General features: G+C 28.5%; 4 protein-coding genes across 7 annotated transcripts; 2 read left to right on the top strand and 2 right to left on the bottom strand.

Annotated features, from left to right (window-relative positions):
* Positions 1-79487: 79487 nt before the first annotated feature.
* On the bottom strand, positions 79488-98111 carry LOC129972820 (ribosome biogenesis protein bop1-like). The gene is made up of 19 exons (XM_056087100.1): positions 97989-98111; positions 97755-97895; positions 95799-95942; positions 94573-94707; positions 94092-94243; positions 93771-93885; positions 92582-92683; positions 91752-91850; positions 91245-91355; positions 90730-90891; positions 88841-88921; positions 88673-88742; positions 88001-88133; positions 86397-86500; positions 85461-85642; positions 85177-85354; positions 81758-81842; positions 81186-81293; positions 79488-79669 (listed from the first exon to the last, which is right to left on the bottom strand). Exons 2-19 carry the CDS (start codon positions 97875-97877, stop codon positions 79534-79536), a joined length of 2220 nt encoding a protein of 739 aa, XP_055943075.1. The 5' UTR covers positions 97878-97895; positions 97989-98111; the 3' UTR covers positions 79488-79533.
* Positions 98112-98696: 585 nt separating this feature from the next.
* LOC129971558 (heat shock factor protein-like) lies at positions 98697-188579 on the top strand. The gene is made up of 10 exons (XM_056085437.1): positions 98697-99016; positions 168229-168337; positions 169161-169285; positions 171084-171284; positions 172133-172294; positions 173193-173440; positions 179816-180250; positions 182852-182945; positions 183949-184002; positions 185629-188579. Exons 1-10 carry the CDS (start codon positions 98909-98911, stop codon positions 185659-185661), a joined length of 1569 nt encoding a protein of 522 aa, XP_055941412.1. The 5' UTR covers positions 98697-98908; the 3' UTR covers positions 185662-188579.
* Positions 188580-206298: 17719 nt separating this feature from the next.
* LOC129971557 (aftiphilin-like) lies at positions 206299-228192 on the bottom strand. 3 transcript variants are annotated; one of them, XM_056085433.1, is made up of 8 exons: positions 228132-228191; positions 222927-222993; positions 220376-221896; positions 218281-218405; positions 218061-218181; positions 216213-216326; positions 213477-213621; positions 206299-210106 (listed from the first exon to the last, which is right to left on the bottom strand). In XM_056085433.1, exons 3-8 carry the CDS (start codon positions 221855-221857, stop codon positions 209871-209873), a joined length of 2223 nt encoding a protein of 740 aa, XP_055941408.1. In that variant the 5' UTR covers positions 221858-221896; positions 222927-222993; positions 228132-228191; the 3' UTR covers positions 206299-209870. The 3 variants fall into 3 exon arrangements, with proteins under 3 accessions (XP_055941408.1, XP_055941409.1, XP_055941410.1); XM_056085434.1 differs by lacking the exon at positions 228132-228191 and adding an exon at positions 228048-228073; XM_056085435.1 differs by lacking the exon at positions 206299-210106 and adding an exon at positions 214386-214457 and having other exon boundaries at positions 213484-213621; positions 228132-228192.
* A 3107-nt stretch (positions 228193-231299) lies between these two features.
* On the top strand, positions 231300-242455 carry LOC129972689 (BTB/POZ domain-containing protein 17-like). Of its 2 annotated transcripts, none has more exons than XM_056086910.1 (5): positions 231300-231413; positions 232952-233341; positions 236007-236255; positions 237573-237760; positions 239777-242455. In XM_056086910.1, the coding sequence occupies exons 2-5, from the start codon at positions 233057-233059 to the stop codon at positions 240579-240581; spliced, it is 1527 nt and encodes a 508-aa protein (XP_055942885.1). In that variant the 5' UTR covers positions 231300-231413; positions 232952-233056; the 3' UTR covers positions 240582-242455. The 2 variants fall into 2 exon arrangements, with proteins under 2 accessions (XP_055942885.1, XP_055942886.1); XM_056086911.1 differs by having other exon boundaries at positions 231319-231390.
* The last annotated feature ends 3103 nt before the right edge of the window (positions 242456-245558 follow it).

Raw genomic sequence — 245558 nt, 5'->3', positions numbered from 1 at the left:
AGTTTCAGTTGGCAATTAAATTATGTAAACCATAAAAAAATGGTGAGTAATAATTTGCAAAACAAAACAAATAGAAAATAAGAAATACAAAATATAATATAATATTACAAACATTATAAAAATTAAAATACACGAATCGGCATCAGATTCCTTGAGATCACTTTCAAATTTATCTAAGTTAGAAGAACGTAAACTTTCTAAAGATGAGTCTCAAGTTAATTAAAATTAATGTATTATTATTAAATTAATTAATCAATTATTATTCAATTAATCAAATTAATTTTTAAAAATTTCATGTCACTTTTGATATTTTTAAATGAAAAACTATCTAAATTTCATGTTGTGTTTATTTCTAACTCTGGAGCCTCTTCAAAAATTTGAGGTATTAGAAAGATGCACGAATAAATCATATTTTATTTTAAAATGCAGGGGTTTTTTTGCCGCATTGCATTACAGTGATGCGTTAATATATTTGTGTTTCGCCATCAAAGTTAAGGTTCAGTCTTCCGAAAGATAATTTTTTTTAACTTGGAAAACGCTTCCTAGCCTTTTTTTATTTTTTTATTCTTTCTGGAAAGGACTAGTCCTCAGTCTAAATCTAGGGAGTCTCTTTTCTTTCAAGATAAATTTATAGAACTTTTGACTATATCTGATAACTTGTGAGCTACCATAAATTGAAAAAAACCAGCTTCCTTTGCGAAACAAAATTAAAGAGGATAAAAAAATAGCTTTTACATTTTAATGTTCAATTATTTTCAACATACAGTGGCTCAAAAAATTGAGAGTACACCTTACGTTTACTTGATAAATGCGACTTTCAATATAAATAACACATTAACGTGAAGTGCAAACTTGTTTTTATTTTTACCCATAACAAATGGTTTCATTTAGAGTAAAAATAAAGAAAAATCAACGAAAAAATTTCTAAATTGAAAAGTTTCAGAAGCATTTTAAATAAACATACGCAGAATTTTGCCTCAAAAAATTGAGAATACACCAATGAAATTTTTGCAATATCACGCATAGAAACAAAGTGTCACTATTAAATTGCAGGTCTTTTGTCTCTTATAATGGTCTCTAAACGTCATGGTACCGATTCGACCAATTTTTGGTGGTATCTGAAGATATTTTACCCCATTCGTCTTGCCCCACTTTTTTTAAATGGGTTTTGTTTCTAATTTTGTATTTTTGAACCATTTTTTCGAGTATCCCCCATGAATATTCAATGGCTTTGATGGCAGGGTACTGTGGTGGTGTGTGTAACTGTTGTTTTCAATGAAAAAGACATCATATTTTGACGTTACGTGCATTCTGTTTGAGGTCGTTGTCCTGCTGGAAAATGGAATTTCCATCTAAACCCAAATTTTTAACACTTTTCTTTAGATTGCTGCTACCATATGGTTCATCCAACTTGTTGCAGAAACTTTTCAAATCATAGGCAGAAGTATAAGTGCTGAAACTGTGCTAAATGCAATTTAACAAGCTGGATATAAAAGTAGCATTGTTAGAGAGAAACCCTTCACCAGCTTGCAAATTCAGAAAAAGCATTTGAAGTTTGCAAAAACACATCAATTGAAGACCAATAACCTTTGGAAGAAATCTATATTTAGTAATGAAAGAAACCTCAACATTTTTGGCAGTGACAGCCATCGTACTGTACGAAGAAAGCCTAATACTGCTTTGTATCCAAAAAATTTATGTCCTACAGTTAAACATGATGGTGACTCCGTGATGATTTGAGGTTACATAGCTTCATCCGGGGTAGGAAATTTACTTTTTATAGATGGCATTATAAATGATACGGTTTACTTGGATATACTTCGCAGCAATCTAAAGGAAAGTGCTAAAAATTTGGCAACAGAATACACGTAACTTCAAAATATGGTGTATTTTTCATTATAAATAGCAGTTACACACACCGCCACAGTGCCCCGACATCAATGCCATTGAATATTCGTCGGCCATACCCGAAAAAGGGGTTCAAAAACACAAAATTAGAAACAAAACCCATTTAAAACAAGTGGTGCAAGAAGAATGGGGTAAAATATCTTCAAACACCACCAAAAATAGGTCAAATCGGTACCACGACGTTTAGAGGCCATTATAAGAGCCAAAAGACATGCAACATAATAGTGACACTTTATTTCTATGCATGATATTGCAAAAATTTCATTGGTGTATTCTCAATTTTTTGAGGCAAAATTCTGCGTATGTTTATTTAAAATGCTTCTGAAACTTTTCAATTTAGAAATTTTTCGTTGATTTTTCTTTATTTTTACTCTAAATGAAACCATTTGTTATGGGTAAAAATAAAAACAAGTTTGCACTTCACGTTAATGTGTTATTTATATTGAAAGTCGGATTTAGGAAGTAAAAGTAAGGTGTACTCTCAATTTTTTGAGCCACTGTATATGTCAAGAATAAACAATTTAAGAAAATGAGCAAGATTATTTAACTTTTACTACATTATGAATTTCTTTTCATAAATATATCTTTATATCTTATGCACCATTTTGCCATTCTTTAACTTATAACTTTTGCCATTCTTTTCAACAATTCAATGACCTTTAAACAGAAACTTCGCATCTAGTGAATAAAACGAATAAAACGTTTTTACTTACATTTAGAAAGATAGACCAATATTTCTCTCTTCAAAAACATTTTTGTCAGATATTTTATGTTTATTCTAAGTCAAATCATCATGCTTAATCTTCTAAGAAAGTTGGCGGCGAAATGTACAGAAAATTTCCATATTCAAATAAACTTCCTTTTCTATTTGAAATTCATTTTTTTTTCTCGTAGTTCCTTCGCTAAACTTATTACACACATTTCCGCGTGTCTATTTTTTACTGAAAATGTGACAACTGCCAACACCATCTGTATTGATGCCAATGATTATAAGAGAAATGACAGTCAGTTCGAATAGAGGCAGCTAGTGACAATGATAAAAAAGAAAATCAAAATTACAATTTAGGTATAAAAAATGCATGAGAATCAAGAAATGACAAATGCAAAATATGTAAAAGGTGTATCAATATCAGAAACTCATATCATATATGGCAAATAAAATTTTCTCTAATGTTTTTTTTTATTTTTATTTTAATGTTATGTATGCCATTTGGATTTGAGTTTTTCAAAAATGAAGATATTCAACCTGCTTTTTCTCAATGAAATATATTTTAATTATTTTTACTTAAAAACTTCCTTATTTTGATGCAATGATTTTGGAAGTTTCAGATTTCCGTAGTACTTTTATGTTAAAAAAATGATAAATTCACTTGTTATATTTCACAAATTTTATAACCCTGTTGAGAGGATTTGATTATTTATTTCTCAAGAAAATATCGTTTGCCTAATGTAAAAAATATTCAGAAATAAAAATGCAAACGATTTTTTTGAATTCTTGTAGAGTGCATTTTTCTTTTTTACTGATTGAGACAAAATAATTTTTTCAGAATAGAATTCTTTTTATTAATATTATCTTAGAACTATAAAATTTCATTATTTTGTTTATTCTAAAAGCTCTTTTGATTTTAATTAAATTAGCATTTTTTGCTTTTGCAGATCTGTTGTCTCTAAAAAATATGAAACTTTTAAATAATAATATATTTTATAAATAATCTATATGTAAAGATTGAGAATTTTTTTATATAATATTTATCTTGATTTTTTTCATGTAATTTATTATAAAGATTTTCTTGCTTCTATTATTTTTTAATTTAGTGTTAGTTTTGTTTTTATATGCATTTTTTTGTGATCCATTTTCTTCTTTTCTACCGAGCTCAATTTTTAGCTTTTCTATAAGAGAAAATAAGAGAAATCCATTAAATAAGCTTATCTTAATTAATTTGACTTAAAAAAATTATTATTGCCAACCATATTCTCAAATATGCATGTGTAAAAAAATTTAGAACATGTAGTGTATTATCATGGATGCGAGGGGTTTTGTTTGTTTTTTGTTGTTGTTGTTGTTTTATTTAATTTAATAACTGAACTAAAAGGATTTTGTTGTAGTTTTATTTGTTTTTGTTTTTTGTGTTTCATTTTAATGAGAGTTTTAGAAATGAAATCTATTATAATATATTAAAAATATTATTGCATTATAACACGGCCAAAGGGAAAAACTAATTAAATAGAGTCTAAGGTCATAGATACTATGAAAATACATTTAATTCTAATTTTTAAGTCAGTTTCATCTGTTTATGGTTTCTGTATTAGAGTTTTGCGTAGAATCCAATGAACTTATAAAAGATTGCAATCTCGTAACACAAAGTATATATAATTAATTTTTTACATCATCCAGCATTTGACTGCGAATTAGCTAACGCTCAGTTGTGACGTCACAGCGTTTTTTTTTTTTTTTTTCTCTCCTCCGATGTTTACGATGAAGTCGACAATTTAATCGATGCGTGTTGCTTTCTTTTTACCAAATTCAGTTATTATCAAATTATGAAACCAAATCTTTCAAAAAATGGTCAAATTAACGCATAATTTGTTGTTTGTAACGAATTGTCAAGATATCAGCTGCAGACTCCACTGAAAAAAACTTTTCTCATGTCCATATCTCTCACTCCTGAAAGTGATAAACTTACCTCTCTTGCCTCCGAAAGAACTTTACCGTGGCAAGGAGCGGATTAGCTTTTGGTTCAAGTCTAAAACTATGTCATCAGCCTTTGATAGGAATTTGAATACTGCATAAGAGTCGGCCATTCAGTGTGAACGAATAGATTCTGCTCGAATAAACTGTGATTAGAATGAAAGGAGATGAATAAATGAACTTCCATTAACATGGAAGCTACTAGGTGGTGGAGTAAAGTGTAGACAACTTCTTTTCTCTCTGAAAAACCAAATACTGCTGCAAATTATCCGAATTTTCCAGATTAGTGGATGTAGAATGCAAATGGTGGTCGATGACGGAAAGCAATCAGATTTCTTTGGCCAAGTTTAAAAACCTCTTTGCCGAATTTGTTCATTATTTATGTGTCTATTGTAAATATCAAGATGGTGTAGAAAACAAAAGGATATTAAACAAGCATTAATCTTCATCTTTACTTATAATAAAGAGAAGCGTTATACGTGTGTGTGTGTGTGTGTGTGTGTGTGTGTGTGTGTGTGTGTGTGTGTGTGTGTGTGTGTGTGTGTGTGTGTGTGTGTGTGTGTGTGTGTGTGTGCGCGCGCGCGCGCGGGTATGTTTGGATTCTGTACAAGACAAAGCACCTGATCTAGAACTACCAAATTTGGAAGATACTTTGAAGAAGTATTTTGGAAGATAAATGTATACCTCGAAGAGATTTTTTTGAAATTTTAGTTAATTAAAAATTAAGCGAATATTTGGATGTAAAAGATACAGGCAAAAAATTAGAGATTTAGAGATATGCATAAGAACGTAATGGTGCAAAGCCTAAAAATAATATATGAGTATCAAAATTTGAAAGCTTAAGAATATTTTGTTAAGAAAGGACAAGATCAAACTGCAAAAAGTATTTCATTGAAATTTCAGAAATCATTAATCCCAACTAATCAAACTGTCGCTAAAGGCGGCTAGTAGTATCTATGATGTGTTTTAAATACATGGAGGAGGGGAGAAGTTCAGAAACGAAACTAAGGAATTTTTTTGTATTTTCCTGTAATTTATATTAGTTTGTTATTTATATTTATACAAATCTTTAAAAATATATTAAACTTTAAAAAATTTATAGCAATAAATTTTTATTTATTAATAAGTACTATGTTTAAAATTATGTAAACTATTATAAATATCTTCACAAATTTGCAGCCTGGTTTTTAACATTTTTAGTCTTTTAATATATTTGCTTATTAACATATTTTTTTCTTTTAAATATTATGCATTTAGTTTGAATTACTATCATAAATTATTTGAATTTTGTATTCCTAATATCCACTGATGGCATCAGTAATGATTTTATTCAAAATGTCTTTAAAAATACTTAAATGTCGAGTTCTACAGTAAGGTATTAATGCAATTTTCATTAAAACCTTCAAGACGAATAAAACATTGTTGAATTCAACCTCCATAGGGATAATTGTATTTACATTTTTAATTCTTAATAAAAAGTAACAAATAAGATTTTTTGGAAAATACGAACCATATTTTCAATTATTCGTAATCTCTTTCAATGACTAATCTTGTTTAAGAACAAGAATATAAAATTTTATTTACTTTATTGCGTATCATAATAGAAGAAAATTGTACTATACTTCATATGATGATAATTTTAATTCGATATTAATGCGTCACAGGGGATAATTTGTGAATATTTCATGACTCATTAAAGGACATTTTGCACTACATATAGTGCTAAAAAATTCAAAAAAATTTGTAAAAAATATTGTTTTGGAATCATTATTGGGTTTAAAGACTTTTAAATAGATAGATTTATTTCCCATTTTTATTCTTTGTCGTTGCTTAAAAAAGCGACTAGCAAAAATTCTTGTTTGATTAAAAGTTATTAGCGATATATTAAAAGCGATTGTCAATATTAAGCTTCAAAATAAACATTTTCTAAACTATAAGTTTGCTATAATTTATAAATTATAAAATTCAATTTAATTCATTTCATTTACAATTGTAAATAAAATTTTCGAATACATATTGTCTAGATATTTCTTTTCCTAATCAAATTTTGTAAGAAGTGCTGAAATATCGGCAGTACATTTTTACTTTAAAAAATAATAATTAAATTTCATGGAAATATTTAATAAACATTTGAAAAATACCTTTGCAATATCATCATCAATATAATATTGTTTTTTTTTCTACTATCAGATAATTATTAAAAAGATTCTTTATTTATAGAAACTGCAAAGCAGTTAAAAATGCAACATCTTTTCCAAAAAATCTTAATTATAATATTTTAATAATAATTCAAGCTTTAAATAATTTACCTTAATTTATTTTAAGGTTAAAGTAAGCCTTTTTTTTTTAATGATCCTAAAGATTTTAATGAAAATTGCGATAACATTTTTGAACTCGACATTTTAAAATTCGACAAATGTGACAAGAATGAATAATTTTCAGAACGTATTTCTGACTAAAATCCTGCATTATTTTCATATTAATTTAAACTATGAGGAATGAAAGTTAAAAGGAAAGAAAAAAAGTTATAAAATTAGCTTCAAAGCAAAAATTTCCCCACTTTTCAAAAATATTCACTCATTAATTACATAAGCAAATAATGCTAAAGACGTCACCAAGAACTACAAAGATATTTTTCTTTTAATTCACAGAAAACGATTATTGAGTAATATATATTCTTCTTTTAAATAAATTATTATATCAAAGCAAACAAAAAAGTTTTAGTTCAATTAATTTTGAATTATTGGAATAATTTTACTGAAATTTATTTTACTGTGTGGCAGTATTCTCGCTTTCTTTTTCGATTAGTATTTTAAACTTGGCCACTTAATTATTTCTATTTCACTCTGAAGAAGAGTTCATTCATTAAACTCATTGAGATTAATTTTCTATCTTTTCTTAAATTTATCTAAAAGTTATTTCACCCAAAGTGATAAGTTATGGAAATATGAGCAGTTTATACAAAAATATTTTTAAGAATTCTAACATTTTGAGATAAATTAAATACCTTCATAAATTATGCACATGCTTAATTTAATGAGGTATTAAATTAAGCATTTGCACTTGCAATTTTACTAATAATGGTATCTATTACTAAAGGAATATTTAAAATTTTCATTCTATTTCACTACAGTTTTTGCATACGTTTATAATTAAAATAAATTAGCTTTTCCATTAAGAACTTAAAGTTTGACTAGCAATACCTAGCTTGGTTTATAAACATAAACAAATTTCATCAACTTTAATAAATTCATCCATGTAAAGCTTGTAAGTAAAATAAAATTTAATTCATTCAAATTTAAAAAATTTAGAGTAAGTAAAATTCTTAAAGAACACGAATCTTCTAAAATAAAGAACACTTATTTGAATTCGAATCAATGAGTAATTGTCTAGCAGACGATATCATTATTATGGCTTGGGGATTTATTGTATGATCTTTCCAATTATTTTAAATATATAAATTTGGTAGACTCAGTTGATAATATATTTAATTTTATGATCACATTTTTCAATCTAATATCTAAACTACAAATCCTACTTTTTATTAAGCATATAATCTCAAAACAAAAATTAAAACAGAATAAAAGAAATTACTATTCCCAAGTTCATGGCATTAAAGTTCTTCAAAATGCTACACTTTCAACTAAATGGTCTCCTTAAATTAAATTTAAAAAACACTTTTGTTCCTTATCAGATAATCACGTATTGTATTATTACATTACGTGAAACATAGTGTATGCACACACTTCACATACTAAAGCAATTTTACGTTTCTTTAAATTTTCTTTATTTTGATAAAATTGGTTCCAATTGCTTTTAAAAGAGAATTTTTTCAGAAAAAAATCTGATTTATACATAAACTTCACTGGAATTCATTTAAGGAACTTGACTACGTTCAGGGTGAATTTTTTCAAACATTTACATTAAAAAAATTGAAAAAACATCTATAAAATCATAATGTATCAATTAAGTAGCAAATATTTTTTCAAAAAAGCTTTTTTTTTTGGCTTAAAAAGTAGTATAAAGCAAAATTCTTCTAGTTTAGAGTTTTATCAAATGATTTATTTAAAATTGGGCAGATAGCTTAAGAAATATATTATCTAGTTATTGAACTAATAAAACATAAGTTGTATTTTTTATTCATTCTTTAAATATTGAGGTTTGACAGAAAGAATAACACGAAATGTTCAACTTTTTTCACATTGTGAAACATTAAAACAAATATAAAATATTTCTAAGCAAATAGATGACTTATTCTCCGGTTCAGAAAGAGCAGAATTATTGAGAAATTACTATACAAATTTGAACAAAAAATATGCATTAGATTTTAATTTATGAGGGGTATTTTTATAGGAAAATTCTTTAAAAGATTAAAATTTAAGAAAATAGAATTAAAACTTAATAAAATGAAAAATAAATATAAGTGTTACTTCCCAAAAAATAAACATAGCAACAAAATGTTAACGATTTTATAAAAAAAAAACACCTGTTCAAACATTAACAATAGTAAATTTAAAAAATTCTTAATTTTGACTGTTCAACGTAGTCACCTATCTTAAATATCAACTTAATTAAAGAATCGCCAACAATATAAAATACTTTAAACTGGTATTGTGAAATTAATGACAACTCGACTTTAAAGTCAATAAACATATATGATTCGGTCCTTAAAAAAAAGACCATTCATGTGTAGATAAAATGTGTGTGTAGTGAACTAGCAATGGTGTGTATGCGTGAGTTCATACTTTAAATAGCAACTATTTGAAAAATAAATAGCTACAATCAAATTTCAATAATCAATTTCTTACTTAATAATTAATTTAATATAAGAACAGAATCATCTCAGAATCTTTTTGAGTTGTCCGCCTTTCATAACCAGAATTTTGGTAATAATACATACAAGTAGAATTGCTAAAGCTACTTGGTCTTACTATAATCTTTAGTATTTACTATTATTATCTTTAGTATTTTGGCGTAATCTCTTTTAAATAATGGATTTATCTCTCTCAATTACAGATGGTTTCACAATATGTCAAATAAACTTGTAAACAATAATTTATATAGAGTGAGATGCTGTTATCTCAATACTTCCATTTAACATTAACCAAGTTATAGAAGAATTCCTTGAAATTCGATCTTCAAATTGATTTTAATAGAATTTTAAAATAAGAGTATTAAATACAATAATTACAATAGAAATAAATATATCATAAAATTCTAATACATTTATTTAAATGTTTAAGTAGTAGTTATTCTAAACTTACAAAACTTTTCGATATATATTGTAAAACTCTCGGAGAGATAATTTCTTAGAAATAATTAGATGATTTTCTTAGAGATATTACATTCATAGAAATTTGAATATATCTAAAAGAGGGAGAGTTCTATATACCATTAATCACTGTAAGCGTCAACTTCTTTTGTGATGGAAAATTAAATAACATACGGAAAAAATAGCTCTCATATTTTAATTATCAATTATTTTCTACTCTTTCTAACTTTAGAAAGTGGCAATACTATTTAACTTTTGTTGAATTATGTTCTCTTAATAAATAGTATTTATATCCTACGTTTACAATTATTTTCAAAAATGTAAAGATCGTTAAACAGAGATTTTGCAATGTGTGAATAAAACGCGTCAAATATTTTTGATTACAAAGCATTTGGAAGGATAGGCCAATATTTTCCTTCTTCGAAAACATTTTTGTCTGATTCTAAGCCAAATCACCATGCTTAATCTTCATAGAAGGATGGCGACGAGATTTCTATTATATACAGAAAATTTCGATTTTCATATAAACTTCCTTTTTATATTTCAAGATTTCAAATTTTTTTTGTTCGTTTTCTCTCTCTAAACCTATTATGCACGCTGCTACATGTCGATTTTGTACTGAAAATAAGTCAACTGCCAACACCACCTGTACTGATGCCACACATTACAAAAGAAATGTCAATCGATTTGAATAAATGTCACTAGTGATGTTGATAAAAAAATCAGTTACAATCTACCTATAAAAAAACTGAATGAAAAATGAGAAATGTCAAGAGCAAAATATGAAAAGCTGTAGCAGTATTATAAATATGTGGTAAATGGAACTCATATCGTGAATGGTAAAGGAAATATTTTTTTAATATTTCTTTATTTTATGTTCACGTGCGATCTGGATTTGGATCTTATTAATTATTTCACTGAGAAAATAAAGATATTCTATCTCCGCTTTCCTCAATGAAATATATTCTATTTAGTATTAAGTAAGAAGTCTATCATTTTGATGCGATGATTTTGAAAGTTGCGGATTGCCGCTGAATTTTATGATGAAAAATAAAAAAATCACTTGTTATATTTCATTTTTATAGCCGCGAAGAGAGGATTGGATTGATCTGTTACTCGAGAAAATATCGTTTGCTATGGTAAAAAATATTAAAAAATAAAAATGCAAGCAATTTTTTAAAATTCTTGTTGAGACTATCTTTCTTTTTTTACTGATTTGGGCAAAATAATTCTTCAGAATAAAATTCTTTCTATTAATATTATCTTAGAACTATAACATTTTATTATTTTACTTCTTCTGAAAGTTCGTTTCATTTTAATTATATAACATTTTTGATTTTGCAAATTTTTTTTCTCTCTTAAAAAAATGTAGAACTTTCAAATAATATCGTTTTTATGTTTATATGTAATCTGGAATAGGTTATTTCAAAAATGAAGATATTCGACTTTTTGTCTCTCAATAAAAAGTATGCATTCAGGCTTTTTTGAAAAGTCAATTATTTTGATCCATGATTTTGTAATATTCAGATTTCCGTAATATTTTTGATAAAAAACAGCCGTTGTAATTTAAATAATTTATTGCATTCTTGCAGGTTGCATATTTGATTTTTTCTAAGATAAATATTGCTGGCTTATTGTGAATTATAACTAGAAATAAATATATAAGCATTTTGTTTTAATTTTTGCTACTGAGTGTATTGCCTCTTTTTTACTGTTTTGAGTTAATAATTTTTCAGAATTGAATTCCCTCTATTGTGATCATCTTAAAAATTAATCGTTAGTATGATTCTTCAGAAGGGTTTTTTTATTGCACATAAAATTTTTGCTTTTCGAATCTTTTATCTCAGAAATAAAAAGTAATTCTTCATTCATTTTATTCAAAACAAATAATATATTAAATACTAAGAATTGTTTTATTCAATGATTGTCGTAAATTTCTATATGAGTTAGCGTAAATCTTTCTTGCGACAACTTTTTTCATCTGTTCATTACTGTAATCATTTTTATGAGCATTTCTTTACAAATCCTTTTCATATACCATGTTAAAAACAAGATCTATTGCTTTTCCTGTGTTTTATTTCTTTTCCAATGTTATTACCAGTGAAAAAATTTATTAAATAGGCTTAACTTAATCAGTCTGGCCTTAAGTAACTTATTTTTCTATTTATATTAATAAATCTGGATAGGCTAAAGAATATACAGCAAGTAGTTTAAATCTCACAGATGACGAATATTTTTCAATTAAATAGCTTAATTAGTAATATATTGTTGTCTATTTTTTTTGTATATTAATTATTATTTTAAGAATATTGTATGTGTGTGTATATATATCCTTTGATCCTGTTGTAATATATATATATATATATATATAAGCATAATTTTTGAAGCCGAAGGCAGTTTCGAAGACAGTGAAGAGACTTTCAATTTTTTAAATTTGTTTTATTTCCGTCCAGGGAGCCATGATTTTTTGCTCAAGCAGAAGCGACGAGCACAACACAGAACGAATGAGAAAAGGCTCATGAAAATTTTATCCCTGTTAATATATACTGTGAGATTTTAATAGGGATTTCCATCAGGTGTCAATCACAAATAAAGAAAACATCGGGATCTTTTAAAAGAATGTGTGCAGGTAAGTAATGTTTTATCCCTTCATTTGGAGTGTGGAAATCGCTGACTAAAGTATTTCCACAGAGCTTTTGTTGCATTAATTAAATAGAAAAAGTGGAATGGGATCAGGAAAAGAGAATATTTTAAAATGAAGTTAATATGAGCTAATTTAAGACAAAACTTTGGGAATTAATTTGGAGTTACATTAGATTTTAAAATATCATTACTCTCTCTCTCACAAACACACACACACACACACACACACACACACACACACACACACATATATATATATATATATATATATATATATATATATATATATATATATATATATATATATATATATATATATATATATGTACAAAAGTATTAGAATCAAGTTAATCGGAAAATCAAAAAAATCATTTGAAAATTAAACCAAAAAAAATATATAAAAAATATAAAAAAGAATCCAGCCTGAAGACTTTTTCAAGGGTCACCCTCAGGCAGGGATTCAAAGAAAGAGATTTTTTCTGTGAGGAAATGCAGACATTTGTCTAATAGGAATCATTATTAGACAAATGTAACTCTGCATTTCCTCACAGAAAAAATCCCTTTCTTTGAATCCCTGCCTGAGGGTGACCATTGAAAAAATCTTCAGGCCGGATTCTTTTTTATATTTTTTTTTTATTTTCCTATTAACTTGATTCTAATACTTTTGTATCAATTCATCTGTGTTTTAGTAGTAGCTGCAATTGCGCTCTCTAAATACTATGAAGTTCTTTTTTGGTTTTAGTTTGAATAGGTAATAAATTTTAGTTGCGATTTCGAAACTGTTTTGTTTCGTTTTCATTTTAGTTTCGTTTTCAAACTATTTCTTACTTTAGATTGGTTACTTATATATATGTGTGTGTGTGTTTGTGTGTGTGTGTGTGTGTGTGTGTGTGTGTGTGTGTGTGTGTGTGTGTGTGTGTGTGTGTGTGTGTGTGTGTGTTTTCATTAAAAAAATTCAAGCTCGTCACTTTGATATATCACCACGTATCACACCTCTTTCGAGCCGAAAAAATGCGTTTGTCTGTTGCTATGTGAACAACAATTCAAAAATATCTTCAATTAGATGATTGAAATTTCATACATGAACTTTACTCGAAATTTGTAAATTCCCATCAAAGTTTGAAAGAAATACATTCGGAGAAAATCTGTTAGTGAAACATGGACTACAAAACATAAAGATCTACAGTGGCTCAAACAATAGAGAGTACACCTTACTTTTACTTGATAAATCCGACTTTCAATATAAATAATACGTTTACGAGAAGGGTAAACACGTTTTTAGTTTTACACATAACAAATGGTTTAATTTAAAGTAAAAATGAAGAAGAATCAACGAAACATTTCTAAATTGAACAGTTTCAGAAGCATTTGAAAGAAAGATGTAGATTTTTGTCTCAAAAAATTGAGAATACACCAATGAAATGTTTGTAATATCTCGCATGTAAAGAAAGTGTCAATATTTAATTGTATGTCTTTTGGCTTTTATAATGGCCTTTAAACGTCATGGTACGATTCGACCCATTTTTGGTGGTCTCTGAAGATATTTTGCCCCACTCTTCTTGTAACAATTGTTTTAAATAGGTTTTGTTTCTAATTTTGTATTTTTGGACCATTGTTTCGAGTGTGTCCCACAGATATTCAATGGCATTGATGTCGGGGTACTGTGGTGGTGTGTGTGTGTGATTGCTGTTTACAATGAAAAAGACACCACATTTTGACGTTATTTGATAAATCCGATAAAGTAAGGTGTACTCTCAATTGTTTGAGCCACTGTATATAAATAAAATTTATTACACAACATTAGCATCTAAAATGTAGCCAATATCAAATTTGGAACAAAATAATCCGCCAAGAGGTTGCACAGTGTGTAAGTTTCTACTTCAGTATGCGTGTAAATTATATAATTCAAAATGACAATCCTTTAGATTATTACACACTTCAGCATCTGAAGTACGGCATGAAATCCCTGGCATATGGTTAATAGTATTTGAAAATAGAATTTGTGTTTTAGACCTGATTTTCGCCACCGATCGAAACAAAAATTTGGTACAGAACTATACTTACAGTCAGAAAATCACATATGCAAATTTTGATACATTTAAGTTATTCATTTTTGAGTTAAAACATTTGGACCGACAGACAGTCAACCTCTTATTGCAAATAGCACAAAATTTGATAGACGTTTGCTTTGAAGATTTTAAATGTGTATAACGAATTTTTTCCCCTCTATCTTCCTTAGTTTTGACATCCCGACATCAAAGTGTGATAGTATACAAATTTGGTATTAAAGATCATGCTCCAAATTTCATCCATCGAGCTCAAAGTGTTTTTGAGTGGCCTCAAAAACGCTCTGTCTTTGTTTGTCAAAAACAGAAAGACAAACATTTTCCAAAAATGTGTTTTTTGAACTTAGGGACGTCTAAAACATTTAGATCCGTCAAAATCTCGAGTTTAAATTTTTTTGACGATTACAATATTTTATCTATACTTCGCATACGGAAAAGTGAAAGTGACCTTTCTGATACTATAATCATATAAAGCCAAATTTTCCATCCTTATATAAAAGAAAAAATAAAATTCTTCACTTATTTATAAGGTTCCTCATCTAATGAAATTGTGAATTGCAACTGGTTTCATCTTTCCTAAAAGAAATCTTGATTTTTAGTATTATAATAGTAATGAAAGCATTAAATAAAGTTAATCCATTTATTTGGTCTGCCAAAGTCAGTCTTCTTTTTCCGGTATGAATATTTTGAATAAAAGTTCAGCAGCGGTGACGAATTACATAATTTGAAACTAAACTAATTTGCTGAAAATTTAATTTTGAAAACATGCTTCTGACTGAAATCTTACGATATATAATTACGACATATAATTTAAAATTATGAAAGTAACAAAAAAAATTGCGGAATTTGTTTAAAGGTAAAAATTTCTCTCGCTTTTGGAAAATATTTACTCATTATTTACAAAACCGAGTAACGTTAAAGATGAAACCTTAAAAGTAACTTTTGGTTACGCTTAAAATGATTTTTGTGTAGTGCATTGGTTTTTTTTTTTTTTTTTCATTTAAATGGATAATTATGTCGAAGCAATCAAAAATCTTTTAACTCAATTAATTCTAAATGAATGGAGCAACTTTTAGAAATTTATTTAACTTTAGAAATCTAGGTGGGAGCAATCTAGAATTATTTTTCGAACGATATTTTTATTCTTCTCTCTTATTTATTTGTCCTTACTTTTGAAATTAATCCAATCAATTTCATTAAGATTAATTTTCTTCCTTCGCTTCAGTTTATTTAAAAAATTCTTTGCAAAATAATATGTTTTGGAAATATAAGCAGATATATGAACAGATTTTACAAAAATATTTTAACAGGATTTAAAAAATTGTAAATTTTAATAAATTAAATATATACTTAAAATTTCAACTTTATTAATCATGGTATCTGTTTATCCAAATATTTAAAAATGTTTATTCTATTTTATGAAAATCTTTATGTTCATTCTAGATTTAAATAATTTTTCCACTGAGAACAAAATTTCTAATTGTAATGGCTGAACTGTCTTTTTAACATAATCGAAAATCGTCTAAATAAATTAATTTATCCATGTAATATGTGTTAGTAATAAAAATAATTAAGGAAATTCTCAACGAATAATAATACGCTTCTAAAATAGTGCTAAATCTGCATCATCCTTTATAATATAAGTACTTAACTTGTTCCAATGCTAAAAAGTCCATCACTTGTTCACTCTTTTCTACTTGGTCTCAATCATGCGATCTGCAGTCGCCAATATCGATGAATCAAAACATCGAACATCAAAATAATTAATTCTTTAGACGTTAAATATAGAACTGAATTTATAAATTAATTCAATACTTTTCTTGAACACTTTTAGGTATATATAAAAAGATATATAAATTTTAAGAAAAATCAGTATTAAACTATTTTGCACTAAATTGTTGTTATAATTATAAAATCAAATAAATTTCATGTTAAGATCTTGAAAAAATATTTTTTGAAATTTTCTTAAAGTTTATTGATGTTTTTGAAACTGAAATGTTCCGAATTTCAACTTTCCGAATCACAATACATTCAATAAGCGTTGAAAGGAAAACTTGATACTAGCTGCTTCGTGAATACCAGAAATAAATTGCATTTTAATTAAATCTATGACAGAAGCAAGAGGCAGAATTCCCTTGAATAGTTTTATATCCTTTCCCCTAACACTTCATCATGAATCATCTTTAATAAAGTTATGACACAAGCTCTCGCACCAACATACTGTTGCCAATTGATATATATTTTTTCGTATTTCTAAACATATTACAGTGCATCGCGACGAGATCTGTGCATGTAAAATTGTTTCCCTGCAATAATACTTTTCATTTTGACACAAGAAGCAGGATGTGCAAGGCAAGAGTAGGCCTAAAAAGAAAAAATAGTGTTTACAAATCTAAAAGGAAACAGAACTCCGACATCAGAACAAGAACAGAATGCCAATCTAAAAGAATTTTCCACACCAGCATGGCGTCAGCTAAGAGGAAATTTATCTTTTATCCAGTATGAATTACAAACACAACATTCTAGTTTTAATTAAGTTTGCTAAGAATAAAAGTTGAGAAAATATTCCTCATCCAATATGAAATCGTTTTATAGTTGCACATGTTCCGAACAGATTGAGAAGGGAACAAGGGTAAAAAGATTCGCGGAACTTGCTTAACAACTTGAACGAGAACAACCGTCAATCGGATCTGTTTCAAAATCTTGTAAATTTGTTGCATTCGAGTTCGTTGAAACTTTGTTCGCTCTAGCATAGCAATTGTGCTCACATGTTCATCCTATGTAAAATGGCAGAAGTTTAACACACTGTCAACATATGAAATCATTTGAAAATGAAAATTCACTTTTCCTTTATGCTCTGATATTTCCTCGTTTATTAATTTATATACTTCTGATGTTATAAAAAATTCATTAGCCGTCTATTTTATATTTAAACAATGATTTTTGAGATCTTTCATTGTGTCAGTTGATATGACTCATTATTAACATGAAATTTCCTAAAGTTTTGAAAATATGATTAGCAGATTTCAAGCAATTTATCAAAATAGTTTATATTTCCTTTAAAGATTAAAAGAAATAAATTTCCGAAATAATACTTAATCCCTTCTTTGGTAGTTTTAACATTTTAAATAAATAACTTTAACGGAAACAATGAGATAAAAATGCATGCGCATGCCTTTATTCATTTAATCTTTTTGTTATTGATTCAAGAAGAACGTTTTGAAGTCATTAGAAGAAAGAAGTTTTAATTTTTTTTTTCATTAGTAGTTGATCTAGCAGTGGCTCTATTATGATTTAGTTAAATGTTAAGTATCAAAGAACTAAACTATTATGTTCCGTTTAATGCTTGACGTTAAATAATAATGTTAAATACTTGGAATAAAAAATAACTTCAGGTTCTCACTTACGTAACATTTTAATCACTAAATTTTTAACAAAGGCATAAACCTATTAAAAAACATTCTAAATTTCTTTTTACTTATTAAAATTGCAAGCAGTTGTTTTGCATTTTTCTTATGTTTGATAGAAAGAAACTAGATGTTTTTGATTGAATTGTGTCGAATTGAAGATTTAAGGGAAATTTATTTTTTAATGTTATCGATTGTATGGTTTGTTTGTTATGTTATCTTTATTCGCAAACTATTTAAATTTGGTATTGTTTCATAGTAATATACATTTTCAGCTTGATTGTTTATATTGTTTTATATCTTTATGAAAAATTAAACGATTACAATTTTACCTCGGCTTCATATTTGTTTTAGATTATGCTTTAAATTTTTTTACGGGCTTTTAAATAAAAATAGTTAAAATGTATTATATTTTCGCTTTGTCACATGGTTTCATTTCCTGCGTAAAATTGAGCAATTTTTTGTGCAATCCTGAGTTACATTTTTGGGGATTTTCCAACAGATAAATCTATTCTAAATTTCAGTTGTGAATTTGGATCATTTTCTGAATCAAATCAATTCAGAGATTGTATAATTAAATGGAATCAATTACAAAATTGCCATAAAATTTATTTTCTTAAGTCCATTTAAAATATACTATAAATTTTGGTCGAGCAGATTACTTGGAAAATGTCCTTTCTAAAACACATGCACCGATATTCTACAACTCTGAAACACAAAAAAGACTGTTATGAAGCACCATTTAGAATTAAGTGTTATTTTTAAAGGAGGATTGTTAAATATACATTTCATAACATTTCTAAACTCTTAAATAAATATAATTTCATAACATACATAATACATTTCATAGCGATGAAATCATACGTGATTTATCGTTCAATACTTGTCTAAAAATTTCTTGAAATGCCACCAGTTTAATTAATTACTTTTCTAGATTAGGATCTAAAATTGCGGAAGATCAATTCACTCTCAAAATGCGATGTCACATTCTCCCGAAATTCCATCCAAAGACTTCGTTAAATCCGTACTCTCAAGAGAGCATTACAGATCTTTTCACAACCGACTAGATCTTTCATCTTAGCACCAAAAAGTCATGATCGAGAATAAAGTTCAAATTGATTTTCTTTCAAATGATTTTTCGCAAATTACGATCTCGCCAAACGATAATAGAAGAAGAACGCGGCTAACGCGTATTGTTTATCAAATAGCTGTTATCTGAAGAGCATTCGGAGACGAGGACTGAAAAATCACGTCGTTAGCAATCTGAAACGACTCATTAATGCTTTTGTCAATCGCAACTTTAACTGTGGAAAGGTGAAAGAAAACTCCAAACTGTGCGATTCGTTTTATCGATAATTGATCGCTGTTTGGGCATAAGTGTCATTGAAAATCTTTATTTTCCCAATACGCTTACAGTTGCTAAAACAAGAAAAAAGATTCTCTGTTTGTAGCTGTTGATTTTCTCCATTTGTTGGATAACCTAAAGCTACTCTAATTCATAATTCATGGAGTCAGTAATAACATTTTGATCGAAATAGCTAATATTAAATGTCCTCTGTCACTAAACCAAGATTCTTTATAATTATCATAGAAAATTCTATTTTAATGGACCATAAGAAAACCTGATATGAGCCAATGAGAATAAAATGGTAACATGGTTTCAAAATGGCTCTTATAGCAAATTCGATTTCATAAAATGCCTATCTCTGTATGAAAATGCATATAAATAGCCTTTTCTATAACATGATTTCAATACAATGTGTAAGAATTCATTATGTTGTACTGAGTTGATTTGCTATTCGTTTGCACAGAGAGGCTTTTTCACCCGAGGAATTGGATGATAGATTTTCTTGGTAAAAGCATTAATTTAAAATATGTGCCTACGTTTGGGATGAATTTCTTGGAAAACGTTCGAAAATGATTATATATTTTTAAATATTTGCATTAAAAAAAATTGAAAAAACAGCCAGGAAACCAAAATATATCAGTTAAATAGCACAATTTTTTAATTGGAAAAAAAGAGAATTTTTAGTTAAAAAGAGGTATAAAGCAAACATTTTTTTTGGGGGGTTAGAGTCTTATCAAATGATTTGCTTAAAATTTTGAAGATGGCTTAAGAAATATATTATCTAGTTCCTGATAAAAAAAAATTAAGCTGTATTCATATATACTCTTTAAACACTGGGGCACGATTGTTAAATAAAACAATATTTTCAATATTTTTCGTATTGCAGAGTGCTAAAACAACTATAAAATATTTCTAAATGACTAGATTATTTATTCTCTATTTCAGGAACTGCGGAACCTATCAAGAAATTATTATACCAAATTTTAACTAGAAATATGCATTAAATTTTAATTTATGATGTTTTTTCGTACGAAAATTCTCTCAAAGATTAGAATTTAGTTAATAGCATCTAAACATTTAAAAACAGCATTAAAACGTATGTAAATGCGAATACAAAAATAAGTGTAAGTTCCCAAAAAATAGACTTAGAAACAGAATTCTATCAGTTTTCTAAAGAAACCTGTTCTAACATTAAGAATACTAAATAAATTATAATTTAACAAAAAAATTAATTTTTAACGTAATTACTTGCCTTAAGCAATTAATTTTTAACGTAATTACTTGCCTTAAGCAATTAATTTAATAAAAGAGCAACTGCAAAATCAAGTTGCTTTCAAAAGATTCCGATCGTGATTTCTGGATAAAAAGGAACTCCTGACGAATTGAAGGGCTCTTACAGCTTAGACTTATTGGACGGGAAAAAATTCATTATTTACGATTTATTAGTGTGTTCTGAGCTCCATTTACATTGGGAAAGTTACCAGGTGTAATTCGGTGGACCCATTGAAATTATGTGAAGTGACTATAATTGCAACAATAATGACATCGAGTCAATCTTGATGGAATTATGAGGCTTCCTAACACATGAAGTCAAGTAACTGTCCGTAATATACATATAGCTTTCATGCGCCTTAAAATGTCATATCAATTCAATTAAGAATAAGATTAGTAATTAGAGCAAATTAATGTAAACATTTTTCATCTTGCATGTGGATAACAGTAATTAGTATTTCTGCTTATTCTGTCATAATAGATTTCATACCGCGGTTGCATGTAATAATCATTAACTTTGACTTAAGTACTTTTATTCTGTAAACAATTTTATTAAAAGAAAAGAAATAAGACATCCCGAATGAATTGATATAGTAAAGGCCTTCGAGTTGTTGTAGAAGCTTCAGAAACAACATTTGATATTTTCTCGTTTTAAAACAATCTTACGGATTACTCTTTGTTTAACTTTTACAGTAGATAGTTCATATAGTTTCGCTGATATACCTAAAGAGATTAAAATAATCTCATGCCTAATATTTTCAATATAAAAACGACTTTTGTTTATGATATTATATTACTTTAAATCCTTTTATCGTATGAAACATATTTTAATTAAAATGAGAATATCAGTTGAAGCAAACGATTTTTGAAAACAGCGATAACTAATTTTTCTCTTAAAGCAATAAATATTTGTTATGTAAGCATTTTAGATTTGTTCATAAATATTGAAGAATATTCTGAGACAATTAATTAAACAGTATTTTAATAATCAATTACAACTTTACATATTTATTACTTTGTAAAAAAAGAAAGTAGATAATGATGACAAAAATTTATTCTGATTAGAAAATTTCAGAATTTTTTTAAAAAAATCGATAAAAAAACATTTCTAAAAATATTTTTTAAATTAGAACAAAAATATCAAAAAATAGAATGATTTAAAATCCCACCGTTGCCAAGAAATGGAGAACTTATGAACTTTCTGATTTCACATTCGGTTTTGTTTATTGTGTTATTCAATTATTTATTAATTCTTTTTAAAAAATTATAAAAAGTGAAAATATGATTGTATAGAAATAAAATTTGTATCATTAAAAAATATAATTTTTTAAATTATAATTTAGTATAAAAATATATCTTTTTGATAAATTAAAAAATTTAAAATTTAAATTAATTAAATTAAACATTTTAATTAATTAAATCGACTTAAGATTAAAAATTTCAAAAGTTATTACTAGAAAAACAGCAAAATGTCAGTAATTTTCAAATTAATTATTTAAATATTTTCGCTCTTAAGTAAATTGACAATATTCTTTCGTCTGTTTGAAATAATAACTATGCGAAAACTGATTTAATTATATCGAGTTGTTTAGCAAGATATATAAATCATACACACACACACACATATCTATATAGAGTCAATGTGGTTTTTATTTACATTGAAATATCTTTTTAAAAGCATAACTAATTATTAAAACATAATTCCTAAAGAATTTTGTATACCCGTTTTTTTCAGTAAATGTAGTCAGCTCACCAAGTTTTATGAAATAGCGACAATGCTCTGAAGCGTGAATGGACAAGCTAGTTGACTTCATCTCAGACATAAGATCCAATTTTTTCTTTTAATTCTTTGTCCTAGTATTTTTTCTTTCTGTATTAAAACAAATTTTCTTAAACTTGATTTGTTTCTCAAGTGTCATGTAGGTGTGAAAAATTATTGAGGTCATAAAAATGTTTCTGCTTTTTTATAAATCACACTTTTCGATTAACTACAATTGGAATCTCTTTTCTCTTTATTTTCTTCCATAATATCTTACGCGAACTCGAAACTGTACGATTCCATATTTTAACAACCATTTTCGAATATTTTTCATATTGGAATATTATATAAATTCAAAATTCTGGCATAAAAACAAATATAAAAAAATTCGACCAAATAACAATATGAAAGTTAACATAAATTTAGTCAATGTAACGCTTCATTGCAGTTGAAAATTTCACAACCTGTTTATAAAATTTTGAAAAATCGTGAATTTTTGTGAGCAATAAAATAATGGTTCGGGCAGGAACGAAAATGTTAAATGAAACCACCAACGAACGCCAAAAGGAGTCAGACAAAATCATTACTCACCAAATTTTACAAAAATAATACAATTTATAAAAAAACCGTTAAGAAATAATTATAGATAAACAATAATTAATACATTTTTAAATGGTATTTTTGAAAAACATTAGATAGCCCTGAGATTAATTTTCTTTTTCCTTGATGTGATAAATATGCAATTGATTTTAGCGAATTCGGTTATTTTTATCAATCGATTAATTCAATCAATTAATTCAATTCAATTTTTATTAATCGATTAATATCAATCAAAATTCTTAAAAACCGATCCCATCAAGCTGTAGTACTGTATCTAAATTTTCATGCAAATAAATCAACCTTCATGTGCGCATCTATACCTGAACGGTAGCTAAGATTAGTGAAGAAATAACAAGAAAAACAAATGGCAGTTATATACATTAACAATAGTTTAATAGAAGAAAGGGTAAAATGTCTCACTACTATAAATCCTAATAAACAACATATTTTAACTATAAAACGAGGAATGTTGTATTTAGTCTGCTAGCCTGCTAAGCGGGCTAGCCTGCTTGGTAGGGCGTTGGATTCGCGTCCCTTGGGATGTGAGTTCAAACCCACTGAAGACTCTCCGTGTGTGTGTGTATGTGGTGGCTGGAGCACATATAATTCTGTCGAGGTCACAAAGTCCTCCACGTCGAGAGTAATACCACTGAGGGTACCGGATCAGGGGTGATCGTCTTCCGATTCAAATCTAAATTAGGATCTGTGGATGAGTGAATGTAATGCATGAATGAAGTCCGCCCCGTAAAAAGGGTTGTGACGTGTGTGTAGCTAAGTCGTACTCTTGGCTCTAGATGGCGCTACTGAAAAAACAAGAGACGCGCCATTGGCTTAAAATCGCTGACTTCTAAAATCAGTGGGCTTGTCTATGGAAAGTGCCATTAGAAACAACAACAACATATTATATATATAAGATATATTAATATTAATAATAATTTGTAACCGACGAAAAACATCATTCGATCATCAAATGTGTTTGATCTTAAATAGATATACTTAGATTTTGAAATATATTTACATAGATTTGGCGTGGATTAAAATAATATGATGCATATTAGAAAAATAAGAATATATTATTTTAATTTGTGTTATATGTATCGCTATATTTGAAAATTTCATTCTTTATAATCTATTTTTCTTGCAAAACTCTGTTTTCCCAATTAATTAAAATTCTCTTGCATTTATATAATAAATTATACTTCGAATGTTGCCATGTTAACTCTGTTTCCTATCGGATAAAAAAAAGATATTACTATATTTCATTCTCATAGAGCACTTTTTTTTTTATTTGTATGACGTGAAAAATTTTCAAACAAATACGGAATTGTGAAAATTCTTCCGGTTCCTATCGTGAAACTCGAGTGAACATTGGAAACTTAAATTTAAGCACATTAATTTAAACTAACTAACTACACCTCACAAAGGCAGCTTAATTTCAAACCAGTAAAATTTTAATATTTATTTCTGTTCGAATCTTTTGTTAAGTAGAAGAAATGAGAACACAAAATTAAGATGTAATATTTCAGATTTATTTGGAGAGGGAAAGGATAAAATTTTACTTCCACTAAACTTTGCGTTGCACGGAATAAAGTCTTGTTATTTTGCAGAGTTTCGTAAAATTGTACGCAACTGAATTTTTATTTGCTAAATTTGTGTTCAATTTTACCAAGACTGTAAGAATCAAATCAGAACTGAAACAAACTAACACAGATTGTGAACATAATGGTTGAGAATTTATTAAGAATTACAACAGCTTTCATTATTACTGAAAGATATAATAAGAAAATATTGCTTGTTAGCAGAGTTTAGAAAGGTGTGTTCATAGAAATTTTGCAACCGTTTTATTTTAAGATTATAAATCTATCCGCTTAAATCCTTCGTACTAGTTTTGTGTTAAAATATTTGAGTACTTTAGCTTTATAAAAGTAAATTACTTAGGATTATATTAGAGCATAAACATAAGAAAAATCTTTTTGCAGTATTGATATTTTTAAGAGTCATTTACAAACTGAATCAAACCACCGGAGGGGCACCTCAAAATGACGATGAGATGCTCCGGTATGGTGATTGGATCTCGCCACCCTGTTGGGTACATAAATAGGTGGGGGATCTGGCTCCTCCCATCGATGACGGGACGTACTTCCTTCGGGAAATGGTGTACCGAGGCCGGTGATGGCCCTTAGGACTCAACCACAGTTCCCGCCAATGTTACTGACGCGGCGGTAAGGTCAATCAGTATTATTTATCCGTGTGCCTTCGGGCGGGTCGGAGAGTCAGTGATATGACTTACAAACAGAATCAATGTTATATGCTGCATTTCATGTAAAAGTAGTACATCACATGTATCTTTCCAAAATAATTCTGGATTATAGTGCGACGTAGGAAAAATAATTATGATCAAACCCTCTAGTCGGACACATCATAGTGTAATTATATCTTTGATTTGATAAGCCTCTATTTTACTTTTAAAAAATTGTTCCTAAGTGTACAGCAACAACCAGTGGAAGTGGTTCCCCAAATTTTTCCCGTATACTCTCTAATAAAGTATTATTCCAGAGAACACCTTGCATGGCATTGGCGCTTAATAGCTACGAAATATTAACTTTTGGCGTGAATTTATCATTTTTATTTAATTTATCGTGTGAACCTTTTTGGATATTAATTCCTGGCTTGCGGTTCATAGTATTCGAAAAATCGAATTTGTTTTCAGACACTACCAACCGACAGAAACAAAAATTCGATACAAAGCAACACTTGTAATCACAAAATCATTAAACCAAATTTGGTTTATTTAAGTCATTGTGTTTTTGAATGATCGCTTTTATACGTTTCTGAAAAGTACAGATGGATAAATGGTCAACCCCTAGTCAAATTTGTCTCAAAATTGGACAGGTATCTACACTATAGATGTTAAATATGTGGACTGAATTTTATCTATCTAGCTCTCTTCGTTTTGTAGTTAACTTTAATTGCAACATACTAACAGACAGATTTTTTCTGAACTGATTTTGCTAGATATATTCAAATTTAGATATACAGAGAGAACTTCGTTTTCGATTGATCGGTGAAAAAAGGCGCCCAATTTCATATTCAATTTTCTTGTACTTGTGTATTAACTGCATGTCAACGATTAATCGCCAAAGGTCGCTCACCATATTCATTAAAAATGCTAGATTCACGCCTGAGATCAATATTTCAAAGTATTATTCGGCATTGCCAAGCAATACATTCATAGCCTTTTACAAAATATGGGCCGGTGTCCTGGCATAGGGGTAGTGCGTCTTCCCCGCGATCTGGGGTTCCCGGGTTCGAGTCCCGATTTGGGCGGGGTTGTTCTATCTGTGGGATATGTGAATGTGCCGCGCTGTATAAAGGGGTTGTGCAAGCAAATGAGTAATACGTGAGTAGCAAAGTCGTACTCTTGGCCCTAGTTGGCGCTACTATAAAAACAAGAGGCGCTTCCCTCTGGCTTAAATCGCTATCTTCGTAACCGCGGGCTTGCCCATGGCAAATTCCCTACGAGACAACAAAATATGCAATATTTATTAAAAGGTAGACAGGATAATATTTTTATTCAATATCATGAGAGAAAGTTTTAAGAGTGATCTCCCAGTGGTACTTTATCTCATAGTCTTAACCAATTGAAATGATCTCTCATCTTAATGCTAACCAATAAGGTGATTATCTTAATAACCTCTTTACGCGCAAGAAAAATCAAGCAAGCACAAGAAAAATTTATTACTGCCTCCTATACATAATATAGATAAAATGCTACAATCGTCAAAAAATTCGAGCTCGATATTTTAATGATTTTCCACGTTTTAGACACTTATTTGGAAAATGTCTGCCTGTCTATATGTGACAAAGATAACTCAAAACCGCTTTGAGCTAAACGGATTAAAATATGGTATACGGTCTCCATACCAAATTTTGCAGATTTCTATCATATTTTGAGCTAAATCCATTCAAAGTAAGTCTGCATGTCTGGCTATTCGAATATAAATTAAAACAACAACAAAGAGAGCTAGATGGATAAAATTCTGTTTACGATTTAACATCTTTAGTAAATCAAATCGTACCTATTACCTATCAAATTTTGAGCCAAATCCAACAAAGGGTTTACCATCTGTCGGTCACTTTCAGGAACATGTAAGCGCGATAACTCAAAAACGCCATGAATTAATTAATGTTATGGGATTTTGCAACAGCAAGTATAGTTTTGTTTCAATCTATTGGGAATAGAGCGTCTAAAAGATAAATTCGATTTTCGGATTCTATTAACAGCATACTAATGTTAAAATCGTCAAATATTCACCAAGGCACGACAGATTCAGCAAAAATGTAAATTTCACGCCGAAGGTTAGTATTTCATAAATTTTGTACGCCAATGCTATCTATGCAAGGCATTCTCTGGGATAAAACCATTAATAGAGATGATATGAGAAAATATTGGGAAGATCATTCCACCTGGTTTCTTTTAAGATTTGCGCCAATCAGTTTATTTTTTTGATCTGACCTTCCAACCTTTTCATTTGACAGTTGGAATAATGTTGCTTTCTCAGATTAGATGAAAACAAAATTCCAATTACTCCGACATTTTTATTGTTTAGTTGATTATTAATGCATAATCAATCGGGAAAAAGTGATTGATTATTCAAACTAGCATCGTTACATCAATCGAAATCTTTTTATTAACAAAAAAAATTATAACGAACTTCTTAAAAATTAACAACACCCAAAGAACGCAATTACGTCCCTAAAAAGGAAAAGTCCTAACAATGTGTGCAAGAAGTCTTTCCCCCCAAAAACCCGAACCCAAATCCTCGGGTCCTTGTTAGGCGCGCACCAGAAAAGTTCCTACTAAACAAGCAGGAAGAGATGGCGGCACCATTAATAAAATAATCATTCCCCGCTCGCCCGTTGCCGGGTGATAGCTCATCTCTTTTCGCTAGGTGCGAGGCAATGGCTCGGTAAGAACTTGCCAAGATCATCTCTTAACCAGCGGGCTAATGAGTGCTGAAGACAATGACGCAGACTTTTCGCGCTAATGGAACGATGTGTGTTCCGCCAGACAAAAGATTCCCGCGCGGTTGCTTGCGAAGAACATTATCGCGCGCTCTGTCCTCTTAATAGTCGGCTGGGTTTGAGCCCGCCCATCTTGCAGAGAGGGAATCATTTTGGGAGATTCATTCTGGAATGCTTTTAGATTGATGTTACGCTGTTGAGAGTTATGATTATTTTTTTTATCTCTATTGAGAAAGTTGTAACAGTTCGATGAGTTAGTATAAGATGCGAAGTTCACGGGATTATACCTTTTTGCTTTTGAGTTTTAACTCGTGAAAAGTAATTGGATTTCGTGATTTTCTTAAAGATTCTTTCAGCTAGTGACAAAAGTTCACAAGTGATAAGAAAGTGACACAATTATGCTAAATGCTCGGGAGATAAGAATGTTGGTCAAACAAAAGTTTAACCTTGAATGGCGAGAAGAATTAAAGGGTGATACGTGTATTTAAACATTTTGTAAATTTGATTGGAGTTACGATAAAGAACTAACTGCTAAATACGCGTTTTAACCGATACTTTTATACAGAATATTGTTACAAGAATTACAATTCATAATTTTTTTCAAAAATTATAATTAAAATATAAATAATTTGATGTGTAACGGATAATACTTTATTCAATACCAGACATCTTTGGCTACAAGAGTTTTACGCCCAGATTATTGACTTTATAGGCTGTTAAATATTTATGCAAAAAACATTTTTTTTTCCAAGTTTACCTTGTTATTTAATAAATCCAGAAAAACAGAATTTAACTGAATAAATCTAAACAAATTATGTGGAAAATACGTTTTTAAAAACTTTCATCTCGTTATTTAAAAGTTCAATAAAACCTGAATTTAACTGAATATATCCAAATAAATAATATAGAAAATATGTTTTTAAAAAACTTTTACCTTGTTATTTAATAATTAAAAAAACTTAATTTAACTGAATAAATCGAAACAAATTATGTGGAAAATAAGTTTTTAAAAACTTTCACCTTATTATTTAATAAGTTCAATAAAACCTGAATTTAACTGAATAAATCCAAATAAATAATATGAAAAACATGTTTTTTAAAAGATTTTACCTTGTTATTTAGTAATTCCAAAAAAAAACTGAATTTAACTGAATAAATCCAAACAAATAACGTGGGAAGCATGTTTTTTAAAAACTTTCCATTTGGTATTTAATAATTAAAAAAACTCTGAATTTAACTGAATAAATTCAAACAAATTATGACACGTGCAAATTAAATAGTATATATACTAAGAAATAAAAGAGGGGGTGAAACTCCTACTTCAAAATTAATGTCCAAATAAAAAATTTAAATCTAAATTTTAATATTGGCAAAAGCATACGATTGAATTTTTTGTTGGATGAGTTTGAATTTCATCATGACAAAAATTAATTAGTTACAAAACTACGTATTACTTTTTAAAAAATTGTTAAAAATAAAAGAAATATTGTAACAAGATGAAACTGGCATCATTAAAAAGATCATTTTGAGTTTTAAAATAGGATAAAAATCTTTTTTCTGAGATAATAGTTTTGAATAGTTTAGTATAGCCATCAATTTTCATAGGTGAATTCCAATATTCTCCATTTACCACCTAATAGCGATTAAGTCTGTTTTTGCAATCGATTAAACTTAGCTTTATATCAATTTTTCAATTTTTTTAAATCTTGTTTTCTCTAACTGAATATAGATTTTGGTTACCTCGATCGAAGGCATTGTGCAGCTTCATTAACTAGCAAAGCATTGAATTAAGTGCAGTCGTTCAACGAAGTACTCTTAAACATTCTTATACTCATTTGTTTACACTTGATATGTTGCCATTCGACAATATGTAATAAGAGCGATTTCTGTCGCGTACTTAAGGGTTTTTATATACATAAACAAGGGTAAAGACTTTTTTTTCAATCATAATCTATCTATTTCTCTCTAAAATTTCCTCTATGTTTCTTAAAATTTCTCCCCATTTCCTCCGGCATTTCTCCTATCCACTACGTGATCCCATTTCGCTTTGTTCGCTCACCATATAGTTATACATTTTTACTAGTAATAAGACCCTCCAGTCTTAAGAGATATTGAAAAATTAATCTTTGGCTCTGAGTCTAACCTCAACAATGAGAGAGAGATTCTGCCACCTTGCAAACGTAATCAATCAGAACTTTATATTTATTATACAATTATGTTTCAAAATATAACTTTCATTGGTTTTAAGATGAGTTCGTTAAAGTGTTGTCCTGATTAAATTAATGATCTGAATATAGTAGAAGAATGAGTGGTGGTTTAGTTTAGTTTAGTTATATTAACGTCTCATTTGAAGCAACACTAGGGATGTTTTGGGACGGACCTCGTCATTTTGAACCACGGTCAGATGACGAGGACGACACCTGAGCTGGCACCCCCTCTCCACACCACACCAGCGGGAGGACGTTTGGTCATGACGGATTTAACGTGCAATAGACCCCCTTACACGACGGTTCTTCGGTGGAATCGGGTCTCGAACCAGAATCCCTCCGGTTCCGAGGCTAAGACCTTGCCACCAGGCCACCGCGGGCCTGAATGAGTGGTGGAGAGAAGCTATAATATTTTATAATGAACTCAAAATTCATAAATTGTGGTTTTGCTTTCCAATTATATCATTGGGTCTATTTCCTATTTGAGAAAAATAATCATTGAGCTCGTAGATTCATTAATTAGTAGTTAATATATAAAACAAATTCACCACTTTAAACAAATTCATACATAATACAGGTATAGCAAATACTGATGATGACAGCAGAAAAGGTCTTAATGAACTTGAAATTCATTGTTATATTTATTTACATCTAACGGTTATGGATATATTTGAAAAGGAAAGAAGCTTAGAGACACTCAATAGTTGCCATCTTAGAGTTTGATTTAACTTAACAGTATGTGAGAGCAACCGGTAATCGAATTATAGATGAATAACTTAATGTGTTTGAATTTGTCTAATGGCTACAAAAGTTTTCGGAAATTTAGTGTCTTTCACTTTAAACAGAAAGTTTTATTGGATATAATATCTAAAATTGGAATTTCAAATTGAATTTTATTTAAATATTGTTCATACAATTGTGTGTATGATGTCGAATTTCAAAAATAGATAAGCAAAAGCCAATCAAGAATTATTCTTTGGATAAAAACCCTCACATCCAATTACAAATACATAAATCATTGTTAAGTTTATTAGGATAGTAGCTTAGAAGCTATTAAGATCGTAGTTAGAATTATTTGACGTAACAAACAACTCGCCATTTTCTCCATAATATCAAACTGAATTGCCACTCATTTCAGCAGAAATCAGCTTCTTTGAAGGGAAATTATTACATAAAACACCTTTTTGAAATTGGAATAAAAATTACTTCACCTTAAAAGGAATTAATTTGCCATATGTATTCATTGCAATAAGGTTTTTAATGTCCAACAACTCACTTATTAAATTCCCATATTCTATATCTATAGCCGAAATATTTCAAAAGCTTGCAAAATATACATCTCAACAAATCATATCTGAAATGCATACAAAGTTTCACTCTCTCCTCAGCCAAAATTCCATATTCAATCCAAAAACTCAGATTTTTACGGAAAAGTCAGTCGCACAATAAAGTGAAGCAAGAAAAAAAAATTCCTATTCCTACAGCTCATTTTTTTCCCACGTCTTTTGGGCAGTGAGGCTTAGGAAACTATTTCTAAAACTCGATATTAGTCTCACGGGACTGCAAAAATGAGAAAGAAAATCCGGATAAGCGTTGCCACCCCCCAGATAGAAATATTTACTCTTAACTCTAGAAAACCTGGGTCCTTTGCGACCAAATACGTTTTAGCTCCGCACTGGTTTATGGCAGAAACGGATCGCTTCCCCCCCCCCCTTTTTTTTTTTCCTAGGTGAAAAAAATACGCGTAAATTCTAAACTCACTTCGATTTCGATTTGTAGCAGAGTAGCGCTTCAAAATTAAGTTTGTTCAAATATTTCACGCTGTAACCGTCGCGTTCTGCACCGATGGATCACGGGTAAAACGGAAAGGGGGCTTAAGCATATTTTTATAGCCTCTTTTTTTATACATACGAGCACGCTCTGGTTCAATTGATATTTATACTATTGATTTCAAAAGTTGATAGGTACTGACTTATGATTCTATAATGGAAAATAAAGTGGAAAGCTATGGTTTTTGTTAAAATGAAAAACCAGGCATCCAACAATTCCTCAGGGTATTTTTATATTGACCTTGTTCAGTTTCGTATTCTAGAATTAATAACTATTACCGTGCTACTGCTACTTCAAATACTGCATAATTAATTTATTTATGCGTTTAAACTTACACATATTAACACATAAAAATACATCCATAAAAAGCATAATGTTGTATGTAGAGGGAAAAGACTCTTTATGAATTCATTATGATGTAGATGAAAATAATAGATGAGTTTCAGGAATAGTTATTTAATTATTTTCTAAGTTCCACATTTCACAAGACAAAACAAACACGAACACCCAAATACACGACTCTCACTTAGAACACAATCTAATAATGACCCCCAAAAAGGATCATGTGAAATATACCTCGATGTTAATAAGGTAACGCCATCTGTTGTATCAAAAGAGAACGTAGTGGCGTTACGTAACCACTACAATTATAAGTAAATTTTTATGGAAGTATTAAGCTCAAATTCAACGATTTTGTTGTAACATAATGAGAGATCAAATTGCAGTTAAATTCTACAGTTGAAATTAAAACACATATTATTCATCTAAAATTCCTACAGATACAAAAAAATAAATTGCTGTTTTTTTAGAAAAATATTTTTATTAACGTATTAAAGGTCATGTAAAAACATAATAAAATTTTCTCAATGGGTTTTGCGGTTTCAGAATTAGAGAGTAATAATCTATTAATTGGGAATATTATATAGTTGTTTTAATACTTCAAATAGCGAAAAAAAATTTAAAAATATGTCTTTTATTTGTCGTACACAGTATTTAAAGAATTGATAGCAATACAACTTATTTTTTAATTAAGGAACTAGATAATATATTTCTTACGGTGCCTGCAAAATGTTAAACAAATCATTTGATAAACCTCTAAACTAAAATATTTTTGCTTTATACTTCTGTTTAGCTTAAAAACGCACATTTTTTTAAATTTTAATAACTTTTGTCATTCAACTGCATATTTTAGTTTCACATATATTGTTTTTAAATCTTTTTTATGCAAAAAGTAAAAATATAACTACTTTAGAACTTTTTTCCAAAAATCGTCTCGAACATAATCACAACTAGTTTTTTCACTCTTAAAAATCATATGTGCTGACATTTTTTGGAAAGTTATTGTCAAAAAACCAAAAAATTGTGCTTAACTTTTAAATAGTTAAAAGGTTTTAAAAATCACTCTGAGATGCACTTTTCCATCCTCCAAGGCATTTGTGTGCCAAGTTAATTACTCTAGGTCAGACGGTCTTGTAAAGCACCAACAAACAGATGCACACAAACACCCAATTCAGCTTATTATAATTTTTATATTACTATAATAATAAAAATCATCATAATATATGTACACTCAATAATATTGTAAATATTATACAGCAACCAGCGGGAGTGGCTCCCAAACGTTTTCGCCTACTCTCTAATAAGTGTCAAGCCAGAGAACGCCTTGCTTGGTACGGGCGTATAATAGTTTTTGGCGCGAATCTAGCTTTTTTACTGAATCTATCATATGGTGCTTGGCGAGATTTATGACGAGTAATCTATGATTTGCAATAAATAGTATCCAAAAATCAAATTTATGCTTTAGAGAAATTTTTCTAAACCGACTGAAACAAAAATTTGACCCAAAACTGCACTTGCTCTCATAAATTCCCATACCAAATTTGATATATTTCTGTCATTCCATTTTTGAACTATCACCTTTACTTATTTCCGAAAGTACAGACCAACAAACAGTTGACCTCATTTTAAATTTGACTTAAAATGTGACAGGTGCCTGAAATATGGATGTTAAATTTGTGTACCGAATTTTATCTATCTAGTTCTGTAATCTTCGTTTTGTAATTATCATGTTAACTTATATTCAAACTACTAGACAAACGAGATTCCTCCAAAAATATTTTGCTAAAAATTTGGTAGAAATCTGCAAATTTGATGCAAAAACGGCATACCAAATTTTATCCAGATCGGTACTGAGTTATCTTTGTCACAGACATACGGACATTTTGTGGGGATTCATCAAAATCTTGGATTCGAATTTTCTGACGATTACTAAACTTTCTCTTTACTACTTATACAAGAAAGTAAAAGTATTAAAGTGCTTATAATATCACTAACATTGTTAGTATTATACCATAAAAACCATTAGAATGTGCATAAAACTATTAATAATAAGAAGGTTTGTGAAATAACTTTAAACTCCTAAAATTTCACGCAAAACTCATTTTACGCCAGGAAGAATACGATCTACACAAAGTAATTTCATTATAAAAACATTTCAAAGTGAAAACGTTAAAATTCCAATACATTTGAACAAAAAATAAAATCTTCAGCCTCCGAAAACGTAATAGAAATTGTTTCTTCTAACGTGCTTATCTTCAATAAACATCAACTTAAAATTAGCATGAAAGAACAAAAAAAGAGCCGGATAGAAAAATCCTGTTTGGGTTCCGAAAACAATCAATAACTAATTAAGCGTTCGTCATCTCAAAGATAATCATCATCACTGTCATTACTGGCATTATCATTATCCAACAATAAGTTAACATCCTGCCAATAATGGGCAGAAACGTCAGCTAATGTGAAAGAATAAGACGTAAGCTCTTAAGAGTGGAGAAAAAAATCTGCGTTTGCGCCTTAAAACCGTTTTATATCTTATTAACAAATTCTTTAAATGTCTGGAAAGGGCTTTTTAATTGCATATGCTTAAATATGGCGTTAATGTAATTAAACAGTCGTGATGATTTTGTCAAGGATCCTAAAAATTGAATTAAAAAATAATCTTTATTGACATTATTTCTATTTTGTTTCTGAATTATAAAAAAGTTCTGCTTCAAATCAGAGTAAAGTTTTATTGTTCTTTAAAAAATGTTACTCACAAATCTATATAAAAGAAATTAATTAATTAAAGACAATAATAAGTCGAAAGATGAGCAAGTTTTTTTTCCCCTCCCGTTAGTTCAGAAAATCCGATTTTGTTTTTTTTCTTTTAAGACTTGGAAAAAATATTCTTTTTTCTACTTCAAGTTCGATAAAATAATAAGCGATATATAATTTGTTTTCTTATTAATTAAAATTTTTCCTTTTATTTTCATTATTTATTCAGTGCATTCGATTGGTGTGAATTCTTTTTTTTTCTCTTAACCAAAAATGCAGCAAACCTTTCTCATTCTCTTGTTTGCTCTCTAAATTTTGGCAAATAGTGTATGTTAATCTCTATAATCTATATTTTTTGAGTTATGTATATAAATATAAGCACCTACAACCAGATCTCGTCCCATGTGATTTCTAGTTTTTTCAACCTTAAGGTAAAAATTTCACTTCTGGCTACTGATGAGCTCTACGGTCTATCTTTAAAACAGCACCCTAAAAAGAATTGGGATTGGCTCTGCTTATCGAATGGCGGGAAAGCAATGTCATAAGTACAGAGTGTTTTTTTAAAGGAAAATAAAGACAGCGATAGCTAATCGAGTTTACTTGTAAAATAAATTTGTATGATTAAAGATCTGAAATTTTTCGTACTTCTCTTTTTGCTTTTTGGAACACGAAGTATATAAAAAATAATATATTATAATTGTCAAACACTTTCACCACAAGATAAAACTTCAAACTTTCATGAATCTAAAACACACATTTTAGGAATTATTATCTGAATATGTGAGAACAGTAGCTGAAAACAACATTGAGATAGCACGTTGAAATTTCATAATTAGTCTTAACACCATATATGTAGGTACCTTCCATACTTTAGATAAAATCTGTCAAAAGGAAGTCTGTTTGTCCATATTTATGTAAACACGATAATTCAAACACTCAAAGAGCTATATGGATGAAATTTGTATATGCCTATTTAATTTTGAAACAATTTGTCAAGGAGGGGCAATCTGTTAGTATTTATATTTACATGTATGTGGACACGATAATTCAGATATCCTCTACTTAGATAACATCAGATTTGATATGCTGTCTTGTGGCCAAACTTGTCGATTTATGACAAATTTGCATTTCAATTGTGAGAACCAAGACTTCCAAAACACAAGCTCAATTTTCTTTAATATATTGCGAAGCATAAAGAGCGCCGTATTGCGTCACTACACGTGAAAAACAAGAAGATGTGAATGTTATGGCCGTCATGTGTTCCCTCTATATGCTCACAGAATATAGAGAAGAACGGGAATAAAGGAAATAAAATATTCCATTCCAATTCTATTTCATGATTAAATTCTTAATTGATCATAGAGAATCATTCCAAATGGACCAATCCTATTAATTTTTCCCTGCAATGTTTTAATAAGTCCCCTCCACCGCCTTTTATTTATAGTATATCCTTAATCCTCTTCTAGTACCTCATTTTTTATAGTTAATTTTTTTCTCTCGTACTACACATTATCATGTTCATTTATCCAGTTTTTCTTGTACACCAGATATGTTTACTTCCTTGTAAATGTAGTATAAAGAATAGTACAGGAATCGTCAAAAAAAAATTCGAACTCGAGAATTTGTCGAATCTTCATGTTTTAGACTTCCATGAGATCGAAAAACACATTTTTAGAAAATTCCCTTCCATCTATTTTTGACCAAGATGACTCAAAAACGCTTTGAAATAAACGGTTGTAATTTTGGTATACTGTTTTCATATATAATTTGCATATTTCTATCAAATTTGGAGTAAAATCTATTCTGAGGAAGTCCGTCTGTTCGGCTGTTCGAATATAGTTAATACGATAACAGTAAAACGAAGAGAACTAGATTGATAAAATTCGGTAGATAGATTTAACAACTATACTGTAGACACCTATCGAAGTTTGAGCCAAAATCAACAAAGTATTGACTGTCTGTCGGCCAGAAACATATAAACGCGTTCACTTAAATTTACCAAATTAGGTTTGGGATTTTGTAACCACAAATACATTTTTGTGTCAAATTTTGGTTCCAATCACATTAAAAATACACATGTAAAACACTAATTCGATTTTCGGTACTGTTAACCTCATACTAGGGATTAATCGCCAAAACCCTCGCCAAGGATGACTCGATAGATTCAGTAAAAATGCCAAATGCATGCCAAAAAATAACATTTCTTTACTATTGAATGCCAATGTCGAGCAAGGGCGGTCTATGGAATGACAAAAATGCGAGAAAGTTTTGTGGCGACAACTCTTTCTGGTTATTAATGTTTTCTGTATCTCTGTATTCGTATTTTGTCATTTGTATGTTTCTTTGTAATTGATAGCAATGTAATTTTTTTAAATAAATTCCACCTACATATATACCAAGTCCGAAAGGGGCCACATGAGCTCTAGAAACGGAAGTGGGGTTGGTGTTAGATGTTAAATAGCCATTCGTGAATAAAATACAGAGAAAGCAGAAAAGATCTTGCTAGGTTAAATAAGTATACGAAAAAGTTGAAGACAGAACACACTCGCTGGTTTCTTACGTATTTCTTTTTCTAAACTATTATAATTATTGAAGTGTGTTTATAATCATTGAATTGCACTACTCTTCAGCTCCGTTTTCATACCACCAGATGGCGCTACAAAGAAATACAAGCGTTTCATGCAGTTGTTTTTATAGTACTGACTATAAACATCTTTTTTAAGTTTAATCGCTTTGGAAGTTGAAAAAAAAAAACCCTTCAAATTAGAAACTCTAAACATTTTTCAAAATTTAAGAAAAAAATAATAATAATATAAACAGCATTTATCTACGTTCTTGTTGAAAATATCGCTGTAAGAGACTCCTGAGACGGAATAAATACTTAATTTTAAAAAAGAAAAGAATCAATTCGAAGTAAGTATCAAATTAAAGAATGTCAATTTCAGAAAACGGTTCCGAAATTTCTTGAAAATAGTTAATAATGCCCATACTTATAGTTAAAAATCCATCGAAGCAATATTCGAAGTGAATTATTAAATGAGTTTTCCTCAGTGAATTATTAACAAGTGAAAAAAATGCAAATTAAGGTAGTCTAAAAGACCTAAATGGCAATCGCACTTAGTTGAAAAACACTTATGTCCTTTACTAGACACAAATGAATGCAAACATATAAAGTTAGCAAATGCCTTTTAAACTGATAATTAAATATTTTGTTGCATTACTATTTAATTTAATCAACACAATTTTTTAAATCCAACCTTCGATTTAATGTTGTAATCATCAGTTCTTATATTATTCCTAATCTAACTATTAAATATACACGGAAAGCTCACTACTCCAATAATAATTATAATGCCTTTCAAATCGGAAATTCGTATACTTATATCCGTCTGGAAATTAATAGAACAATATATAGTACAATATATATTAAGTTAGATTATTTTAAACAAACAGTTATATTGCAATTATTAGCCATAGTGGAATATAGTAATCAGCTAAACTTTAATTGCAACTTTATTTATTCATTTACAGCTTTCTGCGGCGACAGTTGGTACACAGGTAATGCTGGTTGTATTTCATTGTAATCATATCTTCTTTGAGGAACTCCTAATTGTTCATGATATCCTCAACAAGGTATTTCTAAGGATCAAATCATAATAGATAATAATGTTGAATTATTTTAATAGTCGTTCACTTGCTCTGCCTATTATATACATTCATCTCTATGATCTAATTGAGTCACATGATATCATAATGGCATTAAAAATTTAACTGTCTGGGTAATTTACTTCTAATTGTGTGCTGTCTTTCGCTCTATTGTAACTTCACTTCATTATTCCTCTTGTAAACTGGCTAGACAATAATTAGAATATGTTTTTTTTTCTTTGGAATTCAACAATGAAGGGAAATCTCGCAATTAAATATTTGATGAAACAATGGAAACTGTTGTTGAACATTATACAAAAAAAATGTTTTCAAAAAATTGTTTAAATTCTGGAAAACATTTAGAGAAAACAAAAATAAAAATAAAAGAGGCAATATTTTAAATTTTAAAAAAATTGGAAATCAGTTTTATGTAATTATGTTTTAGGAAGTTATCGCAGAAGATGACAAAAATTTCGTTTACTTTTTACCACTCTAAAGTGCTCATTTTTACCTCTCAAAATATATTTGTGCCAAATTTGGTCACTCTAGATAATCTGATTTTTAGCTCACCAGATACACGCATAGAGACACACAGTTTCCTTAATTATCAATAGAAACAAGTTTAATAATGATTTTATAAAAATGAAACTCTTGCATGAAATAAACAAATCAGCTATATAGAACCCTGGAGCCCATCTCTAAATGCCTCCTTAATATGGCGTAATCTATTAAATGGGCCTCAATACTATCCAAATCATTAACTATTTGGCTCATAGATACAGAAATATTGAAAGCCGCAAGAGAGATAAATTCAATTTAATACTCCCCAATAACATATTTTAAAATACTATTTTTGTAAAATAGCAGAGAAAAATTCATTGTTCAAAAATTAATTATTGAACTCAAAAAGTCTACTTTGCAACGTGTCATCAATTTAGTTTTATCTAATAATTAATCACTCGTAGAAGCAAACTGCAATAATCAACCAGAAATTCACAAAAGCCCATTTGGTTCTTATTTGCAATTTTCATAAAAAAAAAAAAAAAAAAAAAAAAATCTTATTCAACTGATGCATATATAAAACGCTAATGGACCATTTTATTAATTCTTTCAATTTATCGTTGACTTTGAAGCAGATGCATTAGATACAAGGAATGTTCAAAGGAAAAGGTACGAAACGACACTGTGGGTATAAATAAAGATTTTATTCAAAGTATACGCCATAGGCCTGAGCACAACGACCCCATTGATTGAGAGCCGAAGGATTCCTTGTTCCCATAATTCCTGTGGCCATGACGAGACTCAGTCCTTCACAGTGTTCTTGAGTTCACCGTCCGAGATGAAGCGCTTCCCTTTCAGATGCTTTTTCAGGGGACCAAAAGCATGAAAATCGAAGGGAGACATATCCGGGCTGTAGGGCGGATGGTCGAGCTGCTCCCACTTGAACTTGGTGTACGCGCGTTATCATGGAGCAGAACTACACCCTCCATGAGTAGGCCCGGTCTTTTGTTCTTGATGGATCTGCGTAGTCTTCGGAGTGTCTCACAGTACACATTCGGAGTTAATGTTTCTTCTGTGCTTGAGGAATTGCACTGCCACGTCAATTGGATGGCGCTCTTTATAAGAGCTTCTGCTTTCTCCTGTGCATGCGGACGCCCGCGCATGCTCCGACCTACGCCGGAGACTGCAATCGCATCCCTAGATGTCTCACTACGTTCTCCCATAGCGGCATAGGCAAATATGTTAACGGTTACGTTTTTTACGACGTTTCGTACCTTTTCATTTGAACACCTCTTGTAATAATGAACTAAAACATATAACATTTATTAACTTTTAAACGTATCTTTTTTATTACATAGCTTTTTAAAAAATTAATAAGATTCGAACCTTTAGTCCAAAGCACAATTTTCTTAATAGTGTTGCAAACTTGATTCGTAAATCTTTAGTCTAATTGTAAAAGTTGTTCATAATAATAGCAGTAATAACGTGCATACAAAAAATGTATTTCATATCGTCATAACAAGCATAAAAAAGTATCTAGAAATTAAAAAAATAAAAGAATATTATTGCAAAATTCACTTAAAAATAATTTTAGAAATTTATTAAAAATAGGAGGAAAAGATACGAAAATAAATTTAATATCACTTTAAACCTCATACTTTCAATTTAAAAGTGGTATGAAAATATTTTTTGGGGGATTATATAATCCGAGGTTATTGGGGAAAATGCTAATTAATTTTAATTAAAAATTTGTTTAAAATTATTAAAAAATTTTCTTAGAGAGACCCTAGTATTAAAAAGTAACTTCATGCAAATTTCGGTAGATCCATATCAAGCGGTAAGCACTACAGAATACTTTGAATAATTTTTTCTTCCTGCAAGTCACATCACATGCCAACATATTGTTATGAATCGGTAATGTTGCTTCTCTACATAACAGCTTTCATTGTAAAGATGAGAATTTAACAGATATTTTATAAGCTTCTCAATGGATGTCAGCTTAATGACTTCTTGATCTTTGGCGAATTTGGCGACAAAAATTAAGAATCCCGAATATTCTAGAATCTTAACAGTAGCTGTATTAGGACTCGAATGGCCATATTTGTATGTTTTGATGCCCTAGATCATCCGACGCCCTGTCACTGGATTTATAAAAACAGAAGAGCACAGAAGGGCGGATGAGTAGTCGTGTCATGTGAGAATAATTGAGCGAAGTCTCTCTTTAGAGCTTTGTTCTATAGAATATTCACTCTGAATGCTTTGTGTCGCTGAAGTTATTTAATAGCGATTTGCTGCTTGTGTGCTGTTGTTTACTACAAACTCTGTCGTTATACTTCAACTGTGTTTTATTACTATGAATAACGCGTCATTGTTCGTTAATAAGCCTCTTGGATTTTCCGTACACCCACTTAGCGGAATTTTTCGTAACAATATAAATATTAGCTTGCTAATAGAAAAAGATTCATCATATAGCATAAGATAGCTGCAATTAGATATCACGTGATATGTATAGTTATTTTTGTCATGCCAGTGTGTCGGCTCATCAATAGCTCCATTGTAGCCTCCTACAACTAATTATGTAAAAGAATTCTTATTGACCAATATAAACATCATTCTTTGTATGCTAGAATTTTGACTTTGAAACATTGAAATAAATATCAAAAATCTTGCTTATTTATATAAATAAAGAAGTTTCCAAGACAGAAATAAAGTTTTGATCTGATATTTAAAAGAAATATATGAACATCGTATAATTAGCCCATTTTTACATCAAATATTGTTAAAATAAATACCATATTCTAGAGTACAATTTAAAGGTTCCTTTTTTCTTAAGAGGAAATTTTAACAACCTTACAGAAAAGTTATTGAAAATAACTATAACTGTATTTGACATTGATGGATCCTCATATGATCCGGATAGAAAAGTTTCTTCAACACAAAAAAAAAATTGATTGGAAAAATTGAATCAATAAAGCTAATCCTCGAATAGACCAAATAACAATCGATTTTGGAGGAATTTTTTTAATACGATCTATACTTCATTGAAGTAGTTTGGAAACAAAATATTGCTTTTTCTATTGTTTCAAAGGATGTAATTATATTTTAAAACATTTCCCGTGTAAAAAAGAAAGGATTATTTTTCCAACTAAAATCTTTGATACAGAATTTAAAAAAAAAAATGAAATAATCTATGACCTGAAATAAGCTCACAAGAAAGTGCAGAACTAAGGTTTTTTTTTAAAAAGACTAGCCTTTTTTGAAATAGAATAGTAAGCGTTAACTAAAATATAGGATTATTCTAAAAGAAGGAGCAGATTTGAAATATTTAATACGCCATTATATAAAGGAAAGTTCAAAGTTTTATTTCCAGCATTTAGATAATCTAGATAAAAACGGCGCTGTTGTATATTTGCTAGAAAATGGCGATGCGTCAGAAAAAGTCATTTTGTATCCTACAATATTTAAAGAGTGATTCCATTTCTGTATTCCAGGGCACATTTCGTCAGGGCTAGATTTACGACTAATTGCCTAGCCAGAAAGATTGAGAGTAGGCACCAAGCAAGTAAATTAGAAACTTGATTTTTATAATTACCAATTAAAGAACATGAAAAAACACCACAAAGTCAATGAATTAGACAAAATCCACATATTTCATAAATCCACCATTGCATTTCATTGTAACTTCATCATAAACAGATTTATAACTAGTACAAGAGATTCGTAGAAATTGATCGCATTTGCAAAGGGAAATGCCGTCCTCGCACGAAAATAGAAAATGTTGAGCATATTCAAATTACTTTTGAATTTAACCATAGAAATTTCACAAGCAGAAGTCTTGTAATTCGCCACAAACAGGAAATAGAATCTATGGCTTAGAATCTGTATCTTCAAGATCTCCAAGACTGTTACTGCTGTGTATCAGTGATCAGTTACTTCAGATAAAAAAATGGACTTCAGGTTCTATATTTGTCGCAGGACGAGTGAAACTTGGATGTATGCTTTGAACAAAACTTGAACTTCCTTCTATCAAACGAGGCATGTTGTATGTGACTCTATCTATTAGTCTTTCTTTAGAAATAAAGCGGGAGGTTACACCCGCTTCTCTCTCCGTTCATCAACCCCCAAGAATCACGTTGTGATTTTTTTGATGCCACTATGTTTTGGGATCCAGCTCACTTTGCTCGTTTGTCATGCAGTTATGCATTTCTGCTAGAACTAAGAAATTATAAATACATTCATTACTGAAAACAAATTTTAATTATTTGAAATAACAAGAATGCTAACATTCATTTTCCACCAATTACTAAAACTGAAATCATAAATTTCCAAAACTAAAATTTTCTGGTAGCAGTGAGATTACAAGGGATGTTCAAATGAAAAGGTACGAAACGTCGTAACAACGCAACCGTTAACGTATTTGCTTATGCCACTATGGGAGAACGTAGCGAGACATCTATTGTTGCGATTGGAGTCTCCGGCGTAGATAGGAGCATGCGCGGGTGAGAGCAGATGCTCTTATAATGAGCGCCGTCCAATTAAGGTTGCAGTGCATGTGAAGAACTATTAACTTCGATGTGTACTGTGAGATACTCCGAAGATTACGCAGGTCCATCAAGAACAAACGACAGGGGCTATTCACGGAAGGTGTGGTTCTGCTCCATGATAAAGCGCGTCCACACGTCTCCAGGGTCACACACGTGAAACTGGCCAAGTTCAAGTGGGAGCAGCTCGATCAACCGCTCTACAGCTCGGACATGTGGCCCTGCGATTTTCATGAGTTTGGTTCCCTGAAAAAATATCTGAAAGGGAAGTGCTTCAACTCGGACGGCAAACTCAAGTACGCTGTGAAGGACTGGGTCTCGTCACTGCCTCAGGAATTCTGGAAACAAGAAATCCTTCAGCTCGTTAATCAATGGGGTTGTTGTGCTCAGGCCTATGGTGTATACTTTGAATAAAGTCTTCATTTATAACCACACTGTTGTTTCGTATCTTTTTATTTGAACACCCCTTGTACATGTCAATGTTAAAATTTAAAAATGTATACATTTTTTCTGTTTTGATAATATACTTTTCAACAATCAATTGATCGATAGAATGCTCATAACATTGAAATAATTGACAATGAAAGCAAGGATCAATAAAATTAAATTAGTCATGTCAATCAATGAAAAAATGCTATATAATTTTAACGGTACTATGTTATTTTTGACATATTATTTTAAATTATATTTGTGCAATAATAATAAAGTATTCTAAGTGGTTAGCCTTGGAAATTAACTGGCAACGAAAATTGGCAACACTCTGAAACTTTGCTCCATACTTAAAAACGTTTTACTTATTTATTTTTTTCATTATGGCTGAATGGTCTTATGAATAATTCTTCAACATTTTCATTTTCCCTAATTCTCGTTCGATTTTAAATCAAAATTGTTCAACTTAAATTTATTTTTTCCAACTCCAAAAAAAAAACTGAATTGTCTCAGGTTTTCTGAGTAAAAACATACAAATAATACGAAAGTGCGAGTTGTTGCCAAATGACGATTAACAAATTCTGCCTGATTTTGCTTCCAAATAAACGTTATACTATATATATATATAGGATTTCAAATATGCTTCTTCTTTTTGAATAACCCTATAGTTATTTAAACTATTTCTGGTCAACTCAAGATTAAGTTCTCCTAAAAGAACAATTTAAGAAACCTGAACTCTTCTCAGTTCACTCACTGACTAAAGAGCTTAGGATGTTTTGTCAGAAGGCTTTTTTATGCCTAAACCATATAATTCCAGCTCCTGAGCCTATTAGTCATAGAAATCACATATTATTGACTTCAATTCACAATAAAATATATTGTATTAGCAATTGCATTCATAGAAATACAATTATTTAAAGTCGTTGCTTTAATATTTTACATGAATTAGCAATCATCCTTAAACATAGAAATTTATTAATAATAAAAATTCCAAATGTAATAAATATTATAGGAAAGTAATAATAATTTTATAACTCAAAAGTAAATCAACACTGTGAGAATATTTTACAAAAATATTAATTCAAAAAAATAATTTTTTCACTTTCTTAAGATTTAAAAATTATCTTTTTAATGATACCAATTTAATCGTCATATGATTTTTCCCTTCAGTAAAGCAAAATTATAAAAATGCTTTTTTTTTCGATTTATAATTATATTATTGTAATGAAAATCAAATTAATTAAATTAATTTCATAGTTTTGTATTGGCACACCGGCGAGATTCCATTATCTATAGTATTCATACGACGCGAAATTAAATTTTATTTTTCCTGGTGGTAAGGTCTCGGGTTGCGAGCCGCAGGGTTTCAGGTTCGAGACTGGATTCCAACGAAGAAGCGTCGTGTAAGGGGGTCTGTTGCACGTTAAAACCGTCAGACCAAACGTCCTCCAGCTGGTGTGCTGTGGAGAGAGAGGCGCCAGCTCAGGAGTCGCCCTAGTCATCTGACCGCGGTTCAAAATTAGGAGGTCCGTCCCAAAATAGCCCTAGTGTTGCTTTACAACGGGACGTTAAAGTAACTAAACTAAACCTAATGATTATTTTTGCGTGAGAAAATATATTATGTTTCAATGCCCGAACTTATTATTTTACATTAAGTCATTTTTCATGCTTTAATTTGTAACGTGAAGTTATGCAGATTCCTCCTTTCATGTTACGTTCGGCATTGTTGTCCACAATCTCCCGAATGCATGCGTTGTCGCCTGCGAAGCTGAACACGTTGAAAACCTGTAATTATAACTTTCCATTCCAATAAAAGCTTTTTTTCTCTTTTCTCTCAGTGTTGTCATTAGTCCTTTATAATGTTCTTCTTTGCAAATGCTTTACGGCAGCAATTTGTGCCATTCGAAAATTTCGAAATTCTCTCACTATAACCGTAACCGTGAGCTCTGCGTTGTTTAGAATCATCACAATCTCCAGCGCATACCTTCAAACAACCATGTCTGAAATTTTGGTTCGATTGGTTGAGCGGATAGGCCGCTAGGGTTTCATGTAAAGGGGAAGTTTTTTTTTTTTGACCACCCTGTATGTTTGCAATGTTTTCTTTCGTTCTAAAAATTGCAAAAAAAAAGGAGAACATAAGCTTACAAAAAGATAGTAAAATTTACTTTCTTTTGAACATTCATTTATCCGAACTCATACGTAATTTGATGTTATATAGTTTTTAATGTGTTTCATAATTCAGGATCATTCAATGGAGTGTTATATTTATTCGATAATTTTGGTATAGTAAAATATTTTCCCTCATCAGCTATAAAATGATTTTTTTATAATGTGATAACTTGCATCTGTTTTTTTCTTTGTTTTCTAATTACATTTCACAATTATTATAATAAGGATTTCTTTCGGATATTTTTAACAAATCTTCAGTCTTTAAAATAATCATTATTAAAAAAAATCTGACAAGTAGATTTTTTTAATGATATTTTGGTTGATCTTAAAAATACGGGAGGGATTTCAAATTAAAAAAATTTTAAGTCAATAATTCGTCAATTTTAGCATTGAATTTAACATTAATCATTATTTCAAAACTTTATTTTGTTTCGATTGAAGGCATAGAAAAAAAACTAATAATTCATTCTCTTATAAATTTCAGTTTTCATTAAATTTTTATTTTCCATTCAATTCAAACAAAATTGCTATTCTCAGTTTTATTTGAAAAAATAATTCAACAAAAATGCTATTTTAAACAGTATGAATTCTTTATAGATCGTCTAATAACCAGAAAAAAGCAATATTCCGAAGAAAAAACTGGTCTCCAAAGACGACTAGGGAAATTTTGAACCATTGACTATACCCTTCAAAGCAGCAATCATAAATGAGCAGCCATTCGATTAATGATGATTGTCATTTCGTACTTCGCTTGTAGCAACTCATTGATGGGTATGGTGGACAATTTATAAGCATTATCTTGTGATTTTTGCTCTGTAATCTGAGATTGAACCTTTTGCTAATTGAACTAAAAACAGATTAGGGTGTATTGCGCATACAGAATGTTTTGTATAAACAACTGTAAAATAATATCTAAAATCAACGGGAGTGTTGTTTCTATAATTCTCGCGTATACTTAAACAATAAATTTTTTTAAAAAAAATTCCAAAACCAAAAATTTATGAAATGTATAATGAAAAGTACCAACAAATTAAAAAACATTCTACACAAATGCACTATAACAAAGAGCATTCAAAGTGCGCATAAGATCAGCAATATGCAAGTAACAAACTGTTAAACAACCGCAACAGCAAAAGCTCTCAAAGAGAACTCAGCTACTCTCTTTCTCGACTCAGCTCACACAACTCCTGACTGTCGGACTTTTATAGTCTCAGAAACAGGGAAAAGAAGCTTCAAGAACAAACAGCCGAATTTGAATTCTAATAGAGCTATTGTCAAGATTCTAGAACATTCGGAATCCTTCATTTTTCTCGCCAAATAATGACCAAATTTGTTGTCTAGGCGGAAGCCATTGATTTGACATCCATTCAGTAATCATTACTGTACCTGTAAAACTATCTTCTTTTCCAGAAGACTTATTGCGCAGTTAAGCATTATTATAAATTTGAAACATTATAGATCTTGGTTTTTGATTTCCTTTGTGAAAATCTAAATCCTTTGAGCGTATCAATAAGTTTTGGGTTTGTAAAGAAAACAGCAAACTCTCCAAGATCATGGTAAGTCTTCAAGAGCGAATCTTCTCCAGAAAAACAAATACGAATTGTGGGCATCTTTTTTAACCGATTGGGATAAAATTTCAATATAAATTACAATTTTAGCCCCAAAAGAGCATATCATATTTCATTTATCTAAATCCTTACGTTTTATGATCACCCTGTTCATACACATTCGAATACACAGGTCATTAAATGTTCATTCCTTTAACAAATTTGGTCTACAATTTATTACACATAGACATTTCTGATAATAAAACTATGTACCAAATTTCATTCATCTACCTGTATGCGTTTTTAAATTTTTGGAACTCACATACAGATAACCCTTTGACATCTTTCCTCCAAAATTTGACAGAAATTTGATCTAGAAATTTTCAGCTAAGATCGAATGTCAAATTTGATCCGTCTTGCTCAGTGTATTTTTGAATTATCTTGCACACGTACAGATAAAATTTCAAAAATGTATTTTACTAGAGAAGATCTAAAACACGGAGATTTGTCAAAATCTTGAAATCCAATTTTTTAATGATTAAAATATTTTTTGCCTATGTAACATAAAAACAAGAAAGTAAAAAATAAATTTATTTTGAAATACTTTATAAAAAAGCTAAATCTCAACTTTCCTTCCCTTTTTTTCAGTTAAACAAAATATTTTTTAAACCGGCTCTTCGTTGCTTAACTGCATTCAAATAGAATTTTATTTTTTACCTCAAACTTATATCTTCTGATTTTATACTACAGATGAATAAATTCACACTTTTTCTGTTTAAAAATATAAACCCATACAGACAAGACAAACTTTTTCCCTATTCTGACATACAGAAAGAGAAAAAAAAAACTATCAGATTGCAGAAACCGCACCAGAACAAGTAGAACTTACTACACAATTCACCTTTCTCAGAAAATACACTTCAGCCTTTGCTACTAAAAGGTTTTCGGGCTGATTAAAACTTAAAATCCATTCTCTGGAAAAACTGTCCACTGTGTGTTTTCTAAAAAATTTCTATTCCTTCTTTTCTCCTAAGTGCGTATAAGGTTTCCGCATCCAAGCCGAGGCTAAAATTCCCAAAACTTTTACGCTGTCCACTAAATCCTAACTCCGAGCTGACTTCAGAGATTGGCTTAAGGTAGAGAAGCCACTTAAGAGTCGCGATTACGGCCGTCCAGATGGCGTGGCCGTCACCAATGGTCCTAGTGTTGCCAATCCTACTGAGCCTAATACTGCGCCGCTGTCTCGGAGACAAAAGCTTTTTCTCGTTCGCAGGTAAAGTTATAAATAAATATTTTCACCCTGACGAGCCCACGTAGAAGAAGTGATCTTTTTTTCTCTTCTACTTTTATTTTAATTTTTTTTTTCACTTTATAGAAGGCGTGAAGATCAGATTTTTCAGCTGAAGAAAAAAAAGAGAAATGGTGTCAGCTTTCTTGTAAATATTCTTTTTCTTTTAAGCTGTATTTTTTTTTTTTAAGTTTGCAATCATTAAACAATGAGATAAGAGAAATGTAATTATAAAAAAGAGAAATGTATAATTAATGTATAAGTTTCTTAATGTAAATTCCCCTTTTTCATGAAAAATTCATATATAACATGTTTTTTTGTTAGATAAAAGAAAAATAATGCAGACATAAAGAAATTTTTATTTATTTATACAAAAACTATAAAAAAAAAAAAAAACCTTCCGCATTAGGCAGCTATATATTTTACCACCATATTAATAGTATTAATTTAGTAATAAACGCCCAATTTTTGTGAACTACATCTTGAAAATACCGTCTTAAAGAAGACTTATAAAATAAACATTAAGCCTCTTTATTAGTTAGTTATACATGCAAAGTTATAAATTTAATTGCGAAATATAGTTGTTGAGATCAGGAGCAGTGTTAGAGTTTTATAATGCGATATTTCTGAAAAATGGGGAACAAAAGTTGAGTATTGTTGATATATCTAGAAATCCCAAGCAATTTTATGAAACAAAAACTTTCGAAATCGGTCCAGCGTTTGTGGCTGGGGTACTTCATCGGAGTTCCCTCCAGAGATATGTTCAAATAAGTAGTAGGCCGAGATAGCCTGGTTGATAGGGCTTTGGAATCGCGTCCCTTAGGTTGAGGTTCGAGCCCTGGTGTTGGTGGCTGACGCGCGTATAAATCTGTCGTGGTCACAAAGTCCTCTATACCGAGATCCACTGGGGGTACTGGATCAGGGGTGATCGTTCTCTGATTCAGGTCTAAATTACGATCTGTGGATGAGTGAATAAAATCCGCCCCGTAAAAAGGGTTGTGACGTGTGTGTAGCTAAGCCGATCTCTTGGCCCTAGATGGCGCTACTATAAGAACAAGAGACGCTCCCCCACCTGCTAAAAATCACTGTCTTTTTAACAACGGGCTTGTACAATGGCAAGTGCCATAAGAAACAACAACACAATGAAGTAGCACTTTTGAGATTTATCTCGAGTATGAAGGCTGAGGGGAAAGGGGCCTGTGGTCATCGATGATGTATATAGATGTCATGTGCTTTCATATAAAATAAAATATTTGAGGCATCGAGTTAATGATTCTGGCTGGGAAAGTATTTTTTGATTCAGTCAGTTATTTTAAAATATGAATATATTTGTTTTAAAAGTGGAAATCCCTTTAAATGATTTGTAACTTTTATTTTATTTTAAATTGCTGCCTTAAAAAATTGATAAATCCGTTATAAAACTAAAATCTATTTCTAAAAAGTTTTAGAAAGAACTATTTCATTATTTTTCATAAAATATTTTATAGATAAATTTAGTTTTCTAATGTATCAATTTTCAGTTAAATCTCAATTTGATCGATTTATGTTTACATTAGATACATCAAGTCAGTCACTTCAATTTGATTGGACTTCTCCAGATAATATGATCTCCAACTCGAGAAAGAATTCCGCCCAAATAGCCTCAAACGCATTTCATAGGAACAAATATCAGGCTTTGACTGGAAACTTCCCACACATCATTACCATCATTAAATGGACTCAAAATAGACCTATTGGGCGCATAATTAACAAAATGATCATAACACCAGGACTCTTACCCGAATTCAATCACTTGCTCATCGAATGCAACGAAGGCAACAAAATTCCCCATAACATATTAAAATGCTCAAAATATACAACCTACAGCGTTACGATTTGCAAAAAAAACTTAAAACCGAGAAAACGAACACTATTCACTCGCCTTATGTTTGTCACAAACTCTTGAAAACAAACATCCTTTATCAGGTGTTTACATGTATTTTAATCAGTGCCATCTATTGGAAAATATGAGAAGTGTTTACATAAATGACAAAACCTACGGGGGGGGCACCTCGAAATGAGGATGAGATGCTTCCGGCATGGTGGTTGGATCTAGCCACGCTGGAGGGTGCACTAACAGGTGGGGGATCTGACTCCTCCCATCGATGACGGGACGTACTTCCTTCGGGGAGGGTTGTACCGTGACCGGTGACGGCCCTTAGGACTCAACCACAGTTCCTGCCAATGTTGCTGTTGCGGCGGTCCGGTCATTCAGTTTTACGGTTTAAATCCGTGTGCCTTCGTGGCGGGTCGGAGAGTTAGATTGCTGACTTACATAAATGACAATGGCTTTGGGTTTCACCAATTTACTTTACTTTTGTAATGACTAAGGCGAAACTGAAGAAGTCGTGTCGTCATACATTAGGCGTGTTCTTGTTAAAATGATTAAATCCAAAGTAAGATGACGTAAACATTTAATATTTACATGGCATTAAATATCGCTATCGAAGATTAACAGAAGTAACGCTAATGCGTCTATCAAATCTCTCTCGAATAAAAGCAAGTCAACAAAACAGAGTTGAGTTGTCACACAACTTCTAAGTTCAATAATAAAATGTTTTCAGTTGCGCGGGAGTTTATTTTTGCTACTTCGTTGCACCACACTTTGTTGTTATCCTTTCGAAAGTTTTACATTTAGTATTATTGAGTTATTCATGGAACGCTCCAAATTGCATTTTCGACATTCATTGCTTTTTTTGTTTGATTTGAAGAAATGTGCTGCCGAAGCCCATCAGACACTTCTAGAAACTTATAGTGATGCTGCTCCGTCATATCCCAACTAGGGATTGCAATACCGGTATACCGGGATACCGAATACCGGTATTTTGAGCCATTTTACAATTTCGTAATACCGGTATTCACAAGTTTAAATACCGGTTTTTCGGTATTTACTAGAAATATTTTAAATTGTCTCCACAGGGATCGCCAACATAGCAAAATAGTATACGTTTTTGTTTTTATGTCTCCCCAACTGGCGAAATTAATTAACTAATGAATGGCTTAATTAATTGCTTAAATCTAAATGAGCGAAACATGGATTATCCCTGAAAGGAAATATTGTATCTGTAACGACTCATGGAGCAACAGTTATGAAAAAATTTGGAAAGTTGATTGGTGCAAATCAGCAATTGTGCTTTGCTCATGGATTTCAATTAGGAGTAAATACCAAATACCAAATATACCAAAAAAATAAAGAATAGAAGAATCCAAATATTGTGGATATAGAAACTTCGGATTCCGACATTGAAGAGAGTAAGAGTGAGAGTGATATTGACAATGAAGATAATGACAATGTAATTGTGGAAGAAGATATTGATAATGAGAATGAAATATTAACCCATCAAGAATTGCTTCCTATAATTTATAAAGTTCGAAAAATTGTTAAGATATTTAAACTTTCCCCTACAAAAAATTTCATATTAAAAATATATATACTAACTGAAAATAAAACAGAATATATGTCAATAATATATTCTAAGACACGTTGGAACAGTTTACTCCTAATGATGGAACGGTTTTTGAAATTTAGAAATCCAATCCAAAAAGCAATAATCAACTTAAACCTGCAAATTAATTTTTTCAGACAGTGAATTCGTCTTAATATCCAGAACTATACCAGTTCTGCTTCCAATAAAACTGACTATAGAGGCATTATTTTAATTTATTAACAGCTAATGCAACAATAAATTTCATGTTGCAATCATGAAAGAACAGCACAAATCACTATCTGAAGAACGTAGACGTAGATGCCGAAAGAGCGTTTACGACAGCTGGTAATTTTTACACAAAATTACTTTTCAGCTTTAATGACAGTACAACTGATGCATTATGTTTTTTAAGATCATATTTCAAAAATTTGTATTAGTACCACAGACTAAATAGTGATATTTACAATTTTTTTTTTTTTTTTTTTTTTTTGTGATTTAAATAAATAAGTTGTTTCTTTACTTTTTTGTGATTCTTTATATACTGTTATAATTTATAAGTTCCATATTATTTTTTGTGATATTACACTCTTTTATAAAACTGGCAAATAAAACAAAGAAATGCCTTGTTTTCTTTCTTTTTCTAAAATTTCTAATACCGGTATTAAAACCGGTATCCCGGTATTAAGATCTATAAAATACCGAATACCGGTATTGAAATTATGGTCCGGTATTGCAATCCCTAATCCCAACCATTTAAGTGTGGTGATTTTGATGTCAATGGCAAAGAACGGTCTGGAGGACCCAAAAAATTCGAAAACAATCAATCACAAAACTTATTGGACAAAAATGGGAAAAAGTAGTAGAAAATGGTGGAAAATATTTTTGATTGGTATATATATATATATATATATTGTACCAATTTTTCTCAATAAATGCCTTTTTAAAGTGAAAAAAATTTTCAAAATACATGCAAGCACGTATATATCTAATAAAAATGTAAATTGTAAATTTTTATTCTGGGAAAATGAAATAAATAAGCTAAATGAAAATAATAAGAGAAAAAGGATTTATAGTATACAGTCTCCTCAACTTAAAATGCATTTCTAAAAGTAAATAAAAAAAAAGCAAAAATTTAAATGGATGAAATTTGGTATGCGATTTTCAAATCAGAATTTTATTTTAATCAAATTTTGGCGAAATCCGTCTAAAAAAAGTCTATTTGACCCTTTGTGCACATTCCATGATGATATTTCAAAAGCATACGAAGTTAACTAAATGATATTCGGCATATGATTTCTTCTTAGATTTATAAATTATAAATTTAAATCATTTCGAACCAAATCCAAATTACACTCTTCACGGGTAGAAATCACTTTGAAATCACTGTTCATAATCTATTTATTTGTGAATCTGTAAACACGATATTTCAATACCGCAATAAGCTAAATGGATGAAATTTGACACGTGGTTTGTTTTTAAGTAGAAACTGTAGATCTATGTCTAATTTTGACAATATAAACAACAGATATTCTGGCAATATACTGACAACATAGCAACAATACAAGCAATATATAAACAATATTTGACAACATAAATCAACAGATATACTGGCGGATATACAGGTTAATATTGCAGATTATAATTTGCCAGTATATCCGTGTGTATGTGAATATGATAATTCCAAAACACAACAGTGATGCCGCGGTGGCCTGGTGATAAGATCTCGGCTTCGGAAGCGGAGGGCTTCAGATTCGAGACCCGATTCCATCGAAGAACCGTCGTGTAAGCGGTCTGGTGCACGTTAAAACAGAACGTTAATATAACTAAACTAAAAATCCAAAATACAGTGAAACAGATAATGAAATATTTGATATATGATCTTGATACCAAATATTGATCCGAAATGGCTTTGCTTCTCTTCTCAATACAGTGAGAGTTTTACTTTACAATCTGTCACTTGAGGATGCGCAGTGAACAAATTTCGATGCTTTCGAAATCAATCTGCCTTGCAGGATCCAGACTTGTATATCTCCTATTTATTGACTCGTTTTCTGTGTGCCTTCTTTGTTTTTTATTCTTATTGTTACTATTGTTATATTTTTTTTCATTATTCGTTGAATTATCAGTGCGAAACTTTTTCATCTAATTTTGATTATAAATAAGATAAAAAAAATTCAAAATAACATTAGAAGGGATACAGTCATACTGAACTTTTATTTACATTTTCTTATACCAATTATTTCTTTCCATGATCTAATATTTCTGAAAGACTTAAACAATAAATTTGTTTATCCCAAATTTATCAGTGTCTCAAACCTAATTCGTCACAGGCAAAAAGAACTTAAAAAAACGATTTTAATAACTTTCAGAATCTGAAAAGTTCTTTGACGTCCAACTATTCTGTTAATACTTTATATTTGTTACCCAAATATCACATTCAGTTAACTCTGAAGTGAAGCGACTTCATACAAGACATTATTCCCAGGGAATCGCAGAAAGTAATCACAGATTTCTTGTTTCTCGAGTTGGAATGTACCATGCAGAAACTTTTTGCTATGAAGAAAATGAGATTATATTTTTCAAGCGATGACTATGTGTACCGTAAGGCCTCTCAAAGAAAATCCTTTCAAACCAATTTAAAAGAGACTGAAAAAGAATCTGGTGCTTCTTAAGAGAATCTTGAAAGATGCTTTTGATAAGAGAAAATATATTCTTCACATATGTTCCTACTGAAATGTATCTGCAGTTCGCGTCAGTTTGGTACATAGGTTTCTTAGAATAGACCTTTTATTACTTCCTCGGGATGAAATAGAAAAGAAAAAAAATATTTTCAAAGTCAAAACATTTGTCTGTAGACAGTGTTCAATGTATCTTCAAGTTTTAGAATAAGATGAGGTCATAGACTAACTTGAAAAGTATTTTTTTAAAATTGCGTATATTTTGCCATCTCTTACTTCAATTGTTTACGATCACTCTGAAATAGAACGAGCTAAACTATTGAAATTTGATGTATACAACTTCAATTATGAATTAATATTATATTTTGGAAAGACTTCAATTATAGGGAGGCTGACTGAATGTCGTTCGCACTGTATACAATGTATTTCAACTATAGTAGTATAAAAGCGCTTGTGAGCGCGATATGTCAAAACCACAACGAACTATTTACATTAAATTTTACAAGTAGTATTCACATCAACAGTGTTTATCTGTATAAAATTTTGTGACAAATACAGAATAGGCTGTCTGACAATCGGTCTATCTTATGAGTTAGGAAAATAATAGCTCAAAAATAAAGGGTGTCCCAAAATTAACTCAAGATCTGAATTTGCCAACTATAAAGTTTTGGCAACCCAATTAAAAAATCATTTGACAGCTGCTAGATTAGGGTTAGTTAAAATCGAGCGTTTCACGATATAACGCCGCGTTTTCAATGATGAACAATATTTAAAAAATAATGAAATTCTGACGGCCACATTTCGACAATGCAATAATTGGTCCCCAAGATCATGTAATTTAACCCCATTAGATTTCTTTTTATGGGGTTATTTGAAGTCAAAGATTTATGCCAACATGCCAACAATCCCACGTGCATTCAAGGAGGAAATTCAACTCTGCATTAATGGAATTCAGCCAAATTATGCAAAATGTGCATGGAAAATTTCGACGAAACAGTGCGTATATGCCAACAAAGCCCATTTGCCCTATGTGTCATTTTACACATAACCCTATCCTGTGTACTTCATGATTCAATAAAAATGTAACAATTTAAAGAGAACTTTTTATTTAATTCATATTTTGCGTCAACACGTTGTTCTATCTTGTAACACTCCATTCTTACTAACCCTAAACTATCAATGGTTTTTTAATAGGATTGTTAAATAGTTTTTTAATAGGATTGTTAAATAGTTTTTTAACAAGATTTTTAAATAGTTTTTTAATAGGATTGTTAAATAGTTTTTTTAATAGGATTGTTAAATAGTTTTTTTAATAGGATTGTTAAATAGTTTTTTTAATATAATTGCCAACACTTTATTGCAGGAATGGCGGCAAATTCAAATCTTGCTTTAATTTTGGGATAACCTTTCGAATAAGCTGGACAAGTGAAATCTGATAGATACATTTACATCTAAGTTATACATAAAATATTATATTTTGGACAGCGATGAATGAGAAGAAATACTGTTCTAAAATGCATATTCGATCCTTTTTACAATTTGGAAAAATGAACTTCGTATACAGTTATATTTCGACATAACTGCCCTCAACTTTCGATGTGTTTTAATGACCTTTAAAGAAGCATATCTAGCTATACTTCTTATCGTGATAGCATAGCAGTCCTTTGCTGTGATTGGGGAATTGGAGTGATGCGGTCATTCCAGAAAAATGCTGGTAAATGCTTTGCCATCAGAGGTCAGCGTGCTAATTATACAAACAATAAAAATGATGCATTGTTTAGACTCCGACTGACTTAAGTAAGTAAAACATTGGACAGTATACATTTTTTTTTTCATTTTTTAAAAATGTGTATGTATCTATTCCGTTTGAATCGGTCACGTATTTCTTTCAACTTAACCTTACAACAAATGTCAACAAATGCGTTTATTGAATAGCAATTTTCTTTTCAGCTGGAACAATTATTAAAGTCATTTTCAAATATCGAATCTTGCTATTGAGCATGTGAAAGCGATAATATAGTTCCAGAAGTTCCTGTTCTATTATCATTTGAACGCTATTATTTGCTCGAAAAATAAGCTACCTACTTATTTATTTTTCTATTCCTTGTTTTAAAATGCACATAGATGTTTGAGAAACAGAATTTAATTTGTTATGAGAAACAGAATCCATTTTAATCCTTTGTATAATCTATTATATACAAGAGCCATCAATCACAATAATCATGATCTTTTGTCCAATTTATAAACCAGTGGAAATATGCGCCTGCTTCAAATTGGGAAACGATTCTAGATCACAATTCCAGCGAATAGTTATATTTTAAGTTGTTTGAGTCAAAAAATATATTGCAGGCAAGCTTCTTAAGTCTAAATTCTCATATTTAATAAAATATTTTTATTATACTAAGAAAAAGTTTCTGTCTTTTGCCACTAAACCTAACAGTGGTATGAAGATTTGAATACCACTATTTCAGTAATATTCAAAGATCTGCTAATCAAGGGGTGTTTCTAGAAAGTACGGCCCTAAACCAATGAAATTGGTCTATTTTATGGTAGTTGAGAGGATTTTTTTTTTTTTTTTTTTTTTTTTTTTGAAATCTTGGCAAGTTTGGAATATTTTATTAAATTATAATAATATGAAATAATGAATTCACAAATAATTAAATTATGTAAACCTTACAGTAAGACATTTATTGATTAAAAAGCATTACACATGATTCTTAACTTCATTAACCCTTTGCTCTCGGATGGCGACTCTCACTCGGCATTCAGGACGGTGCACCATTTTTACGTTTTATTTATTTATATTATTATTATTAAAAATACCTGCAGAGTAGTAAGACGATGCAAATTAATGAAACAGGAGAATTCAACTTAAAATAATAATATATATTTATTTTTCGGAGCAGTGAACAAGTCTTTGTATTAGGTGAATAATTATACATCGAATTACTGTACCGAGTGCAAAAGGTTAAAAGTAAAGGGTTTTCCGAGTGAAAGTGTTAACTGGAAATATATGCGAATATCTAACAGGCTAGAAATTAGCTATCAGATCAATATTAGTGTAGACACTTTTTAAAATGCAATAATGAATATTGGAACTATGGAGCATTTGAATTCTTGAGTTAAGTTTTCTAAAACCAGCTATGTCTCGAAAATATGTGAAATACAGTACGTTTTCTCTTGCCTAACTTCTTCCATTATATAACTCAAGCAGGTAGGCTTATCTGGCCATGAAATACTATATAGCAGAGTTATAATGCCACGAACACTCATGAAAAGAATATCATAACCCTGAAATCATATCGAGCACTGTAGGATAAAAGTTCTTAAAAATGAAGAAAGGAAAAAAAAAAAAATCACCAAAACAGAAGAGTCTGCTCCAAACTTTTTCACCAAAGTAATCTTCTCTCCAACTTTTTCAACTACTTCCTTTTTCTGAACTGGGCATTTTTGTCAAAAGAATATTACCAAACAATGTTTTTTCGATTTTACTCCTGGCACATCATGTTTTCGGTTCTTCAAAGACATTTGTAGACGAAAACGCCCACCCCTCCCCCCACTCCAAGCCCCGGGGCCCTTCAATATGCAGGCATAAGTTTCCTCTTCAGAAAGAACAGATTGGACAAGGAAGCCTACCTGCAGGCAGTTCTCCAGCGATAAGCGATGAACAGCTTTTCGGACAACCAAGAAATCCAGCGGATAGAGAAAGAACAGGAAGTTCAGCTACAAATATCTGAGGAGGTTCATTTTTTTCCCTTCTTTCTACTCTACTTATATTTTATCTTTCTTTCAACCTTTTTTTTTAAGGCTTGGTTTGTGTTTTAGATGGTAAGATTTTGTCGTCGAGAACTCGAAAACATGAGTAAAATCCTCTGGTTCGCTCTAAGACGTAGATATCTAGAGTGAATATTGATTTTTTCCCCTTCTTTATCTTCTCCATGTAAGAAGTACAATGAGAAAATATTGCAATCGCCAAAAAAATTCGGCCTCAAGATTTTAATAAATCCCTCTGTTTCAGATTTCAGAGTCAGAAAAAGTCATTTTTGAAATTATATCTCTCGGTCTGTGAATAATATAAAAATTATATGATTTGAAATAATGAAATATGGTATGTAATCTTAAAGCCAAATTTGTATAATTTTTCTTGCAAAATTTACACGCCATATGCATGCGAACACGATAGCATAAAAACGCCACAAGCTATATGTATGAGTTGTATATGAATGTATATGATAGATCAAAATCTTAATGATTTATAAGGTAAATCAAATTTGGTATGTGATCGTGAGACCAAAACTGTAGATATATGTCTAAATTTTGAAAAGAAGGCATCTAAAACGCACACTCATTTTATTATTATATTACGAAGCACAAAATGCTTCATTCTGCAGCATTACATATGAAATTCGGGGTAGGAGCATTCGAACTTATAGGTAGTGGTAATCTCCGACGATTTGCTCTCTATTCTTTTACACTACTATCTCGAAAACGCTACACGTAGGGGGTTACAGAGGATAATTGAAGGAGATTGAATATGGGGGAGGAGACGTGCTTATTATCTAAGTATATGAAAGAAATAAAGAACTTTCCCACTGATTTTCTTTCAAGAGAAAATAATTATTTTCATGAAAACGTAACCGCTGCTTTTAAACACGGAGCTCATATGTATACATATATAAATATATAATACAAACACATATGTTTTTGAGCAGTGTCGTGACCGAAGAGAGAAACACTCTTGTAATTTTTTTTAAAAAAATCACTTTTATTCCATCCCGGGAGGCATGGTTTATGTACAAGCAAATAGCGACGACGTACATCAATCTACAGCACGACACAAGAGCGAAAAGAGAAAAGAGCGACAGAAATATTTTCTCAGTATTTATATACTATGAGAATCTGATAGGGATTTCTTTACACTTGTCGATTTAGATAAGGTAAATTTAGATATCTTTTAAAAGAACTTGTTTAGACTGATAGATTTTTATCCCTTCACTCGGAGTGTGGGAACCGCTGATTTAAGCATTTTTACAAAGCTTCTGTTGCATTAATTAAACAAAAAATGTGGAATTGGATCAGGAAATAAGAGAATATTTTAGAATGAAGTTAATTCGGGCTAATTTAAAATAAAACTTTGGAAATTAAATTCTAATTGATTTAGAGATATCATTTTATATATACATATTCTAAATTTGACATCCCGGGCGTTTCATCGATTCTAACCGAATGAAACCAAAATTTGATAAAGAACTATAATTGTATAGTCACAAAATCACATACCAAATTTCATATATTTAAGTCAATGCAGTTTTTTAATCGCTTTCACGTGCTTGTACAGACTGACAGAAAGTGAATTCCTCAACGTATTTCGTCCCTAATTTGATAGTTACCTACACTTCAGATGTTAAATATGTGTACCAAATTTTATTCATCTAACACTCTTCGTTGTATCAACATGTTGACTTATATATGGATAGCCGGAAAAAGGACTTCCTCAGATTGGATTTCACTCAAAATGTGACAGAAATCAACAAATCTGAGTTTAAAACATATACCAAATTTCATCAATCTAGTTCGAAACGTTTTCGAATTACTTTTTGTGATAAACAAACCGACGACAAATAGAAATAATGCCAAAAAAATGTGTTTGTTTTTCGTACTTGGGGAAGATCTAAAACCAGGAAAATCATCAAAATATCAAGTTCTAATTTTTTTTATATTTATAATGCTTTCTCAGTGCTGGATATACGAGAAAGTAAAAATTATATCAATTTAATATCTTGGCATTTTTTACTGATTTGTTTCATCAAATATTTAATTGCGAGATTTACTTCCATTATTAAAAAAAAAAAATTGAGTATTTTTTACTTAATTTACACAAGGAATCAAACATATATTGAATTTTAGCTAAAAACAACGGATAGTTAGAAGACAGGGCACTAACTAAAGCTCTAAGATAGAGCACAAATTCGAGGAGATAGACTCGAGCACTTTTATAATGGCACAATGATATCATAGAACTCGACTTAAATAAGAAAGTTCATGTACACAATAAACAAAACATCTGTAAGGCCATTAAAATAACACAAGAGTAACAATTTGATACTTAATAATGCTTTTTTTTTTTTTTGGAAATTATGTTTAAGGCTTATGTTCCATAATCAAACACAGCTACTATTCCCAGATTAGTTTAGCTATATTAACGTCCCGTTTTAAAGCAACTCTGAGGCCATTTTGGGACGTATCTCGTAATTTTGAACCGCGGTCAGATGACAAGGACGATACCCGAACTGCCCTCCCCCCTCTTCACACCACACCAGAGAGAAGCGTTTGCTATGCACGTATTTAACGTGCACCAGACCCGCTTACACGACGGTTCTTCGATGGAATCGGGTCTCGAACCTGAAACCAAGACACCAAGACCTTACCACCAGGCCACTGCGGCCAGCTAATATTTCCAAATAATCAATTGACCGTCAAAGATAACTAGTATTTATATTTGAATTTCTTTTAAAAAATATTACTTCTGGGATAAAAAATGGCAAATTAATATATCTGTTAAAATATAGTCATGAATTAAACACCATATAAATGCTGGCATTACCAGTACAAGAGCATGAAAGAGTTCTCGCTGCATTCTCTTGTCACATATCTTTACGAAGTCTGTCAAATTTTCTGAAATCTCGCATCCCCCCCCCCTACATCCTCCTATCAAAGATTTCAACGACAAATGATAAATCCTCTTCGTTTTCTTAACATAAACAATTCTTCGAATCACAACAGCTTCACATTCTTTTTTTTTTCACCCCAAACTAAAATAAATTGTTTACAATCTGATTATGAAGATTGGCAACGTCGTGCTGTTAATTTATGGCAGTCAGTTAGACGTCACCAAGTAATGGAATTTAGGATAGAAATGTTGAGATAAGTCGTGTTATTTATTATGTGAATTACTCACGCTGACTGAATTTTCGATTACGACTTTTCAAGGATTCCGGTGATGTCAGTACAAAAAGAAAAAAAATATCAGTGTATCAGAAAAAATTAAAAAAAAAAAAATTTTTGTTGTGTATTGATGATAGCCGAAAAAAAAAATTCATGACTTTGATGGAAAGGCCTAATTTGGAGTACATCGGATCATTCCGAAGTTTCAAGCTTGAACAAGGATTTCGTAAATAAATAAATATATAATTTTTCATTTATTTATTACTTATTTTTAACAAAATATAGGAATAAATGTTTTTGTCGTATACATAACATAGAGAAAGTATAGTAATTGTCAAAAAATTCGAACTTGAGATTTTGACGAATTTCCACTCATAGACCTCCTTGAGTTCGGAAAACACATTTTTCGAAAACGTCCGTCTGGCAGTCAGTGACAAAGATAACTCGAAAAGGCTTTGATCTAGAAAGATGAAATTTGGTATACGGTCTACGAAGCAAATTTGTAGATTTCTATCAAATTTTGAGCAAATTCCTTTCAGAGAAAGTCCGTCTGTCCGTTTGTTCGAATAAAAGTTAACATAATAATTTCAAAATGAAGAAAGCTTGATTAATAAAATTCAGTACGCATATTTAGCATCTATAGTATAGATACCTTTCAAATTTTGAGCCAAATCCAGCAAAAGATTGACCGTCTGTCGGTCCATACCTCCAGAAACATGTAAACTTGATAACTCAAAGACGCAATGACTTAAATATATCAAATTTTGTATAGAATTTTGCGACTACAATTGTTACTTCAGTGTCAAATTTTTGTTTCAATCGGTTGAAAGAAACGCATTTAAAACACAAATTCGATTTTGGGATACTATTAATCGCCAAATAACTCGCCAAAGATTACATTATAAATTCAATGAAACTGCTATATTCACGCCAAAAGTTAATATTTCGTAACTATTGTACGCCAGTGCCATGAAAGATGTTCTCTGGGATAACACTTTATTAGAGAGTATACGAGAAAGTTTTGCATTTAAAACACAAATTCGATTTTGGGATACTATTAATCGCCAAATAACTCGCCAAAGATTACATTAGAAATTCAATGAAACTGCTATATTAACGCCAAAGGTTAATATTTCATAACTATTGTACGCCAGTGCCATGCAAGATGTTCTCTGGGATAACACTTTATTAGAGAGTATACGAGAAAGTTTTGCATTTAAAACACAAATTCGATTTTGGGATACTATTAATCGCCAAATAAATCGCCAAAGATTACATTATAAATTCAATGAAAATGCTATATTCACGCCAAAAAATATTTCATAACTATTGTACGCCAGTGCCATGCAAGATGTTCTCTGGGATAACACTTTATTAGAGAGTATACGAGAAAGTTTTGCATTTAAAACACAAATTCGATTTTGGGATACTATTAATCGCCAAATAACTCGCCAAAGATTACATTAGAAATTCAATGAAACTGCTATATTAACGCCAAAGGTTAATATTTCATAACTATTGTACGCCAGTGCCATGCAAGATGTTCTCTGGGATAACACTTTATTAGAGAGTATGCGAGAAAGTTTTGCATTTAAAACACAAATTCGATTTTTGGATACTATTAATCGCCAAATAACTCTCCAAAGATTACATTATAAATTCAATGAAAATTCTATATTCACGCCAAAAGTTAATATTTCATAACTATTGCACGCCAGTGCCATGCAAGATGTTCTCTGGCATAACACTTTTATTAAAAGTTTTTTGAAGACCACTCCCGCTAATTTTACACTAAAAATTCTTGCTTAAGTAGAAGTATTATTATAACTACTATTGCTATTAACTACTAAACAACATTTTAATATAAATTGAACAACAGTTTTTGTAACTTCTAAATAATAATAACAACCTTTGTGTTAAGCCTGCTAAACAAAATTTTAGTTACATGTTCAAGAAAGATTTTTTTTAAAAGAGTTGATGGGATTTAGAGTGATCTTTATTATTGAGAACAATTCGCCAATAAAATTAACCATCTAATCGTGTTAAATAATAATAGAATACGTATTAAAACATTGTGGAACGAGTGACACAAAAGGTTCTAAAAATATACGGAAGAGAAAGTGGCGAAACAGCCAGTATAATAATCATAATTTCTAATCATTTTAACCATTTATTCGTTTCACGTAGTAAAAAGTACTCAAATATAACGATGTTACTAATATTTAAAATGCTATTATGTAATGCATTGTTTACTATAAAGTCTTTCTATTATAAAAAAAAGCATAACATTTTTATTTTTATGTTTTTAATGCTAAAAATAATATTCAACGCATATACTTCATTCAAATATATCGAGCATCGTTATTTCATTAGAAATTAAGCAACTATGGAATATTTTAATAAATAAAAACCAAATAAACTAATGGAAAATAGAAAAAAAAATCATTTAAAAAATTGAACTTTAAAAAATGCTTAATGTTTTTTTTAATAAAAACGAATTTAATTATTGTTTTTATATAAATCTTGCAAATAATTTCGCCTTATTATTCGTATACTTGTTCGTATTATTCGAAAACTTGTTCCAGACGAAAATTTTTAATCATCTACTTTTAAACTTCAATGTTTTCAGAACTTGTTACTTTTAGTGCTCTTACATAACTTTTTTAATGTATATTTCTTATTTATTTAATGTATGTTTCTTAGTTAAGGTATATTTCTTATTTATGATACTTTTCAATGTTCCTGTTTTTTTTTTTGTTTTTTTCAGTTAGAAATAAAAATAAATGATATGTTTGAGAAAGAACAAGTTTTATTATTGTACGTTTAGATATTATAGTAATGAAAATTATAAAATTCATAAAGGCGTATAAGAAATATAATAGAGTCAAATTATGCTCGTGTGATATTCCTAAAATATGAAGTCCCATTATAATTCTGAAATCCATTGCGATTCTCGAAGGAAAAAAACACATGTCATCCTATAGCAATATGTAATTTTGTAGAGGGACGAGCCTCTTTATAACTTCATTTTGAGGTAGATTAAAAATAATAGACTAGTTTCAGGAACAATTATTTCATTATTTTCTCAAAATCAAACAAATACGAACACGAAAATACACGACACTGGCTTAAAATACAATCTAATAATGACCTTCAAGAAGGATCATGGGAAATATACCTTGATGTTAATAAGGTAACGCCATCTGTTGTACTAAAAGAGAAGGTAGTAGAGTTATGTAACCGTTGCAATTTAATGTTAAATGACAGCCATAGTTATACGTCATGAAATTGTAACGCCAAGTGAATTGATTTCATTCTAATAAATTTTACAAAACTTTTTTTACAGAACATATGCACTAATTTGTCCTATACACTACAAAAATAATTATAATTAAAAAAAATCAAATGATTATAACATTCACCGTTGCATTTACCGTTTCTCCTCTATTACGGATCAGGGACAACCCTTTTCGCAAACACTCGACTAACTTCTTAAAGGCTATCTGTCGTTAAAAGGAATGGGCAGAAAGAAAGATAAAAAGAAAGAGAGGGGGGAAAAGCGATCAATGTAGTTGGGGCGATGTTTCTTCATTGACTTTTTTGGTAATTTCTTGTTTACTCTTTCATTAGAAAAAGGATTTCAGGAAATAAGTGGATGTACTTTCCTTAATTACATGGCCCTGCTCTACTGTAAACTTCGCTCTCTATAAAACGTTAATATAGAGGTTCACTGCTTCCAGCGTATTCATTCAAGGATAAAGTGCATATCACGATCAAAAGAAAATGTTACAGATGAACGATAGAAATATTCCGAAGAATAAAGGTCAAAGAATTCGATAAAGAAAGATATAATAACGTTTTTCGTTATAATATATTTAAGCAATATTAATGCTAAAAATGAGATTTCTGAAAGTTTTTTGTACTAAAAAAACAAAAACAAAATTAAAATTGTCTTTCTAATTTAAATTTGCATTTGCATTAATAAATATATCATTGTCTAATTCAGTAAATTAAACCAAAGAATAAAGGTCAAAGAATTCGATAAGAAAAGATGTAATGACGTTTTTCAGTATGATATATTTATGCAATATTAATGCTGAAAATAAAATTTCTAAAAATTTTGCGCATTAAATAAAAATAATGAAATTTCATTTTTAATTTAAATTTTTATTTGCATTGTTAAATATATTAATATTTAATTCAGTAAATAAGACCTTTTTTATATTTTATTGACATTATAATCAATAGAAAACGATTTTATTTAGGAAGCTAAAAGCTCATCGAAATTAAATAACCTTCTCTAATGTAAATTCTAAGTGCACTTTCCAAATTTTTATTTACGTATCTATTTTCAATTTTATTCTTCAGCTCAAAAATTAACAAATTTTTCTCAAGGTTTTTTTTAGTTTAGTTTAGGTTCTTTAGCTTAACATAATAAAATGGTATGTTACAATTTTCAAATGCGTTATATATTGATAACATCTTTTTTAATTTCTCGCCAAGAATAATTCGACTCACCTTTGAAGGAATAAATATGGACAGAAAATAAACTTTTATGTCGACGGAATTTGAAATAATAAACGGAAATATTGTATCATTATAAAATATTAGTGGTTTTAGCAAATAAATTAATAGCCTAATTTTAATTTACATAAAATTTAATATTCTGATCAGGCACGTTCATTTACATTTCTTCTAGCAATTTATTATGTAAATCATATTCAATTTTTTAAATTATATTTTGCATCTGATAATCTTTGAAAATCTTGCCGCAACTGAAGCTGTGAAATCTGAATTTCATTTTTAATAGAATTTCCAAATGAATAATTCTCACATTTTTTCTTAAATTAAAATCACCAGTACTTGTCAGAGTTTACATTAAAGCTCCATCGATATATTTCTTATGCAGGGTACTACAATCATTATATAATTAGAGCATCCTTTCCAAATAGTTGTCATCAAAAGATAATGCCAGTTCTATTATATCGCACACACACACACACCAAAAAAAAAAAAATTGAAGGAATAAAAGGTTAATTTTCATAGCTTGCTGATATTTCCATGTAAAGGGTGTCCCAAAGTTAACGCAAGATTTGAATTTGCAACCATTCATGCAATAAAGTATTGGCAACCCTATTAAAAAACCATTTGATAGTTGATAGTTCAGGGTTAGTAAAAATGGAGCATTGCACCATATAGCAACATGTTTTCATTGTTAAACAATGTTTCAAAAATAATGGAAGTCTGGCTGCCATAGTTCGAAAAATTTGAGTATTGGCCCCCTAGATCGTGTGATTTAAAACCATTGGATTTTTTTATGTGGTTATTTGAAGTCAAAAGTCTGTACCAACAAGCCCACAACAACGCGTGCAATGAAGGGGGAAAGTCAACTCTGCATCAACGAAATTCAGCCACATTTATGCAAAATGGTCACGGAAAAATTTGACAAAAGAGTGTGCATGTACTAGCAAAATAGTTTTGGCCATTTGCCTTATTGTTATTCCATATATAACCTTAATCTATATACTTCACGATTCAAAAAAAATATAACAATTTAAAACTGTGCTTTTTATTTAATTCAAATGATGCCTTAACACGTTTTCTATCGTGTAATGCTCCACTTCTACAAACCCTAAACTATCAGCTATCAAATGGTTCTTTAATAGGGTCACCAGCACATAACTGCTCAAATGGTTGCAAATTCAAATTTTGCTTTAATTTTGGGACACCATTTATTAATAAACTATTTCATTATTTGTTATCTTTTTGATTAAACCAGTTCCTTAAATCTAGGGAGCATTACATTACGTTTATTTTCTAACATTACATTACAGCATGTTTATCACTTATTTAAACCTTAATTACTAATTATTGTACAATTTTAATGTGTTCTATTTCGATACAGATTTTCTGTTTCTTTTCTACGATTCGATTTTACCCACAGTGAGCACTAATTTAAATAAAATGATAAATAAATTAGAATCTCTGAAAACTCTTTAGTAAATACGTGAACATCAATTGCATTAAGTGTTCTCTTGGGGAAACAAAATGGCGCAATGGAGTTTTAATGTAAATTCTGTCAAGCTCGTTGTTTTGTTCTCTCAGACAAGGAGAAAATGGGAAAGTTCCTTGTTCGCTTCATTACTGAAAGTAAAATCGATAAATAACTATTCAAGCATGGTAAATTAATTTCAAAATGATAGGCACGTCTTTTGAAAACCCACAATTTAAATTTATTCCGCATACCAACACAATAGAATTTTTTTCTTCCTGCCGTTCCCACACGCAGACGTCAATATTTTCCCTGTCGACTTTTTACTCGCAGAGTTTAAAAGTTTTATTCTGAGAAATCAAATTAATAAACTCATTAATTAAATAACCATTCTTTGGCGTATTAACAAACGTTTTCATTTTCATTCACATTTACATAAACGTCTGTTTAATTTAGCAGATGGATGTTGATGAAAAGTTATTTATTTTAATCGTTTATATTCAAGAATAAAATCGTCTGCAAAGAATTTATTCACCATTGTCAGTTAAGAAGATGCGAGAAATTCATTTATTATTCTTACCTGATTAATTCTTTGGCAATTAGTAAATTAAGATTATTAATAATTGATGTATTGTTATTTTTTAGGAAATTCTTTTATTAGCCATGAAATAACGTTTCTCAAATGCATAATTTCCTTTATTTTGTATATTCATTAAATATTTAAAAGATTCAAATTTGATAACATTACCATTCTTCTTTATTTACTTATTTTATTTTTATTTGCTTTTCGAATATGATAAGCAAACATCATACAATTTTACACCTAATTTGGAAGTTATAAGTGCAACGATTTGGAAATTATAAGTGCATCGAACTCGGAATTTTGACGAATCTCCATCTTCCTTGAGTTCAAAAAACACATTTTTGGAAAATGTTCGTCTGTCTGTGTATTTGTGACAAAGATAACTTAAAAAGGCTTTGATATAAGGTCATTGCATCAAAATTAAAGATTTCGATCAAATTTTGAATAAAATCTATTTAGAGGAAGTTCGTCTGTCCGGTTGTTCAGGCTTAAAGTTATCACAATAATTACCAAACGGAGATCAAATTTTGAATAAAATCTATTTAGAGGAAGTTCGTCTGTCCGGTTGTTCAGGCTTAAAGTTATCACAATAATTACCAAATGGAGAAAGCTAGATAGATGAAATTTACACAGGTTAGACATTAATAGTGTAGACACCTTGTCAAATTTTGAGCCAAATCCAGCTATGTGTTGAATGTCTATCGGTCTGTTCTATCAGAAATCTGTAAATGAGATTATTCGAATACGCAGAGACTTAAATGTATCAAATTTGTTTTGGGATTTTGTGACTACAAGTGCAGTTTTGTATCAAACTTTTATTTCGATCGCTTGAGAAAAGCATCTCTAAAATACAAATTCGATTTTTGGATACTATCAACGCATGCCAGGGGTTAATCGCCAAACAGCTCGCCAAGGATGACACGATAGAATCAGTAGATTTAAGCCAAAAGTTAATATTTTGTAGCAATTGTACGCCAATGTCATATAAGGCATTCTCTGGCATCATACGAAAAAGTTTTGAGAAGACTACATCGGCTGCTTAATTTCTGTGATGCCATCATTTTCAGTTACTCATTTAAATATGTTTATAACAGATCAACATTAAAATCTGCCCTATTTTTAAAATGGCGTAACCGATTTCACAGTGTAAAAACCCGAATGCTGCGTAAGCAGTCATCTATAATTTAATTCATTTTCTCTTTAACTCAATTAAACTTTTTATAGCTTTGGTTTTGGAATTATATAACTAAAAACTCTTTCTCGGAAATTAATAGGTGCAAACTCTAAATAATTTTTCTTAATAATTAAATAGCTATAAAATATAAATATATTAACTCTTGAATGAATAACTTTTTCTTCAATTACACACACTTATCCAAAAAATAAATAAATAAAATAATAATAAACAGTGACATAGAAAGAGAGAACAAATATCATGGTTAGATAGGAGTCTCAATGATACAATATTTTTATATTTCTTTAAAATTCTTAAATCCAAATACAGTGGCTCAAAAAATTGAGAGTACACCTTATTTTTACTTGATAAATCCGACTTTCAATATAAATAACACATTACTGGGAAGTGCAAACATGTTTTTATTTTTACATATAACAAATGGTATAATTTAGAGTAAAAATAAAGAAAAATCAACAGAAACCTTCTAAATTGAAAAGTTTTAGAAGCATTTTAAATAAATATACGCAGCATTTTGCCTCAAAAAATTGAGAATACACCAATGAAATATTTGCAATATCACGCATAGAAACAAAGTGTCACTATTAAATTGCATGTCTTTTGGCTCTTATAATGGCCTCTAAACGTCGTGGTACCGATTCGACCCATTTTTGGTGATATCTGAATATATTTTACCCCATTCTCCTTGCACCACTTGTTTTAAATGGGTTTGGTTTCTAATTTTGTGTTTTTGGATCACTGCTTCGAGTGTGGCCCACAGATATTCAATGGTAATGATGTCGGAGTACTGTGGTGGTGTGTGTGATTGCTGTTTACAATGAAAAAGACACCATATTTTAACGTTATGTTCATTCTGTTTGGGGTCGTTGTCCTGCTGGAAAACGGAATTTTCAACTAAACTCAAATTTTTAACACTTTCCTTTAGATTGCTGCGACCATATGGTTCATCCAACTTGTTGCAGACACTTTTCAAATCATAGGCAGAAGTGTAAGTGTTGAAACTGTGCGAAATGCCTCTAGACAAGCTGTATATAAAAGTCACATTGTTAGAGAGAAACCATTCGCCAGCCTGAAAATTCAGAAAAAAACATTTGAATTTTGCAAAAACTTATTAATTGAAGACAATAGCCTTTGGAAGAAAGCTATATTTAGTAATGAAAGAAAACACAACATTTTTGGCAGTGACAGCCATCGTACTGTAAGAAAAAACCTAATACTGCTTTGGATCCAAAAAGTTTACGTCCTACAATTAAACATGATGGTGACTCCGTCGTGATTTGAGGTTGCATGGCTTCATCCGAGGTAGGAAATTTGATTTTATAGATGGCATTATTAACTACATGGTTTACTTGAATATACTTCGCAGCAATCTAAAGGAATGTGCTAAAAATTTGGGTTTAGATGGAAATTTCATTTTCCAGTAGGACAACGACCCCCCCAAAAAAATGCACGTAACGTCAAAGTGTGGTGCCTTTTTCATTGTAAACAGCAGTTACACACACCACCACAGTACCCCGACATCAATACCATTGTATATTTGTGGGCCACACTCGAAGCAGTGATCCAAAAACACAAAATTAGAAACAAAACCCTTTTAAAACAAATGGTGCAAGAATAATGGGGTAAAATATCTGCAGATATCACCAAAAATTGGTCGAATCGGTACCACGATGTTTAGAAACCATTATAAAAGCCAAAAGATATGCAACTAAATACTTATACGTTCTTTCTATGCGAGATATTGCAAGAATTTCATTGGTGTATTCTCAATTTTTTGAGGCAAAATTCTGCGTATGTTTATTTAAAATGCTTCTAAAACTTTTCAATTTAGAAGTTTTTCGTTGATTTTTCTTTATTTTTACTGTAAATTAAACCATTTGTTAAGTGTAAAAATAAAAACATGTTTGCACTTCCCGGTAATGTGTTATTTATATTGAAAGTCGGATTTATCAAGTAAAAGTAAGGTGTACTCTCAATTTTTTGAGCCACTGTATGTCAAATGGCGTGGAAAAAATGCGATGTGCTAAAATTTTATTTACATGATATCAAGTACATGTGGGAAACAAAAAAAAATTAATCACATTTGTCTATATCTCAAAAATCTTTTGATATGAGATAATAAAACAGAAAAAAAATAAATTCACGTTATCTACAGTACTTATGTCCCATAATAATAAATAAACTTTGACTGTAAAATGAAAATTTCAGGGGAGTAGGAGGTAATAAAGTTCCGTTCACCGATATAAATTCAATTAAGAAGTTATCGTTAAACTGCGGTTTTACAAGATGTCTCTCTTCGGATTCTTTACGAGAAATTTGCTCGGTTAAACGATTTCCCGCACCTAAAAATCCCCATCTCATCAGAAATTAAGACTTCTAGTGTTGATCAAAAAGCTATAAAAATCACATTTTTCGCAGACGATTAAACTAAAGCGCCATCTATCGGGGAATAAGGAATAAAATTTTCACGAATTAAAAGTTTTTTAAAGAAATAAAGCGACAATAGAATATTATTTTATAATAATTATAGTGTACCTTTTATAGGTTATTTAGAAGCAAATAAATATTGTTACACATATAAAAATATCTATAAATAGATTTTTTTTTGTTTTTTTTGTCGGTTAGTTAGTTATTTTATACGTTTAAAAAATAAAAAAAAACTTTTAACTTTCTTACTTATTTTTATAATATTACTACTTTTTTTTTGTTTCCTTTTTTAGAGAAGCTCCATCATATAATGAAATAAAAATATGCTTTTAAATAAATGCCTTTATATACTGACAGATTAATAAAAAAATTTAAATATATCTATTATATAATTTTGATTAAAAACTGTAAGTCAAGTTTTATTTATTTATTTTATTGCGTTTTTGAATTAATATGTTCACATAAGCACAGACAGACAGACAAACAATCTTTCCATTCGTCTTCTTATGTATAGCCGACCACCCCGTCACTACTGAACGTATTGACAGATTTCTTTCTATTAAAAGACTTCTCTGATAGTTTAACTAGTTTTGCTAATATGAAGTAAAGATGGCATATCGTAGTTAGTTCCATTACGGAATATCGTATTTTCACAAATAGATATAAACACATAAACAAAGGTGTAATAATGTTGTTGTAATGTATGATTCATTAAATAGGTTTTCAATTTTCATAAAATTGATGATCGATTTTTATTTTTTTTTCGGTTGCAATATTTTCGTGACGATACACGAGAAAATAAAAATATACACAAGTGAAAATATTTTTTTTTTTTTGAAATGTTAAATAATTTATTTCACTTATTTATATTATCACTTTTTTATACTATCTATCTAATATGGGTTATCTGAATACATTAAAAGAAATTCTGAAACAGAGCGGATAAGATTTCAACCTTGTTATTGACATTTGGCTTCAACAAGACAATGATCCAAAACACACTGTCCATAACATAAAGCTTTGGCTGTATTACAATTTCAAAAATCAGTTACATATTCCTCCACAATTGAAAGACTTAAACCCCATCGACATTTATGGGACCTATTGGAACGCAAGATTCGGCAACATAACATAACATCGGAAGTTATGCTGAAAAGAGTGATTATGATGGAATAGAATAATGTTTCATCTGAGAAAACCACCAGGGTAGTCCAATCTATGCCTAAACGATTGACAGAGATTCTTAGGTATGAAGGTTATTCAACCAGATATTAAAGATTAATGAACAGTCCATGGAAGCTGTTTTTTCAAGATCTTTTTTCATCTGTAACCGCAACCTTTTTCTGGTAACTTTTTGTGTAATTTTAAATTATTATTATTATTAATTTTAAAACTATGTGTGTTCTATTTCTGAAATTGTTATTGATATTTAATGAATTGTTCAAGTAATGCCTTAAATAAGAGTTAAATTAATATAGTCACTACAGGGTGCTTTTGTTCGCTCTTGAATGTTTACTGTGCATTTGTAAGCAAACTTTTTCTGGCAAGTGTATGTAAGCATATTACCAAGTAGTTAAATATGAAATATCTCTATCATAATTTACACACACCTCTAGCTGGTTTGAGAATGATTTTTGCAATGTTTGCAGAATAAACCCAATGTTTGTGGACTAAACTTTTTTTTTTTTTTTTAGTAATTGCGCCAGTCTTTCAGTTTTTTCAGCTGCAATACTTATTTCATTTTGTTTCATGTCTTCTGCTATGGTTTTTGAAAACTCACTTCTGGGCAAATGTCTCTTATCTACAACGTATGGTTTCACAAGGGAAAAGTCAAAAGTAATTAGAAAATCAAAAGTAATTGAATGCAAACTTTCAGACTGTAATTTAATGATAAACTGGTGAATGTATGATTTCAAGAAAATAATGTTACGAACCTGCGATGCTGCTTCCCAGCATAGTGGGTTCCATAGGAGGTCCCAGAGCTTGGCGACGAATTTGGCGACTTTAGCGCCGAAATAGATTATACCCGAAACATCGTGAATTTTCCCGATCCGTCCAGTAGGAACGGAGTTACGCCTCGAACATTCCTGATTGGTTGAGAGGCTTCTAGCCCCGCCTCCTGAGACCTACAAAAGGAAGCACCCACAACTGCCGGGCAGTCGTGAATTGAGTCGTGGACCAGTGGAGTCGAAGAGTAGTCGGGATCGACGGTGAATTGAATAGTAGTCGAGAGTCGTCGGAATCAACGGGGAAGAACGAGTCTTCCAGAGAGAGTAGCCGTGAACCAGATCGGTGAATAGAGTAGTCATGGACCAGTGGAGTCGAAGAGTAGTCGGAAGCGACGGTGAAGAACTCGTCTTCCAGGGACTAGCGGAGCAGCGACGGAGTAGAGCTGCTGTGTATACTGTTGTATGCTGCATGTCTCGGTTGAAGATAATCGTCTTTTGCGCTGTATATAGTTGTCGTCTTCGTGCTGTCCTGTGTGTCTTCGTGTAAATAAACGTTGTTGTTTTATTTTATACTGCCGCCTGGTGATTGAGCGTTCTTCACACCATATAACATCTACTATCCAAACGAACCCCGGAAATTTCGTGACAATACATTCGTTACTTGCTGTTCCCATAAAACGTTTTTAACAGCAAAAATCGCTCTCACAAGAAATATTCAATACTAATTTCTTCACTTAAAAGGATACTTTAAACAAAAGCAGTAAAATATTGCAATGAACAAATCTTTAGCAAAAAAATCATCTTTAGCAAATTATCTTTAGCAAAATGAATCATCTTTAGCCAAAAAAAAAAAAAAAATAACAAGCATTTGTTATCAGTAAAATAGGTGACACAGCAATTAATTATAATGAAGTTTAAAAATAATCTTAGAAGCACGAAGATACTGGAGCAATATTTTTACTGTGTTGCTCAACATCGCAATATTGTAAAATAATTTACAATATTATTCAATATTGCAAATATATCTCAGAAACATTGCAAAGTGTTTTGTGTTGCTTACAAAATGAATTAATTATTTTCGTTCTGATTTGAATTCCATTCCTAAATATCACTTTATTTCCTAATAAAATTACTTTTTTCATTTTTGATTTATTAATGAGTACTTAATTAATGAGCAATGATAATTATATATTTTTTCAACCAATTATTTTATTATACTTTCTAAAAATGTTGGAGGAACACGACAATTTTGCATCAGGCCTTAAAGTATAAACATATACAGATATATGTTACAAATTATCATTAGGAAATAAATAGCTTCTGACATCTTTATGAGATATAACCCTAAACCAAGATCTTATGAATTGAAAGTAGAGTACGTTTCAAATTTTCCGCTGATGCATGAATTCTACGGTTTATCCACTAAATGCAGAGAAAAAATTACGAATAATCCGAAAATGCTTTTGAAAATTATTACATAAAGTAAATAGCTTACACATATAAAAAATAATTTTGAAAGCTTTTTTTACAAGAATGTTGCAATTAAAATTTCAGATAATTGAGATTTTACTATATTTTCTTTCCCGACCATCACGATTTGTGTTACTACTGCGATATTAGATCTTTCTGCGATATTATTCCTTTTTTGGGGGGAAAAAAAAAAAAAAAAAAAAAAAACATTGCTTTTTGACAAACATTTATATCAAAAATACACACACAACAAAATTAAATGTCGATACTTTCATTATGTAACCGATACTTTATATAAAGTCACAATAGTATGAAGAATTAAGCAAATAATCATTAGAACTAGCTTTAGACTTCAATGACTTTAAAAGAAGATCATTTCTTTTGAATTCATATTCGTTAAAAACTGAGAAATCTGCATTAGAATATCTCAAAGGAAAGGAAAATGTATTTACGCAGACAATTGTTTTTTCATGAACGAATTCAACTATTCGGTAATTGCTACATTCGCATTTATAACAACTTGGAGTTTCTATGCTGTACTTAATTTACTACTTTTTAAAATTTCTGATGTAACCTTTGTAATTTGAAAAGTATCAAGGTATATTAAATATAAGCGAGAATTTTTAAAAAGGTACTTCCTGAAATATTACTTACCTTTGTACTAATATAATTTTCCTATATATCCTCCTTTAACAATTAAACACTTTTTCAAATGCAATGGAAATTTTCTTCCTTCTGTAAGAGGGGAAAAAAATCGGACTTGTATACAGTTGTGCGCAAATATTTATATTTCTTCACCCGATTAAGATCTATCTGCTCGGAACAATTCTTTGAAGGGTCCAAACAAATGGAAACCCGAAGGTGCTAAATGTGGACTGTAAGAAAGACTTTAGAGAGTTTTTTATTGCAATTTCTTTTGTTGCACCAGCTGTGTAAGTTTTTGCTTTGTCAAAAAGAAGAACGTCTTTGGGATCGGCTCCTTCCAAAGTTCACAGAAGTATATTTATTAATTGTTCATCGCCCATTAATAAAATCGAGGTATACAGTATCCAATGAATGCCCCCTCCAAAAAAAAGATAAATGATTTTTCAAGCAGATAATTGAATTCTTGCGTTTAGTAGAACAATTGCCCTCTTTATATTCAACTTTCATCAAAGGTGAAAATTCAAGTTCATGTTGTTTCTTCTTTCACTCCATGGCAATTAAATATCTTCGACAAATTTCTGTTCTTGCAATCTTTGATTTGCCTTGCAAATTCGAATCGTTTCCTTGTTGTGATTTTGCAAAGTTGAACTTGTTTCAAATGATAAATTACACCCTGCTGAAACTTACACACATATTTTCACTCATTTCCTGAACTGTTATCCGTCAGTCATTACAAATAAGGTAATTTGTCGAATTTTCATTGCAATTATTTGCTTTCGCCTAATGAATTCAAATTAAATCTTTACCTTATTTGCAGCAATTTTAAAACATCCCGTGCCTTTTACGATCTTGAAATTTTGATTGGATGTTCTTATTCAATTGATATAACATTCTGACTGCAATTCAATTAGTTTTGCACTTTAATTCCTTAAAAATGTAAAGATTGTTCGCTGCATTACTACACGGTGTTCATTTATTTAGCTAGAGAATAAATAAACGATCTTACGATGGATAAAACAATACCAAACGATTATTTAAACTTTAAATAACTTATGGCCACTATAATAAAATCCATAAAAATCGTCTGACCAGTAAAAAAGTCTCATTTATAATTTTTTTAAAAATTGTAAATTATCTCGTATAAGCATGTAAACCTTCTTAATAATAATCAAACACCTTGCTTGGTCGAATGTTATTTGTGGGAGTAATCTATATTTATTTAATAATCTATATTAACTGTTCCATTATTCGAATAATATTAGCAAATCAAGTATTCTTTACAATCATGCTGATTGCAAATTTCAGTTCCTCAAAAATAATGTTAAAAAAAAAAAAGATGATAAATATATTTTTACAAATATTTATGAAAATAAATTACTTTCAATTAACATTTATTTTTCCTTCAAATTTCAAAAGAATTTTACATTGCAGCACTGTTTTTACAAAATCCATATGGTAATACTCAAGACTTCATTTATAAGATCTATTGAATGAGAAAAATTTAAAAATTGTTTGAAGCCTTTTTAAGAAGTTGAAAAAATAAAAATCGAAATTGCGGTCTATTTCATTATAATAGGATAATGATTTTACCATCAAAAGTTTCCTCAATATATTAAAAGTACAATTTCTGGTTAAGAGAATATAATGTTTTTTATTAAAAGTTCGTGAACTAAATTTTTTTTTTTTTTTTATAAATCAATTGATACTTGAATCATTTTTTTATAAATAAGCCATTGGTAAAAATTCAATGAATACTTGCAGACGGTAGTCTTAGAAATTAATGAAACTATTTTATCTCAATAGATGGCAGCACGACTGATTTTGTTTGGTCATTTAAAATTGGAGATACAGAATTTATTTCAGAGGTACGTCACCACAGCGGTTTATTTCTACAACAACAAAATTAAAAACACAATCTCATTGTCCTTATATCACTGTTGAAATGCTGTTTATCATTATAATTTTTCATTCAACAATTTATTCATTTTGCCAATTTAGAAAATTCGACAAAAAGAGTGACGTTGCCAGAAAATCGTACCAAAATTCACATACTTAAGCAACCAAGATTTGAAATTACTGGGATCACTCAATGAAACGAAATTTTTCTGTTTTATTTTTTCACAAGGATAGTTTTAGAAAGCAAAACGAATTATAAAACTTTTTTAAAATGAATTGTCTGATTTTTCATTTGCATGTTATTTTTGTCAATTCTTTCAAAAGCCATATCTTTAAAGCTCCCGATAATACTCAGCTGTAATAATCTTATGTTGTTTGAGAAAGGAGGAAAATACAACAATCTTTTTTTAAAAAAAAATTTTCAAATTGAAACAATAAAAGTAAGTGCATTTCTACTGTATTTAAAGTCAATACAATTGAATAAAATACTTCAATTTACCTAACGCGATTATTGAAAATTCTATACAAAATAATGAACTTATAAATTTTTTATAATAAAACAAATTAAATGAAATCATAAATATTAAAATTTAAAGAAATGCACGGAGCAGCTATTTTTCAAACAGTAGATATTTTACTTAAAAGAACACAAACGAAATCAACTGATATTGAAATTAATATTTTTTTCTATTAAAGTTTTACATCAAAAGAATAGTTCGATCCTATAGTATAACTGACTAATTTATTTTTCCCTCTCCTACATACATATGGCAAGAATTTTTTTTTTTATGAAAAATATATAATTGATATACAAAAATATACTTGTGTCATTATTTACTTTGAATCTCACTGCAAGAAATTATTACCAGCTAAAATCAAAATTTAAATTATTATTGCTTAATCATACAAGGAGAAAGAAAGGTAACTGGACAGATTAAAAATCTATATGATTTTAAAGGGGCGAAAAAAATATGAAAAGAATACTATAAAAACAACACAACTATACATAAAAGAATTTTTTATTTACACAAAGATAAATAGCAGCATTTATGAATATAATCGTATTGTATTATTTGATGAACAAAACACCCAAGGTCTTTGAGGGTGAAAACAACAGTCCAAGCTCATCCCATGGCCTTTAAGAATTTTCACAGGTATTATCAAAGGATTTTGTAATAAATCACTGAAACAGAAATAATATATTTCATGATATATTTTTTAAAAAAATATTAACAATGTATTTAAAACTACAGATAAATATTGAAATATAAAACAAAGGGAAAAAATTATCTTAGAAAATAATAATGTGAAAATTAAAAAGCAAACAAATATATAGTCGACTTCTATGAACATTTCATTGTTCTTTAAATATATTTGGATGTATCATAAAGCACATCTATTTGCAATAATCAAATTTTATCATATCATAAATAAATTAACACCTTTTGTTTTATTTAAATATTTTCCAAAAACATTCCTCAAGTGTGATTTAAGCATTTCAAAGAAAAAACAAATATAATAAAATAAAAAACTTTTTCTAATCATAAAATATCCAAAGTGTTATATTTGTTTAACATTGCATTTTTACTTTTAGACTGTATGTTGAAAGAAAATATCTTCAGAAATTTTTATTTTCATATCTCATCTTTTAGGTTAATCACAAGTTGACCAATCCGACCTGCCCGGAGGCACATAGATGAAATAACTGAATGACCAGACTACCGTGACAGCATTAGTGGGAACTGAGGTTGAGTCCTATGGACCAACAACCGGTCAACCCCTCCTGAGGGAAGTACATGCCATCATCGGCAGTGGGTAGCCAACATCACACCATTTCTGTACCCACGCAGGTATTAAGAATCAACCACCATACCGGAAACTTCTCATATTCAAATCTAAAATTCCTTTGGTGGTTTTTTTTTTTTTTTTTTTTTAAAGGTTAAGTTGAAATGATAACTTATACAAAATCCCAACTAAATAAAAGCAATTGCAGGATTCATTTTGAAGGTTATGTGAAATATTCTTACAAAGCAAAGTGAGTTTAGAAAATCAGAAAAAAAATTAATTTTTATTGAAAAACATATCTTTTAGAATATGTTCTAAAAGTCAGAAAAATTATTTGTAAGTTGAAAAATATTTTAAAGGTATTTCTCTTAATCACAAATTAATTTTATTTTAAAAAACATGCTGTATTTCTGTAATATTTTAAAGCAATAAGTAAAATTTTATTCTTGTCTCTTTCAGTTAGATGAATATTTTGAAAAGAAATCCAATTAATTGTTCCTAGTTTTAAAAATTAAAAATGAATTTGTCATGTATAAAATTATTAACAAAAAAATGTAAATGAGGTTAAATTTTTAGTTCAAATACTAATACAACCAGAAAGCAGAACATTTCCCCATCGATTTATAAATAACCCAACATAATTCTACTGCGCTTTTCTAAATAAGCATCTTCATGTTTGTATAAAAATAAAATTTATTTGGGGAAAAAATTTCCAGAGAAAACTGAAACTTTTTTTTAAAATCTGCATATATTTGTAATCTTTCTTGAGTTTTCAAAATTCTACAAAAATTTAAAAACTGCAAAAAAAAAAAAAAACTAAAATTGAATTTATAAACACATAACACCTTTTAATGTCTCTGAAGTAACTTGGACCAAAACAGGCATATTTAAAATTATAATCAAACACTGCTTACCTATACACCATTCCATGACAAATAATAACAGATCCATCATCTGATGTTGAAGCAAACAAAGGATATCTTTTATGAAAACCAACTTGTCTGACAGCTTTTGAATGGTGCCTATAAAATAAAAATAATTATTTATCATAACAATAAAACTTTTAAGTATTGAGAGCTAAATTGAACTCCAAAATACTAAAAATTACTTGTTTTACTAACTCATTTTCTAACAAAGATGTAAAAACATACCTCAATTTGGCAATATTGGCCGTAATAGTGTTGCATATGATAAATATGTTAAAAACAACTTATGTTCATTACACAGAAGAGATTTTAAATAATCAATCAAGAATGGAGGTTCAACAGCAAACTAATTGGCATAAAGTTGTTAATTTTGAGAGAAATATGTCTATATATATAACTATAGGGAGGATTATTTGCAAAAATTTACCCAATTCATGTTTTGTTGAGAAAGAGCATATTTTTTACAGAATGCCAACAATTAAATTTTCTAAATTGAATCTTCCATATATCAAATGTAATATAACAATACATCAATGTTTAAAAATATATGTATTATTTACCTGAGAGTTTTGTATGGTTTTGTTGACAATTCTAAATCAAACCAGCTTAGTCTACTATCATAACTTCCAACAATTATATTATCCCCTAAAAAACATTAAAAAAAAACAATTTAAGAATAACAACTCCAAGATAAAAAAAATAATAATAATTTAGTAATGGAAATTTTGAAAAAAGAAAGAAAAAATAATTATTATGAAACTGTACTTGAGATAGTTTAAATGGCAATGGGTGGGACAAGATACCCATAAAAAACATAATAAAACAAATATTTTTCATGTAATATTTACAAAATATTTACAAAATATTACAGTAAATTTTAAGCTGTTTCCTTTTATTTTATGCATAAGCATCAATTTAAGGATCATTATTGCATTTTTTTTCGATCATAAGCCACACTAAATAACAACAAATGTAGAAATTTCAGATATCAGATAAAAGTGGTCATTAAGAGTTAGGAAATTCTAAGCAAACTGTTGAATCTTAGATATATCTTTCATCCATTATTTAAAATTACAAGAAAGATTTTCTTCGTACGATTTCTTACAATAATAGAATATATAACATGACAAAAAATTATATCTTGCTTGGACCAAAAACAATAACTTAGAATTGGTTATAAGATTACTGTATAAGAAATAACAAAAAAAAATCATGTTGAAATACTTGTTTAATTAAATAGTAGTTTAAAAAATTAATCTACAGCAAAACATACTTTTACTGGTTAAACATAATAATTTTAGCAATTTTATTACTAACCATAAGAATTTCTTGGTAAACAATTCACTGATTCTTAACAATAATTTTTAATTAAAATGGAAAGGAAAAATATTTAAAAGTTTGAAATAAAAAAGTTTTGAAAAAAAATTCAGGAATAATTACAGAAAGAATAATTACTTCCAGGTAGTGAAGTGTAACATATCACTTCAAAAATCTAGAAATCTATCAATATGTGAAAAAATGTAACACAATTGTACATATTTTTAAATAATGTCATCAGCACACAAAAAAAATACAATTATCAATAATTTTACAATAAAATTCACACCATTTCATGAAATTTTCATTTTTTGTTTTCTCATCATTTTTTTTTTAATGCTAAGTTCACTTTTTTGGGAAGGAAGCTGTAAGTACCAGAAATGCTGTTTCAATGATTCTCTTTGTTTGCAGCTGAAAATTTAGTATGATCCACAATATGGATAAAAAAGTTCTCAGTTATTAGTTCAGACCTAAAATATGCATTTTAGAGGTACTAAAGATGAGAACTGTTACCCAAAAGAAAAAAATCTTTAAAAAGTCCTTACAATTTTTACCAACACATTTTTCCAGGATTTTCTAGTATAACTTCATTTTTTATTCATAGAGATAAAAATATCTGATTTTTTTCACAGCATTGAATATCCAGATTTTAAAATGCAAAAATTTCTGGAATTATCTGGATCCAGGGGTGTTTGTGGGACCCCAAAAAATCCCCTGAAACTTTTACGGACTTACTACCGGCATTTTGGAGTTTCGAGAAGGGGGGAGGGGAGAAATGAAAAATTACAATTATGAAGTATTGAATGACCTAATTATAAAAGTTCAATGAATTACTTTTTTTGCAAAATTAATAACCATAAACTTTCAAACATATAAACTACTACATTTTATGCAAATATTTTAAATTACCTGAATTAATTCTTTTAAAAAAATTATCTAATTTCTGCTGCTTTTTTTTATTTTCTGATGTTTGTGGGCTTGTCTTTCTTTTGTGGTGAATTTCATAATTGCAGGAAGGTTGACTTTTATTTTCCTCATTTACAGTTGAAGAAATTTCCTCGAGAACTGCACATGCAGAGGTAGAAGCAGTTTGCTTTTCTGCTAATGTAGAAGATTTTTCAGAGACTTTTATAGGTGACTCATCTGAAATACATGTTTTTAAGTCCTCTTGATATGTTTTCCAACTTCTGTTCATATTCAGTAAGAGATCTTTGTGAATTGGATCAGTCATTGGATTTTTTGAGCCATATTTTTCACATGAGGTTTCTTTAGAAGCCATTAAATCATATTTAACAGTCTGCACTGCATCTAGGGAATCAATCTTAAGAGAGGTTCTATAGTCAGTGACAAGAGTATCCATTAAGTTGAATGCACTTTCCACTAATGGGCCATGGAAGCAGCTAAGGCAGGCTTTGACCAATTTAGCCAATGTAGGATACTTATAATCATTTGTGAAATCATCTTTTAAATTAAAAACTTTAGGCCAATATTTATCAACTGTACACTTGACTTGATTTCCACTTTCATCAGATGTGTAGAGCATTTCTTTGGTGATATCAATATCACTCTGGTGTAACCTTATTTCAGCTTCTACTTTTGACTTTTCATTATCACTAAAAATATGGGACATAAAAGATAATTTTTCAAAAGCTAATATTGTACTGGTTTTACCTCTTAGCTCTGGATCTAATGCTGTAAAACTAATTAGATATGAATTTTTAAGGGGTAATTTCTGTTTCATATGCTGAAATTTCAAAGTGAAATTCTCTTGCGTACATAAATAAAAAAATATTTCAATAAGCGAAACGAAAAATTCACACGTGCATCAATAAATGAAACGAAAATTTTACACAGCGGAGAAAAAAAAGTTGCGAAGCGATCAATGACAAATAGCTAATACGGCGAAAAATCCCCCTTCTCTACTTATTGGCGCCACGCCTGGAGAGATAAGACCTTTGAACCCAGAGTCACGTGATCGCACATCTGGTCGAACGAAGTCTCTCCCTTTTTTTTTTCTGCCTACTTGCCGAAAAGAATCCAGAAGAGAATGTCCGAGAACCGGGAGAATGAGTCATAACTCGCAATAAGGAAAGAACAAAAAAGAAGTTTTCCCCCCCTTTTCACGCATTATCACTGCCTTTGGAGAAAGAAAGGAAAAGTTTTCACCACACACACTGACCTTGCATTTTCTGCTTTCAAAGCAAACAAAATTACCCAGATCAAAATAAATAATTCATTATTATTCCTACTTCCTTTTGAACGACGATCCCCGGAATTTCCGGGTATCAAAGTTCAAAATCCCCGGAATTCCGGGGTTTCCCCGGAGCACAAACACCCCTGTGGATCACATTCAGCTGGCATATGAAAATATAAAAGCAGGAATGATAACATTTTAAAGCAGTCATTTCCAATAACTTTTCTTTTTCAAATTTTCATACATTTTCAATTTTTATTATTTTAAACTAGAAACTATGAATTTTCATACGAAAGGGAGAGGATTTAAAAAAAAAAAATTCAGATGTAGTACAAGAAAATTTGAAAACAGACAATAATACAATACACATTTGAAACATACGATAAATCACAAAACTAGAAATTATTTTTATAACTACAGCATTATAAAAAAAAAATTATTTTAAATATATAAATAACAATATTATACCGTGAGGATGAGCAGCCATGCTTGAAATCCATTTACAATTACCAAACAATATTTTTGATATTTCCTGTTTCATGAGATTATACATTTTTATATGCTTCTGAGTAGCCACAAAGAAGAAAGGTCTTAAAGGATGGAATAAAACACACTGAACATTGCCCTTCAATTTTTGGAATGGGACCTAAAATTATAAATAAAGTATTTACTACAATATCTATTGATAATACTTTAGGAAGTTTGCAATAATAACAATAAAGTGTTTTTTTTTAATTAAACAGAGACATTACCTGTGATCTGAACTTTGAAAGTTGATGAATCACTATGGATCTAAATCCAGAGTTAGGTACTACAGTAGCAAAATAATCTCCCTTTGCATGCCATACTATCTGTTTTACCTCATTTATATGAGTAATAATCAATCTGATACCCATTGCTTTCTGTTCATCAGATGGCAAAGACCATGTAACAGCTAAAAGACAATTCAGAAATTTATTTTCTTTGACTAAAAAATAAATTTTTTAAATATATATTAAATATACATCATAACATATTATGTATTAATTTAATAAAAAATAAGTGTTTACACATATTATAGCAATGATCCTTCAAATTTTTTGTGTTTTCTTTTTGTAGTAAATTTTTTTATCCCATACATGGATGGAAAAAAGACAAAAAAATGTTTCTGTAAAGGTTTATAAAAATACAAAAATTAGAATGACCCAGATTTAGTTGACAATAATTTTTTTTAAAAAAGGTTAAATATATTTATTTGGAGACATTTAATGAAACATTTTAAAATCAAATGGCATTTAAATTATGCTAAATATGACAGGAGCACACAGGTTTTTTGTTTCCATATAGACAAAACTACTTTGTGTCAAAACTCTTGATTTAAAAAGGGAAGTATTATGGAATTAAACAGTAACTAGAAAAAAAGAAAGAAAGAAAAAACAGACTTTTTTTTTTGTGCTGCTTTTTTTAACTAAAAAAAAAAAATGAAAACATAATTCTCTCTTAGAATAAGAATGATTCACATTTCTTTGAAAGGCCATTCACAATCTTTTTCAATGTTTGATTCATATAAAATAAAATTCAATCACGTTTTCTTTTATTATTTAAAAAAAATAATTCATCAAATTAAATAAATAATTCATCAAATAAAAATGAATAGCTATGATATTTATTAAAACATCAAGGTAAGAAATAAATTTAAAATTGTGTACCTTTTTCCTCATGATTTTCGGTGAAAGAGCTCAAAACAGAGTCTGTATTGCTGACAACAACTTTGTCTCCCAGTTTAACATTAATTACATATACTTTTTCACCCCTGTAGAAAGAAAAATAATAAAATGAAGAAATATATAAATATAAAGGAGTTCATGAAAAAAATGTCAAAAGGGCATTCTTTATAAATGCATTTTCAAATAAAGATGTAATTTATCTTATATTTTTAAAAAATTACACTTAAATAACTTTAAATGGTATTAAAAGAAAAATTTATATTCAATATCTATAATAAAAACATATGATTGATTACAAAATATATTTTTAAAGATTACAGATTCTTTCCTAATAATTTTCCAAATTGCAATAACAATAGTAAAAAAAAAAAAAAAAAATGAATGAGGAGAATTGAAATTATTTTTACTCAGAACCCTTAAAAACTGGGGAAGGGAGGTGCAACCTCTTTTAAAAAATTATACCATGACTTCCAAAGATTAAAAATAATAAAGAAAAACAAATAATTATATATCTATAGATATACCTTTAAAATTACTATACAAGAAATTTTAAATAAATTTCCTAAAACAAGATGATTTTATTAAATCATTTTTAGTTGCAAATGATGGAACAATCAAAAAGAATAAGATACTATCTTTTTACGACCCAATAATAACCACAAACAGAGTAGAGCTCAGTGTATAAGATGCTGCTATAAATGTTTGTATTCACACACAAACATGTTGTTAGAATTTCTAATTATAAATATAATTATATATATAGATTACTGCTCAACAGATTTTCAATTGAATCTCAAGGCTAATGAAACTAAAGTCTTAGATTTTTTAATAGCTAGTCTATTTTTCTGAACCCATTTGGGTTAAACAATGCAAATATGCTTTTGCCACCAAACTTGATCTGCAGGACCTATTGATATACAGGGGATACTGGGCTTTTTGAATAAAATGTTTTCTATTTTGTGATATTGACATTAGTCCATGTATCCTTCAAAAGATTGGTCTCATTTACTAGATTTTCTCCTCTTTTGTGGTATTACAGATTTCATAAATGTCAATGAATCATTAAATTTTCACAAATCATTTTGTGAAAATTATTACACATGTGCCAGTCAATGCAAAGAGAGCTCATTTTGAAGTGGTCATTCATGATTTTTCTTCTTATTTGGAATGGAATGTTATAAAGGTATTCTAGCAAGAATTTACATAAATAATTTAGAGTTAATTTAGAAATTTTCAATGACAGTAAAATACACAGGATCTTTATCTTTTCATATTAAATAACAGGTATTTTAATTGATGCATGTTAGGCTTGGGTGAGGGAGAGGTCCAGCTTGTAAAGACAGTCAACAGTTGCCAAGCAACGTCCAATAGGAGCACTTCTTTCCAGATGCATCCATCAAGAATAGATTAATAATTACTTTAATCCTACCTTCTTAATTTTTCAAATAATTCTATCCTTGTTGCAATAAAAATACAATATAATTGTTATCACCTTTAGGATAGAACACAAAAGATCAGTACAACATGTGTAAATATCAGCATAACACAATGATAGCACTTTTAAAAATATAAATGATGATACTTACACAGAGACTAAAATCAAACTCATGGCTTCAAGTGGACACCAGACAACCTGTTTCACAGGACCTCCAAGATTTATAGTACTCATGCAACGACCAGTGAGAATTTCCCAAATTTTAACAGTTTCATCATCAGAACCTGCAAATTGAATATTAAAAATATTTCTTTTAATGATTTCATAACATTGTTCTCTTGTTATGCAATTTTGTATTCTCTTAATTCCCCATAAAGCCAATTTTAAAATACTCAAACATTTGAAATACAATGGCCATAAACTAATCTCTATATAAAGATTAGTTGCACAAAATGATTTAAAAAAAAAAATTTATTTCCCATTAATAATATATTTCTTTTTCACTAAAGAGTACCATTTTCTTAACAGCAAAAATGAAAATTTTTTGCAGATGCCATGCACAACAACTTTTGAAATCAAGATATATATAATTTCAAAATTTCATCAAACAATATTTTAATTAAATATTGATTGTTATTTAGGTTTTTTTTTAATCTAACTTTTAAGTTATAAGAACTCTACTTTCCCAAAATGTTGAATTCTGGTTAAAATAAAAGGAAGTAATTGTTTTAAAAAATAATTAATACTTTAATGCCAAAGGTGAATATGATGTCATAACAAAATGGTACCTTGCCAATGGAATGCAAGCAAAAAGTAGACTTACCAGAGGCCAAGAATTGCCCACTTGGCTCTACAGATATAGAACGTACTAATTTTTCATGACCAGTATATATCTGAAAGGCAAGTAAAAAGTGATGAAACAGACAGATACAAAATATATAAAATTGTAATTATGTATTATGGTAAAAAAAATTGGTGAAACAATACTTACAATAGCCAAAACAGATGGGAATGGTTGCAGGTCTTTTGGCTTTGGAAGTTGTGGAAGCAAATCATTTGGATCAACATTAACCTATAATGATTAAAAGAAGAATTAGTAACATAAATTTCTACATGCTTTTCTACTAAGCACTTTTGTTCCTATCAAATAAAAACATATATTTCCAAAAAAAAAAGTTTTGCATGTATTCATTGCATTTTCTAATCAGATTCCATACACAATTTCTAGAATAAGCAATATTTGTATTGAGTATGATGTAAAATCTATAGATATTATTAAAAAACAGCAAGATCTCTTTTAGAAAAATTAGTAAATTAATTGAAAAGAATTTAGATAGTACATTAATGTCCACTACAAAAAACATTTTCTAAATTGTTGAGATGTCAATTTTTAACTCTCAGTAAAAAATAAATTTCGATTCTTGGTCGGGGGTTCCTAATTTAGAGGTTCAAAATTGCATCATTTAAAAACATTTTCAAGAATTATCTTTGATAATCATCAACAACTAATAGCATTTTTGCTAACTTTTATGCACAGTTTTTTTTTTTGTTAACATATATTGCATAATTAGCTTCCAATAATTTATATTATTATTAGCATCAAGAATTGATTTTCAAAATCAGAATAAAAAACTAATAGATGGTTCTTCAAGATAGTGTGTATATTTATAAATCCCTTTTATCTCTATTCTTAGGAAGAATAAAAAATATATTACAATTAGAATTCAATAAATTTCATATAAACACAAAAAAGAAAATAAGCATGCTTGTAATGTATGCAATGGTTACATTATCTAACACATTTTTTATTTAAATTAAATGCTTATTCTGTTTTTGAACATGTTAACTTTAGAGTTAATTGTTTAATAGATTCTATTGTAGAGAAAATATTTCTCTACTCATAATTCAATTGAGTAGCACATAAAGATTTCAATAAAATGACAATAACATACATATGTGGATGCAAACACGATATGAAACTAAAAGTTATATTTTACATGATAAATTTCAAAATTATGAAAATATGATACTTGGAGAAATTGTTTTTATTTTTTTTCCCTTCCTTTAAATAAATTAATACAAAAAAGTAAATTAGTATCATTTTTAAAATATTATATTTGTAAATGGTTAAAGTAAAATGAAATATTTTAATACATAACAAAAAAATACTATGTTAAAACAAATTTTAAAAAAAAAGAGGATTCTGATAAAACAAGTATGAATAGCCTTTATAAAAGGGACATACATATATAAATGCAAATCTGAGATTTATGATAATGAACTATTAAAATAACATTCATCTTTATATTAAAAAATTACACTTAACTGTAATCCAGTTCTATGACAGACTAAAACATACAACATACTACTGAAACAAAATTTATCAATAACTGAATTTATACATTTTCAGCATTTTTTTAAATTGCAGAAATTATAACAAATATGCACAAAAGAAAAGTAGTTTTAAGTTTCATATTCTTTCTTTAAAGGCATATCTTAAAAAAACATTACAACAAATTAATTTTCATATAACAGGATTTAAAATAATAATTTATTATATAACATTTTACATTACAAACTTCTTACACAGAGCAAAAATGCTAATTCAATATAAGTAGAAAATGGATCACACCATATTACAGGCATTAAAAGGTTGTCATAAGTTTTACTGTTGAAAACATACAACAAAATTAATCTTACAGATTTTTTATTTATTATAATTTTAGTTAACAAAATCCCAATCCAATTAGCTCCTCCACATACCAAAAGATTTGAGGGATTTTCAACTTAGTTTATAAAAATTCAACTATTTAACATCATTAAAAAATGCACATTTGATACAATTTTAGCAAAATTTGATAAAGAAAAAGAAAATATTACCCTCATCTTCCTCTTTCTGGGACACAAATAAAGATCAAGACATCTTTCAAACCAATCATTAATATAATTTGGATAGGCTGGTGTTTGCCTGAGGGTTGGATACTTCTTAGGAATAAAATCAGTTTTTCTTTCATAAGGCTCTTGTTCTTTCCACTTCTCTTCCTTTAAAATATACAATTGTAGAATAATAAATATATGATTAATATTTAAAATAAAATTTTTTAAATATACAGCAAGGAAGCTTATTTTTTTCTGCGTATAAAGTATTTTGTAATAATTCCAATCAAATTCAAATGTTGAGAAATTAATAAAGATAATATATTTCTTTTTAAAATGAAAAAAAAATGATATATTTTAACCAAACATATTTTTTCACAATTTTTTAAAAAATATCAGTGGAATTTTTACTACACCCGCAGGGGAAAAGGAATACTTCTGTATACTAATTTTTATATTTCATCATTTTTTAGAGATATCAAGAGAATATAACAGGTTTTTTTTTGTAAAACTCTTACTTCTTCTTTAGTGAACAGGTACTCTGGAGGTGGATTATATGACTCTTCATGGCCAGGAAGCTTTCTTTTAGGAGCTGGAATGTAATGCTGAAGCCTTTTAGATTCTTCTGCCTAGAAAAAAAATAATCAAAATCTCATAAACTTTCATAAACAGATTTCAAATTAGCAGATTCCTTCTTCTTTCCTTCACTTCTCTTTTCTGCTCTGACTTTTTTTTTTTTTTTTTTTTACTTTTATTTTAGAAAGTTTTAAACAAATACTTTAATTGTGATATATATATGTATGGATAGATACAAGGAAACCATCTCCAAAATACTGACTATTATGACAAGAATTGAATTTAATTTAATAAAACAAATTATTAACATCTTCAACTTACAACAGTGAACCTAAAGTCGATAAAATGACAATTTGGTTGTCAACTACAAAACAACATTCATATAAACAATAAAAAAAAATTAAAAAAAGACATTAACAAAAGAGAAAAACAAATAGCATTATACTTACAACATCCTTATCCCAAAGCATATAAAATGGATCCTTCTGTTCTTTAGGAGCTCTAGGTTTGATCCATCCCATTTTGATTGCATACACAAGTTTGGAAACCTAATGAAATTCAATAAAAATTCATCACGTTTGATATATACTTAATACAAACTAATATAATTATATTCAAGCTATTATCAAATCTTTAATGAAAGCAATTCACTATTGGTTTCAAACACATATCAGTAACAAAATCTAAGTGTTTGTGAGCATTATGGAAAGAAAAGATTCCATTGTAAAGAAATAAAACTTTTAATGTTACAACATATTTATATATAAAGTCTAATAAAATAATTATTTTAAAATTTCTTAAGAATTCCGCCAATGTGCATGAGATTTTTTTACTGCAACCTTAGTATTCTGCAATAATCATATCTGAGACATTGTTGGTAAGATGATGCTCATCTAGATGAGCACATTTTCTAGTGTACATATAAATAGATTTAGAATCAGAAAACTTTTTTAAGAATCATTATTTCGATTGCTTGAAAAAATCATTTCTTAAATTTCAATAAAATAAGTGACAAAAATTTGCATTTTCATGTTGAAGTTACAGTAAATTATATAATTATTTCAGATATAGATATTTCTCAAAATATTCTTTTTTTTAATGAAACAGAAATGAAAAATCCATTAGTCTGAACACAATATATAAAACTGAAAAAAGAATTATTTACAAATGCTTAGGCAGAATTAGAATTTTTATTTATATCATTCGTATGATTCATTTTTTAAAAAAAACTTTGAATCAGCTATAAATAGAATTATATATATATTTAAAAAAAAAATACCTTCTCTTTTTCAATTTTGGATGGAATAAAGCTTCTTTTATGTGGAGGATGATTTGTAACAGGATGCTCCATTTCTTCATAAGTGAAAAAGTCTTCAAATGGCTACGAAATAAAAAGTTAAAACTTTACTTATTCCAATTTAATAATTTTTGTTCATTTGTATTCATATAATTTAAATTGTGATAAATTTTAAAAAGTATTTTCAGGTACATTGACACAAATTCATCATCTGTCAAATATCATTACTAAACACCATAAACCAGTTATTACAAAGCAAATCGCATGTAATTAAAAGGGACCAATTTGAACTAAAACACAAGATTTAAAAAAAAATTACCAAAATCAAGCTACTGTGCATAAATTTGTGGAAAAAAAACATGCATAGGAAGAATTTTTTTTTCTTTCAATTTGATAAAAAAGTTTTAATTTCACAGCTAAAATATATTAAACATGGTTTATTTTGATAGCAAAATGGAAATCAATCATTCACTGCATATGTAACAAAGTATTACACAAACCTTTTTATTAAAAAAAGCAAAAAAACAATTAAGATTTTGAAATTAAAGAAAAGGCTCAAAAATCACACACATAAAATAGAAAATGCTATTTAAAATATATAAGTGATTAGAAAGATACACAAAATAATAGAATTCTTGTAAATTTATAGCCAAACAAGAATAGCCAAAAATGCTTTAATATTAATAATAGCAATAAATACCAAAAAAGAAATTCAACATGAGTTAAATAAATTCAAGATGAAACTAACAAAATTTTAAAATGGTCTTTTGCCTGTTTTTCCTGAATGAAAGAATCAAAAAAGTATTTCTCATTATCTTAAAAAATGTCAAGATATTTTTTTTTTCAAAAGATATAAAATTTTAAGGGGGAAAAAATGCATAAATTGTTGTGTATCATTCGTAAAAATATCTTTTAGAAACTAAAATTCAGTTCTTCTTTAAATAAATATTGAAAAGAACAATTATTAATTTCATCCCTCCTTCACATGGGATGACGTTCAGAACAAATTTTGCCAAAGGTATACATATTTTAATACACACTGAAAAAAAAAATCAATATTTATTCTACATTCCAAGAGAATTTTAAATCAATTTCACAAAAATTTTCTTAACTGAAATTTTTAGTTAACATTCAGCAGTTTATGAATAAATATATTTAAATATATATTCACCTCATACTGCACAGAAGATGTAGGATATTTGCCAGATTGTATTCTTTGAATGATCTCTAAATCATCATCGGTCAATACTACCTTTTCACCAGTCATCTTATTTTTCACTGTTCGCCTTTACAAAATAAAAACAAATACAAACAATTATAGAATTTCCAATATTAGAATTAGAGCTTCTGCTTATATAAAGGTAATAATATCTTCAAAATCTTATATAAAAGTAATCATCATTTAATAAAAGTATTACAAAACATGTATAATTTAATTTTTTAAATTCATTATGCGTTAAAGAAATGTGATAATAAGTGAAATATGACTCACCAATAATTTGGATCATCCATCTTGCTTAAGAATTCATCGATTTCATCACTTGTTGCAGGTTTCATTATCTTTTTGCCATCAATATCATAACCAATATGTGGAAAATCGTCATACCATTTCATGGGAATATTACCAACTGTATTTCGAATATCCTACAAATCAGTAAATTATTGAAAATAATAAAGTAAAATACTAAAATTAGTAAATAAATAATATTGTATATGGATAATATTTTTCAATATATTAAAAATTAATAATTAGTTAAATTCATACTTTAGTTCAAAAGTATACATAACTTTAAACTGTCAATTAAATTTTTTAATTTAACTAAAAGTATAAAGTTTATTCCAATAATTTATGACTAAATAAAGCTTTAAATGAGATTTATAAGGATAAGAATACTTTGAATTAATTGCATATCAATACTCATTCACAGAATTTGTACATTTACATATAAACATCAGCCAATAAAGAATATTACCTCTTCATCTGAAGTATCATGTTCATATTCATTTTCTTTTGGAGTCTCATTTATTCCATTTTGTTTATTATCTTCATTTTTTGGCTCAAGGTTTCCATTTTGTTTGTTTACCTTATGAAGCCGAGATTTAATTACCTATGGAATTAAATGCATGAAACTTAATAAGCTGAAGATAAAGTCATTTCACCTTAATACAACCATTACAAAAATGTTAAAAATTCTTAATGCAATAACTAATACAACAAGTTGATGATTATTAGAAGTATTTTTGCTTAACTATCCACTAATCACAATTTTAACAAAACATTAAATTAAATTATACAATACTGATTTTATAACAATTTTTATATTTAAAAAAAAAAAAAAGGTTATAGAATATTATTGCAGCGGCCAAACAGGCGATAAATGACTGTTTGTTTCGCCAGTTGGCTATAAGCATCAATCATACCTACGGAGATGAACTTTGCTCTCCAATGAATACAAGTGACTCACTTCCTGCCTTCGCGGGCTTGCTCCGAACTACTGCCTCGTGCTGGTCGATGGAATTACGGCCAATGTATCATGATTTATATTTGTTAATTTAATTTGTAATTAAAATTTATTTTTGTTATTTACATGGCTGGCAGTTTGCATTATGTAAAAATGTTTTAATACTTTAATTTAAAGTAAATTTGGCAATGCGTGTTAAACCACACACCAAATTATTATTTAATATACAATAAAAAAACATACATGTTTGTTTTATTACATTATAAGACTGCTAATTCCTTAAAATATTATTCATCTTCATAACATGCTTTTTGTTGCTATTTTAGTTTATATAAAACATCATTAATTAGTAAAAAAAAAATTAATTTTAATACTGAACAAGAAATATTTTTTCTTTTTAAAAACATCAGTTGCAAGGAGATATAACGAATTTCTATATTTTTCCTATTAGTAGGTCAGCAGTATTCTCAAAGCTTAAACTTTGGTACATAATGCAATTATTTTGTTAGATTAGCAAACACTATAAATAAATCTGATAAGTATACAAAAGGGCTAAGTATAATAATAATTTTATATCACAAATTTAGAGTGAAATTATGATTTGCACAATGTAAATGATATACCTCACATGTATTTTAATAAAGCAAACAAAAAAAATATTACTCTTGTTTAAAATAATGAAATATCCAAAAGTATTGAAACAGTAGGATATGCTTTAATATACAAATTCTACTCACATCATCCTCTGAATCAGAATTTTCAGAGTCATCATTATCTTCTTCTTCATCATCAGAATAAACACTGGAATCACTGTCTTGCCCTATCTCATTTTCAACTTTAGAAGTTTTACTTTTTCTTGGAGGCTTAACATATAGTAATTCCTGTTGAGAGGGTAAAGAAGTTTTAAATAATACAAAATAAGTAAGTGCAATATAAAACATTCATTATGAATAATGAATGTGACTGTTTAATCACTTATATTACCAAAAAATGAAACAAGAATCATATTCTAATATTGCTCTCTAATAATACACAGTTAATAGATATTAAATGTATTAGAAAAGTTAGATGATGAAATAAACTATATATATCAACATATTTTAGCAGATGCATAGCCGAGAAGAAGAACCTTTTGAAATTTTAAAACTTTCATTTATTTCATCAGGGGAAGCATATTATGTACAAAGAAGAAGCAATAGTCAAAAGATGCGACACAGGAGTAAAAGTGCAAAAAAGAGAGAAAGAGGCTGAAATTTTTCCCACAGTTATTTTATAATGAGATTTCGACAGGGATCTCCTTGACATGTGTAGATTTAGGATAGGGAAGTTTAGGTACTCTTAAAAGAAGGTTGCAAATATTAAGAATTTTTATCCCTTCACTCAGAGTATCAGAAAAATCTGAGACAGCAGTTTTATAGAGTGCATGTAGCATTTATTAAAGAAAAAGGTGGAATTGGATCAAAAGTTAACAGAACATTTTAGAATGAAATTAATATGGGTTAAAGTAAGATAAAAATTTAGAAATTAATTAGGATTTAAATTAGATTTTAAAATATCCTTATATATATATATATATATACTTTTAAGTCATTATTAAAATTTCTTGTAGTATTTTATTCCAATAAGCATTTAAACATTTGTGACCAAAATGAAAGCAAACATATTCACTTACTCAGAAGTGTGATAGATTTATGAGATTTTGCTCAGAAGAATATGACAAATAATTTCTATTTTTGCATGTGCTGAACACTTTTTGACAGGAAAAAGAGGGTATAGCCATTAAAAAATTTTGAGTTTCTATACTTAAAACTGCAACGTAACCTCAAAATAACACAGTGTTGCTGTTCACAGAATCCCGAACTCATACCTCTGAATAACTATATTTGAAATCTCATCTTGGTTGAAAGGGCAGGCCACTAGAGGTCCATATATGGGCAAAAACATTTTATGGCCACTCTGCATATATATACATATAGAGAGGAAGGAAAGGCAAGCAGGTTTAAACAGTTTAAAATGAGAAAATCACTCAATGAAAGAAATCAATGGTAATATGAGTCTACTTATATAAAAACTTAGAAAAGACAACATGAATTGTAATACAAGACCATCATAATTAATTTAAAATTATTCAATCACAATCTAAATATAGAAGAAAATCTATTAAAGATATCAAATTGTAAAATATGGTAGCCTAAGTATATTCTTTAGTTAATCTTCAGTGAGTTTTCTTCTACTGCCAAGATTTGGCAGAAATGGTGAAAAATCTGCATCATGTCCTTAGTTTTATGGAAAAATTTGTAAAAAAAAATATTCCCACAGAAACAAAAAAATTTTCAAAACAGCTCAACATAACTTTGAGCATCAAGTTCCTCTTTCATGTATGTAGTTATTATAGTCATACTATGATGATCAAAATATTTTAACAATGGATAATATAGCACTTTATGCAAGCTGTGTACTAACAACTTAAATGATAGTTCTTCCAACCATTATTTCATATATATATCTACGAAAGTATGAAAAAGATGAGAAATGGAATTCGTAACTGAAAAAATTTCAAGAAGCTTTATCTTCAAGCTTAAATGGAATTGTACAGAAAAATGAAATCGATGTATTAATACTTAAAGTAATAACATATATCAATTACTGCATATTCAGTCCACTAAAATATTTTAATAGCAAAATGTACTAACTTCTTCACTTTTTTCTGAACTTCCTGAATCGCTGTCATTGCTTTCTTCCAAATCGGAATAGACACTGGAATCAGTGTCTTTTTCCAGATCATTCACCGGTTCAGGGGCCTTTTTTTCTTTCATTGCTTTATAATACAATTTCTAAATATAAAGAAATAAATATCAAAACGACAAGTTACACACGAAAATAAATTTCACAAAGAGCTGCTTTTGTACAAAATAATTATATTTTACCGCCTGGATCTATAGAAACGAACACATGGGAAATTTGTGTTTATTTGCTGTAGAAATAAAGTTACAGTTAAATGAAACTGCTCCAAATTAAATGTGATAATATCAAAAATTGGTGAATTTCTTTAAAACAAAATTATGCATTATACTGACTTTAATGGGTTGTGTGGTAATAATTGACTGGGATTTCCAGTGGTTATTACGGATATTTGGGATTCAAATTTATTAAATACATTTGAAAATATTACTTTAAATATAACCAAACTACATCTGGATTCATAAACTAAGGAAATAGTAGTTTATTTAATTTTCTGTCTTCTCTGTTTTTAAAACCAATGATTTTTTTACTTTATTTGAACTAAAATATTTTACATTATAGTTTTATTCTGTTATCACATAGTCATTTTTTTAATGAAAGGGGATAATTCTATTTTTATTGCATATAAAAAGCGTTTGATTATCTAAATGATCACAAGGAATGAGTTTAGGAAAATATCTAATATATTGTGATTCAAAATGTGAATTTCAGCATTTCCTCTTGAAATTGATCTTAAAGCTGTAGAATATTTATTTCACTAGTTACTACACAACTTATGCGGTTACAATTCTAAGCTTATTTCTGTCCAAGGTCATACATTATAAAACCATGAAGTGAAGTTACTCCGAAACGGAAATATTGCGTAATTGTTTGGATAGAGTGGAGAAGCTCGTGAGAGCAAATTCAGTGTGTTATCAAACTTCAGCTACGTCAGACACTTCTATTAGAAAGTCCGATGTGAATTAGAAGCTTTCGATTGATATTTGTTTTGTGATCATATGTGAATAAAAACTGTGATATACCGCAAAAAATATAATTTAATGGTTCTGTGGAACGTGTATAAATTAAAGAAGTATAGTTTTGAAAGTTTTTGGTGAACTTAATCATGCGCACAATTGAATATGGGACAACTACACACGTACCGGCATTTTTGACAAAACTTTGGAAATTAGTCACTGATGTGGCGTGTGACGATCTAATTTCTTGGAGTTTAGTAAGTATAAAATATATTTATTTTTCGTTGAATTTTTATCTTTTATGCGAACTTAAATGTTTTAATTTAATAGGATAGTTATATTCATCATAACCTTTTGACATGCAGTAATTTTGCATTAAAAATCAAATCTTTTATGTTAAAAGTATTTTTATTTATTTTCAATGCATAATAATATCGCATTAATCAGAATACAACTGCAGTTTAAACGTTTTTAACATATATGTTGAAAACAAATTGATAAAAAAAATCTTTTAAATAAGCACTCGTATTATTTTGCAAATTTCATACTATTTGTTAGGTAACAATATATAAACTAAGCAAATTTTGAATAATTGCATATAAATTTTATTTAGTGTATAACATGAATATTTGAAAGCAGTTGTATTTTCCCTGTAATTTTGATTCAGAATAATTTTAAGTGAATAAGTTCTCTATCATTGGACGTTGATTTCTTTGATTTTTTTCCCCCTTCTTAAGTTTAATTTGTAAAAATTTAACTATCAACAGTATGTTGGTTTGCAGAAAACTAAAGCAAATGTCAAATTTGGCAAGCACTTGCTAGATATCCTAAAGTCAAATCATTTATAAAGCTTTCAATATTTGTCTTAGCACAATTAATATGAGTTGGTTTAAGTTATTTGTGAAGCTTATCGTAAAGTTTAATTTTCCCCCCCAAGGTTACTAATTTTGATCATGTGTACCTAGACAATTGTATTACTTGTTATCTTGTACAATATACTATTCTAATATCACTATATAGTGATTAGCGATTCCTTCTTTTGCAGTTCTTCTACTATTGACTTCCAGCATCATAAATTAAAATTAACTTTGGCACTTAAATTATTTCTGTCATTACAATGGTCAATTCTGAACAAGACTTTTCTTTTTCAGTACTTTTGTTATTTAAACTTCATGCTTAATTTTTTTTTTAATTTTAATTTACAAATCTGTAAATTGAAACAAATATGTTTGTAATTCAGTTAATAGAGTGGTCTGAATCTGTTTTGAAAATAATGATTTGAATATAAATGTAAAATTTATTTGGCTTATAAAGTACTAAATTAATTTAAGTAACTAAATTTTAGAATCTGTAATAAACTACAACAAATCCTTTCATCTATGCTTCTAAAAACATTTGCTCATGTGAATTTTTTTTTTTTTTTTTCTATTTATGAGTTACAATAGGGACAATGTAAGTAAGGAGAAAATTATATTGTAAATTTAAAACCGGAATCAGAGTGTGGATTTTAAAAACTGAACAATAAGAATTCTATAATAAAATATTAATTTTCTTGAAATTTTATTTAATATGCATATATAATTGTTAAAATTTCAATGAAATTTCAATGTAAATCTAACTTTATATAAATTTCAAGTAGATAATTCTACTGTCAAATTTATATAGTTTATGATGCAATGATTTTTTGATCATCAAAAAGTAGTGGAGTTTAGCTTTAAATTAAGGCTTCACTTTTATATATTGTATTCAACATAATCTTGTAATATCTCAATCTCAATTATTTTTTATAGTTTTTCCAAGTGGCTGAATGTTTTATTGTTCAGAATTTTTATTTCAATTTGAAAGTTTTAAGAATTTTTATATTTTACTCTGGCACATTTTTTTAATAATTATAATTATTAATGCAAAATAAAAAAAATGAAGCTGTTTTGTTTGCTCTTTTAATATTTTAGATTTGAGCCAAATTTTTAAAAGTAAATTCATGCAAGATTCTTATGAATTTACTTTGTGGCTCTAAATTTTCTTAAAGTTTTAATCTGAAAGTAATGAGGATAATAAAGACGTAAATTTAAAAGTAATTTATGAAACTATTGCGAAATGTATTTTATCCCAAATTCAAAGTTTTCATAGAACATAATTGTAGATTAATCCTGAATTCAAAGTTTCTATAGTACATAATTGTGGATCAATTGCAAAAACTTTTCTTTGCATTTTTCTATAAAGATTTTATATATATGCTGTAACTACAGTGCATGTTTTATCATTTAAAAAAAAAAAAAAAAAAAAAAATCTGTTTTTGATCATTTCTGTCATACATTATAATGGTTTTGCTAATTTTAGAATCTTAATACATGAATATTTTATTTGGTATTTTTATGTTTTATACATACATAAATTATTTACATTTTGCTCACTTCCCATGCTTTTCTGCAGCTTAAAGCATCCAAATTTATTTTATTCAAATAAACTCTTAAAAATTATTTTATTTTTTGAATATTGATTTATAACACATTTGATTCTCAGACAAGTAAAATAATTAGTTGCAGTTTACTTATGTATTTTTCTATGAATTATAAAACTTTTTTATGTTAGATATTTAAAAGATAAAATTCCATAATCATTTCAAATTTGTGCAGACTTGACCTGTGAATTTAACATCTACATCTTTACTTTAACATGTCATAACTTTTCAACTTTTCTTATAAAACTTATTGTTAGATTGAAATAAGAAATAAATAAAATTCTTTATTTATATTAATTTGAATAATATATTTCTCCATTTTTACTTTTCATCCAAGTCATGATTTTACTTTATATTTTCATGTTCTTTTTATTTAAATAAACTGATAAAATTGAGATTTCAAATAAAAAAAAGGGGAAAAACACATTTGTTTTAATAATATCTTTTTTATTTATTTATTTTACAAATCATTAAAATGTAACATTTGGAAAATAAATGTGCCTTTTAACATTTGCTTTTCTTTTTTCTATAGATTTCAGTCAACTATATAAATTATTTCTTTCCAAAATTGTAAAAGTTTTCCCACTGTATGTACTTTTGCAGTTGAAGTAGATTTAATTAAAAAAATTCTGATTATTAATGCTTTTTGCATTTTTTAAAAAAATATCTTCCAACTCCACTAATAAATGTTTGGTCAAATAAGAGCTCATCCCCAGGAAAAATTTGCATATGGAATTTATATGCATGGATACAAATCTTAACAAAACTTGGTATCAAATATCTTCTAACTCAACAACTTTCATTTTCATTCTTGCAATTGAATTTAACAAATGAATCAATCATTCAAACATTTGGTAAGGATTTTTTTTTCCCCCTCCTAGATCCTTTTATCTTCTAATTTATATGATAATTTTTTAGAATTTTTTAAAAATTAAAATTGTTAATGCATTACTAAATTTTGCTCTCTATATATACTAATAATTTTATGCTTTTTTATGGAAACTAATCTGATTTAAATTTTTCAAATTATTCTATTTTTGTTGATATGATTGTTCTGGTCTAACCTTAACTATCCAAATTATTTTGCTTTAATCCTGGAAGTTTGTCAAAAAAAAAATAGTAATGCTAAATTCTGAATAGAAGATTGAAATTAATTACTTGTAACAATTTTTTAAAAGAAAAACTTATTTGTACGTAATTCGTATTGTATTACAAACTGGTTCGCTCTAACTTTAATAAAGAGGAAAAATAGAATAAATATGAGGTGCTTTTTATTTCATAAATAGTTATATTTGTGCTCTGTGACAGAAGAAATATGCACTTTCTTGAAATAAATTACTGAAAATAAGTGAAAGAACTCATTCAGGTAAGTTAAATTATTTCAAGATTCGTCATATTCAAATGAAGTGAGATAATTCAAGCGCGCGTTTCGGACATCGTTCTCCCACCCTTAGCAGGAAAATCCTTAAAACACGTGGCTGTGCATGTGTGCCACCATTCCTAAACCTGTTAATAAAAGTGTTTTTCTTGTGCTCTGCAACACAGACGGGGACAAGGATGTCTGTTTTCGACTATGAAATAGGTTAATTGGAACGCTTTCGTATTCGATAGTTTCTACGCACAAAAAGAATTTTGAAAAAAAAAAAAAAAAAGAAAAGAAAGTATTATTTTTATAGGAAGCTCATTATTTGCTAACGTAAGGTATTGTAACTGTTTACGCAGCCGATGTATTTAGTTTTAATTCATCCTTTTTTTATATATATATATTCATTTTCGGTGGCATGTGCTGTAATTGTCAACTGAGAGAGAAAGTCATAAAATCATTCATTTCCCTGTTTACAGTTGCAAAGGTTACTGATGTTCGTGATCAGGAGAAAATATCAGGTTTTTATCGCCTTAATAATTTGAAGAAGTGTGTGAAAGAAAATCAGCAAGGAAACGCAATGGTTATTTACGTATTTTTCTTTATGTTGTAAATTTCTGTTGTTTAAACTCCACAGTTTTATACTGTCTTAACCGGTTTTTGTATTGGAAAAATTTAGCCTTGCTTGCATCAATTTACCTTCAAATGGATATTTCTTGGACCTTAAAACTGATTTTCAGATTTTTTTTTCTTTTTCATTTAAGTTGATTTGTTTATTTAAATTCATTTAAATAACCTAGGGCAGGTGTATGCTTAAATATCCAAAATAATTCCCAATTAAAAAGTATTAATCATGCAATAAAGAGCTAAAAGGGGGAAGAATTTCTTACGTGAATATTAAACATGACGCACAACTGCCCCCCCCCCCCCCCCTCCTTTCCTTCATCGATACTGCACCATTAGATAATAAATAATCCGAAATCATTATTTTCGTGAACGTGATATATATATAAACCACCTTGAAATGAAATCCTCACTACTCTTTCTAAATTATGGTGACAAATTTAAAATAAGTTCAATTTATTCTTAATTTTAATCATTTTACAAACTGTCAAGAATGATATAAAATTCTTGACTGAACAAGGTATATTTGAGCAGTTTTTAATTAATACATGAAAACGGTCGTGCGATCAGGCATTCATTTCTTTAAATGTATCTTTGATAATCTATTTTTACATTGTTTCATTTAAATGGTAGAAATTATATCTGTTGTAAGATTCGAAAAATTATATTAAATATTTTCGAATAATAATCTGAAAAAGAAAAAAAAAAAATTATGAAGTTGCGAACAGTATGCAGGATTATATATTTTTTACCTTCTCCTTTGTTCTAATTGTCCTTCTTTTTTTTTTTTTTTTTTTTTTTTTTTTGTAATTGACTGGAGGCTGGATTAGTTTCGTTAAGATAATTGTCATTTTTCTCACAAGACAGGTTCAAAATCGGGCGAAGAACGATGTCGACATGTGACAGGGTTAAAAAAATCGTTTGATTTAGAAATCCTATCTTCGAGTTTGGGAATTCTAGAGAAAGAAGACATTTTGACGTTTTCTTCGAACCCTGTTTCGCAACAGAACAGATTGAATTTGCTTTCAAGGCATTCTGACAGTAAACAGCTTTGCTGTGGAAACGGAACAAGTGAATGGTTATTTAAGGATAAAATTGACGATTTGCTACACTTTAACCACTGCATAAATTGTATTTCTGCTTTTTTATTCAGTTGTCTTTTCAAGATAATCGAATAATGATCGACTGGGCAGAATGTTTTCACATTTAAATTGATGAAATTGACAATTTGCTACATTTGAACACAATGTTGGTTGTATTGCTGCGTTTATATACAGTTGTCTTTTCAAGATAATCGAACAATGATCATGCAGAATGTTTTCATATTTAAATTCCATATCATATTTTTGTGTTTGATTTTGTTTTCAACGGTTGTATGATTTTTTCAGTTTTCACCGAATGAAAAATAGAAAGAGCGGAAAAAACTTAAGAGTGTATTTTATAATATTTAATTCTGCAGTTCTTTTTAAATTTAATTGCTCTTTTTAAATAATAGCTTAATTTAAGTTCAATAAGATGTAAGCAGTTGTCTTTATCTGAAACATCAGGGATGAAAATAAGTGGATTTCTATCTTATCTTTGATAGCATTTGAAAAGAAAGCAAATATATATATATATATATAGAATTTCCTTTTATTATTTCGTAAACGCTGTAATAATAAATTAGTTCTGGACATTGCACTTTCTCCAGTAGAACAAGTAAAACATTTAAATTAATGGATGTTATTTTTAAAAAAAAACTTAAAGCTCTTTTGGTATTTTGTCTTCCAACTTATTCCGATTGTTTTGCTATTATTTGTTTTTGGAATTTTATGTATCAGCATTTTCTAATTTGAATAATATGTCTATTTCTTGTGATTTAGAAATTAGCTGGTAGACCAACAATATAGTTTTTTTTTTTTTTGAAAATCAATGCATATTTATTCTCATTAAAAAATAAATAAAAACAAAACTTCAATGTTCATTCGTCTATGCAATAATATTAAATAAAATGCAATAATATTTACTAGTATGTTTAGTGTGGCAACAGTCATTCTGCATTTGTTTTTTGTTTTTTTTTTGTTTTTTGTTTTTTTTTCTATTTGTAACACTGCGCTTAGATAAAGTAACTGCGAGTTTCTGGCAGCACTATTGCAGTTAGATAAAATATTTACTCTCTAAGCTCTTTTATCGCTTTCACAAGCAGAGAAATCTTAAGATAAAATTCCCAAACTAACAAGTTTTGTATTGAATTATATAAGAAAATTAAAATGTTTAAAAAAATCACCACTAACGTAATAATTTAGCTATCAAACGTCTGGTTGCTAATCAAAGAATCAACGTTTCGAATATCCCTCTGGACATCACTCAAAAGTAACGCTCGAAACTTTGTAAAATAATATTACTCTTATCTATGGCTGTAGACATAATTTTGGACTCTGCACAATAACAGCAAATGAGATATAAAAGTCATTGAACTATTTTAAACAATGGACTAAATTGCAAACTTTTAGTGTATAAAATTTTTTCTTATGACGTTGCCTGGTATTGGCAAGATTTCCTTCCTTAATTAGTGATAAAATCACTTGCTAAAATTTATTTTCCGTTTACATATTGCAAGGATTGTTTGTTAATTATTTAATACTTTTAGGTCCAAAATAAAAGATATTTGGAATATCAGTAAATGGTATCTTGGAGGCATTTAGTTTATCTGGTCAATATAGGATGTCAAATATGATCTAAGTAAAGGACAAACGAAAAATCCTTAATATACTTTTTTATCTAATTTGCAATTACCAAATTATGTAATTATCAATCTGATATAGTATGGTTTGCATTCAAGTGTTCAAAATGGAGAGGGAGAAAATATATATCATAAGAAAGTCAAATCTCAGTTCTTTGCATTTCAGAATATGTTAAAATGAATGACGCTAAAAAAGGTGGAAATAGAGAAGAAGAAAAAAAAAAAAATTTCGCTACAAACACTTTTTGTTACAGATATCAATTAACATTCGAATTATTTATGATTATTAGTAATAACTATTGCTCCCCTATATATCCTATACCATTCACAATTTGTAATTAATATGCATCGCAATTATGATTAAATTATTATACTACAATCAATTGTATCTTATATGTAATAATATATCTTAATCTAGATGAAATCTTAATTAATTTCCTAATTTTTTTCTTTGTTTAACCTATTTTAACTTCATTCTAAAATGTTCTCTTATTTCCTGATCCAATTATTATTTCCAATTATTACTTATTTCCTGATCCAAGGGTAGGAATAAAAATCCCTAATGATTACCACATTCTTTTAAAGGTACCTGAATTTCCCTTTCCTAAGACTACACGTGTCAAAGAAATCCCTATCAAAATCTCATAGTATAATCGCTGAAGGGAAAAATTTCGGTCTCTTTTTGCACTTGTATCGCAATGTAAACGGATCTCAGCTCTATCATGGCTCTGTGTAAATAAAATGCCTCCGAAGTGAAGTAAATCGAAGTTTTAAAATTCCAAAAGTTCCTACTCGATCACTATCTGCTAATATGCGTATATATAATATCGCTTTTCTTTGCATAGCATTCAATTTTGAAACTTTTTTGTGTCATTCCTTTCTGCATGATCTGAAAAAAGATTTGAGGTTTTTATAATTATTAAACCGCAACCCTCACACTTCTTTGAATGGAATACTTTAAATTAATCTACATCATTTCATTTTAATATCTCAGCTGAACACAGTTATAAATAATTTCATTTTTTGTTCATCTTTATTTCATTTCTTAACTTAGTTATCAGGAAGATAAATATACTCATGAATCCCTTAATTTTGAATCCATTAATTCCCATTTATTCGAATCAAATCTGTTTCTTTCTGTTCTTAATGTGCCAGCTGGTATTGGAAATTTGAGGAATCTTATTATTGTAAAAGGACAAGACTAATTTAACAGTGAAAAAGTTATTTGAAATGCTCATATTCTGGATAATTTAATGTTGCAATATTAAAGCAATAATTAAAGCAATAATTTAATGTTGCTTTAATTTTGTTTTCAAAAACTCTCTTCAGTATTTTACATGGACTGTGTAGAATCCTGCACTGACGATTGTTCGCTGCCTCGTATAAAAAAAAAATATGAAAGTTAAGTCAACACGGGAAAGGGAAGTGTTTGTGGCATGAATCCAACAAACTTGTGAACAAATACATAAGTGAAAAGAAGATACTCTTTGAGTGTATGTTATGAATATTTACCCTTACTGACTCATTATTTCTCTCTCTCTCTCTCTCTCTCTCTATATATATATATATATATATATATATATATATATATATATATATATATATATATATATATATATATATATATATATATATATATATATATATATATATATATATATATATATATATATATATACAGTACACTCCCGATTATCCGCGGAATTGGTTGGCGCGGCCGCCGCGGAAAGCAAAAATCGCGGATAATCCGAAAAAAGCAAAAAACGGGTATAGCAAAAAAGAAAACAGTCATTCCAACTTTGAAAAATCGTTTTATGTACAATAAAACGTAAAATAGACAGCAGGAAATGTTTAACTAACGCTTAATATTTTAGTATATCACTCAAAACTAACCTAAAATGCATTTTGTTAATGAAAACAGAAAAGTGCTTTGTATTTACTAGAGGCGTCAAGGATACACAGAAAAATGAATACATATGTATTGTTTTAATAATGTAATGTATGATGTAATTACAAAAGCATAACTGTAAAACTGCACTTTTTTGAAAAAAAAAAAAAACTGTGCGGCAGGCGCGGATAATCCGCACCGCGGATAATCGGGAGTCTACTGTATATATATATAATATATCATGACAGACAAATGAAAAGACAACGTGATTGGTCTCCACAAAACTTTCTTGCATACTCTCTAATAAATGTGTCATGCCAGAGAAACCTTGCATGATATTGGCGTACAGTAATTACGAAATATTAACTTTTGGCGTGAATTTAGAATTTTTACTGAATTTATCGTGTGATACTTGGCGATTAATCCCAGGCATCCAAAAATCGAATTAGCGTTTTAGGCACGTTTTTCACGACCGACTGGAATAATATTTTGATACAATACTGCACTTGTAGTCACAAAATTCCATACCAAATTTGATACATTTAAATCATTGCAGTTTTGAATTATCCCACTTATATGTTTCTGAAAGTACAGACTGAACAGACAGCCAACCCTGTAATTGGATTTCGCGCAAAATTTGACAAGCTGTCTACACTATAAATGTCAAACTTGTGTACCCAATTTTATCTATCTTGTCACCTTGTTTGTTAATTTAAGCCTGTACAACCGGACTGACGAACTTCCTCTAAATAGATTTTATTCAAAATTTGATAGAAGTCTTCAAATTTAGTGCAATGACTGTATACCAAATTTCATCCAACTAGTTCAAAGCCTTTTCAAGTTATCTTTCTCACAGATAGGTAAGCAGGCATATTTCGATCTCAGGGAGATCTAAAACGTGGAGATTCGTCTAAATCTCGAATTCAAATTAATCGACGATTACTTTACTTTCTCTGTACTACATAAACAAGAAAATAAAAATATAAATTACTAAGCCTTTGGATTTAAAAAAATAATAATAAAACGACGAATCTCTTATTAAATCGTTTTCAATATGACCCATTATCATTTGTTTTCATAATTAAAGCATAAAAAAAAAAATTTTTATGCTTTAAGAAAAAAAAATTTTAAGTTTTTTTTTTTTTTTTCTTTGTGGTTACATATCGAAAATTAAATCCGAGAAGTTTTCAGTTTCCATGTATCCAGCGTGTGAAGGCAATTTGCCCCTTTTGGAGCCTCTCGGATCTGGAAAAAACAAGTGGCAATGGCCCCGCAACTGTTGGGAAACTCTGCATCAACGGGTTTGGCCTCAAAATTCGACGTTGTCACGTATATTATTTACGTGTACCAAAAGTGGTAGTGTGCGGGTAGGTATAGGGGAGGGGGAAGAATGTCGTTGGAGATATCTCTGAGATTTAGTTAGGGTTCACTCCACAGGAAGGAAAACATTAAGACAGAACTAGTTTGTCCCTTTTGAGGCCTCTCCCGTTTTTATTACTTGTCTATTTTTACTCCACGTGGTCTCTTTCTCACGTTTCAAATCTCTCAAACGATACCCCCTTGCTTATTAACCTTAACCATTTTTTTTATACATTTGTTCTCATATAAGTTAGAATTGGTACAAACAGAAAGAAATTGATATCAAACATTTATTTTATTAAAAAAAGTAGTATGTTCATATGGAAAATGAACATATTACTAAACATATGTTTAATATGTTCGTAAAGACTAACCATTGGGAGTATATACCGAATCATGGTCATGCCACCAAACGCCTTGCATGGCTTTGGCGTACAATAGTTACGAAATATAATTTTTGGCGTGAATTTAGCATTTTGGCTGAATCTATCGTGTCATCCTTGGCGAGTTATTTGGCGATTAATCCCTAGCATACTGCTAATGTTATCCGAAAATCGAATTTGTGCATTAGACACGTTTCCTCAACCGATTGAAACAAATATTTGACACAAAATTGCACTCGTAGTCACGAAATCCCATATCAAATATGATATATTTATTGCATTTTTGAATTATCGCGTTTACCTGTTTTTACAAGTACAGACGGACAGATAATCAATCAGTTGTTGGATTGGACTCAACATTTTGGCTCAAATTGCAATATAAATGTTAAATCTGCATACTGAATCTTATCTATCTAGCTCTCTTCGTTTTGTAATTATCGTGTTAACTTTTCTTCAAACAGCGAAATAGACGAACTCCCTCGACACAGATTTTACTCAAAATTTGATCAACCGTCTAGTTCAAATAGTTTTTTTTAGTTATCTTTGTCACAGACAGGCATTTTCCAAAAATTTGTTTTTCGAACTTTTGGAGATCTAAAACGTCGAAATTCTTCAAAATCTGGAGCTCGTATTATTTGACGCGATTACTATACTTAGTCTATACTTCGTAAACGAGAAAGTAAAAATTGGTCAGTAATCAAATAAATAAAAATAAATAAGTCTTTGAGAAGATAAAAATAATTATGGTAAATTAAATTAAAGATATTAATCATAAATATCTCGAATAGCATTTCGGTCATGCATTTAACTCACATTCTTCCCTACTTGAAATTTTCCATAATTCTTTGGGTAATATAATAGAAACTTTTCCTTTGAAATGTTTGTTTAGGAAATATTTTTTTTAAATAACGTAGTCTTATCATTAAATGCTTTTAAATCTGCTTAAAACAATAAATCAGATAAATACTCTGACTGAAGTGACCTGACATTCTTCGTATTTACCAAGTCAGTCCCGTTTGCGACTCTTTTGTCCAGATTGGAAAATGCCACGTTTGTCCCGTGTAAATTTTTCGCATTTAATGTTTTAAAGAGTCGGCTTTTGAAAAATTTTCTTACCTGTTTTTTTTGCATAAATTGAAATTATAATAATATGAGGATTGATCAACCTAAAGAGAAAAAAATATACTAAAAGTAATATCAGGATACATTATTTATGCTTATTTATCATTTTCTGCTTTTTTTATCATTAATTATTTCATTTGTCATGATTTTTTTTATATTCAATTCATATACGCCCTTAATATATTCACTCTCTCTTTTTCGGCATCAGGGATTCCAGAATATCTTGAAATGACAGTTAAAAAATCTACTTCGCTTGAATTATAACAGCAGTTGCCGTCCTTGTAAATATTAATTTTATCTATTTTAATTTGAAACTCGGGAACTTATCTCTCTTATTTTTTGGGGGGGAAAACGATGTCACATTTTCCATGTTTTGAATGAAAATGAAGCATATCTTGTTGTAATATGTAATGTAGTGGATATGTGTCGTTAGTATGCTGAGCAAAACTGAGCTTTACAAATATTTATAAGCATAATAGAGTATAAAGCAAAACTGCTCTAAGTGTGGTTTAACTCCTCTCGTGAATTTACATATACGTATATAATACATATATATATATAATTACGTTTATCCTGTTGATAGAGAAATAATCGTTTACTAATACTTTGAATCCACAAGCTATTGCTGCTTTTTTTACTTTCTCGTACACGTAGTATAGAAGAAGTTTAGTAATCGTCAAAAAGTTGGAACTCGAGATAGTGACGAATCTTTACATTTTAGACCACCCGGAGTTCAAAAAAAGCTAGATAGATAATATTCGGTACACAAATTTAACATCTATAGTGTAGACACTTGTCAAATTTTGAGTCAAATCCAACGACGGGTTGACTGTCTGTTGGTCTGTACCTTCAGAAATAAGTTAGCGCGATAATTCAAAAATTCAGCGGCTTAAATATATCAAATTTGGTATCGGAATTTGTGACTACAAGTGCAGTTTTGTGTCAGATTTTTATTTAATTCGGTTAAGAAAATCATGGCTAAAACACAATGTCGATTTATGGATATTATTAAAGCATGTCAGGGATTAATCGCCAAAACCAAATAACTCGCCAAGTATCACACGATAGATTCAGTAAAAAATGTTAAATTCAGGCCAAAAGTTAATATTTCGTAACTATTGTACACCAGTGCCATGTAAATGCCAATTCTCTATCATGACAAATTTATTAGAGTGTATCCGAGAACCTTTTTTGGAGACCACACCCGCTGGGTTTCTTTTTAATTACTTTCGTTTGTCGTAAATAGATTCCTTGTTATTTATCACTAAAATGTATTTTATTGAAGACCATGAATGCCATAAATTGGGTCATCTGGTAGCTTTCCCGAACTGTGGAATTAAAAATCGTCAATAGTTCTGAGGACAAATGACCTGATTGAAAATTAGTGATTGAAAAGAATGCCATTTAGTGTTCCTGTTTTTAATCACTGCAGATTAAAAATTCTGACGACCATAGCTTATAAAAAAGAGAAACAAGCGAACGAAAATACGAAATTGTAGAACATCTGCAGTTTCAAGGCCCTCGCCTCGAAAACAACACATTAATTTTGTTTTTCCTCTCCTCCCGCTATTTCGAAATAGCTTTCTTCGAAACAAAAGGGACTAACCTTTGATAAGCTATCAAAGTATGTATAAGCCCCCTCCTCCTATTAGTTATGACCGTGGCCCCTGTGAACTTTGATAGGTCATGGCAGGATTTTCCCCCTCCTCCAGAATATTTAGGACATCTCTTGCCCGATACCATGTAACCATTCGCGTGGAGTCAGTACGGAGAAATTTGACAGTTGTATTGACACAAAATTCGCAATTGATAGTATATCTTGTTATTTGTCTCTATCTTGCTGTTTCTAAAATTACACCCGACCACCTGATTTCTTCCAGGACTCGATTTAGCAAATGGGAGATACAGAACTTGTCACGAATTATTTTCGCATCCGTAAAGAAATATCAGAATAGGACAAATGTCATGCGTTTGAGGTTTTTGTGCATTTCATTTCTTTAGTATTAAATGCGGAATCTCAAAAATTGCCATTCAGGTTTTTTTTTTTTTTTTTTGTTTTTTTTTTTTTTTTTCCCCAATAACATATTCTTATATATAAAATTTGAACAAGAATTTTCCATATATTTATAATTAGAGCTGTTTTTAAATAATTCATAATCGAAAAAAAAATTGCTACAATTAAGGAGTATTAAAAGGAACTATTAAGGAATTAAACTATTACAATTAAGGAATTGCTAACAATTAAAAGGAAATTATTTGTATACATTCTTATTTTCAAAATTATTTGTATTTGTATATATTCATGGTTATACCATAATTGTGGCAATGATAAAAGAAGAAAAAAATAAGATCACTGTTTGTAGACGAATATAGAGTTCTTGATGGCAGATTCTTTATTCTCATGTTTATACATCATTTTAATACAAGATGTTTTAGAATAATAAAACTTTTGCGGGATGAGAGTTTTATCCTGTCAGGGCTTGAAAAATAAGCGGTGCTTTTACTCCAATTTTAAATAAAACGTTCCAGATGGTCCTGTTTGTTGTTGTTTTTTTCGGTCGTTAGCTCATATTAAAAATGAATAAATAATTTTAAATAATAAAAAAAATTAAAGAAATTAAATTTTTAAAAAATTAGTTTCTGAAGAATTCTTTCTAACTTGTTAAATAAAAAAATTAATTAAAATAAATTTTTAGATGTACTGAACCGTAATTTTTTTTAGTGTTGATTATTTTTTTTTTTTTTTTTTTTTTTTTACTTTTTCTATGATATGTGAGTTAGAGAAACTTCTGACTACCAGATGGCATCTCTGACACGGAATCAAATTTTAATTAAATTATTAATTAATGGATAATTAAATTCTAAAAATATTTAAATAATGATTTTCTGTGTTAATAAACAAATGTGCAAAATTACAACACATTAGAAAGTGAACTGTTGGAACAAATATTTCACCTTTAAAAGTAATAAAAATTGCCAATATGTATTTTCTGTTTCTCCTTTTAACTCCCCATTGTTCTTGGTTGCTCACTAATATTTTTTTAAAGAAATATTTCCCTTAATGTTAAAATAAACCCAAATTTTTAATATAAATATGTGTCCCTCCAACAATTCTTAAATATTCAGGTTTTGTTCCAACACCTTTTTGTGTTGTCCCTAAAAGTTACAAATTTTAGAAAATTTCTCAACGATATGAGTTTTTACTCATTAACTACGAAGCTAATTTTGAAGTGATCTTAATAATTACGAGTTAACTAGCCGTTTTCGATGAATGTGCAAAATAAACATTTAATTAAGCAAATATATTCATAGAATGTCCATTTTCATATTTCGTGCCTTGACAACCATTTCATACCAAAATTAAATGTATATTCATTTAAGCTATAATTTCTTTTCATTGATGTTTGAAATAATCTATGAAGGCATTTATCACTCACCAAAAATTTTCTACAGTTCTTTTACTCATAGATTTAACTAATTTTTTTTAAAGTCAATTCCTAATTTTCTACACGTCAAAAATGTGAAAAAATTCATAAACTTTTCAAACATTCATAAATATCAAATAAGCAAAAATAAATGTAAAAATTCTTAGTTGCAATTCAATTTTTTCATAGTTTATAATAGCATAATAAGAGCTTATTACTTAATGGTTTGGTTGCGAATTTTCAGTATTATTTTTTGAAAATAAATTTTTGTATTATACTCAACGTGTATAAATATTTTATTAAAAAAAGGAATTATTTACTCGCCCACCGAAATTTTTTCTTCCCTTTAAAAAGCTTCTGAATAATCATCCGAAAAAAGAATTCAACAAAAAAAAAAACTTTATAAGCAGCGACAGTAATCGAAAGCGGAATCTAAACACCTGCCATAATTTATTCTCAGCTGTATTCTGGTTTTAATTTTAGTCTATTCGAACTCATAAAAAACCTTACTGTATCTTTTTCAGCTTAACTGCCTTATTCTTAATATTCACTGCTCGTAACATACTTGACTCTTTTTTTTTTTTTTTTTACTGTCTTCTTCGCAAATCGCATAAATTGATCATTTAGAGACATCATGACCTATATTATCTTCGCATACTAAATCGTTGCTTGCTGAAGGCCAGGTGTCGAGAAAAAATAGAATGCTCTTTGCATATGTGTGGTAACAGCTGTCCATGCAGCGGTCATTTATACATTCGAAGTCAAATTTTCGATTCAAAATGATTTAGGTGTGAATAAATAGAAAGAGTTTCAATGTCGCTATTTTATATATAAAAGCTTTATGAGATAAAACAATATTATCGGAATTTGAAATTTAAATTTGGCAGTGTTTATTCTTGTGTAATATTTGCAATAATTATTTTGTGGTTTCAAATGATATTTAAAATTGTCCAGCAAATTATAGATGAATTAAATATATATTTTAGCGAAATACCGAATTATTGATGTTTCATAAGTTTTCTTGCAGAACTTTTGTATTTGTGAAATAATTTTAATAAACAACGAATGGCAAGTAAAAACTTCTATATAAGCTTTATAAAAATATTTCTCGAATTAAGTATTTCTAAGTAATTTCAATCAATAAATTTGGTGCGCTGTGTAGAATTTAAAAAGCCATAGATTGAAAATTTTAATTATTGAGAATTAAATTAATAATATGATGGAAATATTAGAAAACAATATCTAATGTTGTAATTTGGCTGTAGAACCAAAATATATCTATATGTGCTTCAAAAAAATATTAGTTTTTATTTCACACCTTTTTTTTTAACTGCAATTCGATATAAAATATCGATATGCGAATTAAATGTCGAAATTTTTAATTTGTGAAGTTAAATTGAATTCGTTTGATATGCTTTACATGAAGAAAAGTATCAATAAAAAGTTTTGATCAGCTACAGCTAATTTGAACAATTAATGCAAATTAGATATAAAAAATTTTCTGTGCTAATCCATACTCTCCGGTCTTCTTCTGATTTACTATTAGTCTATTATAAAGGCAGAGTAATTTCGTAGTTTCTATGAAATATTTTTAACTGAACCAGTTATTTTTGAAAGCACTGAATATACCTCGATTATACGACGTTCTTAACATCTTTTGTTTAAAGAGATAATTAAAGTACTTCATTTGTACGGTATTTTTTTTCTCCTTAAAGATGTAATAGGCTGTAGTGAAAATTTTATTTCGTTTATCAAAACACTAGTAAAAAATATATTCATTGAGCCTAACTTGATTCAAAATACTGGCTTGATTTTTAGACAATCGGCACAACTGACAATGATTAAGAGTTGTTTTATTAAATGCTTGCCTGAATGTGCATAAAACGTATAAAATAAAGAATGTAAAATTAGCACTCAAAATATGCAATAAATGATTTTTTTCTCTTTTATAATGAATGTTTAGTTTTAAAATTTAATTATTGTTTTGAATACTATGAAGTTATGAATCAGTATCATCTGAAAGAACTTTTCTAGAGTAAGAAAAAAGAGGAAATGAAAAAGAAATCTGAAATCACCTTTCTCTTCTTACTTCTGAAATCGACACGTGGACATATTCGTGACTCATATGGATAGTTTACATATACTGTGCATTTTGAAGATTAAAGAATAAATATATGAGGATAAACAAAACTACTGACGTCTTTAAATGTTTGAGCATTCCTATAAAAAGTCTTATCTTACTTTGTTGCTCGTAATTTATTTCAGCATTTTTCTTTTCTGAATACTTTATCATGTAAATTTTTTTTCTTAAAAATTATTTTGAGAAACATTCTGAAAGTTTAAAATCTTATTCGCTATCTTCACAGAAAAGCAGATTTTGCCAGTTACCTTACGTGACTCCTGACGTTTAATACGTTTAAGTGCACGTTGATATCGGCGTGACAAAGGCTGTTCTTATGTCTAGACTTAAAAAAAGAATGCCTTTCCTTATTCTTCGCGCTGTGTCCACCTGAATACACGCCCTTATAAACGTGTCGATCGTTAGAAGAATTAATCTGAAATCGTAATGCATTTGTATTTTGTTGGTTGTAAAAATCTAATCCCGCTTTCCAAGGATTGTGACACATTCAAGAATGAAACTTGGATGATACACTAAAATCTGAGTAGCTTTATTTCAAATCATGAAATATAATATTATATATATTTACTACATTTGATGTCACTGAAATATTTTTGTACTTAAAATTAAATATACTTCATACTTTATAAATATATTTCATACTTCAAATATCAGTTAGAGCTACACTGCAAGTCTTATATCATAGATATATGGATAGGTTTTCCGGGACTTCTATCTTTTTCTGGGTCTCATAATCGAATCATTAATTGCTATCTTTGAATTACTATCTTAAAATCACATTACTTATTTACTTTTGAATATCATTTTGTCTAATTTCCAACAACAAAAAAGTGAAATACTGGTTTTATTTTCATTAACGTAGAGATAATTGAACTAGAAAGATATTGATTCTCCAGAAATCGATCTTGGAGTAGATGGATTATGAAGCTATACTGTATGATGTTTTTAAAACCTGAAACTGAAGAATTAAACAGGGATAGGCGAGTAATTAATATTATGCATCAAAAACCGTTTACCCTCACTACGTTTACCGAACCATCGCTTAGAAGACACAGATTCAGTAGATACTTGCAGGGGGAAAGGAAAAGGACACAGTGTGTCGTTGTACCTAATGAACTTTGAATACCTAATTATGAATATGATCAAATGTGTTTAAAAATAGGTAGTTTATTTTAATGCTGTAAGTAGTAGGAATCAAAAGTATTTGATTTCTTGGCCCTAACGCTGTAGAAATAATAAATGTGTTGTCATCTATTGCTAGTGCGGTCTTCGTAGTTTGTGCGTTCTGTAAACTTGTTTGTTTCTGACTGTTCTTGGACTTGAATGTCCAATTGGCATAAAAGAATGGATCGTTTTTGTAATATCCATGTTAATACTATTCAAAATTATAGTAACATATTGTGTAAGTGTTTAAATGTGTTTTGTAATATTTGGATTTAGAAATAATTGCAGTCCAATGAAATCTAATTTCTTCATTATAAATTGTTGAGCTGAATATACGTCCCGTTTTGAAACCATGTGACGAAAATTCATTGAATGGCTTCTGTTTGTTAAAAGTTAAGAAACTGCGAATATAAAAATTAAATTTAAAATTGCTTATTAAATTGCATATTAATTTATATTTTGTTTAATAACTGATGCATCAGGCTTTATTTGGGATTAAAATATTTTCATGTCTAAATACAAGAATTATTTAAATTATTTCAATGTAAAATATTATTAGATTCATTTATTCCCTAACTTTTCACTGAAATTATTTATTCACAAAACCCTGTTATCATATGATTTTTTTTTTTTTTTTCTAATTCAAAATGAAAATGTCAATTGAACCAGATATTTTTTTAAAATCAATACTTCATTTTCTGAATAAATTATTAATATTCGTTATATAATTATTTCAATTTTTATTCTCAAATACTGAAGTATAAAGAAAAGTTTTCGTGTATATTTTCTGATTTTTTTAATTAAGTAATTAATTTTTCATTAATAAACCAAATCAATAATTGTTCTGGATATAAATTATGAATCGTTTGCTTTTCAACTTTTCTTTTTAGAATTTTTCCAGAATTCTGTTGATGTACTGGCTACAGATCTTCAACTATAAAAAATATATATATATATCGTTATAAATTGTGTATAAAATTAACTTTGAAAGATTTATTAAAATGAAATTTGTGTCATTGGAAAGCTGATTTTTGAAACTGTTTTATGGTGTAAAAATATTTTTTGTAAAATAATATTTTCGAAGAAGTTTAGCTAAAATTAATCTTGACCAACATCTTGCTTAAAATTTAATTAGTTGAAATTGTATTATGATAGGAGATTCCAACTGCCATCATTTTAATCGAAATAATTAAAATTTATACTTTTGTTAAAACTAATTAAAATGCTGCCAAAAATATTTTACAAAAGAAATATCAGAACAGTAAAAATATTGTGAGTCTAAATCTCGCCGTCGCCTAGCTACGAAGTTTTTATGAATTACTTCATTTCGAAATCGTTTGCTTATTAAATTATTATAATCGTTACTTATTAAATTTTGAGAAATTGGTAAAAGCTGATGAAGAAACTGCACGGTAATGAAATTGGTGTCATTGAAAAGGTAAGATTTTGAATTTTCGTTTACAAAAATAATTCTTACGGCGTAATTTACTCCATAATTACTGCGGAAAAATGGCAAAATTCTTTTTAATTTCTAATTAATTGAATGATTAGTTAAATTTTATGCGTCGAATTATAGACATATTATTTCTATTGCCATGAAATATAAGTATGCAAAGTTTGATAAAATTCAGCCTTCCCTTTTAGGTAAAGATGTGATACATATATGCATAGCCACAATTAGCTTTATTTATATTAAAATTTGTGCTTGGCTTTAATTTTTTTTTATGTATTTTCGAATTGCGTAAACAAGAACCTTATATTAAAATCAAGGAGAAAAATAGTAAGTGAATTTAATTTCAAACCCTCTAATTGTTATCAAAGTATATATTTAGATTCAAATTAAAATCTAAGTAATGCTTTTGATTCGTGACTCGGAATACGCAATATATTTTAAAGTTATCTACATCTTGTTTTTGTAAATGGCTGGCTAGAATATTTCAAATCTCAAAATGAAACCACAGGAATAGAATAATTTTTTTCTTTCCAACTTCATAAATGATTTTTTTTTTTTTTTTTTTTTTTTTTTGTAGTGTGTTGTAGACATAGCAAATTAGTTCATTATCTGGCCTTCGAAATCCTGTTTAATTTGACGGAACAATTTTATGTAACTTTTTGTGTTAATAATATCTAGCTTTGACACGTTGGCACCGGCGTGAGTCAACTTTAGTTCACACGCTTGTTGTTCAGATTATATTTTCTTATTTTTATGCAGACCGCTTGCGTTGACTCACTGCTCGTCCACGTGTTAATTTCTACGATTCAACCGTTCCAGGTGTAAAGTTGTAGGAAAAATAAATTATAATAGTGTTTATTCAATGTGATGTAGTTATCAGAACTTAAGTTATCTGTTGTAATCTTCATTTCGAGTTTATGAAATTATTAGCTAAAATATTCTACGTTGCTCGGGACGAAATGTTCATGCTTATTTTTTTTTCATGAAATTAATTAATTTTCACAAAACATCATTGAAACTTTTTTTTTGTGCTTCAATATATATGAGCATAATTTTAATTAAATGTCGTATGCGAAAAAGTAAGAATCAAATATGAGCACTCAACAGAATCCCAGCGCCTCCATAAACAAACATTTTAAAAATAATTTAGTTTTAATGCAAAAGATTATTTTATATAAAACATTTTAATACAATCTTTTTTTCTGTCTTATAGTTTTTAAGAGACAGATTTTTGAATAACTTTAAAACCAATAAAAAAAACATTGCCAAACAATAATTTTTAAAAAATATATATACAAAAAGTAATTGGAAATTCTCACTGATCCTTAACAACGGAATATCTATAAATTTCCTTATTTCAAAATGTTCGATATCTAGTCAATTATTTATTAAATTTTGAAGAATGAATAAAAACTGAAGGACAGATTGCATGTAAATGAAATTGATATCCTTGAGAAGTTAAAGTTTTGAATTTTAAAGCATAATTTGATTTTGACCTAATTAATATGTTCCAGATTAATTTTAATGATATCTTCACTGGTTAATTTTGTCCTGGGAATTTAGACAAATGAGATCAAAAGTTATTAATTCTTTTATAATTTTATTAAAATTTATTCTGTAAATTGATATGTTTACTTTTTTTTAATGTCACAAATTAGAAAATTAATGGAAGATAATTTAACATAAATTATGAAAGCTAAATATTTAATCGTCAGGGAATGTTAAAATTTTTCGAAATAACTACTTGATATTCAGCAATTATTAAATATTCACATGTATAAAAAATATTTTATCCTAAATTCAAAAAAACCTGTAAAATAAAAACCGAAAAAACAAACTGAATAATATATTAATTTTTATCTTACCCTAATTCTTACTCAACTTGTACAAATTTGGCGACTAATTCTTACTCAAACTTACAAATCGCGCCAACCTGGTTGCGATAATACGTAAGTACCCAGTTCTAACTGTAACATAAGCTTATATTGATTTTCGACTTAATTAATATATTACAAAAGCCTCATACTTTTTTTAATCACGCTGTTTATTTAAACTTTCACTGAGAAATCAAAGAGCGGCTAAGCTTAAAACTTGCTCATTTTTGCGAAAATATTTTGTATTCTGAATCAAATGTTATTAAACTTTTTCGATGTGAAATCCCTTTTCTGATCCCCAAATATTCAACTTCCCTCAATATCACCAGAAAGAATTTTCCACAAATAGGTAAGTAAATAAGAAAATGAAGCAATTATTGGATGAAGTGATGCAATTAGAAACCAATCGCCATTTTGTGGATTTCATATTTTTTATTGCAAGTTGCTTTTAAGTATGTATAGTGCAAATTGAATCAATTTCAGTATGTTGTAATGTAAACTATTTATGTTGCTACAATATGTTTAGGAAAAATATAAGATAAGAATTTTTTCCCCTTGTTACGAACTTGTTCTTTCTCCTGCAGTATACGTATCTCTATATGTATATTTGATGTTGATTCCTGATTGAATAACTGAATTCATTTGATAAGGAATAAAAAGAAAAAAAAACTTATTATTTTATTAAAATTCATAAAAACGAATTCCTAAGAAAAAATTATTTTCCTATCAATCTTTCTAACGAATATAAAAGAATCCGAATAAAAAGAATATTGAGAAAGAACGCAATATTCTTAGGGTTGTCATATGTTCATTTTATACAGGACTATCGCCATATTTCATTACTCAATTCAGTTTCCTGGTCACAAACATTTCAAAGATTCATTGGGTTCGATTGAAAGATTCGACTAAGTTCCTGCATTGGGTGAAATACAACGAATTATTACATGTTTACATGTAAAAAACATCGATATCGTCAAAACTGAGGTTCTGTTCGACCAGTTTGTATACATAAAAGATTATTTTGAGAAAATTAATGCCGACCAAAACTGTCAAACTATTAGGAAAATGAATATGAAAGAGGAATAGTTGAAATTTTATACGGATACAAAGTAATTTGATGAGAAATCCTATCTAATAAAGCTAAACAAACAGTTTGCCATTCCAGCTTTCACTGCAAATGTGGAGAAAATATTTTGCCTTATGTCTACTCAGTGGTTGGACGACAAAAGCAGACCATCAGTTGTAGCATCTGAATAAATTTTGATTTGTCATTATAATTTTAAAATGGCTTGTACCCAATTTTATAATGATGTAAATAAAGAAAATGATGTGATTAAGAAAGTGCAATCAATTTTAAAATATAATTGGGCTAAAAAAAGGATTAGCCGTACATCTTGTTATTATTTTGCGTTTTTATATTATTAGAATGCTTTTTAAAATGATTTTTTTATCAGTATAAAATATGCCATTATTACCCATTTTGTATTTTATTTATTTAGAAATTAAAGGTCCCTTATAAATATTTAACGATTTTGACAGTCCTATATTAAGGATATCATTCCCTTTAATATAATCAACCGAAATTGATTTTCGTTCAAGTTTTTGTATCGAAATTCAGATCCGTTTATATTTTAGCTATCGTCAGCACGTGCCGAATTGAATTTTGACTGAGTATACTTGAAACTATTTTTGTGCAAAAATGTATTTATGGAGATCTAAATGCGAATATCTTGAATTACCAGGTTTATTTTCTGCGAATGTTTTTGTTCAATTACATAAAAAAAAGCCTTGCAGCATCGTAATTATTTAGAAATCGTGCTGAATTCAGTTGGAATCGAATGCTACTTTTTGCAACTCGCTATTTTCAACATCCTTCAGCTAGCTATTCAAGCTGCGTACAATCGAATAGAAAACGTAAATTGTGTAAATAGTGGTACATTGGCACAATGCCTATAGCTTCTTGGAAAAGTTTCATCTGTTCCTCTACTGAACTCTTGTTTTCAGAATTTTTTTTCTGTTTGTAAAATGCAGATAAACAATCTTCTGTTTAGTAAATTAAAGCCATTTTTAACACCAGTCCTAGAAGTTGAAATGTTTTTCTTCTCAACTTTTTTTCTTCTTTATTTTTATTCTTTTTACTTATTATTATTTTTTTTTTCAACTTTTCAAATCAGTATTGCAAAATCATTTAAATCTTAAGGATTTTTTTTTTAAATTTAAATCTCTATAAAAGTGATACAAACGGTTAAAAGTGATACTATAACGGTAAGTTTATGTATTGTAATGAAATGCTGTCGTTTAGTAGAATTTCATTTTAATCTCGATTTAGCTATTTTTAAGAATAATAATCGTCTGCTATCATATTTTGTTATTTAATTTTTAGCTGTATGTATTTATTTGTTGACGTTTTCAGTATATTAATATTTTACATCTATATTTTGACTTTCCTAAAAACTTTTTTTTATTTAATGTAAAAAAGAAATCTAATTTTATGAATTCCATTTTAATAATTTTCGAGTGTTTTATAAATATATCTCTGCTGCTTTCAAATTTCAAACTAGAGTTTTCACTGATAAATAATTTCAACAATCATTTTAAAAAGGGAGTTCTACTTGAAAACGATTATATCAATTTTTGATTCTATTCGACAACACTTTGTTTCCTTTAAATTTCTGATAACAGTTGCTATGATAATTACGTCACTTATTTCCTTGCCTTTAAATATGATATGTCGAAACAGCACATGATACACGCGCCAAAGTTGTTGCCATTCAATTGGATTTATTCAAATCCCCACGCTGGTTATCTCGTAAAAGCAGATACTTTTTGAACTAGTTACATAGATAACGATTATAATTATTAATTCATTTTTACTTTCTCGTATACGAACGAAGTATAGAAAAAGTATTGTAACCGTCAAAAAATTCGAACTCAAAATTTTGGCGCATTTCCATGTTTTAGGCCTTCCTACGTTCGAAAAACACATTATTAGAAAATATCCGTCTGTGTGTCTATGACAAAGATAACTGAAAAACGGTTCGAGCTAGACGGTTAAAATTCGGTATACTGTCTTTACACCAAATTTACAGATTTCTATCAAATTTTTAATAAAATCTGATCAAAGGAAGTTCTTCCGTCCGGCTATTCGAAATATAAGTTAGCACGGTATCTACAAAACGGAGAGAGCTAGATAGATGAAATTCGGTATACAGATTTAACATCTATATTATAGACCTCTGCCAAATTTTGAGCCAAATCTAGAAATGAGTTAGTTTGTCGGTTTGTACTTTCAAAAACGCAATGGCTTCAATACATCAAAAGTGGTATGTAATTTTGTGACTACAAGTGCAGTTTTGTGTCAAATTTTTGTTTTAATCGATTGCTAAGAACACGTTTAAAATCCAAATTCTATTTCCGGTTACTTTTAACCGCTTATCAGGGATTAATCGCCAAAGAATCTCCAAAAATGCTAAATTAACGCCAAATGATAATATTTTTGACTTATGTACGTCAATGCCATGAAAGGCATTTTCTGGTTTAATACCTTTATTAAAGAGTATGCGAGAAAGTTTTGGGAAAACCGCTCCCGTTGGTTATATTTATTGAACTGTTGTCAAAATAACTAAATATTTGTACTTTAAAAGTGGAGAAAAGCAAACCAAAAAAGATTATTTCAGTTATATTCGCTACTCTCTTACTAAATTTTTATCAATAACTTACAGAAGATATATCAGAAGTCAAGTATTTTTTCAGATATAAATTTACATTGAATCTATGGTAACATTCAGTATAGGGTTAATAAATAAAAACAACACGTGTTTGAGCGTATCCTGTTCATTCTTTCATGTTCCCGCTGTACAATAGCAGGTTGATACTCTTTTCCAAATATTTATCTGTTGTCAGTTATGTGACCCAATTTTTAGTAAGTACGTAGAAAATAAAATACGTAGTTTTTTACTATTATTTTCAAACTTTTGAGATAATATTTTATCGCCTAGTTAGAAACATCTAAAATAGGCAACTCAGCAAAATTTAACAAAAAAGAAAAGTGAACACATTTTTAAAAATTTGTGTAATTCCGTGCAACACTGTCAAAAACGACATTCGTCAAAACAAAAGATTTCTCCACGGCTGTAAAACCTGACTTAACTTCACATCAAAGCATTCTTTTTGTCAAGTTATCTGATTGCCATGGAAACGAGTGTAAACATTACTATAATGAACTGATAAAAAGATAGTAATCCTTTATTCCCTATGTGTGAAACGAGCAAATACAACTTTAAAAAAATTTCAATAAGTGTTTACGTAGGAAATTGTTTACAGTTTTCTGTAGTAGCGCTGCGTTTGAATGCACCTGTTGTAAATCAGACCTATAAAAGATCTGGTTTCAGCCGCTTCTCTATCATTGAAATCCTATTTGAAAATGATGTTGTTTTTAAAATGAAGCCCTCGGAAAATATACTCTTTTGAATAATTTTGAGATAAAGCTATAGTGGACTGATTGCATTTATCTCTGCTTATTTCTAAAGTTATCTAACTAAATTTTATATATCTCTTTAAAATATCGTAAAGTTTATCATATTTATATGCGTTAAAAAATGTTCAGTTAGTGAAAGTGAGTGAACTTTTTGGCTTGCTGTTGTACAAAGATATTGTGTTATAATACTCAAAAAATTCGAACTTGAGATTTTGATGAATTTCTACGTTTTAAAATGCCTTGAGTCCAAAAAAAGATATTTTTAGAATTATATCTATTTGAAAAGGATAACTCGAAAAGACTGAGCTAGATAAATGAAATTTGCTTTTATCTTGCTATCTCTACAATTAACCTGCAGATTTCTGTCAAATTTTAAACAAAATCCATTCAGAGGAAGTCTTGTCTGTCCGGTTGCCTGAGTGCAAGATCACACGGTAACTGCAAACCGGAAAGAACTAAATAGATCAAATTTGGTACATAGATTTAATATCCAAAATATAGATCAAAGTTTGAACCAAGTTCTTCAAGGAATTGGTTGGCTGTCGGTCTGTACTTTCCCGCGCATTTAGACACGATAAGTCGAAAACGCTTGTTTTAAATAAATGAAATTCGGTATACGATCTTGTGACTACAATTGAAGATCTGTGGCAGATTTTGGTCGGAAAAAGTGGGCCAAAATACATTTTTGGTATTTTGGTCTTGTGTGTTAACTGCATCCTAACGATTAATCCTATTAAATCGACGAATATTACACTCTAATAAGCTCTTTCGATTTCTTTGTTCATTAATAACATGAGATTAAAAATACATAAGTAAATTTATTAGGAAATATGCAGGAAAGTTTCGGAAAGGCCATATCCATTGGTTAAATTCTTATTTATACACGAATGCGAAATTTTTTAACGTAATTATAAACATTGTAAACGTAATTATAAGAAAGGGAAGTTTTTATCTGATTATGTATACGCGAATTGATTGAACCTAGGAGGAAGTTAAGAATTAGAACAAATTTTGCATGAACTGATTGGTATTGGAGACGAATTGAGAAAAACGTAGAACTACGTATTTTAAAAATCTTAGATTAAAACCAAAGTACGTAAATTGAAAGCTGATTAAATTAAATGAGTTTCAAAATGAGATTAATAAAGATGACAGTTCAATAAATGATGCTGTAACTAGACTTTTAAAAATGTTGAATAATTAATTAAATTTAAGAAATTGAATCGGTTTTATATTTTCTTATCAAATTACTCAAATTAAATGCTATAGGTAATTAAAAAGACTGATTTTAAAAATACTGGAGTAAGAAAGTGTTTCCACCTTTTCTCTCCTCCCCCATTTCTTTTGGAGAAAATCACTTTTTTCCCTGGGGAAGAAATATCAATTTCAGTTTAATTTCAAAATAAAAATATGAACAGCCTTATGTTCATACAATATTCGTATGTAATACAATAAACAATATTCAAAATATTACGTACAATGATTCCATCCATTACAAAATAAGATTTAAAATTCATACAAAGAAAGTTAAATTGTGAAAAATGTAAAAGAAATCAATTCTATCTTTTTAACTTCTGTAGTTACTTTATTTTGATCGTAATTATTCTAATTTTCTTATCAATCAACACGTGTGCACGAAATTCTTTTTTCTTGATTACTTAGCATTTTTGTTATTGAATAACTTTTCAATTTCTATGAAAGAAAACTACAGGTTTCAAGTCAGGGTAAGGGTCAATAAGCGTAATTAGTTCTTGTCGAAACTTCAACCTTGTGCATGTGTCTGGCGAAGTGCTTCTTTGGAACAACGATCTCTCTTTTACGTAGGATGTTTTTCGGCAAGATTTTGAAATCACGCTTGCTTTTTTTTTTTTTTTTTTTTTTCTTCTTCTTCTTTTTTAGAGCTGTCGGGTTAGGAGACATTTTAGTAATTAATGAATTGATTGTATCCAATGAAACATGTTGCTTTCAAAAACTTTATCGCTATTTTTTTCCATCAACTTTTTTTAAAGAAATTTCATGATGCCTTGTGAGATAATCTATACTTATAATAAAGCTCAATGTGTGTGTGTGTGTGTGTGTGTGTGTGTGTGTGTGTGTGTGTGTGTGTGTGTGTGTGTGTGTGTGTGTGTGTGTGTGTGTGTGTGTGTGTGTGTGTGTGTGTGTGTGTTGGCGCTCTACAGACCAGGTCATTTGACATACAGCTACCAAATTTGGTACATGTATACCTTAGAGGTCGGGAATGTGCACCTGGGGTCCATTTTTTTGAAATTTTAATTAGAATTTTAATTATTAATTAAAAACTAACTTTCCCGCCAAAAAAATCTTCCATTTTCCCCACCGCCAACTTTTCCGCCAAAAAAATCTTCCATTTTCTCCACCGCCAAATGAGTAAGACTTTTCTCCCAACAGTAATGAGGCTAGGGTAAACATTTTTCGGCGGATTATTTCAAACGATTCTGTTTATTTTCTTAATGTTTTATGCATTTAAAATTAAACATTGTTAATTAATCCATGTTTCAGATTCATTCTGAAGTACTTTTGAATTAAAATAACACAAAATAAAGGAAATTAAAAATGTATAATCTGCATAGCGTTACCCCAACTGGAGTAGAAAAATTCACGCAGTTGCGTTACCGTAAAAGACGAAGAAAATTCACGCATGCGCGTTGTGTTCTGATTGTTGTCATTGCAACCATTATCAACGGACGATTTAAATTACTTTTAGGCGAGTTGTGTGCTTTTGTAATTAAATTGTATTTATGTTAGTTATATATTTTTTTGTATATGCTTATAGTTTTAAGTACATCGTTTTTTAAGTAGTTTTTTTAAACCTGTTTTCGACCGATTATTTTAAACGATTCGTTTTATTTTCTTAGTGTTTGATGCATTTAAAATTAAACATTGTTAACGAATTGATCTGTTCATGAGGAATCTGAGAAAATTTTGTTGACAAATTCTTGAGATATTACATAAATTAAGAAAGATATTCTTTAGTGCCCATAAAGTTTAAACGCTGAGTGACTCTATTTTCATTAATCAGATTATAAAAAAATGCTTTGTTTCAGTAAAAAATATTATTATATTAATTGCAGTTTAATTCTTTCCACTTTAATTCAAAGCATAAATTCTACGCGTGCTAACAGAAAATTAGAGAGATACATATTACGTTATGACTGAAGGCCTTTATAATATTATGAGTGAATTATATGACTATCAAAATTTGAAGTTTTAAAATATTTTGATGAAGAAGCTATTAAAGTAGGAATTGCATAAAATATTTAAATATAAAAATTTTAACTAACATTAAGATTGGCGAACCGGCTGGTCGACAAATTCATGAGATATTACATAAATTAAGAAAGATATTTTTTAGTTCCCATAAGGTTTAAATGCTCAGAGACTCTGTTTTCGTTAATCATGTTATTAAAAAAAATTAACATTTATTGACGAACACGAACACACTGATATTCACCGTTACTCTGATTAGATGTTATAAAATCTGAATAGATAAACATAAACGTGTAAACAGCTGTGCGCCGGTTTCTATGGCAAAACAGCTGGAAAGGGAAAAGAAGTTTCTAAGACAGAACATCTGCTTTACACAATTTTAAAGAATAACTTTTCCACTTTTTCGTTTCATTTTTTAAAAAAAATTAATTATTTAATAAGAACACCTGCTTTACCCAATTTTTTAGAATAGTTTTTTCCCCCTCTTCGCTTGCTTTAAAAAAACATCTATACTTATATATAAAGTTCAATGTGTGTGTGTGTGTGTGTTGGCGCTCCACAGACCATTTGACCTACAGCTACCAAATTTGGTACATGTATACCTTAGAGGTCGGGAATGTGCACCTGGGGTCCCTTTTTTTGAATTTTTAATTAGAATTTTAATTATTAATTAAAAGCTAACTTTCTCGACAAAAATTATTTATTTTCCCTACCACCAAATGAGTAAGAGTTCAGTTTTTTTTTCCCAACAGTAATGAGGCTAGGCTTAAGATTTTTCGGCTGATTATTTCAAAGGATTCTGTTTATTTTCGTAATCTTTGATGCATTTAAAATTAAACATTGTTAATTAATCGATCTTTCAAATTAATTCTGAAATACTTTTGAATTAAAATAAAACAGAATAAAGGAAATAAAAATTTCTAATCTGCATAGCGTTACCCCAACTGGCTTAGAAAAACTCACGCATTTGCGTTACCGTAACTAGCGTTGTAAATTCAAGCATGCGCATTGTGTTCTGATTGTTGACATGACAACCAATATCAACGGACGATTTAAATTATTTTCAGATTAGTTGCATGCTTTTGTAATTAAAGTGTATTTATGTTAGTTATATATTTTTTGTGTATGCTTATAGTTTTAAGACCATCGTCTTTTAAGTAGTTTTTTTTAACCTGTTTTCAACCGATTATTTTAAACGATTCGTTTTTGTTTTTTTTTTTAGTGTTTGATGCATTTAAAATTAAACATTGTTAATGAATCAATCTGGTCATGATGAATCTGAGAAAATTTTGTTGACAAATTTTTGAAATATTACATAAATTAAGAAAGATATTCTTTAGTGCCCATAAAGTTTAAACACTCAGTGACTGTTTTCAATTATCATATTACAAAAAAAAAATACTTTGTTTCAGTAAAAAATATTGTTATATTAATTGCAGATTAATCCTTCCCACTTTAATTTAAAGTATAAATTCTATGGGAGCCAACAGAAAATGAGAGAGATACATATTACGTGATGACTGAAGGCGTTTATAATATTATGAGTGAATTATATGCCTATCAAAATTTGAAGTTTTAAAATATTTTGATGAAGAAGCTATTAAAGTATGAATTTCATAAAATATTTAATTATGAAAATTTTAACGAACAGTAAGATTGGCGAACCGGCTGGTCGCCAAAGGCGGCTAGTAAATAATAAATGCTTTTGTTTTTGTTACAGGCTTTTTTATATTTATAGTGTTAGATAAATATTTTTAATTAGTTTGTTTTTTCAAACAGTTTTTTGCTTTTATTTTTGTTGTTCTGCATTTATATTGCCTAATATTTCCATTTATTAAAGTTAAATACTTGAATTTCGTGGTAAAAATTTTTAAGTATGATTATTTTTATAGGCTGTCATATTATCTGCTTAACGATTTAATTAACGATATTTTCATATCGTTCAGAACGCTATTCAGGACGGAGCGTTAGACTTAACACTATCTAATTTAGCACGTAGTTACATTTGGACAGTTGGTACAACAGTTACTGAAGAGTTTTTCAAAATCTTAATGAGATTTTTAGTTAAAAATTAATCAAAATTTTAATGTTTTCTCTCAGAATTTCAGAGCATATCGTTGCACAAAAAACCTTTTTTATATCACTCTAAAATTTAAAATATAAATTTATCATAAATATTAATTTTGTTTACCGAAAAAAAATTTCTGTAATTTTTAATTAAAAAATATTTTAAGTATTTTTACGACAATATTTTTCATTGTTTTAGGTACTGGAATTAAATACATTTTTTATTTGCTGTCATAATTGTTATAAATATGAAAGCTAACTGTTAAAATAAAAAAAAGACAAATAAATTAAATCTATAACATTTTTATGCTACGATGGTTCAGACTTTAAATTTATATGTTCTTTGGATTTTTTTATTTACATATCAAAAAGTGATTTATTTTCAAAACAGATTTATTAAATTTTATCTTTAAAAGAAAGATGACTTCTGAAAAACTATTTAACTTTTTTTAATTGTACATATAATATTATCAGTCTTATATTAGTACTGGCGGATTTAAACATTTTACGATCCAAGACAATGCACATTATACGTTCCCCACTTTGAGTAAGTTCAAAGTTTATTTCACATTTTTAATTTTAATTGTTGTTTTAATGATTTAGTTCAGGTTATTTATTTATTTTAATAGTTTTGTAAAAATGCGAATGTTTGTTATGACTAGAGGCTACAAATAGGAATCACTGAAACAGATAGGAAATGGACCAACATGCTTGTACATGTTGTATAATAATAACATACAAAGTGTTATTATTATGTATTTTTTGACATAAATTTAGTATTTTATAAATTGAATTATATGCCAGATATGCTAATAACATCTTTTTTCGCTCATTTGCCAGTGTCCCCCTCCTCAGCAGCAGCAGCTGTTCATTTTTCCTTATAAAAACTCCAGCTCTGAATATGACTAATATGGAGAATCCGGCGTAATGAGGGGAAAATAAAGTCAACTAAAAAATTTGTATGTCTTGATATCTTTCTGGTTTTAATAAATCATTACCTATTTAATGTTCCTAAACTTTCATTTTACTTTATTTCTAACAATTATTTTGGATTTTGTCCAGTACCGCAACCCCTCCCCCTCCATCTGCAATTACCCTTGGGTAACGTTCCAAATTTCGGTGCTCGAAATATCCAATTACTTCAAAGTAGATTGATATTTCATCGTTTGTTATTGAAGGAACCAGGGATCCGGGCCTTCACCTCCAAATTCTGAGAAATCCGTGAACGAGGAAACTCACACCGAAGAGTAATGTCTGACCGCTTTGAGGCCCCGCAATTTTTCGGTCGAAGGACAGCGAGCAGTCATTTTCCCTGCACCTCAATACATCTAGGTCGCTGATTAGCCCTCTCTCCACGTGTGTCCTTACCCTTGTCACGCGGAGCTTGAAGGGGTTTTCAAGTACATCCGGGACTCGGTTTTTAATTTCCCGATAAGTCATTTATTAGAAACTGACTGGTGCTTGTAGTTAGTACGTTATTTGATTTCGATTTTTTGTGTATAATCTTACATATTGTACTTTATACTTTCTTGTATATGCGAAAAAAAAAATATTATGATCTTCAAATGATTCGAACGTGAGGTTTTGATGAATATACATGTTTCAAACATTGTTTCTTCGTCAAATCAAATTTTTCGAATTATGTCTGTCTGTCGGAACATGATAATTCAAAAATTAATTAGTCAGTTAAAATTTAATGTATGATATTTAACTAAATTACCCCTTTCTCCCACAATTTTGACTAAATCAGCAGACTTCTGACCTAAGGCACTATTGAATATATCCTGGATGCTTCATAATTTCATTTCGCCTCATCCTTTGTGTATCTATTTCATCCGCCTTCATCCTTCAAGTGTATCTATAAACATAGTTACTGGAGGGATGTTTGCCATGTAGGTTTACATCTCATTTCTATAGAGAATTTCATTTATGATCGCAGTATTATTGTGTTCCCTTTAATCCAGTTTTTTACATGATTTTGTAACGTCTGTTTCTAGAATTTCTTGTGCTCGTAATATTACTTGCGTTCTTATATATCTACCATAACTCTTGCTATTTATTACTATCCCAACGTATATACACATTTAAATTCTTTGAGATTCTTAAGATTTAATTCTTTCTTAACTATAGCTTTGAATATAATCGATCAAAGTCCAATATTCTCTTAATATAGCCCCGATGAAAATTTAAGCTTTTTGTGAATTTGTCTTCTATCTCTTCATTTCTTTACTTTGTAGATCATTTATCAATTTGTAATTGATGCAGTGGCAACGTTTTTAATTTGTTTATGACCAGTTATTTCCCTGAAATCTGTTTATTCCAAGAATAATTTTCAATTTTTTTCCTGCCTCTTGATCTAGATGGATTTATGAACGATATTCAGTCTTCTTTTTTTTTTTTTTTTTTTTTTTTGAGCGATTTAAATTTATTGATTTTGTAGTACGTATTGTGCAACGGGAAGTGGAAAAAAAAAGGTCAGCGTCATAATTAAGTTTCCTTATAATAACCCTGTAGCGTTTTCTTCTTGTAGATAAGAAGCCGCCAAGAGTTTTGGTGTCATTAAATCCACAGGTGTTAGTGATTTTTATTCTCTTAAAGAGGCCTCTTTTGCCCCTTTTCCTTATCATACATCCTTTTTTATATGAGCGAATTGTGATTCAGGTATTGGTGGGAAAAAAATCTGTTGTTATGCCCCACCAAATATTTAATAGTCAATTAATCCTATTTTTTGCACCTCAAAATTCCTGTTCTGTTTATTGCCCCTCGTGCAAGAGAAAAAAAGGACATATTATTGTCTCATTGTACGAGAAGGTATCAATAAATAACGTACATAATTGTGAATAGAATTATTAAAGAAATTTCAAGGGTATCAATAAATAACGTACATAATTGTAAATAGAATTTTAAAAAAATTGCAAAGATTAGCGGTATGAAAAGACTGTTGCCAATTTATTACGTTTCAACTTAACAACTAGTTGCATTAAGGCTTTTTTCACCATTCAAGCTCAATTTGAAAATCTCAATCTCGTAGAACGCCATCGGTCCGTTTAAGGTTGTCGTCAAAGTCAAATTTCGAACCGCCGAGGAACCTCTACCTAGGTTTAACAGAGAAAACATTGAAGAGTGTCTACTCCAAAACAGTTGTAGGAATTGCTTCAAAACTTCACACACGAATCTTTGAAGTTTTGCAAGAGCATTCTATGAGATGGGATTTTCAAACTGATTCAGCATTGAAACAATTCCTCAGCATAAATGGCAGTAATGTCAAAAAGTAATAAATTGATAATATTTTCATTTCTCTTTCATATTGTGCTTTGTTGCATTTTTTATAATTATGTTCAAAATTAATAGCCTTACTTATTGACGTACCTTACTTATTGACATTAACTTCCGAAGCAAGATTTTCATTCTCGCTCGCTTTAATTTCATACTTTGCGAATTTCTTTTTAAAGTTTGCATTCGTTGTAATTTGTAATTGATTCCATTAAATTCATATTTTTATCCAGTAAAAAGGTGAAAATAAAGTATATGCAGGAAAGCCAATATTTCATAAGAGCATGGATTGCTAATAGAATTTAGTTAAGGAATTTATTTAATATAATTTTATGTTTTTGAAGTTATAGATAAATATTCGTTTTAGTGTACTGTGTATCAAAATTCCTAAATTCCATCTGTGCTACTGGGATGGAGGTGGGGGAAAATTGTCTACGATCTCATTTTATTGTCTCAGGCAAACATTTTAGCGCCTCTGGCTTTAATAGGTTCATAAACCGTTAACTAAAAAGAATTCGTTCGATTGCCTTGAAAATGTGAATAAATTGTCTCCAGTTTGTTGATATTGAAGAATCGGACAGTAGGCGCAATCAATGTGCTCATAAGATCGGCTGGAATCCTGTTTGCGTTAATACATGGGTTTTATACGTCTGAAATATAATTTTAAATTAGTTGAATTTTCTAGAAAGGAAATATATTTTAAATCATTTCGTCGATAATCAGCTTAAAGTGATCAAAAAAAAGGAAATTGTGCCCTCATTGTTTTAAAGTACATCTCTGAAATAAGAAAAATCAAGCATATATAAGATAAATCCACTTTTACTATGCATAATTTTTTCTGATGAAGAAATGGTATTTTAAAATTTCAAGTACCCATTAATTAGTTTTTCTTTTAAGCTGGTCACTTGTGGCAGTAGTAGTGATATAATTCTGTTATTATGAGAAAAAAAAATGGCATCAAACTATTATTAATTATTTTTCTATTCATTAAAAACTTTTTAATAATTTTTCTCAGCACCTCTAATACTTATCCTTCAATGTGACTTATTAATTAGCTGCGAGTTATAAATTAAATCTTGATTATGATTATAATATTAGACTCGAATTGTGCTGTTGAAATATTTATAAAACTATGTAGCAGAATTCATTTTGGCTTTTAAAATAAAGCGTTTCTTAGTCACAGCTGCTATATTTAGTAAAATTCGTAATTCATAAGACGTAACGGCTTTTCCCCGTAGACCGCACTGAAAAACATTATGTTTCATAGGCAAAAAAAGGACTAACATGTTTTCATTGCTGCATTTTTATTAGCTTATGTAAAAAAGCAAACTGAAGCTGCAACCGGTTTTTCCTTATATCTGAATCAAGAGTTCCCTGTTCAACGAGAGAGGACAAGTAATGATTTGTATAGCTTATTATCTATTCCTCTTTAATTATACCTTATTACTATGTATCTGATAAAATGTTCAAAGGGGCTATATTTTAAATTCATCGTTGTCGTGTTTCCATTGCCTGATGTAAAATTCCCATCCATTTATTCCCATTGAAGTAAAATGATCAACCAAAAAAAAACTGGTTGAATTTTAATTTTTTCCTATAGATAAACAACTTTCCGAATCGAATTGAGAAATGCTAAAATGCAGTTGTCAACTTGGCGAATTTCCTCTCACGCGCACATACACCTATTGAAGTCTCTTAAGTTTTTGTTTATGGTTTTCCACTTGCGTAAATTAAAGTAGTTGGGTAAGAATTTCTCTGAATCATTTTACTTAGATCGGCACGTTTTACTGCGTGGTGATATGGAAATCAGTTTTGGACGATAGTGGTGTGTTATAAATAATTACTTTCTGTCAAGCTACTACTTAATAAGTCATTGAGGTGTTTACTAATTTAGGGAGGGTTTTTTTTCCTGATTCAGTCTGGTCTGTTCTCACGTGGAGAGGTAACACATGAACTGTGGGTTTGTCACATTGATTAGCATATGACTTACCCTTGTTATTGTCCTTAAATAGTTTGATTGGGATGGGATTTTAGTTGCCTAAGGCAATAGAAGAAAGCGCCATCAAGTAAACATACGTATTTCTTCTGTGTTATTGTAAATCTAAATGTATTATTAACATTGATCCTTACTTGATCTGAGGGAAAAAAATTAAGTCACGTGTTGTCCCTTTCCCATGTTGTTCAGGAAATTGGTAAATCATATGACCCTGTAATAGATTTCTTAGAAATATGTTCCTCTCAAATTTTGTTGTTTAAATTGAAGTTTATTTGAATGTATACGACATTTAGCAGTCTTAAATTCTATAAAATCACATTTCTGAAACATATCCTTTGAATTCTTTCTTCAGAAAGTCTATTGTCGAAACTAAGACACCTGGTATGATAAAAATTTATGACTAGTGGCCTCTGTTTTTTAATGGCAATAAATAAGGAAGAATAAGAATATGTCATTTTACGTTTCCAGTTATTAAAGCTATTGCAAGAATGTGTATTTTGCAAGCAATGACTTTTTTTTCTGTCCACCTTTTTCTTGCAAATCTATTGTGAGCATTCTCATTTCATCAGGTTTAAGTTTTCATAGAATTTGTTTTACATAATGACAAAATAATATTAATAGACTTGCCATTCTTTGTATCCGTAGCTTTGTGGCTCAGTGGTTCTTTAATATAATCGCTTCTGTACGTGAAAATGCTAAGCAAATTAATGGAGTGGAAAATAAGAAAGAAAAATCAGGCATTAACATAAGGCATTTATGCGTATTAGGAGTTTTACGTGGTGTTTCTATTCTATTAAGCATACGTCTAAGTTTTAAAAATAAATCCCGCATGATTTACAAATCAACAATATTTTCTATATCGATTCGATTGATCGTAAGTCCAGTCTATAAAGAGTAGAGCGGGAATTGCTAGATGTGCAAACCTCAAGGCATATTTATCTATAAATAGCGTTCTGATATGAAAACCAATGCGTATTATTTTTCAAGTCAACCAAAAGCAAATCTCGTTCATAAATTGAGTAAAGATCTTATCGTTATTGATAAATATCTAAGCGACAATGGATATAGTTAGACCGGCTGAATTTCATGTCAACTATTCTGTTCTCAACAGGTATATGCCGATTCATCTTTTGTCTAAAGTCCTTTAATGTGTTAAAAATAAAACGTAGTTTGCATCGTTGGCCATCTTTGAAATTATTTACACATCCTACTCTAATCTGAATGTGAACTTGTTCTGCCTCAATATTCATCGACACTTTTTTTGTTTTCATTATACCAAGAATTGTATCTCTTTTAATTTACTTGTGAATGCTACTCTTTCACATTTAAATATGAACTTGAAATTTTTCAATTAATTTTGTCAATCTTGAAGATTTTATTACTACATCCGAAATTTGTTAGAAATGTATATCTTAATCAAATTTAGTACTTGTTTTATGTTTATGGAAGATTCTTAAATGCATTTTCCAGCAATAGACATAGATTCTTTGATGGCCTTTGATGTATATTCATTTTTACATTAAAATTGAAGGCAGACTTTAGCCTCAATCTTCTATTAATGATAAAGCTATGTATAAGAAAAGGAGTACTGTTCTAAAAAATGTCGCGAGTATATACGTCAGTTATATTACATGGGCAATAAAAGACGTGTCATTACTTTTTATGGGAAACTTCTAACGTTATGATTTTGGGGTGTGACTTAGAATCCATCGAATCCTCATTGAAAACAATCAATCAAATACTCTTGAAATAGGAAAAACTTCATTATTTTTACCTAATATAGCAATCCGTATTGACATCCTTTTTACTGACTGTAAAAAAAGCATTTTTGATGGAATACTTTGATAAATATTGGTTAATTCGTAGCTGCAATTCAGTGGTCATAAAAGTTGTTTCTGAAATATCTTCAGTATTATAAAAATTGATTTCTTTTATACATAAGAATATGTATAGCTTTTGGAATCTTTATATGCGCCGTACGATATTTTCGTCATAGAATCTGTCCATGAAAAAAAATCCAATGTCTAGTCGAAGAGATTGAATTTGCTCGAAAAACTTTCGTTATATAGAAATTATTTTTTAGCAATATGGAAATTGAATTTTTTGTAAATGTGGTTCAAAATGCAGGTTCTGCTGAAATGTTCATTAAATGGAAATTCATTAGAAATAGACATTACTATAATCCTCTTCTTCAAGCCCAAATAAATAAACAAGAGTTCCAGTTTTGTGAAGTTGCTTAGGAAATGGAGTAAATTCTTCGTATGGAAGATGTTTAAATAACGACAGAGTATAAAAAAGATGTCGTCAATCGTCTAGAACATTTTTGCGTCACTATGCGATATTTAATTTCGCAACAATTAATTGCCTGTGCAGAACATCTTGGGTGGTTGATGGATTCCTTTGGGGGACAAACCATTTTTAGCTAGCTATAGTTTTCCAATCTCGTATAGCATTTAACAATGCCTCTTGTGCCCAAAAGTGCAATAACTAACCAACTGTCAATTCGTATATCATAGCTTGGCGAAACTAGCCAATCAACAAATTGCCAACATTTTTAAACTTCATTTATAACGTTTTTGAATTGATGCGTTTTTCACTTAAAATATATGACTGGCAACTTAAAAAAAAAAAAAAAAACTAGTATTTGCAGTGTTTTAAAGACTAAAATATATTGACATTCATTACTTCCAGATATTTCAACACAGAAGTGAAACACTGCAATTCTTTAAACTGCCCCCTTGAAAGTTATTAATCGAGGCGCCTTCTTTTTTTCTTTTATTATTATTAATTTTTTTAACCGAAAATATGGCATCACGATTTTTTGAAGGTTTGTTTACTACAGTGTCCGCCAAAGTGTAGCGTGTGTGCGTCCTTAATTTGACCCAGTTTGTGGTTTCACCTTCATCGAATTCTTCCATACTCGCTACAAACTTATTTGTCGCCTGAAAAAAAAATTATGGGGGAAAAGTTCCCCCCTCATAATAGGCATTTTTCCCCCTTTTGTGTGTGTTTCAGTCGGCAGTGAAGGAAAAAAAGAAGGTCGGGTCAAGTGAAGAGTTGATGCGGAAGGGGAGAGGGGGGAGCCAGAAGACAGGTACGAAAACTAAAGGTGAATGTTCGGCTTCACGGCCGTGGCGATAACCTAATAGTGATGAAGTACTCTCTCGTCAATCCGTTGAGCAATTCCCTGGCTACATTTTATTACCCCTTGTTGCTCAACCCGGTAAGGTGAAGTACAGATTTTATTTAGTTTATAAAATAATAGGCATTTCTTGGTGTAAAATTTATTGCCAGCTTAATGCTTTGAATGTTATCGCTGTTTAAATTTACTGGCTCTAAACTTGAAAATGAAATTCTAGACCAAGTTTTTTTTTATGAGTTGTTGTGGGACTTTTTTAAAAGTAAACTTTGCCCAGTTGAATGCGGAACTAAGCGTGAAAGTGTGATACCTTGACAACTTCGGTTAGTCCTTTGCTGCCAGGTTCGATTTCTTTTTATATGCGATGTTCTCCTGTGCGTTTATGGTACATGAAAACAAGCTCATACCACTTTGATATATGGTTTTAATACTTAATGTTCGGCAATTTCGCCGGGTGAAATATGCACATTGTCGAAAATACATATAATTCACACATTTACGAATGCACATTGTTGGAAATGGTTATAATACATGTTCATTCACACATTTATGAAATACTCACATTGTCGAAAATGCATATACAAACGCAAATGTGGATCATATTGTTTTTCTTCGCTAAAAGTAGATAGTAGTGAGTACGATATGACACCATTCAAAAATGTTGATGATTTACAAGCATATGTTCAAAAATTGATTGGAACACATTTGCGATCGCATTAGCTAGAATTTCAAGGAGTAGATAATATAAGTGAAGTTTTACATAAAATCTTACAGTTCATCCTGCCCTCAGTCAACTTTTTTTTTTTTTTCCCTCAATTTCAACACCATGGTAAAACTTAAATCTGGGAAGTAAATGAGTTTAATGTATAAAATTATTTAAATAGAAATCATAACCAGATTACAGAAATCTTAATTTAATTTATCGCGAAATTGTAGCTTCGATAAAACTACGCTAATTGAGAATTTCTATTAAAAAAATTGTAATTTGTCAAAAAAAAAGTTATAATTAAAATGGTATCAAAAAATAATAATTCTGATTTTTAACAAAAGATAAGTTGATATAATAATTTTATATCAATTTGATATTTTTAAGTTCTGGCAAATTTGAATTCAAAATGGAGATTTTGCAAACTTTTATGCGCCCAAACTTTTACTCTCTGTCTCTGTTGTGTTTTCTTGCCAGAAATATCAGAGTAAACAGCACAAGGTAGTTGGAATCATTAAAATATAAAATAAAATTTTGAGAATCGATTAAGTTAGCTTGTGACGACATTGATGCTCTCAAAATATTCTCTTTTGAAAGTCGACGCATCCACACATCGGTGTATTGTTTGCTGTAATTATCATTTTTGCTTCGCTTTGTTCTTATTTCGATATGAACAATCGAAGGATCCTTGCGCAAGAGCATATCTAGAAGACAAATATAATTTGTGAATTTGTTTGTCAAGTGTACTTAATGTCCTTGACATAAATCATCGCACTAAATGTCTTGTATCATGTGCTTAAAAATGATATGCGTGCATAAATTAATTTTAAATTGAATAGAATACCTAAAAATAATTAGTATGTCTGAATGGTCTGTATTTTTAACGTTTGAAATCCATTGCCAAGGTTTTTAAAAAATACATCAACCATTAAATTAAGGCAACGGTGGGTTTGTAACTAAACAACTCCAAATTATGGGGAACCATAAGCAGGTCGATTTATATATATATATATATATATATATATATATATTATTATTAATTTAAAAAAGTCCCAAATAAATTAAATTTTTTTTTAAATCCCAAATGATTTTTTTTTAAAAATACAAATTTATTGAGTTATAAAATATTAGAATATTATTAACACTTTCTAAAGTATTATTGGTCAAATCTATTTCATTAAGTTCATTTATTTATTACATTATTTATAATATTAAGCATCTTTTCAGATCATTCAAATGTAGATAGATGCCTTGCAATCAAAATAAGTAAATAAAAACTTGTACATTTTCACTAAATAATTCACATTTTGATTAAGTTAAAAATGTGTTGAAATATGAAACAGAAGTAATCAAATTATTAAAAGAGGGATTTTATAATGTACATTGCCTACGGTTGCGAAATCCTAAATCCTTTGCTGGAAAAAAGTAAAAACAACTGTAAAATGTTAAGCTCATTTGCGAACCCCAACTTCTTCGTCCATATATCATTTAATATAGCCATAGATAATACATTTGTAACGAAAGATGTACATGCTCGTAATCTGATCTAAGTTAATTCTAAAATGTAAAAATATGCTTTTTAAAAAATGCCATATTTTAATGCGTGCTTCTTATGGGAATATTTTATACTTCCAATTAAAATCTCATTTTCGCTGTTCTTCAAAGAATAATACTCAGAATTTTACCCAAAAAATGTTTGTTTGAAACTGAGAAAAATATTGCAGTTTGACCGTATAATTGTTAAATCTATGATTTAATTTTAGAATGAAATAATCGAACACTTACAGTCAAACCAAGAACTCAAAGAATGATTCATGTAAGTTGAAAATCCTGCGAATACAAATGTATTCGAAATTCTATATTTGAATTCCCCCCCCCATTTTTACAATAAATGGAACTCATTTGTCTTTTATTACAAATTCTACTCTTTTCCACTAGGTGGCATTTCAGTCATATCAAGCTCGTTATCATAGATATGTACACAAGTATTGAGACGATAGGGTTGAATTTTTTTTTTTTTTTTTTCCCCTCGTAACTGCTCCCAAATTTAGCTAACTTTTAAGTTATCAAAGATAACACTTTCGTGTTAGCAACGTCACAGAGTACAAGATTGTGTCTGTTCAACTTTTCCGGGTTTGAGTCATTTTTATTTAAATAAGAAAAAAGAAAAGTGCTATGACCTTGTCGAGATAAATGAAGCTTTTTTTTTTTCTTTACAATGTTACTGAACTTAAAAAAAAATAATAAAGTAGATACCGTGTGAAAATCGTATTCTGAGATGCCTATGTCAAAATCGTACCTATTTAAAAAGAGAAGACCATATGTATTTTTGTGAATGATTTTTGGAATGAAATTGTAAATTTTGCATTGATTTTATTTGTGTTAAACCTAAAAGGCCTTACTATTTATGAAATATATATAGAAGTAGTATTTCTGATGTCCGTCTCATTCAATAAGCTGATTATGCTATAATCTAATCATTCCACTGCACGCCTAAAAAATTTCTATACTGATTCTATTTTAATTAAAAGCAAAAGCAGTTATTTAAGTAAGATTTTAAATATGTTGAAAACAAAAATGAGAATAGGGTTTACAGCTAGACAGCTGTTGATTGTGAAATATTATAGAAACATATAAATCATCGACAAAAATATTCAATCAAAGGTAGTTGATCAGAAAATCCTAAACTATTCATGTATTGGAAATTATCTTACAATTCATGTTAGAGTGCTAAGTGATATTAAAGAATATACAGTCCATGATAAAGTGGTATACATAGTTATATTAAAAAATGTAATATATGATATTATTGTTTTAAATAGAATGATACTGTGGCGGATTGTGATGCGCGAGGATAGAACCTGGGACCTTGTAGTTCGCAGCCGAGTAACAAGGCCTCAAGACAAAAGCAATTGCCCATGTTTCGTAGCTGTTATCTGACTTAAAAGCTTTTCACCACAATGCTATTTGTATTGTGAACACATATAACTTTCTGAAGCTTGAAAGCTACTATTTTGAAAAACCGCCTATTAACAAAATTGTAAGGAGTGAATGAAAAAAAATCCAGTGCGAGTGGATTTCCTGAAATTTTCTCACATACTCCCTCCCCCGCGTAAAATAGTGGGGTAAAGTCATGAATGCTTTGCATGTGGCTTTGACTAACAATAATTAAGAAATATAGATCTTTGGCGTGAATATGGCTTTTACTTTACTACTCGTTCGAATATGCATTTTGGATGCCTTTTTTTTTTCCCTGACCAATTGTAACGAAAATTTGACGCGGAACTACAGCTGCAGCGGCAAGATCGCATACCGAATTTCATAATTTTAAGTCATCAGATTTATTAATTATTGCGTTTGCATGCATGCGAAAATACAGACAAACAGACGATCAACCCTTTGACAGGTTTGATTCTAAATTTGTCAAGAATCTGCATTTAGGTGCTAAACCTGTGTACAAAACTGTATAAATCTAGATTTATTAGAACAGCACCCCTGCTGGAAATATAGAAACTTTGTGTTAAATTTGATTAGACTTCTTTAATATTTGATTTCTGTGAATGATATGGGGTGAGTGCTCAACAAGTAAATGTGTTGCAGCGTAGCATTCTATCTGTATCATTCTTGTTGGTATATGTATCCAAAAAAAAGTGCTAATATGTGTAACTTTAAAAACTTGGTAAAAAAAAAAAAAGAATATTCAATAGAAAGAAATATTAAGTAATAACTAAGAAAGATATGTGATTGCAAAAAAGAAAATAAACTTGAAAATCTGATTTGTATCGATGAGTTAATTTTATAATTGAATGCATTCACAAGTAAAACAGATTTGCAAAGATTTATGTATTTCAGAGACAGAATCTGCCATGTACCTAAAATAGTGTCTTCCAAAGTTTTAACATTAAGAAAAAGAAACACCAAGTTACACTATGATTCGAATCGCAGAAACCCATACGTCTTTTAAAAAGTGTTTTCGCCGCATACTGGGTATAGACTGATGGGACTGGACTAGACTTGGTTTCAAGCATAGGTCGACATCCCTATCCCTTTTGACTAGATTGATAAGGGCCGTAGGGCTGTAGTGACAATCAGCTAACTTCAAAGTCAAAAGAACTATTGACTCTCTACTCAGAAGTCAAGAACCACATCAGAGTACAGCATAAGGTGAGGAATGTCAAGAATCCGAATTTACGTCACAGGCAATTCTGTATGCTAATGATACGTTTTGTACTGATGTGATGTCAGATGCCATGCCTTGGGAAATTTTTGTTTACCATGTAGATTTTTCTCTTAATGAAAATCAAATATTTTCATTTCGTTGTAATTTTAGAAAACTATTATACCTTTATATGATCATCAGTTTTCTTCCTTTACAGCAACTAAATTATTTATAAAGTATTGCTCATTAATTTCGCACTGTTTTTTATTATTATTTTTATTATAAAAGTTGAGTTTTTTCTGTCTCCTTCTCCTTCTGTAATATATTAAAGTTTTTTCACTGTCCAATTTGTTCTTGTATATTGCATTTCGAAATTATTCACTTTACTTTTTTATCCACACTCCACTATCTTTCCACGATATCCAATGATTTATGATGCTCGACTTTTCTTTACTGCTAAGAGTTTCTTCATAGTAGGTATCATATTGCGATGTATAAACCTATTGTCCATTATTTTTCTCTTTCTTACCGTGAATTGCATATTCCCAAGCTTTGTTATACGGAAAAACCAAAAATAAAAACATCTAACTTATGTGCGCAAGTATCTTTGAAAAGAAAAACATTTAGCGAGACTTGACTTGAACCATCGAGCATTTTTGCTCAGTTTACTTTTTTATTAGGCCCAAAGGCCCCCAAACATGCTGCTGAAAGTTTTTATCTGATATACAGAATATGCCCTTTCTGACCTTCGAATTATAGGTCTGATCCAACGGTGCAAAGGTTCGAGACCCTTCCGATAATAGAAAGTTCTTATTGGCTGAATAAAACGCTATAACAGTTATCCAAACTTCGGTTCTCTCACATATTTATTTACTTATTGATTGGGCTGAAGCTGTTGTGCAAGCCGTGTTTGTTTGTAAAACTGCGGGGTATATGTGGCCTAACTTTATATTATTTGTAAGCTTTGTACATAATAGTTGTTTGATAAAGCAAAATTTCTTGACTCATTCAATTTTTTTGGTGTTCTAGAAAAGTGGAGCTCACTGTAAATGAAATATGTAAATCTTTTACTATTATTTTACAAATATATATATCTTTATATCTGTCCATTCTTGCAGAAAATGATGTAATAGACACAAAATTTTGGGAAAACTTGAGAGTAAAAGTAAAAAAAAAAAAAAAAAAAAAAAAAAAAAACCCAATTTTTTTTATCGGATATCATATTTCTGAAGACACGTGCTTTTCATTCACGAGGACTGATTCTGTTGAGAACTAATATAATTGATTTCAAGGAACCTGATTTCAATTTGGGCAATGTTAATGTCCAATTCTTTCAAGTCTTGCGCAGGGTGTCATGACCAAAATAGTTCTTCTGTTCACTTCATTTCAAATTTTAAATGTACTTCAAGTAAGTGAAGTAACCAGATCTTCTGGACTTTTCCAGAATAATTCCAATTTTCCAACACATTTTTGGAATTATATCTGTCTGTCGCTCTGTCTATCAAATTCAAAAACGCTTTGAACTAGACTGGTGAAATTTGGTATGTAATCTTTACACTAAATTTATAAATTTTCTGCCAAATTTTGGACAAAATCCATGCTTAGAAAGTTTTTCCTGTCCAAGTACATATGAACACGATAACTTCAAAACATTAAGAGCTTGATGGATAAAATTGATTGCACAGTTTTGACATTTGAAGTGCAAATACGTATCAAATCCTTTAATGGGTTGCTCGTATCGATCTATACATTCTCATACATGTAAGCGCGATGACTAAAAAACGCAATTTATGTAAATGAAATTTGGTTTCTAGTCTTGCTAATAATATTGCAATTCTGTGTCAATTTTTTGTTTGCAATCGGTCGGGAAAAAAGGCATTCAAAATCCATATTCGGTTTTCTTAATTGTATTATAAAGCTCGAAATGCATTAAAATGGGAACTCTGAAAAAAAAATGTGAACATTTTACTCGATTTCGACTTTGTTCGATAATTTTTGGCAGCGGATAACACCTTTATTAAGAAAGCTTCGAAGAGGCCACTATCATTAATTTAATCTTAGTACCTTTTATAAAAGGCGGTCAACTAATTTTGTCTCAAAACTTATTTTTACCTTTTGTAAAATTATCATAAGTTATTAATTTAATAACTTATGATATGGAAAATGAAACATAACCATTTCATAAAATCCATTTTATAATTGGATATGCATACTTTTCATCATTGTTTGTATATTAAATTTATATTATGCATTTGCATTATTCGTGTTTTTATCAGTGTCTATGTTTAAAGTGGCGATACCCAAGATTTGATTTACTGTATTTTGACTTCTCTGCCTGGTATACAAATCGTCCGTTTATTTCAAAAATCAGGCTTTTTGAATTAAAAGAATTTTTCCTCGTCTTTAAAATGATTCATAATAATAATTTAAAAAAATTAAAATCATGGTAGGTTCTTTACCCTTAATGTTTTTCCGGTCTTCCCAGGTATTTGGCTCCGATCCTAAAAGAAAGAAAAGAAAAATAGAGTATCGTATTTTATTCCGCGTTTGGCTCAGAAAGTTTCAAGGTTAGGAGGATTAAGTGTTAATTTTGTTAGAATGACTGAAAACTTTTTTTTATTGGCGACTTGAAGTCTGCAGTATTGAAATTTTTCTTTGTTCTCAGATGCAACAAAAGTTTCAGCGAATTCTTGGAATATTTGCTTCTCCGACTAAATAAAACATTTATTTAAAATGTATTAATTGAAAATTTCGCCTTGTTATTTGATTAGAATGAAAATTATTATTTGATAAGAATAAAAAAACATGAATTTGATGAAAGCAATTTACCTCAAGTTATTATGACACTAACAAATTTAAAGTTTATATAATACGAAATAAAAATACAAGTAAAAAACCTATTTCTAAATTAATCACAATTTTTTAATATTAGCAAAAACACGCGATTGGTGTCTTGATTTTTAACATTAGTTTGATTTAACAATAATATTAATTAGAATTTCATTATAACTTTAAACATATTATTATAGATTGTGAAGAATTGAATTGTTTATAGAAACTAGAAACAAAAGTATACCAAAATAAAATTGATATTCTTAAAAAAAAACAATTTTTTAAAGTTTTTGAGTGTAAAAATAATGTTTGTGATTTAATATGTTGGGAAGATACCGATATAGCTGGAAAACACCTACAACTTGTTTGATTTTTAATTAATTTATTTTTTATATGTAAGTTTTAAAATTTTTATGAACCTCCCTCTGGTCTTGAAAAGAACATGTGCCGAATTTCAGAGCGGACGAACACTATACTTTTGAACAAAAAACAGGCAAATAAGCATTTATCTTTAAATATATATAGATATAGAATTTTTTTAAAACTGGATTAACATAAAATTTGAGGAATTTTTTTGTACGTGATTGTAATTGAACCGTATTTTTATAAATGTTATATTGAGTGACAAAACAATTTTAGTACATTAAATACCGTATTGCAGTAAGTTTTTGTCTAAGGTAAATAAATGTTAAAGTAAAATAAATGGGTTTAATTTGTGAAGCAAGCGAGAAATTCTGTTAAAATGACGTTGTAAAAGAGTTAGTTGTTACTCAATTTTATGATCAGAAATATTATATAGTTATGAAATGAAAAGCAAATACATTAGATATCTGTGCAATTCATTTTCTGTCAACAATACCTAATATGTACTGTTGATGGTTTTTGAAAAACGAATTGCGCACTTTTTTTTGAAGAGTTGAGACAAATAAAATCAAATATTCAAAACAAAGTTTTTTTTTATATTTTAAATATTTCATATATTCGCATGTGGTGTATCGTATTATTTTGTATGACAAAGCAATTACTTTATTGCTTAAAAGCAACAGACACATCTGTGTTTGTAAGTTTCATAATAAACACCTGCTGCAAATCTGATAGTAAGTTATAAAACAGTTCATGATTCTCAACCGTTAGTGCTTTACGTACGTTTTAAAGTATAAAGGCAATGTCTCTTATTTAATTGCGAAAACACAATTATGAAATGAAAGGAAATGTTAATGTATTCATTAAATCTTGTATTTATAAATTTATGCAACTCAAAATAATAATAATAATAATAATATATGGAAAAGTACTGTTTCAGGACTAATGTCTGAAATTTTACACAGTTCTGCAATTTTGAAGTCAAAAATCACATGGAAATTTCATACATCTAGTTTGTTACGTTTTGAATTATGTATAAACAGTCATCCTTTTAACGAATTTGATCAAAAATTTAATCAGAATTAGAATTTGGGTGATAAAACATTATCGAAATTTCTTTCGTTTAAGTTGATTACATTTTTCAATTTGGATAGTCAGACTTAATTCTAAAAATAGTTTTTACTGACTCAGGAATGGAAATTCACCAACAATTCAAGGACTTACTGTGTGAGGATTTTAATATTTTCTCTTTGTATAAGGGGAAGTTAAAATGGATGACTTAACTTATTGAAACTGATATATTATTTTAAATATTTAACTCCAGTCTGAAACACAGAGCATTCCTTTCAGTTTGGAAACTTTTCCTTTGTTTGAAACACTCTTATAATATATCTGAAATTTATTTTACATCTGCGTATCTTTGAGACTTATTTTTTTAAGCACATATACCACTGAAGCGCGCTACAGTGGCATCCATTTAACTCATACTTCCTGTATTTACAGGGATGCTATTTCATCAACGTCTGGTCATACACTATCAAATCTGTCTGTTTTTTTTTATTAAAGTAATACATATTTGTGTTCATTACTTTGAATATTAAAGCTACTTTAATAGGGTTGGTAACTAGCTATCTTTACTAATAATAACGAAGAATGTTTGTGTGCTGCCTTTTTACCTAGAACTCTCAAACTTGGTACAAATATACTTTTGTTATTAAAAATGTACACCTCATAGTTATTTTTTAAAATTTTTATTAGAATTGTAATTAATTATAAATTAAGTGAGATTTTAAAGTTTTTTCGCGATAAATTTCGAAACTATTTTTGCGCAAAAATGATCCCCCCCCCTCTCCTATTTTAACACACACAATAATGCATACTTTTTTCTGCAAGAAAGTTGTCTAAAGACACTTGCCTTTGGTTACGCTTCAAAGTTTGGCTAAAATGAGGCACATCGTTACCGTTACATGAAGTGAAGTAAAGCGCATAGTTACTGCCTGCATAGGAAGATGGTTCTGAGCATTCGATGCAATAAAATCTTATACCTTTAACATCTTTCTTATTTTATTGGAAAGTTATCTCGTGAGCTGAAGCTATTATCTCTACCTCCCCAAGCCAAATGTCTTTGAAACTTTTTATTTTAATATTAAATGCAGCTCTATAACCTCTTCGATGGTTTTGTCTATGCTCAGCTCATCGTTGTTGTTGTTCACTTCTGACCCTGTAATCGTAGCCAGAGACACTACTCATTGATTAAGGCTTCATGGCGTCTTGATCAAATCTCTTCGGCAATGCTATCCTGCCAATGATTTTTTTCTTTCAAAAATAAGGATTATCTTTAACAACGTTCAACATGATCTGATATCCAAAATGCAGGCTAATCGTACATGTGACGTTACAATGTATTCTCGTCATGCGTTCTGCAAACATCGTTCGTTAAGAGATTTTTTTCCCCCCATTTCTTTATACGAAACATGACGGTATGGCAAAATATTTTTTTAATCGATATTCTCGTATTTTATCACATTTTTTTAAACCAAACAATGTTTTTTATATTTATACACACTGGTAACATTTTCTTCTAGAATTCAATCGTTTCGTGTCAGCAGTAGAATAAGTTATTACCTATACATATGTCTGGTTACCATGTGAGAATCCTTGGTTGTTTTTCTTAGAAATCATAATATAATCTGAAACAACAAGAAAAGCATATTTATCTATTTATGTCTTAAGGAGGTAAAAAAACACACAGCATCAGAAGTAGATACTTTAAAAAATGTCCTTTGGCTGTACACTCGAGACAAAAATTGGTGAATCAGATGACCGATAAAGGCAGCATTTCGTAATGAGCAGTGTGAGATTAAGCATCATTTCCAATAAACAAGCATGTGCAGCAATCGTTCGTTGGCATTTGCTGTAATTCAAAATGCATTGTCCTTTTATCTTCGGTATCAAAAGAGAAGAAGAAAGGAAGGAGGAAAAACGACTTTCTTTAAACACTGTTACATTTATCTGCAAATGGGAAAAGTGAAATTAAATGCTGGGTTCATGGCTGCGGATGTCTCTTCTTCTTCTACCCTAAAATTGTTGTTGAAAATTTTCCTTCGTTGATTCTTGCCTGTGAACTTCGTGTAGTTGTTTCTCTGCAATATATCCTCGTTATATAAAGTTTAAGTAATAGTGATCATCAGGACCCAATAATTAAATAAAGTTGCTAATTGCCTAGGCCCCGAGCCCTCAAGATTTTTTTTTTCAGTATATGTGTGGAATTTTGTGCAAATATTTCCAAAGTATGTTCAAATAACAAATCTTTATATCTCATACATTTTGATGCTTAAAGATACTTTTACCATGGAATTATGGAAAAGCTATGTATAAGATATTTAATTAAAAGGAAATACGCGAATACTTTCAATGAACCAGGTGCTCGCCAAAAAAGACTAGTTAGAAATATTATGAACTCTTGAAAAAAAAATTCTCGAATTCTTCTCCAAGTGATGTCATGTGTATGGAATCATAATCAATTAACTCACAATTATGTTCAAAAAGTATTAAAATAAGGCTTTGTCGTCGAGGGTACTTATATAAAATTTCTAAACTCTGATACAACAGGAAGTGAGTGACAAAACGGATTACAAAATCTCATTTGAAGAGGCATAAAACAAGTCAAATTAAATAAAAGCTTTTAAAAGACAGACAATCGGTTATTTTTCCTGTGCGTAGGATGTCATTGTGGTGGCATGTTTCATAGTATGAAGGTGGAACCGTTCTCGACAATTTATATCTTGTTATTGCTTGATTTTGAGATTGGAAGTAATTTAGTGGTTTAGTCACTTTTGTTTCAAGGTTTCCACGCTGTCTTTTATTTGTTTGCTATAGAAAGTGTTATAACAAGGGTATATACACGGTTATAAAGATGAAAAGTAAGATATTTTGAAAAATAAGCGTTTTCTGTTTCGCAATTCTATTCTAAAAGCACTTACTATGCTTTAGAATTTTTATTTTTGTTCTAAAATCGGCAATTAAAGATAAATTGTCAGATTTGTAAAGGTGAAGTAATTCAGAAAAGTATTTGAATAAATAATTTGAAGTAAAAACTAATATATAGGGAGAATTTTTAACCGTTATATGCACTAATTTCCCATAGATTGTAAATGCTTGCCTGTAAAATATCTAAAACAAAAAGAAAATATAAAATAATGGTCTAATGAACTATGTAAGGTCCTTTTGTTCCTTTCTCGTGTACGAGGTAGACAAAGATAATCATAAAAATATTGTAATCATCAAAAACTTCACATTTCAGATCTGCTGAGTACAAAAAATACATTTTTTGGAATTAATTACGTCTGCTTGCCGCTCTGTCTGTGAATATGTAAACTTAAAAACTCTTTCATTTGGTATGTGTCTTCACACCAAATTTGTTGATTTCTGTCAAATATTAGAAGAAATGCATTCAGAGGAAGGCTGTTCGGTTTCTGAATACATATTAACACAGTAACTAACTATTAAACGAAGACAACTAGATAGATAAAATTTGGAAAAAAATCCATCAAGGGATTAACCGCCTGTTGGTTTATACTTTCACGAGCATGTAAACTCGAATAACTCAAGAATGCAATGGTTTAAATATATGAAGTTCGGAATGTGATTTTGTAACTGCAGTCGTAGTTCGGCATCAAATTTTGGTTTCAGTCGGACGGAAAATAGAACATTCGATTTTATTATTCGGTTACACATTATGTATTAACCGCATCTCAGCGATTAATCGCCAAAACTGGTATTATAATGGGCTCTTTCGCCATTGTACGTCAGTGTCATACGGTTAATACTACACGGGTACATTTATTAAGGGAGTTCGTGAAGATTTTAAGGGGACTTCAGGTAGGAATTAACAAAAAAGAAAAAGAAAAGAAGGTTCCAACCTCTAATCTGAAACATTATAGTATAATATTGTTTTTGACTTGATTCATTTATGTTTTTTTTTATTATTATTATTCTTAAAATTTGCTCCTAATCATATTATATGATTTATTTATTCAAACGATTAAGTGCGCACAAAAATGTATTGAATATCAGCATTATGCGTGTGAGTGTAAATGTAAATCCATTAACGTAAAATACTGAAAAATATTTTTGTCAAACTAAAATTGTATTGAAATTTGGAAAGAGAAAAAAAAAATAAAATTATATTGCTGGAAAAAAAAGACACATTTTTGTTTAAATTTTTAAGTGATGTAAAATTGCTTTTTCTATAATAATGTATCTTGAAGTGAATAAAGAAAAAACACTTAAATTTTGATTAATTTTTGTTTAAAAACTAATTAAAATTGTTAAAAGGCCTTTGTTAGAAGGCTTCTGGTTCAAAAAAAAAAACATGTCAAATTTAACTGATTAGTTCCAACGATCTGTCTATAGAACAATTTGAAAGGAATTTTTTTCCACTATGCTTGTCGCAGACGTAATTTACGAATAGGATATTAAAGAATTAAATCTTAATTTTAAATTTAAGCGAATAATTTTTAGCAATTTAAATAAAAGCGAATATTTTTTTATTTTTATTTCTGAAGAGGTTTCAGCAGGTTTAATCTCTGTTTAAATCTAACGTATTATAATCTCTTCCATTTTCCTTTCCTCTTTCTCTCCGTTGTTTGTTTATTTTAGTAGCATCTGGATGTGTTATGCAGTATGATATCTAGTTCCAAAATACATACTTTGAGCTGCAGCTGGAAAATTAAAGGATTTCCATATAAATTCTAACACTTGTTTTTACCAAAAATAACTATTGATTTATAAGTAGCCTGCACATATTGGAATTTTAGTTGTTTCGTTTTTTGCATGGCAAATCACAAATTTGATGCAATTTTAAATATTGAGCCTGAAATCCTTATTGTGCTTAATTCCTTATTGTGCAGCTGCACCATTCATAAGATCTAGAGAAAAAAATGCGAGACTGGTTGAATTTATTCCAAGAAAATTTTAATGAGAAAAAAAATTTCTAGAATTTTATATTATAAACAGGAAATAGACCAAAGATGACACACTACTATTGCTAACAAGCAATTAGTACCAGTTAAAATGTTAAAAGGAAACTTACCTTAAAAAACTTGTTGTAAAATTTTATATTGAATTATGTCAATTATATACTTGTAAATATGTACTGATTTTAAAAAGTTAAAAAGCGAGGTTTGCATTTAAAAAGTCTATAAAAATTACTAAGTATGCATTTCTAAAATGGTTTTAAAAAAGCCATTTGTTTAAATAATCATAATTTCATGAAATTAAAAATTTATTGTTTACTGGCAATTTATTACAGCCATATAATTTTATATATTACATATATGTACACAACAAACGTTTTGCAATCATCTGAATTATTGCCATTGCAAGATATATAATTTCTCTGTTGCAGTTTCTTTTATTCGATTGACTATGTTATAACTTGTTCGAATTTGACCAGACACATTAGAATCATTTATTTATATTTATTATTTTGGCCCATTGCACTATTGCAGTATATTTTAAAAATTACGAAAATAAAAATTTAATCTGAGATTTAAGGCTGATTATTATCTGTGGATAAAAAAAAAAAAAAAAAAAGTGAAAAAAATGTTTTTTACTAATGTTTTTCTCCCTGCAAACTGTACATGTACAATTTTAGGCGTTTATTATTGTATTTTTATGGGAAGAAATTCCGCCAACTCTACGTCGACGTGATCGCTGCCGTGATAACATATTTGATATCACTTTATTGGGTCAAAAACACCAGTGTACTCTTTTGCAGAACATGAACTTCCTCGCTCGTGTGGTAGCATCCATCCTGTGTTGGTTGCTTTCGCCAGATTAGTGCAGACTGCTGGCTGTTTTTTCCTGTCTTGTTTTCCCGTCGGCAATCTTGATAATTAACTCATCGTAATTAGAAATTAAAAGCATTCATAGCAGGGTTTTTTCTAATTTTTGTAATACGGGAAAAAGTGTTATTGAAAATAAAAATATTAGATATCACGCTGATATCTTAGATTCATTAGATATCATTAAAGTCAATTATCACGCTGATGCTTAATTGCTTCTTTTCGTTTAATGTTACGTTTACGATTAAATTTTGCACTCACTGATTTTTAGAATTAAATGTTTTCTTTCTGATTATAAATTAAGTATTCAAAATTAACTCGTCTGTCAAATCTGAATGAAAAATAGTTTCTTGCCTGTTGATTTTTTCAAAGTTTCAATTTATCAAATGGTATTAAAATACTGGAAACTTTATCCAGGAAAATCCTAATCATGGAAAATTCTAATTCCCTAATATGTTTTTTTTTTTTTTTTTCGTGTTCAAATCAATGATTATGGATAAAAAGATTAAATGACATGAATGAATCTTTTTCTAATAAAATATCAGTATTGTTTTTAACAGTTTTAACTATTATACATCTGTACAAAGCTCTTCTTAATTACCATTTGTTATTATTTTTTTCGTGTGATTAGACTCTCACTATGTAAAATAAAATAATTAAAATTGCGGCATGGTTAGTGATTAAAACAATAATAAAGTATCTGTAGAAAATCAATCACGAAATCATATTAAAATGCTTTCTATCAGAATAACCACAAAAAAAACAAGTAACCAAGTATATTTCTGCATGTTAGTCAAATTCATAAAATTATCATCTACTAGAATGCTTGCTTATCAATGTTTTTTTTTTTTGCTTCGCTTTTAATTTAATTTTAAAATATCCGATTTTGGTACCCATTCTAATGCTTTTAAACTATATCAATATATAAAGCATCTAATGCCGATTTACCCATAATATTTCTGATACCAAATGATTGAAACGATGCATTAAAATTACATAAACTGTGAAATTTGGAGAAAAAAAAATGATTTTTTTTATACCTTTGAAACGAATTATACAATGCTTTAATAAGCGGAATGAAATTGTTATGTATTGTTTATGATTTGATGAATGACTTAAAAGATGACTTGCACTTTGATTGAATATCCGTGTTTTGAATAAGAGTGTTTCAAAATCTCAAAAACTGCCTCTTTAAAAAACATCTGTATTGTACATTGAGTTCTTACAATGAACCGTATTTTTTTTATTAAAAACCATAATCTTTTTTATCTGTTTTTAATGCCATCTTCGTATTAGAGCTCATTTTTGAAATAAAGTTCCGAGATAGCATCATAAAACCGTAATTCATCGCGTTATTATTTATTGAGAAAACATTGTCTTAAAAATTGTTGGGTATTGAGAAAATGAAGTCTAGCTGCGACATTAATGTTTGTGTACATTTACTACGTTATGTAGAGATTTGCGTGTTACTTGGCATTTTACCATTAGTTTCACGTACAGAAGTTGTGATTTTCCAATCTACCAGTTGATTGTATGCACTCCAAGTAAATAAAAAAAATCTCACTTTTCAAATGCTACCCAATGTGTGCCATTTTATTCTATGTCAGTCGCTGCAGAATTTTATCAAAATATGCTATTTTGATCATTTACCACGATAATCAGTGCATTTTGTTCTTAGAATACCATATAAATGGCAGTATAATGTTTCATTTCTTATGTCTATTAATACCATAATACTTGCGTATCATCGAAAATTAACTATATGTCTAGTATTCCTTGTAAACTCATGAATGACCTGGAAGTAATATTCCGTAACTTTTAGTGGGAATTATTAATTACTATTTGTGTACACTTAAATATGAATCCGTCCTAATTTGCAACATCATTACTAATATATGTATTTTGTGTTAGAATGAGAAGAAAACATTATTATTTTCAATCGATTATAATGATATCGAATTTATTAATAAAGTAAGACATCGGAAGGATCAAGTTTTGCTAATTACCTCTAAAAAATTTATCATATTAAAAATAAGCAAATAAATGTCATGTAAAAAAAAGTATAATATTGATATTCAAAATATAGCCATTAACAGCGTAAAAAACATCACTATGCAGTTAGCAACAGCGCTGAGATTTATCGCCAGTTGTCTTTTAACGTTAAGCTAAATAGCCCAGAACGTCGTCAAATATTGAAAAACGTATCATGGTTCGAGATAATGCCTGGTGACAATGAAACATCGGCACTTTTCTTCTGATACCAAATTTTGGCAAGAAATCAGCAAACAATTTGATTGCTTGTCCTTGCTGTCCATAAATTTTCGTTGATTGTCTTTGTCAGAATTTGTTTTAATATTAGATAAGCAAAAATTTATCGTTTATTAGTTCGTAGTAAAAATTACACAATTTATTGTACGCCGTACAGAGATTTAAGTGAACAATATTGTGTAAATAATTATGTGTCAGATTTATGATCTTTATTCATCGCTACAATAAAACGAACACTAAAATTGTCATTTTGCTCTTTCATACCATCAGCTGAAAATCTTTTTAGAATATTTTAATTGGCGACTGCCTTCCGTGAATATTAGATCAGGACTCCGCCTCTACTTTGCATCGAAGCACGTGTTTCATTCATTGAAGAAGTTTTGGCGACAAAAATACAATTTCAAGGTGTATGAGTTACAGTGTCAAATGCTTAGATCTAAGAATACCCACCTTGCCATTTTCAGCGCGTGTTACATTTTCCCTTTTGGAATTTTTTCATTAGCACGTGGCATACATTAAGTTCTAATTTGCAATGTCTTAGTTATGGATTAGCTATTATTAAATACAGCTTTACGGAAAATTTTTGGAAACATTGTCGCCTTCGCAATCAATCAAATCAAATATTTAACGTTTTGTTTTAGAATCTTAAGACAATCATAGTTAACTGTAGTCATTGACAGTAAGTAGAAAACTATGAATGATGCCATGCGTGTTCGATTCATGGTCGACTCAGTTGCATAGGGCAAAATATCAATTATTGGTTTTCAAAAAAATATTACGTTAATTTTTTTTTTTTTTTTTGACTTTCCATTAAATAGTGATTCTTTATATAGCTTTTTCGTTCTACCAAATCCAACTGTCTTTGACTTTAATCACTTTTTGTGCGATCGAACAATTTGCTTTTAATCTTTATATGAGTTATGTCTTGTAAAAAGTCATGTTATTTTGCGAAATAGAAGGATTTGGATATATTTCATCAATTGTATTGCGGTGATAATAATTGGCTCACTTGTTATTCGTCTGTATCTCAAACATTTTGTTTGGAAAGTGAAAGGCATTTATTTTTGAATGGTTGTGTGTATCCACCATTGTTCTGAGTATGCAAAGAGCACTAGCATTAATTTCTGAGTTCAAATTACAAGGTTTATTCGTATTAAATTGTGGTGTCTTTTACAACAGATACAGCTATGTTTTGTCTACTGTTTTACAATCTGAAATTCGCCACTGGAACCTTGAAGTGGACTAAAAAATGTCGATGAAGGAAAAAATGCAAAGCAACTTTTCGAATGAAATGGCAAGAATATTTTAACACGGCTTAAATAATTAATTTTAATAGTTTAAAACAATTTAAATCAAATTGAGGAATATTTTCGTCTTTCCGGAATTCTATTTAAAGAAATTTGTCGAAGATTTCAGTTTATATTTTTCGTTTATTAGTATAAAGTGAAATGTGAAATCAAAAAGTGATGAAAACTGACTGTCGCTTAACTTGGCTTTCATTAGAAAACAACAAAAAAAATAATCTTTCATGTTCGTGCGTGCAATGCTAAAAGTTATTCCTGTTCCTACAAATGTTTATCTCTTTGCACGAATTCTCAACGTTGCCCGGAATCGGTACTCGTGGTCTTCGACGGGCAGGTGAACACACTGAAGATCAAAATAATTTTTTTTAGTTAAAATTGTTTCACACAATCCAGCTGATTGTAGCTTATTCAGCATACCGACAAAGAATGTTTGCACGTGAATCCAGAGGAATGTATGTTCTGAATGTCCTCGGATACTTTTTCTGGCAGTAACTCCTAAATTGTGTATTTATCAAAAATTTATCGACACGTTCTCCATTTTGCAATTCGCTCAGTTCTTTTGAAATCATCCTTTTAATCTGTATTAAACAAATGAAAATATAATAATTTTTACAATGATGTGTTGGTAATGATAATGGAATGACTATTTCCACAAAATTGTGTAGTTTCCTCACATCAAATAACATTGAAGGCAAACTAAATGTGAATGTAACTTCCATTTAAAATATTGAGAAAGATTTCTTTTACATAAAATCTTGAAACATTGATGAAAACTTTTATTAAGTCTATAATAATAATAATAATAATAATAATATAATAAAAACTGTATCCCATATCGAGTGTAATGTATTCTCCAGTTGATACTATTTCAGTTTCCTTGGACAAAAAGAATCTTTAATAAAGCAAATATTATTACATAAGAACTGCTAATTACTATTAGCAGTGTATTTATAATAAGCTGTTCATATTATCAGTAAACTATTTCTAAATTGTGTTAAAAGAAATACTCTTGCAATTATTTAGAAATTGTTAAGCATTTTACAATCTTTATAATAACTTGATATAGTTTAGTGGTATTTATAGACGATAAATTATGCTGAATTTGATAGTTATTTCACATTGATTTTATCGCATTTTGTTTATGTAAACATAAAAAAAATTCCGGAATTTTTTTTTCTCGTTGACAGAATTTGCTTTACGTATCTTCCTTAACAGTGCCCCAAAACATTCTATTCTACGAAGAAATTTCAAAAGCTCTTCTGTAATCATATCTTATTAAAATCTTATGTTTATTAGTTATCTCATCTCATTAATAGACTAAAACATTTTTTATCCCTCTTCTGATATTGGAAAAATAGCGAGTGAATAAAAAAAATCCGCAAAATATACCCTGACAACGAGATTGTCATATCACGTTTGTCCGCAAGCTCTTAAAATACATTAAAAAGGAGAGAGAGGAAGAGAGGAGAGGAACCGCCAGCCTGAGTGCCACTACATCTACGAAATATGGCTGCCCGTCCTTCGTAAACAACACATTCGCAAACACGTGCGACACGTGTCGTTCTGACGTCAAGAGTAAAGTCTTTCGCAATTGGAAGTTCAATTTTCAACCGCGATATTGCGAGTCGAAAGAGAAAAGGTGGAAGCTCGTGCCGGCAAAAAGCTAACAATAATATTCAAAACATGTTTTTGATATATGTTTAGACCTGACTTTCCTAAACTGTCATTACTGGTTGGTTGGGTAAGGGGCGCAGGCTTTCCCATTCGTAATGCTCCTCCCCTCCATCCTCTATTTTGCATGAGTTCAGTGCTTTTTTTTAATTTTGTTTTTCCTTTCGTTCAAGAGGAGGGGAATGTTTTTATATTCCTATCAAGTTCATTTTTTGCATAGTAGAGAAATGTGAATCAAATGACTTCGGAGAACTACCATTGTATTGCGCATTTAATTTATTTTGAGTCTTGATGTTTTTCTTCAGTGCTGCGGTTGTAGTGGTTTTTTTGTGAATGCTAATTAATCAAATGTTATCGTAAGATAATCTAAATTGTTTTCCTTCTGATTTTTTATGCATATAATTTGCTACACAGATGGACAGTGTGACTTCAAAAAAGGAAACACGAGATCGATATCAGTTGTTTATGAAGTATTTTTTTGCTACATTTCTTTGCAATCGGGTTTTTCTGAGTATAATATTTCACTTTTGCTGTAACTTTTAAGCTTATTAAGATGCTAATTTTCCACGTCACATGAACTTCAAAAATATTTTTGTTTTTCAAAAAGTGTTTATCAGGTATACTTTTTTTTTATATCATCTGGTCCTTATTAATATTTTTTTTCTTTCCATCTGAAATAGATACAGAGTATCTATTTTGGCTGGAACTTTTGAATTTCTCTAATATTTTTTTCTCAATGCATTGCTCTTAGAAAATTAATTAGATGCATAATTATTCATTCATGACATGTAAGAGTTCATTTTCAGTACATCGAGATTAAAAAATGTAATTGTATAAGTTGATATAAGTTATAAGAGAAACAGACAAAGTCCTTCCCATCACTCTGCTGCCTAGTACAAAAACTTAAATCAATAAGCACCTCGGAAATAATTATTGAATCTGTAATAGCAAATTACTGCGTACAACTCATTTAAATAAATGGTTATCATGTTTTACACTTTCATCTCATAATTTTAATGTACCACACAATGAAATACTTGATTTAGTAGTTGCAGTAGAATTGGAATTTGTCCGTGTAATTGACATTTATCAAAAATAATCATTTTCCTATTCTGCATACCTAATTAGAAAATTAGGATTGAATCTGACTGATTATATTTGGTGAAGTGGAACTTCTTATAAAGCAGTAAATTTCGCGTTTCCTTTTCTGATATCCTGTGTTTTGTTAATTTTTCTATCCTATTAATTGTCGTCCGTCACCTCTCATGTGGCAACCGTTCTTTGTTAGCTTGCGACCGATAAGTATAATAAAAATTAAAATATCAAATTAAAGATACCTAAAATATAAGTGGATTTCCTATTTCCTCCTAACACCTGTTGAATGAGCACTCGGTCGTGTAGTTTGCTTGGAGACGTTGCATTTGTTTATTTGTAATTCCGACATTTTTATAGACACTGTAACCACTTAACCAAAACATCATATTACAACATTCATCAATAGATTTTTATAGTTTCGTTGACCTAACAACTGCTATTTATTAATTTCTGGAAATTCAGTAAACATTGTCTGCTTTAAAGGAATTTTTCTACATTCATTGTTTGTTACATGTGTCCATTAATTTTTATTATAAATATTTTTGATTGTTAGTTGCGACTTAAAAGAAAACTAGCGAGCTTTGAAAAGGTATTTATTGAAATATTATTACTTTGTTGATACTCCATTAAAACAAGAAGAAAAAAAACTAGTGACGTTATAATGTGAAATGAAAAAAAATTGATGTAGGAATATTTTATTCCAAGTACCAGATAGTTAGAATTAAATTATATCTTTTATATCATAGTGAAAAACTGATGGTCAAAAGATCGTCGAGTTTCAAAAATAATGCCTTTCAGAACATGAATAAACGAATGACAGAAAAAAAAAATTCGAAGATAGAAAATAGATGACGATAAGCGAACAGTTAGTTCCTAGTTTAAAAAGATAATTCACTCATCGACATATGGTAATATTAATGATATTCATAATGCTTATTAGTGTAGAATTGTAAGCTATAGGAAAGTACTATAAATGAAAAAAATTATCATAAGGTATATTAAGATTTAAAACAAAAAAATTCTAAACTTAAAAGACGATTCTCTTCAACAAATATTCCTTTTCATTTTCCCTATCTTCTGAAGTACTTGCTACCGATTTGTTGACCTATGGTTTCAACTGTACAGTGCTGTGAAAAGAATGCTTTAATTCTGAACTGCCTTGTTATTTCCCACTTTCTCAGCTAAAATATAATTGCATCTCGAAGCATTATCTGAAGATTGCGATAGTGAGGAGATGTGGTCGATTTCGAGATCGTTTCGTAAACATTATCGTAAACAATCTATCTAATGATGAGGCCCATTTGGGACTTCGTTTATATCCCTTATATTCGGTCAGTAATTCATAATAAAGGTTCCGTTTTGTAAAAAAAAAAAAAAAAAAAAAAAATCAGCCATATTGTTGCGCAACAGATTATGATAACCAAAACAGAATTGCGCCTAGCATCGAGTAATGGTTATTTTAATTAATAGTTAGAACATCGATGGGGGTTCAACCATATACTCTTTAATCTTATGAGACTTTAAGGCAAATTACTTAAGTAAAATATGTGTATGTTTAAAAAAATTATTTCGTATTTACAACTTCATTGTGAAAATTTTTACAGAGATTATCTTCAGCTTTGCAATAGCAGTTGCAAAAATTAAATTCCCTTACGATTTGAACTCAAAAATGGTTTGAACATTGCTATTGCTACAGAAAAATGGCATTGCAAATTCAGTTACTTAATAAATTTGAACATACACATACAAAAATATCACAATTTATTAAGGTTTAAATTATGGAAGAAAAAAACTTAATATAAAGAAAGTTATTTGAATATTTTTTACGTTGCTTTTATTAATTGGCACATTAATTTCGCTTAGAAATTGTTCAGCGCTCACATGAGGACAACTATTGCAGCTCAGTAGAAGAACAAACCTACCTCAAGAAGATCACATGATTCTGATGGGACAATGGCAAGTAGTTGTCCTGCCGAGGCAACTATTTGTGGGCGGGTACAGGTTTGGACAATCGCGCACAATAGTTGGCTTCTTGTGAAAGCATCTTTAATTTTTAATGTATAGGAACTCAACTAGGTTTCATTGTAGTAATGAATTACAGTGAAATTATATATGTTCTTCTGGTAAAGGAGTAACATAACTTTTCTTTTTAAATCAAAGCTTTATACTTCTAAATTAGGCAGAAAGTTCAATTTTATAGCAAAAAATTAAAATTAAATTTAAAAATTAAATTAAATTTTTTTGTCAAATCCATGGCCAGGGAGCAGCTACCAAAATACAAAGACGGAAAAAGAAAAAAGAAAAAAAAAGTGGCAACAACATACTAATGTAACTAGTATACATTCAAGAAGAGGATTTGTCGAAATTTATTTTAACCGCGTGATTTTTATTTGATACGTCATTTCAAATTGAACTTAAAAGAATAAAAGTTAAAATATTGAACACTAAAAATTATAGAAAGTAGACTCTGTCAAACTCGAAAAAACTAAAATACCACGCAACAAAAAGTTGAAAGGAAGTTTAAATTAAGGTGGTTAGAAAAGAATTTATTGTAGAATCGGCGATGAAGTGGATTTTTTTATATACATATATATTCCGAAATGCTTAAATAGGCAACACATGATATGAAAGTATTAAATAATATTAAATATGTAGAGTGGGAAGACAAAATATAGAATTATATGTTCATTGTATATATATGTTCATTGACTGGAGTTTGTATTTTCTCTATATATCCATTACAAGCTTGCAAAACCATGATTTAGAGTTATTCCCTTAAATTATGAATGTAATTTTTAGTTGGACTGAATACTTACTTGATATCGCTGTATGTTTATGAAAATTTCCGTCGTGATGAATCCCGGATGCAAAATAAAATGACGGATGTCTTTTTTCTTATAATGCAATAAATGTAAATGAAATAAGTTATATAAGATTTGTGAAACGTTTTTCCAAGTTCGTGACATTGTCTGCTTCGTAATCGGAAAATCGCTGATTCAATTTCCGATTCTACCGAAGGCTAACCATGCATGTAGATTTCAACAAAGAATTTCTTACGTAAATTTGAAGTACCAACTTTGATTCCTTCTTTTAATCTGATTTCAGTTCCATATTGTGAGATTGTCTATTTCCAGTAACTTTCATGTATATTCAAAACGGTAGGGGGTTTAACAAATTAAATTAGTTAAAATAATCTAATTCATAATACAAATTGATATTTTTTGATTTTATGAGGTAGATGGGTTTTATGCTGTACTATAAATAGTTAACTATTAGCAACGGATATTATAAAGAAGACTTTATCACTGAGTGACAATTAAAATATTTATTATATTTTTATTAAGTTCTTTGGGTATTGTTTTAAATTCTTCATTGTAAAACGTTTTTATCATGGTGTCTGCATTTTAGCCAATTGAAAATTTTTAAAAAAAATAATTACTTGTATCTCTGTAAATAACAAGTTGTGAGTCATCGTGCACAGAGTTGATTTTCTTTATATCCTCAATACTATTTAACCGAACGAGAAAAAAAAAAGAAAAAAAAAAGGATCATAATGATAACTTACTTGGAAAACATGAATGACAGGAAAAGATGTCACGTTAGAAACTCGTGGTCAACATTCATTAAAGGAATCTCGGACTTATTTTGCTGATTTGAACGTCAGAGTGTACAAAAACACATGTTGGTGCGCATGCTTTTGAATAATCTTTCGTCTTGTTTCCTTCAAAATTCGGTTTCTTTTCCTCGTCTAAGCATGAATTGATGTAGATATGAATCATGACCTAACAGTTTTTCAATATACGTATTATTTTTCTTCATTCCCGTGAAAAAAAAAAGAGGCGTACTTTTAACATTGAGGAATTACTATTCGTGTGTTATTGTTTTCTTTTTTTTAACGCTAAATAAAGTGTTCTGAAAATTACTAATTGTGTAATCGGAAAAAAAGGAAGTATTGATGAAGAAAAAATTAAAATAACCGGTTCGAACTCCCCAAAAGTGCCTTTCTATAATTGTACAGGCATTGTTCAAAGTAATTATGATTGACTGAAACAATAATATTTTCATGTAATTTCACCCTGATGTATATTTATTTTTAATGCTGACCATTAAAATCTAAGTGACTCAGAAATGATGCTCATTTTGGAATCAACAAATTTCGCTGAAGTTGCCCGATATTTATCAACGCGAACGTTTAAAATATCCTATAGTCGATGATAGTTGTAGTAAAAAGTGCTTTAAAATTTTCGAGCGACGCATTGCTGATGGATGACGCCAGTAGAGTTTCTGCGTCCTAGAGATATAGAAAAAATTTTTAATCATTACCACTGAATTTTTAAGCTTTTTTATTCTTAAATTTAAGTTTTTATTATACAAAATATGGATTCCTTTTGTTAAAATATTTAAATTATCTTAATACCAAGATCATATGCAGGACTATTTAGATGGACATAACGATACACATATGGCTTTTCCTTTATTTTCTATCATTAAATTTCTTTAAAAAATTTTTATTGTTCCATTTACCAAAATACAAATTCATTGAAATTCAGAAAAGCTAAAAATCATAAATTTGTACGAAACTTAGGACTGTTTTAATGACATACCTTAAAGGTGCTAATACTTTATATCATGCATTTAACGCAACATGTATGAACGATTCAAAAGTTGGGAAAACTGATTCGTACATTAATCTGTTAGGAATTTAAGTTTGTGGGCATTTTCAACTGTGGGTCTTCATCTTCCGTCATTTAAAAAATGGAATAATGAAATTCCATCCTACTTTAATAATTTTAAAATTCGTTCATTTTGTTTGTTAACTGATATTAATATATACTTTATTTATTAGTAAAAAAATGCAGTAAAATTTATGAATTATATTAAATTCTTTGTTCCCCTTAATTTTGTTATTAAAAAAAAACTTCTTTGAACTATAACAACTGCCTCTTATAATAAAAAAATATTGTCCTTATAGCCAGACATTTGATTCCTACAACCTCGCGAGACAGCAGAAAAAGCGATGTTGGGAGTTTCAGATGTAGACGTAGACCATAAAAAGTTAATGTTTTCTATTGCCTTTCTTTTTCTTAGAAGATAAAGTTCTCCCCGTTTATCACTTCATATTTAGAAAAAGAATCGCAATGCCAGGCTTCATTTGACAAATTTAATAGTTTCACTTCACTATAAAAATTGTCTACAGTTGAATTCTCTAATGTCTTTTTCAGAGCAAATACTACCGTAAAAAAAAAAGTACCGCCATTTGTACAACATCATTTTACTTCATTGTTATTCTTTAAATATATCACGCATGTTTCGTATTATGAATTTAGCATTCAGTTATCCTTAAAATAACGCATCAGCATTTGTAATGATACAAAATTGCATGCTGTAAGCGGAAAAATCAAGAGTTTATTTTTTAAGAAAAGAAATTTCATTAAAAAAAATACCGATATTCATGGCGATTGTATCCAAGTGATTAAACAATGCATACATTTTTAAAAATAAGCTGATATTAAAATTTTGGATTTCATAACTTATACAGAAATTTCTAATGTTGTTAATGAAAATTACATTCATAGTAACTTAGATAATATTTCTTGATTTTAATAGAAGCAACTGGTCTTTTTTTTTTTTTTTTTTTTTTTTTGCTGATTTGTGGGACAAAAAAAAAAAAAAAAAATTCGAAGATGTATATTATATTTATATATTGTTGATAAAAATAAATATGAAGATAAACATTTAAAGTCTGTATAGTTAATATCATGAAAAAAAAAATCACTGCTAAATTCTTCTTAAAGCATCACGCGAAACGAACAATTCGTATTAGTAACAACTTTTGCATTCATTTTCATGCTCTACTTTGATAGCAGATACTCTATTGGGATATCAGTTCCACGAATCTTGTTGCATCGCTTGCATTCCACTTACAAGTTGTTTCTTTGAATTAACGTTCCAACGTTATAAATTCCACGTAGAATTGGTTCATTCAATCATTAAGGCTCCATTTCAAAATGGGTCTAATAAAGAAAAGGAAAAAAAATGCATTTATCTTTTGTTGTTCATCGATAATTTGGTATTCCGTGTTGCACATAAATCTCAATATCAAATAATCTGACCAAAGCAGTTACTGTCTGCATTGGTTCTTGTGTCTGATAAATTCAGTACACATCATCAAGTTGATTTAGTTTGCCTGTATAAACTGAGTTAAAATGTATTTTATGGCAAATTTAATGTAATGTCGTAGTCAATGGCTGCACAGTTAAATATGTTATTGCAATAATGTTACTGTGAAAGCGTAACAGTATTGTGACATATAAGAACTATAGAATTTAGCTTGAAAATAAAACTAGAAGAAAATTAGGCTTAGCTTGGACATACAGTCATTTGGCGCCTTGCGAGGTTGGCAATTTTTTGGTGGTACTTTTGCTACTGTTACGCTATTGCTGCCGTTCGCGCACATTCGGCCATTTCATTAAAAATTGGCTATAAATTATTTTTTTGGTGAAAATGACTTATCAAAGCTGTTACGAAAATTTAAAAAATACACATTTGTCTTACCTGAAAAGATGTTATTGTCGCTATTGAACATCATACATCTCGAAGAAGTAATGTTGAATGTATACTATTCGTCGGATGTTATATACTGTAATGGGAACTGAAATAAAACAATAAAGCATAATTGTTATATCAAAAACTTAGTCACAAAACGTTCGGTAAATATTGCAAGAGAAAAGCACATTATAAAAATTATGTTCCCATTGCTGTAAAATGAAAAGTATTCTACACTAGCTGAAATGCTCAGCTTTATTTAAGATGAAATATTGATGCTTTTTTATTAATGAAATACTTAGGCTTAGTTACTTATCAAAAAAACTCCATTAAAGCCTTGCTTATACTTCAATATTTGCAAGTAAAATTTTAATTGTGTGTCGTCTGCAAAAAAATAAGAATCTATTGAATATCAAAATTTTTGAATCTCAATGCGTCCATGGACAAATGTTTTTAAATAATATTTTTAATGTAAATGCTTATTTTGCACTAAATATTATAATACACGAAATCTGTATATCGTCTGCAATTTTGTGAATAAATAAACTTTAGAATTCTTTTAAAACCAATTAAAATACGTTTTGCCAAAAGATATTTAAAAAAATAAGATAGAAATTATACATGTAAAAAAATAAAGATGGATAAGCTGAAATTGCCACTGTTGCCTAACAACCAAATATTACTAAAATTTCTTATTTCTGAATCATCTATATCTATTCTGCAATTTATTGAATTTTCAAAAATTAATGTAAAAAACTGTATGCTGCACGGAAATTAAATTTGTGCTACTGAAAAAGTGAAACTTTGAATTTTAAAGTGTACATTGGTAACTTTAAAATGCACATTGGTTCACTGATTTTTGATTATTATTAAGAAGATCTTCATTTAGATGAATGAAGTTTCATAATCATGTGATGTTTTCACTAGTGTGAACCCTATGCATAGAAAATCACTGCAACAAAATTATATACTTTCAGCTATCTATATTTTAAATAATCAGTAAAACCAAATAACTAGTCACCTAGCCCCAATCTCTGGTTCGATTTTTCCAATTTTTGTTGCATATGAAAGCTCATGATACGTATATATATGTCATCTGTGGTCACAACTCTTCCCTTACATCATCTATTATTTTACAAAGAAATTGCAAGAATCTAAAGAATATATTTTGCATATATTCTCTAAGGGGGGAAACCTTCACTGAGTCTCCCAACCACAGAAGTTAATTAGCATTACTAAATTAATATTATTAATTCTGTCAGTGGACTTGTAAAGTGCTATAAGTAACTACAATACTATTAATATGAGGAGTGAGCAGACAATCGCTAATTCGTTTTAATATTTTCTTATATTTTGCAACAGGTAACTGATTTATTCACAAGTAGGTATTCCATTAAAACTGTCATGCAATATCCTGTACCATTAATATTATGTGTAATTTTTCTATGTAAATTATAAAACATTGAATAGAATTTAAAAATAAATTTGATGAATCCTAACATGACATTTTCTTTTTCAGGGTGGTACTAGCTTCATTATTTATGACGAAATACGTTTTTCAAAAGAGTTACTACCTATGTATTTTAAGCACAACAATATGGCAAGTTTCGTCCGTCAGTTAAATATGTGTAAGTATACTTTTTGCATTCTCAGAAAATTCCATAGATTTTCATGCCATTCTAAGTTCGTATTCAAAACTAATAATTTAGTTTCTTTAAATTTAGCATCACTACACGACTTTATTGTACAGACGCATTTATAGAAGCCGATATAAATTAATATGAGGAGTATGTAAATAGTAACTAAATTTTAAAAAAAATTATGAAAAGTATAATTAAAACAATACTGATTCATAAAAAAAATTATTAAAAATCTTTCATCTTTCAAAATAAAATAAGTATATTATAAATTATAAGAACCAGTATGCTACATAAGGAACTAATTTTGATTGTTATTTTTTTCTGGATTTATTATGTTTATTAAAAATTTTATATTTCAAAATAAAATAAGTGTATCATTACGTTTATTATTATTTAAATTATTTAGCATTAATTTTAAAAAGCGAAATATTAATGATGTAAATAAAGATCAGTTTGCAACATTAAATGTATTAAATTTTTAATTAATAAATTTAAAATTAAATTTTTATCATTAATTTATTTCTGGATTTGTTGTTTTTTAATAATTATTTTTGACCAGTATTTTCTCACTAACTAAATATCGCTTTTCTTTTACTGATAAATTAAAAGTGCATATAAATACTTAGAAATTAATAATATTCCACATAAAGTCATTTTCTGGGCTACTTTTTTATGATTAGAATTATTTTAAAACTCTTTTAACATATTTTAAAATTTATGTCAAAGAAGAAAAAAATTGGTTCTGATTGGAGTATAATCATATTTTATTGTTCATCTGCATAATTTTATAATATTATCTGCTTTATTTTAGATGGTTTTAGAAAACTCAGTTGCATAGACCAAGGAGGAATGCATTGCTACAAGAATGAAATTGAATTTTATCATCAGTATTTCATAAAGGGACAGGAATCTCTACTTGAGTTAATCAAAAGAAAGGTAAATACAGTTCTTGATTCATGTTAAACATGCTTGATTGTCTGATCATGTATCATTCATATGATACTAAAGGATATGATAATCTTATGACCTGTCCTTATGTAAATACCCACTGATCACTTAGATTCTATCAGCAGAAAATTGGATTTTCTAGAATTAAAAGTTAATTCTTGTAAACACAGCAACATATGTGACGAAATGGTGTTTCATTATCTGAATTGTCGATACTGAGAGTCAATATAAAACTAATCTAAGTTTGCAACAAACAGGGAATTTGTTATCTAAGTTCAAAGGTTGAAGTAGGTCTGTACCAGCATTTATCAAAGAATGTTAAAAGACCTAAATTTGGAATAATTTTAGCTAGTTCATGTTAAATCCATTTTCTGAAATGAATCTTGAGGCCAATATCTTAGATACTAAATTCATAACTAGAATATGAAACTTTAAAAATTTTATTTTATTTTTAATAATTTTAATGTTTTACAAGCCCTTTCTTCCATCAAAATATGCAAAAATAGACATTCCATTTTCAAATCTGAATCATTGGTTGCTATATATGTTTATGAAAATGAATTTTTTTTTAATTGTAATTTCATCTATTTATATTAAAATCCCCAACATTTTTTCAGTATTCCTTATACAATTTTATGATTCTTCGAAATAAATAAAAGTATTTATGTATTTATTTCTAAGATATTTTGGCAAAATTGTTTATGTATGTTTTACTTTTTTATTGGATAATCATTATTGTATAATCATTTTTCTTATGTTATTTTATAACACATTATAAAACATACTTTGCCTGATGTGCATTTATTAAAATTTTGAATAATTTATATGTTAAAACAAATAATGGTGTCAATTTTCAATTTTATACTTATTTACAAATTATTTCTGTGTTATTTGATATTAAATTTAATATCAGCATGCTCAAAACACATAATTTAAATCATTTGTTAATTTTTAATGGAAAAATAGATACAATGAAACCCTACATATTAAACCACTATGTAATGAAAAATTTCTATATTGAATGAAAATCTTTGCTTAAAAAATTATATTAACTGATAACAATTAAAGGGTCCATTGTTTTTTCAGAAGAATATAAATAAAATAAGAAAAAATTGTTTTACCTTTTAACTGAATTTTAAATTTTCAATAGACAGTTAGTCATGTAGGAAAAAGCAGTAGTAAACACTTTTAAAATGTGTCACTTGTTGTTGTTTTTTCCCCCAAATCGAAGCTTAGAGCAAAATTTTTATTTTAAATTCACTTTAACATAACATTTCTTGTATTGAGTCTGACCCTTTAAACAAAAGTTTTCAAGTATTATAAGTTCAGTTTAATAAATAATCTAGAAAGAGAGATGGAAAATAAAATAAATAGTTTAAAAAAATAATTGGTACAGATTAACAATTTTAAGAAATTGTTAGTGCTACATTCTCTAAAATAATTTTCTTTAATATTTTAATTCCTTTAAGCCTTCTTTAGTTCTAAAATATTAATTGTGTGTAATTGTTTTAAGCAAGGAAATGATAAAAATTTAAGGTAAGTCTTCTGTACATCGTTTTTTTTTTTTTTTTTTTTTTTGTGAATTTTCAAATGTGATATACACAAGTTCGAATATATTTTATTTAAATTATAAATTCTTTGCATGCCTTATGTTTTTTCTTATAATCAAACTGCAGAAGTAATAGCTGATCAGTTAACGTTTTTAACCATTTACAAAAATTATTTAAAATATGCAAAATATTTCTCTCTAGTAATAAAATAATGAATACATATTTGTATTTAACAGATTCCTAACAGTAAATCAGAGGAACCCAAAGTTAAACAGGAATATATAGATGAACTACTCTCTAACCTCCAAACACTTAAAGGGAAGCAGGACAGTGCTGAGCAGAACATGGAGATTCTCATGAGAGAAAATAAGATGTTGTGGAGGCACGTCACTGCACTAGCAGACAGATACACCCAACAACAAACTGTGATACAACAGGTATTGCTTTCAATAAATTTCAGTGCAGTAGATTTTTTTTATTTGGAAATTTAAAAAATATTCTTGTTAAGATATTCTTATAATAATGATTAAATAAAAGTAGCAGGGCATCTGAAATTTGTCTGTGATTCCCAAAAATTATGTTTCATATTATATATATATATATATATATATAATATTTCAAATTATAATCTGAATCAGTTATCAGTCTATGCTGCAATTGGGTAAATTGTTCTTAATTTAGGGTAAAAGAACTTTTTTCTTTGTGTTATTGAAAAAAATGAATTTTCCTAATATGTTCATACAAAAGTTTTTATTTTCTGTTTTAAATCCTAATGTGTAAAATATTTTATAATTTTAATAATTGTTTTGAAAAAAAAAATTTTGTTCTTTGAGCTTAAATATATTATAAACACGTATTTAGTTGACTGCATCAATTAAAGAAAAAATTTAATTATAGTCAAAATAATATTTTTATAAACCATTTTTTAAATTAATTTACAAATTTAAAATTTCTCATAATCATAGAAATAGGATCATAGAAGAGGATTTATTAATGTAGAATTTATCATCTAAAAGTCATAGTAGTAATCCAAATTATAAGTAATGCTTTTATTAACTTTTGATCTTTAAAATTTTCAACTAAATTCACTATAACAAAACTGTCATTTACTGTTTTTAGTGGTTAAATTAATTTAAAATGTAGACCATTTTTGCATTAAGGAATAGAATCAAAAATTGTAAAATGTTCTGATTTAACTTTTATAAAATTTTTAGCGATAATTATAATTAATATTTTAGCTTCATTGAAAAAGCAACATGTCAAAAATATTTGTCATCTTTTGTAGCTTCTTCCCTTTTTCATGAATATTGTCCGTACAAGGCGAGAAATGACATTAAAAAGGAAGCCTTCCCTAATGATTGATGAAGGGGAAACGACGCACAACAAAATTGCACGATTGTCCCCACAGTATTTTGTGCATGAAGATCAAGACTCCAACCAAGGTAAGGTAAGTATTATTACAATTTTTTTATATCATTTCTTTCTGTTTTTTAATATATATATTAGTGAAATAATTATCTTCCTCACATTTGTTAAACTGTATAAATATAATGATAATAATATTGCACTTAATTAATTTTTAATGTAGGATTCATAAAAAAAAAAAAAAATGTTGCAGAGTTTCATGCAACTATAATACAATTTTTTCATTTGTGAAATGCAGTGCAACCAGATAATACAATTTGAAATGTTTGAATGGGAAAAAATATTTATTATTTGTTATCAAAGTAATCAGTTATTAATTTATTTGAGGAAAAAAAGAGCTTTATACAAAGATCAGGTTTTGAGGATTTCTTCTTTTTCTATTTTTTCTTTGCTTTTTGGGAAAAAAAAAATTCATTTATTCATATTATTTATATTCAGAGACCAAGGACCAAATTGGACTAATTTATAATAAAATAACTAATTTATTATTAGCCCTTTGTCTTTGGGAGGCTTACAATCATAATGTTTGTCTGGGTGTCTTTGTCCATCTGTCAGTGTGTCTTTATATTTACTGCAGAATTGCTTTCATTTACCATTCCTAACATCATTGTAGCAATTTTTTTATTTGTGTACATATTTGATTGTAATTTTTTTCATTTCATTTGCATTTGTTGTAATCCATGCATTTGTATATATCCATGATGTATATTATTTGCTCATTTTGTATTAAAAGTACCTTTTTTGTGTTTTTGCAAATATAACATCCCTTATTGATAATTGTATTTCAGCTCTAGGGTTTCTGAATAGTTGCGTCATCATGCGATTAGCGCGCCTGTTATTTCATCAAATGTGTAGGGTAGCTCTGTGTAAGCTTTGCTTAATGAAATTGCTAGTGAATATACTGAAGTTGTTTTTTATAGCCCATGTCTCCAGGTAATGTTTCGAATAGAGGACCTGTTATACATGATGTTACTGAGATGGAAAATAGCAAGATGTATCCTGCCACCATTTTATGTCCTTCAAACTCTACCACGACTAAAGAGTGTGAGGCGATTGTCGATAGTCCTTTGTCTAATAGCTTAGAAAGCTCAGAACAAACGATCGACAGTCAATTCACGGAAGCTGGCTCGATGGAGACGATTAATATTTTAAACCAAAACTTTGAGAGGTGGGTAAGAAGGATTTGTCACTTTCACATTTTGTCATTAGTGGGGTAAGTTGATTAATGGCTATGTTTTTGGGGGGAAATGCATATTCATATTTACTTTAGATTTACACCCTGGGTTTTTTTTTTTTTTTTTTTTTTGCATGCTTTACAATATTTTTATTATCTATTTCTATTATTGTAATGCTATACCTCAGGGGTTTTTTTCTATTCTAAATATTCTGATAATTTTTTTCTCTGTATCTTGTTCTGATGGTTCACCCCTAAGCCATTAAAATTTCACTCATCTTCTTGGCACTAATCTGTTTGAACTTTAATCACTCGCCTTTAATATAACTTCCTATTTCTATCACATTATGGCTTTGGTAATTAATAAACAGATAGATAAGAATACATAATATAATATGCAGTCTAAAGAACCATGGATTTTAATTTCTCCTGAATTAAAAAAAAGTGGAAAGCACTTTGTCCATGCTATGAAACCACTATCCTAAATAGAAATCTTTAGTTTTGTACAGCCATATTCTAACAATCAGTTTTTCCCTTACAAATGGTTAGATGTTGTGCCAATATGTTTTTTTTTTTTTCATACTTTTATAAATGTTGCTGACAGATTAGCACGCCTGCTTTACTATTAAAATATATAGATTTCATTCCCACATTTATTTTATCAAGCTCTCTTTTAATTACATAATAGATTGTTTAAATTCATGTTGCTGAGAATTTTAGATAATGCATATAAAAATTGAATATATTTTAAAAAATAGAAAAAATTCTAGACAAATACAGTACAAACATCTTGCGAAATTGAAATATGTAAATAGATATTCAGCTCAACTAATATTTCAATAATAAAGATTATTTAATAGCAAGAACAATGTTTTTTTTTAAAAAAATATTTGTATAAAACAGTTTTATGAATTTTAAATTGTAAAGAAAAATCAGAAATACCCCCCCCCCCCCCCCCGAAGAAACTTCTTGTTCTACATATCGTGTTTTTTTACAGCTTCCAAAAATATTCACTGTGTCATCATGCATCTATTTGAATATTTCTTTTTTTTATTTTTTTTATTTTATTTTTGGATAAGTAAATGAAAATAGCTTGAACATTTTAATTTTTATTTAAAATCGGTTTTTTTTTTTTTTTTTAATGAAAATGTGATTTATATTATCATGAACAAAACATTCTTACTTAATTCTCATGGAAAGAATTTTTCCTAATAAAATTTGTTTTTAATTAAAGTTAATCATCATGCATGATTTCCATTGTATTCATCAAACACCCCCCCCCCCCTTTTCCTTCCTTATATGAATTTTTTTTTTTTTTTTTTCCATTTTTTAAAATTTTTACAGTTTTTAGCAAAATCAATTTTTTTGGCTCGCGTTTTAACACTGTCTAGCACATACACTTAATTTTCAATATCTTAATTGCTTTTGATCTAACATTTGTTTGTTAATATTTCCAAAATTTATTTATTCAACATTGAGTTTCCTCCTGCCACATTCCTGCTCTTTTTGTCCTTTATCCAATTTTTCTCCATAAAATTGTCAAACTCCTTAAAATTGTCAAGTGTTTATAGCTTTAATTTCATTAGCCATTAACAACTTACTTCACTAGCATTTATCAAGAGTCAACGAAGAGAGCTATGTACATCGGTTGTATTTTCTCTAAACCATGCAGAATTGTTGAAATACTGCCCTCCACTAACAACATTGTATAACAATATGGGCACTTACAAAATAAGGGGGTTACATTACACCTCTCATATCACTATACCTAATAATTTGCTTTTTCACTGTAGCTTTTTCCATAAATGAACACTTTATTTTCAGATTGCAGTACTTATAGTATTGAAATATTCAAACACTTAGAAATTCAACAACTTGAAAATTTTTGACCATGAACTGGTGAATTTTATTGGAAAAATGATGTATGTGGCATTATAAATAAACATTCCAAAAGTTCTTTGCAATCTACATATTTCACTTTGGTTGAAAATAATGAAATGGAAATACATGAAAATAAGACTGATTGCACAATATCATATTCCAATTGTATATTTTGCTATTACTTATGGAACTCATATTTATCACCAAGCTGATAAATCGATAACTTGAGACAAATAAATTGGTCAGCAGTCTTTTCATATGAAGTAAGATGAAAATGCTACCTTAATATAATTTCATTGAATCTCATATTAAATGTTGGTGTTTTTTACTTTGTAAAATAAATTATAAGTCATTGACTTGAATGAAGTATGTTAATGAGAAGAAAAAGAAACATATAGCTGTTCTGAACTATGGATTGTTTTGCTGTATTGAAAACAACTTCCATTTTTGAATATCATGTTGTTTCTACATAGCTATCCATATCTCGCAACAATGATCCTATCAGTTTGAAATATCAAAAGTTTACATATTGAATTTTTTAGTCTGTTTTTGGAATAATTTGAATATTAATAACAAATTTAAAATATTTTTAAGAATGATTATGATGAAAATTAAATAAAATGCAAGAGATGGAGAATACCTTTAGATCATTGAATTTCATGTCTTTTAAGATTGAATGAGTTCAGAAGAATTGGAATTGGAGAAAAAAAATTTTTATCAATGCACAGTTTTAAAGTAGAAGGGGGGGGGGGCATAAATTGCTTTTCCTCCTGAAAAATGTGAAGAAACTGAACATTTCTTCTAAGCCACTTGAGCTTTTGCTTCATTGTATGTTTATTTTATTTTGAGTGAGTATAACAAGATATGCAATCAATTTGAAAAAAAAAAAAAGAATTTCAATTATTTAAGCTAATATAAATCAAATTTGGTATATTCCTGATATTTTGGAGAAATCTAAGTAAAAAAATTTTCATATTACTACTAGAGATAAATTTGCATGGAAAAATTGATTTGAAGCTGCAAAAATATGTTAATGAAAATTGCTTTAATTTTGAAATACATTCTGATTGTACATTTTTCATTATGGAGATTCACAGGCTTATTCGTAACATTTAGTGGGGTGTCAATGTGTTGTAAATACGAATATGCATGAAGTTTAATAAAACATGAAAGAAAATCTTCTTTTATTAGGGGAATATGAGAAAACTGTTTTACCATTATATAATATGTTGGATAATACACGATAATAACCTATAACAACAGTGCCCATATTGTAACGACTTTCAGCTCTGTAAAAATTGTGTAGATGTCTCATATAATATTGTAAATAAACAAAGTTTGATGCAATCTGGTTTTTATTCTGATTCAAAGGAGCTGCTGCTAATTCAACTCAGTAACTTTAAAGAAAAATTTTTAAAATTAATTTTTTAATATTTACATGGTTTAATATTACGATGAACAAAATTTTCTTTAACTTTGCAATTTACAGCTAAGTCTGTGGTTTTTTTTAAAAATTGAGCGTTTCTCTCTCTTTGTAGATTAAGAATCAAGGCATACTGTTGTTACTGTTCATAATTGAATCATTAGGGAATTTATCTTTGGTACTGCATATGAATTAATAAAGTAATGAGAGATTTTTTCTGTAGATGTAAAATATTTTAATAATCAATTTTAATCATTCTTTAAAATTCTTTTTAATTTTTCCTAAATATTCATAGTGTCCATTATATCAGTAGAAAACTAAGTAGTTGATTTTAAATACATCACTTTTACACAATGTGTTAAAAAAAATCAAATACAGATAATATAAACTAAAATAATTCATTAAAGTTATGTTAATTTTCATGGCATAAAGTGTCATTAATTATTATGCACCCAAAAATTAACTATCTCAAGTGAGTGTACAAAAAAAACTATGTATAATACATCTCTTTAATCGGTTTCAAATAAATCGAGAAACATCACATTGACTATGTATTTATTTTGTTTTCATAATGGTTTTAAGAAGTAAATATTTTAAGGTGGCAGCTTCTGTTAACTGTGTTGTGAGTGCGAGTGAGTGATAAAAAGAGAGAGTTATATGAGTGTGTGAATGTAGGTTTGATATCACATAGAGTGTCTACAAAGGGATGTGGTTTTTCTCTCATTTGGAAAACCAACAATTATTGTATTTGCGTCTCTTTGATGTTTTCAAACTATGTAAAATTTTAAATAAAGGAACTTTTTTTGTCTTGTGTTACATTAATTTGTGTGCATTAAAATTATTTGTAACTTTATGAGCTCTTCATTATTATTTTTTCAAGCTAAGTACTTTTATTCCTCCTTATGTTTATATCCACTTTTTTGAGACTATAAGTTGGAAATGAAAGCGCCGAAGTTAAGTTATGACTTAATGTCATCCACTATTTGTGTCAATTACCCTTATTTTGGGTTAGCAGCTTGTTTTGTGTACTATTCATATGTTATCATTGACTATATGGTGATGGCACCCATTTTCCATCTCTGTGTGCTAAAATTCTTATGGAAAAAAATCTCCAAAAATAAAATATTGTCTTTATTGATTGCGCTTTCTTTTCAATTCTTATCTGTATCCTTGGTGATGTTTTATTAAACTTCGCATTATTCTTGGACATTGAAAGATTCCAATCTTCTCATGGTAATGTATGTAGCATTTTATTTTTAAAAAAATATGTACAGATGCTATTTTACCTCTTTTTTTTTTGTTGTTGTTGTTGTGTTATGCAATGAAATTTTTCCTGCATTTTCCTATTATCCAAAAATCAAAGAAGAAAGCAGACATATTTATTCTTGTTAGGGTCTTTGAGATGCGTTCGCCTGATTCTTCTCTAACCCTCTCTCTTGGACAGATGCCTTTAATTAGAATTTCTTTGGATAGCAGGTGTGATCTATGTTCAGAAGTCATCATGGGTAAGACTTAAATGTTAAATGTGTTTTGTCTCCCGTTTTACAGTGGTTCTCAAAAAGCCATCTAGAGCTCATAACCTTACTAAAATACCATTCGGAGGTGTTTTGACAACTGCACTGATGTCTTGCTTTAGAATAATTACCATTTCATTAACAGAAAATAAATGACTTTTCAAATCTAAAATTCTTTATAATCTCAAAATAAAATAAAGCTATAATTTCAACCTGCTCTTCCTCCAGTTTTAAAAGCTGCACTAACTTGGTCATAAGAACTCAACTTTAGATTGGACAAATGTGGGTTTAAAACTTGGTTTTGCTAAATAACTGTCATGAATATTGATATGCTACATACTAAGTTGGTTGTCTCCCTGGTGTGATTTGGAGAGATTAGTCCCTACTCAAATCTCATTCTCATTTCCTGACCACTGTTCAAAACAGTGATCAAACAGTTCATCCTAAAGCAGCTTTTTTTTAATTGATAGAAATACACTTTAAAATAAGCTAAAGCTCCTTCAGTTTTAAATGTTGATTGTTTTTCCTGACACTCTAAGAGAGATCATTTCTGTTTTTGTCATTTGTTGAACTTGTGCATCAAGAACGTTTTGGTCTCTGTTGCTGTCTATCAATTTCCTTCAGGACGAATTGATGAACATTTTCATTGCAGATACTGTTTTGATGTTTTCTCCAATTGCCACATTATCTCCTGATGAATTATTCTCCTGTATCATCTTAACTTTCATATAAGTTCTGAGCACAATAAAGGATATATAGTTGCATCATGAGTTTAAAGAAATTGCTGTAACTTTAAATAATTCTTGTAATTAGTTAGATTGGTTAATTTACTAATAATGTATTTTTCAACCAAAACTTTAGAAAATATATGCAGTTGGGCTTTTAGTATCTAGAATAGTTTCAGACATTTATTTTAAAATATTTTTCACCAGAATAAATATTAAAGTAACATTTTCCCTTCAAATAAAATACTTTTTAACATTTTTGTGATTTTTATGGGAAATAAGACTGTGCCATATCTATAATTATCTGTAATTAAATAAACTAGTGTCGTTTTGTGATTTGAGAACATTTTTGTTATTTCAAATAAATGTCATCCAAAATATGTATGAAATGGTAATTATTCTAAAGTCGGCACTAGTAAATGAAAAGTATTTTTTACTTAACAAAATTGTGAGTATAATTAATTTTTTTTATTATTTCTTTTTGTATGAGTTTTATTTTTTGTCAAATGCAGTGTGATTGAGAAGCATGTGTGGTATGATTGAAAGTTGTGCTTGTATGGTGAGTTAAAGAATATGGTTAAAAAACAAAAATAAAGAGAGATTAAAATTTTTATTCTCTCCTTAACAAGATTCTTTAATTGTTAAGTCTGCAGAATAATACTTAAGCATCAAATCATTATTACTTTATTATATTTATTCACTCTTTCAAAAATTTGAGAACTACTGTTCCCAAACTTTTGCTTGATTTTATTTTTGTTCATTTCACAAAAAAACGATTATCTTTAATTTTCTTTTTGTGTTCTTTTTTTTATTTGCATTCGTGTAGGCGCAGTCGAAGCAATTCTTACAGTCCACCAATGGAAATGAAGCATTCTCCACCATCTGCTTCAGCTTCATCCATGAGACGCAGCTCACCACCTGCAATGTCAAGCTATGCATCAACTTCAGCTTCGAGTAGTAGCCTTTCCCCAACGATTATCATTGATGAAGCCACTTCAGATGTTCCTCTTCCCGAAAACATCATGAGGAGCCCTTTTGCCCCCAAAATCGAAGAGGTTTGCTCAGAAAGTGGTCTCTACAGCATGAATTCCATGATGAACGATAAAGTTCCACCCGTCATTAACGAAGAAACAATTTCCATCTTATCGGAGAGTACATCGCCCCTTATGAATGGAAGTCCATCACCCCTTATGAATGGAAGTCCATCAATGAACAATGGGAACAAATATATTCCCAGTCCATCCTTTGCCTCTCACTTGCAGTAAGTATTTAGCTATTTCTATGTGTTTTAATGTACCCAGAATATGGTACATAGTATACTCCCAAATATCCGGCCTAATGTGGCAGACGGGCAGACCGGATAGCAAAAAACCCAGATAGGCCGGAGTTCTCTGAGCTCATTTTCTTTGCTCACCAATACCTAAAGACAAAGTTTTAATACCAAAACTCACTGTTATAATACATATTTTCTTACTGAATACTAAACACACCATTTATCTTAAGCCACCTAGAATGTGAACGCTTCCGCGACCCTGTGAATCATAGAAGTAGTTGCCAGTAACGTATCGACTTAAAATAAAAGGCTCTGTATTGGTAGAAGGAGATAGCCGTAGGTAGGAGGAGATTCGCCGGGCGGGTGCTCCATAATCCCAAATCTCGTTTATATACTGCACTGCACGTTTCAAGAATTTCTTTGAGAAAAAACAAGTTAAAGGATATCCACTATTCACATTTTAACAAATTCTGTAAGGCCTGACTTAATTGCTGGAAACTTAACGTAATTCGTAGGCCTAATTCTTAAGAAAATTGAATCAAACTGATTTCATTTTTTACTGATAAAGGATTACACAGATATGAAAAGGTAACCCTTAGATAAGAGTCAAAACTTGCAGTTTTTAGTTTTTGAAAAAGTCCTTAATAGATGACTGCTTCTGCCTTTTTGCCCACTTCCAACGCCTTGCCTTCCTTATTTAATTACGATAAAAGAAAACTAGGCCGGATAGTTCGGAAGCCGGATAATCGCGAACTGGATACTCGGGAGTGTACTGCATTTAAAAAGGCCATAGCCATAATATATAGTTGAGGTTCTTTATTTGGATTTCATTTAATAATATATGGTTTAAAAACTAGTCTTGGGTTTTAATTAATTAGGGAACTGTGTTTCAGATTGAAAAAATTTTAATTTTCAAAATAAATAAGCTAGTATTTTTTTAACAATGAAGTTTTCAAATGGAAAACATCCGATCGAACGAAAACCATACAACGAATTCTAATAAACAACTAACATAAAAGAAAAATTGACAAAATGAGTTGTTACATTAATTACAATGGAAATAGTTCCAGCGTAGATGTCAGCTGCTTGCTTTCGTAACATCCATGCATTTCAATCTAAAATGTTTTTTATTGTATTAAAAATATGCTTTAATAAAGCATTACTGCTTTGTCCTTGAATATTAATAGAATTGATTATGGTTTGTCTTTTAAAAGCGTCTGATAAAAATAATCAGTACAAAAATAGTACTACTTTTGCAATTTGCTTAGTTAACAAATTAGAATACTTCTGCAATCGAGTTGGTTTTGAACGGTTAAGCTTTCATTAAGGCTAACTATTTTTCAACTCTATAAAATTTGTTTGAGGAGAAAAATTAGCATCACAATTTATGTAGCTAGAATATTGAAAGGGAATAAGATTTGTTTCTGATGAAAATAGTGTACCTTTTTTTTTTTTTTTTTTTTCTCTCTCTACGGCTTTTAAATATCATTTTCTTGATTTATTGAATTGCGGTTGAAATTTATTTGAAAATTGAACGTAAAATAAAAACATTCATTTTCAAAGAATTCTTCACGAAATGTGAGTCATGAGCCTTTTGCTTAAGATGATATTAGGTTTCTTCTAAGTTAAAGTCTATTGAAAAGTAAATCATCATAATTATCATTAATAACCGACTTGGGCGTCCGTTTTTAAAAAATATCTTTTCTAATAATAAAAATAAATATGTGTATGTACTCAACAGACCAAAGCATTTGATCTAGATTTATAAAAAATATATATTTTTGAAAGTGAAAATATGCACCTTGGAACCTTTATTATTTTTATTTTATTTTATTTAGTTGAAATGTTGAAAATTAAGCGGATTATTGGCGTTTTGCCCTGAACAACTTCCGATGATATTATAGTATAAAGGTTATTTTCAGAACATCTTTAAATTCATAAAGTTATCTTTTCCTATAATATTGTTTTTTCTGTATAAATTTTCTTTTCTGTTTTTAATGTTTTTTTTAAAAAACATTTTATAACAGTGTACTTCATTGTGCAGAAATGAAATTCAAATAATTTTCATAGTTGGTACTGATTTTTCATTCAGGATTTTTCCCCCCTTCTTTTTCTTCTATTGATTATCGAGAAATGAAAAATTGGCTCATTTTTCCGTACTGAATAGATTTCAGATTTCAATTACGCTCATTTTAAACATTGCGATTTTCTCTTAAGATATAACTGGATGTTTTAAAGATATAAACAGAAATTTGGAGAAATGCATAGGAAAATGAATAGAGCGCATAAGGCTTCTAAAATTGTGTGAGTTAAATGCTCCAAAATTTGAATAAAGGCAGTTTGCTGATAAAACTATTAAGACCAAATGGCACAAAGTATTTGAATGAAATTTTTAGCCATCGATCCCGGCGAATGTACTGATTGCTGGAGGCAGGCCATTATAAATAAAAGAGCTTCTGGTGTTTTATTTTATGTGAAAGTAAAAGTTTACAGATTGATATATTTTCTTGCAATAATTGGTAAAATGACACTTGAACGGATATGCACCTTATTGTTTACTCACTAATTTTATCTTTTTTTTTAATATAGGAATGTAAAAAGTGATATGCCAGAAATTAACTGGATGATGAATCAACCAGCGCCTTCATATGCACCAGAACAGACTATTGAAAGCTGGCTTGGGGTAAGGATTAAAATTCTTTCTGTATTATGATTTCATGATTATAATTTAGATAATTGAATTTTGATTTATCTGTGAATACCTAATTATGGAGAATATGGAATAGCCGACAAAAATACTTAATAGTAAGATTTCTTGTAATAGATTATTACTCTCGTTGGCCTTATTTTGATTGAATCTATGATTGATTTCAGTTAATTTCCTGACCCCTAAATAGATTATTTATTTCTTTATTTGATTTAAAATTTCATTACACTTAGTGTTATATAATCTTATATAATAGTAAATCATTATTGTCTGAATATGTGATTGCATGTACAATAAAAATTTTTAATTAATTTGTATTATGTAAAATTTTAATAAAATAAATATAAAGATTAAGCAGTGGCAGTGGCTCCCTGAAAAGGGACCTGGAGTGAAGGGAAAGCCACAAGCAGATCTATTGAAAAATATTATCAAATGAATCAGTCTGTTAAAAATACAAAATCTATGATATATAAAATACCATGACTACAATTTTGTTTACATTTAGTCACTAAAATCATAATTAAATTATTTATTTATTTATAATAGAATATAAATAATTTTTGTCATTCATTATGCTGAATTTCATTTGAAAGTTCCTATTAAGTAATAATGTTACAATTATTTGAACTTTATATCTTTATAATTTATAATAAGACTCATTTGTAAGTAAGAAAATCTTTAATTTTAGTTAATATTTTAAGAATGTTTTCAATAGTATACAAATTAAATAAATCAATACATGTGTATTTTCATTGCATTGCTAAAATAAATCCATAATAATGTTAAATTAAAATTCTGATTAAATATAAAATTAAATTGAACAAATTAAAAGATATCGTAATATAAATTGTCTTAATTCTTTAAAATGCATAAATCCTCCACTAATATTAAGCCTATACCATATGATATTCCTTTTTAAAAAATTATTATTGAAATATAAAAATATATATTGAATTTATTTGTTCTTTTCTCTTTTCAGCAATTTATGAAACCAGACACTGCAACTCCTTCTTGTAGCATGTCTCAGCCACAGGTATGTTCTATAAAATATCCTTGATTTAAAAAAAAAAAAAAAAAACATAACTATTAAACTTTCCAAGTTTCATGGAAAATTCAAATGATATGTTTACAACCTTATTTATCTATTTACATTTTTTTCTAAATAATTTTGTTATAATTGAACTTTTGTTATTGTATTTTACAATCCCTCAGTTTATTTATTCGTTGTTGTTTTTTAAATATCAATGCATAATAAATTAAAAAATTTCAATTTTCATATTTGAACATTTTTTTTTTTTTTTTTTTTGTCATTTTGTTTTCTTTATCTGTATAGTTAGTCATAATTTAAAATGGCTATGCAGTGCTTCATTATATTGAATTGAAAGAAGAGTATATTTCATTATATTATATAGAAAGAGTAAATGATATCCGAGACATATTATTTTTTTCTTTCTGCCATCATTAGTGGCTTTGAAAGATTAATTCTCAATATAGTACATACTATTATATGATTATACTATTTTTTCACCCTTTTATCATATTTTATTTTAAAAAGTGCTGTAGATGCACTAATGCTCTCCATGTTAATAAGAATGATAACTTGACTGTCTAAACTCCTCTTTCTCTTTGGTGATTAATATAGTTTGAATATGGCCCAAATAATATTTAAAAACCGATACATTTGAAAAGCAAATAATTTTAGGTGCCACATTCAGTATTTCATATCATAAAGATGTAATCAAACTAAATGTTGTTTAGTTTCTCTGAATTCTTTCTATGGCTGTAACATGTCTTGAAATACAAGTAAATTCATTCTTCATTTTTTTTTTTTTTTTTTTTTTTTTTTTAGTTTATGACAACATTCAGCATATTACCAGTTAGTTATTTTTCTGTGCTCGCAGTCCCAAAAAAGTACTTAAATTTTTTTTATATCCTTGTAAAATGGGCAAAATGTACATCCATTTTTTTGGGGGGGAAGGGGAGGGGGGAACTAATTTGTTACTTGAGATCTGGATTGAGATGTAAGCACCCAGCAATAGTTTGTATGAAATTTGCATCTAATAATAGGCCATCTAGTGGCTAACAGTATTGCTTATTTTGGGATCTAGAAATCAACTTTGAATTGTAAACATTAGCTTTATTAAATACATGATGATTATACTAGATGTCCTTAGTGCACTTCACTTAACCCTCTGACTGTGTAATTTTTAAAAATCACTATTTAGATGTGATGTTAGCAAATAAGTTCAAATGTTTTTCAAGCAAAGTGAACTGATACTATATGTTACATGATAATTACATTATATAATAAAAATCTTTAATCATAAAAATAAACACTCTAAACTGTGAAAAATATGGGATGCCGTAGAAAATGGACTGTGGAAATCGCATGATAAGCAACTGGAGGGTTAAGCATCTAGAAGCAATAAAAAGAAAAAAATAATGGCACATTTGAATATTCTATTTGAAAATATTTTATCTCTGAAATATGTAATTTTATGGTCCTTGAAATTTTCTATAAAAGATTCTTTTAAGAATCTTCTATTCCAAAAATCCTAGAATTTTTGTTTTCAATAAGAGTGGGAACCCTGTTTATATATATAATTTACTATTTTCAATTTTCATTTATTTTAATTATATTATTTTTTTTTTCCTGTAGGGACCACCAGTTGGAAATGTGAGTTTTGTATAATGCCATTCAGCAATGCGTAGAGTGGAGTTTTGCCAGTAAATGGTACCTGAATGCCCCAATGAACTAAATGTATGATATGGACTAACTAAAATGGCTCTGGGTTTTGTTTGACTTTTTTTGTCTGTAAAAGAGATGGTTGTAGATTGTATTTCACACTGTGCATAGGATATTGTAGTAGTGTTTAAAATACTATAGTTTAGTTATTTTTTCACAATGTGGAAGACATTAATCAGATAATTGAAACTTTCTTACTATTGTTAATTTTGCTACAATATGCTTTATCGAATCATTTAAAATTTCTTAAATTCTTGATTTGAAAACCACTTTGGATCATCTATATGAATAGATTGTCAATGAAATACAAAATTGTAATTTTTTTTAATGAAAAGAGCTTAGCTGTATTTCTAAGGGTGGGTTAGGTTATGTGTTCTGTGTGATCATTGGGATGGCTACATATTTGAAAGTAGTTCACCTCTTTGAGTCATGTTCATTATGCTGAATATTAGTATTTCTGTAAGGTAGTGGAGTTCTTATGGAAATATATTTTCATCTGTATCAGATGATGAATATTTTTTTTTTTTTGTCCACTTGATTTATGTGTATTTACATAATTTCCAACATCAAAAAATTTTAAATTTAACATCACAGGAAATTTAGCATCTATCCTGTTTCAGAACATCAAGACAGACTTTCATTTAACTTATGTGCAAAATGCAAATAAATTGTTGCCATCTATATAATTGAATAGGATAATATATTTTCCTTTTATATGATGTAGTGTTATTTAAATTTTGTTGAATTAGGGCTCTGGTTTAGAAGGGCTCTTTCATTTTTAAATAACTAGGCTTTCACCAGATTAGCCCTTAATAACTAAATAGTGGTTAATAATTATTTTTGTTTAAATATTTTGCACATAGATTATTTGAATACTTGTTGTTCTATATGTTTGAAGATATTTGTAAATATATTCTATTTAGTGCTCAATTATACATTATTGTATTAGTCTCTTTTTTTATGTGTTTCTAAAATAATGACTTTGTGTTCTCTGTATTTCAAATGGAATTAATTGAATTTAATTACTGTAAAAATTCAAATCATTTCGAAGTGTGAATAATGTTAAAATATAAATATTTTTTTTAACTGAAAATAGGTACAATATATTTCAATTAATATTGTAAAGTATTTTGTGGGATAGACACCTTGTACAGTTACTAAGCACAATTTGTTTTTCTTTTAAATTATTTTTATTTTTGCAATATTTTTCAATTAATTTTATTTAAAATTTAATTTTTAGTAATTAATAGATGACAACTTGCCAATTTTCAGTTCCTATGAAGAAATTTAATTCTGTAAATTAATTCCTAGTTCCATTTGTATTATAGATCCTGCTGTTAGGTGATGGTATTCTCAAAATGTATGATGTTGATGTCCGTTTATAAATGAAATATCGAAACATTAATTAATTTATTAATGTTGGATATGATACATAATGTAAATAATGTCATTAATATCTGGGAGAAGGAATGTTTCTAAATACATTTTTTTTATATTGGCAAAAAAATTGTAATTAAATGTATTACATAATTAATTACATTATTGTGGCACATAGACAGAATTTATCCGTATGTTCTAAATTACTACATGCAAAGTTAATACTTCTGCCTTATTTATTCACTAATTATTTCTATTTGCTCATCAATTCATTCTCGTGTCTTTAAATTATATTATAATTATAACAGCCTATAAAATTAGGCTTATTTTCACACTTCTATTTTTCAGCAAATATTTGAATTTTAATGAGTAGACTGTCAATTATCTTGTCTGCTTTTTTTAAATGAAAAATAATTTATTATTCCATACTATTTCAAATTAATAAAAAAAGGAAGGGATAAGTAGCAAATATCTACCAATAATTTTCCAAAGTTTAGCAATTTTTGCTATTTTATCTTAGACTTTTGTTTTTTTATAATCATATTAACAATTTACTTCTATAATAATTATCAGTAATTGATAATTATTATAGAAGTCCTTTCCTATTATAGTATCTTAGACCTTTGTTTTTTTGTAATCATATTAACAATTTACTTCTATAATAATTATCAGTAATTGATAAAAGTAAATTTAGTTACTTTTTTGTAACAATTAATCTACATTTTATGTTAATATTTTGTTTATTTTATACATAACTAGGTATATGATTTTGTGTTCCCTGCAGTTGGTTATGTTTTACAAAATTACTCTTAAAGTGTGTACAGTATTTTTATTTTTGGATAACTTCTGAAATAAAATTTTTAAATTTTCAAATGCTATTGATATCACACCTTTAAAGTATTCAGTTGTAATAGAAGGTCAGAAATATAAATTAGGCAAGGATGATTTATAGAACTCTGACCTGTTCTTAAATGGATAAAAGACAGTCTATTGTAAATTTAATTAAAATATTGAACATTTTCTCCCAGTTAGATATAATGAAAATTAGTGTTTCTTTGTATGTTGCATGATTGTACCAGTTATACTTTTCATCATTTTTTTGATCTTGTATTTGAATTCTATTTTTGAAAAAATATGCCTATTTAAGCAAAACTTATCAATTATCTGAAGTAATTTTTCTGATGCATGTCGAGAATTTATTAAATAAGCATGTAAGATAGGTGAATTTAGTAAACTTGAAATGTTTATAGTTGGTGGAGCCATCTTTTATTTTTACTTGTAAACAGTTATATATACAGCGCAGGAAAAACTCAACATTATTTTTGTAACAATGTTGTACAAAATAAGTTATCACTGGAACTATGTGTCATAAAGTTTTATGTAATGCTCAATGTTAACTCATTTACGTACTTTTTTTTGTCCTGTATCAGGATAATTCATTATGTATTCGTTCTCAAATTTAAAAAATAAAGTGCCTTGGACTTCCAGTTTCTGCTTCTTTTCTTTTTCCTTTTAATATTTTTTTAAACATTTTGTTGATTGTTATAATGGTGTAAAGTAGGATTTGATTGGTTATTAATTATTTGTTTAAACATTTGATTGCTAAATGTTTAGAGCTTTGGGAGTTTTTAATTTTGCCATATGAAAAATCTTCATTTTTTTTAAAGATGAATAAGATTTATATAGTTATTATTCAAATTTCTTTTATATCTACTGAGTTTTTTAAAAAAAGGGAGAGTAATGCATACTTTAAATTTATCAGGTACGAAAAATTGGGCAATTCCAAAAACTGTTTTTATTTTTTGTAATCAAACACTGAAAGACGTGACTGTTATCTTTTTTCAAAAGTTTCTCAAAATTAGAATGAAATAAAAATCCAACAAAGGATTTAAAATGTATACATGCATGTACATACATATATTTATACAAACAATTTCACTGGTTTGGCAAGCAACATCATATTTTTTAATTTATTGAAAATTAATTTTTTTCATTTTGTTTAATTTTACAAACTTATCTTGTTTGGTTACTCATTATTAAAAATAAAACAATGTATAACTAAACTGTGTTTATTTTATTTTGTTAATGAAGCATGGTTATTAAAATACAATAAATTATCCTTTCACAAAAGAAAAAAAAAGTAGTGCTAGAAAGTTTTAACCATTATCACTCTTGAAAACAGCAATGAAAGTAATTGGATTTTGAAACTGCTTAGTTTATTGAATTTTGAATAAGGCACAAAAATCTATCATCAAACATTAAATTTGAAATGAATCCACTTGTCTGCACACTTTTCTCTCACCAATACCATCTTGTTTTCTAGTATATGAACTGATTGCAATCTCTGTTAACAATAAAAAATTATTTGTGGTGTATTGGCGTGGTGCGGTTATGTCAAATCTAGAGCTAATTAAATTTGGCACAGATATACTTAGGAGCGTGACAATGTACAGCAAAATTTTTTATTAACTAAAAATGAAGTAAAATTTGGAGTTTTTCTACCATTTCTCAAAAATATTGTAAGATAATACTCTTTCAAATATTTTTAAAAAAAATCTTCTTTTTTAATTATATTAATTTAGTTGTCCTATGATTTTTAACTGAATTTTAGCAATTTTTTTGGAATAATTATAATAGATTTCAATGTTGGAAAAAAAGTTTAAATGTTATCATTGTTTTATTAGATATTTGAATGTGTAATATTTTTATATTGTTGAACACCAAGGAAGAACTATTCTATTTAATTTTTAGTCAGTTTACCTAGTGGATTAGATAGTGAAATTGTATTGTTTCTAAAAACAACCTGCAGTTAAAATATGGATTACATGGAGAATGATGTTATGAAGAGCACTAGCATGATTGGATTCGATTCCAGTAAGAATGTTCATGTATGCAACAATAGAATAAGTATAAGGCTATTAAAATAACATGGCTTTAATGTCTATCAGAATTTGAGACTTGAAAAAAAAATTGTTAGGCGAATTCTTAAACTATGTATAAGAGATTTAAATTAGACTATTGATAAAAAAATATTACCAGCTAACCAGTTAGTCACCAAAAACGTAACTACTAATTTAGTTTTTTTTGTTCCATGGTAATAAAAAAGGAACATAAAATTCTTCATTACTTTATATAAGAATGTTTGTCTGCTCACAGTGACAAATTCTTCATCTGAATGACTTTTTTTTTGTTGAAAAGAATCAAGGCTATCTTAAAACTATAATGCAACGAAAGCAAACTGATTGTCCTTGCCTTGAAACAGATTTAAAAAGGTCTGTTGACTTTAATAAAACAATGAAAACCTTTTCATAGAAAAAAAACGCAAATAATAGAATTAATGAATAAGTATTTAAGATAACTTTAAATTAAAGGAGGGGGGGATTTATGAGTATTATAATAGTGTACTTTCGTATTAAGAGTTTTACAGTTAAAAGAATTTTTTGTCTGTTTTATCTGTCATTAATATAAAGTATTAAGATTAAATTTAAAATTATAAATCAACTCTTTGAGAAGCTCGGCGTCGCAGAATTATGTACTTTGGCTTATGGCAGAAAAGCGCAAATTCGCTCTGGCAAATGGGACGACTTTATTTCGAATATGTCGTGAGCAGACTGAAATTAGTAGTTTTTCAATATTGCGTTTCATTAAAGAGGTAATTTCCTTTTTCTTCTTTCCAGTCAGATTATCAAATAAACAATTGCCTAGGGGACCCGAAATTTAGGCACTTTTTTTTCTCAATATTTTCTGAGTATATTAATTTTAAGCTTTCTTTTAATTTACAAAGGCTGTTCTTTCAAACTGATTCAGATTAAAATAATCATTTTATTGTTAGAACGTTATTCTAAAATTCTTCCTTACTTACTTGCCTTTTACAAGTTTAATATAATGTTGTTTAAATTCTAAGAAATTTATTAATTTATCATTTGGAAAATGTCCGATTTAATAATTAAATGGGATTTTGATTGTGTAGATGTTTTTAGGTAGGTTCCTATGGGAAGACTACCTATTTTAATGTTTCTCATATGAAGACTTCGAGAAAATTTTTGTTGTTCTTCATCTATCTTGATCTCTAGAACCCAAAGCCACTCTTCGTTCAAAAGTTATATATGCGTATAGCGTTTTACCCATGTTATCTTGTAAACAAGATAATTAGAGTAATTTGTTAGGATTTTTACCGGCGTAGAATATGTTATAAGAAGTGTAAAAATCTGATTATTTCGTACATAAGCATTTTTAGCTCAAAGGGGGTGGAAATGGTGGGGGGTGAAATTTTCATTTCGCCATAACTTTATTAATATTGAAGATAGAAAAATAAATTAAATTAGCTCCTCATTAAGACGAGCAACTTTTGTATTTAAATTTTTTCGATAATTGCAATATCTTAGAAGTTAAGAACTGAAAAGTGATTTTCAAATCGTAATTTTGACTGTTTCTAATATCAAAACAATTTATGTTGCCAGTTTTGGGAAGAAATGAAATAAAATTTCTGTTTTTCTTCTATTTCTGTAGTTAAAAATTGTTGAAATGCACTTGGAATACATATTAAAAGCTTGCTTGAATAAAACTGTTTAAATAAAAGTAAAGGAAAGAAAGATTCCTTGGAAACATTATGTAAAAAAGATCAACTTAAAAATTTTCAGAAGCTGCGTGTTTTTTAGTTCTTTTTATATTTTTGTAAAATGAAATTCGTTATTCCAGAATTTTTATTAACTTGATGATCCTTTGGCTTGATGTTTGTCGCATAACTGAGAGAGAACTGTATTAAAAAAAATATTATAATAATAAAAAACAACCACTATAGCTTTAACTGAAGTATGGGTCCTTTTATTAACCGATTAATAGCGATTAATCAGTATACATATATAACATCTAAAGCATCAAACCTATCAAATTTGGAACCAAGATAATAGATTGGATAAAACAACTACATAGATAAATAAAATTAGGTATGCTGTTTTTGGGACTAGAAACGTAGTTTTGTATCCAAATTTCGTTTCAAATGGTCGGTAAAAAGAAACCTAAAATAGGTATGTAAATTGCATGCTAATAGGCTCTTTAATAACTATGTTTTGCCAATAGCATACGGTTAATAATACACAAGTACCTTTATTGAAATATCCAAGAAAGATTTTGGGAGACCACTAGAACAGATCTTTCTTCAATCTATTACTAAACTTTATTAAAATTATTTTATTAGTAGATATTTAGTAATGTATATCCGATTTAATTAGTAATGTATATCCGATACTACTTTTCTCTCAACATTAGCAATGTCTAGAAGTTAAGAACTTAAAAAATTCAAGGAACTCCAACAACCCATTGCGCTTTGGGTTGTCCAATTTATAGGGCTGGAAATAGTGAAAAATGGGAGGCTCTGGAATTTTATATTTTTCCATACCTTCTTTAAGAATAAAGACGGAGAGGTTAAAACGAGCAACTTTTGTATTGAAACCATTTTCCTCAAACTCTAAAAAAAAAATAATAATAAGTTCTTAAAAATTACTAAGTGAAAGCAAGTTAAAGGAACATAAATAAAATGTTTTACCATTATATTCATTATTAATAGACTTTCTTGTCTAGAGAAAGTATAGTAATCGTCAAAAAATTCGAACACGAGATTTTGATGAATCTCCACTCATAGACCTCCTTGAGTTCGGATAACACATATTTGGAAAATGTCCCTCTATCTGTCTGACAGTGATAAAGCTAACTTAAAAACGCCTTAATCTAGATGGCTGAAATTTGGTATACGGTCTTTATACCAAATTTGTAAGTTGCTATTAAATTTTGAGGAAAATGCTGTCAAAATATATCTGTCCGGCTGTTCGAATATGGGTTAACGCAATAACTATAAAACGAAGGGAGCTAGGCCGGCTTCTTGTCATAGGAGTAGCGCGTCTTCGCCGTGATCTGAGCGTCGCGGGTTCGAGTCCCGGTTCGGGTACGGTTGTTCTGTGTTCTGTCTGTGAGGTGTGTGAATGCCCCCCACCCTGTAGAAAGTGGTTGTGCAAGCGAGTTTAGTGTAGTTATTTTAACGTCCCGTTGTAAAGCAACACTAAGGCTATTTTGGGACGAACCTCGTAATTTTGAACCGCGGTCAGATGACGAGGATGACACTTGAGCTCGCACCCCTCTCTGCAAGCGAATATGATACATAAAGTAGCTAAGTCGTATTTTTGGCCTTAGTTGGAGCAACTGAAAAAACAAGGGACGCTCACTCGGCTTAAATCGCTGACAGATAACTGACAATGAGCTTGTAAAGTGCCATAAGTCACAGCACAACAACAACGAAGGGAGTTAGATAGATAAAATTCGATGCACAGAACTAATATCTTGTATAGATATTTTTCAAATTTTTGTGCCAAATCCAGCAATGGATTGACCGTCCGTCGGTCTTCACTTTCAGAAATATATATACGTGATAACTCAAAGACACAATGACTTAAATATGTCAAATTTGGTATGAGATTTTGTGACTACAACTGTATTTCAGTATCAAATTTTTCTTTAGTTCTGTTGGGAAAAACGAGCTTAAAACACAAATTCGATTTTCGGATAGCATGCCAGGGATTAATCGCCAAAGGGTATACGATAGATTCAGTAAAAATACTAAATTCACGCCAAAACTTAATATTTCGTTAACTATTGTATTTTATAAAGCAATGACATGCAAAGTGCTCCTTTGGGATAACACCTTCATTAGAGAGTATACGAGAAAATTTTGAGAAGACCATTTACACTGTTTTTTTTTTTTTTTTTTTGTTTTTTTTTAAATCTAGAATGATATTCATTTAGAATGATTATTTTAAGGTATATAAAGCTTTTAATTCTGCATATAAAAGAAAAAAATTTTACAAAAATGTATTTTGTAAGAAATTTTTAAAAGCATTTTAATATAATAAATTTACTTAAAAATAAAAAATGTGTGATGATTTTATCCATGGCATTAGTCATGGCAAATTAGCAGGGAGTCAAAGAGTTAGATATCGCGGCTATTCCACGACATTTGATCACTTTATTGTCACAACTATGAAACTCTAGTCCAAACTGAAATTTTGATTCGAAATTAAATTTCAGCGTAAATAATTTCGAATACAATGGAATGATTGATGCAACTTACTTATTCGAAAGTAGATCACTTAAATATTGTTATGCGTCACAATAAACAAATGTTTGATCAGATACGTGTTTATCAGCATTTTTCGATAAGTAATCTTCACTACGTCTACATTTAACTGCAGATACACGCAAAGCAATAACAATCATATCGTTTACTTTTGCTTCTCAATTCCTTTTTCACACGTGCCGAGACGCTGTCGCAACAAATTGAGTCATGATTAGAATGACAAATTAAGCCTAATTGGTAGCGCAAGGAACAGCTGTCAGAATAAAATCATTTGCGGTGTTTTTTTTTCTGGTTTTTTTTTTTTTTTTTGTTTGTTTGTTTGTTTTTTCTGTTTTTTTCATATCGTAATCGTTTAAGCTTCCTGTTGTAATTTTTTCCCCGGAATCGCACAGCAAATTAGAATCATATCAAATGAACATGTTTCTGTGCTTATTTCTGTATTAACTTTTCCTACATTTATGACCAAGGTTGTTCGTGAAAAATTATTCGTTTTAAATTTACTTATGACTAGTCGCCTTTCGCGACAAGCTACGGAAATGATGGAGCTAGAATTTTCAATTAAAAATTTTATGTTACTTGCTTTTATTGATTTCCTCGGCAAGTCTTTTAAACTTTAAATTTTGATAAGAATGCAACACAATTATTTTAGAAACCTTACATTGTTCTGTCCATTGCGCAATGCATATTCTCAATTTTTCTCATCTCGTATAAAATTTAAACTTTAATTTGAAGCAGAAGTTATTCAGTTTACCAAAACAAAACCATTACCAGACCAAAAACCTTCTTGTGAAACTATTTTAAAATAGATGCTCTTTAAAAATTTTCGTCATTGGGTATTTGTGAAGTTAAATCTTAATTGTAAGTATAACAAAATTTCAAAAAGTCTATTAAAAGCATTCTTTTAAACAGAACTGCTCATTATAGAACAATAAACTGTATTTTCATACCTATATCATCAGCAATGAAAGAAAATTCTTGGGTAAATTTTTTGTAGCAACAATCAATTTTTTTTTTTTTTTTTTTTTTTTTACAACAGTGAAATTTATTTTTGCAAAATAGGCTTGAAAAGGTTTTTAAAAATAAATAAATAAATAAAAATCTCCTATCGCAAATTTTAAATTATCATGTGAGAACATTATTATTTTTTTAAGTTATTATTTGTCTTAATTAATTTAGTCATTAACCAGTTTAAACCGGTTTGAAACAATCACGAGATTTCTCTATCGGTCTCTCTCTCTCTCTCTCTGTATATATACATATACAAATTTTTTTAAACTTTCATTTTTAATTTTTCTAGCAGGCAAAGTTTTGGAGTTCGACCGATTTTGAGATGAAAAAACCCATCGTTTTTCTAAATAGCGACGCATGCGTAATCTGATAGTCTCGTGATTTTTCAAACCGGTTTAAAATGGTTAATGACTTAAATTAATTAAGACAATTCGTAAGAATTCAGAGAATGTATAACTTTAGTTGACGATAAATCGCCAAATGGGACAACCATCTGCATTATTTTCTAACAACCTTATTTTAATTAGTTGAAATTATCCTTGAACTAATAATCTTTATCGATTAAACAAACAATATTTTATCTTGTTTGGTTTATTTTTTTAAAAAGTTGCGCGAGTTAGGCAATAACATTGATTTCCAAGGGAAATACTACAACAGTAGACGATAGATAATTCAAAAGCTATACAGTGAAAGCCGACTCCAAAATAAAACTGCATAGCAGACGATAGATATTTCAAAAACTATACTGTAAAAGCCGACTCCAAAATATAAAAAGGAATAAATCGCCAATTAGTTGCATACGCATTTTGAGGCTTCAACAATTTGTTGCCTTCAAATCGCTTCAAAAACCTCAAGCCAAAACAACAACATGTTCTCACATGCTAAAAACTGTACTGCATTTAAATTAATATCATTGAAAAGATAAATTTTGAACTTAAAGATGATGTAAAACTCATTTTTGTGCTATAATATTCTCGGCAATTATATGAGAAATGTCAAAATTTCGCTTGTTTGTTTTATTTACTAAAATTCTAATCAAAATTTCAAAAAAAAAAAAAAATTGAGTTAATTTTTATATTTTTACCTTTCAAATTACATCAGTATTAAATTTAATATCTGTAAGTCTAACGGTCTGTCCTATAGAATATAACACATAAACTCTTTTATTGTAAGCTGACCCATAAAGGAGATCTTAAGTTGTACGAATTAATGATTAAAAAACACTTTTAATTAAATTTCTTTCATTTAAATCGGGAATTTGTTTTAGTTCAATTCAATAAGATCCAACAAATTAAATTACCAATTGTATTAAATCGCATTTCAACAAAAAGATTCAAATTTATAAAAGGATAAATATACCGTACCCCAAAAAATTATTGAAATTTAAGTCATTTTTGAAATACTTTTCGAATTAAACGTAAATATCTGAATTCTAATCAGAAGACACACTTATGTTACATGGATTGGAACTCCATAAAAAAAAACAATCTTTCTAGATTTTTCAATTTTTTTAATGTTTTATTTATTTGCTAAAATGGGTAAAATACTCAAACGTATCATGATAATCTAAAAGAGAAATATAATCTAACAGTATCTGTTTCAAAAATAATATTTTGAAACTTTTTCCAGCAAGAATACATTTCATAATAAGAATTTATTTTTCAACCACATACTCATAGCTGGATTATTAAACAAACAAAGTTGGCAATTATCTACAGGGACCGAGTCCTCGAAACTTATTTTTCTGGTATTATGAAAGGTATTTAATTTTGTGCTTTCATTTAATTATTATTGTAAATGCCGTGCAATTAAATTTATTCAAATTAGGATCAAGTATTGTTTCATTTAATTTTGGAGCATTATTCTTGTAATATTCCTAATAAATAAATCTTTGCATGTTTTATATTATGTTATTTTTAGAATTAAAAAAAAAATGTGAAGTCTATATCTTCTTTTTATTTTCATTTGTGATAAATCTTAAGAATTGTTCTAAATTTTTTCAATATAATGTTTTGATAAATACATATCTTATCGCTTAAATTCTAATAGGTTTACCAACATCACAATCTGTTTTAAAACTCGATCCATTCGGAGCAAAACCATAGCTTCGTTACCTTTGGTTTGATAATGACCTCACATTCTCTTTCATCGTCGACATTTATACCCTCATTAATGTTGGATCTTAAAAGGTTTTCTCTATAATAAAAAATTTAGAAAAAGTCTCGTTCTGTTTTTTTGTGCATACTATGACTGTCCGTTAAATTCAACGGATAGAGACACGAGTCAATAAATTTCAGACCACAGTCGTGCCTGAAGTCATTAAATATACTAAGTGGCCTCACATGATGCCATTTTATCTATCTGCTCCTTTCTACAGGTTTTATTCACGTGTTGCGGCAGGAGGAACAAAAAAAGAACGTGGAATGAAGCTATTAAAAAAGAATGAAAGAACGTGCAAGTTTGGATTTAAGAGGAAATACGAATGTTCATATTCTTCAAGTTTTGTTTTCAGATTGAAAATTACATCGCAAAAAAACAACTATCAGTAGGGCCGGCCATCTGGGGGATGCGGTGCATGCTACGCACTGGGGCCCCGCAAGTGAGAGGGCCCTGAAACATGATCAAGAACTAAAATAATATTCTGGACTGTAATAATGGAATTGAAAGAAGAGAATAAGGAATTTAACTGGAACAATCGATGGGTTTTGAAATATAGGAGTTTATAGATATATTAGTTTAGTGCATGTGTGCAACGTATTATAAACATAAAAAACATTTACTTCACCTACTAAGTGAAATTGCTAAGTTACTTTGATAATTCATACTATAAAATGTTTAATATTGCTAGATCTGATCATGTTCATGCTAAGGAAATATCCTTCTGGATGTCAAGACTCGGTTTTAAAAAAGAAAATTAGGAGAAAAGAAAAAAGGCTAATTAGCAAAAAAGAGGGAAAGCTAAATTTCAAAAAGTCATGAATATATCTTTTTCTTGTCTATGAAGTAATTCTGGCAATGAAATTGCTTAGAATTCAGAAGTTACAATTCAGGCTTCAATTGGCGAAGAAAGTTCTGCTCAAACTACACAATCTTGCAATGCAAGTGTAGAAACTGTGAAAATCTTTGACGAACCATATGTTTACACACATACGATTGCATAAGAAAATGACTACAAATGCATATAAGTGATACAGGCCACAGGTTTATGGCCAAGCATTATAACTGATTAGTTTAAAATATTTTGTGTTAGAAGCATACCTGTAAACAAAGGAGTTTTTCTTAAGAATGCTCATGGTAGATCATTTTCCATTACTTTTTACTTTAAAAAAATCCAAATGATGAAATGCAGCTTCGCAGCTGGTTGATTTATTTAAAAACAAGACTAGTTTTTTTTTTTTTTTTTTTTTTTTTTTGTACATTATTTTCCAGAGGAAATGAAAAATCTACACGATTTATAGATGTCTATAATAAAAAAAAATTAACTGTAATTCAAGATCTGAGCGTTCTATTTGTCACTTAATTCATTTATTGCTTGGAAAGAACTACTGAAGAGACTAAATTTATGTTCGACTATTGATAATACAAATCAAGTTGATATAAATAAGGAAACGGAATGACTTAAATTACTAATGCAAAAAATTGTAGATGTGACTTCATTTTTAGCATGTAATAATCTGCCACTTCCAGGAAACCATGAAATAATAGGAACGAATAATAATGGAAATTTTTTAAGTTTAATAGAATTATTAAGTAAATACGACTCTTTGCTTCTGGGTCATGTAAACAAAATTAAAAATTCCAAAAATAGAATTGTGTATGAATTAACATATGCATCACAAGAACAAATTATTACTGCGTTAGGAAAAGAAGTTCTTAACGAAATTAAAGACGATACAAAAGTCGCCAAATATTAGTATCCGAATGGATTCTACATCTGATATTTCCCATAAAAACAAACTTCAGTCTTTATTAGGTATGTAAATTTTGAAGAGAAAAGATTAAGTATAAATGAATCATTTATAGGGTTAATTGAAGTAACTGATGTGACTGGAGAAGGACTAACAAAAGTTGTATTGGAAATATTAAGCGGGCCTGATTTCGATATAATGGATTATAGTTGACAGGCATTCGACTTCGGTAGCAACATGAAACAGAAATATTATAATGTACAATCTAAAATAATTGCTTTAAACCCTCAAGCAATTTATGTGCCTTGCATATAACACTCTTTTAATTTATTGATTTCTGATGTCGCTTCCAACAGTATATATTGTAATTTTTTTTTTTTTTTTTTTTTTTTTTTTTTTTTTTGGATATTGCAACGTTTATATTGTTTATTTTCTGAAACTACAAAAAGATGGAAAATTCTACAAAAACATTTAAACGTTACTCTTAAACCATTATGTGACACTTGTTGGGAAGCCAAAATAGATTCGGTTAAATCAGTGTATATACAATTTGAAAATTTGTAATGCCCGACAAGAATTTACAGATACAAATAACAATAATACAACAGTATCCAAAGCAAAAAATCTATTAGATTTAATACAAGAAATTACATTCAATTTATGTTTAATAGTTATCTTTCACAATATTGTCCAAAATTAAAACTATCAATAAACCATTTCAAGTAAAAACGATTTTTCTCGACTAGTTTTTTAATTCAGTCAATAAAATTAAAGCTGATTTTTAGACGAAGCAAAAGCGATAGCACGTAATTTAAATCTTTCAGAACATTTTCCTAAAAAACGAATTCTAAAAAGAGAAAAATATTTCGAAACAGCAGAAGATCAAAATATAGAAAACACGGTTGCGAATTTAGATGTTATTTTTTAACTCTGTAACTGATATTGTTATTGTAGATAGAAGATATATTTAAAAGTATTTCAAATTAACTTTAACTTAATTCATTTCAAATTAACTTATTAAAAAACTTTAGAAAAACAGGAATTAGAACAATGTTCCAAAAACTTTGCAACGTTTTATAATAACGATGTAGATGAAAACCTAATCGAAATAATCTTTTGGCAATGGGATTTAATTTTGAATGAAAGAGGTGTAAATAACGTTCAACACGTATTGTAATATATACGAATTAACTAGCTATTACCCGTGACTTCGTTCGCGTGGAAATTTCGATGTATATGTATGAAAACTGACCTAGGCATCTTGCTCCTCAATCAATACCTAAGCTCCGTTAATGATTAGAGATGCATAATCCACAATTTTTTGAATAACAAATAATATTGCTATTGTTATTTTTAAATATGCGTTCCAAATATCTGTTATTTCAATCATATTATTAATTAAAAATTATTACTTAATATTAAATATAAAATTTATTAATTGTAATTAATACTTAATTTACTAATTTAATTAACGTGTGATTGAATTAATTTATCTCTTTCAGCTTACTTCTTAAATTTTATTTTTTTTCTCAAAACTATTTATTTAATTTATTTATTAGAGTGAACCATTTTCTGGAAAAGATGAGTTAAAAAAATATGTCATTTCTTTAAAATGTTTACTTTAGTCCTATATTCTACCAATAGATGGCGCCAGCAGTAAACAGAGTACATGTAATCAAAGTCAATCATGTCACGAGCAATAAAAAATGATCTGTATGGAATAGTGCATTATCAAATACGAATATCGGTGACTTCGCACTTTCCAGTGAAGCCTCGCACTTTCCGGTGAAATCACCGCTGCGATAAATTTCAGTGATATGCAATTCAATGATACGATACGATAATTGCAATAACCGGTCCGTTCACTTTTCATCCAATCACAGATTTCTTTCGAGAGCTTCCATTGGACAGATCGTATCGTCACCGCTCCGGCAAATTTCAGTGATATCGTATCGATTGTTAGTTTCTATCGTGATCCAAAACTTGTAATCGAAATATCATCAGTAAGATCGTATGAAGGATTTGAATCACACCCCTCTTTGAAAAGTATTGATCACTTGTATTTGTGACTTTTTGATATTGGTTACGTAATAACCGCTCTGAAAATATTCGTCATCCCTATTAATGATTAGGTCATTGTGAGTGCCATCCAGCCTATGCACGATATCTTCTGATAAAGCGTCTTTGTATTTATCCCACAGCTGGAGGGGGTTTGATAGTCCGCAAGTGCTCACTAAAATTGCAAACAGGTCATTGTGAGCAAAACCACAACGGCGCCCATCACCGCCTGGTTGCCGCGGATACCCTGCAGGCTGCGATTAAACGCCTCTAATGCATGTTTGTGTGACATTGTGCACTCATCCCATAATATTAAATTGCACTGCTGCAGAAGGACTCCCCGGTCACTGTTTTTGGTGATGTTGCATGTTGGGGTATCTTGGCTTTCAAGATTAAACGGCAATTTGAAAACGGAATGTGCCGTCCGGCCACCGTTGCAGCAATGCCCGAGGAAGCTGCAGCCAGAGCTATAATGGAGTGTTCAAAATAACATGAACAAAAAAAGATTTTACTTTAGTTTCAGCTTCTCTAGAAAGCAAAAATTCGTGTAAGAATTGAAATCCTAACGTTGCCAAACAGAAGAAAAAAGTTATAATTATTTAAAAAAAGTACTAAAAATATTTTTTTAGTTAGCATTTTGCAGACGATTTTAATTAAATAAAGAAATAGCGTGAAATATTAAATTTATCTATACTTATAATAAAGCTCAATGTGTGTGTTGGCGTTCTACAGGCCAGACCGTTCGCCCTACAGCTACCAAATTTGGCATACCTTGGAGGCCGGAAATGTGCACTTAGAAGCGATTTTTTTTTTTTGAGTTTTGAATTAGAATTTTAATTAATTAAAAATTAAGCGACATTTTGATGTTTTTCCGCTACCAAAAAATACTATCGCACAAAAATTATTTTTGCATCAATTTAAAGTCCAAAAAAAAATTATCTTTTTAATGATACTAATGTTTTTACCTATAAATTAAACTTCGGTTTTTAATGAATTTTTAAATTAATTTAACCATATTTTTCAACAATTTATTTCCCATAAAATAAAATTTTATCTGCACGAGCACGTTTCGCGAGCATGGGAAAAAAATTATTTTTTTATCAACGTGTTGCCATCACAATAGAAGAAGCTCACATTAAAAAAATAAATCAACTATTATTGCAAATTAAATATATAAAAATGTAATTTTCAGCACGTGTCTGTATGAAGTGGAAAAAAAAATTGAAATACGATATTCTAAAAAGTAAATGGGGAAAAATTTTTCTATGATCTTTTATAATATCCATATTATTAATTCAATGAAATAATTTAATTTAAAGCAAACACGGGTTAATACATATATAGGATAATCACTCTGATCAGCTAATTTGGGGCCTACTAAATAATTGAATTTTATGTAACTTGAGTCAATAAATGCTCCGATGAATTACGAATTTTAAATTTTCACATAGGTCCTCTCTCTTTGAATCCTTATTAACAAAATATTCTTGAGACACCAATATTTTAAGTAAAAATTGGTGAATTCCAAATTATTAAGTCAATCACTAAAACCGACATAATTTATGAAATTTGAAAATCACTCTTCTATAAAAACTGGCGATTTTAGATTACTTTCTCTACCGTCTCCAAGAAGATACGCTAGTCTTCTACCAAAGTGTCTCGACAGTGATTGGCCTATAATTATGAAAATGTTGATTGTTCTAAAATTGATTTATAAAATCTTCATAAATCGATCACATTTGATCGCAGAAGACAGAAACTTTTATTTATAAGTCGAATTGCCAAGAGTATTTCGCAGAGTATGATTCCTTAGGAGAAAAGGACTGAGTAAAATTTAAACTTCATAATTTTTTCATAGGTACATTTATTGACTGAAATAAATTAAAATATTTTTATTTACATCAATTAAATATTTTGAAAGTAAAACTAAAAGTTGAATGTTACGATGAATCAGAGAAATCTTTGTTGAATGATATTATTACTTTAATATATTATAGAAATTACGAAAATTATTCTGCAGTGCACATACAATTTTAAAGCCGAATGACTCTGCTTTCACTTTTCATATTTAAAAAAAATATATAGATAGATGGTTTTAGTAAAAAGTGTTTTTATATTAATTGCAGTTTAACATTTCCACTCTAATTTAAAATTTAAATTTTATGGGCGCAGACAAAAAATTAAAGAGAGAGATATTTAGTACAATGAACAGAACAGTTTAAGGCCTACATAATAGTATGACTGAATTATATAACTATCAAAATCTGAAGCTTAAAAATATTTTTCAGAAAATGCTATTAAGAGACCAAGTTTCATAAAATATTTAATCGAAAATTTTAGAGATCGTTAATACTGACGAACCGGTTGGTCACCAAAGGCTGGTTACACACACAGCGTTTTTTCCTGCTGCAGATATTTTAACGTTACCGATCAAGAAATCGAAGGTTTACACACACGGCGGTAAAATTTCCGTCGCCTTCATAAGAGTCGGTACAATTTCATCAACAAACAAATTTACTTTAACCGTGTTATTTAAACTATTTACTGTTTAAGTGTAATTTGAAATGAATAGAGTGCAGATTCCCTCTTTATTGTTATTTTGTCGTCGCATGAAGAGGAAAAGGAAAACAATTGGCTTATTTGGATTTATTCAATTAATGGAAATAGAGGATTCAGGAGCTTTTTACATGTTATTTGAAGATTTGAGGCAAAAGAAATTGGCATTGAAATTCTTCAATTATTTCAGAATGAAGACTTCCTTTGGGGGATTACATGGAAGGCTTAAAGATATTAGCACAAAAATACCAAAATGAAGAATTCCATTCAGCCTGTAGAAATGCTAGCAATAACTTTTGAAATCTATTGGAGTAATAAATTGCATTGAGTAAAATAAATGTTTTACTTACAATTATTTTCGTACGTTGTTATTATAAAGTTCTGAAGGTGACTTTGTTTATAGATGCAATACCATAAAAACATACTAATATGAACAGAACCTTAAATACGATTTATACACATAAATATACAATTAAAAATTAATATACAATTCATATTAATATATTGTTACAAAATTTTTTCTTCTACAACAAATACCGCTAATCAATTGTAATGACTCAGCGCATTTAATTGCTAATAGTTCATTAGTTCAGCAGCTTTCTTGCTGTCTCATCCTCTAATTTCTCTTATTTGTCGGCGACTCCGACTCCTCTCTCACACACAACTTTTGACGATCCACACGACTTCTTCCGATACACACGACACGACTCCCCCGTAGCTTCTGAGTGCCCATCTTTTATAGTTCCGGGAGGCGGGGCTAGAGTCTTCAGACCAATCAGGGCGTACCTAGCTGTATCTCGGGTCTTAGTGGATGGATCGTGAAAGTTCTCGAACTTTCCAGTAGTATCCATTTAGTCGCCAAGTCGCCAAGCTCACAGGTCATTGACGCACAGGACGGATCTTACAAAGGGTCTTTCTTACGATGATACTAGCCGTGATGGGAAGCAAATTACAAGTTTGTAACAATATATTAATTATATAATTAATATTACCATTCAGTTGTGCTAATGGACATTACTGACAGTAAATATCGTTTTATATTGTGCTTGTCAGGCACAGAAAGTCCAGAAGTTTCGTACTTTTTTGTTGGTGATGCAGCATTTGGGCTGCATAAAAATTTGCTAAGTCCGTATGCTGAAACACATTTGACAGTCGAAAATAAAATATTCAATTATCGATTTGTCAAGAAAGAGGATATATAGAATGCGCTTTTGATATTCTCAGCAATAAATGGGGAATATTCCATCATCCTTTTAATGTTCGATCACAATTTGCACATGATATTATTAAATGTATTATTCTTCATAATTATGTTAGGGATAGAGATAGATACATGATTGAGGATACAATATCAATTATAGGATTGAAAGATATTCAAGGAGAGAATATTACAAAAGGAGACTTCAAAGCAAACAATATGAGAAACGTTCGATGTAGATATTTTATTTCAAATGCAAGCATGGTTTCCTGGCATACATCTACAATATAAAAATATTCTTGATGCCATATTAGCGACAGATAACTGTAAAATAAGCCGCTTTCTTATTTGAAACAAGTATTGCAAGAAAAAAACGTTTTTCTTCGCATTTATTTATTTATTTACTTGTAAAATATTTTTGATTTATTAGAAATACGTTAAAAGCATAATAAAACTTTTTTGAAAAATGTATTATTGCTATTAATTTTCCAACAATGTTCATATTTTTACAAAAAACGTTTGTTAATAATAACCAACTTAGAAATAAAAAAGTATTGATAGTTAAATCCAGAAATAATAGTTCAATGTAAATAAAATTCTCTGGAACTAGAGAGTGTTACTATTGTCATTTCTAGAATCTCAAAATAAGAATTTTTACGTCTTCTTTTCGCAAGTACATATGAGAAAGTATAGATTTCCCATAAATAGTTTCAGTCTTTTTCTTCCAATAAATTAAAGTTCTTACAAATTTCATGCCAACAGCTACGTTTCTGTCTTTAAAAATTCATAAAATAGACCTTTCTTGGATATAAGCAATTAAAACTTCATTATCGATATTTAACTCACTCCTGTTCATAATAAACGAAAACTTATTGATTATAAAAGAAAAATTCTGTTTAACGTTCTGTTTGTTAATTTGTAAATAAGCATATACAAAAAGTGCTAAAGGTATTTAAAATATTATAAAATTATTACATTAAAAGAAAATTAGCCAATATTAAGAATGATAAAATTCGATTTCAAAAATGTGGAAATATGCCATATGTTTTTATTAACTAATAATTAAATTACTCAAAATTTTGGTTATGATAAATTTAAGCTATAAGTTGCAGCACCTGTATGGACACGATACAGAAGCTTGCAGTTCTTTCTTTTAACTGCAATAGAAGAATGTTAATACTGATGAATGCAGCACACAATCGGCCTATGATAGAACTAAACCCAATATGTGATCATGAATTTAACTTCCACCACCAGCCTAAAACTACTTCATGAATGAATGAAATAACAAAAAATCCAACACAGTTTCATACATGCACTTTGGCAATCTTTTATTTATTTTAGGCATAAGATTCTTTAACGCAAGTATGGAACAGAATCTTTTGAATAAAAAGAATAGTTCTTTTTTTATAACAAGTATACATAAAAGCTCATCATAAGTAAACACACTTAAATTATTTCCTTTTCATTTCTAAATAAATACTTTTCCAACAAATCTTCATTTGAAAAAATAAAAAAATATATACATTTATGCAAATTTAAAATATACATAAACATGCATAGATGTACATTTATTTATATTATTTGTATGATTTCACACACAGACAGAAATTTTTAAAGCAAAAAAGCATAATTATTTTAGCACAAAGCAGCAATTTTAGAATTATAAATAACATGACATATGCATTAAATATTTAAGAATAAATAATCTGTTTAATACTTAAAAAGAAACATAACCACTTCAAAAACGTTGGATTTTAATACTAAACTTGAGAAATAAATTAAAAGTATATCAAAAGTATTTTCTCAAATGTATAAGCAAATACGTGGAAGTCTTGCATCATCACATATGTTTTTAGATACTTAAATTTAAAATCGGATAACATATAATGAAGTGGGATATATAACACATGGTTTTGTACAACAAAAAAAGGGGGAAATGGGGAGGACAAATTCCACAGATATATTACACAAAAAAAATTATGAATAGAGTTAAATTTTCATGATGATTGTGTACCAATTCATCTATTTAGTAATAAATTTCTCTAATAAAATATAAGACAATGCCAATAAATATTTGTTTATCTTAAGATTTGGAATCATTATTTTCACATATTAACATTTTTTCGTTGAATCTAAATTTCTAAAATTTAAGTTAACAAACTTTGAACAATACTATCCCAATTTATTATTATTATTTTATAGTAAAATAAAACTCAAGCATTTAAGAAAGGTGAGAATACATATTTTTTAAATTTTTATTTTGTCAAAATATTCCAAAACATTAAAATCACTTGAATTATCATTTAATCTTAATAAAAAAATTATATTTAAATATAAATGACATTTTTAACAACCAAATTAAACAAGCAAACATATTTGTTAAATTAATAACTGTATTAAATTTACACTCATAAATGAACCAATGCAAAAAAAAAAAAAATTACAATTGTTGCCAATATAAATGGAAAGGTTAAACACAGTAATGAGAAACGAAACAGTAACAAGGTTGTACACACAAACATGAAGCAAAGAAAAAAAAATTATAGTAAACAACAACTTGGAATTTGATAACAAAAGTTCAAAAGAAATCGTGAATCTCTACCTTATTTCACATTAAACAGATTCTAAGTTGTTTATCACTAAAATCATATTTTAAAAATATAGATTGTCTAAATATCACAAAAATATAATTATTTAACATTTTGTAACAGGAAAACTACTATAATGAGCTCGATTGTGTTCTATAAGCGTGTAATAATAACACTGTAATATCAATGAAGATAAAAATTTTCACCCACAATATTGCAGAAAATATAACGTCAAAATTAATTTTCATGAATTCCATCATCATAATCATCATCAACAACAACAATTCAGTTAATAAATTAAATGAAAATTCCAATATTTAATGTGAATGATCAAATAATTTCTACATTCAGATGAGCAGAGTTGTCAATGAATAAGGATTAGATAACAGCAAAATTAAAACTTTTGTTCACCAAATTATGTTACCATGAATTCTTCAATATTATTTTTGTATCATTAATTAAAATTTGGTGCAGAATAAACCAAGGAAAGAGTAAAAAACTTTTTAAATTAATTAAAAGAGTTCAATTACAGATTTTTAACTTCTTTCTTTAGTTTATATTTACTGCTTACTGTTGAAGCTCATCATACACTTTTGAATACAGTCAGAAAAAACAGTCATATTACAAAGATAGCAACATTATTTAAAAGATACTTTTAAGTACCATTGAAATATAAAGAGTTAAACAAACAAACAAAAGAGAGAGAGAGAGAGGGAGAGAAGTGGTCAGAAAGACAGGATGTATTAATAAATAAGTGATATATGTTCTCAAATTATTTTCATGAAAATATCTTCCATTGTCAAATTCTTAAATCTTCAAAAACATTACACAACTACTCAGTATATTTTCTTATTACATGCACTTATCATAAATTTGCTAATATCATTAAAAATTTTATATGGATATAGTTTTGTTAAGGTGGTACTCCATATTTGACTCTTTTATTTTTGCTATTTGTATAATAATCTAATTTTAATTCACTGCTTTTCATTCTTAAGTATGAAAGTATGTGATTTCGGGAAGAAATGTTTATTATTATTTATTTATTGGAAACTGTTTAGTTTAAGTCATGTGTATAAAAGTGCAAAGCTCGTTTTAATTATCAGTAGGGCATACTTTTATTTAAAGCTATTTACCCATCTTTCCTATCCAATAAATTAGTAGAAAATTTCCTTACAAAGTATAATCTATTAACATCATCAACAGAGAATACAAGAGAGAAAATTTTCAATTCTCCCCATTAAAATTCTTATTTTTCTGATCATTTAGCGAAGCTAAAACAATTAAAATTATTTACAAATTCCAGTTTTTTATTCAACAAGATAATTTTAAATAACTATTCTTGATTTTACAGTTACTTAAACCTCTAACAAAAGAGAGGAATAAAAACAAATACTGGTTCAATGAATAATAAGTACAAATGAACCCTTTACTTATCTTTCAATCAATAAAAAAAAAGTTTATTTTACAAGATGATGCAAGACTTAATTAAAGATAATAGGAAAAACATCAGTTAAATAATCAATTTAAGCCAATGTAATGCCAATCATTCCTATTTTTCAATAGACAATAAACTTTATAATGACAGCCTGTAGAAAGTACTTTTGTAAAATAATTTGTTTTTCACAGTTATAAAAATATTACATAAGAGGAAAACAATAAGAGAAGAACATAAGAGAAAAATAATTATAAGCCTTCCTTATTAAAATTAAATAAACAAAACACGTGGTTTCAATTCTTGAGATTCCTAAATTAAACACTACAGTAAGCAATGAAAGATATTAGAAGAGTTTCATTTATAAAAAGTCAAAATGAAAAAATTGCTTCATATTATTGTATTCATATTATTAAATGTTACTTTTTACTTTCAAACAACTTCATTTCAAAAATTATTGTAATACCCTTAAAAAACTAATTAAGTAAAATGTTAACAAATTTACAGCTGTATAATATTGGTTCAAAAATACAGAATGCAGAAAACATTTAAATCTTCAACAATCATCATGCAAATACAAAACAATTCTCAATAAGAGAAAAATGTCGAATATTTTTGTTGATATCCTTTGTAAGTTAAAAAATTTCATTAAAACCCAACTGAATTAAAACAATATATTTAAAATAATTTCTCATCAGAAAATCACATAACAATAATATTGTACAAATGCAGATGAGTTAATTTGATTTTGTTGAGACTATAATTAGAATTCAATATAGACTCAGATATAATACTAAATTATATAATTCAGATACAATACATCTCTATACATGACACACAACCATATACATTATAAACATATTTCACATGTACCCTATATAATTATTTACATAATTTATCAGGTTTTGCTAGATATAGGAAACATCAGAACCTTTGCTCGCATAAATGATAAATCAGGCAATTGGTCCAAGACATTCTTTGCTTCTTCACTTAAATTAAGTTGCCGGTGGGTTATTTTGGAATTTGGAATGGAGCATACATTTTTAGAAAGCAGTTCTTCAAGAATGAAATTTGTATTGCTACTCTCCGAACATGCAGGAACAGGACTAGGTTTCAAAAGTTCATTTTCAAAACCTGAGAAGAAAAAAAAAATTGCTGCATAAGCAAAAACTAAAACATAATTATATAAAGGCATTCAAATATTTTCAATTAAAAAAAAACAAACAGAATAACTCTTTTTTTTTCCCCCCCATGTACAACAGAACTTTGTTTCTCTGAGTTCACTGGAAATGTAATAACCTCACAAACAGGAAAACTTGATTCAAATAGATTCAATTTTAGATCATAACTAATTGCCTTTAGATAGGTTCTCTAAATTACTGATTTGAAATCATAAAAATAAGTCTGCAATCACTAGCACATTTTAGCATTTTAACAATTTCAAAAATCAATCATGGATGTAAGGATAAGCAAATGCAACAGATTTTTGCAATTTCTTTCATTTTTCCAATGATTCTTTCAGAAAATTTTCCCCAGTAAATAATAAAAAGATTTCAGGCACATTTACCCAGACATTTCTTCCATGAAAAGCTGCAAAATTTGATCATACAAAAAGCGAAATGCTAAAGAATGAACCTTTGTTTTAATTTTTGTTCTCTAACTTCTTGTTTTACCAAAGAAAAAAAAATCATCTGTTAATAATGATCTTTTACAAAGCTTTGTGTCATGAAAATCGACTCCTTGTCATATTATCTGAAAAATGCATTAATTTTACCAAAAAAATGAATTAAAACACAGTTCAGTTTTATGGTATTGGCTAGGTAAACAGAGGTTTAAATAGTATAACTGAGACTCTACTGTATTTATAACTTGTATATGTCTTTCATCAACATGGATGCCAGCTGAGATATTTGGGTAAAACTAATTTTTCATCAGTATTATGCAAATACTTTTGCTTAATAAATTCATAAAAGTAAGGGTTGCCACCAGAGAATGGTTTGGAGCAGAGTGGTCCTGGATTCTCTATAAGGAATAATATGTTCCCCTACATAAACAAAAAAATATCTTTTTAAAAATATATTCTTCCAGACGAAATATTCCACTTTTTATTTCACTAGATATTACAAAATTTACAGAACACACAGGGATAGCTAAGTCTTGGATGTTATTATGAATAATAAGGGCCTTGGTACAGAAATTATCAAGATTTTTAAAGAGAAATACAACTGTGACTTTTTATACAGAAGAAAATCATATTTAAAAAAAAAAACTGATTGGAAAATATGCATTATCCTTTTGAGAGGAACCAAGACAAATTTAAAGTGAAAAATTATTACAACTGCAATAATATATATTTCTTGAATTGCTGACATATTTTATAAAATGAATAGATTGACAAAAAATCCATGCATTCTACCTGTGCCGGCATGTAGATGCAAAAGAAATTTCAGTAAATTATATTACCATGGAATAGGATAAGGATTAAAACCTCATAATCTTTGGAATGAATTTAGTAGCTGCTCAAGAAAAATTAAATTTGTATCATATAATAGAAAAGTTAAATAATATGCATTTAAAAAGTCGAATTCAGATGCACTAATCATTAGGAACTGTCTGCACTAATGTCATGTTGCCACTGCAAATTAGTTTATCATATTTTCCAATAAATCATGACAAGTTTACCTAATTGTGGTTATATCTCTTTATTAATATCAGATTTACTGCTTATAATTTTAAGTTTTTTTTAATATAATGTGAATTGTTCCACTGGATATCCAAGAATGGACGTAAAATAGCATTATCTATTTGCAAATATTTTAAATATCTTTTGTGTGTGTGTGTTTAATTACATTGCATATGCTTTAATATTCCAACATGCAAAACTCTTATGAGGAATGTACTAAGAAAAATATTAAAATGCCGTCTAAAAAAGTTGCTGAGATGTACAAGAATCACATGTCATTGCCAATTAAAAAACTTTTAATTTGACCATCAGATCCTATTAGAGCCAAAGTAAAATTTAAGATAACTCTAATTAAAGAAAAAAGAATTAAGCCAGTTGATGCTTTATTAGTGATGAGAATAATTATTTTGAAATGTGTCCAACCATAAAAATAAGTAACAAAAAAAAAAAAATCCTATTCAGATTTTTATATTTCTGGTGGAATGAAGATCAATATGATCCATGCAGTGGAAGCAACATGTTGTATGTTTTCAAGAACTTTTCTTTAATGATCACATTTCACACAAAACAAACACAAACACGGAAGACAAGACAGTAATGTGCACACAATTTAACAGAACTGCATCTTATCACATTATAATTACAATCACAATGCATTATGGAATGCATACCTAATCAGGCATTACCATCTATTATCCAAAAGAAAAGATAGAGTAATGTAATTGCTACATCCTCCCTCTACACCACCTAAGACTATTGTGGCAAGTTGGTGTGATTTTGGAGTCTATCCCAGGGTTGTCATTAACATTAAAGGCTTGATTGGGAGGTGCAATTGGAGGTTGTTTACGAGGTCAGTTTGGAGGTTGTTCACAATGATGAACCGTTCTCGGGATGGGAAAAATTATTTTATGGGTCAGGACGACACATTTCACAATTTGCGGCAGTCGGGAAAATTTTTTTGTGATTGTCAAGACGACCTCATTTTCATTTCTTCATCTGCATCAGAAATTCTTTTTATCTGGTCACCAATGTGGAGGAATAAAAATCATTATGATCTGTGCAATGGAGGCAACAGGTCATATGTTTTCTTAAATGATCACATTTCACACAAAACAAACACAAAGATTTATTTCAATACAAACAAGCTGAAGCAAAATATTCCATGCTATTTTAAATTCAGGCAATTATTTCACCATTACTGTCAGCTTAACTTGTCATGGCTTTTCTATCATTTCCAAACTTCTGTCATAAATGAATCCTTAATACCAGCCACAATAACTCTAATGCAGATTTTTTTTTCAAAGCTCCTCAGTAATTATTAATTATGATAATGATAATTCTTTAGCACAACCACTTACTAAATAAGCTCATTGCTATATAAACACTCTAACCACCTGCAATGTCTACAGGTTAAAAATGTTCCAATCACATACTCTGTGGCCCATCCTTCAAACAGCAAAACTATATGCAAATTTATCTAATACTTTCAGAGGAAATAGTGGCAACATGCAATGCAATAATTAAAAATGCATGCAATACTTTTATATTATATGAATGGTAAGAGAAAGTTATGTAATTTTAGTAAGTATGATTGCTTTTATGTCAAAATTAACCAGCTTATTTCATTCAATACATGAAACAAATTTAACAATTTATATTTGTTCAACTTCAATAAATGTTTTTATTTAATAACCAAAAGCTGTATCTTTTAGATATTTAAAAAATTTCTATCAAACTGTATACAGCATTACTAGGAACTATCCAGCACTTAAATATTTTTGAATTTTGTGAACCTTAAACAGGGTGGAAAAGAAGACTTACTATTATTTCCAATGGATGATGAGGTGACAGATTCAGAAGAAGATAAGAATGAGAGATCCATAAGCATTGAAGCAGCTTGGCCAGAGTCTAGTGGGTTCACTAGTCCACTGCTGTTCCAATCAAACTCTACAGGTGGTATTGGATCCTGAAATATTGTTTTTCAAACTTATAAACTTTCTAATAACAGCAAATGAAAAATTTGTCACTCATACAAAAAATTAAATTTATATATATAACTAACTTGTCCATTTTTAACTAACTAAAAAAAAAAAAAACTATCTTTTCACCATTTACTTAGATTTTAATGTTAACAATAAATTTTTTCATGTTCACCTCAAGTCAGCATTTTTCTTGCTTTTAAAACGAACAAAATAAAAAATTTGAATTACATAAATAACATTCTTTAGAAATTTATCAGTTACCTATTATATTTTACAATAACAAAGGTGGTAAAGTTATTTATATTGTAAAAAATCTACAGAAATACACACACACGAGCAAGCAAATAGTTTCTTGATAGATTTCAGTACCAAAGCAGAGCAAAAGCAATTAGATTGATTGAATATCACAATAAAAAGAGGAAAATAGTTAAAAATTTAACAAATATATTTCTTAGGTTATAAAAAAAAGTATATCAGGATGGAAATGTATTTACTACAAATTGAGAGAAAGCTTAGAGCCAGAATATGATATTAAATACTTCAATAACAATCTTTAAACCACACTCGTTGAAAGTTGGTAAGAATATTTCCTGTTCCTTACTAATTTTTAAACACTAACCAAAAATTATTTACTGCAGTCTAATATTAAAACAAGATAATCACTAAAAACCACCACCATAAAGCTAAAATAACCACTTAAGTAAAATGCAAAATATGCATGCATATATATGTTTGTTTAAGTTCATACAAAATTTCTTTATGCTCTTGAAATCTTTCTATCTGAATTTTCTCTATTTCCTGATAGGCAGATTCTAATGCTCTATGAAAATAAACATAGATGAGAAAAATAAAAACGCATTCAACAGGACATGGTAATTATACATGCATTTGCATTATGATGCAGATAAATATTACAGTAAAATTTTTTTTTACATTTTTATCTATGATCTATAAATAAATTATTTAGTTTACTAATTAAAAATAAGTAAATGCAAAATTTGTTTATTTTACATTTATACTATGAATTGAAGATACTTCAAATATTTTCATAAGATGAGATTTTCAGGGGTGGTGGCATTTTCCTGATTTTTTTTCCCAGGTTATCTGAAGATATGATTTGCATCTCTTCTGACTGATTGTCCACCAGTTTAGTCAAATCAAGGGGAGGGGAGACACTCTCTCCATTTTCAAGTAATTTGATTAACATATCTTCTGTCCAAGACATTAGTGATTTCTTTCTTTCATCCTTCTCTTCAATAGCAGTAATAATGCAATTAACAGCATTTCTACTGTTGTAGAATAGAAATTTCACTGATTTGTGTGTGTGACATTTCTATAACAGTACTATGCTTTCAAATAAAATTTACAGAATGAGTCAATTTTTTATATGAAATTATTACATTTGAAATCAATGAATAATACTTTGAAATTTTATTCCTTGCTCTTTCATGAAGCAAGTATATATATATTTTTAAAAATCATACTGCACATTGTTGGGAATTAAGAATGTAGTGAAACTGTTACTCAAATACTGCCATATAAAAAAATTGTACTCAAAATTTTTGGTTGGGAATTAAGAATGTGTTAAAATTGTTAATTCATATATTACCATATAAAAAAATCATACTCAAAATAGCACATTGTTGGGAATTAAGAATGTGTTAAAACAATTAGATCATATCATACTGCCATATAAAATTAATAATTTGTAAAAAAAACAATTGAATAAAATAATTATGATAAAAAAATGAATTTCGAATTGTCTAAGGACATTTTATTACTGTAATGAGTATGTCAAATTTCTATTATTGAAATACATATACACAGAATAAAAAAGCTTACAATATAATGTACCATATTTTCCTAATTAAATGAAATCTTACCAAAATAAAAAACAATGAATAGATATTTCATTAATCAAGTGTGTTCAAGTAAAAACATTGAATTTATTGGGAATATATTTGAAGGTATCAAAAGCTTACATGAATTTTGGTTATGAGCCCGATTTATGAAGTTGGTTCACATATCGTTTACATCCTTCTCTGATAATTTCAAAAGTAAATTATAATATGACATATTAATCAAGAATAATGGTTATCTAAACAATTAAACTAAAACTCGTCTTCATAAATCAAATTTCTTCCAACAATGTCAAATATCTTTCAAAACCTTTTTATTCTCCAATAGTAATGCAATCCAGGATAAAATAATAAATGTATATATAAATAATCAATTTAATAAGAGCAATTCCCAAAAGCAAAAATTTTTCTTTTGTGTTCTACAATATTAAAACTGTGCATTAGAATTTTTTACCAAATCAATTACAAGATATGAATGGCAAAGAGAAGTAATATAACAAATTTGTTTTGAAAGAAATTTGCAAAAAGTTATGGTTTATGTTTTACATTATTAATGTAAAATACGATATCAAATCAGAAATAAAAATGCCACCAAATATACTCTAGCTTAAAAATGCAACATATATTTTTTCCCATGGATTTTAATAGATGGCACTGGCTTTCTATACAAAACTATACTTCATACATGACAATAGTAACACAAAAAACCATCTTACTTTTGGGCTCTGTATTTTATCATCTGATTCTTGGCTAGCTGAGTTTGCTTGACCCTTGATCGGTTCTAGAAGACTTAGACTTGAAGCGAAAATTGGGACGGACGACGTGCGCAACTAAAAAAATTAGAAGTGCAAAAATTTAGTTTGGAATTATTTTGCAAAAATGCTAATATATTTAAATGATTAAATAAAAACATTAAAACTTACCTTTCTCAAATAAAAAAGTCAGGTTATAGAAAGACATTAGAAAATATTAGAATGAAATAAAAAAACTCATTAATAAAAACATTTTAATCTAACCAATGTAAATTTTAATTTCAAAAAGGGAACAATTTATTTCTGTTTACAATAATTTTTTTTTAAACGTATACACATACAATATAATTCATATAGAAAAAAATACCCAGCAATATAAACACATTTTATCTTATTTAATTTCATAAATCTGGCAAATAAACTATAAATATAAATTTTTCAAAATAAGAAAAATTTTACAAAAAAAAAAAAAAAAAGTTTCAATGAATTGAGGAAAAGATGAAATCTTTTTATTAAAATCATTAAATAATTTTATTATTAATTCATTTCAAATAATATTAATTTATTTTATATAATTCAATAATATATTATATAATTTTAATAATATTATTTATTTCAACCAAGTTAAAATAAAATTATATAAATCAATTTAAAATATCAGAATTCTTCTTCAGGGTATATAAATGCGTAATTAATAATAAAATAAAGGTGCATTTCATTAATATGCATGCAAGATAAGCTCTAATAGTTAAATCAGCAATGACTAATGAAGATAAAGGTACCAACAAAAATATTTTGTACAATCTTCAAAAGAATGTTATTTTTCTTCGTGGATCTTCACATACAAAAAAATTTTTTTTTTTTAATACAAAACAAATTATTGCAATATTTTAATCATAAATATTAACTCAGAGAGGACGTATTCTCAAGTACAAAATTTTATCAATAATCATCTTAGTGTAGTTGCCTTATTACTTCTAAAAACATTTCAAAATTTCAGGAAATTTTTTTTACATGATTTTTTTAATTCTACTTTTGGGTAGTTCTAATTAATATTTTATCGTTAATATATCAGACTAACATGCTTTTAGCTTCTATTTAATAAAATTCAAAGAGCTCTAAATATATTTAGAGGTATTATTTGTTTCTAAATTGACAAAAAAATATATATATATATATATACAAATCAAGGAGCATTATTAAGCCAGAAACAAAATTAACTGTTTTTTTTTTAAATAACGAATCCAATTTCATTAAAAGTATTTTTTGAGTAAAATCATACAAAAAGTATCAAAACTCATGAGTATACACTTACTTTTAAAAGCTGTAGAAAATAAAAATAATATAAATTTAAATGTACATAAAAAGTTATTAATCTATTCAAAACAGAAAAATAGATCTTAAGCAATTTAAAGATATGATTACCAAGACTAATAAACACTGCAAAAATCTCTTAAGAATACAAATAATTTTGAAACAATTACATAACATTATATTTTGATATTATTTTCAAATATTTTTGTGAACTTACTCATATTAACACTTTCTCAATAATAATGCATTTGAAACAATATTTTAGTAACAGAAAATATTTAGTTAACACAAATGAAGAAATAGAGTCAAGTTCCTACAGAATGTAAAAATTTTTAATAAAAATTATAGAATTCGCTTTACTTTACTGTTACAGCAAAGTGTATACAGCTGAAAGGAAAAACACATTTTAAATTCAATCAAGGCAAATGCTAATCAATGTTAAAATAATATATAATGAGAGATATAATTATAAATATTTCCTTTTTAAAAACTACTTACAATACTGTGATAGTCTACATTCACAGAACGCAGAAGTTGCTGAAAAGAATGGGAAACTCCCCACTGAAAACGTAAAGCAGGCGTCTGTTCAACTTCATGTAATTTCTCCCACAATCTGCGACTAAAATAAATTTATAAAATTTAATAAAAATGGCAACTTTATTTTAATTTTATGTAAAATGTATGTCAGTTTTTTTTTAGATATTAATGCATGTATAACCTTTTATTGCACTGTTCTAAAATTTCTGATGCAGGATCATATGAGGCATCAGTAGCGTTTGATTCTTCCTCTTTCAGGGGAAAAATGGTACTTGTCACTGTTGACAGCTTGTCCACATTTTTTTCCTAAAATAGAATCGATTATAAGCTTTAAGTTATCATGATTTAAGCTTCATATATAATAATAAAAAAATAGCTAAAATCTCAGAAAAACAATGAGTATATATTTCAAATAACAACTACATAAGCAATTAATGACATATATCAAAGCTATGCGATGGTGACAAACACAAATAGAAAATCCTGTCAGCTCTTAGATTCTAATTAATAAAATTATCATTTGTAATAATTACAGTTTTTTATACTAAAATATTTTTTATAAATTATCCTAATCAATAGCTCAATTATCCTAATCACAGCCACTCTGAGACTGATAGCCTTCATTTAACAGTAACATATAGCATAAACTTATCAAGTGCTAGCAATGTAGTGTAATTTATTAGCAAATGAATTAATTGGAATTTTTTCCCCTTTAAAATTACCATGACCAGTAATGTTTCAAAGGAACCCACCAAATTTGAACCAGGGTGCTACCTATTCAGGATAAATTTGAGAATGATGGAACAGTACTTTCGGCAAGATTGGGCACTTCACATTACTATGGTGAAACTTTGGACCAATCCTACTGGAGTTTTGCTAAATAAATGATTAAGTGAAATGGCAGAATTGAATTTCTGACCTATTTTTTGTATCACACCTTCAATGAATCTATATTTAAGGAAACTGATTGAACAATGTTTTTAGCTAAAGATCAGAGCACTATTAGCATTATTTGTTATTATATTGATGACTTTATTAGTCCTATTTTAACATAAATATGAATGCTACTACAAACGAAAAATTCTACATTTGTGTGTAAGATAATTTGAGTTATGAAATTTCAATGCAGGTTATTAATTGCTTAAGTTATACTGTTCATGATATCTATTTATTTTTGGATGATACTTTGTGTATAAAAATGACAGCTTGTTTTAATTTTATAAATTACAGTTAACGAATAAAAGCAACTCCTGCAGTAAGAAATTATATTATAAAAAAAAATCTAATCAAATTACTGATCCTTTATGTAGTATTTAAGTATAAAATTTATCATTAAAACTTATAAAAAATCTATAATATAAATTTTAAAAAAAGGTAATTGCCAAAGATGCTATGTCAGTTAACTGACTCAGCCAATAGCTTGTGATTAAGACAAAAGTTTACTAATGCAATTAATTTAAAATACTGAAAAATGTACAATTATTTTTCATGACTCATTAGATATCATATGATCTCAAGAGGATTTATATATATAAGAGTTATTGATTTAAAAAGATATGGCCAATAAATGTTGTTTATTCTTTTCTTCTAATGCCTCAGCAAATTAAAGTCATAATGTAAATCAAGCCAACTTAGCCATAACTTACAATCATGATAAAAGGCATTCATATGATCTTATTAATGCTGCTGTGTAATACAGATTCATACCAAAACTCATTTATATAAAATAAATAAAAATATGGCCCGGATATAATATATAAAATGAACTTAATTTAGTATTTTATGATTAGAATTTACAGGTGAATGAATGAAGATTTAGAGTGAATAATTCATCTATTTATTGACCTTAATTTGTTTGAGTTTTTTTAATCTTTCCATTATACTAAAAATTATTTGTCTTTAATAAGAATAAATTTTTGATTATGCAAAATTATATGAAATATGAATCTCAATTAAATGATGTTAAAAAAACTGATAAACTTTCTATTATAAAAATTCTGTAAGGTATTATTTTTCTTTTTTAATAAAATGAACTAAGGAATAATATAATTAATATTTCATTAATATTTTAATAATAATATATAATAATAATTAAAATTTTGTGAAGATTAAAATAAACAGAAATAAGATTACAGGAAAATCTTATATTCTAGCTTACAAAATTTAAATAAATTTTATTTCCAGAATTGGACTTTAAAAGTAAAAAAAAAAATTAATTTTACTATTTTTGTACATATGCAATTCATATTTATTGTTCATACTTGTATAATACTGACCTGATTAGGAACATTCATGGAAGGATGAACAGAACTTTGGAATGTTTCACTAGATGCTGAATTAAAAGATGCACTTTCAAAATCTGCAAATTCTGACTCTTCTTTCTGATCAAAAGGCTGAGTCTCAAAATTAGCAAATCCCTGCTCCACAGGAGCAGCAATATCAGGACATGCTTGGAAATCATCAAATTCTTCATCAAAATCATCATCTAGGACTACAGGCTCTTTCAAACTTGGAAATTTGCTATTATCATGACTACTGCACGTACCAGCATGCTCATCTTCATTCAAAGATGAACTAACACCAACCTTTTTGTCACAACTTTGGAAATCATCAAACTCGTCTGCCTCAGAGTTATGGCAGTCTTCATTAGTTTGAAAACTTCCAAAATCACCAAATTCATCACCTGCAGAATGACTACATTTTTCATCAGACTGAAATTTTTCGAACTTACTATCTTCAGAATGATAATTTTTGCTGGATTGAAAGTCAGCAAAATCAGCTTCAAAAGTCACAGGATTTTCATCTTCTTCCTCAAAAGATTCCCTTTTTATATCAGAGCATTTTTCTGTAGAACTACTTACAAGATTTGCTGTCTGGAAATCATCAAATTCATCACTGTGAGGAAGATCTGTTGAAAATTCTGAGTCCTGATTTTTAGAAATAGAATTATCTTGAGGAATAGAACTAGAAATTTCTTCTACTTTACTTTGTACGTCGTTTGATCTCTGTATGACACACTTAGAAGTATTTACAACAGGCAATGATTCTTGACATTCTTCTATATCACTACTTTGAAAAGTTTCATTATGTGCAGTATGCATTTCATTTGAGTTATCTGTTTCCTCAAATTCATCATCATAAGGAGGCACAAAAAGTGGTTTCTTAATTTTATCAGCATCACAGTTAAAATTGCTTGAATCAAGGGATTCTGATTCAATTTTTAGAGTTTCCTCTTTTGAGCAAGTGGACAATTCATTTTTTTCATGCCAATTGCTATCTTCACGCAAATCATATGAGTTTTCTGAATCATCATTTAATGTATGTACACTATCTGGCACACAATTTTGACTAGCAGAAGAGTTAATTTTGCTTGGAATGTCTTCTAAGGAAGAAGAGTGTTTTTCAAATTGATCAGGAAGAACATTGTCATCACCTTCAGTTAAACTGGAGTTTTTCTTGCACTTATTTTGGGTCTGAGATGAAAAACTAAGAGTGTATTTTGAGTTTGGTTGAGGTTGAGAATCAGAATAAGAACAAAATGTATTTAGATCATTATTTAAACTTATATCGTTAATGCCATTAGCTCCAGCCTTGAAAGGTTTGTACTTCTCTCCAGCGACTGGACTATCAAATGAGGAATCAAATGGAATGTTAGCAGAAGTAAAAGTGCCAAATTCATCATCGTCATCATCATTATCTGGACAATCATCCAGTGGAGGAGGGCTTGAAGACAGCATAGGAATGAAATTTGACGCCATTGATATGAATTCTTCAAGCAATCTTTCTATATCATATCCCTAAAAATTAAATATTTCATTAAATTAGAGAAATGAAAAAATAAAAACAGCATTTTCTAAAAATTGTGGACCCTCTTTATATGGGAAATATTTAAAAATGATGGTAATGCTTTTTTTGGCGTCTAGCCAACTTCTGCTTTGGTTATTTTTTTTTTTTTATTTTTTTTTTTTTATTTGCACAAATAAAGAAAGCAAGCAAATCTGAAGCTGCTTAAGAATGTGCAAAAAGTTCTTTCTTTCAAAAATATTTATTTATTGTATCTTTCAATGCTTTGTTTTTCTTAGATCATTTGTTTCATTCCGATTCAATTATTAATTTTCATTTAAGTGTCTCTAAACATTATGTAGTTACGGGATCACAAACTTCACATTTCTTTTTATGTTAGACTGAAGCAAAGGTTAATGAACTGAAGTCTGCTAATGTTTTCTTTCAGCATTATTATTATTTTATATTTGGCATTGCATTTCCATGTATTGCAGCCTCTTCAGAATTAAATTTTATTATTCTTCAGATTGATTAATTTTCTTTTGTATAAATTTATTCATTTTATTTTTCATTTAAACATACTTATTTTATTTCTCAGTGTTTATTTTTGGCAGAATTCATTATTTTATAATGAATATATATATATATATATATATATATATATATATATATATATATATATATTTGTTGTTGTTGTTGTTTAGCAGATCACTATTTGTTTCAAATCGATTTTAGTGATTATTTTTCATTGCAGAGTCTATGAACATAATGAATAGAGAAGACCCATTATGAGGAAGCAAAACTTTTTGATTTACATCTAAAACGTATTAATACTACTAATTTTTTAAAAAAATTTCTTAAACACACTTTCTTTTTTTAGATTCCAGGCAATTATCTTGAATTTCAAGACCCATCTTATATTCATTTTATTAATTATATTTTTTAATCAAACAAAACTAAAAGATATTCAATCAACTGATATGAAAAAAGCAAATCTAAATTTTAATGACTCAACTATAAAGATAAACAAATTCTCATACTTACAAGGTCATCTAATAGCTATTTTCTTAATAATCATCTTCTACAAAAAACTTCAACAATATACAGACATCTATGAAGGAAAATAAACAAGTTCTAAATAATATAAAAAAGCATATACAAAAAATTTCATTAAAAGATAGCTATAAACAAATCAAGCCATAGAAATTAAGCATTATGAAATGCAATCCATTTTGGCATATCTTTCTTGAAAATTGTAATGTCTTTATAGATAATATGACCCCTTACCGGAAAAAAGGACCTTTTTTAGAACATTTAAGATCACATACTTTAGATATAAAAATGCAAGTAATAAATTTATATAAAATATATTCACTATTAATTTTAAATGCACTAATACTTTATTGCTTACTACTTCTAAATGCATAAAGAAAGAGCACTAAGGAGAATTATTATGCTCATCTATAGTTAATAAGCTGAAATCTGCAGCTCAAACTGGGTTTTGAGATCACAACGGAAGTGCTTTCACTAATAGAGACTACACAGACATATTACTAGAGGCTGAATTCACACAAATTATTAAAGGGTTTCAAGCATACAAACACATTCACAATTTAATTGAAACGAAATTAATTAAAATGTATTAATTCCATTAAAAACTTTACTTATGACAAGTGCTTAACAGAATGAAAAGGAAAATGCAAGGGAAATAAGAAATTTCAAAATTAAAATCAAGAAATTATTTATATTTAAACAAATGAATTGCACGCAGTATGTCATTCAAATATTTCAAATTTACATTTTAAATTACACTGTTAAAGCTTCAATACCTAAAGCTATCTGATTCTGCGATGCACTGAAAGTCTCTGGTTTTTTAAATAGTATGTTCACAGATTTCTGCAATTTGAAAATCACCTCTTCAATTTACATCCTTTACAATTTTAAATCATTAAGTTTCTATCCAATACGTTTTCTTTTCTTATGATTTTCACCATTTTGAGAATATAATTTTCGCTTCACCTTTTAAAAAAAATTTATCATTATAATTATTTATTTATTTTTTACATATTTAAAGTAGGCATTTCAGGGCATATAAGTTCAAATTCTCTACACCATCATTTTTTTTCACCAATCCAGCAGAAAATAAATGTTTTAAAATATATATTTCTTCTTTACCAACCTCAATGATTTGAAGAAAAATTCCCTTTCAGCTATGGTCTGGTAATAAAATTTTATTATCAAAATCTTTATTTCCCACAATTTCTGATTTTTTTTTTTTCAAAATTTTGATGAAAACTTACTAATTTAATTTTTGAATACTTCAAACTTCTCAAATTCTACTGAATTGCAAATCAAATTGATCAGTTCTATTAAAATAGAATCTAATTCTTTTTCATGTAGCTGCCTGCATTTTACAAGAACAGACTGAACAATTTTTTATCCTGTTACTGCAAGGCTTGTTTTTCTATTCTCCCTGGATCTGAACACATACTTCTGGCAAAAACATAGTTGAAAAGGAAATTATCTAAAACTTTACAAATGAAAATACATGCTTTTTGTCCAGATTTTAATGTTTCTAAACTGTTGGTTATTTTCTACAAAAAAAAAAAAAAAAATCTAAATAATAAGACGATTTAGAATGTTGTTCCCGAAGAATCCAAGATTAATTTTTCTATTTCAATTAAAGATATGTTAAACAGAGAGAAATGCCTAGTATAAATCTTAGACAAATGTCTCTGCATTACTTTTTGTTAAATTCACCTTTGTTTAAAAATGACTAAAAGTACTTTCTATCTGAATTTTCAAACTAAAAAAGTCCAATTCGAAGAAATAATATTCTACAATTTCAGAAGATATAATAATTATCAGAAAAGACTGGTGAAAATAAAATTAAGAAAAAAAATATTATTTAGTAGGGATTAGTACTTGAAAAATATTACATAGTAGTGTTTCCAAGTATAATGGTTATCAAAAAATGAACTCGGATTTAATCGAGAGAAAATAATAATTTAAAATTTTTATTTTACACCTCTTTTTTGTTTTTTTTTTTTTTTTTTTTGCTCTAAAAATTGTCTATTATAATGACATTTGAAAATCACAGAGTAATATTTTTAGCAGAGGATTTTTTTTTTTTTTTTTTGCCTGTGAATTGAAAAAAATTGTTTGCAGATTTCATTTATTTTTCAAGTATATTGCTATGTTCCTGAATACAATAAAATAAATTTTGAAGGGACTTTCAAGGATTTTCAGAACTATAGGAACAGTTTTAACAAGCAAGATAAAAAAATTTTAAAAACTATCATACTTTAAGCTTAGTTACATCCAATAAGAAATGCTAAAAATTAAAAATTATTTTATGCACCTAATATCAAGTAAATATTACAAAGAAAACAGATAAGGAAAGGCAACTAGAAGTTCCATAGTAAATTCTATTTATTTATTTGCTTTATTAAATGAAACCAATATTTGGCTTAACGGCTCAATATCTTGACAAAAAATTAGCACAAACAAGCTAGCTTTGATAAAAAAAAAAAAAATAAATAAATAAATAAATAAAAAAAAATCTAGAATCAAATGCTTCCATATTTTTCATAAACAATGAATTATGAAAACATAATTATTAATCTTCTTCAAATGTCTTAATATAGAAATAGTAAATGTTTATTTGAATGACTGCTTCCTGTAGCCAAATTTATTAATTGAAAATAGCTCAAAATTTTTATTTATTATTGTATTACTAATTTTAAATTATAATTGCTTTACTATTCATTTCTGCTAATATAAAATTAAAAGCAATTATTTCAATAAAAAAAGTATATATCAATTCATTATCCTAAATTTTATAAACTTAAATTTGTTATTGAAATGTTTAAACTTAAACTCTTTAAATTACAAAATATTAAATTATTCTATTAAACACATATTGTTGAAATAAATTTAACATTTTATGAATTAATAATTAATATAGCAGTCAAATGTTATAAGTATCATAAAATTTAAATTTTCTAGCTTACTTCAATTAGCTTATTTTCTACTTACTTCAAACTAAAAGTATTAACATTACATGAAATTTCTTTCAATTTAAGAGCTGAATACGTTTTTAAATTACATAAATCTTTTAGAAACAATCTCAGGATTGAAACTATGCAAAACTGTCTATGGAATGTTCTTACAAAATCAGTCTCAACATATAAAAAGAAAACACACATAGAAAAATTTTATCAAAAGTGCTTACATCATGAACAGTCAAATAAGCAGAAATAGAAAAAATAGAGGCAAGGTGTGGGGAGGAAAGACAAGACAATCTAAAAATTGCCTGAATCATGACAGTCACAGATGGTGCAGTTTAAAAATGAAAATATGATAATTTAAAAACCCAGCTGTATAAACTCAATTGAATGCTTTAGTATTTAAATTACTGCATTCATTATCATAACATCAGCAACATACAGACACTGTGAAGGAAAAAAATTTAAAAAGTTATTAGATTTATCATTATTATCAAAATTCTGCAATCCACACACAAAAAAAAAATGTTCACTTAACATCTTTATATTCACACACAACCAATGTTCATTCATTCAACAGATTCATTTTACTATAACATTAAGCGTGCCAAAAATAGCTTTTCAAACTCTCTAACAGAAGAATTATCGGAGGCATTTAGATAACAAGATAATTCTAATTGTTTTACTATTCAAAAATTTCTTTAATCTTTTCTAGATAATCTTGTGCAAGGACTTCATTTCTATATTCTCTGATAATTAAGTATTTAAAACGAATTTAACTAATTGATACTCATATATAATGAATCTAAATAATTTGCTCCTAATAGAACTCAATATACAAGTTCACCAAAAATAAAACATTTAATTGATAACATATTTTATTTTAATACAAAATAATTAAGATAAAGTATAATCAATTGATAAAATAATCTAACAACAACCATTGAAGCAGACAATAGGATAAAGAAATGGGATAAATTTAAAAAAAAACACAAAAAGTTTTATTTTTTCAATTTTTATATTTTTTTATAACTTTTAAACATCTACACAAATTAAATAAATTATTAAGGTTCTACTAAGCATTATATAATGGAATGGTCCAAAAAAATCTAAGATAATGAAAGAGAAAGAAGACAAAGAATATTTGTCTTACTTCTAATTCGAAATAATTTATAATTGGTTAACAATAATAAATCTTAACTAATTTCAAATATTCTTCCCTGCTACAAAATATTCAATAATATTCTATGTACTTTTATATTTTGTTTCCTATTTTTAGTTCTAAGCAATATTTTATGCCATAAAAAGTGACACAGAAAAACAAATATAAAATTTTAACAACACCAAAAATTGCTAAAATTTGCCTATCTTTCAAAAATCGAGGAATAGAATGATATATATTTAATAAATAGAGAACAATTAAGAAGAAAATATTTTTTAAAATGCCACATGGGATAGATTAAATGAGGAAATATTGAAAAAACATCATTTCCAAATAATCTCTAAGCAGAGGAAATTTTTCTATCAAAATTATATTTATAAAGATATAATTTTTAGCTTACTGTACTTATAATTCAATTTATTAATAAGATGTTGCATTTCCTTTGATTGTAATAACAAATTTTTCAGGTAAATCATTCATTCAAACCAACAGAAAATCCAAAACATCATTTTAAATCTTGTGCAAACTTCACTACTTTCTTCCAAAAACTGCTGCAACAAAGGCCACATAACAAACAATAATTGGTTACGGAACTACATTTCTATCAATAAAAACGAACGTATATTTAACTTCTAACTACATTCTTGGGATATTATTGTTTTTAAGAAAGCAAATATTTTAAAAATTAAAGTATTATCATAAAGGAAGAGCATAAAAAAATTAAACGGTTTAATGCGATGTCTTGCAACCCACTGAGAAGACAACCAAGTACAAAAAAAAAAATTATGATAGCCTATATATATATTAATTCGCGTGATATATATTTCATGTTTAAAAAATTATGTGCGGACGCAATTGAACAGCGAGAATACTCAAAAAAATTTAAAAACAATTCAGATTATTTTATGTGATCATTAACTTATGATAGAAGTGCTGCTTAAAATATGATCTGCACAAATACTCATCAGACACATGAACAAAAAGTTAATATTTTACTTTGCTTCAAATTGTCTTATTTCAAGCACAAAACTCAAAAATATAAAACCGAAACTAATTTTATTTTGAAGTAAACATACGTACGTAAGCAACATATCAATCTCGTCGATCATATTATCATTCCGCAATGGGCATGTTCAGTTACAGCTAAGAAATGTCAGCAGTTAAAAAAATAAAGAAAGAAAAATTCTTGTAATATTTTTTTATGATTGCTGCTTTTATTACTAAAATGATAAATTTGTGCGTATTTTCCCTACTAAACACTTATGAAATCAATATGATTGCTTGATTCTGCAACATTTAAAAGTAAGTTATTATCAGTGACATCGAGTCCACATATGAGTCATACGTTCCCAATGAAAATACATTACACATGGTGTCAGATATACATGTTCATGAAATAATACAAAATTGATATTGATTGGTTAAAGAACTATTCTTCCTTTTATTTTTAACATATTTATGATTATAATAAAGTACTTTTGCATCCAAAATGAAAATAAAATTAATCCTTGTCTACAGCCCGTTTATGCCCCACGGCCGAAACAGTCATGCCTTTTTATGTAGACCAATTCAGTTCCAAATTTGACAAAAATATATTATTTTGATGTCAATGTAATATATTGACATCATTACATTTTTCTTTATATTGTTCATTATGTTTCTAAATAATCATACTCAACTTAGAGATGCATAATCCACTATTTTTTGAATAACAAATAATATTGCTATTGTTATTTTTAAATATGCGCTCCAAATATCTGTTATTTCAATCATATTATTAATTAAAAATTATTACTTAATATTAAATATTAAATTTATTAATTGTAATTAATACTTAATTTACTAATTTAATTAACGTGTGAATGAATTAATTTATCTGTTTCAGCTTACTTCTTAAATTTTATTTTTTTTTCTCTCAAAACTATTTATTTAATTTATTTATTAGAGTGAACCATTTTCTGGAAAAGATGAGTTAAAAATATATGTCATTTCTTTAAAATGTTTACTTTAGTCCTATATTCTACCAATAGATGGCGCCAGCAGTAAACAGAGTACATGTAATCAAAGTCAATCATGTCACGAGCAATAAAAAATGATCTGCATGGAATAGTGCATCATCAAATACGAATATCGGTGACTTCGCACTTTCCAGTGAAATCACCGCTGCGATAAATTGATATGCAATTCAATGATACGATACGATAATTCCAATAACCGGTCCGTTCACTTTTCAATCCAATCACAGATTTCTTTCGAGAGCTTCCATTAGACAGATCTGTTACTACTGGCGATAGGCAAGGATCGAACTCGCAACCTTTGGGTTCGTAGCCGAGTAACAAGACCACAAGACAAAAGAAATTTCTCATGTCTCGTAGCTGTTATCTGGCTTATAAAGCGTCACCACATTACTCCCCCTTCAGTGCGTCGGAGGTGAGACGAACGATTTTTTTGTCCTGTTTTTGCTGTTATTAGTGGTGATATATTGGCTGTAGCGTCTTATCCATTTTTTTTTTTTTGGCTGATTATTTATCAGCTTTATTTATTTATTGGCCAATTGTTTATCAGCTTCATTTTTTTTTCATTTTTTATTGGCTTTGATTTTATTTATTTCTGGTAGAGGGCGCTACAACAGTTGTATGAAGTTTTTTTGCGTATCACGTCATCGGGTCACCAATGTTACTACTGGCGATAGGCAAGGATCGAACTCGCAACCTTTGGGTTCGTAGCCGAGTAACAAGACCACAAGACAAAAGAAATTTCTCATGTCTCGTAGCTGTTATCTGGCTTATAAAGCGTCACCACAGATCGTATCGTCACCGCTCCGGCAAATTTTAGTGATATCGTATCGATTGTTAGTTTCTATCTTGATCCAAAACTTGTAATCGAAATATCATCAGTAAGATCGTATGAAGGATTTGAATCACACCCCTCTTTGAAAAGTATTGATCACTTGTATTTATGACTTTTTGATATTGGTTACGCAATAACCGCTCTGAAAATATTCGTCATCCCTATTTATGCCGCAACTATAATCTCATGTAGAGATGACAAATATTTTCAGAGTGGTTATTACATAACCAATATCAAAAAGTCACAAATACAAGTGATCAATACTTTTCAAAGAGGGGTGTGATTCAAATCCTTGATACGATCTTACTGATGATATTTCGATTACAGGTTTTGGATCCCGATAGAAAGTAACAATTGATACGATATCACTGAAATTTAGCAATCGATACGATCTGTCCAATGGAAGCTCTCGAAAGAAATCTGTGATTGGATTGAAAATTGAACGGACCGGTTATTGGAATTATCGTATCGTATCATTGAATTGCATATCACTGAAACTTATCGGAGCGGTGATTTCACCGGAAAGTGCAAGGCTTTACCGGAAAGTGCGAAGTCACCGCTCCACTTTAAGGGAGTGACCGATATTCATATTTGATGATGGACTATTCCATACAGATCATTTTTAATTGCTTGTGACATGACTTTAATTATAAATATTCTGTGTACTGCTGGCGCCATCTATTGGTAAAATATAGAACTAAAGTAAACATTTTAAAGAAATGACATATATATTGAATTCAAATTTTTCAGAAAATGGTTTACTCCAATAAAGAAATTAAATAAATAGTTTTGAAAAAATCAAATTTAAGAAGTAAGCTGAAACAGATAAATTAATTCAATCACACGTTAATTAAATTAGTAAATTAAGTATTAATTACAATTAATAAATTTTATATTTAATATTAAGTAATAATTTTTAATTAATAATATGAATGAAATAACAGATATTTGGAACACATATTTAAAAATAACAATAGCAATATTATTTGTTATTCAAAAATCGTGGATTATGCATCTCTAATCTCATGACGATATTTAAATTTGGAAATTTTCACTTCCTTTGTTTCAATATATATATTTGGAAATGCAGTTGTAAAAATATTATATCAGCAAATCACATAATTTGTATTTTATCTTTTATAGTATTCTCATATTTATTACATTTAAATTTTTCTGAAGGAGTTCACTTATTTTCGAAGTATTCTATTACAAATTCAATCAGTTGTATTAGATTTATTTTATTTTGATTGACATCTCAAAATTTTTTATCTTTTGGTTACTAAGAATAATATTGAAAAATTGTATTTCAGTGCTCGTTTTTAGAATGATTTCGATTTCAAGAAAGGCGTCATGTGAAAAAGGAATTCCTTTCTTCATAAATTCCCCATAACCATAAACATGAAACTATACAATAGGTGGCAACATCATTGACAAGTTCCTAGAACGGCAACTACAACAAACTGTTTTACAGCTGATGGGCTTGTTTACTGTATGTTTTCAAGTAATTAAAAAGTATGAGTCAAATTAAAATTATGAATTAGATTGCTGAAATCCATTTTCGAATTAATTTCCTTCTTAAATCTAAAATTTCCATGAAATTTGAATGGCGTTTTCATGCTACCACCTATATGCACTCCATTATTGCATGGTTCATTATATTGAATTGTTTAATGAAAGAAAGATGAAATGTTTTTCATTTATTATTTTTATCTGAGATTAAATGTTATACAAATTGTTATTTTGCTTTATATGAGAAGTTTTGCTGATCGTTGCGTAGTATTAAAGATTCATTCCTGTACTTCTGTTCTAAAATATAGCTTAAAAACTAGAAAGATTAAATGATATATAAATTGTTATTTTCCTTTCTGTGAGAAGTTTTGCTGATCGTTGCGAAGTATTACATGATTCATTACTGTACTTCTGTTCTAAAATATAGCTTAAGAACTAGAAATTAATTTAATTGATTTATTTAAATATAGATGGTTCATAATTATTTCATAAAAACTTCTACTTAAAATTATATTATTATTATAATGAATGTTGAAAGTTACTATTATTACAAGCTCAAATCGTTAATTGAACTGTGTGATAGCATTTCAAACATTATTTTTCTGTGTGTGTTTGAATCATAGCAGAAGTTATTTTCATTTTTTTACCGCACAATATATTTCAATAAATGAAAATAATATTAGGAAAATGCTTTAATTGTTTCAATACAAATATCTGCTACTGAATATTATGAAAGATTTTTTTTTTTTTTTGAGACTTTGGAATATGCCTAAGTAACTTGTTAAAAAAGATTTTTCTAAATAATTTACCAAAAGAAAATTGAAGCAAAAGCTTTTCTTTATAATTGCTTTAAAAATTAAAAGTGATTACAAAGTAAGTAAGTAAAGTGTTTCTCATTAACTCTTTAAAGAGACATTTTTTTCTAATCATGGTATATTATATTATTAAAATATTTTTAGATTTCAGATTGGCTAAGGAAAACTGATTCATTTAGCTTATTAGATAAATTTGATTTGATTAATTAATTCATTTAATTATTAACTAAATGCAAAAAATCAACATTTCATATGTGATAAGGAACTAGAGCATTTTAGTTTTTATCTTATTGAAAAATTTGTCAGAACTTATGCCAATTTACATATTCAAATAAAGATTGATGCATTTGGTGGTAAACATATTTCCTATGATTTAAAAAGGGTTAAGTGCTTTCCCCTAGTGTTTGTAAAAGAAATTGTTTTTTTTTTAGATTGAAGTTTTTTTTAAGGAAATTGTTATTTATAGGTTCATGTTTATTTATTGACATAATTTCATCTGATATCATTTAGTAAATTTAATCAAAAGTGTAAATTGTTGTATAATTTTCCTATAGTAATTTAGAGTATTTTTTTTAAAAAAAACTAGAACTGAAATTAATTGATTTAATCTAGTACAGATGATTCATAATTATTGATATATATGATCTAATTATATTTTATTGATATATAATTAGACTTTGTAATATTATGATGCATTTTAATTAACTTGAATTTTTTTCTCTTCAGATTAAAGAAATGAGCAAAATTATACAGATTTATATGCTGTTAGGTAAATTGCATTCCCAAGTGTCGAAGACTAAGGGTTGAATAACCAAATGACTCTAATACAATATGTTTTTTAACCGTACTCAACAACCAAGTTGTAACGAACGTCATGAGAGATCGGATTCAATGGGCAACATTCCAAGAACAAATCTTCCCAGGGCAGAAGACTCTGAAGGCCATAAATTGTGTGACAAAGAACATGAACAGCAGATTGACAATTCTAATACTGTTCTTGAAAAAATAGCCAGTTTGTATGCTGAGCGGCTTCTTAGTGACATAACTCTTGAAGTTGGTGGAAAGCAGTTTGCAGCTCACCGCCTTATATTATGTGCTTCCAGTGACGTTTTCCAGGTTTGCATATGTCATTTATTTTTCTGAATTCATCAGATATGTTATTATCAGTAAAATGATCTGAAATATTTTAATCTTAATTTTACATGTGTAAATACTAAAAAGATAAAAATATAATAAAATGAATTATGAAGTACCTTTAAAAATGTACAAACCTGAGGATGATTACATGATAGCAAAAAATAACATTCTGTATAAATTGTACTTACAGATACTGTTTGATAGGCAGGTAATTTCATTTTATAATATTTAATTTGTTTATTCTTGTAATTATCTTAATCACTTGAGTTGTTATTTTTTAATGGCGTGATAATAAGTAGTCTTGAATTATAGAGCTCGATCATTTTTAATAATATATCATTCAAAATTTTAAATTTTCTTCTACTGTAAATCATTTAATCCTGCTTTTCTGTCCCTCAATTTGTCATAGTTAATACATGCCTCATATTAGGTAAAGTGATCTTTTGATTCACTTCCTCCTTTTGTGTTTATTACATACTAGCCGCCTTTGGCGACCAGCCGGTTCGCCAATCTTAATGCTCGTTAAAATTTTAATAATTAAATATTTTATGTAATTCCTACTTTAATAGCTTCTTCATCAAATATTTTAAAGCTTCAAATTTTGATAGTCATGTAATTCACTCATAATAATATAAAGTCCTTCATCCATAACATAATATGTATCTCTCTCATTTTCTGTTAGTTCCAGTAGAGTTTATGCTTAAAATTAAAATGGAAATGACGAAACTGCAATTAATATAATAATATTTTTTACTGAAACAAAGCATTTTTTTTCATAATATGATTACTGATAATAGAGTCACTGAGCGTTTAAACTTTATGGGCACTAAAGAATATCTTTCTTAAGTTATGTAATATCTCAAGAATTTGTCAACAAAATTTTCTCAGATTCATCATGAACAGATCGATTCATTAACAATGTTTAATTTTAAATGCATCAAACACTAAGAAAATAAAATGAATCGTTTAAAATAATCGATTGAAAACAGGTTTAAAAAAACTACTTAAAAAATGATGTACTTAAAACTATAAGCATATACAAAAAAATATATAACTAACATAAATACAATTTAAATACAAAAGCATGCAACTAACCTAAAAATAATTTAAATCATTGAAAGCAGGTTAAAAAAAAACTACTTAAAAAATGATGTACTTAAAACTATAAGCATATACAAAAAGCTTGCTTTTGTAATAAATACAATTTACTTACAAAAGCATGCAACTAACCTAAAAATAATTTAAATCATCCGTTGATAACGGTTGTCATGGCAACAATCAGAACATAATGCGCATGCGTGAATTTTCTTCGCCAGTTACGGCAGCGTAAATGCGTGAATTTTTCTACGCCAGTTGGGGTAAGCTATGCAGATTATACATTTTTAATTTCCTTTATTCTGTGTTATTTTAATTCAAAAGTACTTCAGAATGAATCTGAAACATGGATTAATTAACACTGTTTAATTTTAAATGCATAAAACATTAAGAAAATAAACAGAATCATTTGAAATAATCCGCCGAAAAATGTTAACCCTGGCCTCATTACTGTTGGGAGAAAAATAAAACTGAAGCTTTATTCATTTGGCGGTGAGGAAAAATGGAAGATTTTTTTGGCGGAAAAGTTGGCGGTGGGGAAAATGGAAGATTTTTTTGGCGGGAAAGTTAGTTTTTAATTAATAATTAGAATTCTAATTAAAATTTCAAAAAAAGGGACCCCAGGTGCACATTCCCGACCTCTAAGGTATACATGTACCAAATTTGATAGCTGTATGTCAAATGACCTGGCCTGTAGAGCGCCAACACACACACACACACACACATTGAACATTATTATAAGTATAGATATAGATTAATGTTTAATATTTGTATTACAATTTATTTTTTACTTAAGTATATTTATTAAAGGTCCATAAAGATAGCTAAAATATTGTGTGGAACCAAGACAATACATAGTGAGCATAATACATTCATGTATTTTACAAGTTTACTTGTACCTAATACAAGTTAAATTTAATTGGTAGTGAAGCAGTCTTTACTTGTCTTTCAAATTAATAGTTATTATGATTTCATAGTATTAAATTCTGCAAAGTGCTCTTTTCAAATTGATGAATAGTATATTGTGAGTTGTAATTTGAAGTTTTACAAATTTACTTGTGTTAATTTTAATATAATCGACAACCTCAAACAGTATAGTGATCAACAAACTGCTTTTGCATGTTAGATGTTTAATTTTAAAGAATTATGAAATACTTTTATTCTAATTTGATAGATCAGATCAATCATATTTTATCTTTGAAACCAAAATCATTTCAGAGTATGAAAATTGAGTACTTATGCATTTACTGCATGCCATTGGTGAACTTTACGCTTAAATGTTTTTAAAAAACATTGTCAATAGACTAACATGACATATTTAATGATTTTTTTGGTGATTAACCACCAGTTACAATAAATGTAACATCTGCCAATTAATTGTCTAATTTTGTCAAAAAAAAAAAAGTTAGGAAATCAAAGTGATTTTAAATACTGAAATGCTATATTTGAAAAGTTATTTTCATAATTAAAAAAAACAAAACTGAAATAATAAAAATTGGAATAAATAACTAATTTATCTTTAATTATATTGTCATCATTTTTACTTTAGGTTATGTTAATGAATCCTAACTGGAGTGAATCACAAGAGACAAAAATATGTTTGCAGGAAGATCCAGCTTGTGTTCTAGTATTTCCAGATTTTTTGAAATATTTATATACAGGAAAACTTCATATAAACCATTTCCTTGTTTTACCTTTGGTGACTCTTGCTGATAAGTATAATGTTAAAGATTTGGTTCATCTGTGTGTTGATTATATGTGCAGACATGTGGTATCTGCAACAAGGCATAATCAATTGGTAATTAATTATCTTTCTTTCTTATCTGAAATACCTTATTTATGAATTTAATTTCTATGTTATCTAGTCTCCAATCAAAATTTTCTTTTGATTTTTAATTGAAATACAGGCATTCAGTTTAAATTTAATCATTTGCCAAAAGTATAATGATTATATCAATTGCTAATACATTTCTAAGATTTATTGTAAAACGATTAATTTCGTTCATTTAATATATAATTTCAATAAAAATGAAGAAGTTAAATTTATTTTCCTATATTTAAAGTATTTTTCTATAATAATGAAAATAGTGCAAGGCTTGCCTTTTAATCAGTAGCCAGTAGCATTTTTTCTCTATGTTCTCATGCACTTTAAAATGTTTTAATTTATCTATAAGTAAGAAAAAATTATTGATACTTATTTGCTGACAGGATCCCAGATAAAAGCTTATCTTAGCAGCAACTTTCAACATCACTCTTAGTGCTGAATATTGTTCTTCAATACTTAAACTTAGTAATAATCTGGGCACTGCTATCAGAAATATACCTAAAATCTTTCATTTTGAAGACTAAAAGTGATTTATGGTTTTCAATATTTCTTTGTTTTGGAAATGTTTATTTCTAAAATGTAATTATGCAGCATACCTTTGAATGATATTGAAATGTTATAACACTTTTATAAGTTATAAAAAAATATTATATTTAAATTAGTTATTAAAACTTAAAAGTTACAAAAAATTATACATTTTTTTCAAGTATTGATATAGAGTGTGATGAAGTCTTGTGTTGCGAGTTACAAAATAAAAGATATAATTTATGTCTTAAAGAAAATGCCGATTTATAATGTCTGACAACAACATTAACATTTGGTCATAGAAATATAATTTGTTATTTCACCCTGTTAAGTAGTTTTGAATTTGAGGCTATACAGTTTTTAAACAGGTAAAGTGGCTTTATTGAAATGGAGTTTAATATTAAACATTAATATATTTGATTTTCCAAGTAATTCTATTTTTTAAAATTTCATTGAAAGTTTTTTTTATAACAGCAAGATTTATAAGAAATATTGCATAATTTGTCGGTGATTTGGCTGTTTATATGTATATTTCTAAGTACTCTCAACTTGACTTGTTATTGACTATTGTCACTTATTAAAGTAGTATGATAATGCTTGTAGAAATTGAATTTGTAATCAGTAATTGTTTTTATCTTATTTAGTTTAATATCTGAAATATCTTAAATGTTGATTAAATGTATCTTAAATCTGAATAATGCATGTTTGATTTTTAGTGTTTTTTTAACCAAATACATATGACAAGATTTAAACTTCTATTTGTAGGTGTTGTGGTTGCAATACACATTAAATTGTGGACATAGTTTGGTATATAAAGCTTGTGCAAGTTTCATCACCTGGAATTTTGAATTGGTTGGCGAGATGGAGGATTTTGGAACTCTTGAGACTGATGTTCTTATAAGCTTCCTTCAAAAGTCAGATTTAGTTATTAGCGATGAAGTTGCTGTTTTTCAGTAAGTATTAATTATTAAAGAATGTCAAATGTCGCTTTTGCATTAAAATGTAATGTATTGTTTGTCCGTTGTTAAAAAAATTGAAATGTTGTGCTTTTATGAATAAAAATGTATAATTTCATTAGTCAGATGCATCATCATGAATTCAAGGTAAAAAAAAAAAAAAAAAAAGTGAAGTTTCTTAATATTTAAAAAGAATTATTTCATTTAAGTTTTTGGGGAGGGGGGGGGCACCTGTTGCTTGTCTTGTTGTGTTGGTAAAATTGGGTTTTAACAACAACCAAAAAGTGCCAAGAAAAAGGTTTGTCAAATTATAAAAATATACTTAAGTGCTTTATTATTTATTATGAACAATTTTGAATGTACGAATCATATACTATATAGTTTGATTATTGAAATCGCCAAATTGGCAACATTTTTTTCTTGCCACTTTTTGGGTGCCATTACAACCAACAAGTGTCATTGAATCAAAAGTAAAATTCATTTTATTTTTTGTTGCAGCCAGACTTTGAAAAAAAAAAAAAAAAATAGATTCAAATCTCATTTTAATAATTTTATTTCAGTTCCCCCACCCCTTTATGATTTGGCAAATATATATCTGATATGTATATAAACAAATGTGTGTTTTATAGAAAATTTTTCTTCTGCAATTTTAAATTTTGATTTTAACTTAATATTACTACATTATAAAGAAATGGCTTTAAATTATATGCATCCATCATTCTGTTTCCTTTGAACATTTGTTTTCAGCATTTAATCTTAAATTCCATTATTTGTTTCATTCAATTAATTGTGTTTAAAACATTCATTTAAGAGCTTTTGCATAATAAATGTAAGAGCTTCTATGTTATGATTTTCCTTCACCATTTGCATCATTGTTTTTCCTGTGGAAATTTTTTATTCTCTTTATGCGAATATTATTTTGCTTTTATAAGAAGTTAAGACTTTATTTAATTGTTTAATTGGTTATTATTATCAAAGATGAATATTTTTCTGTCTTAAATGTTTCATTTGGGCAATAGGGAATTTTTATCCTATTGATTTTCTACTCGTATATGTATATATATATACATACAGAAAGAGAGAACTAAAGATTAAAAACTATAAAAAATGTATGTATACATGTAAATTTACTGCAATTTTAGAGTTATAAGTTTTATTTGCATTGTGAGTATTTTTTTTTCAATTATGCTATTTATACAGTTTATTTAATTAAACTAGATATTATCATAAGTGTAATAAATTCCACCTGAGAGTTTTTTTTTATTTTATTCAAATTATGTTTTATTAAATATAGAAACAATCCCCCCCCCCTAAATTCGAAGTTAAGAACATTATGCTTTGTCTTTTTTAGAAGTGTTGTTTGTCCATTTATTAATGTTGTTTTAATGCATATTGGATATATCTGTAATGATGAAGGTGTTATGTTATTTGAAATTACAAATAGAATTATTGGACTTGTAAAAATCACCAGTTTTCAAAATGTATTTGCTGTATATTAATCTGATAGTTTTAGTAACACAATTAAAATATGGGTGGATTTTTTTTAAAAGATGTAAGTAATATGAAGAATTTTAAATCAAACGATTTTTTTAAAATAATAGATGAATTTGATTTATATTAGCATTATTTTAATACTTTTTTTAAGGGGAGTTAATGCACTTAAATAATGTTAAACTTTAAAAAATATTTTATTCATTATATATTGCTATATGTTTTTTTATGTATTTTAATTAATATATATTGCTATATGTAGAATTTTACACTTTGATTTCTTGAATCAATTATTTTGGATATTATATCAATAAATTAATCTTGATGTTCTGATATTTTTATTGTATTAGTCATGAAATATTCTGCTTTGAATAGTTAAAAGTTTTTTTGTTTTTTTTTAGCTGATTGATAAACTATGAATAGTAGTAGAAAATACTTGTTAACATATCATACATTTGCGTGCTTTGAAAATTTCTTTAAAAATTAATGCTTCTTTATTGATTAGTTTCTTTTTTTTAATAGATGTGTTGCCAAATGGCTTTCAATTCAAGAAAAGAAACTGTTGTCATTGCACAGAGAATCAGAAGCCCAGTATCATTTTAAACATCTAGTGACAGAAGTCATGTCACATGTTCGCTTTCCCATGATGTCACCTCGACAACTTGCTAGTCTGCTGATTCATTCACTGACTAGTCGTTTCAAGGATTTTTTTATAGAGCGAATGGCCTTGGCAATGGCTTTTCATAATAATCACAATGATCATAGAGTTCTTTCTGTTCTTCAAGAAAAGAATGGACAACTGTTGTTCACGCCTCGTTTATATACAACAGAACAGTGGAGTGCATCTCTAATCATAGAAAATTACCCTGCCTTAACCACCTATGGTGTAAGGACATTGGTTTTCAACACACCCATCAGCTTTCAAGATGCCCATTCTGACCACTTTTTTGAGTGGACTGTTGATATATATCCGAAAGGAGTATGGTTTAAGAAGTTCTATCTGATTGTATGGCAAGGCACATTGGAGATACCAGAATCTGTGTCAAAAACGGTGAGATTATCACTCACTCAGAAAGATCCAGATGATATAGCAAGAGTTTCTGTGGGAATTTTAATTTGTGGTAAGCAAGATGGTTTGGAGCATATCCGTCGAGTGGTACAGAAAAATTTTGTATTCTCTGAGGAAGAGCGAATGCTGAATATAAATGATCTTGTTCCATATGAAGATCTCAATGATTTACGTGCTGGTAGGTCAGTCTATTTAACTGGACCTAACTCTGATTGTTTGAAATTACATGTTGTTATTACACCGCTTCCTACATTTTAGTGGTTTGTCAAGTTGTAAGCAGATAATTATGATTTTCTTCAAATCATGTGCCTGTTATGTATTAATTTGGAAGAAGATATTCAAACTTCGATTTTTTTTTTATGTGCATTTATTTTTTAAAGAATATTTGTATACTTCCACACATTTAAAGTGCTTTGGTTTTGAAATGATTGATTGTAGAATTTTATTTATAATGCTTAATAATATGCTTAAAGATGTTTTGTACAGTTAATATTGAGTTATATGGTAATCACATTTAATCCTGTAGTAAATGAACAGTAATTGTATGTATAGCATTGAGAAATATTAGTTCCTGTTATCACAAATTATTTTATTCAGTTTGTATGTATTAAATATGTATTCCTTCAGATTTCTTAAGAAGTTTTAGTTTTGTTTTATATATTTTAAAATTTTAAACACATGTTTTATATATTAACTAAATTTTGTTAGTATTTTTTAATTATTGATTTTTATTTGAGACGTTATATTATTAATAATACATTGATACAAGCATATTTGTATTAATTTTTGAAAAATTAAGTTTCCCTGTTATTTTTCTTCAAATTATATCTAACATTATTGAGAAATGCTCATACTTGTCAGTTTTAATTTAAATATATATATTTACAGATTTTCTGAAGTGAATTTTTATATCTATCATCCAATTATTATTAACTAAATGGTGAATTTAAATAACACAAAATTGGCCTTATAATTGCTTGCAATATGAATATTAAAAAAATAAAAAACTTTATTACTTGTTTTGAATAAAGCTAAAATTTATTCAGTCATTTTTTGATAACTAAAATTCTATTTATGAACATTATAGTTAATAAGTTAAAAGCGATCAAATCATTAATTTTTCTTAACTTTTTGGATAACTGAATTAAAAACAGTATATAAAGCATGGAGAATTCTGAATCAAAGAACATCATATGTAACAGTTACAGCATATAAATTTATTAAGCAGTTTTATATGTATGAAGATAATTTTTTCTCCAAAATGAATTGCAAAATTTTATTATATAAATTGCATAATCCATGGCTAGTTTAGTCAACTTTATAGTAATACGGAAACGGAAATTTTTATATAAGAAATTTGAGTTAATCATTTTGTATACAAGATATCTAGAAGAAAGAATTAGTCTGTTCCACAAATGAATAGCAAGTGCACAGTTAAAGCATAAGGAAGGTATATGTATTCTTTTGTATCGAGAAGTGTTATTGTATTAATAGTAATTTATACATGAAATGTTTTCATTGTTTAGATATTATTTCCTTTAAATTTCTTATTAATATTTTTCATCTTGAGAATATACATTTAATCTTTGTTGAATTTTGATACTTATTCTCAAGATAAAATATGTTAAAATGCCCATTTATTTTATATGTAATGATTAATATTTGTATCATATGCATGTACATGAAAACTTGTCAATGATATTTTTTAGTATTAAGAAAGGAAAAGAAATGAAAGATATAAGAAAGTGCAAATATATGTTAGAAGGATAAAATATTTCTTCTGAAATTGCGCCATTTTAGATGTTTCAAGAATTTCATTCTGTACTTGAGAATGTAGGAATGCTTTGTGTTTGCTCTTGTAATCAAGTTAATAATTTGCTAACTTTTATGCTTTATAAGGAACTCTATAATAGCTTAAAGTCTGACTGTTTACACTGTACATTTCTTGAATTCCTTTGCTGTCTTCCAATTTATTTAGAATTTTGTATAATGGTGTTATATCATATTTAATAGCCCTATGTATTTTAAATTCCATTTAGCTTTCCAGAATTCTTAATTATGTGATTATGCATTAAACAGTTATGATATTTTTTGCTTGGTACAGAATAAAATTTGGAAAGATGGTTTCTTCATTTTTTTTTTTTTTGAAGTTTTTTTTATGAAGGAGTTATGCACTTTCATATTTCAATCTGGAATTTCATTCTTATTTATGAACAAGATTATGACATATTATATGGTTGCATGGCCATAATTGCAAATTTTGCATATATTTAGTGAATTTAAAAAGCAAAATCTATTAGATAAAATCAATGGCACTGATCATCCCAAAACTTTCTTGCATACTCTCTAATAAAATTGCCATCCCCTTCTATTCTTCTTAAATTTTGAGACAATGGGCAAGACTAAGAATGCTCCAAATGCTCAGCTTTTTATTTTCATACATCAAAATTGTGTGCTTTTCAGGATCATGAAGAAAACTCGTTCTTGTATTAAAAGCTGTTTGGTGAACAACAGTTAGTAAAGATTGATTTTTGAAGTATCTAGTGTTCTACTGAATTTAGCTACGATCTTTGGTGATAAATTGCTGGTATGAGGTTAATAAACTAGTATTAAGAAAATCGCATATGTATTATGAGCGGGGTTTTTTTTACGATCAATTGAAACCAAATTTGATTTACTGCTACAATTGTAGTCCTAGGTTTACATATTAAATTTCATTTATACTGCATTTTTATATTATCATGTTAATATTCATGTGTAAGTACAGGTCAACAGAAGGCCAACCCCTTGACGAATTTAGTTACAGGTGACTTAAGAAATGAGTATTTCAGATTATTATTTTGAAAACCATGAAGTATCGCAAAAGTTCCCAAAGATAAAATTCAAGTTTAAGATTTGAATTGGAGTATGAAATTTCAAGTATTTCTTCTCTATATTTTTTTTCTTTAAGGATAATTCTCTTGACTTTAATAAATTAAGTATTAAAAATTCATATTAGATAAAATTCAGTATTAAAAAAAATATTAACAAATAAGATAAAGTCAGTTGGTTGTGAAAAGATATTGCTCAATTGATGTTGTGAATGAAAAATTATTTAAATTGTCTTCATAATTTAATGCTGAATTTTGTAACAATATTTATTTATAAAAGTTAGAAATATATTACAACATCAAATAGTTAAATTTGTAAAATGTATTGTTTAATAATTTATTGGGACTTTTTAAAATCTAATGATAAAGAAATTAATACGAATTTTTACTGCAAACCTATGAACTGTGAACTGAAATTTGTTCTTATTTTGCATCATTCTTATTATTTTTAATAAGCCATCTTTAATGACCAGCTAGTTTATTAAAATTTCCAGTTAAATATTTTATAAAGCTTCTTTTTAATATTTTCCTCAACAAAAATTTTTAAACTTTAATCCTTATGTTCATTTTGTATAGTATACCATACATACAACTTTATAAAAATATACTACCACTATAAAATAATTTTTAACTTAGTTTTATTAAACACATGACATTCTAGATTTTTTTTATTTATTTTTTGATGTTTTTTATAGTGTAAAGAAGCTACCTATATACATTTTTTTTTTTTTTTTTTGCTTTTCTTCAAAAAAGCAATCTTGCCACGATAAGGGTTAAATTATGATATAATATGTAATACATACTATTTTAAAAGCCTAATGCTGTTCTGTTCATTTTGCTATATATTTTTTGAACTTTCAGTTATCTTGTCTAAAGTTTAAGCTTTAATTTGAAATGGAAATTTTTAAACAGAATCCTACTCATCATGCAAAAGTAAGTCATACCTTCATTATCAAATATGAAAGAACAATCTGGGATGAAATATTTGTTGCAAAAATTAAAACAATTTTATCTTATTTACAAAAGTGAAATATATTAATTGTAAACTTAAAAATATTTTTTTAAAAACATGAGTTAAAAATAGAAAAAAAAAAAATCTGTACATCTATTAAATTGATATAAATAAAAAGATAATTTTTTGAACTTTTAAATGATGTAAAATTATTTTTTCTATTGTAATATTTTCGGCAGTTATGGGGGGGGGGGTAAAATGTTAATATTTCGCTTGATTTTCAATAAAATTTTAAAAAATTGCACTGCGATATGTATTCCTATTCTTCTAAGTATACCTGTGCAAGCAAAAATTTCTAATAATGGAAAGAATCATAGATTAATTCATAAAGAAGTCATTCCACCCAGCACTTACGTGCACCTGAATGACCGTCGGCCACGAATACAATTGCGAGGCACACACGAATGCCACACTATAAATAGTAGCAATCCCTCTCGTAGGACTCGTCAACGCCGATATTTACAACACTATTGATAAATCTCCTAGGAAATTTGAGCATAAAGAATTCTGAAAAACGTTTTTAAAAACTGTTTGAAAAATGACTTTTGATTTTTATTTGTTCAACCTTTTCTTTATATCATATTTATTTTCAGCAATCAGTCAGGTGTTTTGGTTATTTTGCGAAAATAGCTGAGTTTAGCACTAGTAGGTCGAATAGAATAAGTCCAGCAAATTTTTGAAATCTTGAAATAATAATATTATATTTTACTAAATTCATAAAAAGCATGCCATGCTCATGCCATTCATATTCACAATTATACTCTTTCTATTGATTTAGGCTAGACAATACAGTGGTCAAAGCAGCAAGAAGGCATATAGATTTTCTTACAAAAACTAAACACTGAATATGTGATTTATTTCAAAGATTTTGTGAAAAATATTTTAACTTAAGAAAATGTTATTCTTAATGAATTAAAGATGGACTGTTCCCTAGATTTATTTTGAAGTTAGCTAATTGTGTTTGCTTTATTTTGCACACAATTCCTTTGAATTATAAATATTTCTCTTTTGATCGATAAGAAATTAAAAATTTCAGAAATTATTTTAAATAACACAAGGAGGCATTGTTCAGTAAAATTGTTATTTATTAAAAATTCAACATCAGGTGTGCAAATTTGCATAACTGTGTTTTTAAAAAGTTATATGTAATCAGATGTATTCATTAAATTCTTATGTTGCCCTGTGTTGTAATTTTTAAAAACTTTTACTAATTATTTTTTGACACTCTTCCAAAAATAATAGTGTATGGAGGTAAAGAACGTTTAAGTTCAGGCACTCCTTTTTCTAAATATACATCATCATTATTAGATCTTCACTACAAAGAATCTTATTGCCAGAAATATATCCTATATT

This window comes from Argiope bruennichi, chromosome 6 (genome assembly GCF_947563725.1).
Source record: "Argiope bruennichi chromosome 6, qqArgBrue1.1, whole genome shotgun sequence".
In the NCBI taxonomy this organism is placed as follows: Eukaryota; Metazoa; Arthropoda; class Arachnida; order Araneae; family Araneidae; genus Argiope; species Argiope bruennichi.
This window is presented reverse-complemented; position numbering and strand designations above follow the sequence as displayed.

Bases quoted from the DNA above. Each gene is read 5' to 3' on its own strand.
- LOC129972689 (XM_056086910.1), top strand. From the start codon at position 233,057: ATGTTTTTTAACCGTACTCAACAACCAAGTTGTAACGAACGTCATGAG. The intron at 236,256-237,572 runs GTAATTAATTAT...TTCTATTTGTAG, and splicing joins CAACAAGGCATAATCAATTG to GTGTTGTGGTTGCAATACAC. The intron at 237,761-239,776 runs GTAAGTATTAAT...TTTTTTTAATAG, and splicing joins GATGAAGTTGCTGTTTTTCA to ATGTGTTGCCAAATGGCTTT.
- LOC129971558 (XM_056085437.1), top strand. From the start codon at position 98,909: ATGCGCACAATTGAATATGGGACAACTACACACGTACCGGCATTTTTG. The intron at 99,017-168,228 runs GTAAGTATAAAA...TTTCTTTTTCAG, and splicing joins ATCTAATTTCTTGGAGTTTA to GGTGGTACTAGCTTCATTAT. The intron at 171,285-172,132 runs GTATTGCTTTCA...CATCTTTTGTAG, and splicing joins AACAAACTGTGATACAACAG to CTTCTTCCCTTTTTCATGAA.
- LOC129971557 (XM_056085433.1), bottom strand. From the start codon at position 221,857: ATGGCGTCAAATTTCATTCCTATGCTGTCTTCAAGCCCTCCTCCACTG. The intron at 216,327-218,060 runs GTAAGTAGTTTT...TAATTTTTTTAG, and splicing joins ATGTAGACTATCACAGTATT to TTGCGCACGTCGTCCGTCCC. The intron at 210,107-213,476 runs GTAAGTCTTCTT...TTTTCTTCTCAG, and splicing joins ATCATCCATTGGAAATAATA to GTTTTGAAAATGAACTTTTG.
- LOC129972820 (XM_056087100.1), bottom strand. From the start codon at position 97,877: ATGAAAGAAAAAAAGGCCCCTGAACCGGTGAATGATCTGGAAAAAGAC. The intron at 85,643-86,396 runs GTACACAATTTT...ATTGTCTTTTAG, and splicing joins CGAAAATCATGAGGAAAAAG to CTGTTACATGGTCTTTGCCA. The intron at 79,670-81,185 runs GTAAGCAGTGTT...TTTCTGTTTCAG, and splicing joins TGTCATGGAATGGTGTATAG to TGATTTATTACAAAATCCTT.